Source organism: Euleptes europaea, chromosome 17 (genome assembly GCF_029931775.1).
Source record: "Euleptes europaea isolate rEulEur1 chromosome 17, rEulEur1.hap1, whole genome shotgun sequence".
Classification (NCBI taxonomy): domain Eukaryota; kingdom Metazoa; phylum Chordata; class Lepidosauria; order Squamata; family Sphaerodactylidae; genus Euleptes; species Euleptes europaea.
This window is the reverse complement of record NC_079328.1, coordinates 11,027,483-11,315,840: the sequence shown is the minus strand read 5'-3', so window position 1 is coordinate 11,315,840 and position 288,358 is coordinate 11,027,483. Positions and strand designations below refer to the sequence as shown.

Below are 288,358 nucleotides of genomic sequence, written 5' to 3'. Positions count from 1 at the left end.
CAACCTTGAGCCGGCTGTGTGTGTGTAAAGTGCCGTCAAGTCGCAGCTGACTTATGGCAACCCCTTTTGGGGTTTTCATGGCAAGAGACTAACAGAGGTGGTTTGCCAGTGCCTTCCTCTGCACAGCAACCCTGGTATTCCTTGGTGGTCTTCCATCCAAGTACTAACCAGGGCCGACCCTGCTTAGCTTCTGAGATCTGATGAGATCAGGCTAGCCTGGGCCATCCAGGTCAGGGCTGAGCTGGCTACCTGAAACCAACTTCCGTCGGGATCAAACTCAGGTCATGAGCAGAGCTTTTGACTGCAGGACTGCAGCTTACCACTCTGCGCCACGGGGCTCCTTACAGCAAGTATACCAATGCATTAAAAAAAATTCTTCCTTAAAATCACCCCTAATGCCACTAAATAAAGGCCTCCAGTAGCCTTGCTGTTACACTCCATCCTTGTCTCCAACAAAGGGTCCATACAAATCCACAGAAAGCACAAGGGCGCCCTCCTGACCTTTTCTGGATGCGCCATCCCACAAGGCTGGCTGTCATGACCCCCAGTGAGCTGGCCAGAGCTGACTCAGAAGCCTCAGCGAAAGAGCCTGAGGAGCCAGATACATGGCCTGGGGTGGGGGGAGAAGGAAACTCAGACGGACCCCCACCCACCAGGCTCAGGCCTCTGTGGGCAGCGCTCTTCCTTTCCTTTTATCCCTTAGAAGCTCCTTGATCCATTGATCTTGAGCAGCATATATCTAGTGTTTGAGGGATATAAGGACTGAAACAAATCTTGCCACTGACAATGTAGCCTTGGGATCCCTATCGCTTAGTAGAAAAGGCATTATGTCAGACACAGAGGCATTCGATTTGTATGCTAAAAGGGGGGAGATATAATGTGATCGAAGTTCCTTGTTAAAGCTGCATTCCAAAAGGGCATGAGCTAGTGAATCGGTAGAGCCAGAAGAGCAAGGACAGGTCCTGTCTGGATATGGTATATTCAAAATTCTGCCCTGCATAACCATAGAGGGGTTAGCATTCAATCTAGCTAAACAGAAGGCTCTAGAAAGACGAGGAGTTGTCAAATAATATTTGACAGGCAGACCACGTGGAGGGGGTATTCCGAAGAACTGGGATGAACAAACGCGGTGAGCACGAAAAGTAGTGCTGTTATAATCAAGCTCTTTAATGCGCTTTTTAATTTTGGCGAAAGCTTCAGTTTTCCCAAGATCTAATAACATATCCTGCGAGAAGCCCAACAACGACCGTTTCTCATCTAAGATTTTTTGCCATGAGGATTTGAAAGGGTCATGCTTCAGAGAAGCTAGGAACCCCTCAGTGCTAAAGCACAGTTTAAGGTGTAGTTTAAAGGCGGCCAACCACGCCCCAGCTTCGAGTGACATTTGGCCAAACTCGGAACGAAGAGTAACGCCAGCAACACATCGAGGGGCGTTTAGGAGTTTTCGTAAGAACTGAAGCAAAGCAGCGCTCCTCAGACAGCTCCCCTAGGAGCGTAACTGTGGAGCACTCAGTGGAGCTGTTGGGCAGCCGTTGGCAAACTCTCTTCCTACCTTCCTGATGAAAAAGAGAGCACAGGGAGATAACTGAGGCCATTGATGCATGGCTGTTCCTCGCTAGCATGATGTAGTGGTTAAGAGCGGTGGTTTGGAGTGGTGGACTCTGATCTGGAGAACTGGGTTTGATTCCCCACTCCTCCACATGAGCGGCAGAGGTTAATCTGGTGAACCGGGTTGGTTTCCCCACTCCTACACATGAAGCCAGCTGGGTGACCTTGGGCTAGTCACACTCTTTCAGCCCCACCTACCTCACAGGGTGTCTGTTGTGGGGAGGGGAAGGGAAGGCGATTGTAAGCCGGCTTGATTCTTCCTTAATTGGTAGAGAAAGTCAGCGTATAAAAACCAACTACTACTACTACTACTACTTCTTCTTCTTCCTCCTCCTCTTCTTTTTCTTCTCCTCGCAGTCAACCCTTCAACTACTTTGGTGCTTTGCTTTGATTATGCTTGCATTTCCCGACTGTCAGAGGCCCCCTTTCGCTCCCCTTGCATTTCCCTGTGTTTTGCCTGCGTTTTCTGGATTTGTGTTTAGCCAGCATCCGGAAAACATGGGCAAAATGCGCAGAAATGCGGGGGAAGAGCAAGGCAACCTCTGATGGTTGGAAAATGCCAGCATAATCAAAGCAAAGCACCAAAGTAGTCGGCGGGGTGACCGCTAGGAAACAGCCATTCATCAATGGCCTGAGCTTCCTGTCCTGTTTCCCAGGTTGGGAATACGACTTGTCCAGAGAACCCCAGTGCTCAGTCTCCAGAATGTAGTATTGTTTATTGGTTGAGCCCAGGTTGATGAAACGCTGATGCTTGATAGTTAGGGTTGCATAGCAGTCCCTCCCCTCTCCAAACGCCGTCCTCCTCAGGCTGTGCCCCAAAAACGTCCTGCTGATGGCGAAGAGGGACCTGGCAACCCTACTGATAGTACAGGACTTAGAAACTGTGGAGAGGTGTGCTGCTGGTGAACAGGGTCCTGTGGAGGGAAGATGGTCCTCCAGGTATTTTGTTTGCAGGGCATACTTGACTTTAAAGGTGCACCTTCAATGGATCCTGGAAGGTTTTGGGCAACACAGGTGATGCCATTGCAACCCAGGAATAATATGTTTATCTTGGCTTGTCCCAGCTAACCTTCCTTCCCTTTTTATTAGTTGTTGCATTATCTTAGTATTTATCCTAAGTTGCAATATGTCTATTCCTTTGCTTCCCTATGTATGGCTCCCATTATGGCTTTAGTGTTGCCATGTATGGTTTAAGAGTGTCTTGGATTTTTAAGATACGTTATAATTTTAAATTGTAAATTGTTGTCGGTTTTAAATGTGTGAAACTGTCGTGAGCTGCTCTGAGCCTGACTTGGATAGGAAAAGGCGGCATAAAAGTCCAAATAAATAAATAACCGGTGTGCTGCTGCATTTTGTGCAATTTTAAGTGCCCCAGTTGTGTCTGAGTGCAGCCCCATGTAAAGTGCATTACAGGAGTCTGAGCTGAAGGTTATGGTCTCATGGATCAGCATGGTCAGATGGGCAGAATTAAAAAAAGGATCCTAATATATGTGCAACCTGTCCCCAACGTGGTGCCCATGGGAGCCATGGCCCCCAGCAACAACTTCTCTTGCACCTGCCAAGGGTTTTTAGGAAGTTGATGGGGCCAAGTAGGGCTTTTGCCCAGTAAGGCTTCTGATTGACTATGGGAGATTTGATTGACTGTGCAGACTTTTAAAAAAATGTTGCTTTGGCAGCAGCTGCCACCACAGCACAAGGATCTGCATTGTGTTACTGAAGTTAAGCTGTGGCAATCATTCTGTGGCTGGCACCACTTCCATAGAATCATAGAGTCATGGAGTTGTAAGGGACCACCAGGATCATCTAGTCCAACCCCCTGCACAATACAGAAAATTCACAACTGCCTCCCCCCACACCCCCAGTGACCCCCACTCCATGCCCAAGTACAAGTTCATATATACCATGATGTTTCTTGCAGTTATGCATGACTTTTCCATCCATTACAGATTATCTCGCTGCCAGCCCGCCCCTCACAAATCCTGGGACTTCCCATCCCTCTATTAACCCAATTCTTCCCTCTCCCCTGAGCTCAGCCTGGGTGAAATCCCCATGCATAAGGCAAAGCGCAGGACACGGAAGCTTGCTTTCTCTCACAGCAAGAAGACAGCCAATTACAAAGAAGCATGTCAAGGGGCGGGGATTCAAATACTTCCTACTTCCTTGGGAGTTCTTTCTGAGCAGAAGGCTTTTAAAAACAAGGGTTGGGTTCCCCCCCCCTTTCAAATAGCTCAGGTTTTTTTGTTTTTGTTCTTAAAATGCTTTTTATGTGGCAATTGGGTTTCGGGGGGAACTTTTATCTCGCTACAGCCAGTTACAAAGCAGTGTTTCAAGGGGCTGGGATTCAAATACTTCCTGATTTGAGCTTGGAGCCTGCTAGTTCATAGACTCCCAACAGGAAAGCGTGGGTCCAGCGAGCAACGAACCTCAGGTAAAACTCCCATGCAGAAACGACCTATGCCTGTGGCCATCAACACATCCTCTGGCAGCAAATTCCACGTTTTAGTCACTTGCTGGGTAAAGAAATAGTTCATTAATAGTTCATTAAAGTCAGTCTTCCTAACATCTGACATACATGTCTGCCTACGAATTCCCTTGGCTCCTGACAATAAAATGTTTGTCTCGCTCCTCCATCGGATTTAGTTTAAAGTCCTCCTTATCAGGTTTGCAAGGCTCTTACCAAACACATTTTTTCCTACCGTCGTGAGGTGCAACCCAGCTCTCCAGCGCATTTCCCCCTCTTTGACTACAGCAAACATATGTATTATGTTCAAATGGAACATTGTGTGGTTGCCACTGAGTAGGATGTTGTGGAAATATCGCATAGTAGCTCTGGGATGGGCTCTGGGATGCAGAGTAGTCCTGATTGCGCTATTGTAGTTTTTGCATTGCAAAAAAACCACAACGGAGCCAAGTGCGGCCAGAGTGACCCCATCCTGCCCCCTTGTGGCCACTGTTTCTTTCACTGGAGACAAGTTTGTGCTAAGGAAGGACACTTTCAATGTGAGTCCAGACATTTGCAGCGAAGAAGAGCAGCTGGTTTTTATATGCTGGCTTTCTTTACCACTTAAGGGAGAATCAAACCGGCTTGCAATCCCCTTCCCTTCCTCTCCCCGCAACAGTCACCTTGTGAGGTAGGTGGGGCTGAGAGAGAACCGTTTGGCGAGAACGGTGACTAGCCCAAGGTCACCCAGCTGGCTTCGTGGGTAGGAGCGGGGTGGGGGACAAATCCAGTTCACCAGATTAGCCTCCGCCGCTCGTGGGGAGGAGTGGAGAATCAAACCCGGTTCTCCAGATCAGAGTCCGCCGCTCCAAACCGCCGCTCTTAACCACTGCACCACGCTGACAGGGCGGGACCGAAAGGTGGGGTCGAATTGAGCTAGAAAAGTGGGAAATAATCGATCAGACTTTCCCCCCCCCCAGTTCTCTAAAGCTCCATAATCCAAGTATTCCTCAACCTTAATTAGGTGAACTGCCCTATGGTATTGTCTGCTCCCCACGATATTGGGTTGAGTGCAGTGCCTAGTCTGATGGAGCTGGGCTGATTAATACATCTAATTCTCAACATGGTTGCATCTGTGGGTAATTAAATCTGGAGACAAATGAGACGGATCGTTCTACAAACGGGAAAGAAAGCCCCAGGGTTGCAGAAAAATCTGAAATGAAAAAAGGAGGGGGTTGAAATAGGGTTGCCAGGTCCCTCTTCACCACTGGCGGGAGGTTTTTGGGGCACAGCCTGAGGAGGGTGGGGATTGGGGAGGGGAGGGACTTCAATGCCATAGAATCCGATTGCCCAAGCGGCCGTTTTCTCCAGGTGAACTGGTCTCTGTCGGCTGGAAGTCAGTTGTAATCGCGGGGGATCTCCAGCTAGTACCTGGAGGTCGGCAATCCAAGGTTGAAAACCCCAAAATGAGAGAAGGAGCACCTATAGCTTGAAGAACGAAATGTCCTCAGTGGCCATTGCTGACAACCACAACAGTATGGCCTGCCTTTAAACCTTGGTTTCTGCCAGTATAGCAACCCCAAGGCTACATTGTCAGTGGCAAGATTTGTTTCAGTCCTTATATCCCTCCAACACTAGATATATGCTGCTCAAGATCAATTGATCAAGGAGCTTCGAAGGAATAAAAGGAAAGGAAAGGTTTCTGCCAGTAAAAAGCAGGGGGATAGGACAGGGCCCTTTTTGGTTCTGTCTTAGTGTTTGAGGGAGGACCCGTTGGGCCGGGTCAGGCAGCAACCACCAGACATCTTGCTACCACATGGCTTGCATGATTTACCCAGGCCCCACTGCTTCCTACTGTTCAACAGCAGCAACCCCATATGGTGTAGTGGTTAGAGAGCCAAACCAGGATCAGGGAGACCCAGGTCCAAATCTCCAGGGACCTCAGTGGGGTACAACACCATAGAGGCCACCCTCCAAAGCATCCATTTTGCCAGGGAAACTGATCTCTGAAGGCTGCAGATGAGCTGTTATTCTGGAGGATCCCCAGGTCTCACCTGGAGGCTGGCATCCCTAGCTGTTTGGGAGAACTGAGATGCTGCATAGCTGGACACCGGTTTAATTACTTGGTTCGCATTGTTTACGGGAGATTCAAGCCGCGCACCACCAGCAGAGAAGGCCTTGCTGCTTCAGGGAGCTCCACCATCTGGATTAAATTAACGGTTGAGGCCAAGTCCATTCATGAACAAACAAACAAGAGGCAAAGCCAGAAAGGTGCCAAAGTCTTTAGTATAACGCATTTCATCATCAAACATGATGAATGATTTCGGCCCCAAATGCGTCAGAAGGAGTCATTTGTCATCTTGTAGACAAAAAGATTTTGTAGGTAGTCACTTTTTGTCTGTTTTGATTTTAGCATTGGTTATTTATTGCAAACATCTGCAGAAGTCTTCTTTGCTTCCATTGCTGCCCCCTTGGCAGGAGATCAGCTGAAAATGATGTGCCCAGGAGCTGTTGTGAGTGCCTGACTGCAAACACACCATAGGCCGGACATACTGGTTTTTTTTTTCTCTTCCTTAGCCCAAGGCTGTTGTAGGAAGCATAAATAAATGTCAGATTTCGACAGTAGACTTCTTGTCATATAATTACAGGTCAGACACCTCTGAAACGGTGTCGATCCCTCCCAGGTCATCCAAGGTAACAGTGGCCAAGGCCTATGTTGAGCCCACTGGATCTACTGGGACCCCCTGACAAAGCAATAGCATACCAGTGCTGTCCCAGAGCCAGTGTAGTGTAGTGGTTAGAGTGTCAGACTAGTTCGAATCCCCACTCTGCCAGAGAAATATGCTGCCACAGAAGCCTGCTGGGTGACCTTGGGCAGCTCACACACTCAGCCTAACCTACCTCACAGGGATGTTGTGAGGATAAAATGGAGGAAAGGAAAATACTGCAAGCTGCTTTGGTCCCCTCTGGGGAGAAAGGCAGGGTATAAATGAAATTAATGTCTCTCCTGACTTGTAGGCAGGTGACACAGCAGCACTTCTGCCTCATGTATTTTGTTCCAATGGAAAAAAGCATATACTGCATGGAAACCCAACTTGGGGGGGGGGACAGATGCAGATTTAGGCTCACATATCCCCTTGGCATCCAATAAAGAGGCTCTGCCCCCCCCCCCCCCCGATGTCTCAAAGACAAGCAATATGTGCAGAGATACTCGGACAGGCTAGAAAACTGAGCTTTGCTGTTTCACCATCCGGCATTCTCATCCACTTTGCCATACAATATGATAGAATTTTTTTAAATTCTCCCACTCTACATCATTGTGTTTTAACACTCCGGGAGACCCAAGTCTAACTGATTTCTTAGGAGTGCAAGATAGTTCCTCCAACCCCATTCACCCTGTGGCACAGACTGTCCTGTGGGAAGGACTCAGTGGTAGAGCCTCTGCTTGGCATGCAGAAGGTCCCAGGTTCAATCCCCAGCATCTCCAGTTAAAGGGACTAGGCAAGCAGGTGATGTGAAAGACCTCTGCCTGAGACCCTGGAGAGCCGCTGCTGGTCTGAGTAGACAATACTGACTTTGATGGACCAAGGGTCTGATTCAGTAGAAGGCAGCTTCATGTATTCGTGTGTCCTCAGGATCAGCCTTCTGGAGGCATCCCTCTGCCCAGTCAAACAGCTGCTCACCTGTTTAAAACAAACTGGTGGACAATTCTGATTGCAAACCAGGGTTTGCTTCTGTTTGTGCAGGTATGTTTTCCCCCAGCCTATCTGGAATGTGTGGTGTGACACAAACTGAACAGTGAATCATCTTGTCTTGAGTAGGACCACAACCTGCTGTGGGACATTCCACATTGTCCATCTTCTCCGGCAGGACTTCTGTGCCTTCCAAGTGGGCAGAAACTCAACAGGCAAAGCTTTCCCACTCAACATGCTTCCACAGCGGACAACCCGGTCTCTAGTGCTGGGAGATGCTTACAGCAAGAGGTAGTGATACTCAAGTGGATACTTCTGATCTGAGAGAAATCCTACATTGTGCAGGGGGTTGGACTAGATGACCCTGGTTGTCCCTCCCAACTCTGTGATTCTATGAAATGTGGGGGGAGCCAGAAAGTCAGTGAGACCAGGTCCAGATTCCTTTGTGGATTCTGTGTGGGAGGCCAACTGTCCCTTGCCAGGAGACTAGGGTTGCCAAGTCCCTCTTTGCGGGAGGTTTTTGGGGCGGAGCCTGAGGAGGGTGGGACTTCAATTCCATAGAGTCCAATTGCCAACGCGGCCATTTTCTCCAGGTTAACGGATCTCTATCGGCTGGAAAGCAGTTGTAATAGCAGGAGATCTCCCGTTAGTACCTGGAGGTTGGCAACGCTATAGGAGACTGATCTGTAAGAGATCCTGGGATCAGATCCATATGGTGTGAATTTGTCAAATATGACACAGAACACTTATCTGTCTTTTTACTGACCTTACTGTTACCCTTCCAAGGAGTTCTGGGTGCCATACATGGCTTGCCCCTCCTCCATTTTATCCTCACCATAACCCTGTGAGGTAGATTCTGCAATGAGTCAGTGACTGGTCTAAAGTCAGCCAGGGAGTTTCATGGTTGAGTAGGGCTTTTCCTCCCAGGTCTTCCCAGGTGAACACTTTAGCCACTAAACTGGCTCATCTGCTAGCTAAATTCTCTTTGCCTTTGAAGGGCCGAGAGTGAACACCAACTGCAGGCTCCATTTACAACTTTTCGGCCAGGCAAAGCAGAAACAGGCTTGGGAAGTTACTCATTTTGTTTCTTTTGCAGGTGCCCAAGTTTGGCAAAGGTGACCGTTCCTAAGGTACAACTGAACAACAGTGTAGTATAGCTTATCCTATCCCCCCCCACACTCACATGCACACATGAAACAAGATGCCCATTGTCACCATTCCTGAAGGTTTCCCCACCCTTGTTTTCCTCCCTACACCATTTATAAAAATTGGTTATAGTAAAAACAGCTTCTGTTTTGGTGCATGCAAAGTTATTTGAACTGTACACACTGAAGTGGCTTCCTTGCGCTGCTGCCTTGTAGAAACCTAGCACACCAGCCCAGGGCCACTTCTTATGTGTTGTGATAACATTGCGGTCAAATGACAACAGAGAGCTTAAGAGTAGATCCGCATGTGTGTAAAGGGCCGTCAAGTCGTAGGTGACTTATGGCGCCCCCCCGCCCCGGCAAGGGGCTTTCAAGGCAAGTGATTAAGCAGAGGCGGTTTGCCGTGGCCTTCCTCTGCAGAGCCTTCCTTGGAGGTCTCCCTTCCAAGAGCCAGCGGGGTGCAGTGGTTAAGAAAAGTGGTTAGGAGAACCGGGTTTCATTCCCCACTCCTGCACATGAAGCCATCTGGGTGACCTTGGGCTAGTCACAGTTCTCTTGGAGCTCTCTCAGCCCCACCTACCCCACAGGGTATCTGTTGTGGGGAGGGGAAGGGAAGGTGATTGTAAGCTGGTTTGATTCTTCCTTAAGTGGTCGGGAAAGTCGGCATGTAAAAACCAACTCTTCTTCTTCAGTTTCGGTCCCTGCAGCCCCCAAGCCAGGCAGCGATATTTGCTTCCCATTTCCTGTAAAAAAACATTTGCAATGAATCTGGAAGAGACTGACAACAGGTCACACCCACTGGCTTCCTCCGTTTTTACCAGAGATCTTCGCAAAACTGCATTCTTTTTTCACACCTCCTCACATATTTCTTGTACCGCATCACAGTCTGGGTAAACCAGCAGCGTGCCAGGAAAAAGCTTCACAAACCAGGAGGGGCCGCGCCTCGGGCAACTCATGCGAAGGTGGTCATTTTATAGTGATTGTCCCTGAAATTTGGCAAGATTGCATTCCTCACAAGAGAGACTATTTTTGCGAAATCTCTTAAGGATTAGATGGGCTTCTGGGTAGGGTTAGCCAAGTCTGGGTTGGGAAATTCCTGGAGATTTGAAGAAGAAGCCTGGGGACAGCAGAGTGGGGAGAATGCCATATGTGCCCGCCGGCTCAAAAAGGTTGGGGACCCCTGCTCCAGAGGCATTGTTCTCTGTCATCTGGAGATCAGCGTAATTCTGAGAGATCTCTAGGCCCCACCTGGAGTTTGGCAACCCTCATTCGGGGGGGGGAGGTGTGACTTTCAAGCTTATATGTGATAGCGAGGGCAAGCATTTCACCTGGCCGTAACTCCCCAGTTCCATAATTGGTTCGGTGACAACTGGCTTCACTACTGAGCATCACCTTCCCCACAAGCAATTTCAAAGCAGCACTGCTTGGACAGCTCTGTAATTTGGTCATTGTACAGCACGTTTACCTGAAATCCGGCAACAGCGGCATATTCACCTTGCCTGCAGAAATTTCATGGGCTTAGCTGAGTTAGGAGTAGGGTTGCCAGCTCCAGGTTGGGAAATACCTGGAGATTTTGGGGGTGGAGCCTGAGGAGGGCGGGGTTTGGAGAGGGGAGAGACTTCAGTGCCCTACAGTCCAATTACCAAAGCAGCCATTTTCTCCAGGGGAACAGATCTCTCTTGGCTGGAGATCGGTTGTAATAGTGGGAGCTCTCCAGCCCCCACTTGGAGGTTAGCAACCTTAGTTAGGAGGTCTAGCCCTCTCTGCAAAGAAAAGGCCCTCCCATGCCTCTGTGCAGCTCCCAGCTCTCTCAGCAACTCTGTGTCTGGTCAGTGCATGACCCCTAGGGTGGATCCCTCAGATCACCATCTTGTCTGTGCCCTGAGACATCGACAGAGCAAGTGCGCACAAACGTCCAGTAAAATACAAATATAGGGTTGCCAACCTCCAGGTAATAGCTGGAGATCTCCTGCTATTACATCTGATCTCCAGCCAATAGAGATCAGTTCACCTGGAGAAAATGGCTACTTGGGCAATTGGACTCTATGGCATTGAAGCCCCTCCCCAAACCCCGTCCTCCTCAGGCTCCGCTCCAAAAACCTCCCACCGATGGCAAATAGGGACCTGGCAACCCTATACAAATATCACAGCGAAGGCTTTCACCAAATTAGGCTGCTCTGTGAAACCCATTAAAAAAGCTTGAATTCTGGACACAATTTAAAAATAACAATCGGCAGTTAAGCATAAAGGCAATGGGGCTTCCACGCAGCAGGTTCCCCCATACTTTCCCAGGCCCAGATCTAGGGCTGCCAACCTCAAGGTTTTAGCTGGAGATCTCCTGCTATTACAACTGATCTATGATCAGATTCTATGATCTCCACACCCATCTCTCCCCTGGATATCACAGACTCTTCTGCATACCACACCTAATCCCATCACACCTGCTATTCACATTTACATACTGTTAACATTTACATACGAATGCTTGTCTGAATTCACTCTCCTCTACTTAAAGACAGATGGATTCACTTCTAGCTGTATCTGAAGAAGTGAGCTGTGGCTCACGAAAGCTCATACCCTACCAGAAAATATTTTTGTTAGTCTTTAAGGTGCTACTGGACTCTTGCCCTTTTCTACTACAGAAAATATTTGTGTTAGTCTTAAAGGTGCTACTGGACTCTTGCCCTTTTCTACTACTTATGATCTCCAGCTGATAGAGATCAGTTCACCTGGAGAAAATGGCTGCTTTGGCAATTGAACTCTATGGCATTGAAGCCCCTCCCCAAACCCCGCCCTTTTCAGGCTCCGCCCCAAAAACCTCCCACCAGTTGTGAAGAGGGACCTGGCCACCCTCCCTAGACCCCTGTGGTGACTTCCCTCCCCCTTTTAATTGGGATGAAAGGAATTCCATCTCCTCCCCTCCCTGGGAGAAAGAAGCCATGCAGACTGCTGTTCAGTTGCCATGTAGCTGTAATGCAGCCAGGATCGCTATTCAGGAAGCAAATGCTGCATCATCCTCCAAGGAAAGAGATGACTCAGCTGCCTTGCGACATGTTTGGTAGGTATGCTAAGGTGTGGCGAGGACAGTCGTTTTGCTTGTTTACCCCAATAACAAAGAAGTTACTATGATGTATCCATGTACAACCAGGAATAGTAGCAATAAAAGAAGGAAGGAAGGAAGGAAGAAAGAGCCAGACAGCCAGCCACTGGAATAGTGTCAACAGATCATGTTTTTAATAATGCAGATAAGAGTACACATTTCAACTAACCAGAAGACAATTGCTAGTTGTACTACTGAAAGTATATGGATGAGGGGCTTAAAATCTACAGATCCTTCAAGACATACAGGGATCACGGCAGATTTGCCAACCTCCAGGTATTAGCTGGAGATCTCCTGCTAATATAACTGATCTCCAGCTGATAAGAGATCCGTTCCCCTGGAGAAAAGGGCCTCTTTGACAATTGGACTCTATGGCATTGAAATCCCTCCCCTCCCCAAACCCCATCCTCCTCAGGCTGCGCCCCCAAAACCTCCTGCCAGTGGCAAAGAGGGACCTGGCAACCCTATCTTGAGCTTGTTTTGGGAGGTCTCCGGGTTTATAAATGGGGAGTTCCACATCCGCGCTTTTATGTTGCGCGGGCGATGCACAAAGAGAGAGAGACGGAGTCCGGGTACAACATCTTTATTACAGGGACATCATGGCAAAGTGGGAACAAAGCCCACTCGCCCTACTTTTATGCCCTCAGATACCCGCGCTCTTTTTCCCTTCTCGTGCTCTAATTGGTGGGTTCAAACTGCGCTCCAACAAGACTATTGGATGGGTTATCGTTTGAGGTTTCTGCTGTTCCCGCTTTACACTCGAGGTTTATTGCATACATAACACCCACGTTGTGCGGTTGTTTGGTTGAGCTCAATGTTTCATGGCCACTATTAGGATCGCCAGCTCCAGGTTGGGAAATACCTGGAGATTTTGGGGTAGGAGCCTGAGGAGGGTGGAGTTTGGGGACGGAAAGGTATAATGGGGTAAATGCCATATGGGGTATAATGCCATATGGGGTATAATGCCAATGGGGTATAATGCCATAGAGTCCACCTTCCAAAGCAGCCATTTTCTCCAGGTGAACTGATCTCTGTTGCCAGGAGATCAGTTGTAATAATGGGGGGATCTAGCCTCTATGGCAATGTTTGTACTAGCCTGAAGCAAAAAAAGAGGATTGGTAGTGGTAAGTGGCAGCATCCCTGCCTGTCTTGTGCCCTTTGTCAGTGTTCTATAGGGCCCCAACCTTCTGGTATATGGAGGAGCTGGTGAAAATGAAATGCATCAGGGTTGGGGGGGGAGATGGCCGAGTCAATGTTCTGACAGACCCCTGGTAGATCTGTGGAGCGGCAGTGATGGAGATGAAGAACGCTTTTATTTTATTTCCTGGGCATCTTCCGTGTGGTTCGAAGTCTTTGAAATCGAAGTCCCAAACAATTGTAAGGGGAGCAACATAGTGCTTGCTTTGGCACTTTTTCCTGACAAAAATGTTTGCACTTAGCCTGACTTGAACGACGTTTGGACTGCAGAGCCTATTTTGGCTGTGTCTGAAATAACCTGTCCTTAGATAATTTCAGCCTGCCCATGCTGACTGAGGTGGATGGGATGCTGAAGTGTGCCTGCCCAAATGTCTCTGGTATTGGACTAGGGTTGCCAGCCTCCAGAGGTTGGCTGGAGATCTCTCGCTATTACAACTGATCTCCAGGAGACAGAGATCAGTTCCCCTGGAGAAAATGGCCGCTTTGGCAATTGGACTCTATGGCACTGAAGTCCCTCCCCTCCCCAAACTCTGCCCTCCTCTGGCTCCACCCCCAAAATCTCCAGGCATTTCCCAACCTGGAGCTGGCAACCCTACTCTCAGGTACTACGAAGGATGCCAGCCTCCAGGTGGGACCTGGAGATCCCCTGGAATGACAGCTCATCTCCAAGCGACAAACATCAGTTCCCCTGGAGAATATGGCTGCCTTGGCAATTGGACTCTATGGTGTTGAAGTCCCTCCTCTCCCCAAACCCCACCTTCCTCAGGCTCTGCCCCCAAAATCTCCAGGTATTTCCCAACCTGGAGCTGGAAACCTTATATTGGACAGCATGTCAATATTTGATTGGACTAGTATCGGCTTGGTGACCAACGTCAACAGGAGAGTGTAGCACTGCTTAGCTTCGCACTGTAAAATACATGTGTTCAACGTGTGAGCAAATGAAGATGTTTTCACCAACAGGTAAAGCTTAACGAACTAGGCACCAAGCAAACACCTGCAGGGAAGGCATTACACAGTCACGGCACCTCCACAGAGCAAGTGCTGGTGCTAGTGTTGCAAACTCTGGGTTGGGAAATATCTGGAGATTTTGGGGGAGGAGCCTGAGGAGTGTGGGGTCTGGGGAGGGGAGGGACTTCAATGCCATAGAGTCCAATTACCAAAGTGGCCATTTTCTCCAGGGGAACCGATATTTACAAATTCAGTATGAGTGGTTTTCTGCTCCTTGTAGGATTAGTCTAATTGATGGCATGGCAATCCACAGGTTTTGGTGTTGTGGAAATGGCCATCCAGAGTTGTTACATGTTTTGGCTTTGGCTAGGGTTGCCAACCTCCAGGTGGTGGCTGGAAATCCCCTGCTATTATAACTCTTCTAAACTACTCTATCTCCAGCCAATAGAGATCCGTTCCCATGGAGAAAATGGCTTCTTTGGTAATTGGACTCTATGGCATTGAAGTTCCTCCCCTCCCCAAACTCCACCCTCCTCAGGCTCCGCCCGCAAAATCTCCAGGTATTTCCCAACTCGGAACTGGCAACCCTAGCTTTGGCCCAGGTTTCAGTGTTTTTGGCAAGACAATTTAGACACATTCAGAAAATGTAGCAGGCTATGCTTTACCTTTTCATCCCCAAGTGGTCTTTGCTCGATTAGTTGAAAGATGCAGTAAATATCTCTGATTGGGAATTGGTGATACATTTGTTATCTTCTGCTAAAGTATGTATTGCCTTCTCTTGGAATGAATCAGATTCTCTCCTCTTCGGTAGAGTAGTAGTTTAGAAGAGTTTGGTCAGATGCTTTTATGTCTGGTATGCTTTAAAAGCCTGAGAAAAACTTAATCAATGACAGGGTGTGTGTGGCCGAGTGGTAGAGCATCTGCTTGGCATGCAGACGGCTCCAGCTTCAATCCCTGGCATCAAGAATCAGTTGGTAGGTCATGTGGAAGACCCTGGAGAGCCGCTGCCAGTCTGAGTAGACAAGGCTGACCTTAATGGGCCGATGGTCTGATTCAGTATAAGGCCAGCTCCATGACAGGTTTATAGGAGGAGGAGGAGGAGGACAAGGAGAAAAGTTGGTTTTTATATGCCGACTTTCTCTACCACTGAAGGAAGAATCAAACCGGCTTACAATAATCTTCCCTTCCTGGTTCTCCAGATTAGAGACCACTGCTCTAAACTACCACTCTTAACCACTACACCACGCTGGCTCTTAACCACTACACCAGGGGTGGGGAACCTTTTTCCTGCCAAGGGCCATTTGCACATTTATAACATCATTCAGGGGCCATAACCAGTTGTAGATCTCCCTTTGAGGGGGGGGAGGCTAGGGTTGCCAGGTCTCCAGCCACCATCTGGAGGTTGGCAACCCCAGGGGAGGCCACGCAGAGAAGGCCTGGAGGGCAACCCCGCTTCCCCCATCCTCCCCCCTCCCAGGCGGGAGGGCAGCCAGCGGTGGGCCCGAGCAAACAAGGCGCCAGGGGGGCGCAGCCCGCAGCCGATCCGCAGGGAAGGAAGGGAGGAAGGAAAGAAAACAGAGAACGAGGAAAAGGGAGGGAGGGGAAAAGAGAGAGAAAGGGAGAAAGAAATGGAGGGAGGGGAAGAAAGAAAGAAAAGGATGGAGCGAGACAGACGAAGAGACAGAAAAAGAGGGAGAGAGGGAGAGAAAGGAGAGTGACAGAAAAAGGGAGGAAAAGGAAGAAAAGCCTTCCCCCCCACACACACACCCGCGCACGCCGGCCCCACGCGACCAGGCCCCAGCCTCCACGCCTCACACACACACACACACACACACACACACACACACACCTGGCCCCGGAGCTACTGAGGGCCACGGAAAATGTCCTCGGGGGCCGCATACGGCCCCCGGGCCTGAGGTTCCCCATCCCTGCACTACACCATGCTGGGTTTTGCTTATTGATGATTGGAATGTGAGATTTCAGGATAATAGTCTTTTTTTAACTTGTTATAAAGAGAGTTACGTATAGGGGGAAACCTTGGGTTTTTTATTTATTTAAAACATTTCTATGTTGTCTTGTCACCCAAATATTATCCCCAAGACACCGAACATCTACCATTTAAACACTGTAACATTACAGTATTTAAAATAAAGTATATATACAATAATACAATAAAACATATAAACAGACATGACGCCGAAAGCCAGGGAGGAGGCGAATAACAGTTACTGGGGGTATACCAAACCAAACAAAAAATTCTTGACCAGCTGGCGGAGGACAACAATAGAGGGAGACAGTTGAATCTCTCTGAGGAGGTAGTTCTACAGTTTCGGTGCCATGACCAAGAAGGCCCTTTCTTGGGTTGCTATCCATCTAGCTTTGGATGACTGGATTATAGAGACCATAAGAATTATTTTGAGAATATATATATATATATATATATATATATATATATATATATATATATATATATATATATATATATATATATATATATATATATATACACACACACACACACACACACACACACACACACACACACACACACACACACACATATACAGAGAGAGAGAGACTATTTATAATTCTATATTGTTTTGTTTTTACAGTAAAAAAAAAATTAAAGAAAAGTGGAATCACATGGAACAGCCTCTTGGAGAAGGTTTTTTGGTGGTGTGATGACCGGAGAGTGCTGAACCCAATTCTGGAAAACAAGAATTGTTTTGCAATTGATGGTGAGCTGAGTCATCATTTATCATCTCCCCGGTTCTCTGCCTCTGTTTTTGTGGCACTAAAATATTGCAGCATCAGAACCTGACATGGCTTAGCCTGAGCAGGACTGAGCCCTTTCCTTGTGTTTACTCCAGCTGAGCCAAGTTCACATGTCAGGCACAATAAACGTCTCTGGGCCGGTGACGGCCAGGGCATTTTGCAGGGCCTGCTTGGATGTTTAGCAACATGCAGGAGAGCCGGTCTCTTGTCACATGAGAAGGAATCACTGCCAGCTCAGAGATCCTCCTTGTTTCCATTGCTTTCTTCAGAGGGAAGGCACTCCAGTCTCAGGAAACAATGTCATTGCAAGGTGAAGATTGCTAATGGGCATGTTGAAAAAGCATTCCAGAAGATAAAAAATAAGGCCAAGGCTGATGGCGCAAAATACAGTAAAAATATATTTTATTACTCTGTTAAAATTCCCATCGTTCCCTATGTGTTTTTCCAAGAGGCTTCTTCGGGGAATAGATTTCCCTGAAGAAGCCTCTTGGTGCAATGCGCTGGGAATTTTAACTGAGTCATAGAATACATTTTTACTTTATTTTGGCCTTATTTTTTATCTCCTTATTTTTTATCTCCTGGTGACTGGTGCGGCACCTTCATTTCTCCTTGAAATAGCATTCCACAACAGGCCTCCCTGTTCCCAACCACAGGCGCCTGCAAGCAACATCTGGGAGCTTTGCAGCGGTGGGGAACGCTTTGCTTTGCTTTGTGGGATCTTCCTGGAGATGCAGGCGGCACTTTGCCTGGCTCACGTTCCCACTGATGCTGGTTCCCATGGGCCTCTGGACATGCGGACAAGGTGGCCTGTTTGCAGAAATAAGTACCAGATATTAGCCAAGCATCTGTGCTCTCCTGCTCAAATGGGTTTTTGTTCTTTTGTGCCATTGTGGTTTGTTCCCCTTTGTGTATGGAAATCATAATTAACTGACTTTTCAATGACTGGATGTTAGGGTTCACGGGGCGGCGAGGAGTGCTAGGGCCTTTATCCCCATAGAACCTTTTCAGGCTTTTAAGTATGCATAGTGAACACAGTGTGTGTGTGTGTGGGGGGGGGGTAGGGTTGCCATGTCCCTCTTTGCCACCGGCAGGAGGTTTTTGGGGTGGAGCCTGAGGAGGGCGGGGTTTGGGGAGGGACTTCAATGCCATAGAGTCCAATTGCCAAAGCGGCCATTTTCTCCTGGTGAACTGATCTCTATCAGCTGGAGATCAGTTGTAATAGCAGGAGATCTCCAGCTGGCACCTGGAGGTTGGCAACCCTAGAGGGGGATCATGGCAGCAAGCTGTGCCCTGACGGACATGTATTCATTGGAGTTTATACAGTGTTTCTGATCGCACACAGAAAGCCATATGTATATAGAATAAATATTTACACCCCAATGAACACATGTAGGTCAGTGGTGCTCATTCACTATAGTTTACTCTTTGTGTTTGCTGTCAAATCACAGCTGACTTATGGCGACGCTATAGGCTGGGTTTCAAGGCAAGAGACGTTCAGAGGTGGTTTGCCATTGCCTGCCTCTGAGAGAACCATGACTGGCCCAAGGTCACCCAGCAGGCTTCAGGTGGAGGAGCGGGGAACTGAACCCATTTCTCCAGATCAGAGTCCCCCGTTTTAACCACTACACCACGCTGGCTCTCCTAGGAAGTCCAAAATGGGTTCAGCTGGTACCTGCATTGTGACAGGCATGAGGGAGACTGTTAATGGCTCATGACAAAACAGACAGATGATTCACTATCGCTTCCTGCTAATTATTGTTTTTGACATTACATTAAGCAACCGAAGAGTATGCCTGCATTGCATGCCTGTGTCCTAGGGTTGCCAACCTCCAGGTGGGGGCTGGAGATCCCCTGGAATTGCAACTGATCTCCAGACTACATAGATAGCTTATTCATTCGTTAATTCATTTAAAACGTTTATTGCACTTCTCCTGGAGAAAATGGCTCCTTTAAAAGGTGGGCTGTGCAGCATTATACCCTACTGAGGTCCCTCTCCTCCCTAAAGCTAGGGTTGCCAGCTCCGGGTTGAGAAATACCAGGAGATTTTGGGGCAGAGCCTAAGGAGGGCAGGGTTTGGGGAGGGGAGGGACGTAGGGTAGTCTGAGGCCTCAAAGTGCAAAGTACAAAAGCCCCCTCCCAGTAGCATTGCAAGATTTCCATTTACAGCACATGCAAAGAAAAATCAGTCTGGTTTGATGAGCCAGAGGTCCAATGATGAGCCAGAGGTCCAATGAGGTGCCGTAGTCAGACCAGAAGCCCCGGGTGTTAATCGCTATTCTTCTGTGAAGCTCACTGGGTGACCCTGGCTAGTCACCCTCTCTTAGCTTAACTACTTCACAGGGTTGTTGTGAGGATAAAATGGAAGAGAGGAGAGAACCACGATTGCTGTCATGAGCTTGGAGGAAGGATGGAATAAACACGTGGTAGATAGCCTGATCTCGTCAGATCTCAGAAGCTAAGCAGGGTCAGCCCTGGTTAGTATTTAGATGGGAGACCACCAAGGAATACCAGGGTTGCTGTGCCGAGGAAGGCACTGGCAAACCACCTCTGCTAGTCTCTTGCCATGAAAACCCCCAAAGGGGTCGCCATAAGTCGGCTGCGACTTGACGGCACTTTACACACACACAGATTGCCTCAAGGTGGCCCTGTGATTCAATGCTTTGTGAAAAATCATGGTGACAAACTCAGTCCTTGTGGTCTGCTTTAAGGTCTAGGTCTATCACAAGGGACACATGGGCCTCTTTCACATTGGCATTCTCAACTGGTTGTTATCTGTTGGTGGCCAATTCCAAGTAAAGCGATATTGGGACGGGGATTTCATACAGCGAATTTAAATCCCATTGCAAACTGTGCCTCTTTTTTCCACCGCCCTTCTTGCGGAATTTTCTTTTTTTGTAATTTTCCAACTTTAAGCTATAGCGCTAGACCAATATAGTCATTCAATGAATTCTGGCAATACAACATTGAATGGCTATATTGGTCTAGCACTATAGCGCAAAAGTTAGAACATTTTTTTAAAAGCTGAAAAAGAATGCTTCATGAAAAAAGGCGGGTGGGGGGAAGCGACACATTTGACAGTGCCTCAGATATTTCAGACACCACACTACAGCGATTCAGAAGTGAAAATGGAATAAAACAGTTTTTTAAAAACCCCTAAAAAAGGCTTAGCCCTGCTTTGTGAACGGGACATAAGCAGCTTGTATGAAAAAGTTAAAAACAAATCCATTAGCAGCCAGGAGCAAAAATTCTGTAGCAACCAGCTGCTAAAATGGATTATAAAGGATATTTGAAAGGGGCCTTATACAACCACAGCTAGGTCACCAGTTTGATGCCGTTACTCTCCTTGATCCAATGTGATGATGTGAGTAGATAAAAGACTTAAAGGCAGAACTTCATGCAGAATGTGGTTCATGATTTCCGCCCCCCAGGATTTATTTTATTTTATTTTTTAGAAAATGCTGCTGCCGGACTAAGGATTTGAAGGGAAGGCCTGCAGCAGGTGAGGGGGGGGGGGCTTTTAAACCCTTTACCCCAATACTTAGGGATGCCAGCTCCGGGTTGGGAAATACCTGGAGATTTGTGGGGTGGCGACTGAGTGGGGCAGGGTTTGGGGAGGGAAGGGACTTCGAAAGGGAATAATACCATAGATTTCATCTTCTGAAGAAGCCATGTTCTCCAGGTAGGGTTGCCATGTGGGTGGTTTTGGCAGGCAATTGCCCCCCAATCCACTCACCTGCTCTGGAGCAGCAGTCGTGCATGCGCAACGCAATTACGTCACTTCTGGGTTTACCCCCCGGGAAGCACCGCATCGCTGTCGAAGCTTTAGCACTCAAACCCAGGGTTTGAGTGCTAAAGTGGCTGCAGCGATGTGCTGCTTCCAGGGGTAAACACGGAAGTGACGTAATTGCATGCGCGTGTCTACGTGCGCACACAATCGCCCCAGCCCCGCTCCCTAAAATCTCCCACTGATCGAGAGGGGGACCTGGCAATCCTATCTCCAGGTGGACTGATCTCTGTCACCTAGAGATCAGCTGTAACAGCAGATCTCCAGCCACCATCTAGATATTGGCAACCCTACTTGTACTGCTTAATGTAGAAAATCACCATCCCAGTGGTGGAAACCGCTGTCATTTAACGCCCCCCATGCATCCTGGCTGAGCATGTCTGATTATCTTCTTTGAGGTTTGGCAAAACATGGTATGCACCTACTGTATGTAAAAAAAATTATGCAAAAATATTACAAATATACCTATAGTTTCTTTTAAATAATAATAACTGAATTGTAATGGCCTTGAGTATATGCGCATTCGCTGTGTGTGCCAAGCAGGCACAAAGTTCGAAAAGCAGCAACCCCTCCGCAAACCCTCCTCCTTTCCCACCATACCATTTTAGAAACTGTAACTTAAAAAACATCTTTTAAAATTTATTTTGTGGGCCATGCTAAGCTAGTGCCACCTACAGGGAACCGGAAGAATAACTAAAGATGAGACACCCGCAGGGCAAACACCGCCCCCCCCCACTTCCATCCATCCATCCATCCATCCATCAAGAGTACAGAGGATTTCCTGGCTGCTACTCGCACTGGATTGGGGCCAGTGGGAAGAGTGTGTAAGATTAAATCCAGTTTTGTCTGGAGAGACCCTAGCATTGCAGGTCACAGTCTGAGCTGGAAGACTCAGGTGTGAGAGAGAAGTCCCAATCCGAGGTCAGTGCTACATCCCTTGGTATCCATCTGCATCCCTTGGAGCACAAGATGACCCTTGGATCAGAGAAGCCCGAAGCACTTGGCACTTTCCAGCTCCTTCAGATCCTTCCAGCTCCCCCTCCCAAAAGGTTCAGCTGTGTCAGGTTTCGCCTCCTTCCCCCTCCACCTTGTCTCCAATTTCACTATTCCCTGGGACGGCTTGCCCTGGCCGGTGCTTCAAATAGTGTCCCCGTGTAAACAAGGCGAGTGATGGCACCCATCTATGCGGGCAGAGTGGTCCCTGTGACCAGGTGAGCAGAACGGGGCTGAGCCAGCGAGTTCTGACCTGTGCCTGCCGGATGGGGCTTCTCTTCCTGATAAGACTGTTTTGAGCTTTGTCCTCCTTCCCGTCTCTGGTTCTGGCCTGAGCAGGTTCCTGGGCTCTTATAAAGACATCATGTCTCGGACCGGCTCAGTTCCTGTCCTGCTGGGCCCAGGAGCCTCGCCAAGAAGGAGAGAAGGGATCGACTGACGGAGGAGGAGGGGTGGTGCTCTGCCTGGCATCAGCATGTCCATTGCAAGGAGGGCTGAAGCTCACAAGGACTGCCTCGCGGAGAACCTGGATCTTCAAGCTGAGCTCAGGAGCAACAGTGGCGAGGCGGACTGGGCACCCTCCAGCCGCAACTCGGTGGTCATCTGCCAGGCGGTGGGGAGAAGTATCTTCACTTCTCACACCTCCTCTGCAGCGGAGAGAGTGAGCCTGATGCTCAAACACCACGAGGAGAGTGAAGAGGCCTGCTACCCGGTGCTCTTCATACAGCTGTCCGAGCTCTTTAGCACCCCTGAAGGCCTGGAGTGGAGGCAAACGGCCAGGTAAGGGGCCCAATGCTGGGCAGGCAGGCCCCAGGGCCTCAGGTAGCAGTAGGGTTGCCAACCTCCAGGTACTAGCTGGCGATCTCCCGCTATTACAACTGATCTCTAGCCGACAGAGATCAGTTTACCTGGAGAAAATGTCCGCTTTGGCAATTGGACTCTATGGCATTGAAGTCCCTTCCCTCCCCAAACCCCGCCCTCCTCAAGCTCTGCCCCAAAAACCTCCCACCGGTGGCAAAGAGGGGCCTGGCAACCCTAGGTAGCTGGGCGGGCAGGAGTGGGGCAGAGAGATTACTGGGGTGACTCAGTGTTAAGGTTGCCAGGACCCCCTTGACCACTGGTGGGGAACAGAGGGTAGGGTTGCCAGCTCCAGGTTGGGAAACCCCTGGAGATTTGGGAGTGGAGCCTGGGGATCAGTTGTAATTGTGGGAGAATGGGCAGGCCCCCTTGGAGGTTGGCAGCTCTAGCTGCAGTAGTTGTAATGCCTGTGTGAAGGGTGGCTCTTGAGAGCTTTGTTGGTGGTATTTTATGGTAAGGAGTATGACAAGCCACCTCTAAAATGATCCATGTTTTCTAATGAGAAATGGTTTCTACAAATCATTCTACATGCTTATTGTGTATGCCTTATTCTGTAGTCTTCAGCTTGGCTCACTTTCTTGAGTGATCTGCTCTGCCTGTTGATTGCTGACTTTCAAATTATAGCACACTTGTGTTGTTTTGTCAGCAGGCTTGGTACCACATGTGGACCGTTTGCTGGTGGTGGTGAAGCTTGTGAGCATACACAATAACTGCCATCCTCTCCACCTCCTTAACGTTTATATAGTGATTTCAGTGTTGAAATAGCATTGCATGCAATACCTTGTTATAAATGTTACAACAACCATGCAAGGTAGGCCAGTATCGTTGTCACCATATATTGCCAGTGAGGCGCTGACGAAGAGAGAAAACAAGTTGCCTAAGGCCACCTCGTGAGTTTGTGCAGAGGAGGACTTTGAAGGAGGGAACTTCCTGATCCCAATTCAGAGTGCTTTTTATAGGCTTCACCCAGGCTCCAGAATGCTTGATTTTAGCTGGCAGCCCCTGGTATGAGAGAAAGTGATGCACTGGAGGACACTGGGGGGGAAACCCTCCCCCTCTGGATTTTAAACTCAAGCCTGATAGAAATATGCAGCAGAAATCTAGGATGGAAAATGTTTCACTTGAGCAGACACATAAACATTCACTCATGTATGGAAGTTATATTATCGCAATTCTCTGCGTAAACAGCAAACACATTGTAGAGTCTAGGGTTGCCAGCCTCCAGGTGGTAGCTGGAGATCTCCCACTATTACAACTGATCTCCAGGCGACAGAGATCAGTTCACCTGGAGAAAATGGCTGCTTTGGAAGGTGGACTCTGTGGCATTATTTCCCATTGAAGTCCCTCCCCACCCCAAAACCCACCCTCCTCAATCTCCACCCCCAAAATCGCTAGGTATTCCCCAACCCAGAACAGGCAACCCTAGTAGAGTCCCCTGTGTTGTATTTGCATTCAAATTTAGCCTGCCCACTGTCCTTCAGTCTTTCAGCGCCAGTGTTTTTGCTTCAGTAAATTGGGGTGGGGGGCACAAAAATGAAGCTGGAATCAATGATATATTCATCTTGAGTACAATATGATATTCTAAATTTTAAGCATGCATTTTTTTGGCAAGTGACCTCTTGCGAAGCTTATCTTCAGCTGCAGAGCACACAGCCATATACACCCAGGTTTAACAAAAACTTGGTCTGCTGTGTTTGCAGAGTCCAGCCCTTTAATTCTTACAACAAACATCTTGCAGCAATTTGCTGATGGATGATTGTTCTCAAAGCTTATTTCACAGGGCGCAATCCTGTGCATATGTAATTAAAAGTAAAACCGGAAAAGTAACTATTCGCATATTATCAGGACATCAAGCTTGCTCTGCTGTGCGTGTAAACAGTAAACCTTTAATGGATTTGTTTTTAAACTCCACCAGCTGCCTGCAAAGGCCAATCCTGGGCATGCTTCACTCAGAAATGGAAGGCTTCTGCTTGCTGGCATGCCCTGGTGCCGATCTGTCCCCACTCCGAGTGCCCCTCTCTGCATCGATCAATCTTTTCCCACCCACCCTGTGACAATCTAGCCATCCCCCCCCTCCGATAGCTTCAGGTCTTTGTGTTGATTATGTGTGCCGTTTCTGAACGCCAGAAGTTGCCTCCCTCTTTCCTGTGTTTCGCCCACATTTTCAAATTTGAGATAAAACAGGTCTCTGAAAATGTGGGTAAAATGCAGGGAAACGCAGGGGGAGAGCGAGGCGACCTCTGACGGTCGGAAACGGCATGCAGAATCAACACACCCAAAGTCATCAGAGGGGTGATGGCGAGTGAAGCAGGCAGGCATAAAAGACCATAGTCAAATTATACTCTTCTCTGCCCTGAAAGTCAGCAAGTAGGAGAAGATGGGACTCAGTGCATGCACCCAAGTGGCCGCTGTCCTCATACTTCGTCCCCCAAGTCGCAGGAGAATTGGGGTGGAAAGACCAAGAAAAACTGAGAGTGCTGGGGGGTTCAGAACAACTTCCATATGTGCCATCTCCTGCAATTGTGGTACATGTGTGGTAAACACCTGGAGATTTTGGGGGTGGAACTTGAGAAGGGTGGGGACTTCAATAGGATATAACCCCACAGAATACACCTAAAGCGGCCATTTTCTCCAGGGGAACTGGTCTCTGTTGGCAGGAGATCAGTAGTAATCCCAGGAGATCTCCAGCTAGTACCTGGAGGCTGGCAACCCCAGGTAAACAAAAAACAGCAAAGTAGTCCTAAATGCAGGAATATCAGGTCTGTGATGAATGAAAGTCTATGTTAAATGCACTTGTACCAGGATGTTAAATTCCATTGATAGCCATGCGGGAAGGTTGATCTGCAATTGCGTTTTACAATATGGCTGTGCGGTTTCAGTTAAACGTGAAAAGGAGCACCACATGAGATGTGTTTGCTGTTTCTGTCGCACCTCAGCTTACACTTTCCAAGCTTTTTGGTGCCCAGCAAAATTTAACTGTTCCTTAAGCAGAACGTTTTAGGAGTCTTTAGAAACTAGAATGCCATTTGTGAGAATGATAAGAGCCACTGGGAAATTTGAAATGGAATATAATTAACAGCATACCATCGTTTTTTGCCCTGACCTGAATAGCCCAGGTTAGCCTGATCTTGTCTGATCTCAGAAGCTAAGCAGGGTCGACTGGCAAGTATTTGGATAGGAGACCTCCAAAGAATACCAGAGCCGTGAAGTGGAGGCAGGCAAGGGGAAACCACCTCTGAATGTCTCTTGTCTTGAAAACTCTACGGGTTTTTTTGTTGTTGCCATAAATCAGATGTGACTTGATGGCAAACAAAACATCATTAAGCTTTGCAATGGACTGTGATGGGATGATAACAAACCCAACTGCATATGGAGGCCATATTCAGCCATTTGCCATCTGAGCAGCCTGGATTGCCAAGTTCTACTTTGAACCTGAAAACGATCCTGCAGTTCCCGGGGAGAAAAGGCCACCGGGTTGCTTCGACCTACTTTTGGGGAAGAAATTGGCTTCCTTCCATTGGGTGCTGACTTCTCTCTCATTTTCTGTCATGGCCCAGAGGCTGGGTTGAGACATGTCATCAGGTTGTCCAGTAGGGTTGCCACCTCTGGGTTGGGAGATACCTAGAGCTTTTGAGGGTGGAGCCTGGGGTGGAACTGTGTGGGGTGGGGAGGGACCTCAGCAGGGTGTAATGGCATAGCAGCCATTTTCTCCAGGGGAACTGATCTTGGTTGTCTGGAGATCAACTGTAATAGAGAGAGATCTCCAGGTGCCACCTGGAGGTTGGCAACACTATTGCCCAGCAAATCACTGCCCCTCCCTTCAGAACCCTTTGTCTGCAGGAGATACTCCCCTGGCCTGAATGTGAAATGGCATTGGTAGCACCTATTTCTGTGGCCTCTTTGCATTGGGTGCTGATTTTGCTGAGCACAGTGGTGGGGATACAATCCAATACCAACTAATGGAGGGAGTATTAGATGACTGGGAAACTGACTTTCCCCACTTTCCTGATCTTTGCAGAAAATGCGTGCATCTGTCAGTTTTAAAGGGACAAACATTTGAGATTCTGCCCAGAGATCTCAGACATCCACTATGATGTCAAAGGGAACAACAGGCTTGAACTCAGGGCTAGTTCTCCATCCCAGGCACCCAAACGACTGCTTGTGGAAAAGAAACTGATACACCACAGGGGCACAGCTGACTCTTGGATGGCCACAACATGGGAACTGACTGGCATCCCCTTCTGGGTCTGTGCTGCGGTCAGGCAGGTCCAAGCCAGCAGTCAGACCACCTGTTGATCAAACCTACCTGCACCCATTGGTGTTGTTACCATGGCCTGAGTGGCACAAGGCTTGCTCCTGACCACTAGCAGCCGTCCAGGGACTTTCCTGACAAGTCAAACAGCTATTCTGTTCATGGCAATGGTGCCTTATAGAGTAAGAGAAGCAAAAAAGATAGGTCCCCGCCCCAAGAAGTGAACAATCTAAACTCTCAGAGTGATGGGAATAAGGAAAAAGAGCTAGGAAGAAAGAACTTTCCTGGGGTAAACAAGAGCCAGATGCTCTCAGCCTGGTTATGGTCATTTATTCACGGGAGTTTTACCTGCGGTTTGCTGCTTGCTGGACCCACACTTTTCTGTTGGGAATCTATGCACTAGCAGTCTCCAAGCTCAAATCAAGTCCCCACCCCTTTAAATGCTGCTTCGTAATTGGCTGTAGTGAGAGAAAAGCGTCGTCCCCCAAAAACCCAATTGCCGCATAAAAAAGCATTTTAAGAACAAAAACAAAAAACTGAGGTACCTGAAAGAAGAGGGGGTGTGTGGAGAAACTCAAGCCTTGTTTCTAAAATCCTTTCTTCTGCTCAGAAAGAGCTCCGAGGGAGCAGGAAGCATTTGAATCCCCACCCCTTGACACGCTGCTTTGTAATTGGCTACATGCTTTCTGCAAGAGAAACCAAGCTTCTGTGTCTCGCGCTTTGCCTTATGCATGGGGATTTCACCTGGGCTGAACTTGGGGGAGATGGAAACATTGGGTTAACAGAGGAATGGGAAGTCCTGGGATTTGTGAGGGCTGGCAGCGAGGTCATCTCTAACAGATGGAAAACTCATGCATAACTCTAAGGAACAACCGGGGCGAACAAGAGTGAAAGTACCCAAGCATAAATGCCCTAGGTTTCTTGGGCCACAAGAGTTCATTCTGGTCACATTCAAGTTTCCCTTAGTAGCCCTGAGGGCTGGAAGGTTTGCATCTGAAAAAGGAAACATGTCTTCACACCATGTGAGAAAAGGCTGTTTCCCAGCATGCCGAGGGCTACAGTCAGGGGACTAACTTGGCTGTTTCGTTGCAGATGGATTAAATTTGAAGAGAAAGTGGAAGATGGAGGAGAGCGCTGGAGCAAACCTCACGTGACCACTCTGTCCTTGCACAGCTTGTTTGAACTACGGACATGCATAAGGAAAGGAGCTGTCCTCCTTGACTTGGAAGCTCGCAGTTTCAAGCAGATAGTTGGTATGTGGCCACCGGTCGGCCTGTCTTCCTAGGGACACGTCCTTCTTTGCCCGAGTATTGGGTTACCGGCAGCTCCTTAAGCAAAAGCCCTGACACTTAATAGCCAGGCACGTACACTCATGTGGGCTTTGCCATGGCACTGTTCGTTCTGTTGGAGCAGCCCTGGCCTTCTCTGGATCTGGGGCAGTGAGGACTCTGACCTATGTCTGCCTTCCCTGAAGCCTAAGGCAAGACAGCTGTGGCAAATCCTCCAGCTGTGCGTCACTATCACCCACAGCCTGAACAGTATGGGGAAGTGAGCACCCCTTATGCTCCCCTTACACTATCCTTTGCAGTGGAGAAGGGCCTTGGCTCAGTAGCAGAGCATCTGCTTGGCACGCAGAAGGTCCCAGGTTCAGTCCCTGGCATCTCCAGTTAAAAAAGGACCAGACAGTAGGTGATGTGAAAGACCTCTGCCTGAGACACTGGAGAGTCACTGCCAGCCTGAGCAGACAATACTGACCTTGCTGGACCAAGGGTCTGATTCAGTATAAAGTAGCTTCATGTGTGTCCATGGACTTTTATGCAGGGACTGCTTCGGGGCTTCTTTTTGATTATGCATGCGTTTTTCAACTGTCAGAGGTCGCCTTGCTTTCCTCGTGGGTTTTGCCTGTGTTTTCCGGATGCTGTTTTAGCCAGAATCTGGAAAATGCAGGCCAAACCCGCGGGGAGAGTGAGGCGACCTCTAACGAATGGAAAACACATGCATAATCAAAAAGAAGCCCCGAAGCAGTCGGCGGGGGTGACTGCGGGGAAACGTCCCTGCATAAAAGGCCTATGTGTAACCACACAGAGGAAGCCCAAGTGCAGGGGACCAGGGGTAATTAGAAATACACTGGGAAAGAAGAGTGAGAAAGAATAAAACCAACACTGGTGGCAGCTGCTACTGAAACAACATTGGTTTAACCTGCCCAGTTAGTTGGATGTCCAATGGCCAATCAGAAGCCCTGCTGGGCAAGAGACCCACTTGGCCCCACCCACATTCTGAAAACACATGGTGGTTGCCAGGAAAGGTGTCTGTGGGGACCATGGCACCCACAGGCACCCCGTTGGGGATCCCTGCTCTAACCACTACACCACACTGGCTCTCAGCTATCCTTTCTCCTCCTGGCAGCCTCTCCCTGGGAAAAGACTGGCTAAGTTTCAAAAGTCGTGCGGTAGCAAGTTTCTAAGGTAAGTTGTGTGACAGCCACTGTCGGGTCCAACCAAGTCACACAAGCTGTGTAGAGTCTGCAGCTGGGCCCAGGCAAGTTGTGTGGCATCGTTGGGTGAGTTGCACGAATTGCATGGTATCAAGTTGCCTGGTGGTTGTCACTGGGCCTGGCCCTGACAAATCTCTCCAGATCAGAAGGGGGAGAGGGATGCACTGAGAGGCTAAAATGGCCCTGGAAAGGGCCATCTCCTCCCCCCTGACCTTTACTGATAGAATGCAAGGTTTATAAGGCTGGTGATACAGTTTTGGTTGCCTTAGCAGCCCACACAATGGCTGCTGAGATCTCAGAGGGCATTAATTTCTGATGGCTATGTTTCTGTTATTTGGGGGTGGGGGGAGTTAACCCTCCAATGTTGTTTTTTTAAGTTTTCAGATTTTTCTGCAAACCTGGGGCTTTTCTCAGGGTTGAAGAAAGATCTGTCTTGTCTATTCATGGCCCCATTCTCCAGATTTAAGTATCCTTAGATGGGGCCATCTTGAAAATGACATCTATTGATTATTGACATTCTAGCATTATTGTATTTGGTGAGTGGGATTATGCAGGTAATAACACATATGTTAAATTGAACAGACGTGCCAAAGATCAAATATCTCTCAGTCTGTAAAATGCACATTGGAGGCTTCTTCAGCCTCAGTTTGCCTCAGAGAAGCACAGAAAAGGGAGAGGGCGATTAGACTTTCAGCTGCAACTTGGTCCCATTGTTTGAAACCAGCTTGCCTATGCTGTAATTAGCATTTTAAAGGAAAAGCATCCTTAAAAACATGTATTTTTTCCTTTAAAATTTTAATAACAAAGAGGGGAGCCCAGTTTCCAATAACGAAACCAAGTGGAGGCCAACGTGGTCTCCATTCCCTGCATGACTCCAATCCTGTGCAAGTTTAACGTTTGCATTCTGCAGTAGGAATCGCTGCTTCGAAACGTGGTGGTGATTGATTTCAGCATTCTTCAGTGGATTCCCAAAGGAAACAGTTTTGCAGCAAATGAAAACCTCCTTCTTGTGGGTGCTCTCAATGTGGCTTTGGTTTGTGTTCCAGAGAAGGTGATTGAGACCCAGATAGAGAAGCACGCCCTCCAGCCAGAGCTCACGAAGAAGCTCCGGTACGTCTTGCTCCTCCAACCCCAGCACCACACGACCCGATCCCAACTGAAGATGCTGCTTGAGGTTGGCCTGGGCCCTTGCTCTGGTGCGTAGCTGTCTCCTAGGCTGTTGATTCTCTTCCCTTGTGGCTTGACTCCAACCTACAGCAGATCAGAGTGCTGTCCCTAGACTGCTGGAATCACAGCCCATTCAGATCGGAACCCATTGGCCTAAGAGGGGCAAAAGGTAGAATCACAGAGTTGGATGGGATCACCAGGGTCACCTAGTCCAACCCACTGCACAATGCAGGAAATGCACAAATACCTCCCCCCACACCCCCAGTGACCCCTACTCCACGTAGGAACTCTACCTCCAAAAATGCCTCCCCCAGAGCTCATTAAAAAATTCCCAAAGGGAAAAGCTGAAAAAAGCCAAATCGGCTATCTGGCTTCAGCTTTATTCCCAGTTTTAATATTTGGGTTAAATTGAACCTGAAAGAAGCTGAAAAGGCCTTTTTCGGGTTTATCTTCAGTTCGGGTTTATCTATATGCACAGCCCTAGTTAATACCTTGAATTGAGGACAATAATTAATGGGCAGCCAACAGAGTGACTGTAGACTGGGATATAGGGTTGCCAGCTCAGGGTTGGAAAATTCCTGGAGATTTTGGGGGTGGAGCCTGGGGAGGGTGGGGATTGGGGAGGGGAGGGACCTGAGCAGGTTATAATGCCATAGAGTTCACCCTCCAAAGCAGCCATTTTCTCCAGAGGAACTAATCTTGGTCGTCTGGAGATCAATTGTAATAGCAGGAGATCTCCAGGTGCCACCTGAAGGTTGGCAACTCTAGAGTGATATGCACATTCTGCCTGGTGCCTGATAATAACCAAGCTCTGCATTTTGAACTAACTAGAGCCTCCAAATTGACTTTGAGGGGAGACCTACGTAGAGTACATTACAGTAGTCTAATCTGAATGTTACTATTCTATCCCAGGGTTGCCGACCTCCAGGTGGAGCCTGGAGATCTCTTGGAATTACGACTGATCTCCAGATGACAAAGATCAGTTCCCCTGGAGAAAATGGCTGCTTTGGAGGGTGCACTCTATGGCATTATACCCTACGGAGGCCCCTCCCACTAACCTCCACAGGCTCCACCCCAAATATCCAGGGATTTCCCAACCCAGAGCTAGCAACCCTATTCTGTACCTGGCTGCTTGAGGAATAAGTTCAAGCTGAGGCTTGTTACTTTGAAAAGAAACAGTCCCTACCACGAAGACTGGACATGCTTTCCACAACCTCTCTCCAAGCTAGAATGGAGAGAGGTTGTGGAAAGCATGTCCAGTCTTCGTGGTAGGGAGAGAGAAAGAGAAAGAAGGGAAGCGACTGGAAGGAATGGACCCCTGAGAGTAGCATTCTGGGTAACAAAGGAACAATGGTAGGAGTGGACAAAAGGAAAGTTCGGGAAGCACCCTATCCAGTCTTTATTGACTCTATGCTGCCCTTCCTTGAGGTGAGGGTGGGGAGAAGGGCCCCTCCCGGATAAAAGCAAGGTCAGAAAATAGAAACCAGGAACTACTGAGACACCAACGCGCTGGGATGGAAAGCAAAGGCGGCAAGACATTCGGTGGGAACATTCCAGCCTTCGCTCCCTCCCACCCCACCCCGTTGCAAGGTTTCATTCCTACTAACCTCCTACACATACAAGAGAAAAGGCACAGAACAGCTCAGACTGTCCTCTGACCACAGATCCACTGATTTCCCAGGACTTAGACTGAGCATTGCTCGTTTCTGTTCCAAATTCAAAGGACTACCGTACTCATTTGTAACCTCATATCACACCACTTGCGTTTTCTTGCATTTGTCCCTAGATAAACATGCCTAAGCGCTTTGCTCAATAGGAAGAAAACAGGTGATATTTGCTCACAATGAAGAGGTCAAAAATTAGTCTCCAGCTAGTCCACGAGGCACAGAGTTATGTTTCTCTGAACCGCATTTGCTGGGATTTAATCCTGCCCTTCGTGAAGAGGAGCTTCCAATTAATCGGACCCAAAATGAAGTCCCTCATACCAGGACCTCTAGCCTAATACTGCCTGCAGTGACTGGCACAGGTTCTCCAGGGATTCAGGGTTTTCCTAGTCCCAAGATCCTTGAAATACCAGAGATTGGATTGGAGACCGTAAACATGTAAAATGGGTAATGGTGGCTGGAGATCTCCTGGGATTACAACCAATCTCCAGGCAACAGAGCTCACTTCACCTGGGGTAAATGGCTGCTTTGGAAGGTGGACTCTATGGCATTATACCCCACTGAAGTCCCTCCCCTCCCCAAACTCCACCCTCCTCAGGCTCTACCCACAAAATCTCCAGGTATTTCCCAACATCAACCTTAAGGAGTTCCTCAGGGCCTGCAAAATGGAACTATTCCACCAGGCCTATAACTGAGGACAGCTGTGAATTATCCATTGTTCGCTGATCTCCCCCCACCACCACCACCACCACTCTTGTCATCTGTGGGGGTTGATCTGCTGGAACCCGGTCCCGTAGTAGCGATTTGAGTTATTTGGATGCCGTCTTGTTTGTCTAGTTATTCAATGTTATGTTTTTAACTTGATGTTTTATGATTTTATGTGATTTTATAGTCTGTTATCCTCCCTGAGCCTAGCTTGGCTGGGAATGAGGGCAGACCACAAATTTGAAACGAACAAACAAACCCAGATCTGGCAACACTACCTGAAGCCCCAGTGTCTCTACTGGCATTAAGCAACATTGCACAGTCTATTCCAGGGATGTCAAACCTATGGCCTAGGGTCTGGATCCGGCCCCTTGACAGCTCTTATCAGGCCCACGAACCAGCCGAGGCAGCCATCCCTCCCCAGTCCCAATCTGGGCTGGCGAGGCACGGCACGGCCCGACCCAGTGACATTTAGGTCATATCTGGCCCTTGTAATAAATGAATTTAACACCCCTGGTCTATTACTTCCAACAAAGCCAGTCCTCTGGTGTCTGGCTGAAGAGGACTTTTGATCTTCCCACCTATTTGAAGAGCCAGTAGACAAGCAGCTCCTCCACTTTGTAAATATTCAGGCTTAGAGAACAAATGAACCTACAGACTCAATAGTGGGGCCTTGGTGTTTAGAAGTATTATTGCTTCCTTAGTTTCCCCTTAATTTCTGTTGCAGACAAAGCCCACAGCCACTCAGATCCAGAGGGTGAAGTTTTGGAGACGCCCCTCAAGGAACAGGTAAGTAACATGAATTAGATGTAGGGCATGAGTCAGACGTTAGGCATAGGGCATGGGTAGGGTTGCCAACCTCCAGGTGGTGGCTGGAGATCTCCCTCTACTACAACTGATAACCAGTCGACAGAGATCAGTTCCCCTAGAGAAAATAGCCGCTTTGGCAATTGGACTCGATGGCATTGAAGACCCTCCCCTCTCCAAACCCCTCCCCCCTCAGATTCCACCCCCAAAATCTCCAGGTATTTCCTAACCCAGAGCTGGCCACCCTAGGCATGAAGGAGGGTGAAAAATGCTTAAGAGGCCTCATGCAGGGGTCCTGTACCTGCCAGGTGCTCCCCGAAGGGGGAGGCTGTCCCCTTCCCACAATAATTCCTTTTTAAAAGTTGCCTAGTCTTCTCACAGCTCAGCAAGGCCAGCTCTAAAAATTAGGTGGGACTTTGTAAAATACAAGCTATCTTTTTCAACAAGGTACGCAACTAGGGTTGCCAGCCTCCATGAGGAGCCTGGAAATCTCCTGGAATCGCAACTGACCCCCAAACTATAGAGATCAGACTATAGAGGCAGGCGGACAGCGTGGCTCCTTGGACTCCTGGAGCAACCTGCCCCAGGAAATTTGGTCCCCCAGTCACATCTTCTTTGGCCTTTTATGCAGGCACGTTTCTCCGCGATCACCCCCGATGACTGCTTCGGGGCTTCCTTTTGATTATGCGTGCCTTTTCTGCCTGTCAGAGGTCGCCTCTCCCCGCGTTTTTTGCCCGCGTTTTCCAGATTCCAGTTAAAACAGCATCTGGAAAACATGGGCAAAATGTGCGGGGAGTGCAAGCCGACCTCTGACGGTTGGAAAAGGCACACATAATCAAAAGGAAGCCCCAAAGCAGTTGGTGGGGGTAACTGCAAGAAATGTCCCTGCATAAAAGGCCTTTGCTTTCTGGGGACGTGGGTTGCCATCTCTGCCTTGTTTCCTTTGCAGCTGAAAAATCGTTTTAAGAAGAAGATTCCAGCCGGGACTGAGGTGGCCAACATTCTTGTAGGGGAAGCCAGCTTCTTGGAGAGGCCCTTCATTGCCTTTGTGCGCTTGCAGGACTCTGCATTTCTTGGGGGCTTGACGGAGGTCGCTTTTCCTAGCAGGTAACAAATGAGCAAGCAGGGTCACTTGACAAGGGTGTGTGGACCATACCAGAAGCCCCTGCCCACAGTCCTCACCTCTGAGCTGCCACGGGAAATTAATGCAGCCGTCAGAGCAAAAACGCACAATGACATACACTGTGTGATAGCTAGGGAAGCTATCTGAGGGCAGGAAGGGTTGTCAGCTAGCTGATCTCGGCCTGGACACCTGCCATTAACATATGGAGGTAGGGTTGCCAGCTCTGGGTTGGGAAATATCTGGAGGCTTGGGGGGTGGAGCCTGAGGAGGGCAGGATTTGGGGAGGGGAGGGACCACAGCAGGGTATAATGCCATAGTCCACCCTCCAAAGCTGCCATTTTCTTCAGGGGAACTGATCTTAGTCATGTGGGGAGCAATTGTAATAGTGGGAGATCTCCAGGTGTTAACTGGAGGTTGGCAACCCTATATGTGGGCCTTCTGATACAGCAGCTGAATGAGGTTCATCTGGGTGTTATTTGTTTGCAACTCCTTTCCTTGGCATGTGGGGTTTGGATTGGAAACTTGGGGCTTAACCCTTCCTCCACACACTGTTTTCCCAATCTGATTGGCCCCAGGGTGCCACCGTTTGCCCTAATTTTATGTGAAATTTTACGTGCTGATGGGCTTCACGTAAGTTTCCCCAACAGGGCTGGCTCCTTGGGGACATTTCAGGCTAGGAAAATGGTGTGTGGGGCAAGGCTTTCGTCTCTTCTCCCTGTGCACTGCGGTCCTGATCCAAATTGGGGCCCCAAACATCTGAGAATGATGTTCTGAGATTGGAACTCACAGACCGAGTCCGTTGACAAGAATGAGGATGGTGGACTCTATGGCATTATACCCTACTAAGGTCCCTCCCCTCCTGGAAAAAGTGTTTTAGCCTCCAGGTGGGGCCCGGAGATTTCCCAGAATTACAACTGATCTCCAGACAGCAGAGATCAGTTGCCCTGGAGGAAACGGCAGCTTCAATGTGTGGACTCCAGGTTCTGCCTTAAAGTTGCTAGGCCTCTTGCCAGCAACCATTGTTGCTTACTGCCACTCAAAGCAGCAGGGAAAGAGAGAGAAAAGCCAGTGTCATGCATGGTGTGACATCACTTCTGGGAGGAACCCAGAAATAAAGGCACGTAACACTAGGAATCACCAGAAACTCTATGATTTTACCATCGAGTTTCCAGTAATTCCTAAAGCTACCTTACATCACTTCCTGGTTTTCCCCGGAGGTGGCGTAGCAGTGGAGAAGATGCCAACTTTAAAAAACTGTTTTCTCTCACTGCCACTCTGAGCAGTGGCGGGTAGGAGTGGCTGCCAGCGGGAGGGCTCCCACCATAGCAGGAGACCTTGCAGCCCCATAAGCCAGAGAGTTGGCAACCCTAGTGTGTTCTGTTGCAGGAGATTCCATCCTGCTCCTGCCAATGAGAACAGCCCGGGCATAGGATCCGGGCAAAATGACTGCTGATCCAGCACAGCTTTGTCTCTTGCAAGCCAGGTAGAATGCTACCCTCTCTGCCTGCGCTTGTACCGAGGAGAGAATTGTGGCCACAACGTGACGCTTGTTCCAGGTGGGAGCAAATGAAGTTGGGTGGCCATTTATGGTGTCTGTGTGGCTTTCTCTAGGTTCCTCTTTATTCTGTTGGGCCCCAGAGTCAAAGTGAAGGCCTACCATGAAATCGGCAGAGCTGCAGCCACTCTCCTGACAGATGAGGTGAGTTTGGTGGTAAGGCATGTGGGGAAAGGGTTGTCAGGTCACCCTTGGCCACCAGCTGGGGGTGGGGCAGGGTTGCTAGATCCAGGCTGGAGCTTGGAGAGGACAGGGACCTCAGTGGGGTGCAATGCCACAGAGTCCATCCTCCAAAGCAGCCGTTTTCTCCAGGGGGGCTGATCTCTCTAGTCTGTAGATGAGCTGTAATTCCAGGGGATCCCAGGTCCCACCTGGAGGTGGCATCCCTACGTGGAAATGCTTGTGTCAGACACGGCTGTTACAGCTTGGTGGCGAAATACTTGGCGGAGAAAGCACCAAGATCAACCATCTGCTTGTCCAGGAAAGAATGGCTTATAGGCTGGGTGTAAAAACTCTGATTTCTTGGTGGAGTTGCCAACTGTTGGTAATGTTGTGGACTGTTTATGTTTTCAGAGCACTGTCTGTAATTATTTGAAAACTTTATTACGGACAGAAAAGTATATATTCTTTGTGGAGACAGAATTGGGTGTCTGAGCAAACGTTACACTTTCTACCTTCTGTTTCAAGCAGCTTACAATCTCATTCTTCCCTCCTCTGTTAACAACAGCCCTGTGAGGTAGGTTAGGCTGAGAGTTTAAGATTGGCCCAAGGGCACCCAGCAAGATTCCATGCCAGAGGGGGTAACCAGGATCCCCTAGTCCTAGTACAGTACTCTAACTACTACACCAAAGATCTGAGTCTGTGGGAGGAGGGGTTCCTGGAGGCACCAAACGACAGGAGCTGCTCTGCTTTAAAATACTGAATTTTTTTTTAATTAATACAGGTTAGCTGATTTTGTAGAAATGCAATGTGTGTGTAAAGTGCTGTCAAGTCGCAGCCGACTTATGGCGACCTTGTAGGATTTTCAAGGCAAAAGACTAACCGAGGTGGTTTGCCATTGCCTTCCTCTGCATAGCAACCCTGGTATTCCTTGGTGGTCTCCCATCCAAATACTAGCCAGGGCCAACCCTGCTTAGCTACTGAGATCTGATGAGATCTGGCTAGCCTGGGCCATCCAGTTCAGGGCATACAATGTATAATAATAATCTTTTTGTCTCAAAATTCAAATTGCTGCATTGGCTAATAAGGAAATGAACATTAGACTCGAGTGACTTGCTTTCCAAGTCCATATTTAATAATTAAATATGCATGCATGTATTTCTTGTACATATTATCTGTTGTGCCATCATACTCTTACTACAATGTTTTTACGTTGTCTGCTTCTCGGATTTCAGGCTTTGCTTTGTTTTGACATATCATGTCTGATCCTTTTTTTTGCATTGTTTCTAATTTTTGTGATTCTAGTACTATTTGCATCGCTTATTAGATGTCTCATACTATTTGACTACATTGTTTTATACTGTTTTGAGTCTCAGTGAGAAAGGCGGACTATAAATGAAGAAAAGCAATTAAAATAAAGGGACTCCATAGCTGTGGTTGGCCCTGATAAGTTCCACAATGGCCATTGCCTCTTTGATACCACGAATGGCTGGGATTGTCCATCCTTTCCTGGTTTAAAAGGTGGCAAATGTATTTCTAGGGCGCAACAAGTCCTTCCAGATGGTAGTTTAGGGCATGTGTCTGTTTTGCCGCATGAATTAAGCAAAATGTTTTTCCTGGATGTATTCTTCCGGATTACAGGATGCTTTGATTATTCTAGAGGAGGCCAAGCTGGGACTAACACTGCAGCTTTCCCCTTCCAGCTTTTCCAGCGGGTCGCTCGAAAGGCACAAGGCCCAGAAGATCTCATCGCGGGGATCGATGAGTTTCTGGATGAACTGACCATCCTCCCCCCAGGCAAATGGGATCCAACGACTCGTATTGCTCCCCCCAAATGCTTGCCCTCCCCACAGAAGAGGTATGTGCAAAGAAGAGTGGGGGGTGGGAGAGAGAAGCTCAAATCAAATTCTGGTGAATCTGATGAGATCAGGGCAATAAAATCCCAGTTCTTTGCCATCTGTGTTGGAGGAACCATAGATTTTCATCGGTGGGCTGGTGCATCCATTGGCTGGATATTGCATTTCTCCAACATCCCAGAAGCTATATTTAGTGCTGGGAACGTGGGATTGTTCTCCTCGCCAGGGAACTGAAATGGCAGGGAGAAAATCACAGCTGGGGAAATGGGATCATGGCCCGTTTTACGGCACTTGAGTCACTGACATGACAGCTTTCTGGCTCCATCAGCCACCACCAGTCCTCTGAGTTGGAGGCTGTGCTGCTTTCGATTACTTCTTGCTGTTTGAAGAATAGCTCTTCTACTTCACTGTGCAGCCCTTTAGCTTTTTGGAGCCCGGCAAGCATTCCTACTGATCCCCCAATGCTCCGTGTCTTGGTTATTTTTGTTAAAGGGGGTGGGACAGCAGTCCCTCTGCAGCAATATTGCCACCACCAGCCACCACAGGTACAATATGGACTTCATAAAAGATCGCGTTGTTAGCCACTGTTGGCAGAGAGCTAGTTATTCAGAGAAGTGGCAGACTCATTGATTAAAGATAAAGTTGAATGTTTTTTAGGGAACCACATTTCAGATAGGAAAGCTAAGAAACAGAGACAGCCTCTACCTGTCTTACTGGCTAAGTGAGGAAATGAATACTTCTGAGAAGAAGGAGGAAATTAGACCTAAGAATATCAGTTTGAGGAGAGACAAGAGGTGCCATAAAAGGATGGGAAGTCTCTAACCTAATGTTCTGATCTAGCTGACCACTTGCCCGCCCCCTGCTGGGTCGTCTTTGCATGCAGAAGTCCATGGAGGCCTTTGGGGTGGGGGGAGGATAGGTGTAGTTGGTGTAGTTGGCCAGCGATGGGCAGGGACTGAACAAAGCAGAGCATCAACCACTGCCAAGTTCCTGCAGCCTGGAAACTTGCATGGTGTAGTGGTTAAGAGTGGCGGTTGGGATCGGTGGACTCTAATCTGGAGAACCAGGTTTGATTCCCCACTCCTCCACATGAGTGGTGGACGCTAATCTGGTGAACTGGATTTGTTTCCCCGCTCCTCCACGTGAAACCAGCTGGGTGACCCTGGGCAAGTCACAGCTCTATTAAGAGCTCTCTCAGCCCGCCCCACCTACCTCACAGGGTGTCTGTCGTGGGGAGGGGCAGGGAAGGTGATTGTAAGCCGGTTTGAGTCTCCCTTAAAGTGGTAGAGAAAGTCGGCATATAAAAACCAACTCTCTTCTCTCTTCTCTTCTCCTTCCACTCCTAGGATCTCCATGCACTTCCGCGAATGGAGTCCGCATTCTAACGGGAATGTCTCTGCCATGGAAGAGCGGCATCTCCACGGGCACCAACCTGCTGGTGAGGAGCTGAAGAGGACAGGAAGGTAAAGTTCACAGGGAAGGTTGGCTGGAGCAGGGGAGGGTTTGTGGGGGAGGTTGTGGTCGGGGTGCTTCAGGGGGGGTTCTCTGGCCAAGCCCCCCAAGTGACTGCTTGAGACAGCCCAATGAGGAGGGTGTCAATGCTGCACTGGGGTCTGGCTGGTCCCCAGGTATCAGGAACATGCAACTGATCGGGAGGCATCACCTCCTGAGCATGGGCCTCCACTGGCTGGATCCAAGTCAAGCCCTGGGGCCACAGGGAGTCTGTTGAGGCTCGGCCAGCAGTGGTACGGTCCCAGGAGGTGATGGGCAGGGTTGCCAGCGACAGGTTGGGAAATTCCTGGATATTAGGGGGTAAAACCCTGGGAAGGGAAGGACCTCCAGTAGGGTATAATGCCATAGAGTCCACCGTCCAAAGCAGCCATTTTCTCCAGGCGAACTGGTCTCTATAATCTGGAGATCATTTGTAATTCTGGGAGATCTCCAGGCCCCACCTGGAGGTTGGCAACCCTGGGATGGGCATACCTTGCACAAAGCGACAAAGTAGCTTGAACCGGCCTGGGGGGAGGCTTTCCTCCAAAGCAGGGAAGCGTGCAGATACGGAAACACCACAGTGGTAGTTGTGCATCAGGGCTGGGCTTGGGGTCGTGTCAGAGGCAGGTTTGATTCTAGCTCGGACTTTCCCTAAGGTTTCGGGCAGGATGCAACTTCGAAATGAAACCACATCCCTGTGAACCCAATGGGGTTTCCTTTCTCTTGCAGACTGTTTGGAGGGTTAGTAAAGGACGTTCAGAGGAAAGCGCCCTGGTACTGCAGTGATTTCTACGATGCGGTGAACCTCCAGTGCTTTTCGGCTGCTCTCTACATCTACCTGGCCACGGTCACCAACGCCATCACCTTTGGGGGGATGCTGGGGGACGCAACAGAGAACATGCAGGTCTGTGCAAGAGTCCTGCTGGGCTTGGGACGCACCGTCCGCTATGGCCCCCTTTTCCCATGGAGGGTTGCCTCAGCACACTTGTCAGCAGCAGGAGGGCAGGCAGCTCTGGCAGTCCTGAGCCGGCATAACGTTGGGGGTTTGTGGGCTGATTGTTAGGGTTGCAACTTGCCAGGTCCCTCTTCACCACTGGCGGGAGGTTTTGGGGTGGAGCCTGAGGAGGATGGGCTTTGGGGAGGGGAGGGACTTCAATGCCATCGAGTCCAATGGCCAAAGCGGCCATTTTCTCCAGGTGAACTGATTTGTGTCAGCTGGAGATCAGTTGTAATAGCAGGAGATCTCCAGCTAGTACCTGGAGGTTGGCAACCCTACTGATTGTGCCAGTCAATGGAGTCCCGGAATCCAGATCTGTGTGCTTCCCCCTATGATGCAGGGGGTGCTGGAGAGCTTCCTGGGTACTGCTATTGCTGGAGCCTTTTTCTGCCTGTGTGCCGGCCAGCCCCTCACCATCCTGAGTAGCACCGGGCCTGTCCTGGTCTTTGAACGGCTTCTCTTCTCCTTCAGCAAGTAAGTGAGACCACGGAGCAGCGTCTGCTCACATCCTGCTTCTCCATAGAGTACAGACAATTTGGGGGTGGGGGAGTTGCCTGCAGGTGGATGGTGGTCCCAGATGAAACCTCTTCCTTCTCCCGGCTCCTAGTGTGACTGTTGCACCCCCGACAGGGTCACAGTCTTTCCCCAGTGCCCAGGACCACCAGAATGCTTAGGCAAAAGGGGTCCTGTCAATGCCGCTCTGGAACACTCCACAGCCGGCCAGCATGTGGCCTTCTAAAGAGGGGTTTTTGGTTGGTTCTGGGTAGAGCTGTGTGTGAGAGGCGGGAGCTGTGAGCATTTAAATTGCAAAGCTCCTGCTCGCCAGAGGCTGAATGTAAATGGGTCAGGGCTGGGAGACAGAGGCGAAGCTGCTGGCAAGGTGAGGTGAGTGCTGGTTTTGGGTTTCCTATAACTGCTGGGGAGCATTAACTGAGGTTGCTGTGAGAGGTTTGTGTTTGAGCTTGTGGCAAGTCCTCCCCACCCCATGTTGGGGTCGCTTCGCCCACAGGCTCAGCTGGAAGAGATGCAAGTGATCGCCTGATGTCTTTACAAGCAACTCTGGGGGTGATTTTGATCAGAGCTGCAGTGCAGAGGCCGTGGGGTGGGCTTACCCCTTTCCCGTTACTCTGTTTCCAAGACAGAAATCAGCCTCTGACCCTGAACATCTATTACCCCCATAGAGAAACAATACAGGCAAATCATTCCCCCACTAAGGCCAATAGCTATTTGGGGGGGGGGGTTCCTATCTGGGAACTGGTGCAAAGGGAAAGGATTAAGTCACCTACTGCCATAATGTAGCCTTAATTCAAATTGGGGCACCCACTGTTTTATTTCTCCTTGCAGATACGGAGCCATCTGTCTCTCTTAAAGTGGCCCTCTTTGTTTTAGCAGCAAAGAAAATACGCGCCTGGTTGGCCCAACCCATTAATTCTGAAAAGAGTAGAGTTAAAAAATTGGCTGATGCGAAGTGGCCTTTCCTAGTTACAACTGTGAATTCTACCTGACAGTTTCTTATTGCGCAGCCCTAAAACAATATTGGGCCTGAGGTCTCACTGAGGGGAGGGGCCCTGGCTCAGTGGTAGAGCATCTGCTTGGCATGCAGAAGGTCCCAGGTTCAATCCCCGGCATCTCCAGTTAAAGGGACTAGGCAAGTAGGTGATGTGAAAGACCCCTGCCTGAGACCCTGGAGAGCCGCTGCCCGTCTGAGTAGACAATACTGACTTTGATGGGCCAAGGGTCTGATTCAGTATAAAGCAGCTTTATGTGTTTCACTTTTTGGGTTTCCCTCTTACAGAGTCGGTTTTTGGCTTGAGTCATTTTGTTGTTTATTTCATGTTAGATAACCCCAAGATAACTCTGGAAGGTTAACTATTTAATAATGTTTTATGTGCTGTGTCTTGATAAGATCCAGAGGGTTAGAGAAACATACCCAGAAAGCTATTAATTTGTTACTAAAATGTAACTTTTATTAATGATTTTCATCTGGTTTTGTGGTGTTTTATTTTTTGTACCGGCTATTGGCCATATGCAGTAAAAACTGAACTGAGTACTGAGGGTAATGGATGATGCATCTCGTGGTGTGGCCTCATGGTCCACAGAACGTAGTAACCAACAGCTGCTTGTCTGACTGCGTCGTGAGAGTTGAGTTGGGGGAACTCGCGGGAAAATGTCACACCTAGTCTGGCCCTAAAATGATCTGCCTGTACCCCTGTTCAGCTTCCAGGAAATTCCTCAACAAGGGAGCCACCCTGCCAAGCAATTATCTGCAGGGATTCATCACCAGGGACTGTTGGATTTCAGTCTCTTTTTGTGTGGAAGGGCTCCTGGGCAGGCCAAAGAATTAACTCCGTAGTATGCTCCCCACATTGCAAGATTCTTAGGCAAAGAGATTGGCGAGATATCTGGCTACTAACATCTAGGGATGGAGGGAAGGCAGATCGGTTTATAGCCTGATCTCATCAGATCTCGGAAGCTAAGCAGGGTCAGTATTTGGAAGGGAGACCTCCAAGGAAGACTCTGCAGAGGAAGGCAATGGCAAACCACCTCTGCTTTTCACTTGCCTTGAAAGCCCCTTCCTGGGGTCGCCATGAGTTGACTGTGACTTGACGGCACTTTACACACACAACATCTAGAGATGACTCCATCATCTTGCAAGCCCACTCAGGGATGTTGTTTTGGCCTCTTTTTCCCGGCAGAGATTACAGCTTGGACTATTTAGAATTCCGCCTCTGGATTGGACTCTGGGTGGCCTTCTTTGGCCTCATTCTGGTGGCGACCGAAGCCAGCTACCTGGTGCAGTATTTCACTCGCTTCACGGAGGAAGGCTTCTGTGCCCTCATCAGTTTCATTTTCATCTACGACGCGGTTAAGAAGATGCTCTCCCTGGCAGATCACTACCCCATCAACTGGGACTACAAGATCAGCGATGTCCCCTTGTACGCTTGCACCTGCCATGGGCCAGAGAGAGGTAGGATCGAGCATCCTGCTCCATTGCGGGGGGTGGGATTGGAATGGCAGCAGCTCTTCTGGTACAACATGTTGCTGCATGTTGTTGGATCTGTATAGTTGACCTAGTCTCGCACTGGCTTCTTTTAGACCAGGCAGGCTAAAGAAAGCCCACCCTTGACCTGTGCCATCGGCAAGCACGGAAAGAGCGGTCCAGTCCCCCTAAGAGAAGCTCTGAATGGCCTCTCATGAGTCCTGAAGTCACCAGCATACTGTCCCAAGGGGTCCTCCAAAAATTGGAATCAGTTCTGTCAAAAAAATGAGTTTCAGGTTGAGACCTGATGTCTTGAACTGGTTGGGAGGGTGGTAGAGCATCTGTTTGGCATGCAGAAGGTCCCAGGTTCAATCCCTGGCATCTCCAGTTAAAGGGACTAGGCCAGTAGGTGATGTGAAAGACCTCTGCCTGAGACCCTGGAGAGCTGCTGCTGGTCTGAGTAGACAATACTGACTTTGATGGACTCAGAGTCTGACTCAGTATAAGGCCGCTTCATATGTTCATGTATCCCTCTTTTGAAGATGGGCTGTAGCTCAGTGGTAGAGCATCTGCTTGGCAGGCAGAAGGTCCCAGGTTCCATCCCCGACATCTCCAGTTAAAGGGACTAGGTGAATAGGATGTGAAAGACCTCTACCTGAGACCCTGGAGATCCGCTGCTGGTCTGAGTAGACAATACTGACTTTGATGGACCAGGGGTCTGATTCAGTATAAGGCAGCTTCATGTGTTCATGTGTTCTGTTTCTTGCAGGCAATTTCTCTCTTCTGAATGAGACGCTGTCTCCTGCCTCCCATGGTTTTGGAGAGGTAAGGAATGAAATCACCCTGATGGGTTAGGGATGAGCGAGAGGGAACCCAAGCCTAGCATTCTCATAGTATGCTGTGGTTAATGTCATTGACCAAGGAAGGACTTTGGGCCTCTTCTATCCATGGAAGAATCTCCAACTTTCCTTGTATCAGAGGAGGTGGCCAGTAGACTCGTGTCTCATCAGATATTACCTGCTGCTCCTCTAGTGTTTTTATGCTTATTCCATCCCCACTGGCATCGTGACGTTTCTGGTGATTACGATTGTTTATTTGAAATCATCACCAGCTCCTTTTGCAAATTCAAAGCATGTTGAGGGGGAAGCAGAAACACATCTAGTTGCAATGGGAGGCACAGCCACTGCTGTGTGTGTGTTTGCCGGTGTGGATGCATGCACAATGCTTTTCAGCAGCTGATTCCTGCACTCCCAGTAGGGTTGCCAACCTCCAGGTGGTTATACAACACAAGAACCTGCGCTTCTATAGTAGAAACTGAAGGAAGAAACAGCGTGTGGGCTCACGTAATACAATTAATCAGTATGGTGTACTGTTACAAATTTATTGTGACGACTAAATCTACTGCTCATGCATACCTTACAACCTTTATAAACCTAATGAACTACACATGCAATAATAATAATAATTATGTGGGTTGATACAGCTCAACTCAACACAAAACAATATAAAGAACTTGGCGCAGAAGGTGCACTGTTGCCTGGGGTGAATAGAGTCAATAAAGTCTTTGTATGAAACAAAATGATTCTGTTCATAGAAATAGCTCAGTCTCCCGGGCTGGAGATGGCAAGAACGTGAGATCGATGCACTTTCACGTTTCAATATTTCTTCAGCTTGCCTTTGGATTTATCGGCCTTTCCGGAGAAATGTATCAAAGCAACATTCTTTGCGCTCTCACTCGTTACAAAAGCAACATTCTTTGCGCTCTGAGTCGCTACTGTAAATTTTTTTGTTACATAATATTATATACTATCCAAAATTATTCCTAACTATATACAGTGTAGTATGTAATGGCAAACTTACCATATCTTTCTTAGACAAAAGTCTATAGGGAGTCCTCCCGGCGTAATGGAGGAAGCTCCCACCCACTTGCTCTTTATTGTTCCCAGCTGAAACATCATGTCTCTTTCGTTACAGTCTTAAAGGGACAAGGTCTCTTAAATATAACAGGACAAATCAAATTCTGTGTTTAGTCCACCTGGAGCTAAAGTTTTAAAGAGATATATAAATTTCATTTCTTGTCTGAGTAATATTTTTCTAATATCCTGAGTTTGAAAGGGTTTAGGTCAAACTGCCACACACAAAAATGTAAATCTCGATTGGAATGGCCTTGAGTTATGTAATGTTCTACAACCGGAGCCTTTCGGGTACCCGCCCTAATTCTTGCTCGGTGTTCTCCTATCCTAACCCTGACCTATCAGATGGTACTACCAATATACATCTTCGGGCACCCACAAATCAGGGCATAAACCACTTGATAAGCTTGTAACGAAAGAGACATGATGTTTCAGCTGGGAACAATAATTCTGTGACCTTAGGCAGATGATGAGAGGGAGGGCATCTTGGCCATCTTCTGGTCACTAGGTTTGGGGGGGAGGTAGTTGTGAATTTCCTGCATTGTGCAGGGGGTCGGACTTGATGACCCTGGTGGACCCTTCCAACTCTGTGATTCTATGATTCTATAATAAAGAGCGAGTGGGCGGGAGCTTCCAGCTGCTCTCCAGGGTCTCAGAGTGGTCTTTCACACCACCTTCTTGCCTAGTCCCTTTAACTGGAGATGCCAGGGATTAAACCTGGGACCTTCTGCATGCCAAGCAGATGCTCTACCACTGAGCCACAGCCCCTCTCTATCAACCAAGAATATGCTGGAGGTTGAGTTACCCACACCTGGTCCAGTATCTTGCCTAAGAATGGAATACTGGATACTGGGTGGAAACTGTTCAGGCCAGAAGGGTTTATGGTGGGTGTCTTCCAAAGTGTCCCACCACATTTGCTTTTAGCACTGCAGGACCCATTACTGCCCTTAAGAAGGCATTGGACACCTCCACAACCCAGCGGTCTGTCGAACACATGAAGCTGCCTTAATGGACAGGGAGTGGACAGGGAGAAGTTTTTCTCCATCTCCCATAATACTAGAACGCGGGGTCATCTGCTGAAGCTGGAGAGTGAGAGATTCAAAACAGATAAAAGGAAGTATTTTTTCACACAACACATAGTTAAATTGTGGAACTCCCTGATGGGCCTTGGTCTGATCCAGCAGGGTTTTTCTTATGTTCTTATGCCTTATACTGAACCAGACCCTTGGTTCATCAAAGTCAGTATTGTCTACTCAGACCGGCGGCAGCTCTCCAGGGTCTCAGGCAGGGGTCTTTCACATCAGCTACCTGCCTAGTCCCTTTAACTGGAGATGCCAGAGACTGAACCTGGGACCTTCTGCATGCCAAGCAGATGCTCAACCACTGAGCCACAGCTCCTCCCATAGCTCATTCTGCATCTTCCTAGCACACTTCTCGTATCCAATGGGGACTTCCTTGCTAATCTGAGAGATGTTCCTTCCTTCCCAGTGGTCCGATTTGGAGTCGGGGAACTGGTCCCTGCTGACCAAGGAAGAGTGCGTGCAACTAGGCGGCCACCTGGTGGGCAGCAGCTGCAATTACGTGCCCGACATCACCTTCATGTCTTTCATTCTGTTCCTGGGGACCTTCTTCTGCTCCATGATGCTGAAAAGTTTTAAAACGAGCCGCTACTTCCCCACCACGGTGAGTGCCCCTCGCCCTTCCTGTTTTCTCATCATGAGCCACCTGTGTATAAGCTGGGGGTTCATGAGGAAAGCCCCCCAAATCTATCTCAAACAATCACCATACTCTCCAGGTAGGGTTGCCAGGTCCCTCTTCACCACCAGTGGGAGTTTTTTTGGGTGGGGCCTGAGGAGGGCGGGGTTTAGGGAGGGGAGAAGAAGAAGAGTTGGTTTTTGTATGCTGACTTTCTCTACCACTTAAGGGAGATTCAAACCCGCTTACAATCACCTTCCCCCTCCCCACAACAGACACCCTGTGAGGTAGGTGGGGCTGAGAGAGCTTTAAGAGAACTGTGACTATCCCAAGGTCACCAGCAGTCTTCATTTGGAGGTGTGCGGAAACAAATCCAGTTCACCAGATTTGCCTCCGCCGCTCATGTGGAGGGGTGGGGAATCAAATGCGGTTCTCCAGATCAGAGTCCACCACTCCAAACCACCGCTCTTAACCACTACACCCTGCTGGCTCCTTACACCACACTGGGAGGGAATTCAATGCCATACAGTCCAATTGTCAAAGTGGCCATTTTCTCCAGGGGAACTGATCTCTATCAGCTGGAGATCAGTTGTAATAGCGGGGGATCTCCAGATAGTACCTGGAGGTGGGCAACCCTATATCCATGGGTTGAACAGGCTGGCTCCCTTTTCCTTTTGTTGACTCTTAGCTGCTGTCACCATATTCCAGCTCCTGGTCATGCTCAGTCCTCATTGTGCCATTATTTGGATCCCCCCCCCCCTTTTGGTCAATCTTGGTAAATCTATCAACTCCTTCTGCATCTCTGGGTAGGAAGGGAACCCTCTGCTGCCTGTGCGTGGCCTGCTTTTGTTGCTTTCGTGATTGACGTGGGGGGGGGGGACACTTTGCCAGATCCCATGGGTCTGTTCCATTCACAGTGGCACCTTCCTGTGCACTTGCAGAAAAGCCTCTTGTGTCTGGGGAATGGGCCACTGTTAGCAGAACGGATCTATGGGATCCACCCCAAAGATTGGTGTTATCGTTGCTGCCACTGCAAGAAATTGTGAGGGGTGAGAACAGGGCCTTTTATGGAGGGACGTTTCCCCGTGGTGACCTCCAACGACTGCTTCGGAGCTTCCTTTTGATTATGCTTGCCTTTTCCGCCCGTCAGAGGTTGTGTCGCTGTCTCCGCATGTTTTGCTCGTGTTTTCCAGACGCTGTTTTAACCAGAATCTGGAAAATATGGGCAAGATGCACGGGGAGAGCAAGGCGGCCTCTGATGGGCAGAAAAGGCATGCATAATCAAAAGGAAGCCCTGAAGCAGTCGGTTGGGGTGACTGCGAGGAAACGTCCCTGCATAAAGGGCCCAGGAGAAAAAGCGACTAGCGTCTTTCCCCCTGCCACCTGGTCTCCTGCAAGTCCCGATTCTTCCTCCTTCCACCCATTGCTGACCTTCTCCCCTCAGGTCTCCCTCAGCATTTCTTCCCCATCTCAGTCCCCAGACCTGGTCAGCTCTCTTCCCCCCCCCCCTCTCAACTTTCTGTCCTACCCTCTCCTGTTCCTAAACATGGTCCCCAACATGGTGTCCATAGGCGCCGTGGAGTTCACCAATTCCTTTTCTGGTGCCCGCCAAGTGTTTGGTACCCTTGCACTACCAAGTTTACATCAATCAGGGCAGCCCCATATAGCGTAATGTGTCACTCTCGGGGAGGGTGTTGCTGCCAGGCGAAGGGCTGGCCCAGCTCATCAGGCACGTTGGGCAGAGACTGATGGATTTCCCAAACCAACCTGGAGACCAAGGCCTGCATGTTCATCTCGTCTACTATGCTTGTTCCTGCACTCTGCATCCAAACTCTGCCCTTCATTCTCCAAGTCTTTGGTGGTAGCCCAGTTAGGGCTGCCAACCTCCAGGGGTGGCCTGGAGATCCCCCAGAATTATAGCTGATTGCCAGACTACAGAGACCATTTCCCCTGGAGAAAATGGCAGCTTTGGAGGTAGATCCTATGGCATCGCATCCCTGCTGAGCTCCCTGCTTAGGCTTCTCCTCCAAATCCCCAGAGGTTTCCCTACCTGGAGTTGGAAACCTTAAGACTAGTCAATAGGCGTGGACACTGGAACCTTCTCTTAAGAAGAAGGTTGGTTTTTATATGCCGACTTTCTCTCCTACTTAAGGAAGACTCAAACCAGCTAACAATCACCTTCCCTTCCCCTCCCCACAACAGATACCCTGTGAGGTAGGTGGGGCTAGAGCAGTGATGGCGAACCTTTTAGAGACCGAGTGCCCAAAACTGCAACCAAAAACCCACTTATTTATCGCCGAGTGCCAATGCGGCAATTTAACCTGAATACCACCCCCAGAGGGGGCCCAGAGGGAGAGGCTAGGGTTGCCAAGTTCCTCTTCGCCATGAGTGGGAGGTTTTTGGGGTGGCGCCTGAGGAGGGCGGGGTTTGGGGAAGGACTTCAGTGCCATAGAGTCCAATTGCCAAAGTGGCAATTTTTTCCAGGGGAACTGATCTCTATTGGTTGGAGATCACCTGTAATAGCAGATCTCCAGCTAGTACCTGGAGATTGGCAACTAGTTCCTTAGTGTTTTCTCTCTACATATCAAGACAAATGGAAAGGTGTTTGGAGGATAGCGTGTGGGCACTTCAAAGGTGGAATAGGACTGCACGCCCCTCCGCCCGCACAGACCCAGAGGGTGCCGGAGAAGCCGCTGGAGGGAAAGAAGGAAGGAAGGAAGGAAAGAAGGGAAGGGAGGGGGAAAGAGAAGGAAGGGAGGGAGAGAAAGAAAGAAAAAGAGAGAGAAAGGGAGAAAGAAATGGAGCAAGGGAGAGAAAGAAAAGGACAGAGGGAGACAGAAAAAGAAAGAGGCCATTTATGCATGGGAGGTTTTGCCTTGGATTTGCCACTCAGTGGGGTGCGGCAGCAGGCTTGTGAGGGGCGAGCAGGGTGGGGCAGAGGGCGCCTCCTTCGCACCCACCGACCAGCCATGCCCCTTCGCCCGCACAGGCCCAGAGGGCGCCGGAGAAGCCTCCGGCCATGCCGAGTGTGAGCGCTCGGCTTCTGTTCCCCGCTCTCCCACCCGCCTGGCTGGCCGCGCACGCTCCAGCGGCGGCAATGGCGGCAGCTTCTGTGGGAGAGTCCGGGGGCCACCGCCAATCATGTCGGAGGTTCCCCACCCCTGGGCTACAGCCTCCCCCATCCGAGGTGGGGCAGAGCCGGAAAGACCAGTGGCTTGGAGGAACCGTGCGTGCCGGCAGAAAGGGCTACGCGTGCCGGAAGTGGCACCCGTGCCATAGGTTCGCCAACACGGGGCTAGAGAGTGTGACTAGCCCAAGGTCACCCAGCTGGCTTCATGTGTAGGAGAAGGGAAACAAATCCAGTTCACCACGTTAGCCTCCGCCGCTCATGTGGAGGAGTGGGGAATCAACCCTGTTCTCCAGATCAGAGTCCACCCACCGCTCCAAACCACTGCTCTTAACCACTGCACCACGCTGGCTCTTAAGGAATGACATGTCCCAGGATTTGGTTTGAGCTCCCAGTAAAACAGAAAGCTTTCTGGGCCACCACAATTTAAGGAATCATCGCAATCTTAGCAGAGGGGACCATGCCAGAAGGGAAGGGCACAAAGGGTGCAACAACTTTTAAAATGTATTTTGAACCTGTTTTTAGTATTTCCATCCCTCTTTTCCACTAAATCATAATGAAGCATGGCTGTACAGGACCTAGGCAACAGCGTGATGTAGTGGTTAAGAGTGGTGGACTCTAATCTGAAGAACCGGGATCGATTCCCCACTCCTCCACATGAAGCCTGCTGGGTAACCTTGGGCTAGTCACAATTCTCTCCGAACTCTCTCAGCCCCACCTACCTCACAGGGTGTCTGTTGTGGGGAGAGGAATGGAAGGCAATTGTAAACCAGTTTGATTCTCCTTAAAAAGGTAGAGAAAGTCAGCATATAAAAACCAACTCTCCTTCTTCTTCCTCCCCCCACTCCACATAAAGCAGGGCTCCCATAGCTTTACAGCTCCTGCAGTCCTTTTCACCTGCGTGCCACTTCCTTCATTCCATAAAACCCCCTGGCTTCCCCAAAGCCTACTCTCCTCTCACACAAAAATCCACAGATCTTCATAACTGATAATTTGAATCCTGGAGCTCCTTAAAAAGTCGATGGAACTCCAGTTTTCTTCTACTACTACAGACTCGCACTGTTGCCACCTAAAACTATCGTAAAGGATAATTGCATGCCATTATTTATAACAGGAGTCCCCAACCTTTTGGAGCCTGAGGGCACATTTGGAATTCTAACACAGCTTGGTGGGAGCAGCAACAAAAGGGCTCCTGCAGGAGGTGGAGCCAGCCACAAAACGATGGCCACCGCTTAACTTCAGTCACACAGTGCAAATCCTTGTGCTGTGGAGGCAGCTGCTGCCAAAGCAACATTTTAAAAAGTCTGCACAGCCAATCAGAAGCCTTGCTGGGCAACAGTCCTACCTGGCCCCACCCACTTCCTAAAAACACTTGGTGGGTGCCAGAAAAGGTGTCAGCGGGTGCCATGGCCCTCACGGGCACCATGTTGGGGACCCTTAATTTATAGAAAGGAAAAAAGGTGCCCTAAATTTTGCTGGGTTGTCTATGTTTGACCTCTTCTGAAGTCCAAGGATTGTCCAAGATGGAGGCTGGTCCTGTGGGTAGACTTTGTTTTGCTCTCCTTCTGCTAATTCTTTGGTCTGATTTCTTAGTTGCGGAGGCTAGTAGGTGATTTCGCCATCATCCTGGCCATCCTCATCTTCTGTGGGATTGATGCTGTCTTTGGTTTGGAGACTCCCAAGCTCATCGTGCCCAGTGAGTTCAAGGTGAGGCTTGTTGAAGACCAGGTGAAGGTACTATTCTGTTAAGGTGGGGGAATGGATACAACACATGTGTCAGATTGCCTTTCTGTGGAACTTTAGGCACGGGGAAGGATCACAATGGGTAGCCGTGTTAGTCTGTCTGTAGCAGTAGAAAAGAGCAAGCGTCCCGTGGCACCTTAACAACTAACACAATTTCTGGCAGGTTAGGAGCTTTCCTGAGCCACAGCTCTGAAGAAGTGAGCTGTGGCTCACGAAAGCTCACACCCTGCCAGAAATTTTGTTAGTCGTTAAGGTGCTTCTGGATTCTTGCTCTTTTCTATAGCCGAGGAAGAGCTACAGACAAAGAATTGGTCTGGATATAGCACATTTAATCGCATTTCCTCACAGATGGGACTGTTGTAGGACATTGCTGATCAGGATGACCGTTGCCTGTTCACATTACCATGAACGCATGCCCACCCTGCCCGTACATCTGTTCATAAGAAAGAGCCAAGGTGTGTTCCCTTTCCAAATGAAACCAGGGGCCGGGATCTGGATAAGCCTGGGGTTTAAAGCCACATGTTCAGCTGCGCTTGCGTTGGATGTAACATGAGAATTACTAATTGCACACGTAAAGAAATGTCAAGTGTACATGGATTGTACATGCGTTCACTGCCCTTTCATTGCAATAAGTGCTTCTACATACTTGTGCAATACATTTAATAGTATACAGACTGGATTAGCAAACCTGACCTTCTCCCAGGACCTGGGAGAATGGCCTTGCCTTGCCCTATGGGCGCTATACTGTTACACACAGCTCCTTTCCAACCTCGAATGATTGGGGCTTGCAGGAACAAATGATTCGCTGCAGTCGTTTTAAAAAATATAAACAACCTCTGAGTACACGGATAAAAGGGACCTAGGAAAGGGGGTGGACTCATCCAGTGATTAAAACGGAAGACCAGTGGCACCTTAAAGACTAACAACATCTATTCCAGTATGAGCTTTCATGAGTCGGAGTTCGCTTCTTTAGATACCATGGAAAGGCAGAAAATAATTTACCTCGTTTTGGGAAAGGGGGAGGAGCAAAGAGAGGCCTGCTATCATAAATCAGGTGTGATTCTCAGAACGATAATAAACAAAAGTTCAATAAACTAGAGGAAATAAACTAATTAAGGGAGAAGCAGTTTGAAGCATGAGAGAGCCAGCAAGAACCTCTGACCTTTCACCATCCATTATATATAACAAGAGAATCACACCTTAATATGAGGTAAATTATTTTCTTTCCATTGTTTCTGAGGAAGTGACTTCTGACTCATGAAAACTTATACTGGAATAAATGTTAGTCTTTAAGGTGCTGCTGGACTTCTGTTTTGTTTTACTACAACAGACTAACAAAAATACCCCTCTGGAATCATCCAGTGATCATGATGGCCGAGTTGAGATTTGACCACACGGCCCTTCTGCGTCTTCTGCGTCTTATTCATTTAGGTACATCACCTGCCGTATTCCCCAAGGTTCCCCCCAGGTTGCAGCATTACCTATTGATATTGTTTCTGACAATATCAAAAGAGTTTGGTGTTATGCGTTCAGTTGTTGAATCCATGTCTGAGTCTGGCCCACCGCCCACTAGACCATCCCAGGGCTTGGTCACATGTTTACTGGAAGCCCTTGAAAGGGGTTGATGTCTGTAGCAAGACGTTGTTTACGACTGTGTCAGTCCAAACTAAAAGCTGAAAGCCAAGAACACCATCCACGTAACACCTTTTATCAGGACCAACCCAATGACACGGGACAGGGTGCAAGATTCCAAGTTGACCAGAGCTCTTCTTCTTGCTGGATGTTACAAAATAAAATAAAATACTGTCTGTAGCAAGCCAGTCACCACAACTCGCAATGGTCTAGGAGTCTACCCTACTGGTACAGAACAGGCCAGGAAAAGAAGAAGAAGAAGAGTTGGTTTTTATGTGCTGACTTTCTCTGCCACTTAAGGGAGAATCAAACCAGCTTACAATCACCTTCCCTTCCCCTCCCCACAACAGAAATCCTGTGAGGTAGGTGGGGCTGAGAGAGTGTGACTAGCTCAAGGTCACCCAGTTAGCTTCATGTGTAGGAGTGGGGAAACCAACCTGGTTCACCAGATTCACCTCCACCGCTCATGTGGAGGAGTGGGGAATCAAACCCGGTTCTCCAGATCAGAGTCCACCGCTCCAAACCACCGTTATTAACCACTACACCATGCTGGCTCCCTAGAAGAGAATTCATGCGTGCCTCTCAAACGCCTTTTGAACCCTTCTCCTCTTAAGAACATAAGGAAAGCCAGGCTGGATCAGACCAAGATGCAGCAAGTCCAGCAGTCTGTTCACAGAGGTCATTTTTTCACGGAAGTTTGCTGCCAACCAGGCCACCTCCTCTAGTGCTAGTGTTAGAAAGAGAGTCCCAAAGTACACGTATTGGGTTTCTTACGTGTGGAAAAACAGAGAAGCAGATTTAAAAGCTCTAGTATCAGGTTGATGATGGCCACACAGGAAGGTTGATTTACAGTTGCATTTCAACCTGTGCTTAAAGTGCATGCGTGAGTTGGATCTCTTTTGTTGTTGCCGTCAAGTCACAGCTGACTTATGGTGACGCCGTAGGGTTTGCAAGGCAAGAGAAGATCAGAGGTGGTTTGCCATTGCCTGCCTTTGCATCATGCCCCTGGTATTGGAACTAGATCAATACTAAATAAGCCTGGATTACAATCCCCAGGGAGCAGAGAAGCAAGAGGAAGAGACGGAAGGGTTAGAAAGCAGAGTTGCCAACAGGCCTGGAGGGGAAAAAATGATCTGTCCTTTTTAATAGCTTTAATGGCCTGCTATTTACCAGGGGTTGTTCAGCTGCTAATTTCCATACATTAAGCCTCCGTTAAAGGGACAGGACATTCTTCTCCAGGCCTGCTGGCAACTCATTAGAAAGCAGGAGGGTGAGGATGAGTTTAGAAACATCAGACACTCCGCATTAATACCCCAACTGTAGGTGAGCTGGCAGCCGCTGCTAAGTGCCTGGGAGAAAAGGTTGTCTTCTCTCCCCCGCCTGGAATAAGAACTGGGCCATCTGTGTTTTCGGAGAGTGGTGCATTTGCAGGGTGGAGAATGAGAGAAAGAAAGGTCAACAGCCATTTTAGAGAAGGACCATGACTTGTCTCACTTCCTAGGAAGCCCCTTCACTTCTGGCTTTTCTCTAAGAACAGGAAGAGCCAAACCTCAGGTTCTTCCATGCGGGGGGGGGGGGGGAGTTATTTAGGCTTGCCGACCTCCGGGTGGGGCCTGGAGTTCTCCCAGAATTACAACTGATTTCCAGACAACAGAGATGTTAGGAATAAATGGGTGATCTGGAGGGTGGGCTCTGGCCTTGCATCCCTGCTGATGTCCCTCCCCTCCTCAAACCCCATCCTCCCTAGTCTCCACCCACAAATCTCCAGGAGTTTCCCCAAGCCAGAGTTGGCAACCCTAGTTTTGTCCCCTGGGAGACCTTTGCCAGAGGCAGGGATGACTTGGTCAGGGCCAGTTCCAGGTTTCCGTGGGCTCTCGGCAGAGAGGGCCTGGGGGCTCCCTCCCCTCCTCATGCTTGCCACTGCGGCCCCTGACACACCTACCTGCCCACCTACCTGAGTTCTCCTTCCCCACTGCCAATCCACCTGTTCTCCCCCCACTCATGTACTCATTTTCCAGTCCTCCCAACGCTCATCCATCGGGTTGCCAGGTTCCTGTTCGCAACCAGTGGGAGGATTTCGGGGTGGAGCCTGAGGGGGTGGGGTTTGGGGAGGGGAGGGATTTCAAGGCCATAGAGTCCAATTGCCAAAGCGGCCATTTTCTCCAGGTGAACTGATCTGTATCGGCTGGAGAGCAGTTGTAAAAGCAGGAGATCTCCAGCTGCTCCCTGGTGGTTGGCAACCCTACTCATCCACCCTTCCCTGACTCTGGGGGTGGTGGCAGCAGGCCCCACCAGAAGGCCTGGGCCTTGGCAGATGGCCCAACTCCAGGGTATGTTGACGCTGGCCCTGGACTTGGTTACTGGACATCCCCCACATGTGTGGGAGTGTTTGTAGCAGGCAGGCAAGCTAGTCCTTGACTAGCTTCAAGGACAGGACTTTTGCTGCTGAGGAACCAACGGCGTTTGGAGGCCCTGCGCTGTTTCCCTGAGTGTTGGTAATCACTTCTCTTCCCTTGCTAGGGTTGCCAGTTTCCAGGTGAGGTTCTCCCAGAAATACAATTGATCTTCAGACTACAGAGATCAGTTTCCTGAGAGAAAGTGGCAACTTTGGGAGGTGGAACCTGTGGCATCGTATCCCGGTTGAGCTCATTCCTCTCCCAGCATGGTGTAGCGGTTAAGAGAGGTGGACCCTTATCTGGAGAACTGGTTTTGATTCCCTGCACATGAGCGGCGGACTCTGATCTGGTGAACCGGGTTGGTTTCCGCACTCCTCCACGTGAAGCCTGCTGGGTGACCTTAGGCTAGTCACAGTTCTCTCCAAACTTTCAGCCCCACCTACCTCGCAAAGTGCCTGTTGTGGGGAGAGGAAGGGAAGGCAATTGTAAGCTGGTTTGAGACTCCTTAAAGGTAGAGAAAATCAGGATATAAAAAAACAATTCTTCTTTCGCAAACTCCCTCCTCCCCTGGTACTCCACTCACACCTCCAGGAATTTCCAAACCCAGAGTTGGCATCCCTCTTCCTCACAACATGTCGCTTAAACAAGCATGTTACAAACATCTGTACCATAGATTCTTTTCATAATCCATCCCTGTTCCCAGGAGGCCAAGGATCTGAGTCTGAGGAGATAAGTAGGGTTGCCAACCTCCAGGTAGTAGCTGGAGATCTCCTGCTATTACAACTGATCTTCAGCTGATAGAGATCAGTTCACCTGGAGAAAATGGCCGTTTTGGCAACTGGACTCCATGGCACCGAAGTCCCTCTCCTCACCAAACTCCGCCTTCCTCAGGCTCCGCTCCCAAAAACCTCCCGCCGGTGGCAAAGAATGACCTGGCAACCCTAGAGATAAGGCAGGATAAAAGTATTTCATATAAATAAATACATAAATAAAACTGGATGTCTGTGGAGGCAGCTAGGGGGCTCTAAGAGAAAATTCTGTACTGCCTCTCTCCAAACTAAAACAATCCAGGATTCACTGAGGAAAGCTGTGACACTCAAGCTCCTTAGAGTTTTCTCTACTTGTAAGGAGTGGTGTGTGTGGGGGTGCGAACCCCCATATGTGTGCGTATGTGGGGTGCGAACCCCTATTTAGCCAGTGTTCTGAGGTGCTCTTCTCAACTGCTTTGCCTCCAAATAGCTCTGGGGTAGGTCCTGTCTGCATCTGTGGTGCCAATCTGAGACCTGTTGTGCTCCTCGGCCTATCCAGGCCGCTGCCAGAGTCCCTGTGCCAAAGCCAGCCGTCGCTCAATGATAGTGCATCTGCTTGGCACTCAGAAGGTCCCAGGTTCAATCCCTGGCATCTCCAGTTAAAGGGAGCAGGCAAGTAGGTGGTGTGAAAGTCCCCCGCCTGAGACCCTGGAGAGCCATGGAGAAGGGCCGTGGCTCAGAGGCAGAGCCTCTGCTTGGCATGCAGAAGGTCCCCGGTTCAATCCCCCGCATCTCCAGTTAAAAGGACTAGGCAAGTAGGTGGTGTGAAAGACCCCCGCCTGAGACCCTGGAGAGCCGCTGCTGGCCTGAGTAGACAATACTGACTTGGATGGACCGAGGGTCTGGTTCAGTGTAAGGCAGCTACATGTCTTACGGGGAGGGGCCATGGCTCAGTGGTAGAGCCTCTGCTTGGCATGCCGTAGGTCCCAGGTTCAATCCCCCGGCATCTCCAGTTAAAGGGGCTAGGCAAGTAGGTGATGTGAAAGACACCCTGGAGGAGCCATGGAGAAGGGCCGTGGCTCAGAGGCAGAGCATCCGCTTGGCATGCAGAATGTCCCAGGTTCAATCCCTGGCCTCTCCAGTTAAAGGGACTAGGCAAGTAGGTGATGTGAAAGACCTCTGCCTGAGACCCTGGAGAGCCGCTGCCGGTCTGAGTAGACAAGACTGACTTGGATGGACCGAGGGTCTGGTTCAGCGTAAGGCAGCTTCATGTGTTCATGTGACCACGAGATGGTTCCCCTTGGTAGCGAAGCAAGAGGCAGGCGGCTCACGTCCGGGCTTGAGTTTCCCTGCCGCAGCAGGACTGGGTGTGGGAGGTTTAGCAGCCAGAGCGAAAGCGGCGCTCTCTGCCTGCCAAGGGAGGGGTGGAGGATCTCCCGGCCTCTCCTCAGAAGAGGCAGCAGAGCAGCAGGTTGCCCGCTGGTGGCGAAATGGCAGGGCTGGAGGGGGTGGAGGGATGAGAGGATAAGAAGACCGGAGCTGGGACAGAGTAGTGATATTTCTGCTTGAACTTCCCCGTCCTCCTGGGTCTTCAGCAATCGACACCTGCCCTTTCCCCTGCGTGGCTTGCAAGGGGTGGGGGAAAGCTTATGTTAATTAAACTCCCCAGAAGCGGCATCCCTGGGCGGAGATGGGAAGGCCCCGTATAATTAGCCCCATTTTGGAGAAGCCGAAGCCGAGCATCAGAGGAATCTTGTGACTCAGGGAGGATTGCCTGGGTCCACATGCCCATGCTCAACCGGTTATGTGATGCAAAACAGTGCTCGCGCCTCCTTTGCATGGAGAATTTGTACCAAGGGAACTGAATGCACGTTTCAGCTGAAGCCATAAAACCCAAACCAAGAGTCAACAAGATGCTTTGGGAAGGCAACAGCCCCCCCCCCCGACACACACACACATTTAGTCTCTTGGGAAACTTTGTCCTCTTGGCCAGCTGGCTAAATGGGAGTCAAGTAGGGTTGCCAAACTCCAGGTGGGACCTGGAGGTCTCCCAGAATTACAGTTGATCTCCAGACTACTGGGAGAAAATGGCTACTGTGGAGGGTAGAATCTATGGCATTATACCCTTCCGAGGCCACTCCCTGACCCTAGGGTCTACCCCAACCCAAAGTTGGCAACCCTACATTCAAGTTACAGAAGTCTTCTTTTAATGGGTCCTGAGCAGAGACCCGATGAAGAGGCATTGGTGTAGCCCAATTCTGTTGCCTGCCCGCGCCCCATCCTGTACTCTCCTAACCTCCAATACCCGTTCCCTCTGCAGCCTACAAACCCCACCCGAGGCTGGGTCGTGTTTCCCTTTGGAGCAAACCCCTGGTGGGTCTGCTTGGTCTCTTCGGTACCTGCCATCCTCGTCATCATCCTCATCTTCATGGACCAGCAGATCACAGCCGTCATCCTCAATCGCAAAGAATATAAACTGCAGGTCAGTCTTGGGGCCGGGCACCTGAGGACATCGAGGGCTTCTCTGGCAACGGCTGTTCTGGAATCAGAGGTCTGGGGAGGAATGAAACTCTGCACAGATGGGCTGCACCAGCAAAGATGAAGGCAGAACAAAACAAAAGATGCACAGAGAATCTTCAAATATATAAACGGTGTTTATTTGATAATCCCAATGCGTTTTGCATCAAAACGCTTCCTCAGGGGATCAAACCTCGCTTTCAACAACAGCTCAAAAAGTTCCTCAGACTGCAACCAAACTAGTTGAGAAACTTCTTGAGCCGTTGCTGAAAGCAAGGTTTGCTCTCCTGAGGAAACGTTTTGAGGCTAAACGTCTCGGGATTATCAAATAAACACTGTTTATATATTTGAAGATTATCTGAGGAATTAAATAGTCAGGAAGCCCAAGCATCTGCTGGGTGCCTGGTCTGTCTCCATGCACGGTACGCTGCAGATTATATCGACCAGACATGTTCTGGTGCTGGTTTCTGCAGCGGGGCAAATAGCAGCTCTCCAGAGTCATTTCCGGTAAATGGCATGGAGGGAAGTCTTAGGCCCCCTTTCTCATGCTATGTGGTCTTGATCCAGACCTGACCCCTGCACCCCTGGGATTTAAGTTCGCCATAGGGAACTCACCAGGCACATCTCATCCAAAATCCTTGTGCCAGACCTGGGGAGCACATGAGGACAATGCAACATGTAGTAAGGCCCTGCGTATTAGATATCTGCACATGGGAGGATGGGGCTATCCATGGCTACTAGTCAAAATGAATACTAGCCATGAATGCATACCTATTCTTTCCAGGATCAGAGGAGCATGCCTATTATGTGAGGTGCTGTGAAACACAGGCAGGACAATGCTGCTGCAGTCGCCTTGTTTGTGGGCTTCCTAGAGCCACCTGGTTGGGCACTGTGTGAACAGACTGCTGGACTTGATGGACCTCGGTCTGATCCAGCAGGGCCTTCCTTATGCTCTTTTTCCCGTTCTCAGCACTGAATGCAGCTACAAGGCTGCAACTTCACACTTCCTTTGCCAGAGAGAATCTCTGTGCTACCAGGAACTGGTTCCTCTGGTTGGCTTGTCTGATTGGGAGTGCCCGCCATTCCTCTGCTGTGTGGCTGCTCATCCTTGGCAGAACATATTTAGCTTGGCCACCTGTTGTTAGTGCTGTTTTTCCCCAGACTCCTGACACAGCAGGAGCATCAGGGCAGGGTTACCAGCTCTGGGTTGGGAAATACCTGGAGATTTGGGGAAAGGAATCTGGGGAGGGTGGGGTTTGGGGAGGGGAGGGTCCGCTGCAGGGTATAATGCCATAGACTCCACCCACCAAAGCAGCCATTTTTTTTTATCTTGGTCATCTGAAGATCAATTGTAATAGTGGCAGATCTCCAGCCGCCACTTGGAGGTTGAACTGAATCCCAAACACACAGCACAAGAGACCAAATAATTATAATATATTTCAACAAAAATATCTATACATGACCTAATATCTGCAAAATCTACAAATCTATCCCTATGATACCATCTATTAAACAAAAATGCATCTGGTAAGAACAAAGTATCAATGTCGTCCCGTATGATCTCCCAGAAAGGGAGGAAAGTCCGTTAACAGGAATCCGCGGCAATTTTAAGGCACTCAGCTTTACGAACGTAGGGAAAGCCCTGCTGGATCAGGCCGAGGCCCATCAAGTCCATCAACCTGTTCACACAGTGGCCAACCAGGTGCCTCTAGGAAGCCCACAAACAAGATGACTGCAGCAGCACCATCCTGCCTGTGTTCCACAGCACCTAATATGAGCTTTCCAGCTCAATCATAAAGGTAGCTGATTGACCTTGGGCCAGTCACTCACTCTCAGCCCAGTCTACCTCACAGGGTTGTTGCTACACTGAACCCTACTGAATACAACCCTTTCCCCAAATATGGAAGACAAACTCCAGGCCTAACACATTCAGCAGAATAAGTCTAGTGTTGCCAGCACCCTGGCTGCAAATCCCAAGTGATCACCCAGGCCGGAAGTGAAATCTCACACACACAAACACACACCACAGCACTCTAGGAATTTTCTCAATTCCTATGGTATTACCATAGAAATTGGGAGAAATGCAATAGTGTCACGTGTTGGGGCTGTGATGTCCATGACTTCAGTTTTCTCCCTAACGCCGCTCACTTGATTGAGAATGGGTGAATGAGTTGGGGGACAGGATCTCCCCCCAAAGGTGGGGAAACGGGAAGATTATTTATGTGGTGCACTCAAGAGTGGCTTTGAGATAGAATATGTTAGGCCTTAACAGTTCAAGCAGAACAAAATGGCTTCTTCACATTGGGTTGCCAACCTCCAGATGGTGGCTGGAGATCTCCTGGAGGAAATGGATGCTTTGGAGGGTAGACTGTATGGCCTTGTATCCTGCTGAGTCTAAAAACCTCCTGCCGGTGGCAAAGAAGGACCTAGCAACCCTACTGAGCCCTGCTGTAGTGTGGGAGAGGTGCAATATAAATCTAAAATATACATAAATAAATAAATAAATGGGAGACAGCCCACTTCTAAATTATGAGAGTTGTTTGTAAGACAATGGAGAGAAATACAAAAAACCTATAGAGAAACCGAGTTGTGGAGTCTATGGAGCATTTGTTTACAAATTAATATATGGAGGAGTGTACATTGGACAGGAGGCCTGCTCGTTTCGTGTTGCCTGTGTTTCCAGGGGGTAGAGGGGATCTGCTGGCATGAAGTGAGAGAAAAGCCACCAAACTCTGAGCAGAGGTTTGTTAAAGGAATCTGGCACTATGGAGAGGTGGAAGGCCAGAGGAAATCTTGAGGTAATCATAATGCACCCTCTTATGGTGGATGTGCATACCTGTATCATACCAAAGTCCACATTTTTGTGATTGTGCAATCCTATAGAAAGGTGTGGAAGGTGTGCATGGAATCCTGATTATTTTTATTGCCAACCGTTCTCCGTGTTGTTTTCCTGACTTTCTGCAGACCTGATTTATAGTGATTTGGCATTGGAGGGGAGGGAGCTGCCACAGGCTTAAACACTAGGTTTGCCAGTCTCCAGGTACTAGCTGGAGATGTCCTGCTGTTACAATGGATCTCCAGCCGATAGAGATCAGTTCACCTGGAGAAAATGGCCACTTTGGCAATTGGACTCTATGGCCTTGAAGTCCCACCCCTCCCCAAACCCCGCCCTCCTCATGTTCCACCCCAAAAATCTCCAGGTATTTCCGAATTTGCAGCTGGCAACCCTGTTAAACACTCAAATGCAGCATCAGCCTATTCGGGCTTTTCAGGCCTAGTTAGGGTTGCCAGGTGGGTGGTTTTGTTCGGCGGGCAATTGCCTCCCAATTCACCCAGCTGCTCAAGAGTGAGGATCGCACACATGCGTGGCCGCACGTGACGTGATCACATCACTTCCGGGTTTACCCCTGGAAGCGCTGCATTGCTGTGGCCGCTTTGCCACTCAAACCCCCAAAGCTCCAGCGTTTGGGGAGTTTGATTGCCAAAGCAGCCATGGGGATGCGGCGCTTCCGGGGATAAACCCGGAAGTGACGTAATCGCGTCACACACAGCCATGCACACGTGCAGTCACCCCAGCCCCAGCCCCCAAAACCTCCCCCTGATGGAGGGGGGGGGAACCTGGCAACCCTAGGCCTAGTGCCCATTTACATTGTCCTCCTTGCCTTGCGGTAGCACAGTTGTGATCCCAAACAATAAAATTTCAAAAATCAAAGAAGCAGCTGCTGCAAAGATTAAGTCTCCCCCCCCCTCCCCTGCAGTGAGAACTGACTAATTCAGGGCTGGTTTGAGATGCCCCAGCCATGTGTGACTTAACAGGAAACAAGGGGAGGAAAGGGGCATGAGAAAGCAGAGCTATTCCTAAGTGGGACTTCTTTGTGAGTAAACACATAGTAGGATCCTGCCCATGGGGACAGGCATGGCTGATTTAGGAGGAATATAGCAGCAGATTAAGTGCCAAGTGGAACAACTGCTCTTATGCCACTTCCAACATGCCTGGACAAAATAAATGCCCTATCCCTTTAATAGAGAATAACCCATTAAGTCTCTATTGAAGGGATGGGGCATTTATTTTGTTTACCAGCTGATGTTATCTCCCTCCCTGCCACAAAAAGCTTCAGCTGCCCATTTCCACACATTGTGTGTGTGAAATGCCGTCAAGTCGCAGCCGACTTATGGTGACCCCTTTTTGGGGTTTTCATGGCAAGAGACTAACAGAGGTGGTTTGCCAGAGCCTTCCTCTGCACAGCAACCCTGGTAGTCCTTGGTGGTCTCCCATCCAAATACTAACCAGGGCTGACACTGCTTAGCTTCTGAGATCTGGCGAGATCAGGCTAGCCTGGGCCATCCAGGTCAGGGATTCCACACATTAAGGCTCTATTAAAGGGATAAGACACTTTTCTCCAGGCCTGTTGGCATCCGGATTTCCAGCTGATGGAAAAGGAGCACTTCAGAACACACAATATATCTACTGTGGAAGCAACCAAATGTAGGATGAGATTTCAGGCAAGTTTTTGATGTGTTAAGTGCCATCAAGTCGCTTCCAACCTATGGCAACCCTATAAATTAATGACATCCAAAATTTCCTTGCTCAGTTCTTGCAAAATGAGGGCCCTAGCTTCCTTGATTGAGTCAATTCATCTCACGTAGGGTCTTCTTCATTTCCTGCTGTCTTCAGCTTTTCTAAGCCTTATTGTCTTTTTCAGTGACTTATCTTCTTGTAATGTTGTAGCGAGAGATTCCCTTCCACATCCTATTAGAGGATCGGTACTAAACAATTTTCAAGGTTTGCCTATGCAAAACTGATTAGCAGCAGAGTTCCCCAGGACTTATCACATTAAAGGTAATTTACAACCTTTAACTCTGATAATACAAAAGAATAAGGGGGTTGAGTTCAGTTCTCTGAACAATTAACTATCAAACCAGACAGAACACCTATATAAACTTTTATCTTTTATAAAAGATTCTTTTTATTAAGCAAGACAGAAAAAATATAGGCATGTAAAAGTTAACCCTACAGTTACAGTGAAGATAATTGATAAAATTATCACAATTCCTAGCATTGCTTAATCATATTATAGCAAGTAATAGGTTTCAGCTTTTTTCTCATTGTTTTGAGGGATTATCAAAAAGTCAAAGTTACCCAAAAATCTCACCTAGAGATCTCACCTATTCGTCTGAGACTTCCAGCAAGAGAAATCTGATTTGCTCATCACAGGAGTGCGTATTTATAGAAAAATATCAATCTTATCTTTCTCTAAATCTAATCTATTATAATCATGTGATCATATCTAGATATCTGATTGGTAATAACTAAATAGGAGATAAGCAACATAAGGGCAAATAAGCCATTCAGCAGGTGTATACGAGATACATCTGATACAGCAAGATAGGAAGGCCAATCTCAACTCTATTAAAAAGCAATTAATCTAACTTTTTTCTGTAACTTTCAACTAACTGTCCAAGATGAAAATAGCTCTAGGCAATACAGTTCACTGACAGTTGAAAAATGGGTGAACTCTCCATCAACTTGCAAAGTCAGCAAGAAAAGAGGAGTGATATCATTGTTACCATTACAATGGGACCAAAGTACGATAGCCTCAATTTAGTCATTTTAGCTTCTAGGGACAGTTCAGGCTTGATTTGATCTAGATTTCACTTATTTGTCTTTTTGGCTGCCATGGTATCCATAAAACTTTCCTCCAACACCACATTTCACATGAACCAACTTTCTTCCTGACAGTTTTCTTCATGGTCCAACTATCATACCTATACATAGTAATATGGGGAATTATCTTGATCTTGGTTACCAGCAACACATGCTTACATTCAAGAATCTTTTCTAACTCCTTCCCAGTCTCAGTCTTTTTCGGATTTCTTGGTTGCAGTCTTGGTTGATGATGGAGCCAAGGAATAGAAAATCTTTAACAGTTTCAGTTTCTTCATCGCCATCCTTAAAGCTCCATAGTACCCCAGTAGTCATTAGTTTCGTCTTCTTGATGTTCAGTTGTAATCCTGTTTTGGCACTTTCTGTGTTAACCTTCAGCAGTAGTCGTTTCAAGTCTTCACTCTTTTCTGCCTGTAATGTGGTGTCATCTACATATTTCAAACTGTTAATGTTCCTTCCCCCAATTTTTACTCCACCTTCATCTAAATCTAATCCCGCTTTTCTTATGATATGTTCTGCATATACATTGAAGACATAAGTTGATAAAATACATCCTTGTCTGACACCTTTGCCGACTGGAAACCATTCTGTTTCTCCATGTTCTGTCCTAACAGTAGCCTCTTGACCAGAGTATAGGTTAAGCATCAAAACAATCAGATGTTGTGGCACAACCATTTGTTTTAAAACCAACCATAACTTTCCATGATCCACACTGTTAAAAGCTTTGCTGTAATCTATGAAACACAAGCTGATTTCCTTCTGAAATTCTCTTGTACACTCTAGTAACCAACATAAATTTGAAGTGTGATCTCTAGTGCCTCTTCCTTTTCTGAATCATCTTGAACATTTGGCATTTCTCATTCCATATATGGTAACAGTCTTTGTTGTAAGATTTTGAGCATAATTTTACTCGCATGAAAAATCAGGGCAATTGTCTGATAGTTGCTGCAGTCTTTGACGACTACTTTTTTTGGAACTGGAATGTAGAATTTCTAGTCTGTGGGCCATTGCCATATTTGTTGGCATATTCTTGTTTAGATTTTGCTGGACTCCATTTCTGTGGCTTGGAATAGCTCTATTGGTATCCTATCTGCTCCTGGTGATTTGTTTCTCCCAATTGCTTTCAGTGCAGCTGTCACTTTACTTTCTAAAATTGTAGGTTCTTCAGAAGATTTTCTTCGAAGGAATCTGTCATCCTTTCATCTCTTTTGTGTAGTTCTTCAGTGTATTGTTTCCATCTTTTCTTTATTTTGTCCTATTCAGTTAATGTATTTCCATGTTGATGTTTCAGCATGCCTAACCATGCTTTAAATTTCCCTTTGATTTCTTGAATCTTGTGGAACCTATCTCTTGTTCTTTTCTATTTCTTTACACTGGTTGTTAACAATAGTTCTTGGTTGCTACGTGCAAGTCGCTGGAACACTGTATTTAGACTTCTGATTCTATTTCTGTCACCTAATACTTTTGCTTTTTTGTCTATTTTTAGTAACTTTAAGAGTTTCATCAGTCATCCATCAAGACTTTTCATTTCTTTTGGCTAAAGGAATAGTCTTTGTGCATTCTTCCTTGATAAAAACTCTGGTTTCAACCCATAGTTCTGCTGGTTCACATTCACTTGCACTTAGTAATGCAAATCTGTTCTTTATATCATCTTTCAACTCTTCAGGAATGTTGTTTAGATTGTAGTTTTTTCCAGAGGGAAAAGTATTCTTTCAATTAGGCTTCATTCTCCTTTCTACTACAAAGTGGATGTGAATCTATCTTCACAAAAGTTTTATCTTTTTTGCAACATACTTGCCTCCAGCATGTCTGCTGTGCGTGATTCCATGTTTTCCTGACTGTTCAGTTTTGCTATAGTAACTAATTAGATATCGCTAATAGTTTAAGTATTTTCCAAGGATGTTATCCATTGAAGAAGAAGCGCTGTTGGAAACAGCTCTCTCTCTTACTGTGAGCTCTAGCCCTGCGGCAAAACCATAAACAGATTCCAGCAGACGGCAAGTCCACGAAAGCAGTTTTATTTGGTTAGGATCGACAGGTTTCAGAAGCCATATTCAAAAGGACACTAGTAAGGGGCAAAGGCAAGGTGCAGAGCATATATGGAAAAGCAACAGGAGATAACTGGTAACCTAGGCAACCCCCCTCCCAGAGGAAGGAAGGAGCACTTGGCAATTCCCACACTTGGGAATTTATGAAGACTAAACACGGGGCACAGATTGGCCTTGGACAGAACAGCACAACAGCACCTGGGAGCAGCACAATCGCACTACCGCATACCATCCTCCTGGCTTGCTCCTGACATCTACTTTCCTGTCTTCAGCAGTCCTTTTCTTTTGTCCAGTGTACATACCCTGACAGATGATGCTAGGCAGTGGCCTTTGACAGATAACAGATTTTTAACCTTATGATTTTATTAATGTGAATGAATGGCAGCTAAATGGGGATTTGCAAATCTGTTGGGTGGGAGAAGAGAGGGGCAGAAGAGGCCGACAGCTGTGGCCCAGGAAATAAGGAACTTGTGAAGTATAAGGAAGAGAGGGGATTTGGAAACTGGTCTGAGCTGGCAAAGGCTTTTGTAGCAAAATAAAGGAGAAATCCTTGGCACCTGAGAGACTTAACACCATTCATTCCAGCATGAGCTGTTGGAGTCAGAACTCCCTTCTTCAGATTCTGTGAAGGGAAAATCATTTTCCATACTTGAATTGGGAAAATTGCAGAAGGAGAGGAGGTAAAGGAAGAAGTTTCAGGCAGAGAGAGATGTGGTGTGATTCCTGCCCCTAATCTTTCATGTGTGCTTCTATGTGTAAGGGACTAGAATGGATCATGTTGTTATACATAATGGGTTCCAGTCTCTCTCTCTCTCTTTCTTTCTTTCTCTCTCTCTCTCTCATAGGGTGCAGAGAAACAAAAGTATAATTAAGTAGGATAAAAAGCAATTAATAGAGGAAGAAACAGTCTAAAGCATAAGAAAACTAATTGACATCAGTAAAGGGCTATAGTGTGATATACTATAACATTTAAGTTATAGTATGATATATAAGTATATGTAATGGGTATGTACGGTATGGTATGATATATAAGAGATAGTATGAAACAAATATACATAATGTTAAGAACGCCTATTAAAGTTTCCAAAAAGTGGGTCCTGTTAAGCGTATAGAAATAATAGTTGGTAAGAAAATTCAAGTCCCTGTTTAAGCCAGGATAACAGAAGGTTTTTAATTTCTTGAAGAGTTCTAATTCAGCCCTTTCCATCTTTTGTGGCACTGATGGATTGATTGTTCAAAGACTCTTCATAATACTTTCCCTTACTGAGCTGATGCGGAAGGAGCCTGTTCTAAGAGGGTTCTGTGGAAAAGCTGAGTGTAGCTACCATAACATGTGTGTGTGGATCAGACAGGGACAGACTATCCTTGGAGTTCACTAGGCTGTTTCTGGAGTATGCATTAGTAAAGGGAGCTAACAGCTCTTCTCATGCCTCCAATCTACTGCAAGAGAGAAGGTTTTGGCTGCTAGGCAGTCAACAATTACATTCTACATCCCTGAAGATGACATTGCTGAAACTCCACTACAAGCAGACTGAATTAAACAAGCTGCATAACTTATGGAAATGTTATTCTCCCCCAAATAAATCAATGGAGTGATTCATGGGCTGGAAAATAAAATGCAGGGCTTGAGCCTGTTTCCTCCAGACAGCCTCTCTGAGCATTAACAACATGGTCTGATTGCAGAAAGGGGCAGGATTCCACCTGGATTTCTTCTGCGTCTCCCTTCTGATGATTTTCACCTCCGTCATGGGCTTGCCCTGGTACGTGTCTGCCACAGTCATCTCCCTGGCCCACATGGACAGTCTGAAGAAGGAGAGCACCACGTGTGCCCCAGGGGAGCAGCCGAAGTTCCTAGGAATCAGGTATTGTGGTTGCACCTTCCATTCCGCTGCGAAAAATGTGCTTTTGCAAGCCGTGTTGTCTGCCACGTTCCCCCTTTTGTGCAGCTAGAAGAAGAAGAGTTGGTTTTTATATGCTGACTTTCTAGGGTTGCCAACTTCCAGGTACTAGCTGGAGATCTCCTGCTATACAACTGATTTACAGCTGATAGAGATCAGTTCCCCTGGAGAAAATGGCCGCTTTGGCTATTGGACTCAATGGCATTGAGGTCCCTCCCCACACCCCACCTTCCTCAGGCTCCGCCTCAAAAACCTCCCGCCAGTTGCCAAGAGGGACCTGGCATCCCTACGACTTTCTCTAGCACTTCAGGGAGAATCAAACCGACTTAAAATCACCTTCCCTTCCCCTCCCTGCAACAGACACCCTGTGAGGTAGGTGGGGCTGAGAGAGCTGTGACTGGCCCAAGGTCACCCAGCCGGCTTAATCTGTGGGAGTGGGGAAACCAACCCAGTTCACCAGATTAGCGTCTGCTGCTCCTATGGAAGAGTAGGGAATCAAACCCGGTTCTCCAGATTAGAGTCCACTGCTCCAAACCACCTCTCTTAACCACTACACTGCACTAGACAATTGCTGGGCCTGCTAGAGAAGAGGTGTCAGGATCCAGCCTCCCTTCTGCTGGCTACCTGCTTTCTATAGAAGCAGTTGGGTGAGAAAGGCAGCAGCAGACACCAGGGGCAACATGGAGGTCTAACCACAGGCGCTCTTGTTTGCAGGGAGCAGAGGGTGACTGGGCTGATGGTTTTCCTTCTCACCGGACTGTCTGTATTCTTGGCACCTGTCCTCAAGGTAATGCGGGCTTTCGGAATCTGGACGTGTTGATTGCAAAGAGGGAGGGATGTTTGTATATCTGTAGCACATGCTAAGTTCTACAGATTTATTCCTCATGTAAGAAAATGTCTCCCAGTCTTACCTATAGCCAGAGTGGTATAGTGGTTAGACTTACAGACTGGGATCTGGGCGACCCAGTTTCAAATCCCTCCTCTGCCTTAGAAGCTTGCTGAGTGACTGTGAAGAAGAGAGAAGAGCTGGTTTTTATATGCTGACTTTCTCTACCACTTAAGGAAGGCTTACAATCGCCTTCCCTTCCCCTCCCCACAACAGACACCCTGTGAGGTAGGTGGGGCTGAGAGAATGTGGCTAGCTCAAGGTCACCCAGCTGGCTTCATGTGTAGAAATCAACCTGGTTCACCAGATTAGCGTCCACCGCTCATGTGGAGGAGAGGGGAATCAAACTTGGTCCTCCAGATCAGAGTCCACCGCTCTCAAAACCACCACTCTCAACCACTACACCACGCTGGCTCTTTGGGCCAGTCACACTCAGCCTAACCTACTTCACAGGCTTGTTGTGAGGATAAAATGGAGGACAAGAGAATGATGAAAGCTGCTTTGGATTCCTATTGGAGAGAAAGGCAGGTTATAAGTGAAGTAAATCAACAAATAAATTAAAGAAAGCCCAGTGCCTTTCTCTCTGTACTGATGCTTTGCCTTTGCTTTCCCACAGTTTATCCCAATGCCTGTGCTGTATGGGATTTTTCTCTACATGGGCGTGTCTGCCCTTAGCAGCATTCAGGTGAGTGCAAAGCATTACGAGGATAATCACCTGAAGGTCTGTAGTAAAGAATATGCTGTTGACGTGATTTCCATCCAGCTCCAACTCAGTAGGGTGGTCGTTGTACAAAACAGAAGGCACCGATATCAGAAGTGTGTGTAAGGATTATATATTTATTTACAAAATTTATATCCCAGCTTTCTGCCCCCACAAGGGCCACCAAGGTGGCTAACAAATTTAACGCCCCCCCCCCCACAAAACAGTTAAAAACAGAGCTAAAATACATACAAAGGCATAAAAACAACCATTAAAACATTGGGAGGGAAGGAGGGATCACTGAGGGAATGCAAAACTAAAGTCTTAATCTGCTAGTGGAAGATGGCAACAGAAGTGGACAGACAAATCTCCCCAGTAGGGTAGCCAACCTCCTGGTCTTAGCTGGAGATCTCCTGTTATTACAACTGATCTCCAGCCAATAGAGATCAGTTCCCCTGGAGAAAATGGCTGCTTTGGCAATGGAAGTCTATGGCATTGAAGTCCCTCCCCTCCCCAAACCCAGCCTTCCTCAGGTTCCGCCCCCAAAACCTCCCGCCGGTGGCGAAGAGGGACCTGGCAATCCTACTCCTTGGGGAGAGAGTTCCAGAGCTTTGGTGCCATGACCAAGAAGACCCTCTCCCGGGATGCCACCTGCCTAATCTCCTAAGGCGAAAGCATTTGAAGCAGCGCCTCTGAAGGTGACTGCAGTGGTTGGGTGGGTTCATAAGGGAGTAGGCAGTCCTTCAGGTATGTTGGTCCCAAACCATATAGGTCTTTGAAGGTAAAGACCAACACCTTGACTTGTGCCCAAAAGCAAATTGGGAGCCAGAGACTGTAGATGGGCCAAGACTGGAGTGATTTGGTCCTACGACCCACTCCAGTCAACATCCCGGCTGCAGCATTCTGTACCAATGGAAGCTTCCGAACACTTTTCAAGGGCAGCCCCACATAGAACGCATGGCAGTAATCTAATCTTGATGTAACCAGGGCATGCAGTGCAGTGGCCAGAGCTTTTTTCTTTTGCTTGGCATTTCCACAGTGATCCCTTCCTTCATCCCCGATGTTTTAACTGTTATTTTTATCTTCTGTACTTACTTTAAGCTGCGCTTTTAACTTGTTTTAATGATGTATTTGCATGTTAGTTTTAATGGCTTTTAAGATAATATTTGTATGTTTTAATGCGCTAGCTGCTTTGGTGGCCCTATTGGGGGCAGAAAGGTGGGGTCAAAATCTGGAAAATAAATAAATAAATTGAGCGAGGGGAGGGACAGTATTGAGGGGTGGGCAAGTCTGACGGCTGAGCCAGGGTCCGATCCATTTGTACAGTGTTACCCAGCCTGTAGGTCAAGACATAAAAGTGGGTAATGAAGCCTCTGAAAGTGGGTCACAGGCCAGCCCTCCCTGATAGTCACCCCTGCCCTCTCCATTGCTCTCTTTTGTATTTTGGAAACCGAGAGCTGACCTGGGAAACCGTATCTGCCGTTACATATTATAAGTGGGGTTGCCAGGTCGGTGGTCGCGTGGAGCATTCAGTTTTAGTTTAGTTTATTCGATTTTTAGCCTGCCCTTTCCAGGCCGAAGCCAGGCTCAGAGTGGCTAACAACAGTCTAAAAACAGTTTAAAATGATACATTTTATAGAATGTTACAATAAAAACAAGCATCTTAAAATGTCCATTACATCGCTCCTGTAGCAGCCAAACAGTTTAACCCGTTCACAGGCACATAGCGGAGCAAGCTCGGGGGAGGAGAGGCCAGCTATATGGAATACCAGAGGACTATAGAATTTAAAATGTTGAACATCCTTCACATGCGTTCTTTGCATACATTATGTTACAATAACCTTGCAAGGTATGTCAATATTATCCTCCCCATATTGCTGGTGGAGAATTAAGGGCAGGCAAGCAGAGGGCTGCCTTATAGGCTTCCTATGGCCACTGTGGGGCAGGATGCAGGGAAATGGCTGCCATGCGGGCAAGAAAATCCAAACTTCCCCAGCCGCATGGCAGCCATCCAGGCTTTACTGTGATCTTTTCCAAAACTTCAGGGCAATGCAGGTTTAAGAAAGATCAAAAAAAGCCGGGGAAACCCTGGGAGGTGCATGAATGCACCATGCTCTGGGGAAGCAAGGGGGGAAACGCTTCCCAACAGCACTGAATCTGGGGCAAATAACCGATGCAGAAATAGCCCCATTGAGTTTGTGGCTGAGTCAAGACTAACTTGCAGTATACAAGCCCCTTTTAGCCTCCACCCTGAAGAAGAAGAAGAGGAGGAGGAGGAGGAGTTGGTTTTTATATGCCAACTTTCTCTACCACTTAAGGAGGAATCAAACCGGCTTACAATCACCTTCCTTTCCCCTCCCCACAACAGACACCCTGTGAGGTAGGTGGGGCTGAGAGAGCTCTAAGAGAGCCGTGACTAGCCCAAGGTCACTCAGCTGGCTTCATGTGGAGGGCTGTGGAAACCAACCTGGTTTCTGACTCCACTACCCTGCATCTTCAGAGGGTACAGCTGTATTTTACATGGACATATTTACATGGTCTTCAGCAGACATCCCCTCGCTGTCTCTGATAACATGTGACAGTTATTGCACATTGTCCTATTCCAAGACAGGAGCTTCCCACTGTGAGATATTTGGTGGCTGCAGGAAGGTTCTGATGTGCCTTTTATATTTTCCAGTTAACGGATAGACTTCAGCTCCTGCTGATGCCAGCCAAACACCAGCCTGACTTCATTTATCTGCGCCACGTTCCTTTACGCAGAGTCCATCTCTTCACTTTCATTCAAATACTCTGCCTGGCTGTTCTGTGGATCCTGAAGTCGACGGAGGCTGCCATTATCTTCCCACTGATGGTGAGAGAGTCTAGTCAGCTTTCTTGTGGTTGTATCCCCAGGTGGTCTCACGATACGATTTGCCGGGCTCCTTCTCCCACACTCTTTTGCCAAACTCAAGCCCTTTTTCATGTGATTTTCTTCAACCTCCTCCAAAAAAGTCCTTCATTCTTCATGCAGCATCTGCCTGGATGAAAATTAACGTGCGTAGCAAATTTTGAAGCCAACAGTTTGCTGAATATTTACGAAATATTCTTTGAGTATGCCACATCTGGCATCAGTGTTTTAAATCCTCCACTACCGTACGCCAATAGTTTAGATGAGAAACCAATGTTTAATTTCTTTATTGGGCATCCCATGATACCTTAATCAAACTTTTGATTGCATTTGCTTACTCATGCAAGAATTTGTGAATTTTTAAATTTTGTGGCCAAATGTTGTGATGTCAGATTTAGCACTCAGGATCCACCAAATTTTGATTGGCTCATAATGCATTTTGAATGTTATTGATGCATTTTTGTTTCAGCTCTAGCATGGTAGTTCACTGCAGTCCCTGCTGCCCCCGCTCTACTTGCCTGTTGGTTAGTGGGGGTGTGGGAGCTTCCCTGATTGTCCTTTCCTCCTTCTTTCCTCCTCAATCTCCTCCCTTCTCAGTGTTCTGTTCTTGGTTGCCTGCTGCTCTCTCGCTCCACGCCATCCTTGTGGGACATCATCAGATCCCTGTGGCTTTCAAAAGTGCTTCTTCATGGAGATCCACGCCTGCCCTCTAACCTAGATCACTTCCCCTTTGCTCAGTCCCACATCTTTGTTTGCCTGTCTAATGTTCAACTGGATATCTTACCACCATTTCAAACTCAAAGTAGATGGAATACTGGGAATTTCCCATGCCCATCTCCCAGTTTGGCTCCAGAGGAGAATTTGTACTTGTTTGCACTCCTGCATAGTTTTCCCTATCGAAAATGTCCCCTTTGGCTTCATAAGGGGGAAAAGATGGCCTGTCTTTTTTTTCCTTCCAAGGTTAATAATGGGAGTGTGTGTGCCTGTGATTTTAATAGGGGAAACCATGCAGTGGTGGAAGGATTCGATTGCCTCTCCTCTCCCTGCACAGCACTTATCTGAATTTGGGCCATGCACACCTGAAAATCGTATTCTAAAGCAGCCAGGAGCTCCATGAAGTGTCTCCATGTACTTGGGCCTGTAGTTTGAGCTCATCTGTCGGTTTTTTTAATGGGGCAAATAGAGGTTCCGTGAGGCTGCTTCAAGTTGGGCAAGCGGTATGGGAGAAAGGCGTAAACCCTCTTCCTATTGTGGTCCTGATCCATATCAGAGCCCCGTGTCTCTGGATTTAGAAAAAAAGAAAGAAAATGCTGGGAGCTTTGTTAATGGAACCCCCAACACCATGCGTTTTTAAGCCCTCCCTCGATCTCTCCCTGGTCTCTCCCTTTCCTCTATTCTCTCTCCCCCTTTGTTATTTCCCCCCTCTGAAATGTAACTGTAAGCTCCTAAGGGCTTAATTTGCTCTGTAAAGCACAATATCTTTCTATGCCATGTACATAAACCATCCTCCTCCTCACTTCGTGTGATATTTCGGCCTTGTAGCTGCTGGCTCTTGTGGGTATCCGGAAGGTGATGGAATGCATCTTCTCCCTCCATGATCTGGCCTGGTTGGATGACATCATACCTGAAAAGGACCGGAAAGAGGAAGAGGAGAAACTGAAGGGGAAACAAGACCTGGATGAGAGCGACAGTGAGGAGGTGAGCATGGCTGGGTTCTCGGGGCAAGACAGACGGGGTCATCAAAATGTTCTGCCCTTCCCCCTCACTACATCCATGCAGGTCAGTAAGGAAGGAAGAAATGGGCCGGGTGGTGGTGGTTGTTTTTCAAGGCCTTTGTTGGATGGAGGCAGCAGGGCCTCTGGGCATACCATCTGCGGGCGGTAGATATGGAAAACCCTGGGACTGATCCCATCCTTCAACTAGGACTGGTGGGGGTCCAGCTTCAGGTGTCCATTGCCTCTCAGAGCAAGAAGTCTTGCCTGACAAATATGTGAAATGGATCGGGCTGCAGGGACTTGAGGTTTTGTCCGCTGCTGCCTGTTCCGTTTCCCATTCATTTGAAAGGAGTCTCCAGTGGTCCCAGATTGTCTAAAGCACCTTATATGCAGCTGAGCAGGGGGGAAAGAAATGCTGTTCTCTCACAGAATTTGGGCACATGATCTCTGGAGGGATGAAGTGACAGGAATAAAAAGCATGCACGCGTATGTGCACATACTAGGGTTGCCATTTTTCAGGTGGGGCCTGGAGATCCCCCGGAATTACAAGTGATCTCCAGACATCAGTTACCCTACAGAAAATGGCAACTTTGGAGGATCATGGGCTCTATTGTATCAAATCCCCACTGAACTCCCTCCTCTTTCCAAACTTTGCCCTCCCCAGGCTCTACCACACTTCAGGAATTTCCCAAGCTGGAGTTGGCAACCCTAGTGTGCACATGTGCATGTGCCTGCATACATACACAGTTCTCCATTGGGCTGTTGCTTATGTTCCAGTCCCTTACTTACTCCGGAGCCCCTAGTGCCTTACTCTTGGACTAGCCAGGGACTACCGTTGACAACCCTCTCTTGCTGCCTCCACTCAGTTTTGGCCTTTGGGAGCTGCACTCATTTCATAGGACTGGCCATCCTGACCTCCAGAAGGATGAGGACTAGTGTATATGGACATGCTCCAGAGTCCCATCTCAACCCACTGAGTTAGTATTTCTGGTTCCTGCAAATCACATTTCCCCAGGAAAAAGTAGATGTCTCTTTCCAAAAGCTTGGATTGGAGACTCTTCCCTGCTGTAGACTCTTCCCAGCTGGAGAGTCATTCTCTAAGCTCTGAAAACCTTCCCCAGTCTTCCTTTTTTTTAGTGGCAGGGAGAAAGGATGACATAGACAGAAGCAAGTATGTGCTGTTTTCTTTGGCAATGTAATAACTCCTTCCTCGACCTGTGCTCGTTTTTAGTCTGAACGTATGTACCAAGAGAAAGGACCAGAAATCAACATCTCTGTGAACTAGAGGGATCGAGAAACTCCAATGGACGAGACTAAAGATGAACCTGAGTTATGTGTAAGGATGTTTATTTTATGTGGGGAGGGGCGGTGGCTCAGTGGCAGAGTATCAGCTTGGCATGTGAAAGGTCCCAGGTTCAATCCCTGGTATCTCTATTATGCTTGTCATTGACCAAGATAATAAATACTACTACTGGTATCTCCAGTTAAAAGGATCAAGCAGTAGATGACGTGAAAGGCCTCTGCCTGAGTTCCTGGAGAGCTGCTGCCAGTCTGAGTAGACAATACTGACCTCGATGGAGCAAGGGTCTGAAGGCAACTCCTTGTGTCTGTGTTAGGAGCCTAGGAAGGACTGAACCAAGATGTGAGAGGAGAACCTCAAGGGTTACAGCTGGGCCACCAAGGGGTGAAGGGGACTAGGAAGACAGTATTCTTGGGGCCTGGTTACTCTGGGGCCCAGTGAACCCAGGCAAGTCATACCATTTGTTTCCATTTGACATCTGGGTCAGTTCAGGGTGATGTGGCCCAGAAGGAGTCTTTGGAGGCCCCTGATAGCACTCAGAAGCCTTGGGTCCCAGTCCAAGATCCTGCATACAGGAAGAGCTCACTGCATGTCATAGACCAGGGGTGTCAAATGTACGTCCCGCGGACCAGATCCGGCCCCTTGAGAGCTCTTAATCCGGCCCATGAGCCAGCTGAGGCAGCCCACCCCCCCACACACACACACTCTCGATCTGGGCTGGCGAGGCCTGGCCTGGCCTGACCAAGTGACAATTATGTCACATCCAGCCCTTAGAACAATTGAGTGAGGGGCCCAGCTTTTGTTCCCGTTGCCATCTGAGTCAAGGGGGACTAAGAGTGGGAACATAAGAACATAAGGAGGGCCCTGCTGGATCAGACCGAGGCCCATCAAGTCCAGCTGTCTGTTCACACAGTGGCCAACCAGGTGCCTCTAGGAAGCCCACAGACAAGACAACTGCAGCATTATCCTGCCTGTGTTCCATGGCCCCATGTGTTCCACAGACCCCTGCAGCCCCTCATGCTAGTCCCTGAATACCATCACTCCTGAAGGACAGAGCCTTGCAATCTTGCCTGCGCTGTGTAGAAAAATGAGAAAAGACTGGAAGGCTGAAAGAAGAGTCTCGGGGCATTTTCCCCACACCACCTTCCCCATGGGCTACCTGATGTTCATCACCTTCTGGGGACTGTTCACCCCCATGGGGAACAGAACAATGCTCCCTCCTCCATGGCCCATCCATTCCCCTCTTGCAATAAACCAAACTGTCTGTAGCAGCAAGTTAAACATTTGGATAGAGGTTTCTCTGTTCTGTCAACCATAAGCAGCAGCAAATGTGGTTTCAGAGGGCAGCTGTGCTGGTCTGCAGTAGAACAGCTAGATTCGAGTCTGGTAGCAACCTTGGAGACAAACGACAATTTAGGGGTATGAGCTTTCAGGAGTATCTTACTAAGGGAGCATTGACTCTTGAAAGCTCAGGCCCCGAAAATCTTGTTGGTTTCTAAGGTGCTCCTGGACTTGAGCCTAGCTGCAAAAAGCCAGTGTATTTCAGGTGGGTGTGGTACCTGAGCCAGAAGAGGGCTGTCGCCAATCTGGCAATCAGTGTGTGGAGTCTGCGATGGCTGCCATGAGTTAATGCATCTGCCAATATTGCAGCCTCCACTAAGGTTCCATCATTCATTCTAGTGACTACACCAATATTGTATGAAAGGAGGAGACAAATTGTAACATTCGTGTTTAGGCTGCAGAGGAGAATACTAAGAGGGAATATGATAACCATCTGCGAGTACTTGAAGGGCTGTCATATAGAGGAGGGTGCCGAGTTGTTTTCTGTTGCCCCAGAAGGTCGGACCAGAACCAACGGGTTGAAATTAAATCAAAAGAGTTTCCATCTAGACATTAGGAAGAATTTTCTAACAGTTAGAGCTGCTCCTCAGTGGAACAGGCTTCCTTGGGAGGTGGTGAGCTCTCCTTCCCTGGAGGTTTTTAAGCAGAGGCTAGATGGCCATCTGTCAGCAATGCTGATTCTATGACCTTAGGCAGTTCATGAGAGGGAGGGCATCTTGGCCATCTTCTGGGCATGGAGTAGGGGTCACTGGGAGGATGTGGGGGAGGTAGTTGTGAATTTCTTGCAGTGTGCAGGGGGTTGGACTAGATGACCCTGGTGGTCCCTTCCATGATTCTATGGTGGAATAGTCATGTTGGATTCAAAGGTTAGGGCTACCACAAATTCAAAAATCTCCTCATTACTAAATACCAAAAAGATTTCAGAATCAGCCTGCTCTGTTTCACATTGCCTTGGTATGAAAACCTCTCGTGGAGAATGCCGATATGCAGCTTGCCCTGATCACCCTTAAGCAAAGGAACTGAGGGCATCGATTTCCTAGAGAACACCTGCCGGAATGGTACGGGTAAACGAGGGGTTTGTTCAGCATAAGGCAGATGCTGAATTCAGTGCTTCTGGTGGCTGTGATCTCGATAGACTATCGTGGTGTTTAGCCTGCAGAGGAGAAGACTGAGTGGGGATATGATAACTATCTGAAAGTGTTTCATTTGATGAGGCAGATATTCTGCCAGAAATATTCGAATAATATGAAGAGCCAGAATTAAGTGTTTTCGTTTGAATCAACCAATGCAATATACAAGCTGGCAGATAAAAAAGAACTGTTGTATTGCTGGGTTGGTCCAGCAGCTGCTGAGGATGTTGCTGTTTTCAATGCAGAGAGGAAGAAAAGATAGGTAACCTGTCTCCTGTTGCTGTTTGTTGTGGAGATTGTGCAAGATGTCTATCTGAAGAGAAGAGCATGGCATTAAGTGACTGATGAGCTTGATGCTTTGTTACCTGCACAAGTCCGAACTACACCCTGAATGACACTGCAGTTCAGCAGAAGATGAAGATAATGATTGTCCTCTGACCACACTGAAGCAAATGGACCAAGAATTTCAGGTCTTTTATGCATGGCTTTTTCGCTCACCATCACCTCTCTGACAACTTCAGGTCTTTGTGTTGATTATGCATTCCATTTCCGACGGTCAGAGGTTGCCTTGCTCTCCCCCTGCGTTTTGCTCGCATTTTCAAATTTGAGAAAAAATGGGTCTCTGAAAACGTGGGCAAAGCATGAGGAAAAGCAGGGGGAGAGTGAGGCAACCTCTGACAGTTGGAAATGGCATGCATAATCAACACAAAGACCTGAAGTTGTTGGAGGGGTGGCGGCGAGAGAAACAGCCATGCATAAAAGACCTCAGACTTACTGCAAGGCAGTCATTCAGATTTAGCAGCAGAGAAGGGCAAATTTCCCACTCCTTACCTTCTGAACTGTCACAGCTGGCAAAGCTGAACAAGCCATTCCAACATCACATCTAAACAGCCAGGAAGCCAGGAAGAGAAAAGTTTTGGGACACACGAAGCTTTTACATTCAAGACAGAAGAAGGCTTGAAAGCAGCAGTCAGCATGAATGAAAAGCAAGCGTAAAAGTGTGTCCCTTTGAAAGTGTCTTTACCCTTTGATTTTTGCAAGATGACAGTGGAGACTTAGATATTAAAAGGTACGCACAAGATAAAGATCTAGCCAGAGTTGTGCTGAATAAATGTAAGGATTTTGTTTACTGGCAATTAAATTTACCATGCACATAACGGGTGGAAAATTGTATCTTCAAGCAAACATTCAAAATGATGTGGCATGCTTTGATAAATTAATTCATTGTGTGCTTGCCAAGTTCAGGCAAAGAATTAGACATTTCCAGTGGCATACCTTCCATATTCAGAAATGATGAATGAAAAGTGGTAAGGAAAGCTGTGAGAGACGTATTGGTACATCTGCTAATGATTAACATACCTCAGCACTTTGCAGAAGAGTATTCCCATCAAAGTAAGTACAAGACAAATGATGTAGAAGTAAATATTCTCTTTTTCTCCATCAGGTTTGATGGAGAAGGAATCTGGCGTGAGCATTTATGTGCCGTAACAGGTGTTGAATTCAGCAACTGTCTGAAGTTGAACAAGTGACTCATTTATTTGCACATTTTTAGCAGGTGTTCATTGGCTGTGAATCTCCTTGAAGGCATGTGATGCATCTTGTAAATGCTAGGTTGTCCCGCTTTGCTGGGATCAGTGATGCTATTGGTGGCATGGTAAATTTGCCTCATGGCAAGTGCTTTATGAGCTCTTTCCATAGGTTTTCAGGTTGAACTTACACAGGCTGGTAAAAAGCTCTTCAGCTCTCCTGGACACCATTAAACTCTTTTCACCTTTCTCCCCCACACAAACACATGTAGTGAGAATTCAGACGTAATGCGTAAAGTTTGTCTCAGTGTCTGCCTTGGACGGTTACATCCTGCACATGGGACCTATCAGTCTGTGCACAACAGGTTCCCCTGGAGCACTGAGTATCAACTGACAAGCACTTTCGGGGAAATCAGAGTCATCCCACTGCCTGTAGCAAGGAAGTCATTAGGTTGGCAGGTGTTCCTCGCAGGTTTCCAAAAGGCTCCACAAACATAAAAACAAATGCAAATATTTTTGCCGCAAAATCTTTGGAGGGGTGGAGGCAGGGGAGAAGACATGAGCTCTGAATGGTCATACTTGCGTGCACAAGATGAGATCTGTCAAGATGCTCTTCTTCTTTGCAGATGGGGTTTCCTGAAGGTCTCTCAACAGCAGCAGATGGGCGGCATTGAGAAATGGGTCACTGCTGACGCTCTACAGAACATGGTTGATTCACGATGGTTGTAACATGAAAAGTGGAGAAAGATGTTCCAGGGAATTGGAACGTAAGACAAAGGAAGATGGGCAGTCTCTTTTCCTCCGCCTCATGCACTGTGTTGTGCCTCGCAGGCCTATGCGGGACGTACACTATTGATTCCAGTATGTCATTGAGCAGTCTGGAAAGGTCACCATTTGTATGGCCGCTGGTGTACTTATTTACAAAACTGTTTGACATTCCTCCATTTTCTTGCTTTTTTTTGAAAGGCTCTCTAGAGTTATGCTAATAAAATGTACCATAAGGTTGTTGGTTTCCAAATTCACTTTAAAAAATCATTTGGGGGCTCTCCTTCCTGTGTTTTGTTTCTTTTTGTTTCCAGGAGGTAGATAACAGGAACACCTCTGCCTCATGCAAAAGGCAAGAATGTTGCTTGACATTTACATAAAACTTAGTGGGAAGAGATGTAGGGCACCCTGAGGTGGAATGTGTAGCACTCTGGCTAGGCAGCTGGTACTTGCAGTATCTGCCCTGACCCAGTGTTTGGAAGCCACAGTCAGTTGGATGGGGGTTAAGTAGCTGAACCTGAATCCAGACAAGATGAAGGTGATGCTGGTTGGAAGGCCAGGAGCTTTGGGAATATGTGATCTACCTGTAACTTGTGGTATGTTGCTTGATTGAAGCATGCAAAACTCCTAACTGAATTGAATAATGATAAGCTCACTCCATTGTTCTAGTTTCACTTCAGCTTGTTTGCCCTAAGCCACTTGACCACGGCCAACGGACATCAGCAAAGAAGAGCAAGAACCAGCATGGTGTAGTGGTTAGGAGCGGTGGACTCTAATCTGGAGAACCGAGTTTGATTCCCCACTCCTCCACATGAACGGCAGACTCTAATCTGAAGAATTGGGTTGGTTTCCCCACTCCTACACATGAAGTCAGCTGGGTGACCTTGGGTTAGTCACAGTTCTCTTAGAGTTCTCTCAGCCCCATCTACCTCACAAGGTGTCTGTTGTGGGGAGAGGAAGGGAAGGAAATTGTAAGCCAGTTTGAGTTTCATTAAAAGGTAGAGAAAATCGGCATATAAAAAACCGTTCTCCTTCTTCTCCTTAGATAATGCAATATAGAGCTGGGGGGTGCCAGGAGCATAGTGATATACCCACCTTGACAACTATGGATGATCTCTTTTAACAGTCTTACATAAAGTTTGGACAACATGGTGTTTTGCTTCCATTTTATCCCTTATTAAGATATATCAATAACAATTTTAAGATGGACTGACTGCAAAGAATATAAAAATACCAACAGATAATTCTAAATACATAATAATAGAATAAAGAGAGCTTTTACATGAGTCCAATATATGTTTCACTACAGACATGTACACGAAGCGAGGGGCTTCATTTATGCTGAAGCTGATTGTCAGTTCAAAGCTGTCCTATTAATATGCTTTATCATCTCTGACAAAACTGTCCCTTTAATTGGGCTCCCTTTCTTAGCTAATTAACCATCTTACAGATTTCAAGCAGCCTCCAAAACGATCCACTTAAAATATATGTATATGTTTTATTAGCACATTCTTCTCCTTTGAATCACAACAATTGATATCAGATAAAATTATTCCAAATTTCATATGCACAGGCTTACCTGTGGGCCACCATATACCATAACCTTGAACTTTCCTTTCGTTGCTATCCTTGCCGAGGCCAATCCTGCTACTATTCGGACACTACCTGAACCTGGGCCCAGCATGCAGTTACATATTTCTTTTCTCTTTTGATGTAAAAACAGACTGTCTCTGACTTACATCACGGCTACTCTATTTCAAGGCCTCTCTATTCTTTGTTCAGCTCCGGTGCTATTCTCATCTGAGACTCCTTGTTCAACACAACATAAGTATTTGCTGAAGCCAGTCCAAGTCTAGTTCTGGTCTACAAAGGTACCGCCTAGAATCTTGTCAATCAAAGCCAGCAGCTGCTCCCCAATATTCCTAACCAGACCTGTGATAACAAACAACAATCTCTGTGGGACTCCAGATCTCGTGGATGATTTAGTCTACTTGGGTGCTCAGGATTGCCAACCTCCAGGTGCATATAAAAGAAGTTATATAACTGAGTTAACACAGCATAGGTTTGGTTGTAATTGAAAACCTCCAGGTGCAGCCTGGAGACCTCCTGGAATTACAACGGATCTCCAGACTACAGAGATTACTTCCCCTAGAGAAAATAACTGCTTTGGTGGATGGCTTGTGTGGCATTATACCCTGCTGAAGTCCCTCCTCTCCCCAAACCCCACCTTCTCCAGACTCCACCCCCAAATCTCCAGGAATTTCCCAACCCAGAGTTGGTAACCCTATGTGCGCTTGTGGCTCCAATCCAGTCCCAACTTCCAAGTTATTCAACAAAACTGAATGATTTATTGCACCAAAGTCCTGCTGAAAGATACCAGAGAAATCAAGAAGAGTGCCCTTTATCAAGATTAAGGCCGATATGGTCCAGCCAAGGCCATCTCTATCACAGCAAGGCCTAAAACCGGATTGGCCAGGTCTCTCCCTGAGAAGGGCAGAGCTGGCACTCTAGCCTTAACTAATAGAGGTGTTCTTGGCCTCTGCTGCTACCTGGACATCAAGGTGTTGCACTAGAGCCAGGACCACACTCACGTTGCAAAACCTGAGCCTCAAGACTCTATGGTATTGAAGTCCCTCCCTTCCCCAAACCCCGCCTTCCTCAGGCTCCACCCCAAAAACCTCCCGCTGGTGGCAAAGAGGGACCTGGCAACCCTAGCTGTCAAGTTGCTTCTGACTCATGGCAACCCTATGAATCAAAGTCCTCCAAAATGTACTATCTTTGACTGCCTCGCTCAGATCTTGCAAACTGAGGGCTGTGGCTTCCTTTATTGAGTCAATCCATCTCTTGTTGGGTCTTCCTCTTTTCCTGCTGCCCTCAACTTTTCCTAGCATAACTGTCTTTTCCAGTGACTCTTGTCATCTCACGTTTGACCAAAATACGATAGCCTCAGTTGGAGGCTATCCACATTGGATACATGATTAAAAATGATTTGAAAAATACCCCAACATTTACCACTCTTGTATCCAAACCTTCCTCCATGGTGGCAGACATGAGATTTGCTCTTTTGCTCCTCATCACACAACCTGTGAGCTGCCCACTGCTTTGGTGGTGCCAGAGGTGGAAGACTTGGTAGCCTACCAGCTACATGCGAGTTGCACCTGTACTGCTTTCCAGAGGGCCTGAACCTTTCTGGCAATAAACACCCGCCGCAGTCCTCCCTTCTGTTCAGGGAAACCGAAGGGGTTTTTCAGTGGGCGTGGATGAGGGGAGGGGACATGGTTCAGGGGCAGAGCATCTGCCTGGAATGCAGAAGGTCCCGTGTTCAAGCCCCAGCATCTCCAGTTAAACAGAAAAAGAAGAGCTAGCAGGTGATTTGAAAGACCTCTACCGGAGACCCCGGAGAGCTACTGTCAGGCTGAGTTGACAATACTGACCTTGATGGACCGATGACCTGATTCGGTAGAAGGCAGCTTCGTGTATTCCGCTATGAAGCATAGCAGCATGGCATGGTGAAGTGGAACTTTATTTACACAACTCCCAGAGGGACCTTTTGAGGGCTTTTGCACCGACACGAGGATATCTTCGACCTAGGTTGTCTGTGCTGTGTTGGTAGAGGCAGGCTCAGCACATGGGGTGGCAGCATCCGTCACCTCTGGCCACAATCCAGAAGTGGCTGCTCCTTTTCCTACCAATGAAAAGTAAGAGAAGCACGCGTTGGAAGCGTCAAATGGGAGGGAGGGAGGGTGAGTGTGTGGAGGGGTGGCTCTCCAAGCAGTTTTAATAACAATATAGGTGAAATCGACAGAGGATCTGACAGAGTAGATCCTCCCTCACACTACAACTGCTCGGCACACAGTGATCTATCAACACCATCTATGCATCCCACCCCTTGTGCTCCTCGCATAATGACCCCCCCCCATGAACCTCAAGCAATGGAACTACAGACAGGGCTTTGTGGGTTAACATTTGTGATTTGTATGTCTGAAGGAACAGAAACGCAAGCCCCCTCTTCCTTCGGGTTGGACCCCAGGAGGTCAGAACACCCTGCAGACATCCCAAGTTCCCACTCAGCAACACTACCTCGTCTCCTCACCCCCCAGGGGTGCCCAGAAACAAACTGGATAACTCCAGCTGCCCCCAGCAACTCAGAGTATCACTTGCTAAATGCACATCTAGCACTTGGTACCAGCCTAGTCATTTAGAGGCACCACCTAGTTGCTCCGCCTGTTCATGAAGATGAAGACGAAGAAGAAGAGGAGTTGGTTTTTATATGCCGACTTTCTCTACCACTTAAGGAAGAATCAGACCAGCTTACAATCACCTTCCCTTCCCCTCCCCACAACAGACACCCTGTGGGGTAGGGTGGGGCTGAGAGAATGTGACAAGCCCAAGGTCACCCAGCTGGCTTCATGTGGAGAAGTGGGGAAACCAACCCGGTTCACCAGATTAGCCTCCGCCGCTAATGTGGAGGAGTGGGGAATCAAACCCAGTTCTTCAGGTCAGAGTCCACAGCTCCAAACCACCACTCTTAACCACTACACCACTTTGCTCCTACAGACTACCACAGGGGCGATCCATTGCAACTTTGTGATTTTGAGCTATTACGGGCGAGGGATGGTGAGCTTGACCGCTGCTCCTCTCTGTTACTGCACTTCAGATTTGATGAGTAAAGTGCCATCAAGTCGCAGCTGACTTTAGCGACCCCATAGGGCAGGTGTCCCCAACATGGTGCCCCCTGGCATCTTTCCTGGTGCGCTCCAAAGGTTTTTAGAAAGTAGGTGGGGCCAGGTGGGGCTCTTGTCCAGCAGCGCTTCTGTTTGGCTGTGCAGATTAAAATAACATTGTGTAGGTAGCAGCTGCCAACACTGTGTTGGTTTTGTTCTCTCACACACTCCTCTTTCCCAGTATATTTTTTAAAAAATTACTACTCTCATCCCCTGTCCTTGGGCTTCCTCTGTGCATGGCTTGCCTCCTGCAGTGGCCATTTTGTGGTTGTGCCCAATTCCTAAAGTGCCATAGGCTCAAAAAGGTTGAAGAACCCTCCTATAGGGTTTTCAAGGCAAGAGACCAACAGAGGTAGGGTTGCCAGCTGAACTGATCTCTGTTGCCTGTAGATCAGCTGTAATCCCGGGAGACCCCAACAGCCACCACCTGGTGGTTGGCAAATCTAAACAGAAGTGGTTTGCCATTGCCTCTGCATAGTGGCCCTGGAATTCCTAGCAAGACCAAATAGGCATGCTGACTTTCCAGAGATCGTACTCAGAACATTCAGAGTATAAGTAAGTTTAATAAATGAATAAAAAGAATACACATGTTCTGTTCAAGAGTTCAAGCTGAGCAAGGGATTAAAAAAAAGGTGAAAACACATGATCCCTTTTCCTTACACTTGGTACTTATCCTAAATGATGTCTAAATAGGACATGAAGTTGAAGTAGTTTAAAGTTCAGCGTTACCTTAGTTCTCATGGTTGGGACTTCTCATTTTTCCTGGCTGTTAAATCCGCGTGGGAAGGATTCACGAGGTCGGAGACGGAGTTCAAACAACAACCGCATTTATTGATTACAGGAACAGAACTGGTTAACACAACAAGCAAACCCTGTTTATATGCCCCCTTGGCCGCCTGCGGCCACTCCCCCCTTGATCCGTAATAGGGGGACATAACCTCCTGGTGACCAATGGTGCATGCTGGCTTAGAGCCAATGGGGTCTGTTTGCTTGACCAATAGGGTGAGCAGGGTTTAGGATCCTTCGTGCAGAACTCAAGCTCCTAGGTCTCCCCTTGCTTACTCCCCAACTATACACATACACAACACTGGCCATGTGGACAAGACGGAGGAGGTGAAAGCTTAGTCCATCATGACTTTGTTCTCATCCAAGTTACTTAAGACACGCTCTCTAGTCTCTCTCCATCCTAGCACAGCTAGAATGCCTTTCTCTACCTTTGCTATCCAGTGTAGAGTTCCTTTACAATAAAGGACTTATATTTATTTCCTAAATAAAATATGCTGTTCTGTGCAGAACTGTGTGCAGTTCTGGTCACTGTATATCAAAAAGGACATCACAGAGCTGAAAAAAAGTAAAAGGGAAACCAAGGTGATTAGAGGGTTGGGTAGGGTTGCCAACCTCCAGGTGGTGGCTGGAGATCTCCTGCTAGGACAACTGATCTCCAGGCAACAAAAATCAGTTCCCCTGGAGAAAATGGCAATTTCAGAAGATGGATTCTATGGCCATTGAAGTCCCTCCCCAAACCCTACCCTCATCTGGCTTCTCGCCGAAAAGCTCCAGGTATTTCATTACCTGGAGCTGGCAACCCTAGAGTTGGAGCACTTTCCCTATGAGGAAAGGATGAACAGTCTGGGACTTTTCAGTTTAGAAAAGAGACGAGTAAGAGAGGACATGATAGAGATTTATAAAATTATGCACGGGGTGAAAAGAGTTGATAAAGATAACTTTTTCTCCCTCTCCCAGAATACTAGAACTCGAGGGCATCCAATGAAGCCGATGGGCAGTAGATTCGAGATGGACAAAAGGAAATACTTCTTCTCTTATCTTGCTTCATTCTCTGTTCCTTTCAGCAGCTGAATTGCACTTTCTTTCTCAAGAGGGAGGGCCATCTCTTCCTATCAGACAGAGCCATCTCCTAATACTAAGGCCCATTGAGAAAACATCAACCAACCTTCAGATACATTAACATATATTTTGTCATGTAGTATAGAGTGAGCCATAGTGATCTGAATCCAAGCCCTAACATTTTAGTAGTAGAAAAGAGCAAGAGCCCTGTAGCACCTTAAAGACTAACAAAATTTCTGGCAGGGTCTGAGCTTTTGTGAGTCACAGCTCACTTCTTCAGAACTGTGAGCTGTGACTCACGAAAGCTCGGGCCCTGCCAGAAATTTTGTTAGTCTTTAAGGTGTTACGGGGCTCTTGCTCTATTCTACTGCTACAGACAAACACAGCTACCCATCATGATCATCCATGGACTATTTTAGCAATAAAGTGTCTTGAATTGAATTGAAATGTTCTGTCTATTTGATTCATATGGGGGGTGGCGGTTTGTGAACTCTTGTCATTTACATTAGCAACACATATGTGAATCTGGCTGAGAGCAGAAAAGTCCATGTACTGTGAGCTTCCATTTGGTTTGTTGTGGAAAAACATAAAAACAAGGACATATTTACATGCTTGATTGTGAATGAGCTTAAGGTGATTTGGGAGAGTGGATGCATAAAGCAAAAACAAAAAAAACAAAAAACACTCTAGTAAATGTTATCACATTATATGGAACCACCAGAGAAAGAAGAAAAATTCTTCATGCCTGTGTCCAAATATATCTGAAAGCCTTCTTCACCATGATGACAACTGCCTGGCTGAGTCCAGAGGGAGAAAAGTGTGCCTGGACCAGGACCTCACTGAAAATCCCTTCCCTGCCTTTATTAAATTTAATTGACATCATTATTGTTTTACGATTGATCCAAGCTACTTTGGGAGTTAAGCTTTGGCTGAAAAATGGGAACAATGTAGCAACCCAAATTATGTGTTATGTTAGGAAAAAACAGGAGAGTTTGAAATTCTCTTTTCACATGCAAGAACGACGACTTCCATGAGAGATAATTCTCATATTTATTTGATTTATTTATTATTTGATTTGCATCCCACCCTCTATCCTGCATACATGCCCATTCCCATAACACATAGAAGAATTCAGTTTGTCAACACACCCCAGAATTATTTAGCAATAGTTATTTCAGATGCCTTGCAGAGGCATAAAGATTAATTGAAGCGGAACAACGAGTAGGCCAAAGTTAAATGTGTGATGGCATCTACTTTTGGCACCTGGCTCAGAGGTTGTGAACACTTTCACAACTGGCCACTAAAAACTCCCACTTTTAACCCATGCGATATCAAAGCCTCTCTGGTTTTTACCAGACTTCAGGTGATTTGGGAGAGTGAATGCATAAAGCAAAAAAAGAAAAAGAAAAAAAAATGCACACTAACTTCTGAATGGGGGTGGGACCAAGAGAAAAACCCGTGACCACTAGACCTTGCTTTCCCCCTGTCGTTCCAGGATCCTTTCTCCTGACTCCTTAACACATACACCTTTCAGTTGTCTCCACTCTCACCTCCTTGAGGTGCCATTTTGAGTTGCTATGGCAACCACACACGCCACCCAAACACCACAGTTTTTATTTTCCAACGTCTGCACATTATTCTAACATTTCTGGAGTATATACACACAGATACACACACACATACATACAGTAGTAGAAAAGGGCAAGAGTCCAGTAGCACCTTAAAGACTAACAAAAATATTTTCTGGTAGGGTATGAGCTTTCGTGAGCTGTGGCTCACGAAAGCTCATACCCTACCAGAAAATATTTTTGTTAGTCTTTAAGGTGCTACTGGACTCTTGCCCTTTTCTACTACTGCAGACAGACTAACACGGCTACCCACTGTGAATTACATACATACAGAAATGTTAAAGAGTAATGTCTCTGCATGTAGTGTGGCGTATAGGAATAGTGGTGGTGTAGAGCGGTGGTTTGGAGCGGTGGAGTCTGGTCTGGAGAACCGGGTTGGATTCCCCACTCCTCCACATGAAACCAGCTGGGGGACCTTGGGCTAGTCACAGCTCTCTCCGCCCCACCTACCTCACAGGGCATCTGTTGTGGGGAGGGGAAGGCAATTGTAAGCCAGTTTGATTCTCCCTGATGTGGCAGAGAAAGTCGGCATATAAAAACCAACACTCCCTCTCTCTCTCTATATATATATACATTAAAATCTCCAGAAATGTTAGAGCAGGGGTGGGGAACGTCAGGCTCGGGGGCCGTTTAAGGCCCGCGAAATCATTTGGTCTGGCCCTTTGTGGCTCCTGGCTGATCTCTAGCTCAGAAGGATCTAAGGCTGGTGATCTGCCCCCTCCCACGGACAGGAATAGCCTCTATTCAAGACAGATGTGGGTTTGTTTTGCTGAGAAACCTTTCCCCCCCCCTTGCAGAAGAATTGTTAGCTATGGTGCTTGTAGGACCGCCCAAGAAACTGTGTTAATCCTTTCCCACCTGGGCCATGGAGAACCGTATTCCCTTTGTACTACAAGAAGGCTGGGGCGAAAGTGGCGAAAATGGAGGAGTTAAAGGAGGCAGGTCCAGAATGCGCGCGCGCGCGGGGGGGAGTTCTTAGCCAGTGTGTCCTCATTTCACCCCTGCAGGCAGAGGTAGCAGGAGCCGGCTGTTGAATCCGGCCCCGACCATGCAGAGCAGGAGCAACTCCGCCGTGCGGCTGGACGGCTACGCCTGGCTGGTGCAACAGACTATCCTGTGCCACCAGGTGGGCGAGTGCGCCACTAGTTGGATGCCTGCCTGCTTGCCCACGGGGGGGGGGGGGGGGCTCATTTGGGGCAGCTGCCTGCTTGGGCTTGGCCGGCTAATTTTTGATACTTTTGTATGGCCCGCGAATGATGTTATCAATATCCAAATGGCCCTTCATGGAAAAAAGGTTCCCCACCCGTTAGAGTAACATCTCTGCATGTAATCTCTCTCTCTATACCACTGGTTCCCAACCGGGGGTCTGTGGACCCCCCAGGGGTCGAGAACTAAATTAAGGGCCGCGAAACAAAGTTATAAACCCATAATAAATTAATATTTTCAATTAAAAGTTCTCTATTATATATATATATATATAGAGAGAGAGAGAGAGATAGATATATAGATAGACATATATATATATATATATATATATATAGATAGATATAGATAGAAATATATATAGATATATATATTCAAATATTATTCTAAGTTTAATGTTTAACTAACAGCTATGATTAAAGTTTATTTTCAAATTCTCTGCATTTTTATTTTGAACCTCGGGGTCCCTGCACCGAACAAAAAAGTCCTAGTGGCCCCTGGTCAAAAAAAGGTTGGGAACCCCTGCTCTATCCACATATTCAAATGCCCAGGAATGTTAAAAGAGTAATTTCTCTCCCTCCCCTTCCATCGGTCTCTATACGCCATGCTCTTTTTGTTAAGCAGGGGTTTCCTTCAGGAGTTTGGCTTCCCCACAACGGTCTCCTCGCGTGGATTTTGACATCTGCCCTTGGGCTGTCTGAGGCCAGAGGGGTCGGTGGTGGCTGCCTGGGAAGCCGCTGCAGGCCAGGCCATTGTCTGAGCCAGGGGAAGGAGCCCGTGGGGAGGCCTGGGGCGAAGGCGCCGGGGCCCGTGGAGAGGCGCCAGGAACGACCTTCCTCTGCCAGAGGCCTTGCAGCGCCCTGACCGCCTGGAGGGAAGGGGCGAGGGGAACGTGGCGCGTGCCCGACGGAGGGGCCTTGTGGGCTCCCCCTTGGGGGGCTTGGGGGTCGGGGCGGCCGAGGGGCCCCGTCCCCGGCATTGCGGCCGGCCGGCCTCCGAAGGCCGCGCTGGGAAAACCCTACAAAATGGCAACTCGGAAGGCTTTTCTATGGGATGGAGGTTAGCCGGGAAACAGCCTTCAGGCCCTCCGTGACTGACGTGCGCCGCGTCCAATCACGCTCCCGCTACGGAGAGCTTTGGACAGGGGTGAAGAGACAGGTGGGCTCTTAGAGGTGGGCCGCACGATTAACAGGCACGCCGCCCTTCCAATCAGTGCCTCCAGAACTGGAACGGGGGAGCCTGTTCTTGCTGACCGAGACCTTTGCTCGGAAAGGGAGAAAGGTGGGAACCGAAGGGGCGTCACCCAATCGCACGCCGCCAAGAGGAGCGCGGCAGGATTGACGCGTCCCCTGCGCAATGAAACGCATGAAAGCCTCGAGCGACTGTTCTCCTGGCCATTCAGCTCACCAAGTTCTGGAGTTTGTGCTTGATTGACACAGAAGCTACCCAATAGTCTCGAAGGAGTTTCAGGAAGCGACCGTACAAGTCCTAAGGTGGTAGGCGGGCTGTCCAAACCGCCCCAGCGTGTGCTCTCAAAGCATCTTGCTGGTGGGAGGGCGGAGGAGCGCGTGACGAGGGCCCAGACGGACGGGCGCCTGGGCCAATAGGACCCGGTCATCAGAGCGGCTTAGCCAATGGAAGCGGCGGAATGGGTTAGCGAGGGCATCGCAGCGGCCGTGGGTCAGGTAGGGTGTGAGAAGTTAGTGGCGCTGCTGCTGCTGTGAGGGGACGGAGACGGCGCTTCCCCCCCCTCCCCTCCTCCCGCGGCCTCAGCTCGGATCAGCGCGCGATGCTCACGGACGGCTCGGCCGCCCCGACCCCCGCCGGCGATGAGGAGATAGACCTGGTGACGCCCCGCGCCGCCCCGGCCGCCGCCGCCGCCGCCGAGGCCTCCACGGCCGGGCCTAACCCGCTCGGCTTGCGGGCCGTGCGCCTCTTCGGAGAGGCCGGGCCCTGCGGGCCGGCGGGCTCGGCAACAACTTCGGGAGAGGCCGGGGCCGCCGCTGCCGCCGCCGCCGCCGCCCTCGACTTCAAGCTGGCGGCTGCCGTGCTGAGGAGCGGAGGCGGCGGCGGCGGCGGGTCCGGCAGCGACGAGGACGAGGTCTCTGAGGTGAGAGAGAGAGAGGCAGAGGCGAGCCTTGGCCCTCGGGAGGGAGGGAGGGAGGGAGGGGGGTGAGAGGCGGAGGGCCGCCGCCGCCGTCGTCGTCTCCGTCTCGCCCCGAGCGGCTCCCTCCCGCGCTTGAGGACGGAGGCCGGCCCCGCCCGTCGGGCCCCGTAATCTCCCGGCAGGCCGGTCCGGGACATAAAGGAGGGCGGAGGCCCACCCAGGCGCGCCCCCCGCCCCACCCCGCCCGCCCGCGCCGCCTGGGATGCGCCGAGGGGCTTCCCCGGCTCCCTCGCGGGAGCCCCCCGGAGGCATCCCGAACGCCGCCGGCCTCTGCGCGGCTGCAGCGCTCTCCGCCCCCCCCCCCTCCTCGCTCAGTCCGGATGATGGCGGAAGCGATCTTCATTTTCTGCCCTACCTCCTCTCCTCTTCCCCCCGCCTCCGCCCGCGAGGACTTACTTTCCCGTGCAAAGTCTTGCTGATTGAATCCACGCTCCCCCCCCTCCCCACGACACGCGACGGAGGGGGGGGGATTCTCTATTTTAGGCCAGTAAGCCGTAAAAGCCCTTTTGACAGCTATTGCGCCTCGTCCCCATTGTTTTGCGGAGGGAGGGAGGGAGGGATGGAGGTCGTGATGGGGATTGCTGCCGTGGACGTGGCTTCTGTGGGTTGTGTAAATCTGCTGTTGTTCCAAACGAGGGCAACCTTCCATACTGGGTGTGTTGGGAATCCATCTGCAAAAGGTCCAGAAGTTTAGATAGGTTGGGAGCTGTCTGGTCTATTTTAATTAATGTGTCAGTTTCTGTATTCAAGTATAAGTGTGTACCAGTGGCACTAAAGGATTATATGTCAATCTTTTCATCTGTATATTTGTTTTTTATTTATACACACACACACACACACACACACTTGTTTTTAGTGTTTTAATGTTATGTAAATTGTCTAAAATATATACCTTATTGATTATCTGTTTTAAGAATTTCCTTCAGGTTTCTGGGCAAAACTGCAGGATTTATTTATTTATTTATTTTGTCACAAAGTGGGCAGGTGGGCTAATAAAAAATTGTTAATGGACTTATTTGCAATTCTGACTTACAGGTTTTATGTTAGTTAACTCTCTGCTGATGTAATCATAGTACATACTGTGTTTTTGTATCTGGATGTGTTATGTTCTTTGAAAAAAATTGTTTAACAGCCGCTAATTAAAAATAGTAACTTGATTTTGCTGGAGTTTAATTTAGATTTATTGCAGATAGTTTTAAAGCAGAATATAATGTGTGTTTCTTAGCCTACAGGATATTATTAGAATTTTGAGGGTTCCGTTTTCACAAAAAATGAATGTTTGTAGATGTGTTTGAAAAATTATAATTCATTTTATTCCAGGTAGTATTAAGTAAGTTTTAAAAGGTGGATCACTGTTTAAGAATCAGTATGTAGTGGATGATGTGACAGCATAACTAATACAGAAACAGCAAAGTAACATTGACCTCCTTTATTGTACCATCCATTTCTGCAACATGTCTGCCTATTGTTCAACATCCTTATTTCTGGCACAATGAAATGAACTTATTCCCTAACCAAGTGTCTTTCAAACCTTGTGCTTTCAGGGAATTCTTTCCACCCTGGCTTATCTGCAGAGGTGCCACAGAACTCGACTGTGTTGCAGAGGATTCTGGGACTGTACTGTAGCACATATTAGCATGCTGGCCAGGCCTCCCTCATTGTTGCCCTGAGGGATCCAAAGTAGACATGATAGTGTCAAGCCTGTTTACTTAATTCTGGGTCTTCCTCAAGCACACAAAGTGTGTATGATTTTTAAAGCAGAATGGGATGAGCAAGTGAGGGGAATGAAAATGTCTGTGCTCCCCTCAATTGCTTTTCTCCTGGTGTTTTTTAGTTTTGATGGTTTTTTTTGTAAGTATCCTTTGCGTAGCTTAATAGCAAAGTTCTAGGTGTAGAGAGAGACAGACTGCAGAGAGGTAAGTGAGAAATGGGTTGATTGACCCCTTGTGCCCTGAAAATTGGACCTCGATTCAGTATGTTAGTCCCAGGTTTGAACAAATAAATCTGCCACCCTCCTGTTTAGCTGGGCTGCCAAAATATGTAGAATATATCCATAGTGCACTGTGGGTTCCCATTGCAGGGGAAGATTGCTAATGATGGGTGTGCTGTCTTCCAGGGATGCTTGTTGTTACTGAGCATTTCATTGAGGAGAATCCCTGATGAGCTTTCAAGGAACTCTTGTCCCCCTAAACACAGTTTGAATATATCGCCTTAAGCAAATAAGGGTATTCTTTCCCTGTTCTTGCTCTTGTGTTAAACCCATCTCTTGCCAAAGATGCAAACAGCCAATTCCCTCAGTCTTGGTAACTGGAATTAAGTATCCACTGTAAATCAGAATGCTATGAAAATTATGTGAATTGAATGTTAATTTAGTTTCTGTACACATTTGGCGCTTAATCCTGGACAAATTACTCAATGCTGAGCTAAAGGTTTCTGTAGGTAGAGATACTGTGTAATGCTAAGGCCCAAAGAACATTCTAGGTCCTGAGGTTTTGCAAATTCAACTTTTTCCAGAATATGGGGGAAGAACTTCTCATGGAGATTGCAAGTCCTTTCCTTATGGGAAAAAAATTCAGAGCATGCAGACTGGAGTTTTGCCTGCATTGAGACCATATGGCAGTTAAACATCACAAAATACTAGTAAAAATCATGAGGAAAGCAATTGCCTCAGACTGGGATGGGAGAATAATTTTTCCTTAGTCTTGAAACTTGGATTGGGCAGCAAAAGTAGAATAAAAACCGTTCAAATAATGAAATGGTAGTGGTAGGGAACAGATAAGAACTGACCCAGGGAAACTGTCAGTAAAGAAAAAGAGGTGTCATAGTGAAATTAGTGGCAGGGTGAGGGGAAGTCAAAGGAAGTTATATATTGTAGAGGTTGTCAGGAGAAATGGGTGTATAATGTTGGGAGTGAAACACTTCTTTTTACAGAGGGGTGAATATCAGTCATTCACTTGGAAGAAAATAAAAGCGTACTTGGAAAGATGATTGGTGTGGGGGCCCAACCTACTGCTGCATGTCAGAGCAGGTTTGCCTCTGAATTGTTTCCATTTGGAGCCTGCTTGATGATCAGTGGCTCCCACTGGGGTCTGGGATAAAGTGGATCTCTGTAAATGGAGCTAGTAGATCATAGGGTAAATACCTGACATTTCTGATAACTTTCAGAAATTATGATCTGGGGTACACAAGCTGACAGCACTGAGAACAGTGTATTGTAGTTACTGCCTGTAAGTGTATCTTTACTTCATTGTGGAATTCTAGATGTTCATCTGCTGTGTTTTCCTCTCTTTGAGAACCACAACATATCAACAGAATGGATTGAGAATTGCTGTGGCACTTTCTCTAATGGTCTTCCGGGAGGTAACAATAATTGAAATGATCCTTCTACTAATCTGCATGTTGAGAGGCTGCCAGTGCAAGGAGGATATACATGCAACAGTAACATGCTAGTAGACTGTAATGAAAAATGAGGGCAAGCTGAATTTAAAAGGCATTCTAGTCTCCTGTGGCTCTGTTTATCAGTTATTTTATTCTAGCCGTTTCCCCATAATTAATGGCTTTATCATTTTTAAAAGGATAAGAGTGCATTTCCTTGCTCTGGAAAATAATTTTTTAAAATGTTTGTTTAGACTTCGACTTGCAAAAACTTCAGTGTATTTAGTTTAAGTTGAGTTATATTACTACAATTCTGCCAGGATTCAGTGCACTGAATATGAGAATAGCCCTTGAATGTTCTTTGGTGGTTATACAAATGTAAAAGATATTGACTTCTTAGGGCAGTACGTGATGGGGGCATGATTGGCCTAGGCTCCTGTGTATCCAGTTCAAGGTGTGGTTTTTTACTTAATGAAGGACCACACAATTGTAAATTCATATATAATTCCTGGACAACATCAGATTTTTAAGTATCTAGTAGACCGGGAACTTGAATTGTTCCACTCCATGTGATCTGTATGTTTGAGACTTTTTCCCTCTGTCTTGCTGCGATTGCTATGATACCTCTCCAGTTAAAGGAGTCATAGGTAGCAGGTGCTGGGGAACACTGTCCTCTGCATGGGATCCTGGAGAGTGCCTGCCTGTCAAAGTAAACATTCACTTGATGTAAGGCAGCTTCCTACGGTCATATATACATTGAGGGTACCTGATATACATATAATTTGACGCCTCGCCTTGGGGCCTTATGGAGAATATTTTGGTGGCTACACTTCCAGCATTGTTTGGATGTGTTTCCAGGCTTTTTTTTTTTTTTTAGTTATTCTGGGCATGAATTTGTGGATCTTAAAATAACATTGAGAATTCCCCAAAAACTTAACATGAATTTGTTTGTGAAGGAGAAATGAAAGCATTAAAATATCAATGCACAATAACTATTAATTAAACAGTAATATGCAAGATACTGACAAATATGTCACAAAATGGACAATCTGGTGTTCTGTGTACAGTTATGGCAGTTTGAATAAAAAACATTTTCCCAGTATAAAGCCTGCTTTAAAAGTATTCTTCACCTACATTTGAATATTTGTAGTAATGTCCACATAGTACCACAACATGAAGCCCATCTTTGAAGTGCTTTTCCCCCCAGTTGCAAGTCAGAACAATGTTAGCAGCTGATAGCAGGTTTGCTTCTATTATCTAGTATTTTGGAGTAGAGACCGCTTGAATTCTCCTTAAAATTCAGTGAATATTTCCCCCATAACTGTCTCAATGTAATAGGGACTAATTTTCTACCTATTTGGTTATTTTGTATTTTATGCACTGCATCAGCAATGTTTTCTTTATTTCCACAAAAATAATACCTTAGGAGTTTTTCTTTAAGGCTCATGCAAATTTTAATATTTTGCCCTATTAATATATTTCCATTGATTTGGATGAGTTGCTAGTAAAGTCCATGTTTTTAGTCTGTTGGCAAGATCAGAGAGAACATACCCAATGGTTGATAAATAAGTCTACATTTGGGTACGCTTGTTACAATTGTTAGCTCCAGTCAGTTTCAGAGATACTTCTAGGATGTAAAAACTGGGGATAGTGCTGTTTCCATTTGTAACTTGATAAACAGTTTTAAAATTGCATCATTAAGTCTTCAAGTGAATGATTTTAAATTTATTGTGATACAATGTAGTCAGTAGGGAAGATTGGAAAACAAAGAATGGCTTTGCCAATGTAGGACTGAGGATTGCCTAACCATGGTTAAGCAGTTGGCACCAGTTCCTTTCTTCTGTAACACAAATCCTACACACCCTCCCCCTCCTTAACCTCATTTAAGTGTTCTTAACAGTAACCTGAACTCAGCTGCCCTCATAGCTTGGTTGAGAGGGAACCCTTGGCTAGCCTTACCTGGAGTCAGTAGCAGTGCCACAGTAACATTTAACCATGCTTAAAGCTAGCAGGGGAAGAGTTGGGGAACATGCACAGTGAGGAGGGAGTACATTATTTCTCAGCTTGTTCCTGGTTGCATAAGCATGGTTAATTGACATTGTTTTGTCTGCAATAGTTTAGAATATTTTTATAATTATCCCACTATTATAATTGATCTTGTAGGTGCTTTTCTTTCTTTGGGCTTGATGTAGGGATTTTCCATATTAGAATGAAATATGTGTACTCAATTCATAGCATGCTAAGTGAGCTACCTGATACTTTATACAACATGGCATTATGTTTTTGTTAGTATTTGGCTCTACCTTACTGAACATCACCTGTTCTTGCAGTGTAATATTGAAGGCTTCAAGGTACACTAACTGTATTATCATTTTCAGTTCCTGATTTTATTCCGGTAGCATTTTTTAAAATTGTGTGTGTGTGTGGGGGGGGGGGAATTGCCCAAAAATCAAAAACAGCCATGCATAGCCCCAAAATACAATCAGAAGTACACCTTGGCCAAGTGAAGAGTTAAACTATGCGAAGTAGAAATATCACTGATGTTAAACGTGGGAAAGGTCAAGGCGGACACTAATTAAAAAGGCACTCAATGATTTGGAACCTACCAAAAATCCCTGCTGCTAGATGTGCGATGTTGGGCAAAAACCTTCCAGAAAAATTTCCAATGTTATATTTTTCTGTGGAAAGTTTTCCATCTAGCACCGTGTTGGCGAACCTATGGCACGGGTGCCACTTCCGGCACTCGTAGCCCTCTCTGCCGGCACGCGCGGTTCCTCCAAGTCGCTGGCCTTTCCGGCTCTGCCCTGCCCCGGATGGGGGAGGCTGTAGCCCAGGGGTGGGGAACCTCCGACATGATTGGCGGTGGCCCCCGGACTCTCCCACAGAAGCTGCCGCCATTGCCGCCACTGGAACGTGCATGGCCGGCCAGGTGGGTGGGAGAGCGGGGAACAGAAGCTGAGCGCTCACACTCGGCATGGCTGGCGGCTTCTCCGGCGCCCTCTGGGCCTGTGCGGGTGGAGGGGCGCGGCTGGCCGGTGGGTGCGAAGGAGGCGTCCTCTGCCCTACCCTGCTCGCCTCTCACAAGCCTGCCGCCGCCGCCACGCCCCACCGAGTGGCAAATCCAAGGCAAAACCTCCCATGCATAAATGGCCTCTTTCTTTTTCTGTCTCCCTCTGTCCTTTTCTTTCCCTACTTTTCTTTCTCTTCCTTGCTCCATTTCCTTCTCCCTTTCTCTCTCTTTTTCTTTCTTTCTCTCCCTCCCTTCCTTCCCTTTCCTTCTCCCTTCCCTTCTTTCCTTCCTTCATTCCCTCCAGCGGCTTCTCCGGCGCCCTCTGGGTCTGTGCGGGCGGAGGGGTGTGCAGTCCTATTCCACCTTTGAAGTGCCCACAAGCCATCCTTCAAACACCTTTCCATTTGTCTTGATGTGTAGAGAGAAAACACTAAGGAACTAGTTGCCAATCTCCAGGCACTAGCTGGAGATCTCCTGCTATTACAAGTGATCTCCAACCAATAGAGATCAGTTCCTCTGGAAAAAATTGCCACTTTGGCAATTGGACTCTATGGCACTGAAGTCCTTCCCCAAACCCCGCCCTCCTCAGGCGCCACCCCAAAAACCTCCCACTCATGGCGAAGAGGAACTTGGCAACCCTAGCCTCTCCCTCTGGGCCCCCTCTGGGGGTGGTATTCAGGTTAAATTGCCGCATTGGCACTCGGCGATAAATAAGTGGGTTTTTGGTTGCAGTTTGGGCACTCGGTCTCTAAAAGGTTCGCCATCACTGATCTAGCATATATAAAAATAGTCTGTCTATAGTTATCAGGGCTGTTGTGCTGCAAATCAGACATGTTTGATGGGCTAAATGTGGGATCTTGCCTTTTGCTAATATTGCTATTTTGCAAACATTTAAATTTAAATGTTTAAATTATTTATTTAAATTTGAATCACATTTAGATTTTTCCAGAGAACCTACATCACTGATATATTCGCTACTTCTTCCCCTCCTATTGCAGCCCAAAATCCCCCCAAAATGCTGCTGGGTGGGGTAGAGGGGACCACCAGAAAAAACAGGGGGTGTTGCCCCCCGAGTTCATGGAAAGGATTGGCAAGATTCGACCCGTTGCTTATGTATGTACCTGCATCATGAAGCCATTGATGAGTTATGACTGCAACAAAAATAATAGTAAATAGATTTACAACTCAATGTTTGCTTAACCTCTGCAGGTACAGGTATTTACTGTCTCATTTTTTATCCTTTTTTTCCTCCAAACATCAAAGACAAAACATTGCTCAGTTTGTTCTTTGTGATCTTGGCTGACTTTGAGTAAATATAACATGATTTTTACAGTAATAGGGGTATTACTGCTTCTCACTGTCCTATAATACTAGAACTCAGGAGCATCCTGTGAAGTTGTTGACAAATAGGTTCAGGACAGACAAAAAAAAATACTTTACTCAATGAGTAATGAAACTGTGGAATTCACTGCCAGTGGAAGTAATAATGGCCATGAGCATAGATAGTTTAAAAAGGAGATTAGACATATTCATGCAGGAGAGGTTCATTAATGGCTACTAGCCATGGTGACTGAAAAGAGCCTTCATATTCACAGGCAGCTTACCTCTGGATGCCAGTGCTGGAAGGCAGCAGCAGGAGACTGCCTCAGCCTGCATGCCTTGTTCATTTGGCCCTCCAAAGCATGTGATTGGCCACTGCATGAAGCAGGATGCTGGGTTAGATGCACTGTTAAAGCAAGTGAAACAGTTCAACATATGTGATTTATTCTAGTAGGCTTGGATTGCTGCTGGCTGTTTCACCACACACACACACACACACACAATATCCTGAGGCTGCTTCAAGTGAAGGATGAGCACATATGCCAGAAAATTCTTTTTCTTCTGGAATGTGGGCCTCTTTTAACAAGTATGTTAATCTCCTAATTTCCATAGGAGTGACTAAAAAAGGCAGGTTTCACTCATTATTGGGACACTATCAATTTTTAGCTTGTTGAATGTTGTGGAAAGAACTCCACAATCCTTATATCCACTCACCGATTGGTGGGGGGGATTGAAGCCCAGTTCCCTTTTGTGTTTGTATACTAATGCAGATTGCATTTTAAGCTTAAGCTCCTTCCCCAGTCAAAGGGTTTGAAGGTGACAGTCCCCATATCTCTGCAGTTTTCACTTAGGTTCCCAGCTGTCATTATGTAACCCTGAAGCTCACAACTTTCCTTCAAGTCCCATGTTGATTCAAGTGTATGAAAGGGCAATGGAATTCTTCCTTGAGTATTCTGTCACATGTATAGCTTGACTCTGTGATGAATTGCTGCCCTCTGAGGAAAGCCTTAGTACCTAAGTTGTGACTGTTGTGTATTAATCTCTATCACTTGGGCAGTGTTTGTACCAAATTGCAGCTCTCCCTATGGTCTGAACATACTGTAACCACTTAGGGTGCTCTTAATGGGGAAGGTGTACAGGCTTCTCTTACAGTCAATGTGCATTGCTCTAGGTATGTACTAGATTTCATTTTGCACTCTGATATGAAAGTATCCAGTACATTTTGGAGTAAATCTTGGATCTTTTGAGGTAAAAATGTAGCAAGATGGCCTTTTCAATTTCATCTAGTAATGAAGGTGCTTTTGCGTACGCATACCGCATTTCAGAGTTGTAGCGTATGGTCAAATATATTAAAAACTCAGTATCACCATCAGTTGCTGAGTGTATCTAACATATTTAGTAAAGTGGGTGGCTCATGCCAGTCACAAAAGCAGTGTCAAGTCAAGTTTATTAATACGGTTGACTGACCAATCACATGCCAGCACATCAAAATTTCCAGATACAATAGTTTTGCACCGCAGAATCACAGACTTCCCGTACATATAAAGGTGTAAGGTCAATAAAAGCAACCCCTGGATAGAATTATCACATTAAAATTGATAAAATTGTAAAATATTCTAGCAATCATTCTCTGATAAAGCTCTGCGTATTTTAATAGCAACAGCGCAGAACTTGAACTCAAAAGCAGTGAAACAAGACTACTCAGAGACAATGTTTGATTTCTCTGTACTTAATCTCTCCCGATATGCGGGAAAAAGTGGCATCATAACCCCTCCCCATAGCCTGATGAAGGCTGAGTATAGAAGAAGAAGAGTTGGTCTTTGCCCCTCTTTTTCTCTACCTTTAAAGAGTCTCAAAGTGGCTTACAATTGCCTTCCCCTCCCCACGACACCTTGTGAGGTAGGTGGGGCTGAGAGAGTTTGGAGAGAACTGTGACTAGCCCAAGGTCACCCAGCAGGCTTCGTTTGTAGGAGTGGGGAAGCAAAGATGGTTCTCCTAATTAGAGCCTGCCGCTGATGTGAAGGAGTGGGAATCAAACCCGATTATCCACTGCTCTTAACCACTACACCAACAACCCATCACTACACCAATACAGAGAGCCAGTGATGTGAGTTTTTTTGGGGGAGGGGTCCAGTGCCTTAAATAGAACATACCATTGAACATTTATTCTACTGTATCTTTAATAAACCGAATAAACCAGATTTCAAAAGTACCTCATCAATTTTGTCTTAACAGCAACCTATATTAGAGCTGAAATATTTGATTAGGAAAAATTAAGCAAATGTGGTTTAACTGTTACATTGAAACAGATTCAAAGCTTTATGTGAAAATTGTTTATATCATAGTAATACCTGTAGAATTTCATAACAATATAGCATGTACTTTCCTTAAATTTAAAGGGGAAAAAACATCTATGAAAACTGTTCACTCACCAATTTTAGCACATCCAAAGAACTGTGTGATATCTCATGGCTGTATTGTCCACCACAGAGTTCAGTTTTCCACAGAGATCCCTGGGCTACCTCAGTTTTACTTGTCTCCATCATTACTGCAGAGTTCTATATCAGATTGGTGATTACATTGTGGGAGAGGAGATGTATAATCAAGAATTTTAGCTCTGGTTTTGATTTGACCTATACAGCCAATTAGGTAAATGACTTTTAAAATGTTTTCTCTCACACAATTCCTGGCAGTAGTCACGTGAAATATATTTATTACAATTTTGAAACTGCCAGTTTTGCCTAGTATTGTATTGGCGATGGAATCATCAATGAATGTTTGGAAATAGAAATTTTTCCACCGTGATTCTTTACTGAGAACAGTTGAGTGTTGAAAGTGAAAAAAATAGCTGGGGAAGAGAAATTGGCTTGCTCATGCTCTTGATATTTTACAAAATCTTGGGTGGGGGGGAACTACTTGCATTGTTGCCTTCTCCCCCTTGATTCTGTGTGCCCTCCAGCATGTATCATGTTTGCAATTCTATATGTAGTTCTGTATTTTCTTTTTTTTTAAAGTATATTCCTTATAAGCCTGTGGTTTGGATGGTGGGATCTCTTAACGTAACGGTCTCTGTGCCCTGTCTTTGCTCCCTCTGACATCATCAGTAGCACATGGGGTAGAACTTAAAAAATGGAGTGGGAGGTTGGAGAGACAATCTGGTCTCTCCCCACCCATCTTTTTTTTCCTGAGCTTATTCCAAAGTGAACATAGTGGGAATGAGGATGGAGACAACTCACCCATTATTCACTTCCTGTGTGGAAAGGGTATTCTTCTGGCTGTCAGCATTCAATGATGTGGGGTAGAAAATTTTCCAATGCTATATATTTCTATGGAAAAATGTTTGCCCCACGTATTATAAATATAGTCTGTTTAGCTATAGTTGTCAAGGCTGTTGTGCTGCAAATCATGTTAGATGGACTAAATATGGGACATGAATCATGGATAAACCCCAGTACTTGTACATGGTGTATTTGCCTCCTTTTGCTGACATTATATAAATATTTAAATTATTTATTTAAATTTGAATAAGAAAAATTTCCAGAATTTTTTATCAGAAAACCCACATCACTGCCAGCACTGCTTGGGAGATCCACTCTGTTGCGTTTTAGAAGAGCTCATGTCAGAATGAAGTGGTTGATGGAGAAGATTATTCAGTTAGATAAGAACAGATTTGTGTAGCATTCCACTATTCCAGAGTGCAGCTTTGTTGTGATGGCACCAAGACAAGTGAAAGTACATGTAATGCATTGAATTTGCAGCATCTCTTGCCAGAAATTTTGGATCCAAATCAAATGTGGTAGAATGTTATGAACACCAGTATTAATTGAAGGTTCACTCTTAATATCTAATTGGGGGAGAAATGTTACATCTGTGTTGGATCCTGGAACTTGTCACTGTGTCTTGTTTTTTTGGGGGGGATTAATCAGTGACAATGAATAATATCAAACGTATTATGAGAGATTCTCTCACTTAAATTTAGAAAGTTTCTGATGAGAAATGTACACTTGTAGCACACTAGTAAATTCATGCCGTGGTGGGAGGGGGGATGTATATGAACAGCACAGAGAATCCATATATTCTGGGGGTGCCTGTGATGTGCCTGCACAGAGATAGACTGCAGCACCATTCCTAGCTCATCAGGCCAGCCTCACATTTTTTAGTGCAGGGGAATTCGTGTTTTAATATGCTGTCCTGCAACGTAAATTCAAACAAGCCTGCTCCTCTACCATTCTTCAGTGTACTTTTATTCTCCTATCCCTGGACATGTACATGTTCACTGGTGGCAGCTGCTGCTGGTAGCATAGTAGTGACTAAGAGCAGGAGGAGAGGTACCTCCAAAGCTGCTTCAGCCATGAACTTAACTAGGCAGACTTACTGTGAGATAATGGCACTTCTCCATAATACTGGCCAACCTTTAGGTCACTGCAAGTATTACTGAGTGCAGGCCTTCACACATTTTCTTGGACCCTAGTAGCCAGCCGAAAAATGTAGGAGCCAGACTCATTTTTCAGCCTTCAGGGTTTTGTATTGTATTTTAATGACCATATGGTCTGGTTTCTGCTATAGATGTAAAATTTCCAGACGTTTAGAAGCTGCAAGAAAATGTTGTTTTCCCTCATTTTTTTTCTTGGAGGGGGTATATTTTTGGGGAAAGTGAAATATAGTACTTAATTTCCTGTCAAACCTAACTAATGCTTAAAAAACACAAGTGTATAATTTGTAACTCACAGCTCAATCCTGAGCCTTGCGGCGGGTAGGGACAACATAGCCGTGGCACTTCCACAGCGCCTCCAAAGAGGTTCCCCGTCTCCCTTTCAAAAACAGTTTTAAAAAATGGGACTTCCCTCCCCTCCCATAGAAAACAGCAATGCTGTGCCAGGAAAAACCTGGCGCAACAACACTGTTGTTCAAGGGAGTATTCCCGGGCTGGAGGGGATTTGGAAGCTGACTACCATCAGCTCCGCCCCCTGGGAACGCCCCCCCCCCAATGCTGGTGCCGCATTTCTCTTCTGGGATTTAGGTCCCGGAGAGACTGCTGCGTCGGAGGAGCAGTATGTAGCTCCGCGGCACTCAGGCATTGACGGAACTGCCCCTGCCGCCAGCGTAAGTTCCTCTTATTCCGTGATAAAAGGCCACTTACTGGCAGTGGGGTCATGCTGCCTCCAGACCACTTTTAGCCCCCCACCTCAGGAATGGGCTGTCAGAATATAAAATTGTACTACTTGACATACATACGGAATTTGAAATTATAAATGCCATGGTATTTCATAAGCAAAATTACCATTGTACCCAATATTTCAGACAGAGCTGCAGTCTGCTGTGCCCTATGCTATCTTTATTTTGTCATGTGAGAGGCAGGAAAAGAATGAAACTTGGAGGAAGAAAAAACAAATTCAGCCGTAAACAAATAGTGTATTATGTAGACAGCAACACATACAGTAACAATAGAAAGGGTTACCAGTTTCTCATCATTTCATTATTTGTTTAAAAAACTCAATTTAATTGAATGTTAGAGCTATCATAGGAAGCAGCTCGCTAAGAAATGAATTCATTTATCACCATTAAATGATATAAAGTTTTTTTTTGAAAATTTTATTGGTTTTTATAATATAAATTTTCCATGTTAACAAACAACAATAAAAGTAATATAGAAAATTAAGTCATAAGTAATGTTGTTATAATTATTTAAGTACTTAATAAAATAAAAAAACAAAGGAAAATTTGTTGACTTCCCCATCACCTCCGTCCGCCTCTTAATAAAGTATTCTATCCCGTCGTGATATAGTCTGATCTTAATTACTCTTATATCTCAGTTAAATTTCAATCACAATATTCTGTTAATATAATTAATTACACTTCTTTATATTAGCAATGTCATCTAGATCAGATTAAAAGGTACTCTTCCATTTTTCCCAGTCCTAGTTCATATTCACAATATTTCATCCAAGCCTCCCATTCCCCCATAAATTGAACATTGTCCTTTTGGTTTAAAGTGGCTGTAGGTTTTGCCATTTCCACCAGTTCAAACATTTTCATAATCCAGTCTTCTTTCCCAGGGGTGTCTGCCCCTTTCCATTTTGCTGCATAGAGCAATCTTGCAGCTGTTGTCGCATAGATCAAAAAAGTCCTTTGAATTAACAAGTCATCAGGTATCATGCTTAATAGCATCATTTCTGGTGTTTTGGGTATATTTTTTTGTACTATTAGTCTTAATTCATTATAAATCATATCCCAAAAATCCTTAGCTTTATCACAAGTCCACCACATATGATAAAAAGAACCAACTTCTTTATTACATTTCCAACATTTAGGGGATGTCACTTTATAAATCCTTGCAATCTTCTTAGGTGTTAAATGCCATCTATACATCATTTTATATATATTTTCTCGAATTGACTGCGCATTTATTCCTTTCAGGTCTTTCACCCATAATCTTTCCCATTTATTTAAAGCAATATCATGTCCCACAGTTTGAGCCCAGTTAATCATTGTTGGTTTAATTATTTCCTGCTCACAATAAATTGTTAAAAGAAGATTATACATTTTAGAAATCAGTTGAGTGTTATTATCTAATAACATCCTGTGAAAAGGCGATTTCTCTTTAGAAAATCCATTCTTCATATCTTGTGTAAATACTGATTTAATTTGATAATATTGAAGCCATTGTAAATCGTCTTTAAGTAGCTGAAAGTCTTTTAGTGAGCTTTTTTTCCCTTCCCAGTTAATTAACTCTTGGTAGGTGATAAATTTGTCCAATCTAAGTGGGCGTAATGTCAACATTTCTTGAGGTGATATCCACATCGGTGTTACTGGTTCAAGAATATGTTTATATCTCATCCAAGTATGAAATAAGGAGGACCTGATTATATGGTTACGAAATGATGCTTGTATCTTAATTTTCCCATACCACAAATAGCCATGCCATCCACTTATATTGTTAAAACCTTCAAGATCTAACAAACGCAAGTTAGATAAGTTCATCTAGTCCTTTAGCCATACTAAAGCGGCCGCTTCAGCATAAAGTTGAAAATTAGGTAATGCTAAACGTCCTCTAACTTTAGAGTCCACCAAGTGTTTGTAAGCAATCCTCGGCTTTTTCCCTTGCCAGATGAAATTTAATACGTCTTTCCTCCAAGTATCAAAATATTTAACATGTGATATTATAGGCAGATTTTGGAATAAGAAAAGCATCCTTGGTAAAATATTCATTTGGACTGTTGATATACGTCCCAAAAGTGACAGCTTTTTATTTGACCAAATGATCATGTTCGTTTTTATTTTATCCCATAATTTAAGATAGTTATTAGTTATCAATTCTTCTTCGCAGAGATCCAGATTCCCAAATATTTGACCTTATTAGCCTTGTCCCAACCTGTATGTGATATAAATTCCTGCTGTTCCATTTCTGGTAAATTCTTAAATATTGTCTTTGTTTTTTCTTGGTTAACTTTAAACCCCGATACACTTCCAAAGTCGTCCAAAGTTTCCAGCAATATCTTCATTGATTGTGTTGGGTTCTCCAAAATTAACAGAAGGTCATCCGCAAAAGCTCTCAGTTTAAATTCATGTTTTTTAATTTTTAATCCGTGAATGCCCTCCATACTCCTTAGCTTACAACATAGTGATTCCAACAACAACAAAAATAGTAATGGAGACAGGGGACATCCCTGTCTAGTTCCTTTCTTGATTGAACAATTATCAGACATCGATTCATTCACCAAAATTTTTGCCTGTTTGGATGTGTATATGGCCGATATACCTCTCAAGAAGCGGTCTCCAAAATTTAATTTTTCCAATATCTTTTTCATAAAATCCCAGGAGACCATATCAAAAGCTTTCTCTGCATCCAAGAATACAAAGGCCGCCGTTTGTTGAATATTCTGGTCATAATATTCCAATGAGTCTAATAAAACTCTTATCTTTAATTTGCCTTCCTGGAACAAAACCTGCTTGGTCTTCATGTATAAGGTCCTTAATAAAATGCTTTATCCTATTCGATAAGACCGAAGCATAGATCTTATAATCCACATTTAACAGCGAGATAGGTCTATAGTTTGAAGTTTTTTCTGGATCTCTTCCTTCCTTAGGTATCAACGATATAAATGCATGTGACCAAGTCTCTGGGGATGCTCCCTTATCCAAAATTGTATTACAAAGTAATACAAAAAAATTCACTGAATTGTCACTGAATGTTTTATAAAATAGTGCAGTAATTCCATCTGGTCCTGGTGTCTTATCCGTTTTTTGTTTCATTATTGCTTCTTGTAGTTCCTCCTTTGTAATTGGAGCATCTATCCATTCTTGTTGGGGCTTTGAAAGGACATTCATCTGTATTGAATTTAAAAACTTGTCTATTTTCTTTTTTGAGATATTTTCTTTCTGCTATAACTTAGTATAGAATGAAACAAATTCTTTTTGTATATCCGTAGTTGTATAAACTGGTCCTTTAGCGGATTGAATTTTGGTTATAATCTTCTTTTGAAATGAATCTTTCAGTTGGGTTGCTAAAAATTTTCCAGGTTTATTAGCATGTTCAAAGTATTTTTGTTTAGCAGATTTTAAATTTTTGTTCATTTCCTCCATTATTATCAAATTTAGTTGGTGTTTAGATACAGAGATCTTCATTTGTATGTCATTTTTCTCTTCTTCATATAGAGCCATAACCAGTTTTTGCTCCAAATTTTGTAAATCCCAGAGTATATTATTGGTGAGTTGTAGTTGGGTTTTCTTCCACGCCGTGTGTTTCTGTATCATGAATCCTCTTAGAACAGCTTTGAATGCATCCCAAACTGTATTTAGAGAAGTTTCCCCATTAAGATTGAGTTCAAAAAAATCTTTAATTAGGTCCGGTAGTTCTTTTTGAATCTTGTTATCCTTTAAAAGTTTATCATTTAATCGCCATCTAAATGCTTGTTTATTGTTCCATTCAAATGTAATTGGATTGTGATCAGAAAAAGTTCTTGGTACAATTTGAATTTTACGTAATTGCGTAAAAATAGATTTACTAGCCCATATCATATCTATCCTTGAGTGTGCATCATGTCTTGCTGAATAATAAGTATATATAAAGTTAACATATAAACACCGGATGAAAAGAGAGTCATCCACATGCATTTTTGTCACAAAACAAAATCCTCTGATATGCAGTGATAAGCTTTGTACCTTTGTTGAGAGATCTGCAAGAGGCACTACAATAAAATAATTGCAGAAAATACTAGGGAAATAATGAATGGGACCATGAATTTTAAAGGCAAGCACCTAAGAACATCTAAAATTAATAATTTCTAGCATTTTTGTGCTTTGGGTTATATTTTCCACCCCAAGACCATACCTCTGATTTGAGGCAAATATTACGAATGGACATCAGTTTGTCATGAAGAGCAACTTAAAAGGCTTTCCTGGAGCAGTGTTTATGAAAAAAACTCATGGGGTGTTTCTTCCTATCCCAATAAATGGGCTATAGAAAAAAAACTACCCCATTGGCAGAAGTTATTTTTTTACCACATGATTTTTCTGTTTGCAGAAAGAAAAATGTAAGTGGCGGTACTTTGGGGACATTAATTCACAGTGGGTAGCCGTGTTAGTCTGTCTGCACTAGTAGAAAAGGGCAAGAGTCCAGTAGCACCTTAAAGACTAACAAAAATACCCTACCAGAAAATATTTTTGTTAGTCTTTAAGGTGCTACTGGACTCTTGCCCTTTTCTACTTTTGGGGACATTGTTTACAGGAGAATGCCCTAAGAAGAAAAGACTCTAGTGCCACTTTTCTCTGCATTCTGGTATTTTAGCAAAATCTTGTTGGAGTAGATAACTCACCCAAAGTGCAGTTTGAGAGTTAAATGCTCAAAAGTGCTATATAAATGTTTTATGACACTTGCCCACTTTATTTTAAACTCAGGTCCATCCTTTATTTTCAGTAGGCCAAGGAAGCAGCTTTCTTCTCTTTAAGGCCTGTACGTGTTCCGACGTACTTGTTTACTTCTACTTCCCTAGGAATTTACTGATTTTCCTTCATGCTAAGCAATAAAGGTAGAGCCTGAAATGCCTTTTGGGTGACCTGTTTTCAGGGAGTGTGAAGAAATCAAAGTCTGCATGAGTCTCAGCCTCATAAGGCAACTGAATGTGTTAGTGGCATGGAGGTATTGCAGAGTTAGTTGGAAACCTAGATTTGGAGTGTAGAACTGGGCAATGAGGGCTTTGATGACCATCAGCCCATAATCTGTATGTAGTGGTTTAAAGTGGTCTTTTCCCTGGTGAAGCCCTGTGGCCCATCCCTCTTTCCCAACTGAGATTGAGCTCTTCTCCAGAGCTGAAATTGTCATCTCCTCTTGACCTTAGCAACAGTTGCTCTCACAGTGTCCAACACTATAGTTGGAAGAGGGCAGGTGCAGCACCAGGTTTGTTCCAAACTGATATTGTGCTGCTACCTCCTTTAGGGATGGGAGTAGAACTCTCATCCCACTTCCTATAATGATGAGAGCGGAAATCCTTGCCATTGAAGGACCATAGCACTGTGGAGCTGGAAGGACCCTAAGTATCACCAAGACTTCTCTCCCCCCCATCTGCATTGAAATAAATTTTTATAACAAAATCCTCACTACAGTTTATGATGGAAAAGGGGGGTGTAAGTACATATATGGTGGTGCTGTGGGAAAGAAGATTGTATAGCAAGCAGCACATATGCAGTCATACCCTCCCAGATGACTTGGAGAAAGTCATACCATATACTGCTTGGAAGAATAAAAACACATTAGGTTCACTTATTAGCAAACTATAATATCCCTTCTTAAACACACAATTGGTGGACAGACGCTGTATGTGAAATTGAAGTCCATCCAATGTGCCTGTGGAGGATTTCTTGCAGTAGGAGATGGCTGCAGAGTGGGCTGCAAGCAGTAGACAAAGACTTGCTTTGGAACTTCTGCTTCAGAAACTAATTTGATTAAAAATGCTTTATTATTAGCATGACAAGATAACAGGTTCTTCCAAAGCAAATCAGAGGAACAGTCCCTGTTGAATGAGGAAGCCCTCCCTTCCTGCCAAGAGGACTTCCATCCAATTTAACTGTGTGTGTCCATTTCACAGTTCTTACACAGAAAATGGCAATGATTGCACATTTATTCTTTTTACTTTCAAATTGCTGTTCAAGGCAGGGCATTCAAAATTATATTTATGGTCATCACCTTGCTACATTTGAATACTCAAAGCTAGTTTTTCCTAAGGAATTGCCTGTTCTGGAGCCAACAGTTCTTCAGTGTTTGAAGTATGAGTACAGTTCTTCCTTTTTGTAGTATGCTAGGGAGATTGCTGTTTGACAGCCTGATGGTTTTTTCTAATAAGAATGATTTCTGTGCTAGTCAGATATTACTTTTCTAAGAACAGGGATGTTTGCATTGCAGCCTCACAAGCACAAAACCTATCAAAGATATCTCTGAAAAGGGGGTCCTGTTTCTCCCTACCATCTGCCCCTTATCTAAAGCCGTGAAAGCAGTCTCTTCTCTAAACTCATTTTTGGTATGTCCTGTCTCAAAGTGTCAGCATCCCTAAGTGGCCTTTGACCTTTACTCATTCTGAAATATTTTCTTGCTTTAATTGTGTTAGTTGCTGTAGACCTTGCAGACTGCCAAGACAGATTTAACATCTAGATTAGGAGAGTGTTGGAACTTCAGCTGTGAAACTGATCTCCGAGAGTATTCAAGCACAGAATGGCCAAACATGCAATGTTTATAGTTTAAAATAATCCCATTTCTCATTACTGAATGGACGCCCTGAACTTGGAAATATTAATTCTGTGCTTGGTAACCTGGATAAAGATGTGTCGTTAGTTCTAAGAAAGTTTGTCTTTTTGTTTTGTGTCCTGGGATGAAGGATAAAAACGCACTTATTAAAACTGCTTTTCTGCAGATTAATTTTCCCTCAGAAATTATCAGCCTGGAGTATGGGATGTTGTTTGGGAGCCAGACGGTTTGTCCTAATGGTTATATCGCCTGTATGATGTCAGTGTGAAGGGTTCATGGGTCCTGCATCGCCAAGGAGGACCAGCAAGTTCAGCAGGGTTGCAGGTGGTGATCTGCATTATGTCTGCAATGCTGGTGTAGAATAGTACAGTTTATGCTATTAAATCTGACTAATTGTATTCAACTAGTAGCTCGACCTGAAATCTCAAGCTTTAATGTTTATCCTGGAAATCATATCCATGAAACAGCTGTCAAATATGTAGCCTTAGCATAGCACCTCCAGATTTACTGTGGTTTATGGTAAATTGTTAAAATGCATCAGGAATAATAACTTCTATTTCTCTATATAGGTTGAGTCATTTATTTTGGACCAAGAAGATCTGGATAACCCAGTGCTCAAAACAACATCAGAGATATTTTTGTCAAGTGCTGCTGAAGGAGCAGACCTACGAACAGTGGATCCGGAAACTCAAGCAAGGCTAGAAGCCTTGCTGGAAGCAGCAGGTAGTCTTTTTCTTTTTTAATTATGCAATATCTTTTGAGGGGAGAACAATTACTTAAAACAAATGTTACCACATTGTGTGATCACACAGGAACCTGAAGCTAAAAACTGGAATCGATGGGGTTGTATCCAAGGGTCTGGGTCCATCAGCAGAAAGTTGCTTTTGCTAGTGGAGGGGGAGGGGGTGGCCTGATTTTTACTGATTTCCCTTCCCATTGTAGACCCTCATATTATATCTTGCACTGTTCCTCAGGTCCCCTGAACCTGAGGCCAGTGTTATGAAGGGTGCATTGGGTTGCAGCAGGAGGGGAAAGATGGAAACGTTCTGAGCTTGGTGAAGGGTTGGATGCAACTGTGATAGGTGTCTAGAACAGAACTTTTTAAGAGACCTCCAGAAAAAGTAAATAGAAGACATAGTAGCAGCGATTCTGAATTTAAATTATACTGAGTTTAAATTATACTGGAAGTGAGTTTGGGGACATCAGAATAGTATACTTGAAATTGCCTGAAACAAAACAGTTTATTATGAAACACATTTCCTAAAAGTGAACATGAATTTATTCTTTAAGCGTGATAAAGGCTTGTGAAGTAGTAGTGTGATAGAGCATACGCAGGTTGCCATGAAAGTTCATGTCTAGCTATAAGTGGCTCATGGTTGGTTGCAGCATAAAGATAATGAATTGGTGTTGGTAATTGTGAAAATATGCAGTATGCAAGCCAGGAATTGGAGATAGTATGGCAAGTAACTAGTTAAGAAATGAATTCATTTACCACCACTGAATGGTGTAAAGTCAACCTATAAACAAGCAATAAAAAGAACTTCATCCACATTTATTTTTATGTCATAGAATAAAATATTCTGATGCAAAATCTGTGCACTTGAACTGAGAATTTCCAGGAAATGCTACACTAAAATCCTTGCTAAACTTAGTAGTGCGACAATGAAATTTCTAGGCTACATGGCAGCCTGGCACCTGGAATTTGTTGGGCCCTACACGAAGATGGCTGTAGTGCACTAAAGTAATATTCGGATAGGGAACAGTTTAAAGAGCAGCTCAATCAGATGTGACATCAAAATGAGACTATATTACAAGTTATATTCAACCCTGTACTGCAAAAAAATTAACTAGCTGGTTAAACTGTTGCTCTTATTCATAAAATTACAGTGGTGTGTAAATATGTATATATAAATAGGGTCTCTTTCCACCTTGAAGATAGTGCAAATGTGGTCAAGGCTGGAGACGATGGTAACATTAAATAATTAACAGTCATTAATACAATGGAAAGTTAGTGTTGATGTTTATAAATAAACTGCAAAGCTAGGCAGACCAACTAATCAGTAAGAATCTTCAGATTCACAAAAGAGTTGCGTGGCATTTAAAAAATGAACAGTTTATAGCATAAGCTTTCAAGGGATAGAATAGAAGCCATGGGGAAGAACTCTTTTTTTTCCGAGGAAGGGGGGAATTAGAAACCTTGGTGGAAATGGACATATGTGCAATACTTATTTTCCTGTCAAACCTAGATATATTTTAATACTTTAATGACATACATGATTCATTTATAACTTAGCATATAAAACTGCTATTTGGCATATTTATGCAATTTAAATGCTAAATTACAAATATACCCACTTTTAGAGAGAGCTGCATACTGCTGCATCCTATGCTGCTTTAGCACATGTATCTTAACATTTGCCATCTAGGAAGTAAAAAAAAAATAGAAATTAGAAAACAGATTGCATAGTAAACAAAAAACAATTATTTGGACAGAAATGGTCTAATACCGTGTTGGCGAACCTATGGCACGCGTGCCCGACCTGGCACGCGTAGCCCTCTCTGCCGGCACGCGGGTAAGTGGCTCGGGACGGGACCGAAAGTCCAGGCGGGCGAGGCAGCGACGGATGGAAGCGGTGGAGAGAGAGCCAGCCCGCTTCCCGAGGGACGGGGCGAGGAACCGGCAAGCCAGCAGCCAGGAAAAGACGGAGCGCAGAGACGCGGCGGCGCGCTGCCGCACCCCAGCTGTAGCCCCGCCGCCCGGTCGCGCCTGCGCCAGTCAGAGGACTTGGCTGGGGGCGTGGGGAGGAGGGCAGGATGTCCCGCCCCCAAGACCTTATTAGGGCTGAAACATCCTGCCCTCCTCCCCACGCCCCCAGCCAAGTCCTCTGACTGGCGCAGGCGCGACCGGGCGGCGGGGCTACAGCTGGGGTGCGGCAGCGCGCCGCCGCGTCTCTGCGCTCCGTCTTTTCCTGGCTGCTGGCTTGCCGGTTCCTCGCCCCGTCCCTCGGGAAGCGGGCTGGCTCTCTCTCCACCGCTTCCATCCGTCGCTGCCTCGCCCGCCTGGACTTTCGGTCCCGTCCCGAGCCACTTACCCGCATGCCGGCAGAGGAGGCTCCACCCCCACCAAAGGTCGACCACGAAGCCTCTCCTCACCGCCCCATTTCTGGTTTATTCCCCCCACACACACACACACAAGAGAGGTGGTGTGTGAGGTAAAGCGCCACCCTCCCCCTCCCCTCACAGCGCGGCCGGGTTTTGAATGCGCGCTCGAGGGCCGGCAGCGCCAAGGCGGGCGGCGAGGAGGAGGTCGGGGCTCGGGGTGGGGGGTGGGGAAAGCAATGTTTGATTCAAAACTCTGCATGGGGGGTTATTGGCCATTTATGAATGGGAGGTTTTGCATTGGATTTGCCATTCAGATGCACATTTTCCCCATCCAGATCCTCAGAACTCAACAATAAGCCCCCTTGCAGAGTTTTTTTTCAGACGGAACCCTCTGAATATAGAGCAGGTTTTGCTTCATATATTTGCCTTAGGGTTGCCAGGTGTCTCTCCCCCAATCATTTACCTCTTTCCCTGATGGTTCAGTTACAAATATCAAGTTTCACTTTGAAGAAGAGTTGGTTTTTATATGCCGACTTTCTCTACCACTTAAGGAAGAATCAAACCGGCTTTCAATCACCTTCCCCTCCCCACAACAGATACCCTGGCCATTTATGCATGGTCAGTTTTGATGTTCACTAAAAGCTCTTTTTTAAAATGCGAATTTAAAACTGCCTATTCACGGTCTCGAAGCAAAAGGAGAAATTCCACCCCTCCCACTCGCCTGCTCCTTTGTTCCTGTTTGCATAACCATTAGCATGTGCATAGCTAACCCGCCACTGTTATTTTGCATGGTTCCTTCAGGGGGATTCTTCAGGTTAAATTGCCGTGTTGGCACTTTGCGATATATAAGAGGGTTTGGGGTTGCAGTTTGGGCACTCAGTCTCTAAAAGGTTCGCCATCACTGGTCTAATACATTCACAACACGGCTACTAGGGTAAAAGGTAAAGGTCCCCTGTGCAAGCACCGGGTCATTCCTGACCCAGGGGTGACGTCACATCTCGACGTTTTCTAGGCAGACTTTGTTATGGGGTGGTTTGCCAGTGCCTTCCCCAGTCATCTTCCTTTTACCCCCAGCAAGCTGGGTACTCATTTTACCGACCTCAGAAGGATGGAAGGCTGAGTCAACCTTGAGCTGGCTACCTGAAACCGACTTCTGTCAGGATCAAACTCAGGTCGTGAGCAAAGCTTGGACTGCAGTACTGCAGCTTACCACTCTGCGCCACAGGGCTCCTTACTAGTGTAACTGGATATCAAATAAAACTTCATAACACTGAATTCTTGAATATATTATTTGCAAATTGAACACATGAACACATGAAGCTTCCTTATACTGAATCAGACCCCTGGTCCGTCAAAGTCAGTATTGTGTACTCAGACCGGCATCGCCTCTCCAGGTCTCAGGCAGAGGTCTTTCACATCACCTACTGGCCTCGTCCCTTTAACTGGAGATGCCAGGGATTGAACCTGGGACCTTCCCGCTCTGGGGACAGGGCATCTTGAAAAGCTCGGGTGATTCTTGTCTGCTGCTCGGGGAGGCAGGAGTTAAATTTCTGACTTCCTGTCCTCTGATGTGAATCTCCTGTAACTTCCAGTTTTCCTCCTGCCTTGCCAGGGAGAGCACATTTCAGCCTAGCTGCTGATAGCTTAGTTAGTATTAGGGAAACCAGAATTATTCACATTAAATAACCAACATATAGTTAAAACATATATATTAAAATGGTGTGTTTATCGGCAATACTACACATTTTGAGTGAGTAAAACCTACTCTTAAAAAAAGCCTTTCACCCATTTTAAAAAAAAATGTTTCATATGAGGTTTTTGTTTTAGTGCAGCCTACAGTTTCCAATTGGAAAGAAGTCTTTGGGGTAGCGTGTGGAGTTTCTGAATTTTTCTGGCTATTCCTCCAGCACTTTACATCTCTAGCTTGGCCAAAATCATTAGATGCCTCTAAGGGTTGGATCCAACCCTTATATTCTGTGGGCATAAGGCATTTTTGCCAGTGGAGAAAGGAGGATTTGGTCTCCTTTTGTCCCCAGGAGCAGCGTTTTGGGAAACTTTGTCATTTGTTGGATGGAGGCAGAGGTTTCTTTCCATTAGCACAGCTCTGCTGACAGTGTTGACAACCCTCAATCTTTCTGGTGCTGCAAGTCTCCTTTTTTGTCTTTACTGCAGCAGATTAAACTGCTTCCCCGGTCAGATTCACAATTCAATAAGCTAATTAAAATATTTGTATAATTCAAGACATAACATTCATCCACTGATGCACCCTAACCTTCCCTCAAGATTAACATATTTCCTACATTAAGCTTTGTATGATGATTTAGTACCTGTGTATTTTTCCAGTATGCTTAACTCTCCCAAGGAATTTAAACTTCCTTCTCTGGAAACAGCTGTTATTAAATTGTACTCAACCAGAATTTGTTAGGGATTAAATAATATTATGTTGGTATTTCATTGCAAGCAGTTGTGTGGCTGTAGTTAAACTTGTTGCTGCACTAATTCCGGCTTGTTGAATAAACTGAACTGTAGTGTATCATTTCTGTGTGGCACGGGGAATGCTGCTGTTGCAGCAAAATTTTACCTGGGTGCATGATGGTCTTATGAGCATTCATGTGCTGGTCTTCAGATGAGAATCTAACAAAAGAAAGCCAGCGTGGTATAATGTTTAAGAGCAGTGGACTGTAATCTGGAGAACTGAGTTCGATTACCCACTCCTCACATGAAGCCTGCTGGGTGATCTTGGGCCAGTCCAGGTTCTGTCAGAACTCTTGCAGTCCACACAGAGCCAGGCAATGGCAAACCACCTCTGAACATCTCTTGCCTTGAAAAAACTACAGGGTTGCCATAAGTCAGCTGTGATTTGATGGCACATACACATGCATGTTGTTCATGTCATTGTCATAAAGTAAGAAATTTCTGGGAAATTGCTCTGGAATTAAAGAAACTTGTTTGCATCTGTAGCATGTCATTTTGACTGGTAGACATTTAGCCTTCAACACTAAATTTATCTCACCTGTCAATGTACATTGAGTGAATTTGTCTTTCACTCAGTTTCTGTTCTTTGACTTAAGATTTACATTAGCTTTTTATAATTTATCTAAGAAGGACTAATGAACTGCAGTTGAGAGAGCTTGTAGAGAGCCCTGCTTTCCTCCCTTTTTAACAGGATCCCCCCAATATTGTCTTATAGACTTTCTTCTCTCCTGTTCCTGAGTTTCAAAATTGGCTTCACGTGTAGCATATTGGAAGGGCTGGGAATGGGAGGAAATGTGGAACTTAACTCTGCCCCCTTCCCCATATTGGCTGCAGGCAGAACATCTGCATGGATGTTCTCCCCACATCCAGCCTAAGGTTCACAATGAGCTGGATGTAAGGAGGTTTCCCTCATCAGGGGAAAAGTGTGGGAACCACATGGATCATGTAGAGATGCTGCTGCAAACAAATCAGGACATCTTGCTGGCGTATGTGGAAGAATCCATGTAGGGAAGCAGCCTGGGTTTGCGTTTTTGCATACAATGCAAATCTCTTATTTGGGTTAGAATAAGTTTAATTATGTTAGCTGCCTTGAAGGGAAGGATAAAATGAAACAACATAGTAAACGAAGCACTTGTTGTATCCAGAAACAGCAAAGCTATAAAATGCACCTAGTTAATCCCAAGTTCCTGTGACACCAAGAAAGACGGAACAGGGCAGACTTCTTTGGGGAGCAAATTTCAGAACAAGGGTGCAATGAGAGAAAAAGCCCTATTCTGCTTTCTCACCCATCTCATACCTGTGAACATGAATATGGAGAGCTGGACCCTGGATATTGATCTTGGGTCACAAATATGGGTGAAAGTCCTTCAGATGTCCTGGTGTTGAGCCATTTAAGCTGTCAAAGATATCAACAGTGCAATGAGTTCAGCTGAGAAGTACACTGGAAGCCAATGAAGGTACATATATTCATGGTTACCCTTGGTGCTACAGTCTGTACCTGTTGAAGTTTCTGGACCATTTTTAAAGTCCATCCCACGTGGAACATGTTACAGTAATCCAGTGTGTATGTTACTAATGCATATGGAACTGGGCAGGTCAGCCCCCCCAAGAGCAGGACACTACTCTTGAACTAGCTGAAGTTGCCAAAAGGCACGTTTAGGCACCTCTGTTGCCTGGGTATCCAGGGGCAAGAAGCATCCCCTCAGCTTTATTACTATTATTATTATTTATCTCTAAAATGAGGAAATATGAGCCTCTGTTCGAAAAAGTTATGTAGTATTAGGGTAGTTGTTGAAAACATCTACCTATCTCCATCTCTTCCCCCCCAACATATTTACACTTGAAAGATTAATGATGCATTTCACTCTGTGCCTTAACTCCTCCTCTCCCTTGTAATCCCCCTTAATTAATAGTCACAGTTTAGTCTCCATATCTCTGAAGGATGACTCACGAAAGCTCATATAGGAATAAATGTTGTTAGTCTTTAAGGTGCCACTAAAGATGAAAAATTTCCAGAAGTTTTTAAGCCATGGGAAAAACCTATTTCCCCCCAGAAAAAAATTGAAATTTGGGGGGAAATTGAAATATATGCAATTCTTTATTTAGAATATTTCTGTGGTGCCTCTTAAGAATCCTGCTTGAGGTGGCTTACAATTAAAATCACCACAATATAAAAAGCAAACCATTAAAATACTTCCCTACCAAACTTAAACCTTTTTTTAACTGATGGGCAGCCCATTCCTGAGCTTTTGCTAGCCAGGGGGCTGGCATGGCTTTGGCACTGCTGCGGCGCCCCCAAAGCATTTTCCTGGCCGCAATTGAGAAAGCAAGGCTGCACCAGTAAAAAAGCTGGTGCAGCAATGCTATTCTCCCTGCCGGCATGTCAGGCCGAAAGGGGACAGGAAACTGCCTACTGGCAGCTCTGCACCCCAACATGCCCTGGGAATGCCCCCTGGGATGCCTGCGCGGGGCTTTGCGTTGGTGGGATGCTGGAGGAAGGCCCAGCTGGCGTTCCTGGGTGGCGCTGCCATGGCAGTGCCAGGAGACTGGCATCTGGGTCCCCCTGCCAGTATCTGAGCCCACATGGACAGCGTAAGCGGGAGGGCCACCGGCACAGCCCCTTTTTTTGCCTCCAAAGGGCTTTCATCCTTGGAGGTCAGGAATGGGCTGTGAATAACATAGAATGCATCAGTTATAACTTAGTTAACATATAAAAATGTACTATTTGGCATATTCATGGAATTTAAAATGATAGACATCCCAATTTTCTGTTAGAAAAATTGCAAGAATACCCAGTACTTCACAAAGAGTTGCAAACTGCCACACCCTATGCTACCATAGGATACCATAGGATTTTAAATTTTGCTATCTGAGAGGTGGGGAAAATAAAAGTTGAAGATAGAAGGAAAATGAAAAGAAAGTGTATTATTTGGACAGAAGTGCTCTCATAGTCACAATACATAAGACTATCATGTTTTGGATATTAACTTTATGAAAACACTGAACTCTATAGTATTATCATTAAACATAGCATATTAATTGTTGCCAAAATTATTATATTTTTAAAAATCTTGGAAATATTGTATATGTCTACAGTATGGTTTTTTTAGCATTCCTCAAAATTTCCCAATTATTCGATTGAAAAGGTCTTCAAACGTTTTCATGTTATCCATGTAGAGCATGAAAAACATTGTCTGAAGAAACATACTACTGTTTCTGAAGGATAGAATATATCAGGAGTTTCTTTTCATTACTCACAGAAAATTTCCAGTTTTTTCTATTGGAAAAACTAGGGGGGACCTGGGAGGGGGTTCCTGTTTTTCCCAGGGTCTTCGTGTCTCTGGGTGCTGCTGGACTTTTATTTTTCTTCAACAGAGTAACATGGCTACCCTTTACAACTAGTGGTTGAAAGGTTTTATGTTCTACTGAGTGCTAACATGCACCACATACGATGGAGCTCTAAGTAAGACCACACTAGTAGACCTGAGTTGAAAGGTTAATGTGGGAGTGCATGCTCTTGAAGGTATTCTCGGTCGAGACTTAGGGCTTTAAAGGTCAAAACCAGCAGAATTGTTCCCAGAAACATGTAAGTAACCTATGTTGTCGATAGGAGTGAGTGTTCTAATAGATGAGCGTCAGCATCTTCCCATCAAGCTTTCTGAACAGTCTTCAGGGGCAGCTGGCTTAGAAACCCATTTAGAGATTCCCCTGGGCATGAATGACAGTGATGGTGCACTTACATTATGGTAGCATGTATAACTGACAAATCAGTCAAAGCTAATGAAGGATGTTGTGGTAGTAAGGCAAGATCCAGGAGAACTCCCAAGTTCTAAACCTGATCCTTTGAGAACAGTTCAGTCCTTTGTAGAACAGGCTGCTTGCTAACCCCTGCTAACCAGTTTAATTGCCCCTTTATTTAAATATTAATACCTCGCCTTTTCCCATGACTGAGGGCAGCTTACAAATCCAAATTTAAGACATACAAAATACAGTGAACCCCCAAATAACTCTCTACCTAAACATGTCTGCAAACTACACCTCATTAAAAGCCTAGCAAATAAAATTGCATTGCAGCATTTTAAAAAGCTTTGATACACAGCAGCCTCTATCTGATTTATCTCAGTCAAGCTTCGATTTATTCCCCCTCACCAGTCCATTACTGTCTCAAGATGCTCGTTCAGACCTCAGCTGTCTCTGGCTCATATGAAAAGGAAAAATAAGACTAGGTGTTGTCAGCATACTGTTGACCTTGCATTCAGAATGACCAGATAACCTCTTCTAGTGGTTTTGTTTAGATGTTTAATGGCATGGAAGAGAAAAATGAACCACGAGAAATATCAAGTTCAACAAAGAAGACCAATAATTTCCCAGTGCAAAGGAGTACCTCCCAAACCTAGTCAAGGAGCTTCAGAAGGATACTATGGTCCCTGGTGTAACATGTTGCTGAAAGATCCAGGGGGATCAACAGCACATTCACTTCCTGGCAGAGGTCATCAACCAGGGTAACCAAAGTAGTCTCCATCACGAAAGCGGGTCTGAAACCTGCTTGAAATGGATTTAGATAATCCGTTTCATCAAGCTGGCCAAAGGTGACCTTCCATCACCCTCTTGAGCTCCTGCTTGAAAGAGGGAAACTGGACACTGTGGCCTATTTCCTAAATGAGTTGGATCCAGTAAGGGCTTTTTAAAGTAGAGACCTAATATATCTTTTTAGGGTAGACTGTCAAATTGCATACTGTGCTTCTAGTAATGTTCTGTCTTGATAGGGCATGGAGTTCTCACATGCTTATCTTGAAAGAAGGGGAATACCAATTACACAAAAACCTTGATCCAGTGCATAGTGGGGGCGGGGTTAAAAACCAGCCATTTTCACAGTTCTGTGATGCTGTTTTCTCTCCACCCCAGTGATTGAAAAAATAGCTTTAGATAATAATGCAAGTTGAGGACTTGAGTGATAAATTGTGTTCCAGAAGATTAGGTTAAATTAAAAACAAGGTTTGTAAATTGTCTTGAAAAATACTTTGGCTCTTAAATAAATTCTATGAAAATTAAAACGTCCAAGATAAATTGGTTTAAATCACCAAGAAAAAAGGCTTTCTTTAAATCAAACTTCATTTATTTGTATTTATTAAATGCACAGTAACAGGTTTTATGGTTATAGCCTTATAAACCTATTGTTTTAAAACTTTTAGGTAACTTAATACTCATGACCCCAGATAGAATCTTGCTTGCAACATGTAGCCATGCCACGATTTTGTAGACATGTTCCTGCAGGAGTCAGTGCTAAGTGGAGCAGCTTCTTTCCATTCTTCCTTTCTATTTGAGCTAGTCATAAGTGCCCCACCCTTGCCCTGCAAAAAAGTACTGGTAATTTCACTAGAAGCCGGGGTGGGTGGTAGCTCCAGGATGGAACAGTGTTGGCAATGAAATGGAAGAAAATGTCAATGTTCTTAGCCTGAGTTAGTTATAAACATTATACTTGTGTTAACCCAGTTGCAGTGATCAGACTTTACTGACCATAAAATATTAAAAAGTCAGCCTTCTGGATCAGTTAACTATCTCTACTAATTTGCTAGTCTTTGCTTCTCCACGACGAAAACAAGACAAAACAAAAGGTACACAGAGAATCTTCAAATATGTAAGCAGTGTTTATTCGATGATCCCTATGCTTACTTTCTTCCTGTCAGCTTTCTTCATTGTCCAGCTTCCACACCCATACATAGTAATAGGGAATTCTATGGCATGAATTCATTTGCTTTTGGTTGCTAGTGACACATTCTTACACTTAAGAATCTTTTCTCGCTCCTTCATGGCTGCCGTTCCTAGTCCCAATCTCCTTCTGATTTTTTGGTTGATGATAGAGCCAAGGAATAGAAAGTCTTGAACAATTTCAGTTCCTCATTGCCCACCTTAAAGTTGAGTAATCCTCCAGTAGTCATTACTTTTGCCTTGATATTAAGCTGTAGTCCTGCTTTAGCACTTTTTATTTTAATTGTCAGCAGTAGTCGTTTTAAGTCTTCTCTATTTTCTGCCAGTAATGTAGTATCATTGGCATATCTCAAATTGTTAATGTTCCTTCCCCCAATGTTCACTCCGCCTTCGTCTAAGTCTAATCCAGTTTTCCGTATTTTCCGTATTTCTGCATACGAAATGAAGAGATAGGTAGATAAAATACATCCTTGTCTAACACCTTTGCCAATTGGAAACCATTCTGCCTAACTGTAGCCTCTTGTCAGAGTACAGGTTGTGCATCAAAACAATTGGATGCTTTTCATGATCCACAATCAAAAGCTTTACTGTTATCTATGAAACACAAGCTGATTTTCTTCTGAAATTCTCCCGCATCAAAAATACCCAGTGTATAACAACTATATAAATATATTAGAAAGTAGACATTAAATAACTAATTGGTTTACACACAACCGTCTTTATTGACACTTCTTAACATTCTCTGAGTTAATCTTACTCCGATAAGAAATAAGTGGATGGCATTAACTTCTAAATTCTTCACCTATGCTTTAATTTTTCTGTCCACAAAAGCTTACACATAGAAATTTTGTTCATCAAACTGTGTAACCAGATAGGAGTCCCTGGCAGGCAATCTTGTTTCTGAAACGTGGCCATTAAAATTCTGGCTAAGATCAGCAAATGTTGTACTGGATGTTGTTCCTCTTTTACTGTTGTTATGAGGTCCCTAATAGAAACATAATTGCATTGAATCAAAGATCCAGTTTTACTTAAGATTAAGTGTAATTGTTTCCAAAAGTTTTGTGCCATGGTACATTGCCAGGAAATGTGAAATTCTCCTGGATCCTTTCTTCACATCTCCTGCATAAAATAGAACTTTCCAAATACACTATTTAACCTCAAGGTGTGTAGTTCCATCTGTATAAGAGGGAATATCTCCCTTGAGGCAACAGCCAAAGATAGTAGCATGAAGTTCTTAAAGTCATAATATTGATCAAGAGGTCATTTCCCCATTTGATTGGATTGATTTGATTGGATCCAGACTAAATGTTGTGCTAAAGGGAGGGGCAATTCCTGCCAATTCCCACTTCTTGCTTCTGAACCCCCGTGTCATTACACAGGGTCTCTATCTCCAAGGAACAGAATTTTGTGGAGATGAATAGGCTGCAGAGGGAGGGGAGAGGATGGAAATACCGTATATACTCGCGTATAAGCCGAGTTTTTCAGCCCCAAAAAAGGGCTGAAAAAGCCGAACTCGGCTTATACGCGGGTCAATACGGTAGGGTAGGGGAGGGGGGAGGAGGGAACTTACTGCCGCTGCCGGGCCCACACCGCTTCCTTCTGCCAAGAGCGGCCTGGGGCGGCCTCCTGCAGCTGCAGGGAGGCTGCCCCGGCCCTCGCCCGGCCGCCCCGGCCCTCGCCCGGCCGCGCCGCCGCTTCTCGTGGCCGAGGGCGGCCTGGGGCGGCGGCTTCGGCCCTCGCCCGGCCGGGCCGCCGCACCTCGCGGCTGAGAGCGGCCTGGGGCGGCTGCCTCGGCCCTCGCCCGGCCGCGCCGCCGCTCCTCGCAGCCAAGAGTGGCCTGGGGCGGCCTTCTGCAGCTGCAGGGAGGCTGCCCCGGCCCTCACCTGGTTGTGACGCCGCCGCCGCCAGGCCCGCGCTGCTTGCTGCCGGGAGCCCAGGTAAGCCTGTGGGGGGGGAGGGGTTATAAGCCGACCCTCGGCTTATACGCGGGTGCCTAATTTTTCCCCATTTTTGGGGAGAAATTAGGCACCTCGGCTTATACGCGGGTCGGCTTATACACGGGTATATACGGTAAATTAAAAGCACTGAAGAGTTTGAATTTATGCATTTTTATCTGGAGGTATTAACAGACACAGACTCAGGATATATTTTTGAACAGTTTATGGAACTGTAGACTGGTGGTGGTCTTCCAGTCAAAAGCTAAAGAAAGTAACGATTTGTCTTCGTTGCTTGTGTGCAGTCCCACATAGGATCTGCGCTTGTGCGGGCCAGCCACAGATATGACTCGTCAGCTTCTGGAAGAGTTTAAAGTGCTCTTTAGAGCACTCCCTCCCCTCCCCCACGGACTCAGCCTAACTGCCTCCCCCCTCCAAAGTCATGTGAAGAGGAGGGGCAGGGAGCACTCTTCCCTCAGTTCTCTTTCTGCTGCCGCATGGAGAGGACCTACTTTCAGCTTCTGCTGCAACAGCGTCTGAGAGAGCTTTCAGTGAGGGCCTTTTTGGGCGCTGTTCTGTCTTTCTAGTGTAAAAAAAAAAGAACGAAAAAGAAAAAGGAGAATGGCCTTGTTTAAAAAGTGCCGTAGCTGCGGGGCTAAAATTGCTACAAGTGACAAGCACCAGGACTGTCTCTTGTGCCTCGGTGAGGGCCACATTATGGCTTCTTGCTGTTTTTGTAGCCACTTCACCCCCAAAGCGCGGAAGGAGCGGGACGATAGGCTGAAAGTGGCCTTATATGAAAAATCTCTCCGACCCAAAAGTAAAGACCAAGGTAGAAGGCCTCCGTCAGCGGTCTCTACCCCCACACATTTGGGAGATCTGGCTGGGCACGCCGCTACCCACTATGCTTCCTCCGAACCATCGACCAAAAAGAAGAAAAAGTATAAATGTTCTTCCCCGAAGGAAGCTTCTGCCAAGAAGGGCTCAGAGACGAAGCGTCCAGATTCGGTTAGATCCACTGGATCCGACTGTCCGGATCCGAAACGTTAGAGTATTTCGCCGCCATCCCCAATCAGGTCAACGACCCAATCCAGCGCCTGCTGTTCAGGGTGCTGGGGGAGCAAGTGGCTCTGCAGTCGGCTCCTCCGCCCAAGGCTACCACCCAACCTATGGGAGCAGGCTCGCCGCGCAGTGCTCCTTCGCCAAGACACCGGGCGCCGTCAAGACAGCGTGAGGGCTCTCCCCGCTGTCCATTGGTTTTGCCGAGACAGGAAGTGCAGCGTGACCGAGAGCACTCAGTGCCGAGGATGGCAGTCCTATTTCACGCCTGCAGATTAATGCTTTACCTGCTTACAGGCGGCGAGAATGGAGATGCATTTTTCCTCCTTGGAGGAGGAAGTTGTTGAGGTTCCTGACCCTGGACCCGGGAGAGAAGGTCGTGACTTTATGGATCCAAACCCTTTGGCCATCCCATGCACTATTCTAGCTGGCTGATGTGTTACTGCTGCCCCCCTCCGTGCCAATCAGCCTACGGGGGCTACAGGCATTGCTACCGGGAGCACGTCAGATTGTCCGACTTGGTGCCAAGACTCACCTCAACTCCTTCTGCCTCAGTTCCACGCCATCCTCCGAGCCACCAGAGGCAAGTGCCAGATCGGGATGTCCCCTCATCGGATCCGGAGGACGAGGAGGCTGAGCACGGTTCCGACCACGGCTCTGATGACACGTCTCTCCCTCTCCCGATGATGCAGTAGGCAATCCTGCACCCATCTCCCCGATGGAGGACTTAAAATTCTACACGGAACAGCTTATCCATATGGCAAAAGCTCACTTAGTTTGGACATTTCTCAATCGGATCCTAGGCTGTTTGATCTGATCATGGGTTTTTTGTATAACCCTGACTTGGGTCCACCTAAATTATCTTTGGCTAAGGGCATTAGAAATGTGGCAACTGCAGGTTGGGAGAAACCAGCTATTATGCCCTCTGTTAAGAAAATAAAGAATCTGTATAAGGCACTGGTTCCCAACCAGGGGTCCGTGGACCCCCAGGGGTCCGCGAGAACTAAATTAAGGCCCGCGAAACAAAGTTATAAACCCATAATAAATTAATATTTTCAATTAAAAGTTCTCTATTATAAAATATATATATTCAAATATTATTTTAAGTTTAATGTTTAACTAACAGTTATGATTAAAGTTTATTTTCAAATTCTTGGAATTTTTAGTTTGAACCTTGGGGTCCCTGAACCGAACAAAAAAGTCCTAGTGGTCCCTGGTCAAAAAAAGGTTGGGAACCACTGGTATAAGGTGTGTGGGGAAAATGCTGAATTTCTCTACAAGCATCCTGCTGTCAACTCTATAAACACTGATGTTTTGGCAGCTAAGTATAAATCCGGGATGCACTCTGCCCCCATGGACAAAGATGGACGTAAGCTAGATGCCCTTGCCAGAAAATTTTACTCATCTGGTTCCTTAGGTATAAGGGTAGCCAACTTTAGTGCCCTTGTGGGCAGGTATCAGATGGACCTCTAGGAAAGGGCTTCTCAGGTCCTACATGCCCTTCCCGAGGAGAAGAAGACCTTACTTAAGATCCTCCAATTGAAAGGTGGCCACCTGGGTAAACATCAGATGGTGGCTGCCAGACATATGGTTGATTGCACAGGCAGGACCCTCGCCTCGAGCATAGTGTTGAGGAGGCACTCCTGGTTGTGCTCCTCTACTTTATCACCCGATATTAAGGCCAGGGTGGAAAATCTACCCTTTGATACAAAGGCTCTATTCCATGAGCAAACTGATGATATCCTACACAACATCAGGAAACAAAAGGCTACGGCCAAGTCCCTTGGGATCACCCAGTCTTCAGGCCCCGCATTTAAGCCTAGGCCATACTATAGACAGCACCGGTCTTACTACTCGGGGAGGTTTAATAGGTATCAGGGGTCGCAGTATCAGCAGCCCCAATCCAAGTCTTACATCCCCCCTCACCAGAATAAGAAATACCCGCCCAAGGGAAAGGACAAGAAAGGAGGTTTCCCCTCCAACTCCCCTCCAAGAAAGTTTCTTCCTGACTAGATGTGGTTAATGGTTCATCTGTGCCTATGTTTATGGACAGATTGTTTTCTTATTACAGTAAATGGTTGCTAATTTCCTCTGACTCCTGGGTCTTGAATATTGTCCAATCTGGTTATTATTTGAAATTCCTTTCGACCCCGGTATTTGGCCCACCCCCAGGACATTCTACTCCAGCTCCTCCAGAGTTATTGAAGGAAGTAGATGAACTGCTGGCCAAAGGGGCTATCCAGGTTATCCCGCCCACTGGTCCCCTTTTCGGCTTCTACTCTAGATATTTTCTAGTGGATAAGAAAAATGGTGGCATACGCCCTATCCTGGACCTTAGGGCCCTTAACAGACATATCTGGATTAGAAAATTCAGAATGGTCTCCCTACCAGAGATACTTCCGTTGCTCTCCTCTCACATGTGGTTCGCGGTTCTTGATCTCAAAGATGCATATTTCCACATCTCCATCCATTCCTCATGTAGGAAGTTTCTTAGGTTTCAGTGTGACAGCAAGATATATGAATTCACAGTCCTTCCTTTTGGCTTGGCCACAGTAACGCGTGTGTTTACTAAGGTAGTGTCGGAGGTCATAGGCCATCTAGCCACCCAGGGATGCACAATTTTTCCCTATTTGGATGATTAGTTATTGGTAGGGGATTCCCTGGATGAGCTGTCCTGTTTAATTGACCTTGTAACTAGAACTTTATCAGACCTGGGATTCATAATCAATCTTAAGAAGTCCAAGCTTACACCTTCTAAAAGAATAGACTTTATTGGAGCAGTTCTGGATGCTGAGGAGGCTGCAGCCTTTCTTCCTATGTCTAGGATTCGATCCATTCAGGGCCTGACTTCCCGCTTCTTATCATGCAGCCACCAGAAGGCAGTAGCTATTCAGAAGCTGTTGGGCCTTATGGCCTCTACTACTGCTGTGCTTCCATAAGCGAGGCTCAGGATGCGCACACTACAAAACTGGTTTATCTGGGCCTTCCGGATCAATGTTGATTCCCAATGGAAAAAACTTTAGATACCCAGATACGTCCTAAGGTCCCTCACTTGGTGGTCGGATCAGTCCAACCTAGTTAGGGGCGTTCCCTTTGGGGTGACCACACATGACATCCAGATCTTTACAGATGTGTCCCTTGGGTGATGGGGAGCCAGATGTGGCGACCTGTTGGCAAAGGGCAGATAGTCGCAAGAGGAATCACTCTTGCATATTAATGTGTTAGAGATTAGGGTGATTAGACATGGCCTTACTTCTTTTGCAGACGTCATCACAGGGAGGTCAGCCCTCATCGAGACAGACAACACCACCACAAAGTTTTACGTCAACAAACAAGGGGCACAGGCTCCCTTACCCTTTGTGGAGAGGAAGTGCGAATCTGGAACTGGGCCCTCAAGCATCAAGTGGCCATCAACGCCATACATGTGGCAGGTTCTTCAAATACCACTGCAGATGCCCTCAGCAGGGATAATGCCCAAAATCACGAGTGGTCTATCCATATGTCTGCCCTGACTCTCATTTTCAATCTATGGGGGTGGTCAGTGATAGATTTATTTGCCACACAGGCAAATGCAAAGTGCAGGATTTTTTGCTCGAGAGCAGGTAAGGACCAGCATTCCATTGGAGATGCTTTCCAAATTCTTTGGGATCACGACCTGTTGTACGCTTTCCCACCCATACCTCTGATCCCCAAGATAGTGGGAAAGGTGCTCATGGACAAGGCAAACATCATTCTAATCACACTCTTTTGGCCCAAGCGGATGTGTTTCCCCACGCTGTAGTCCATGTCCCGGGGGAATTACATCACCCTCCCCCTGTCTCCAGGGCTGATGTCCATGGGTCAGCTTCTATACCACGATCCCAGCATGCTGAAGCTGACAGCATTGGGGATACAGATGTAATCACGTGGACGGAGAGGGTAGTGGAGGTCATGTTGGCTTCCCGCAAACCTTCCACCAGAAGGGCATAATGGAAATGTTTTTCTGCTTGGGCACGCGATAGGGCACTGATACACGAAAACTGTCCTTTACCGCTTATTTTTGAGTATCTACTCTAAAAACCAAGGGTTATCAAATTCCTCAGTTAAGGTACACCTGATGGCCATTTCTGCCTTCCAAGAGGGGGTAGGCCAAGGCTCCCTATTCGCAAGTAAACTGTGTAAGAGGTTCCTTAAGGGGCTAGATAATATGCTCTCCCCGGTTAAGGCCCCTTCTCCTCAGTGGAGCCTCACTCTAGTTCTATCTCAAATGATGTCGACGCCTTTTGAGCCAGTGGCCTCAGGTGATCTTAGTTTTCTTTCATACAAGACAGCCTTCCTGGTAGCCATCACCTCTGCTCGCAGGGTGAGTGATCTGAGAGTGCTCAGGTGTGAAGTTTTATAACAATAGAGTCATAAACTAAGTTTTATGACAATAGAGTGGTCCTTAGACCTAGTTTGGCCTTTTTACCCAAGGTAGTCTCGAGGTTACACCTTTCTCAGGATATTGTCCTTCCTACCTTTTATTCTGATCCCCAGTCAAGATCGGACAAGCAATTGCACACTTTAGACGTATGTAGGGCTTTATTATTTTATTTAAAAAGGGTCCAGGAGTTCAGGCAGGACAATAACCTTTTTATATGTTTTAAAGGAATCAATAAGGGGAGAGTGGTCTCCACCCAGACTCTCTCCAGATGGGGTAGCATTGGCTATTAGGTTAGCATATGATGGGGCAGGTGTACAGTGTCCTATCCTGGTCAGGGCTCACTCTACTAGGGCCCAGGCCTCTTCGGCTGCCGTCGCCTCGAACATTGGTATTCAGGATGTATGCAGAGCAGCAACCTGGTCCACACTCACGACCTTTATTCGTCACTACGCGATGGATGTGGACTCAAGAGCGGAGGTATCTGTGGGAAGAGCAGTGTTGAATTTGTTACTCAGATGAGCAGCTCACACCCACCACCATACAGTAGTCTCCCATGTGGGACTGCACAGAAGCCACGAAGACGAAAAACAGTGTTGCACTTACCTGTAACTGTTTGTCGAGTGGTCTTCTGTGCATCACACATCTCTCCCTCCTTTCCCCGCTGTGGGCTGCTCCTTACAGGTTATGGTAGCTCCCTGCGGCAGCGATTGAAGAACTGAGGGAAGAGTGCCCCCTGCCCCTCCCCTTCACGTGACTTTGGGCGGGAAAAGCCATTAGGCTGAGTCTGTGGGGGAGGGGAGGGAGTGCTCTAAAGAGCAGTTTAAACTCTTCCAGAAGCTGACTAGTTGTCTCCATGGCTGGCCTGTGCAAGCGCAGATCCCATGTGGGCCTGCACAGAAGACCACTCGACGAACAACAGTTAGTGCAACAGTTTTTCAGTCTGCATTCCACATCTATGGGAGCCTTAGATACCTTATGAAGTGGTTACTGGCTCACAAAAGTGTAAATTTCTGTTTTTAGGCTTTAAAATGCTATAAGAAAATAACATAGCTATCCCTCTACAATTTAGCCAGTAAATCATTACAATTGTTAAAGAGTTAATGACATTGAATAACAGTGTTAACCTAAGTATCAGACCTGCTGATTAAAATATGTTATGTTCTAATAAAATTAATGCTTTAAAAATATTTGACCAAACCTTTTTTTGACTGATCAAATGGCCAGCCCTAAGGGAAATATATAAAAATGGATTCTTATATATTTGATTTCTTGCCTTCTGGATACAATTTAAGGTGCTGCTTGTGATCTCTGAATTCCTAAGTGATGTATTTGTGGTTTCTTAGCTTTTTTAATAGGCTTGTTGTTTGTCATTGTTCAAAAGGATTGGAAATGGGCTATGGCATCTTGTGCTTCTTCCCCTCTCACACATGAACTTCTCCACTTCTCATTAATACACATCAGGATGTGCTTGTAACAGGATTTGTACCCAGGTTCAAAACCTGATTTCAAACCCTGTTAAATGCCATAGGTAATGTGGGTGGAGACATTTTGTGCCCTGATTGCCAAACCCTAACAGAAGTTAGCAGAAATGTCAGTGCAGATACAACCCTAACTGTAGTGACCTCAAAAGTTGGGGCGGGGAAGGGAGCTCATTGGATTGAACTTGATGGAAAAGGTCTGGAAGTAAGAAGTATAAATTAGAGAGCGGTGTTATAGTTGCCCTCCTATTGCAGCCACCACTTGAAACCAGATTTTCATCTCCCCTCTTGTGAAAACAAACAAGGCATCATTCTCATTACAAGAGATGTGCTGTATTGATACTGACTGAACAAGTTTTGACCTTGGGTATTTCTGATCACTGTTCAACTATGAAACATGTAGAATAGTCCTGGAATCACTGTCTGTGATCCCCTTCTTAGTTTTTCTGAGGTGGTTAAACTATTAGAAGAGGGGTCTGTAAGCTAGTGTGCTTCACATGGTTCGCTTATTTAGTAGTTCTAATCCTTCCGTATTTATTCATTTAAATCAGGGGTCCCCAGCCTTTTTGAGCCTGTGGGCCCCTTTGGAATTCAGACACTGGGTGGGTGGCTGCCACAGGAGATGGAGCCAACCACAAAAGGTCAGGAATGCCCAGGGAACGTTCCCTGGGATGACAGCACACTGAGGTGTGCCGTCAGGACGCCATCAGGAGGCTGAGCCGGTGTCCCAGGGTTGGACTGCAGCGGCAGCACAGGGAGGCCGGTGTGAGCACCCCAACGCCGGTGTCTGTACCACTCTTGTTGGAGCAAATGGCATGGGCGCCGGCGCAAGTGGAACCAATGCAAAGCCATCCCTTTAATCCAAAACTCATTTTCCAAATGATTTAACAGAATGTTCTAATGTTTTGTCTCTCTGTGAAAACACCTTGGATGTAGTACCTTTTCTGTGGCACTTTTCTGTAATGCTCTGAAATGGCCTGAATTATGGTGCCTTTTTAATTTCCGTAGCATTCCCTGGTGATTTTTGCTGCCACCAAAGGCTCTCACCTTAAACCTCTCAATTTAACCCAAAGAACAGGATGGCTTAGTTATATCTGGTAGAGCAACAGAATTAGCACGCAGGGGTGGCTGTGGTAAAAGGGGATCTTTTATTCTAAATAAAACAGCTGTTTTCACTTAAACAGAAATATAGTTTATTAACAAAAGCTTTTAATAGTTTCCTTTATACTAGTAACTGTTCAGTTGCAAGATAGGTGCAGGTCTTCTTTCCTTTTCCCTAAATAGACCTAGTCACAAGGACTTATTTTTACCATTTGCCACTTAGGCTAATACCTTCCACACAAAGAACGCAGACTTCTCTCAGTCCACAGCACCTTACTCAATCTCTCTAACTCTCTTCTCCCTTCTCTCCTTTCTTTCGCAAACCATCTGAACAAACCCAGTCAACTCTGCCCCCTCGGGTACAGCTACCATCCAGTCTTAACACACTTTACTCAACCATCCAGCCACCCTAAGGATTGGGGTACAGCTATAGTCATCCCCTTCTTTAAGAAGGGTAATAGGAACGACCCCTCAAATTATAGACTGATCAGCTTGCTAAATATCATAAGCAAGTTATACACTAAACATCTACTGGAGAAGTTAGTAGACTGGTTAGACAAAAAGAACATATTGGTGGAAGAACAAGCAGGATTCAGGGCAGGCAGATCTACAGTAGACCATTCCCTGCTTTTACAGCATCTCATTGAAAAAAATGGCTCAGGGAGAAATACATCACTCCACGCAGCGTTCATAGATCGAAAAGCAGCTTTTGACACGGTTCGTAGGGGAAGACTGGGAAAAACTATGGGCTGCCTTGGTTGATGAAAGATTGTTGTTTCTTATTCAAGCCATCCATGAGTAGACCGCTCTGAGAGTAAGGTGTAGCCGCATCGGGCACTTAACGGAATCCATTAGAACATTTAAAGGTGAAAGGCAGGGATGCCTTTTAGCCCCAATATTATTCATTTTTTATTTGAACAACATGGTGGACTCCTTGAATAACCCTGACTTTTATCCACCCAAGGTAGCTAACCGACATATATCAGTTTTGTTATACGCTGATGATGCTGTGGTAATATCCAGAACACCGGTTAGGGCTACTGAGAGCTCTAAATAAACTTGCCCAGTATTGTGAAACGGAATAACTCACTATAAACTATCAAAAAACTAAGATCCTCTCCTTTGTGAAAAGGCCAAAGATTAGATGTTGGAAATGGCAGGGGAACAAGTTATAACAAGTTTTTAATGTTAAATACTTTGGGGGGGTGCTGCAGGCCTCAGGTGCAAAAACGGTGCACCATACCATGATGGCAGCCGTTGGGACAAGATCAGCAACTACTATATAAAAATGTTATAGAACCAAAGGGGGCTTTTTCATACCTGCAGCGCTCAAGCTATTCAAAGCCAAAATGTTACCACAACTAGTCTATGGGTCATACTTACCATATTTTTCGCTCCATAGGACGCACCGCTCCATAAGACGCACCTAGTTTTTAGAGGAGAAAAACAAGAAAAAATCTTGTTTTCCTCCTCTAAAAACTTGTCTTATGGAGCGAATGCCAGCTGTGCGCGTCGGGACGGCGCGAGCCGGCGTTCCCTGCCCCGACGGCCAGCTGGGAGGTGGGCGGGGCCGCACAGAGCCGGCTGGGCACACGCGCGTCGCGTTGGAACGATGCGAGCCGGCTCTGGGCGCCCCTCCCCCCTCCCAGCTGGCCGTCGGGGCGGGGAAAGCCGGCTCGCGCTGGAACAACGCGAGCCGGCTCTGTGCGCCCCGCCCGCCTCCCAGCTGGCTGTCGGGGTGGGGAAAGCCGGCTTGCACTGGATGTGACGTCACCCCATGGGTCAGGAATGACCCAGTGCTTGCACAGGGGACCGTTACCTTTTATCAGGTTAACTTAAATCCTTAAGGTTTATTCCCCCTAATCCTACAAGATAATTTTCAGTCTAGCTGGCAGCGGGCTGTCCTGTGTGTGTGTGTTAAGTGCCGTCAAGTCGCTTCCAACTCATGGCGACCCTATGAATGAAAGTCCTCCAAAATTTCCTATCTTTGGACTGCCTTGAGCTCCCAACAAAAACTGGGCTTTACTCCACAAACACTCCTGGCCCTAGGTCAGGAGCTAGCAAGAGCTGAAATTAAGCAGAGGGTGATTGATGTAGAGAGACAACTGGACATTACGGCTGCTCCTGGATTTATCTCCTGATAATGTCAGATATACAGCAACCCCGGCGGCTTATTTATTCTTTTTGGAATCTAATAAGGCTAGGAGGGCATTTACACTAGCTAGAAGTAATACCCTACCCTCTGCAGTACTGGAGGGAAGATTCAAGAAAATCCCTTACAAACAGAGATTATGCGTCTGCCCGCAAAAAGAAATTGAATTGATAGAGCACGTGTTTTTTGAATGCACCATATATAACAAAATTCGTAGCGAAACTATCGGACCATTGCTAGAAAGGTTTCCAGGAAGATCTAATAAAATTAGGCTTGAATATCTGCTGTCAGATAAGAACCACCATATGATTGGTTGCCCGGTTTTGCACCGTGGTCTGTAATCATAAAAAAAGTGGGAAGGGCCTTCAACACTGAACAGTGGCAGTGCTTTCAGTCACTGAAATGACCTAATTTTTAGTATTTGCCCAGGAGAGTGTCCAAGTGCCAATTTGTTGTCTGACATGTGTGGTTTTAGCTGGTATCCATTAGGACTATCCTGTGTTTACTAATTAATTTTTGTATATTACCTTTATCCCTTTTGTAATTAATGTTTCCTTTATTTATATACTAGTCGTGGACTGTAATATTAAAGAAAAACTAAAAAAAGAAAGAAAGAAAGAAAAACTTAGAGGCCCGTATTTTTAAACCACTGCAAACATACATATAAAACCCCACATTAATTCACAAAAATAAAACAGACACACAATATTTACACAGCAAAACATTATAGGAGTGTTGTTCTGTGTTATAGGCCACTATCATTTGAATCAGACCGACACAAAAGGATTATCTTTGTCTTGCTGCATATAGAGATTGCCCACCAGAGCAATCAACATTGCTTCTGTCCCTTAAACCAGACTGAAATGGGTCAAGGGCAGAGATTACCCATATACTCCAAAAGTTTTTATGTCTTGATGGCCTTTAGGGGGCACTTCAGCTGCAAATAGAAAACATAAATTTTGTGGCAAATGGGACTATTGTTGGACAGAAACAGTGTCATACAGTCTGAACAGGGCTAGCAACATATATGGATATAGACTTAAACTTTATAACACTGCATTCTTCAATAGTGTATTATCAGTATGCACATTACATCATATTAATTATAGACAAATATCACATTTTAAAAAGATATCTTTGATGTGTAGTCTGCAGTGCACTTACATATTTGTCATACTCCATATTTTGAATGAGTGTTAAAAAGCATTTCACTCATTCTGATATTTCCAATTTTTCTAATGGAAAAATTGGAGTGGGGTGAGTCGTCCAGGAGAGGGGACATTGTACAGTGCTTTTTTGTGGGGAAATTTCCTCCCCCCCCCGCCCCCACCAGGCTTTCACACCTCTACTCCGGAAAAGGGAGTTCCTCAGCTGCTATGTTTTTGTGCCTGTGTATGAGCGCTGCTATTTCAAATGAAGAGGTGAGGTATATTGGAACTTGGTAAATGCTTCGGAGTACTTTTTCACGCTGAAGGACAAATTGAAATTCAGCATATGTAATGCAAATGAGCAGAGATCCACAAATTTGGGCTGGCCTTAATAGATAGCTAAAATTTGCCATTTCTGATCCTGACCTCCCCCTTTGAAAAGGAGAAATGAGATCATGCCTGTGACACCATGCTGAGCTTTGGAGGTACTTGGAGTGTCTCCAATGCACAGTGCAGCGCAGGAAGTAAGCTGCCGTTCTCAGCCCAGCTTTTAGTTGGGGTGGGAGGACATCCTTAGTACTGAGCCTTGAAAAGGCAACTTGCTTCCTTCAGATCCTTTCCAAGTAAGCATGAGTTGCAAGATTTATTCCTGCCAGAATAAACAATGTGTACATTCGTAATTGGCATAGAGTGCTTGTGAACTGAGGGATAAGAGAACTTGAACAAAAGCTGTGAGCATCCATTAGATGTTTTAGGGCTGTTCTACATGTTGCAGCTTAACCAGATGCTAATTTTAAAACTGTAAAAGAACATTTGCTACTTGCTGGCTTATTTGTGGTTGGATTTTTAATAGTTATATCATGATAAAAAGTGGTTTTACATGCTTGTTTGCCTGTGCTCTGATTTAGTGTGTATACAAGTATACGCGAGCTTCCTATTTTTAAAATAGACAAATATAAGGCCAAAGGATATAGAAGGATAAAACTGTATATAGATTGGCTTGTATCTGGTAACTGCCAATGGGGAACTGATTCCTCCCCACCTCATTCCTGTCCTCTCTTGAAGCCCTTTTGACTCTGGAAAGATTAATTATTAAGGTCTAGGGATCTGTGTGAAGGAATAGCTATATAAGTCCAGGAAATTTACAGGAGGAGAGGGAAGGGAGTGAAGTTGTCCCAGGCATCGGTGCCACCTGATGGAACAGAGAAGCGGAGGAGATTTTAGCCTCCTCCCACCCATCCTGCAGCCTCTTGACCTGTGTGGCCATTCACTGGAAGACTCCTCTTTGCAGTGATCAAGGGACTGCAAGCATACCTCCCAGTGGCAGCTCCTTGGATACAAGCCGTTAGCTAGAAAATTTTGGTACAGTTCTTAATAGAAAAGCTAATAGAAAAGTTAGAATGGTACATAATGTGGCACTGAAATGAACTAATACTAAGAAGAAGTTGGGGTAAACTTTAAGCTGTATTAGGTTACACAGTACAAATTTTAGTGTATTTTAACTTAATGCATGATCAAGTATCTAAAACTTGCCTCTGAGTATATTGAAATGATGGAAAATAGCATAATTTAGATAGTCTGTCAACAGTGAATTGCCCTTTACATCTCAATCTGTATCTGATTCCAGTTTTTTCAAATTTGTCTGTAAATTGATGCAGTCTTTAAATTAACTAAAACAGAATTGAAGCCTCAAATGTTCATACCACTGAACGTTTTTCATCCTTCATCCTTATTGCATTTCTTATTTTGGGATGATTTTTATAAAATAAAAATAAAATAGAGGAGTTGGAATTAAGGACAGGTGATAAAAATTGTCAAGTCCTGGAGCTAGCTTTGTTTTTTCAGTGTTACATTTAAACCTCTTGTAGAGCCAAAGGAGCTTCTAATTTCCTGGCATGTTTGTAACTGACTACTTTAACCAATAGTGCATGTGGCTGAATTTTAAAACAGTCTCTCTGCATTTTTTGTGTGGTTTTCATACTAACCTCAACATATACGCTGAAGGAATTGGTAAATTGTCCACTGCCGATGGTAAAGCCTTCGCAGATCCTGAAGTGCTCCGAAGATTGACTTCTTCTGTCAGCTGTGCATTGGATGAAGCTGCTGCTGCATTGACGCGGATGAGAGCAGAGAACAATCACAATGCGGGACAAGTGGACAAGTATGTACTGAGTTTACATATATATTGCTGTGGTTATATCGCCTTGAAAAACAGGTAATCAGAGCTAATTGTTTTGGGCGCGTTTTGCAACTGCTGCTCTTAATTTTATTGGTGCATAAAGCAACAACAGCAGGTCTTGATCTGAATTTCAGAAGTATAACCAAAAGTATAAATGGCTGACCACTTGTGGCCATGCTGGCCACTGAATGACATTTTAAAGAAGCTTTTAATGGTAAGAGATGGAGATTTGAGCTAGAACAGACAATTCAGTGCCATCAGGCTCACTCTGCATTCTGATAGGCGCCATGAAAGTGGGTGTTACACAGTCTATATTATATTGTGTAGTTGTGGTGCTGAAAACAAAGATAGTGTGATGTTATAGAACATTCATGAACATTCTAGCAATTTGGGTAAGTTTTCAGAAGCAAAACATACATCAGTGAGGGACAAGAAAGCTCAACTGGGATGAAGGGATGAAACCCTCGTACGGATTTTAGGGACAGGAAGGCTGAAACAGAAGCAATCCAGAAATTAAAGGAGGGTGAGGGACAAGAAAACTACAAGCGGGGTGGTTGAAGATGAAGGACAGAAAACAAGCTGTTTGCTGAGAAAGGGGAACCAGAAGGAAAGGAGCAGGTGGAGGACACAGTTGAGCAGTGAAGCATTTCCTGCGACTGAACAGCATGCCAGGAAAAACTAATATGTGACAGACCGCTGAAGGATCCTGGGGCATAGAGGTGGTGGGGTACGATGGCAAGGGTTGAATTTCACATGTGAAATTGAACTAATTGACTACTTATTGGGTTGCAGGCTTCCATTATAGACAATTGTCTGAATAACAGACAAAAGCATTACTAGTGCTGGTCTTGTTGCATAGTGATTTTTAATAGCTTTCTTAATAAAGGGTGGGAAGAAATACAGTTTTACTATGCTGTGAAATTCCAGTATGCCAGATTGGGGCATGCCTGTTATTGACCAGTGTGTTTAAGATTTTTGCCCTTCTTGGCACTGTTCTACTATTTTTTTGCCATACCTCTTGTTTCGAATAGTAGTTTTTCAGCATCTGCCTTGTTCTCAGCTTTGATTTGTACACTGATCAGTAGTAAGGAAATGAGGCCAGGCTTTATTTTATAGACTTTTTAAACTATTGGACTACTTTACAAGTCTGGTTATATAGCAGATGCATATTGAGTAAGCATTAACATTTAACTTCATTATTACTACTATATTCACTTCTGCATATGAGATTTTAATTTCTATGAAAAGCTGAACTTTAAGACTTTGAATATCAAAACCAGTGTGCCATGTTTTATAAGTATCTTCCACTTTCCACAATAATGGGGAAAATATATGTCACAGGTTGGCCTAAAGGGAAGAAATACTCTGCCTTAAATATCGGCAGATTTCTGTTTAGTTACTTAGAAGATACCAATGCTTGATCTTTATCCAATTTCATTCCTAGTTATTCCTGCATATCCAAGAATCTTGGAAGTATTTTGTATATCCTGTTCTGTTTGGATAAAATGTTAATTTTAAAAAAATGTTTCCAGCGACGTCAGGAGTACCATTGTACCAAACCTAAATAATTTTAAAATCTTGATCCTACCCTTTTCACTTCTAGTGCAATCTTGGCTTTATTAATTGTGTGTGTGTACACACACACACACACACACACACACACACACACATGTAAAAATTCCCTACCATTACTATCCTTGGAGCTACCACACAGCTTTACAGAGATAACCCTCAAAGCCCATCTTGTTTCTTCTCCAGATGCAAACTTTTTTCAAGGCATTACGGCTCTTCAGTTCTGTCACTTGGAATGGCAGGTTCTCCAGATGATCCTATTTGCATTCTTTAAATAAATGCAGAATTTCCTGGTTCAAACATTCTCTTCCTGTCAAAAGGGATCCAGGAAGGTGCATGCAAGTTTGTTGGCCTCTCCCTAGAAACAGTCTCAGTAGGAAAATACTATCTGAGAAGGGCCAGAGTTTTACATTGCTAGGTTCCCACCCCCTTTGAATGCCTTATATAGAATGCCTTTTTGCATGAACCCCTTTTTAAAGGACACTGGCTTTCTAAATTTGAAAGTTGTATGCTATAACCATTTTAGTTAATGGTAGGTTACCCTTTGTGGGGGATATGTCATATATTTTCCATATGTATTTATTGTATTTAACATTTTCTTCCAGTCGCAGTTTGGCAGAAGCATGCTCAGACGGGGATGTAAATGCAGTCCGGAAGCTACTGGATGAAGGAAGGAGCGTAAATGAACACACAGAGGAAGGGGAAAGTCTCCTTTGTTTGGCGTGTTCAGCTGGTTATTATGAGTTGGCACAAGTGAGTGGGTAGTAGTCAGCTAAACTGTTCTTGTGCGCTCTCAAAATGAGAGGCCTTTTACATATAAAGTGTTTTAGCTCTCTTCATTTTTCAGTGAAAAGGGAAAACTTCCTTTTGTCTTTAGCCATAATTGAAATATGTGGCATTCCTAAAACATCCATATTGGTACTCTTATGCTGAAATTTGTAGGAAGTCCAGCAGTAACTTGCATTCCATTGGAAGGCTTAATTCTGGCCAGATCTGACTGTAAAAGCAAAGTTGCGAAGGACATGCATCAGAGTGAAAGTTAGAACTGTTGTCATGTCACTGAATGATGATGATGAATTTCTGATGAATTGCTAAAGTTAACTTTTTATGATGTTGGTGCAATGCCTGTGGTAGAGATGTACACTTGCAAGTATTAAGATACAGCCAAACTTGCCTTGTGTTCCTGACACTGGTGGTTTAATATCTTGCGGGGGTGGGGGTTGTCCTGCTCACCTGTATCTCAGGTTATAATTTGTTTGCTTTGTTTCCTAACTCACTGGTTCATCTGCGTGGCTTCTATGCAGTCCCACATTGGGGACTGCGCTTGTGCAGGCCAGCCACGGATAAGATTTGTCAGCTTCTAGTAAAATCGAAAGAAGGAGTGCTCCCCTCCCCCTGGGCATGCAACCTTCCCGCCCAAATGGTCACATGACCCAGGGGGAGGGGGCACTCCACCCTCCAGTTCTCGTTTTGCCGCCATGGAGAGAGAACGTGTTAGCTTCTGTCTCCAGCAATGGAATCCAAAAAGGCTCCTCTTTTCAAAAAGTGCCGTACTTGTGGTACTAAAGTGGCAAAGACAGACACTCATCAGGATTGTCTTCTCTGTTTGGGAGAAGGCCATATTTCTTCAACTTGTAAGAGCTGCGCCAAGCTCACCACAAAGGCCTTGAAAGGCCGTTCATCTCGCCTTCTATCCCATCTCTACAAAGAGTCCCTTCATCCAGATCCAGCAGCGGGCCCGTCGACATCTTCTCAAGGTCAGTTAGATGAACCGGGGCCCTCCACGAAAAATTCTTGCCGAACTGCGGGTGGGACTTCCAAGCGAGACAAGCCTCCCAAGGCACCTGCCTCGCAAGTTATTTGACCGGCGAAGTTCATTGCCCCAGGGTCGCAAGATGGCCATGGCCGCAGCTCCTCTCGTCGCCCGTCTCATTCGAGGTCACCTCACCACCGATCTCGATACCGAGACTGGGTACGCGTCGGCGACTGCAGTGGCCCAAGATGGTTCGGTTCACCTGCAACCCCCTGCAGACACCCACCGGGCCTCTCGGCATACTTCGGCTGACAAGAGCCTTGCACTATCGAATCAGAGCTCATCTCACCTCGTGTAAGCACTTGTCCCATCGAAAACCAAAAGCCACACCAGGAGACTTAGTAGTCCAAAAGAGTTGGTTTAATGGTATCACAGGCAAGCAGAGCTTAGAAATTCAAAGACAGGAATGGGGGGGAAATGGTATGCACTTGATAATATAAGAACACTAGAAAAGCGGCAGCAATACAGTCTTATGAGATAACCTCAAACAGTCTAGAGACACCACGGCTCCCACGGGCACCTGCTAGCTTCAAAGGGAATAGGAATGCAGTTTTAGGGAAACAGTCCTTGAACGAAAGTCTGTGAGAAAACGAAACTATCTAAAACATAGTGAGCAGGCCTGACACCTCGAACCCGGCCAAGAATCCTGGCGCCGGTCTCGCAGCCCTACATCTTCTCGCTCCCGTTGCCGTCGAGACAGCAACTCACAGCAGCACGCCATGTGGCGGATTCATCGAGTAAGGCTATTGCCTCCGCCATAGTCATTAGACAGCATGCCTGGTTGCGTCAATCCACCCTCCCTTATGACACTAGGTCTCGCATTGAGGATTTGCCCTTCGAGGGTACCTCATTATTTAGCGACCAAACTGACACCTTCCTCGAACGTCTTAAGAAAAATAAGAAATGCAAAATCCCTAGGTATTACACCTCATGTCCCCGTTTCCAAGCAACGGTATTTTGGTCAACAGACCACTCAGGCTTCCCGCCCTTATAGATTCCAGGCGCCTTTCACCATTCCCAATTTCGTTCTTCCTTTCCCCATACCCAGCAAGAAAGGAAGTTCCAGCATAGGCCTAGGGCCCGTAAGGGTCCCAGAATGTCTCCTGGCCGTCCAAATAAGCCTAAAAAGGCATGACTAGAGGTTTCTGTTTGTTTCTCCGACCCTTTATCTACATTTTACCATACTTGGTTCGCAATCACAAATGATGTTTGGGTTTTGAAAATAATAAATGTTGGATATTTCATAGAGTTTGATACATTACCCCCATACCAAGCCCCAGTCCGATCGACCTCTCCGGCCCTCGACTTGCTTATACAGGAGATACATAACCTCCTCTCCAAAGGAGCTATTTCAGAGGTTCCACCTTCTAACCAGGCACGCGGTTTTTACTCCCACTTTTTCCTTGTCGACAAAAAGGGGGGGAAACGTCCTATATTGGATCTCCGGGAGCTCAATGAGTTTGTTAAAACCAGAAAATTTCGTATGCTTTCACTTCCGGAAGTACTCCCCCTCTTAGATAAGCATATGTGGTTTGTGGTATTGGATCTCCGTGATGCTTACTTTCACATTGCAATCCACACAGAATGTCGACAGTATTTACGGTTCGAGTGCGATGGTAAATGTTATCAATATAATGTTTTACCCTTCGGGCTATCCACGGCCCCTAGGACTTTCACCAAATGCCTATCAGTCGTCGTGGCACACCTTGCGTTGAAGGGGTGTGTTATTTTTCCCTACCTTGATGATTGGCTGGTAGTGGGCACCTCTCAACAAAGCCTGATCTCTCAAGTAGATCTAATTCTTTCAGTCCTGGATAATTTGGGCCTCTTAGTTAATTTCTCCAAATCCAGACCTGTCCCTTCACAGGTGCAGGATATTATTGGAGCACGTTTGAATGCCAAACAAGCTCGAGCATTCCTCCCAACACAAAGAGCCCATGTCATTAAGGCAGTAGTATCCCGGTTCACTAGAAACAGGTTCCAGACGGCCCATAGGATACAAAAACTCCTAGGCCTCATGGCCTCCACCACAGCTGTGGTGGAATTTGCACGTCTACTCATGCGCCCCCTTCAAAACTGGTTTTTTCGGGCGTTTAAGCTTAACGTAGAACCACAGTACAAACGTTTATCCATTCCCAGATATGCTATAGTTTCTCTTAGATGGTGGTCACTTGACATCAACCTTCTTTCAGGCGTCCCATTCTACCGCCCTTCCCCCCAAATACACCTCTTCACTGATGCTTCCCTCTCAGGCTGGGGGGCTCACTGCAACAGGGCACATGGTCTGTTCTAGAGTCTAAGTTACATATCAACCTACTCGAGCTGAGTGCTATTAGACTTGCTCTGTCTTCATTCCCAGGACACCTGGAAGGACATCACATTCAGGTTGCTAAGGACAGTTCCACCACCCAGTTTTATCTTAACAAGCAGGGCGGCACAGGGTCCGTTTCGCTCTGCAAAGAGACCACCGACATTTGGGAATGGGCCATAGCACATCGGGTCACTATCGTAGCAATCCACGTAGCGGGCACAAGCAACACGCTTGCAGACACTCTGAGTCGTCACTCAAATCAATCAAACGAACTCACACTAGACACCCAATGTCTTAGTCAGCTGTTCCTGCTGTGGGGCAACCCACAGATAGACCTATTTGCCACACATCTCAATTCAGTGTGTCCACAGTTCTATTAAGGGCAGGGGCGAGCCCAGGCTCACTAGGAGACGCCTTTCAAATAGTCTGCAACGGGGCCCTGTTTTACCTCTTCCCGCCTTTTCCTCTACTGCACAAAGTACTAGCCAAACTGAACCACGACAAGACCGATGCCATCATTGTCACTCCCTTCTGGCCCAGAAGGTCGTGGTTTGCAGTACTCATGTCTCTGGCGCACGGAGAGTACATCCTCCTTCCCAAGAACCCCCTCCTCTCGCGGCTTCTAGGATACGGCCTTAGGGCAGTGGTCTGATAGAGTGGCCAAGGTCTTGCTACACTCTCTGAAATCTTCCACTCGTAGATCCTACGACGCTAAGTGGAAGCGTTTTTCAAGTTGGGCACTGGTTAATGCTTTTCCCCCAGTTACATGCCCGTTGTCTTCTGTTTTTGATTATTTGCTCTCTCTTAAAGATGTTGGACTATCGAACTCTTCCATTAAAGTTCATTTAGCCGCAATTTCGGCATTTCACTCAGACATTGACTCTCAGTTTTTTCTCATCTGTTGTCTAAGAAATTCCTGAAAGGTTTCACTAACCTCTATCCCCTGTAGCCCCTCCTGTGCCCCAATGGAGCCTCTCTTTAGTGTTATCCCAGCTTATGAGGCCTCCGTTTGAACCCCTGGCCACCTGTGAATTGTCCTTCCTTTCGCTTAAAGCAGCCTTTCTGGTAGCCATTGCATCAGCTAGGAGAGTTAGCGATCTCTCAGCACTTTCCCACTCTCCACCGTTCACCAAGTTTCACTTGGACAGAGTGGTGTTAAAGCCTAAGCTCTCTTTTTTACCTAAGGTTGTCTCATCTTTTCACCTGTCCCAGGATATAGTCCTCCCGTTTTTTTTCCCCAATCCGTCCTCCAATGCTGATAAGGCCTTACACTCCCTGGACATTTGAAGAGCTCTCCTTTTTTACATTAAGAGATCACAGACTTTCCGGAAGGATGATAACCTCCGTATGTTTTGGGGGCTACCGTAAGGGCTGTCGAGCCTCCCCACAGACCCTCTCTAGGTGGATCACGTCAACGATTAAATTAGCCTACGACCTTGCCCACCAGGAGTGTCCAGCCATGATAAAGGCGCATTCGACCAGAGCGTATGCATCCGTCGCATTTTCTTCCAAAATAGATCTTCGAGACATCTGTAGAGCTGCCACATGGTCTACGCCCTCCACGTTTATGAAGCACTATGCTGTAGACGTGGATTCCCCCAGGGAGGCAGCGGTAGGATGTGCCATGTCGCTCTTTCGGTGAATGTCCCACACCCACCGTTCTGGTAAGTGAGCTCGCTATTCTCCCAATGTGGGACTGCAGAGAAGCCACGCAGATGAAAAACAGAGTTTCACTTACCTGTAACTGTTGTTCATCTGGTGGTCTTTTATGCAGGCACACATCCCTCCCTCCTTCCCTGCTGTGGGACCTTCTCCTTCACGGGGGTGGTTCCGTGGCGACAGGTTGGAGAACTGGAGGGTGGAGTCCCCCCGCCCCCTGGGTCATGTGACCATTTGGGTGGGAAGGTTGCATGCCCAGGGGGAGGGGAGCACTCCTTCTTTCGATTTTATTAGAAGCTGACAAATCTTATCCGTGGCTGGTCTGCGCAAGCGCAGTCCCCAATGTTTGCCTGCATAGAAGACCACCAGATGAACAACAGTTACAGGTAAGTGAAACTCTGTTTTTCCTGTTGAGATCTGTTGAATACAGAAAATGCACTATATTGTTCTCCCTATTTGTCACCACTTAGAGGTTAAGGAACATATCTGGCATTGTGCAGAATTGGGTTCCCAATGGAAATGACCTTGAGAGTAATTGTTTTACTGCCTTTTATAGAAGTGAATTGGTTCTGTTAATGTGAATGTAAATGACCACCTGCATTGTGGATGCCCAGTTGCTATGTTAACCCCCACCCCACCCCATGGAGTCTGGCTTTTGTTCCCTCAACTAGCCCTATTGCAGAAAGAGGAGTGCAGTGGGTTTTTTTGAGGTGGCATCAGTTCTGTAGAACAAACTTACTGTCTCTGTTTAGCCCTTTCTCCTGCCTGCATAACCCTGCTTTTATTTTGGTCATGGAACTTTATGCAGTTGTTAACAAAATTCTAAGGGCCACTATCTGGGAAGATCATGGTCTTAAAACTTGATCTTGCACTTGTTTTGTGCCAAAGATGGTTATGGACAGTGGATTTGGAGACAAATGATTGTTTAAATTATTGTGGGAGCCTAGCAATTTGGAAGAACTTCAGGTTGAGGAAATGAGCGGTGTGAATATGGATCATCTGAGTTATAATACTCTCTTCTGTACTTGGTAATAAGCATTATTAAGCGTTCAATTCAACCATCACTGCAGCCTCTCAAATGAGGTGACAGTGATGCTTCCTGCTGTTCTCACACAGGGGCTCTCTTCATAAGTGATGGAGTGTTCCTCTAGTGTTAAGGCTTGAGAGAGAGAGAGAGAGAGAGAGAGAGAGGCAATGAGGACAAACAGGTGCAAGTTCAGGACACAGGTATTTTGTAAGACGGATCTTGGCTGCAGGGCTGGTCTGGGAGACACTTCCCTGTTCCTAGAATCAGTCCTTCTGTCTCAGAGGTAGCCTGGTTAATGGGATTAAACTGGTTCAGGTCACTCTTGTCTTTGTTTGCAGGAGAGACTAAAGATAGAAGAGAAGCTGATGTACTCTAACTGGCTAGGCTTTCTTGCCTGCAGTTATTGAATCTTGAGATTAGCCGCCTCTTGTTGCCATAGCACAGCACTGTTGTGGTTTCTGGCCCCTCCTCCTCCCGTGTTAAGGCTGAGAGATGGGGGCAAGGTAGACAGGCAGAGTAGACAAGCAGTTCCCATAATGCTGTGCTTTTTCCCTCCCTGAACATGGTATGGAAGTGGCAAGAGCATAAGCAGGTGCAGTTTCTGCTTGTCTGCTAGCCCAGGGCTGTTTCCGTGCACCCCATGCTGGTAGCAAATTGAATAGCTCTAACAACTCTCCAGACAGCTTTGGTTTAGTGATCTCCCCTATTTCACTGCCATATACTTTTCAGCTTTGAATGGCTCCTCTTTCTCTCTGTCATATGCTGTCTTTTAGTTTCTTCTTCTGTCTCCCTTCCAACCTCTGTGTCTTGTAAGCCCTTTGAGCAGGGATTGGGTTCTGTTCAGGGCCTACTTCCTGCTTTCTACTAGGCACTACACAGAACACAAATAAATTGTATTTTGGCTGAACTCTGCACTGGGAGAATTGACATGGTGGGTCTTTTAAAGGCAAAAAGGTCAGGGAAGCAGCATTATAACTATCAGTGTTAGTGAGCTTCTGTTTCGCTTATGCAGGTGCTGCTTGCCATGCATGCCAATGTTGAAGATCGAGGTAATAAAGGAGACATAACCCCACTCATGGCAGCAGCCAGTGGCGGCTATGTGGATATTGTGAAATTGCTGCTTGTTCATTGTGCTGATGTCAATGCCCAGTCTTCCACAGGTAAGTGTACTTAAAGGCAGTGAAAATACGTGAATGCAAATTGGAAACATTTTCAGATTATGTACTCTTGTAGGCTTGTAAGCTTGAAGACTAGGTTGGTGTAAGTGTCCTTCTTTCAAGCAAATACTTGAACCTAAGAAGAGAAACAGGGTTAGTGTTAATGTTAATGTTACTTTAAAAAAAGCAGCAATATTTAATGGCTGCTTGTAACTGTTGGAAGGAAATTAACTGTGTGGACAATAACTTAAGCTGCTGCAAAACATTTTTGTGTATTGAGAGTTGTACTCTAAAATAATAGCCTATTAGATAGCTTATTGAAATGACAGGTCAGTAATTTTCAAGGATTATTCAAATTTAGTATATTTTCCACATTTGAGGATGTCAAGAAAATGCCATTTGTAGAAGCTAGATTCATCGAGTTCTCCAGCTGGTCTGGCAGGTAGAGTTAGTACATAAACTCCTGGCCCATGTGGCAGTCCTCCAAGCCACATTGAAATGCATGGGCAAGTTGGAGAGCACACTCATGTCCATGTCCTCCTGTTGCACAGAGGAAGCATTAGAGGAAGGAGTCTGCTAGAGTTGGACAGCAGAAAGATAGATGTGTTACCAGGACATGTTTGAGAAGTGTATTAATTTGCTGGTATTTTGAACAAGGAAGTTCAGGCAAGCCCCATCCCCTGAGAAAGTACTTTTGGAAGAGTGCCTGTCAGAGATAAGATGCATGTCATGGTCCTGAAGAAACCAAGAGGCATCATATTCCTTTGCTTCAGCCATAGGGATTGGCTGTGATTTTGAGCTCTGCCAGTTCAAAGTTTACCAGTGTTTATCAAAATCTTAGTCACTCTGGCTCTTTTCCCTGTTCTTCCTAGTGGTACCTCTCTGCAAATATACCAATCCTGTATGGATTGAAGGGTTGTGATTATGTCCACTTGCCTGATTGTGTCCCCATTTGTGTGATCTGTACCCATCAATCTTATGGTGTGCAGATTGCTTAGATAATTCCTAAGTGACGTGGGTGCTGTACCCTTTGTAAACGTCACAGAAAGTAAACTGGCTGATCCCTGTGCAGATGCTGAAGGGGTATTCCTACAGGCAAAGTAGGGGACTTTATATCCTTGGGAGAGACCCTGGGTGTGCTGAAAACTATGACTCTGTAAATCAGTAGGGGGGTTGAGGATGGAGAGGGTTTCCTAATTATTTCCTCCTCCCATTTGTGAAGACTGGTCAAGGCACAGGCCATGGGGTGAGCTGGTGGAGTCCTAATTCCCCATAGTCAGGAATCCACAAATTTTGGCTTGGTTTAGCAGCTAACTGATGTTGGCAGAGAATGCTAAGTATGCAGCGAAACACCAGACTCACTGATTAAAGGGAAAGTTAAATGTTTATTAGGGAACTACATTTCAGATAGGAAAGGTGAGAGACAGAGATTGCCTCTAGCTGACTAGCTGGCTAAGGAGGGAGAGAGAGACTACTTCCAGTCTAAGGACAGATAAGAGGTGACACACAAGGGAGGAAGGGTCTGTAACCTTACAGCCCTGTCTAGCTGACCACTTGCCCGCCCCCTCCTGGGTCTTCTTCTCAGTTCCTTTGCACTCTAAACATTGTCACTTCCAACAACTGATACCTTGACTTTGTGCAGTTGGCCTGTGTGGTTAGCCCTGCCAAGTGACTGCAGCCTTTTCCAGAAGGGAATCAATTTTTGGAGACAAGGTTGCATCTGTGGCATAGATTTTAAAGACTTGTTCGTGTTTAAGGTTCCACAAGACTTCTGTGTGCTTTTGTTAGAACATGTTTACTCCTCTAGAATTTATAGATTAATTTTGCAGTGCTGCTGTAACATTAAAAGGGCACCTCGGTCCCTGCTTGTAATGGTAGGGACACAGATAGGAATTATGGTGTAAAAATTATAATCCTGATGAACAAATGATTAACTTGATGACGATCAAGTGGCAAAAGTGAGAAAATGAACATTCAGTTCCAGCTTTAACATGCCTAAACCTCTGCTTTGTTCAAGTGAGGCAGGACTGAAGAGTTATCTTTGCATATTTTCTCCTTTTAGGTAATACAGCACTCACTTATGCCTGTGCGGGGGGATTTGTGGATATTGTGAAAGTGCTGTTGAAAGCAGGGGCAAATATTGAAGATCATAATGAAAATGGACATACTCCTTTAATGGAGGCAGCCAGTGCTGGTCATGTGGAGGTTGCGAGAGTGCTTCTGGAATACGGCGCAGGAATCAACACTCACTCCAATGAGTTCAAAGAAAGTGCCCTGACACTGGCATGTTACAAAGGTAAGGTGTCTTGAATGATTGTAGGGAAGACCAAGATGGCTGCATAGAACACTGCTAATACTTGTCATACACTACAGAATGCATGGCATGTCATTAAAACTTGTAGGCACAGTTATATATTGCATAATTCAGTTAAAATGTTCAAATGAGACAATCAGGAAATAGCGAGATAGGTTCTAAAGTTTTAAGATGGGTGCTTCTAGTGCTTGACTATCAGGAGTATTTCCGCACTAACATCTTTGCAAACTGATGCATGCACAGGTATTAACAAATAATAATAAATTATGTAAGATGATCAGTTAGTGTGTGTATTGGCTTGTTTTGGGGAATTTATCCAGGTCGCTATGTTCTCCGTGTTGTTGTTTTTAGTGCAGACATACATAGCATTGACTACACTTGAGCACAGGTAAACGTATTGAATGCTTATTTTGGAGTAAAAGGGGCTTTTGGTCCATTGAGTGCTTGATTATGTTTAGAACTTTAATCTTACAACTGATTACAGGAGAGTATTTATTTTGATACCCCTGAAGGAATTTGTCAGAATAAAACTCACCAACTGAATATTTGGAATGCTTATTACTGCAGTGGCAGAATATTTGATAGAGCAAAACAAGGTCTTTAAATAATGGTAGACGAAAGGTGACCTTAAGGTTTGTGCTGCAACATTATTTTAAAAATTTCTGGCCTAAGAAGGCTCTCAAGGCAGTTTATGATGGAGATGCAGAATCAGAAACAATAAACCATCACTAACAATCCATGAATAACCCACCCTTAATATCAGAAAAAAACAATAAAACTACACATTGAACTTGGCATAATAATAGTTAAAAAGTATCAGAAAAACAAAACCCCGAAGTCGAAACAAAAAACATGGAGGAGAGAACTGAATAAAAGTCCAAGAAAACAGACATATGTTGATCTGAATCTCTTTGGGGAAGGAATTCAACTGATGTGCAAACTACACAGGTGTCCCTTTCTCTGGTTGCCCTTCAGAGGAGAAGGGCCAGTCCAGAAGATGTTAACGGGCTAGGAAGCATAGATAAGATCAGTTGGTTCTTTAAGTATCCTATTTCTGGACTGTTTAAGGATTTAAAAGTAGTAATTAGCACCTTGAATTGTCCCTGGTAGCAAATCCGCAGCCAGTGAAGTCTTTTTAGTTCTGGCAGAATGTGTTGTCCAGCACCATGCAACCATCTTATTGCTTGTGTTTGGGAGCTTCTGTTACTGGAAAGCAGTCTTCAGGGTCAATCTCACATAAAGCGTATTGCATTAGTTACAACTGGGTGTGATCAGAGAATGGATAAAAAAGCCCTGCGTTCCAGTTGGAACTGCATTCTGCCTTTGCACCCTCCCTAACTGTGTAGTCTGTTATATCAGAGTATATAAAGTTTTCTGTATGAAAGTCATTGATTCACTCATTTCAAATCACAGGCTCAGCAACAGTGACGGTATTAAAATTTTAATAGGGTGAGCATATGTCTAGTTTAGTGGGTTTCTTAGGTGCCTTGCAACTAAAAAACTAAGAAAGGACCACTGTCCTTGGGAAAGACCTGCCCAGTTATCTTCACTCACTGGTTATATCATTCAGAAGCAGCCACTGCATGTATGGCAGCGGATCCCACAGAGTTTCAGATACATTGAAAGATCAACTTAAAATAGAAAATACGAAGAATGCTTTATGCTTTCATATGGACACTTACAGCATTCCAGGTGCATGAATATATTGAGCTGTATAAGTCGGCTGCAACTTGACGGCACTTTACACACACACACATTGGTATTGGATTGTTCCCCAGGGTTTAATCTGGTTTGTTTTTGAAGGTCACTTAGATATGGTTCGTTTCCTGCTTGAAGCTGGAGCTGATCAAGAGCACAAAACAGATGAGATGCACACAGCTTTAATGGAGGCCTGCATGGTAAGTGACTCCTGACTCCTGGAAATATGCGTGTTCAGAGATGTGGGGAAGTTTTCCCACTTTAGAAATGGAGAACTTCCCTAAAAAAAAGACTCATTAAAATTAATAACAATGAACGAGTGCCATTGCCAATACAATATTAAGCAATCCTGGCAGTTTCAAAACGGTAATTAATATTTGCTAGATGATTATCCCTAGAAATTGTGTGAGAGAGTGTATGTATGTTTTATTGTTTCATAAACTTGGAGGTGGGGGGTGTTAAAATCACGAATGCGTACAATAATCCAAATAAAAAAAGAGTGCACCAGATTGGTGATTACAGTATCTGTTCCACCATGCGAAAGGAGACATAAATGAAATTTTAGCTTTGAATTGATCTGCAGAGCCAGTTGGATATGGAACCTCACAAATAATGCAAGTGCTGAGGTGTTCCAGTGACCTCTGTATGGAAATTAAATTCTGTTGAAATAGATGCGTGAACAACCATGTTCACAGCATATCATGAACAGTTCTGTTGGTGTGCTAAAATTAGTGCATCGGTAGTCTTCAGTACTTTTATTTTTCCCCTTAAATGTAAACTGTGGAAGTAGATGATACGTTGCTTCTAAATTTTTGCAAGTATTATTCCATTAAATAATATCTAATTAATCTATCTAATTAATTAATTAAAGCTTCATTGAAGTAGTTTTGAAGAGATTGGGACTTCATTCTTTTTTTCAGTTTCATATTAATTAGGAACAAGTAGCTGTTGGCTTATGTTCTGAACTAGCAAAAATTCCTGACCTTGTGATGGTGGAATGTGTATATGGGAGAGTATGTTTTTTGCAAGGTCCTTTTGGGAGAAGAGACACATGGCCATCCCTGTGTGATCTGGATCAAGGATGGCTGGACCACCCAGTGTTAAGGAGACAATGGAGTGCTAGAAGCTAATTTTTGATAAGATGGGCCTCAAATGTCGAAAGTGAGAAAGTAAAAAAAAATTGTATCAATTTCTTTTCCTTTTTTTTATGCATCTAATGAAGTTGCCAAAGCTTGCGTAAGAATAAAAACTTGCTAGTCTTGAAGATGCTACAAGGCTCTTGCTTAGTTTTGCTGCAGCAGGCCGATACAGCCGCCCCTCTAAATATTTTCTGTCTGAGATATTTTGAAACAATGCACATTTCTTTTTGAAATGGTGTGCTGTAGGTACAATTAAAATGAAAAGTTTAGTGAACTCAGTTTGTTTGCATTTTAATCTGAATGTATCCTAGTTTTTTAGCATTTTAATGGTACTGAGCTGTTCCTTGGTGGGGTGTTTGGGCCATTTCTTTCATTAGTTATGCTTTTATTTTAACAGGATGGGCATGTGGAGGTAGCTCGTTTGTTGCTGGATAGTGGTGCTCAAGTAAACATGCCTGCTGATTCATTTGAATCTCCACTGACGCTCGCTGCTTGTGGGGGACATGTGGAACTGGCAGCTCTGTTGATAGAAAGGGGAGCAAACCTTGAGGAAGTTAATGATGAAGGCTATACTCCATTGATGGAAGCGGCTCGGGAGGGCCATGAGGAGATGGTTGCTCTGCTACTGGCACAAGGTAAGAGGACAGTTTTACTTCTGTAGCAACTTACTCCTGGCTCCCCTTTTGCCTGCCTAATCCTTGACAAAAGAGGTAGACTTCTTGTCCATTCCTTTCCTCCTGTGGATCTGTATGCTGCTGTACTCTTGGGGCTATGAGAGATGACAGACAGCTGACAGGGGGTTCATCAACCACAATCTGGTAAGGCAACACCTATGGAAATCCAGATGTGGTCCAGTAGCTGCTACCTCTGCACGGATGAATTCTTTATGCTGGCAGTGCTGCTGAGGCCATGTCCTCTGACATGGAATGCCATTGTCTTGGTGTTCTGTTTTATTTCAGCTTTATTTTGTTTGGTTTAGAAAGCCAGTGTAGTGAATTAAAGTGTCAAACTAAGGTCTGGGAGACCCAGGGTCAGATCCCCACGCTTGCTGGGTGACTGGGCCAGTCATATGCTCGAGCAGTCCATTCCTAAGGGATGGTGGTGGTAGAAACGTAGCAGCCGGGAGTGGCACAGTCGTGCCACCTCCTGTGGGGCTTCCCTGCCGGAAAACAGAATAAATAAACCGTTGGAAAATAGGTAAATCGGGAAACTCACCCATTGACTTCAGCAAGGCTATGCCGGCTGTTTTGCTGGCTCAGCTGTAGCGTGAAGGGGCATTCCTGCGCCAAAAGGAGTTAGGAAGCTGCTAAAAGACACAGCTCCACCCCCAGGAATGCCCTGGGAACGCCTCCCAGGACACCCGTGTGGGGAGAAAGGCAGGGTATAAATGAATAAATTATAGGTGGGTTGGCTAACAGCAGAGGAGAGAGAGTGGTGGTTGTGATGTTGGTTGATTGGATGCAGCATTTAAAGTTATCTGTAGGGTCTACTGAGGGATTTGTTGGTGTGGTGGCACAGGTATGGGGATAGGGTGGTGTGAAGAGTATTAATTTTGAGCAAAAAGGGCATGATGTCGTTCTACTCACCATTTGTGTAAACCTCAGCATGCTCAGAGGTGTGTATACAAGGTGGCTCATTGATACCTCCATCTCAGTATTTTGCTAGCTTTTTTAAAAAAAGATCTCTGCAATTCATGACTTGCTTCTGGAAGACTTTTGACCTCACATATTTAACTACTGCTTGATTAACCCCAGCTGGCTATGTGGTCCTCCCATCAATTTTAAACTGGTGTGGGTGGTGTCCATTATCCTTTGTGAATCGTTATCTTTCCCCAGATTTCCAGAGCAAATAGTGATTGTCATTGATCTATGTACTTATTTTGGGTCCAAGGAATAGGTTGTGTTTTATTTATTTAGAAGATTTATATCCCGGCTTTCAGCACAGCCAGGGCCACCAAGGAGACTAGCAGCTTTAAAAACAGCAGTGTAAAAATACATCATAAAACAAATTTAAAACCACAAATTATATTTGCTTATGACAACCCCTCGCATATAAGTAAATATGTAATACATTTTTTGCAATTTGACAGCACTTAATAATTACACGCACACACAGACGCCAATTAAAAACATAGGGCAGGGAGGAGGGATTATTGAGGGAACTCCAGAAGAAACAAAAGTCTTCCTCTGCTGGCAAAAGACAGTGATAGAAGGAGACAGACAAATATCCCTGGGGAAGGAGTTCCACAGTCTTGATGCCAGGACCAAATAGGCCTCTTTTCCTGTTGCCACCTCACAGCCACCAGCTTCTTATCCAGCAGGAGGCCAGGGTCCAGCAGCATCCTCAAGCTGTGGACATGTGCCTTCATGGGGCGTGCAACCCTATTCAGAACAGGAAGCTTGCTGTGTCTAATCAGCTTGTTACGATAAATTCAAATTGGTCCTTCAGATTAATGTTAACAGGCTAATAGGTCTTTGGTAGAGGGGAGGACAGTTTTACTTTTACTTTAGCAAAAGACAGTCCAAGTAATTGTAAGCTAATGTCAGATTTTGGTTGGGAGAGGTGAGGAACTGAATAGGAGGTGGCACACTATCTTTATATTTTCCTGTATGATACATCTGCCCTTGATTTATTTCAGTCTGGTTTAAGGTCCAGCTGTGCAACTGGCAGTGGTTGGTCTGGTGGAAGATCTCTGTGTACAGATGGATAAAGGCAGTACCTCTTCAAAATTGTTTTGACTGCAAATGCTGTAGAATGCTGCACTCTGTTAAATCATCTGGAAAGTAGAGTGGGTGTGCAGGGAGTGGCTGTCCGCTGGTGTCAGTCCTTATCTCTGTGTTACCAGAGAGTCTGAACTGATTCCCTGAGAGTTGTCATAGAGAACTTCAGAGATCTGTCCTTTCCCCATGTCATTTGGCCACTTAATTTGATCATTCATAGCTTTGGTGTCTGATGTCATCAACATGCTGATTGATAACCCAAGCCCTCTGTTTTATTAAATTGGCCTCCAGAAGTAACTGTGTCTGTCCTAGACAGTTGCTCAAGTGCTGTGGTCAAATTTAAGCAAGAACAAACTGAAGCTGGAATCCAGGTACAAGAGAGGGGATGGGTGTCTGAAAAGCTGATAGTTTAAGGGCACTTTCCTGGGTAGGCCCAAATCAGCTTAGGAGCCGATGTGACCCCGTGCTGGTGTAAGTGTCCATTTATGCCATGATAATGGGCACTAAATGCCGGCATGGGGGGCATTTCTGCTGACTCCTGGGCACCACAGAGCTGCACCAGCCTCCCCCGCTAGCACAGTCTCCCACCGGCATCCACCCGGCACAAGTCCCCAGGCTGGCATCCCAGGAGGTGTTCCTGGGGGGCACAGCTGCCTTTAGGCAGCTTTGTAGCCCCTTTTGCCCCTGGAGCACCCCCTCCCGCAGCAGTGTGGCTGTGCCTCCTTTTTAGGTGGCATTGCCCTGCTTTCCCCTGTGGGGACTTTTCAGCGTTATTTTGCTTTTTACTCCTCCTACAACATGTTTTTCCCTCCATGGTGGCCAGGAAGCCTCTTAGGAGGCGTTGCGGCTGTGCCGCTCCCTACCACCATGGAAATACCCCTCCTTAGGAATGCGCTGTAAAGGATATTGCCAACTTTGGATGGAGTAGCTCTGCAGTTGGTAGATTATGTAAAGAGTTTGGGGGGGGGTAAATTTATGGATTGATTGCTGTTGTTTTGTTTTTATATGGTGTCAATTGCTATGCTTGTATACAAGCACACGTTCCCCCACTGCATGGGGAAAGGTGGTATATAAATTAAATCTGATTATAGTATTAACTTTACTAGCAAAATAGTCCAGCACTGCTAATTCTGACAACCCTTATATTGGAGAGTTATCCAAATTTAAAGACAAATGTGTTCCACATCAGTGAAGTGTAATTACTAGCAACGCTGAAGGTAAAGGCTGTAGGGGTGCTAGTGATTGTATGTAATCTTTTCATCATTTGGTTCATAGGTGCTAATATTAATGCACAGACAGAAGAGACACAAGAAACTGCTCTGACTTTGGCGTGCTGTGGAGGTTTTTCGGAAGTAGCTGACTTCCTCATCAAAGCAGGAGCTGACATAGAACTTGGTTGTTCTACACCTTTGATGGAAGCAGCTCAGGAGGGCCACTTAGAGCTGGTGAAATACCTACTGGCTGCAGGTATGTTTATTAGCAGTTAGGATGGTTACAGAAGATGTACAGTTTATAGCTGGTGGGGCAAGTCATAGTTCTCAAGGCCTCTTAGATTTCTAGCCTGTACAGCTGCAGTAGTAAGCTTAAATGATGGTGGATGTTTCTCTGTGTGTCTGATAGAGCGAAACAAATGTTTAAATGTTAAGGTAATTATAAAAGCCTTGCATATTGTAAGTTAAATCTATAGTCTTGCTCCTCCCCAACTTGTTTTTGATGGCAGCAAATATAATGTCCTCCTGCTTCTCACCCAAAATGTTGGTGAAGCCTCTAGAAATAACTGTTGAATTTACAGAGGATTGCTTAAGATGATTAGGAGGTTTTCTGTAGCTCTAGTTAATGTAACATTTAAGCATTCTTGATAGTTCATTTCATAGTCAGTGAGATGAAGTTGCCTGTCTTGTAGTATGAAAATAACAATTTGGGTTTGATTGGGTCAGTGATCACTTTGCTGTGCTTCTTCCTTAGTTCTATCACATTTAGGCAATAGTACTAGAAAAATAATCTGTACAAAACTATGTCGGATGGCTGTCTGTGTAAGTGACATGAGTATTAATCCAGCAATCCGTTTACAGGCATACCATGGCATTGATTATGGTTAGGTTAGCAGATTTGAGCGGACATCTCTTTTTTTTTTTTTTTTTTTTTTTGGCATTTCAGCTGTTTTTCAGCAGTGAAGAATTAGAGAACAACTCTTGTTACAGTGGAAGGAAGGGATAGTTACAGTTCTGGAACTGTGGGGAATCTGGGCAGTAATTTACATACCAGTTTAAGTATTCAGAAATGCTTATTTGATGAAACCTTGCAAAAGTCTTGACTCCATTCATTAATATTGCCATTTACAGAATGGGAATGAAAGCGGCCTGCCCAACACCACATGGTACCAGAATCCAAACACTGTTTGCCCCATGTGTTCCCAGGTTATTTTGGCTCTGTATGTCCTCAACAGTGACCCAGTTTTAAAAGGTTTTTGAAATTGAAAAAAAAACTACAGGAGCAGTTTGATTATATAATAGGACACTCTGCTATTCAAAAAAACACAAGCCAAAATAGGTTTTTGGACCCTGACGAGCCTTATTGTTTTTTTACCGGGCTTCTTATCCATGCCTTCTGTATTCAGGTCTGTCATACTGACACTCAGCAAATGATGTTTGATGAGCAAGTTTGAATACATTATGAGAATAATTCAATATTCTTCAACAGGAGCTAACGTTCATGCTACAACTGCAACAGGAGACACGGCTTTGACTTACGCCTGTGAAAATGGACACACTGATGTTGCAGATGTTCTGCTTCAAGCTGGTGCAGATTTAGTAAGTCTTTAATCTCTTTAAAATATTTTAATGTAACAGCATTTCCCCCTGAAAACAAGTAAGAACTGTTTCAGCTGCCCACCTAGGACTAGTCTTAATGCTGTGGCATGGTTGCACTGACTTGCAGGTTCTGTTGGGTCCTGTGGTAGTCTTTGGGGGTACTAACATATACATCTGGGTAAGACCCCATTCTCTTTCTGCACTAACTAGTGCTAACATAAGAACATAACAAAGGCCATGCTGGATCAGACCAAGGTCCATCAAGTCCAGCAGTCTGTTCATACAATGGCCAACCAGGTGCCTCTAGGAAGCCCACAAACAAGACAACTGCAGCAGCATTGTCCTGCCTGTGTTCCAAAGCACCTAATATAATAGGCATGCTCATCTGATCCTGGAGAGAATAGGTATGCATCATGACTAATATCCATTTTTACTAGTAGCCATGAATACTCCTCTCCTCCATGAACATGTCCACTCCCCTCTTAACTCCTTCCAAGTTGGCAGCCATCACCACATCCTGGGGCAGGGAGTTCCACAATTTAACTGTGTTAAACTGTGTGAAGCAGTACTTTCTTTTGTGCATCTATGTTCCCTGGCATGGCACTGACACATCAGATCAGAAGGGAAATGTCTGTGATAGCACTAAGGCACTGCTGCTAGACTTGTCAGGTGGTACTAACCCCACCCCGTTTACATCACATATGCACTGAAGTTCCACCTTCCTGGCTCTAGCAGCAGAACACCATATCGGTGGCTAGTCAGATCGCAAGTTTCCTTATATGAATTACAGCTTCTTCATAATGTTTCTAAATAGGAGCATGAATCTGAAGGCGGAAGGACACCACTAATGAAGGCTGCCAGAGCGGGTCATCTATGCACTGTACAATTTCTTATTAGCAAAGGTTAGTAGTGCCAGCTGAATACATGGCTATCAGGAGCATTATGCATAAACAGTCTGTTTTACTTGCATTTCTAAATGTTTACTTTTAGATTCTTAAAATTAAATAGATAATTACAAAAGCAGCTGTAATCTGCTGTAGCAGTGAACGCGGTGCAGAATCAAGGAGTTCCACATTCAGTCAAGATCACAGAGGGGTTAAACATCAAATGACATTTTATTTGCTAGTTCACTGATTTCTATAACTTCTAGTACTTTCAGCAGCCATTTTGTAATAGCTGGAAGCTGTCTTGCAGCAGCTTATCAGGTTTTGAACCAACAGTTTTATCAATATTTGAAATTGTCTAAATAAATCAAAAGTGAAATTAGTGAAAAAAGGAAACTCAGATTTCAGCCTTATGGCTGACATCTGGTATATACAGCGTCCACATTTTGAATCTAGTGGGCATCTACACCAGAGGTGAAAGAAATCCATGTGATCACCTTTACACTCCCCAACTTTTAAAGAGCTAACCGTCAGTTATGAAGAAGTTAATATTTATCTACTGTTGTCCTGTCTAAGTTCCTAGACCAGAGATAAATATAAGAATAGGTTATTTTGTACAATTGAATGTCTTCCTTTCCCTTACATCTTATTTTGTAGCAAGACGTCATGTTATTTTTTAACTTACCAACTATTCAAACAACATAGTTCCTGAAAGCACAAAATATAATCCAACCAAGGGTCTTTAAAGCTTCCTTTTCCCAAATATGTTCATTTGGCCCGCCATGGATTAAATGTTTACAGTGTTTCTCCCAAACTCCCTAATATATCATTTGAATTTAGTTATGTATCCTTTGATATCATTCACCTTCATCTTCTCAATACAGTCTCTTCTAGAGTCTCCTCCTCGGTATCCTGGGCAGTCACAACAATCATAGAATCATAGAGTTGGAAGAGGCCATACAAGCCATCTAGTCCAACCCCCTGCTCAATGCAGGATCAGCCTAGAGCATCTAGTCAAACCCCCTGCTCAATGCAGGACCAGCCTTGTTTTCACAGTTGGGATTCTCGCAGGAGTCACTATCAATTCTGACCTGTATTGCATGACTACCTGCCCTATTAATGGGTATCTGGTTGGTCATGCTGTCATTCCAGTTACTGGTTTCACTCATTATTTTACTCATCATGCTGATCCTACAGACTGGACTCCACTACATCTTCAAGACTTTCCACTTCTTCTCACACTGCACATTATTTTACTCATCATGCTGATCCTACGGACTGGACTCCACTACATCTTCAAGACTTTCCACTTCTTCTCACAACTGCTATGCCACTACGATGTTGACATAACTGGGTGTGACCATCATTTTAGAGGTAGTTCACCTTCTATTGCCTCAAATGTTAGTTCAGACCCCTAGTTGTGGACATTCATCAACTGCCTCCAGCACAACCCATTGTGCAACAGCCCTCTCCATACTCACAAGTCTTCTGCTTCTGTCCACTCTAGGCATCAGGAGTGTTCCCACCCTTCCTTTTCCAATAAGTCAGTTAAGGTATCCGACACTTCCGCATCAAATATCCTCTCCAGCTTGTAAACTTTTATCTGGTGAAGATGTTAAGTCCTACTCTTAACAAGTCAGTCATATGGTAGCTGCATTGGGTTTGCAGGTCACCAGGCAGTCTCCCTACTAATCAGATCTAGTGTTTTGGGCTCATGGACACTGACTCACTTGTGTTGCTCCGCATGCTTCTTGCCTCACTGAAATTCGTAAAGGATGCTTGGCTGAAGCAATCCTCTATCCTACCTACTTCTAAAAAGGGTCAAGAATCTATATCAGCTTCAATCAGAGGACTACAAGTTTTTGTTAACACACCCTCTGTCAACCTTGATTGTTGTCAAAGCATCTTAAGGCCAGGTGAGCCACCTGTTTGGCCTCCACTGATGAGGAAGGCAGAACATTTTAATGGAATGGGAAGGAAAGCCTACATGTCTGCTGCTGTGTCTGTCAAAGGTGGCTTGCTACATTGAGTGCACGGCAAGGTACCAGCATTTCTTTTGGGAGAAAACCTTGCCAGTACTAGACCATCGTCAGAATGAAGTAAAACAGATGCCAGTTATTTTTAGTGAGGAAGTTGTTCACTTAACCAAGCAACAGATCCTAATGCCTCCACATAACTCCAGCTCCAGCTGTGGAGCAAAGGTGGTTGCTGCTGCCATAGCTATCCATCGCCATGCTCGGCTCCAATCTGCTTCTCTGCTGCTTAAAGCTTGGACTCGTATGGAAGATCTGCCATTTGAAGGGGCTGAAATGGATCGAAAAGTTGAGATTTACATCTTGATTGATGGATCTGATGTCATTGTTAGACAGCAGGTGTGAAATCCAGCCACTTAACACCCCAGCTTTGCTTATACTACTTTGGATTTGTAAAGCTTTTCACAAATCCTTTTTGCACAAGTCTTCTTCCTTTTCCAAGTGTCACTTCTCCTACCATGACTTCAAAGCATCCTCCAGGTCCAAGTGGAGCTTTTGAGGCTTGTTGCAGTTTCTTTCTGCTTCCTGTTCCCCATTTCTATTAGTATCTTCTAGCCTAGGTGGCCATAACATCAGACCGTTGGGTACTTATCATTGTTAGGCTGGGATTCATCATAGAATTCTTTTTGCTTCCCCAACCAGAATGCTTGTGTCTACCTCACTTGTCCAGTGCTTCTGCAAGAGATGAACTTCTTGTAGAAAGAGGTGATAGAAGCAGTGCTTAGTTGGCAGAGGAGCCTACCCTTGTATTCCAGGTACTTAAGTGTCCCAAAGAAAGGGACACTTTATCCAATCCATCTCAGGGAAATAAGTACATTGAACCCAGTCGAAGTTGCTTCTTCTGATGCTAGGGGCCTAACCCTAACCTTAAGGATACCTTATAGATATCGGTCTCAACATTGTTTGCTGTGGGAGACAACTGCTAGCAGTACATAGGTGCTGCCCTTTGGCTGGTCTTCATGGCAGTGGTTCCAGCATATCTGAACCAAGGGATTGCCATTTTCCATTATATAAACAACTGGCTTCTAATAGAACCCTCTCATTTTCCCCTTCAGCATGTGAGAATTACCCTGCATATCCTAGCCTCATTGGGCCTTTGGGTGAATTGAGAGAAATTGCACTCTGCCTGAAATTTACAACTCAGAATCACCCATGGGCTCTATCTTTGGAAAAGGTGCATATGCCTCCGGACAGGAGAGATCTTCATAGACTTGATGCTGTTCTTCCTCACACAGCCAGCTGGCAAGGTTATTGTCTCTTAGGGCTCATGGTGGCTTCCATTTATCTGCTTTGCTAGGTTATGCATGAGAACCTTCCAATTTTGGTTTCTCAGACATTTTCAACCAATGATGGACTCACAAGAGAATTTGCTGCTGCTGCATACACTGAAGTCATTCTGTTGGTGCACTGAAGACGTTCTGTCAGTTCATAACTCCCACTCCACACCTGACACTCACTATAGATATCTACCTGTGGGGATCAGCACCCACTGCCACTCAGATTCTTTCAGCCAACCTGAATCATCACACTTGAAAAGGCTCAGTGTGGGGGACAAGAGCTCCTGGTCTCACTGCGCTCTAGTCCTGGTCAGGGTCAGGCCCTTGCAGCATTTTGAAATGCCCAAGTTCAGCTCTAAAAGGGCGGCAGCGTCCACAGATCAGACCCATGGACGCCATAACGTCTAGTTTGTCCCAAAATTGCCCTTCATCCAGACATCTCCTTCCTTCTGAAAGTAGTAGGTTCCACCTGAGTCAGAACTTAATCGTTCCTTCTTTCTTCTCCTAACCTACCTCAGATGCAGAGTAAGCTCTGCGTTCATTGGATGTTCAGAGAGACCTGGCCTTTTACATCAATAGGACTGCTGTCTTTTGACAATGTACTGGCCTGTGCTTGTGTTGCTTAGGCTCCAAGAAGGAACAAAGGATCTCCTCACAGGGGTTGAGTCATTGGATTTCACAAACTATTGGACTATGCTATGAGATGGCTCAAAACTTCCAGAGATGGTTAGAGCACATGCTACTAGTGATGTTGTTACATCCTCAATTTCAGTAGTGGATGTAACAGGTTACTTACCTGTAACTGTTCCTTGAGTTGTCTCACAATCCACCTGCCTTCCCCACAGCAAGTAAAAATATCTTATTTGTCTGTGGCTTATCGTGTCACCAAATGGGATCTCCACAGAAGTGAGCTTTTGTGGTAGCATTGTGTTAGAGGGAAATGTTCCAGGTCCGCTCTCAAAGTAGGGTGTGATGGTGGTGGAAACAGCCCACTTGGACTCCAGATTTCCAGGAAGCAGAGCTTACCCTTCTGTTGTATTGATTGATTGCTGGAACACTCCACAGAAGGGAAAGAATTGATGTAGGTTCCTTTCTTCCACTGGCATCATCCCTTGCTAGAACTTTGTTGATAACAAAGTGTGTGAGATGAGTTTGCTTTGACAATTTATAATATTTGGGATTTATCTACAGTATCTTCCCAAGAGCTCAAAGTGCTTCATATTTTATTAGTTATTTATTTTAAAAGCATTTATCTTCTGCCTTTCCACCCAAATAGGGTCCCTATCCATTTTTTTTCAAACTGTTATACATGGGCAATTGTTCTGTATTACGGAAGAGGGATGGGAGGCTGAGAGGCAAAAGCTAAACCTTAGATTTGTGGCTGAACAGGTGTAACAGGCATTCATACTTCATTCTGTTTATCACTAGGCTACAGTAGTCCCATTGTAAAGTACTAAGTTGAATCATGCATAAAATCTATTCTGACAGTAGGGATTTCTCCCAGAGCAGGACTTCCTTGCTTCCACCTTCTTGTTGCAGCCCTAAATCCCCCCTGAAACAATCCTCCTGAGAGGTGGGGTCTCCCAGAAACAACAGGGGGTTGGAGGTCTGCTGCAGGAGGGGAATGGCCAGGAATCCCTTCCCCCTTTCATCAGTGGGGACTTTTGCTGCATACAATCCATTGTCTGGTTTCTATTCCAAAACTTCAACTACTGGTAAAACAATATTTCAATAACACAATATGAGGATGGTAAGTATAAGTGGTTCTCAGTTGCTTATCCTCTAGAGTTACCATCTGCCCTTAAAAATATGATTAGGAAAGTAAAGACTTCCATGGAATTTCCCTTCAATTATGTTTTTCCTTGATAGGTGCCAATGTTAACCGGGCTACAGCTAATAATGACCACACAGTTGTATCGCTGGCATGTGCTGGGGGCCATCTTGCTGTTGTCGAGCTGCTTTTAGCTCATGGTGCAGACCCCACTCATCGTCTTAAGGTATTCCATGTCATTCAGTTTGCGATTACTGTACGTATATTTTTGATTGTAGAACCAAAAATGTCCCAGCTACAGAGCTGACGTAGTAAAATTTGCGACATCTGCTTTGCAGACTGTAGAAACCACAAATATTTCATTTTTGTCCTGCTCAAATGTGTGTTCCAGGATGGCTCGACAATGCTCATTGAAGCTGCAAAGGGTGGGCATACAAACGTTGTTTCCTATTTACTGGATTATCCGAACAATGTTCTGTCAGTCCCAACCACAGACATGTCTCAGCTCACACCGCCATCTCAGGATCAGTCTCAGGTGAGCTGCAAAGCTTTTGTTTTAATTATAACAATGGAAAACATTTTTGCTTTTGCATATTTAAATATGAAAATTGTGACCAGAAAGTAACTTGAGTGAAATTCAGTTAATTGTTGGTTGCTTATAGAAAACAGTGACTGCAGAATTGTAGCCTCTGGGGAGTAAAGAAACCTCCAAATGAGCCTCTGGTGTTTAGTTAGTCAGGTACTATATTTATGTATGAGTAGCTGCTGAAGTGTTATATGTTTGATATGGTCATAAGCTGAGATCCAGGCATAGTTAGAAAAGTTAAGCACCTCAGATTCCTATGTGTTTCAATGAGTGAGAGTTCAACACAACTCCTGTGAGAAATTCTGGTGCGTAGGATGGTAATATCCATTATTCCTTTAACCGAAGTATTGTTTTGCTTGAAGAGTGTGTATAGTGTCATTCAGCACGCGATAGATTTTTAAAAGACTCAATTCCGAATTCCATCTTAAAATATCTAAGCGCATAACATTTTTTATAGGAAATTCACTTCGGTTTTAAAGCTAGTGAAGATACATTTGTGCATGTATTTAATGCAGTGCACGTTTTGAAATGGGGTAAGAGTGTTCTAAACACTTTGGATGAACTTGTGATCCTTAAACTTACTGACAAGAGGGCATTTTTCTCTGAGTTGACTTTGCAGGTTCCACGTGTACCAATGCATGCACTTGCCATGGTTGTACCTCCCCAGGAACCTGACAGAACCCCTCAAGAGAACCCTCCTGCACTTTTGAGTCTCCCCAAAGGTTAGTATACAGCTGTTTTTAAAATTAAATGGTATGTTACATGTTTAGGGTATGGGGTGGGGTTGGAATTTGATATTGTGTTGGGCAGTCTGTTTTAGGCCATCACAGTAAGCTTTAAAAACACATTGTCAAAGATCCAAATAACTGCTCAGGCTAATGGCATAACAGAGCAGCAGTTTTGTCCCTTTTCCTTGAATGGCTATCTCCCCCACCCCCCAACACACATAAACAAAAACACTTAAATACCTTATGTCACATCACAAATTGTGCTTTAAACTCCTTCCACTGACAAAGCGTTTTGTCACTTTTAACAAAGACAGGAACTAGTCACTATCTTTAGAATAGATCTGGTCATCTAAATGCTTTGCTTTGGAGAAGTACATGGCTGGTGAGGCATTTACATTTGACTACCTTTTAACTGTGAGCTCTGCTCCTACCACTTCTTACTTTATCTGCAGCACTAGTCAAACAATGCACTCATTCCCTTCATGAACATTGTTGTTTGTAAATCAAAGCAAATCTTAGGTATTTTGTAAGTCTATGTACCAGCCTTAGTTTTAGAGACCCTTGCTAGCATTGCTACACAGGCACTCTTTAAAGCCAAGAGGCATATTGAATTGCTATTGGACTGCCATTAATGGCAAGTGAATTGTATGTTGTACATGCCTCTTAAGTCTTCTAGAAAACTTTCCCCAGTTCTTAAATCATAAGTATAATATACATGGGCGATCTTACCAGAGAACTTATTTTGTTTTTAGAACTTGTTCTAAGACCAGTGAATGTAATTGAGTAAAGCTGCATAATCTAAGTTAAATAACAGATGATTCTAGGTGGGAAGTGAGCTGGGCCAGAAGTGACAAAGCATGCATAATTGCTGCATGTGCATTGTTGCCAGAAGTATGCTTAGGTGCTGTGCAGAACATAGACTTTCCCTCGGCCCCTCCCAGAGGTCGTAAGATTAATGGACCTAAAATGGAAAGACATCAGATGATGCAGGAACATTTTTACTAAGCATATTTTTTTTCCTGTGAGAAGTGTGGGCTCTCGAACATGGCTCGCAGAACTTATTTTTTCAAGAAGTACTGGGTTTGATCCCAAGAAGCCCTCATTTGAGTGGACATCACTTTGGCTTGTGCTGCAAAGTGTCTTGCATTTCCATAGGTTTATCATGTTGAGCGGCAGTCTTATGTTCTGCATCCTGCTCTGTTTCTCAGTTTTCAGCACTTACTAGGTGGCGTAACTGCCGAAGGTGGGGAGGTGGGAAAGATGTATTGGCAAGCAGTTCTCTGGATCCAACCACTTGCTTGTCTAGATTAAAATAGTGCTTACTGTGGGCTCACATGGTGTTTGCTTGGAGCATTATTTCAGGAATCTGATAAAATATGCTAATATCAAGTCCTTGCACTCTCTGCTGAAAAAAAAAGTAGAGATTCCATGCAAGGGCAAATTCTGTGCCAAAGCTGCTATATTGATCGCTACGGAGATCAATACATTTGGACCATTTAGAATGTCGACTAAAAAACCTGCTTGCTTAATGATAGTGCACTGATTAGTGATCATTGTAGTTATTCACTGCTCAGCTGCCTACAGTGTTGCTAGGCCTCAGATTTGAGAACAGAAGGGCCTGGTTCCACTTTCATATAAATACAGTCATTTTTTTCTTACAATAAGAAAGCAGTTCTAAATCAACACTGTCCAGAATGACTTGTCAGTGAAACAAGCAAATAAAACTGCTCTGTGCTGTTTGCAAAATATTACTGGGCAGGGAGCCTCTTTTCAGGTAGAGAATTCCATAAAGTGGGAGTGCCATTGAGAATGGTGACAAACATGGTCTTCACTGTTTGGACTAGCCACAAGGAAGTCACCTCTGACACATACTGTGTAGACGACTTCAATGTGCGAACAGTACAACACTGGAACAAGAAAGGAGAATGTGTATGTGTCTTTTTGCAATATCACCTGTCCAGTTTTGAATATAGAAAAACTGAGAAGTAGAAAAAGAACAAAGTAGCCGCCTTGAACCCCTGTTCATGATGGTTGTGACTGTCTGCTTGTTGCTGGCTGATATGCTCCCTCCCTCTTTCCTTTGGGCACGAAGCATGACCTAAACATTCCTAGTTTGAGAGCCTTGAATTGAAACTCAAATTTGCCATAATATCTGAATGCGGATGCCTGGCTATATGGGAGTTGGTGTCCTCCCCACAAACTGTGATACTCGGCAACAGTTTCATCCAGTCTTACAATCCTGGTTTGCAAGGAGGAGGTGAATGCCTGGTGTTATGGCAAATTGGAGGTGGAAATCTAGTTCAGTGGCTTCCTCTTCATTGAAGAAAATGTTGGTTTGCTTAAATGTGTAGTTGTTGCTGATCTGTGTAGCTCCTCCCCCAATCTGTTCACCCATAATGATTAGAAAAATAAATGTGTTGCATACTTCCTATCTCCCTGCAAGTGGTAGTGAATGAATTTGAGCGGAGGTAGGGAAACACTAGGTGTGTATGTTTATTCTTTCTCATTGTTGGGAAGATGCATAGGGGACACATATAGGTTGTTGTTTGTCCCCTATATTGTTCGAACTTTCTGAGATTCTGACTTAAAAGAATATGAAGAGAAAGGGCTGGAGGATGCAAAGGAATATTAAGTGGTGAGGAAGGCTTGATGTTTCCCCTCTCAGTTTGTACTTTTTTTTATCCCCAAGTATTCATTTTTTGTGTTTTTTGTACACTTGCATACCTTTGATAAATCCACACCTGATTTTTTTTTCTTGATGTATTTCTAAATGGTCACTGAAAAATGAAAGTAGGTGACCTGAACGCATTACTTTAAATGGGGGGGGGGGGGTTTCTAATACTGTATTGCACCCCAGAGGAAGTGTACAGCTTGTGATACTGGAGTAGCCTTATTCATGGTCATGTTATTAAAACTGACCTACTCAGGACTGTTGTTTTGGAACAATAAGAACATAAGGAAGGAGAGTTGTGCTGGATCAGACCAATGGTCCATCTAGGCTATCATCCTGTTTCACCCAGTGGCCAGAGCAGTTGCGCTGGAGGATCAGAGAACAGGGCATATAGGCCAAGACCTTCCCTTTCTGCTACCTCCCAGTAGTGGTATTCAGAGGTTTGCTTCCTCTGTACATGGAAGTTCCCTTTATTCCCCATGGCTAGCAGCTGTTAATGGGCCCCTCCCCCATGAATCTAATTCACTCTTACAGTCATCTATGTTTGTATCCATAACTATATCCACTGCAGTGAATTGCACAATTTAATTACTCATCAAGTAAAGACAGCTTTCCTTTTGTCTTGTCTTGAACCTGTTGCCCATCAACTTCTGTGGATGCCATCTGGGCCTCAGTTAGTGTAGTTTTCAATAGTATTCAGGCATCCTGAAGGGATTTGACTCCCTTTTACATTCCTTCTGACTAGTCCTCTCATTTTTGTAAAGTTCCCTCTTTTGAAATCAAATGTGATTGGGACTTTGGAGATGAATGCTGAACTTGGTAGCATTATGGTCACTATTCCCAGTTGATACAACATCTACTTCTCACAGAGGTCTGGAGCCCTGCTCAGAACCAAGTCCAAAATCATAAAACCTCTAGCCAGCTCCAAGGCCTCCTTCTCCAGTGCACAGTCTTTGGATTTCTAGAAACCTTGTTTCTACTGCATGACTTGAGCACATGCTCTCTCAGTCAGTGCAAGGGTAGGTGAAGTCACCTGGTATCCCAGCATTTTCCAGTATTTCAAAGTGGAGAGAGTTCTAATCTGCTGAAACAAAAGACCTGCTCAAATGCTCTAGTCAAACGTTTAGCATATGCAGAAAGAATCCTGACAACTAATCCAGTGAGGGGTATGTAAACATTAATACAAAATATAGCTGAAGTATGTTAAATACATTAATCACCCTATATCTCTGATTAAAAAGGAACAAATATATTTTTGCTCCATTAAAGCATGCCAAGAATTTCTAGAGACAATGAGGAGTATTTAGAAATTCCAGTAAGAACTCAAGTACATTCTGCAACAAGAGTAGGATATCTCGTGGTGGAATTTTATTTAAACGGTAATTAGTAGGTCCACTGACAAACATAATTGTTCTAATAGTAAAGTGGCTGGGCCCCATAGGGCTGACAAAAGCCACACAACAGGGCTACTCACAGTCCGGGGGTGGGTGGGGTATCTGCCTACTCAGGGAATTCACAGGTATACAGAAAATTATGGTTTTGTAAATGAACCAGAAGAGAAAATCCAAGAAATCTGCCTGGAAAGAATGGGAAATTCTCCAGAATGGATGGGGCATTGAGTCACTGTTTACTGCAAGAAGGGACAGGAGATGCAAAAATATTTTAATAATAAAAATTGGGGAGAGATTTTGAGGATGGGATTTCCTTCCTCTGAGCTTGTGAATCGCAGTGTGCTGCTCTTTTTGCTTTAAAAAAAAGCAATGTAGACAAGATCAAAACTATAGGAAGAACTAAAAAATGCAGTCATCAGATAAAGATTTCAGCTTAGTTATAAACATTCTCTTATTTACTTTTAATCCAAGCTTTTAAGATCTAGACCTCAGTTTTGGCAATACAAATGAATGAAAATATCTGAATGTAGATAACATGTGCATAAATGTTTACTTATGATACAAAAGCAATAAATATAGTGCTGGGCTGATACCTTTAATTGGTTTTGGTAGATTAGTTGATTGATGCTTTTATTGGTCACTGGTTGGCTGACAATTATTGGATAGCGATCTTAACAGCAAAAAATGATGATTGCCTTTAATTGGAAGAAATTATCAGATAATTGTTACAAAACATGTTAAAGCAGTTGCACTAAAACTAATAGATGTGTGTTTATTTATGAGGAGGCGACCAAGAGCGATCTGCATTAGTGGTTTGTTCCGCAATTTATTATATATCTTCATTAATACAGAATTTGAAAAGTCTCTTCCTCAACATTTTTGTCTTGGCAAGTTTCCCCTGAAGTGGGGTTAGTGGATACTTACCATCAGTGTAAGAATATTGCAAACAGTGCATTTCAGATTGCTGATCTGTTTTGCACTAAATATGTGAACAGTCCAAGGTAATGATGGGATACTTTTTACTTGAACTCTTCAAATCAGGACAGGATATATTCCAAGATACAACAACTCAAGCACTTCTTGGGGTGGTGCTGAAATAATAAAATGATTTGTCTGACTCCTGGAGCTCACTTGTGACTTCATGGTCTCTGACTGTCATTGGGCTGTCCCAAATACCTGGCTCCCACAAATGATGCAACTTTAATATTTCACAATGGCTTGGAAATGCATTGTAATGTTGATTCTCCAATAAATTATTGCCTTGGGTCCAGTTTTGTATTTTTTGAAAACAGTTGTCACTTTCACTTTTCCTAAAAAGAGATCTTCCTGTCTGATTCTTACACCCTCCCCCAATAAACTGCTCTTGTTATTTTGACGTCTCTGAGATCAAAAATGTTATAGGAGATACTGGTGCTATATGTTGATCATATTAGATCTTTCAGAGGTTTTTGCTATTCTTAATGTGTTCGTAACATGGCTATAAGAATTTACAGAACCACCCTTAAGCGACCCTGTACTTTCATATGAAGATGCAAAAATGTGTTACTGTGCAATTGCTTATTGCTATAGGATGTTGCAGTGTTCTGTCACATATATATGCCCTCCTCCAGTTTACGCATTCTGTGGTAAACAATGCATTGGTTGTTTTAAAAGGTCAGATAGAGATTGGTGCCACCAGTATATTGTTGACACAATTTGCATGTCTCCTTACAATCTTTGCTAGTCTGTCATTTTACTGCTAATCTATACCCAAATACGGATGCCAGTGAACTACTGAATTGCAGCATGAAAGAAATAATGGTAGTCAGCAGGCCCTGTAACTTGGGAGGAACTTTGGTTGTTGCCGGCATTAAGTCTCCAGTTTTCTCAGATGTGCAGCCCTGATTCATTGTTTCACCTACAGTTGCAGGTTGTGAAGTGGTGTGCTTTATGTAAGCTTTAGCTGTGGTAAGACACTGGCCCCTTCCCTTTATGTTTTGATTCAGACCAGAATACATCATACCTTTCTATAAACTGCCTGTGGAATTATCCTGATGGTTCTTTGGAAGCTTCAGCTAATACAGGAAAATCAGTGCTAGTTCCCTGTTGTCCACAGCTAGTTCCACAGCTCAAGCTAGTTCTAGTTCATGAAGTCTGAAATGGCTTCAGTCCCTGACATCAGAGCTAAGATTTCTCAGCAGGACAATATTCTTATTTTGTCTATGTACCACGTCGGACCTCCAAGAGCGTGCTTTTTTACCTATCAAAAGTCATGGAACTCTTCCCCCCCCTCCCCGGAAATTGCTGGACCCTGAATTTGGAGATTCTTTCAGAAGTTTTACATCGTTTGTTGGGACTGGCTTTTGGAATCGCAGACTAAATGTCTGTTGTGCAAAGTTTTAATGCACATTTTGTCTGATTTTATTGGAATACTCAATATTACCTGCTTCAAGCCATAGGGACAAGGTAGGCTAGGTGTTCAAATTTATGATAGTAAATTTGTGTGCTGTATCCAATTCTGTTTGGCAATAAAATATCCAGCTGAGATGATGTTGTTGTTGAATAACATTCCAGTGTTCTCTTAGTGTTTTAAAGTAGGCATAACATATGCATCAGACAGTTTTTTCCAGAGATTACATACCTGAAAGTTATATTAATGATTAAAACGAGGAGTACTGAGACTTCAGGATTCATAGTAAGGGGTTAAAGGTAAGGGGGTTGTATAAGATTTAAGGTTTTAAGGGGAAGATTTAAAAATCTTGTCTTCCATAAGCCCTTTAGGGATACCAGTATCCAGAATTTTTTTAGCTGCACCTTGTGTCTTCCTATACAATTTTTCTTAAAAACAAATTTCAGACTAAAATGAGTTTGGCCCAATGTGTATGTTTCATGCTGAATGTAAATGTCATGAAATTTGGTTCATAAGGGAGCTATGTGATCGTTGTGAAACGCTGCCCTTAGCTTCAACAGTGCAGTGGAAAGGAAGTCTAGTCATAGCTTGGTTGGTTGGAAGCAGCCATCAGATAATGTAGGAAGGGGCAAGGCTTGAACCTGTCAATGTTGTTGCAAGTACAGTGGGATGGCTTCACATATGATACTTGTCAGTTAGCAGCATCAGTACATGAGTTAGAAGAAGCATATTTATTGACAGTGAATTTATTGACGATGAATTCAAATGTGATTCTCAGAAAACCTGGTTATTGAGACATTACATGGCGTGTAGTGTTTTCCTTACACAAGTCATTGGACTTGTATAGGGAAAGTAATTCACGCATCATCATTATGCACCCCAAGGAATGCTGAAGTTGTTAAGGTGATTAAAATACAGCACAGGTCCTCAAATCTCTTTCAGCCTGCATGCACTTTGGGAATTCTGGCACAGGGTGAGGGCACAACCACAGAATGGCTGCCAAGGGAGGTGGAGCCAACCACAAAATGCTCTAAACTTTTAATCACACCGAATTTTAAAGCTGGTGGTTATAGTGCTTAGTCTAGTAAACTAAATTTGTCTCAGATTGTTGGAATACTTTGCATGTCACAGTACAGTTTTGAGTCTTGAAGACAAATGAAATCCCTCTTGAACTTGTATATTTGGCTGTGAAATAAACAGAAAATACTTTGACTTAGCAGTGTCTTTCTTTCAATGTTACTTTTTAAAAAAAATTTAAACATTAGTACATTTGTTCCTGAATATCAGCACTGAATTTGGACTTATTCACAGCTCTCAACCCTGGAAAATTTTGATTTGTTGAGGAGCCAATATTGGGCCTATTTCTTGTTAGATTAGTTTTGGGAAGATTTAAATATCTGAGCTCCTTAAAAGAACTGTGCTTTACTATGGCAAGCACACACTTAATTTTAAGAAATGTTTGAGTATATTTGTATTGGTAGGGTCAGGATACTGGGAAGTGTAACTGTTGGTAGTTCTGCATTGTATTTCTAGATCAGCATTCCCACCAGTAGAAGGGAATATGTATGCACACATGCTGAACATTCTGCAAATTAGGCCTTCAGTGTTCAACAGTATTTTACAGGGTTTCATTTGTTCTTGCCTATTAGAACCATTTTTAGCCAATGTAAATATATCAATACTACTTTCTGTTCACAATCTAATTTTATTTCCTTCGGAGCCACTATCTAAGGACTTGTATCTTCAGTCTTGAATACTGAAATAGTTGTATAACAACTGAAGATAGGATCTACGTTTAAAATTCCGCTTCTGTCTTGTGCTGTCTATTTTGATACCAAGTGTAGGCTGCAATCATATTATCGTAATGTGGTTTGACACTGTGCAACATTAGTTATAAAGTTTGGGGTGGGATAAGAGTGGGGAGGTATGGGTTAACCTCAGCATGGCATTTTTTCAAACATTTTTCATGTGCTTAGGTACATCCAAGCAGAAGTCAACTTCCCTTCAGGTAGCAGATCAGGACCTACTGTCACCTTTTCACCCATACCAGCCTTTGGAATGTATAGTAGAAGAGACTGAAGGCAAGCTGAATGAACTTGGACAGAGAATTAGTGCTATTGAAAAAGCACAACTTAAATCATTGGAGTTAATTCAAGGTGAACCTTTGAATAAAGATAAAATTGAAGAGCTCAAAAAGAACAGAGAAGAACAAGTACAGAAGAAGAAGAAAATACTGAAGGAACTGCAAAAGGTGGAGAGGCAGTTGCAGATGAAAACACAACAGCAATTTACCAAAGAATATTTGGAGACCAAAGGTCAGACTGAGACGCCCCTTTCTCAGCAGCAGCAATGCCCACACACAGGTGTCCTCCCAGAAGTGGAAGGAAATGAGAGTCTTCCTATGGATAACTTTTCTGGGTTATCTCAGGTTGACAGTGTCCTGTGTAAAGATGAGCAGCAGCAGTCTCCACCACCTCCTGAGCAAACAGAGTTTGCCCCTCTTCAGCCTTTGTCAACACAGTGTAATTTTTCAAGTAACTTAGGTTGTAATGGGACAGATTCTTTTCAACTTCGCAAAGTATTAGGTAATCAGCAAAATGTAGGACAGCAGCAGCCAATTGCTGGACATGGGCAGGGGCTGTTAGTTCAAGAACCAGACGGATTAATGGTTGCCACTCCAGCACAGACGCTTACCGACACTCTTGATGACCTGATAGCAGGTGGGTTGAGAAATATACATTTTCTTGCATTACTGTGTGTGCTCAGTTTCCTTTGCTATCATTCCCTGTGACAAGGCTGTCTAGCAGTTTTCCCTGGTGGAAATACTTTATGGATATTAGTATGCTTAATGTTAGCTTTCAGTTATAAATTCCCAATGTTTTTGGGTTTCTTTATCAAAGGCAAAGTATTAAAATCTTTTTGTTTTATTGAACTCTTACATCAACCCTGTCAGTGATGTCACGGGACTCCTGCTTCATATTAACCTTCTGACTTAATTTTGTGTTGTAATAATTTTTAAGGAAAATCTAGTCATGAGAAACCATGGTGCTAGTGTGTGACTGTATTGCTGGTTAACAGTAGCCAGTGGCCTCCAGGGCAAGAGTTCGGCTGTGTGTGGAGCCTTCACTAGGCTCATGACTAGGTAACGCTTTTGAGGATGTTCTATTTGTATGACTCAGCGCCTCCATATGAAGGCTATTTGCGTGGCTGCCATGACCTGGGTGAGTTTGAAGAAGACTTGGTAGCTAAATACACCAACAAACGTATTGGAATGCAACTTTTGAACTTAATCTTCATTTATTTTGTGTAGTTTCCCCACAGTTTTAGACCTGTTGGTAGTGGAGATGAGCAGTTTTGGTAGCTGTCCCCCCGTCCCCCCCCGGTAATGGGGTGGGCCATTGCATTGGGAAGTAGAAAATAGATTTGGCTTGGTAACAAACACTACATTACCCCAGCAACAACCAGCCTTGCTATCTCATCTTTTAATATCTCAAATCAGAGTGGTTAATGAGAGAGATTTCCTTTCAGTACTGGGTTATATATGTCTACATATACAACTGGAAAGCTTTGACTTATCAGCTGTATTTTCATTGCAAAGGAATTGGTGCAGATGAGAACAAAGATAAATCAGGGAGGGTCTGAGAGGTTCCTTCTGAAGGACCTTCTTCTGTGTCTGCTACACAACTGGGCTGGCTTCTTAGAGAGCCCGCATGGTATAGTGATTAAGAGCTGCGGACTCTAATTTGGAGAACTGGGTTTGATTTCCTACTCCTCCACATGAGCGGCGGACTCGAATCTGGTGAACCAGGTTCGAGTCCCCATTCCTCCGCATGAATCCTGCTGAGTGACCTTGGGCTAGTCACAGTTCTCTCAGAACTTTCTCAGCCTCACCTACCTCACAAGGTGCTTGTTATGGGTGGTGGTGGAAGGAAAAGCGATTGTAAGCTGCTTTGAGACTCCTTAAAAAGGTAGAGAAAAGCAGGGTTTAAAAACCATCTCTTCTTTTTTTCTTTGCCATCTGAAAAAAGGTAGCATTTTTGTTGGTGAACCTCATGGCTTTGAGTTAGGCACTAGACATATTCTGTAATCCTAAATTTGATGGAAAAATGCAAAACATGTAAACGATTGTGAGTACATGTATCTTTTTGAAATCAGATTTAGGGGTTTTTGAGTTCACGTATGCAGGAGAGAAACTTGTGTAGGTATTAAAACTAAGCCAGTGGGTACCTTCTAAAGATACAGTTGTAATTTTCAGACACTGGCATTTGTATTACTGCAGGCCCAGATGTGCTTCCTTGTGAGGAAATAATTTTTCTGAAATGGATGGTGCCATGGACATGAATGAATAGGAGCTCTAGTCAGTGGCCTGATCAATACCTAGATTAGTGTTTTCACTGCTGTAGGTTTAAAGTGCTGGATTTCCCAGTAGTCTAGGAGAATCTTGAATATGCAGTTCTCCTTTCCTCAGCATATGTATAAAGCCTCAAAGGAATATCTAAGTCATCTGTTCCATAGTAAGCTTATAAAAATCTAGGGCTGCTTTAACACTAACAATCCTGACCTGGTTGTTTATCTAGGACGTTACCTTGGTGCACAGAGAGCATTGTTAGCCTGCGGTTACTCTACAGACTCTTACCTGCTTACCTCAATGCTGCTAAAATTAAGTATAGAAGTAGCTGCTAAAGAAGTACTTAGGCTTCAGTTGTATAAAAATGACAAATCATAGGAAGTGGACTGAGATGGAAAAGAAGCAGAAATTTCATTAGTATCGGGGAATTTCAAAATTAGTGAGCTTTGTTTCAACATAAGAATTCTCAATTAAAACACCTTCTGCCAAAGTTGTATAGCGTTCAGGGGTAAGTTGTGCTTTGGGGGAGTTAAATATGTAGCTTTCTAACACTTGCAGCACATTTTGCACATCTCTGCTTCACACTTGTATCTGGGAAAGCGAGGTGGGATGGTTATAAGTGGTATGGAAAGAAGGATCGCTATGCTTGCAGAATTTGCCTCTACACGCCCCACCCCCCACCCCCCGCCCCCAGTTTGATGACAAATATTCCACAGTCTGCTGCTCTGGCCCATTTGACAAATTCACACATTCAAGGAGTATTAGCACAGTCCTAACTTCTTCACTTCTGGGTTTTTTGTACTCCAGTGAGAAATCTGCAGCCTGCTGTGCACTTGCCCAGATAAGATAAGGTGTGTTGCTCAAAGTGGTGTGAAAATCACGTTTCACAATGGTAGAATATTTGTATAAACTGCTTTTGCCAAAAAAAAAAAAAAAAGTTCCCACACTTTTATTTGTTAACACTCTGATACTGCATGCGGTTACTAAGATGTTAGAGATATGTTCCCATCAGTAGAAAATAGCCTCTGCAAGAAGCAGACAGACCAACAGCTTGAACAAGGAGGGTTCTGAGGGGTTCCTCCATTGTTTGGCTATTGAAGATGTGGAGTGAAAGAATAAGGGCATGGGGCGAAGTTAGTATAATGTGGAAATATTTGGGGAATAGTGTTGGCTGGGGGGAGGAGCATTTAAAGTACTACCTGGTGTTGGGTACAGGGAGATTGTAAAATTCGTGTGCAAAGGTTTGCAGGTTTCTATTTGTTATACATAAGCGTTTTTCTTAGAGAGTGCCAGGAGGGCCATGACAGGAGGCAGCTTTATATAGATATAGTTCAGCTACAGGCGGTGAATTCCAGGTCCCATAAGTTAGAATTTTAAGTGAAATACCCTATTCCTAAGCACCCATGTTGCAAAACGTTGGTTCTGTGGATTTTGCTAGACTTTGCATCAGGTATTTTTCAGTCTTTGTTAATATTGTGGAATAAGATTCCGGGTTTCTCAACAATGGATGGTATAGCCCACTTCTTAGATTTTTCTGTAAAATATGCATATTGAGCAGTGTTACTAGTTTAGCTTTTCAAAAATGGGGAGAACTTCATGGAATTCTTCTTAAAAGTGGAAGGGAAGGGTGGTTTCTTTGTAATAAAATGCATAACACTGGGTTTCAGCCAAACCCATCAGTCATACTCTGAATAACATTTTTCAGTTAATCAGCATAGTCCGCTGAATCATGTTAGGCCTGTGACCACTCTTAGACTATGTTATCTTTGGCCCACTCAAAAAACACTGGTTGTAGTTCTGCACACCCAGTGGGAGATGGCCCATTAGTCATCTCCTCTCTCAGTACGTTTAGGCCTCCCTTTAGCAGCAGCCTCATATTTCCAGACTATTATTCAAGGAGAATAGATTTGCTGCTCAGCCACTTATTTTTGTGGCAGGTCATGATCCTAAATTGCAATCATCCTCTGTTCATAAATACCCCAAAACTCTGATGCTTTAAAAATAGCAAAAACACATGATGCATAATTCACAAGAGTGTGGATGTCATATTTATATGCTTTACAAATGCAAATAATTGTATCAAAAGACAACATAAGTGTAGAGACAGTGTGGTGTAGTGGTTAAGAGCGACAGACTCTAATCTGGAGAACCAGGTTTGATTCCCCACTCTTCCACATGCAGCCTGCTGGGTGACCTTGGGCTGGTCACAGTTCTCTCAGAACTCTCTCACCTACCTCACAAGGTTCCTGTTATGGGAGGGGGGAAGGGAAGGTGATTGTAAGCCACTTTGAGACTCCTTACGGTAAAGAGTGGGGTATAAAAACCAACTCTTCTTCTAGTTAAAAAGAAGGGGGGAAACACAAGTTTTTGTTACCATATAAATGACTTGCTTAAGTGCCAGATGTATTGCTACACTTCATATGCTTCAAAAAGTTTTATTTCTTGCAAGTATTCTTTCTGGATAGATTAAGTACCTGTTGACAAGAAATTGTCTTACTCCTTATACTGCCTTTACAACATGTTTATTTTCCTTACATTTTGAGTCAGATACCACTTAACTTTTGTCCATAATCTCAGTGGAGAGGTGTTCCTGTTCCTGTTAGCAGAAGCTACTAAATATGTCATGTAGTACATTCAGTAGCAGCATCTTATTTTGTAGCACCAGAAACTACTGGTGAGACAGCACTAGCAGCATTCATGAACAGGAATCATAATAGTTGGGAATTGATTTTCTTTTTGCATAGTTTAATGCATATAACAGTTCATGTCTAATCAGTATCTTTTCTGAGGTCAGTAATTATTACTCCAGTGGCTTGTGGAATGTGATGCAGCCAATGCCATATTCTTGAATAGCTCAGAAGTCGCCCTCTCTTGCAAATTCCTTCTCAAAAGATGAGCTTTCTGGGACATCCAGCCCTCATACTTATTCCTTTTTTCAGACCCAAACTATGCATATATTTAATCTCATATTTCTCATTTCTTTCTTTTTGTCTTCTCTTTAGTTGGTTTATATGGTAGATACCTTAAGAGAAGCAGTCCTTTTTCCTGTTTTGTTTTTGCTTGTTTGGTGAAGTAATATATGCTGTGATGGAGCTGTATACAAATAAATACTAATATTGCAGCTCTCTTCCTGACACATGAATATTGAGTTGTTTCAGGTGATCCTTTGCTTTGGGCAGTGTTTCTGCCTACATTGGTCATGGACATCTTACATGTTTCTATTTTTAAAAGTAAAAGCACCCACTTCATTTGGTCTACCAGTGAACAAGACTTCTTCTGTGTCAGAACAGTTTATGTGGGGGATGGGCAGGATTTTACTTACCTTAATTTTGTTGAGAGTACTGACAGGTTTGATACACTGATGGGGGAGGGATAGATAGCGTTCTGTTTCTCTGAAAGCTTGTGGCTTGAAAAACTTTTACTACATCTTCATCACTGTACATGTGATATGCACTATGGCTCCTCTTTCCCACTCAGTGTGAAAAATTTGGCCATTTGGAAGTTAAACTAGCTGTTTCAGGGGGTGTTTTATAAATTTCAGAAATCAGTTGTTAGAGCATCTCCTTAATTTGACCTCTTGGGTAGCAGAAATATGCTTTCTGCCTTGGTGATGGGATATGGCACTCAAACGTTTTCAAGAATCTGTGCAGTTATACAGCAGTACTGGCAGCTTTCCCCCTAAATCAGATACTTAGAAATGCAAGTGAACAGAGGGAAAACTTGCAGAAGTAATGTTTTGTGTTCTGCTTGTGTTTTCCACACTGGGTTGTCCTACAACAACAAAGACTGTGTATAGAAAGTTTTCAACCTTTATTTTTTGCTGCTGGTAAAAACAGTGTAAGCTGCTCCCTTTGGTACCCCATCTAACTTTCCTTTAGTTGGCATAAGGAGTTCATATGAAACTCAGGACAACTGTCCTGAGCTTTCAGTGCTCAAAGAAAAATTGTCTTTGTTATATTTTCTTGTTTAAAACCGAGTTTACTCTTCACTCTTTGATATCTCTCTGTTGCTTATTCAACCTGAATGAGACCTATTCTCTGTACAGTTTTTCATGTTGAACCTTTGAACTGGTACAGAAATTAAATGGAAGCATATTGGTGCTATTTGCCTCTGTAGGTCAGGTTCTCATACATGGAACATATTCAGAATAGTGGGGTAATGACTGTCCAATAATGGGCATTTTTATCTTAAATGTAAAAAATGTTCCATTAAAATATTAGTGATCAGGTGAAGAATAAACATCATTTTGGTATAATTTGATCACTTGGTATTGCTTTAAGTGTCTTACGGTTTATCCAGGCACAAAACAGCCAAGGCTAAACTAGATTCAGTTCCCAAAGATCTAAGCTGCCTATATGTAAAGTTTAGTCAAGGAAATGCTTAATTATGAAGTGCTCTTGTTGTTTCATAAAAACTTGGATATAGCATAGATGCCAGGTAGCAGACACTATTAAAAATTTCAGCAGGTGAAATGTCTATCTTTTAGTTGACCCTCCTTGATCACAATTTGCCTGTCTTCTGCATATCCTTCCTCAGTTGCTTCAGAACAGAAGTGTTCTGTTCAGTATTTGGGATTCATGCCCTGTACATGATGTCACCAAGTTTGGCTAGGCCAGCAGTTTCTGCTGTGACTGGAGGTAGTTCTCCAGTGTTTCAAGCAGAGAAGGCTCTTTCCCAACACCTGCAACCTCAGATCTTTTAGCTAGAAATTTCAGGAATTGACTCTGGGGCCTTTTGCATGCAAAGCATGTGCTTTTGTCACTGATCCGTGGCCCCCTTTAAATTATCTAATAATAATTGCTTTGTTAGAAAGCTGATTGTAATTGCTCGAGTGCATTTTCCAAAATCAACACATATCATATTTCTCAATTTAAGGAAAGCATCTATGCACTATTTTAAGGGAAGCCAATGAAATCTTACTCTTTGAAGCAATATCCACTGAAGTCAGTGTCACGTTAGATTTTGTGCTTGGCTACTATATGTTTAAAATTCTGGGGGGAGCATCCATTCTCAGTTGCTGCTGCTTCTGAATGTTTTGTAGGGACATGTTCCATATTTTCCATGTACACTCTTCACATTTGTTCAGGTGTGCATGTATTTTATTATTGGTCATTGGTACCCGAATACAAAACTGTAGAGTAAGAATTGGCCCAGTGAGTTTCTGGAATGAGAGCACTATTTTCTTGGTAGTTCATGATTGAATAATTGATAGGATATAATATGTTCTCTGGGAAAAGAGCTCTCCATGCAGCAGATAACATTTATTTTTTTTTCCAGCTGTTAATAGCAGAGTGCCCACTGGCTCCAGTTCCTCAAATGCTACAGAATCGCCTACACCTGAGCCCTGTTCACAAGCTCTCAATGTATCTTCTCAGTCGGTGCTCCCCACGTACCCTTCCGTTGACATTGATGCTCATGTGAGTAACAAATTGGTTTTAGTTTTAATGAGCATTTCTATAACACAACAGAAAGCAATAATAGGTATTAAGTGTTCTGTCCTAAAATAAAAATATGTTCTTTTCAATCAAGACCGAGAGTAACCATGATACCGCGCTGACTCTCGCATGTGCCGGTGGTCATGAAGAGCTCGTCTCGGTGTTGATAGCACGCGGTGCCAGTATAGAACACAGAGACAAGAAGGGTAAGCTTTCTAAGTGCTACTACTTGTTGGTGGTTTTATTAGGAATAGCAATTGATACTGTCCGTCAAACTTCCTGTAACTTCTTAGCTGATAAAGTTCTTTCATTTTTCCTGGCTTTGCATCTGTGTTGACAAGTTTGAGAGAGCTTGATTCTTCTTGCTATATTGGACATGAAGCATTAATTGATGATAGATCTTGCACCATTTTGGGCACAGGCTTGTTTCTTCAAAGTATTTAAGCCCTAACTCTCTGCGGTATGCACACAAGGCGGCATCCTACAAAATAAGATCCGTAAATAGCATTTATAAAGACCTCTAACAAGCAAATGGTAAAACCAGTGTTAAAATGAGTAGAAACCCAATTGCAAAAATAACAAAGTAGAATCAGTGTTTAAGTCTAAGTGACGACAATAGCAGCATGAATTTAAATAAATTTTCTGCCTTATTTTACCTGTGCTCTGCCATCCCCATTCTTTATTAGCTGGCTCTCAAAGCATCTATTTCTCCTTTCCACAGCTGTTTTTATTTATTTTGTACTTTTGCTCCCTAAAATTTCTTTTAATATGATCGTTTCTGTTAGGTTTTACACCACTGATTTTAGCTGCAACAGCTGGACATGTTGGTGTAGTGGAAATCCTTCTAGACAAAGGTGGGGATATAGAAGCACAGTCTGAACGTACTAAGGACACTCCACTCTCACTAGCATGTTCTGGTGGACGCCAAGAGGTAAATGTTTCTTATCTTCGGTGGGCTTGGCATGGAGTTCTATTAAATGTTGTGATCTTACGCTGGGTGAAACATGAAATTCTGCAAGTCCTGGATGTCTCCCGGTGTCCTTTCAGCATTCCACTGCATGTTGTTATGTTATATATACAATATGGTAGAAATATCAGTTTTTTATGTGTGTTGATTATTAATGGTAGACATGTCTCCTCAGCTTTCTTTATAATAGTTCTTACTGAATACTTAATGTTCTCTAGGTATTTAATTTGATTCTCTAGAGATTTGGTGCATAGTCTTCTAGAATAATTCTTAAATTTATAAATGCTGTCTTTAAAGTTATTTAAACAAGTTAGTCCTTGGTTCCATCATCAACCAAAAGGGAGACCGCAGCCAAGAAATCAAAAGGAGATTGAGACTGGGAAGGGCAGCCATGAAGGAGCGAGAAAAAATTCTTAAGTGTAAGGATGTGTCACTGGCAACCAAGATCAGGTTAATTCATGCCATCATATTCCCTATTACTATGAATGGGTGTGAGAGCTGGTCAATGAAGAAAGCTGATAGGAAGAAAGTAGATTCCTTTGAAATACGGTGCTGGAGGAGAGTCTTACGGATACCCTGGACCGCCAAAAAAACAAATCAGTGGGTTTTAGATCAAATCAAGCCTGAACTGACCCTAGAAGCTAAAATGACTAAACTGAGGCTGTCGTACTTTGGACCTATTATGAGAAGACAAGAGTCACTGGAAAAGACAATCATGCTAGGTAAAGCTGAAGGCAGCAGGAAAAGAGGAAGACCCAACAAGAAATGGATTGACTATAAAGGAAGCCATGGCCCTCAATTTGCAAGATCTGAGCAAGGCTGTTAAGGATCGGACACTTTGGAGGACATTGATTCATAGGGTCGCCATGAGTCGGAGATGACTTGACGGCACTTAACACACACAAACAAGTTATAGTCAGGTTCACATAAAATCATTGGCGGTTGAGGGAAAAGACACTGAAAATTGAATATGATAAAAATACTTTCGCCCTGTCCAGACATGCCAGAAATTATGTTGTGTATGTGCATTGTGGGACGTTGTCCTTCAAAATCATGCATAACAGTTCCACGCGTGGTAGAACCTCTTCCAAGGTTGCATCCAGTGCATAGATGCAGGATAGAGGTGTCCACTCCTGCTCTGCCATCTCTTGTAGATTCCGCAAAATATCAGATGTATGTGAATGGGACTCTAGTCTGTCTGCTATTATTATACCTGTTTAATATATAAAATTGGGTTCTTACAGTCCCATAAGAAAGGATTTAAACTCACAAAATGGGGCATGCAAAGAATTTAATTGGTTCTGGTAGGTTATCTGGGCTGTGTGACCGTGGTCTTGGTATTTTCTTTCCTGACTTTTTGCCAGCAGCTGTGGCAGGCATCTTCAGAGGAGTAACACTGAAGGACACTGAAAGACACTGTCCTTCATTGTTACTCATCTGAAGATGCCTGCCACAGCTGCTGGCAAAACGTCAGGAAAGAAAATACCAAGATCACGGTCACACAGCCCGGATAACCTACCAGAACCAGTGAACTCTGACCGTGAAAGCCTTCGACAATACAAAGAATTTAACTTTCATTTATGGGATAATGAGATTTGTGTGCTGACTAGGTAAATAATAATAGGTGTGAAGTGTGGTCTTTGTATAACATGATGGTGGCCAGCAGCAGGTTCTTTTTTACAGACTAAAAGCAAAAGGCATGGTGCTCCAGGAGAACTTGGGCACACTGGCCTGAGCTGTTGCTCCTTTTGGCAATTGGTTATGCATGCAACAGTTTGGACTCATGCTGATTCTGCCCAAAATTGGAGGCTGTCGTCTGATCCTGCTCATACGATTTTCCATTTCAGGTGGTTGACTTGCTGCTGGCACGTGGAGCAAACAAAGAGCACAGGAATGTGTCTGATTATACACCTCTAAGTCTTGCTGCTTCAGGGGGATATGTGAACATTATAAAGATCCTTCTTAATGCTGGAGCAGAAATTAATTCAAGGTAAATGGGCTGTTCTGGTTTAGCTTGAGATAGTTGACTTTCATTCTGTCTTTATTATTATCTATAAATATTCCTAACAAATAGTGTGTGTTTTTTTAAAGTCAAATAGAGGGGTCTGTTGTTCAGCTGTCCTATTTCATTGATACTGTTAGAGATAGGAAACTTGCCTTCAGTGGAGCAGCTGTTGGTGACAAATGTATAACACGTTCTCAGTCTTATAAGTTTTACATTTTAAAATGTCGTGATTTGGTAATGGTACCATTATGTATTATTGTTATGGTTAAGCTCAAGACCTTTGGTCAAAGGAGCTAGTAAATAAATGGAATGGTAATGGTACCTGCTAGTATGTAAATTGTAAAATTTGTTTATTTTGGATGGCTTCTGTATGTCATGTTTATCCTCTAGGCGTCTTTTTTTTTTAAAATGCATCTTCCTGAGAAAATAATTGTTTTTGTTTTGACTTTTATCTATGTTTGGTCAGTCTGATAATTGTCTTTGTTTCTTCACCATAGGACTGGGAGTAAACTGGGCATTTCTCCTCTGATGTTGGCAGCTATGAACGGCCATGTTCCTGCAGTGAAGCTGTTGCTTGATATGGGCTCAGACATTAATGCCCAGATTGAAACCAATAGGAACACAGCTCTCACTTTGGCCTGTTTCCAAGGCAGAGCAGAGGTGGTCAGTCTGCTTCTGGATAGAAAAGCCAATGTTGAACATAGGGCAAAGGTGAGCAAGCAGGTGGAATGTTTATTTCTTCCTCCAGAAACATGTGGTATAAAAAGTCTCAGGTTTTAAGAACTGGGGGTCAGATCTGGGAACTTCAGCCTGCTTTACTGTTCTGAAAGCAAAACCAGCTTAACTGATGCTCCTATTGGATCATCAGTGGTAGTTTTAAAGCATTTCTGAAGCATTGTTGCTGTACTTTGGATAATGTACCATGATTCAAGACACCACACTGTGACATTTAGGTCCCACTGCTTGATTTGACTATAGCATTGATGGGTTGGAAGCTACAAGTGAATTATGGCACTAGTGACTTCATCTTTTTTTAAAGATTTTTGTAAAAAAAAGAGACCAACAGTAGAGTTCATTACTAGATACAAGTGAAGAGAAGTCATGGGTATCTTTAACAGTTGTGTGTTAAATTCTGCCAGTTGTGACTCTTCAGCCCTACATAACAAGCCCTGCCTGCCAAAATGTATCTATGCTCTAAATTCCTGACGCCCCAAGAGAGTTTGACATATGTAGTAAAATTCCAACTCTATGCTGATATCCAGCACCCAAAAATGCTTTATATACATATTGCTTGAGATACATACTGTTCAGTTTTATACTAATGATGTATCTTTTTTTCTAATTGTGTTCACTGAAACAGTGTTCAAAATATCAAGATTTTAAGAGAATATTTTGGGTTTTAATTAGGTCTGGATCCTTTGGCAAGGGCTGTCTTGGTAGTCTTACACCTCAAAGCTTATTTTTTCTGGCAGAGAGGAACTGTAAAGGGGCTGGACATTGAGTGCTGTCCCCTACCTGGTAAAAGAATAATAATTTTGAGATCATGTTCAGAATTGTTTGCTCGAGACATGATTCAAACACATTCTCTTAAACAGACTGGGCTCACCCCTCTGATGGAAGCTGCTTCTGGAGGATATGCAGAAGTCGGAAGAGTTCTTCTTGATAAAGGAGCCGATGTCAACGCTCCTCCCGTGCCTTCCTCAAGAGATACTGCTTTAACAATTGCAGCAGACAAAGGCCACTACAAGTTCTGTGAGCTCCTGATCAATCGGTATGCATTTCCCATTGTTTTTGATGTTGTTGTTTGCCATCTGTGTACAGCACTTTACAGAATAACATATGCAAAACAGAGGATGGTCCTTGCTCTAAGAAGAGCTTAACAGTCCTTGGCAAATCCATTTTAACTTTTGTGATGGTGAGAGATGTTTTGAAGCTAGCTGTTGATGTTCTGCATTCAGCTGGTGTCTGCAAGCAAGTTGAGTTTCTGTTTCTGCCTCAGTTATTTGTCATCTGCAGTTTTGCTTTTAACTCCTTTTAGGGGGGCACATATTGATGTTCGGAACAAGAAAGGAAACACACCGCTCTGGTTGGCAGCAAACGGTGGCCACCTTGATGTAGTGCAGCTGCTTGTGCAGGCAGGAGCTGATGTGGATGCTGCAGATAATCGTAAAATCACACCCCTGATGTCAGCATTTCGTAAGGTAAGTGGGTAAAACTTTTTCACAAAATGAAGGTTCAGCTAAACAGCCCCACAGTTTTCCTCAGCTAGCCTGTCCTTTGGAAGGAGCTCTTCCTCTGTTTCAGATAATCAGATAAAAGTTTATTATTTGTGGCCGAAGGCCATCACAATCTTGTCATATAAAACCCATTCATAAATAATAACATTAAAACAGTCTGACCCCCCAATCCAGTAATTAAATACATTAAACACCCTGATTAAAAACAGCTTTAGTCCAGATTTTCTTGGCTGCTACAGCAAAGAGTGACACTTTGTAAGAAACAGTTGGATTGGCGTCTGAGCGGAAAAAGAGCAACTTCTCTGGATCTGAAAAAAGATTTAGGCCCTTTAGAAACGCTGCGAGAAGTTTAGATCTGGGCTCTGTATAAAGAGCACAGAATAAAGTGTAACGCTTTAGGTCCTCTGGAACTGCAGCTCCACAAATACATAAACGAGAAGGCCCGTGGTGTTTGGGAGTAACGTCCAGCTAAGAAAGCCATTCGCCTCATTTGAAACCCGAATGAGGTAAAAGCTATTCTGAGATTATGGAAGGGGATACTGACCAGATATGAAGCTCTGACATGATCCCTTTTAAACTGTTCAACCATGGTGAGAATTTGGGCTGCCTGTCTGATGCAGCGTCACACTTGAACACCCAATCATAAATGTTGGTACCTGCCATGGGGACAGCCTGGGTGTCATCTGATGTGGAGTAGCAACGCAGAATGTTGTTGTAGCAGTCTAGTTTCCTCTGTTTACCTTCTCTTGTTTGTCTTGAGGAAGGACAGTTGAGGTGAACTGCAAAGGTTTGAGATGGCTAGCCTACTGCTTCACGTTTGAAGAAGCAGCTGCAGTTGCCTGAGAGTGATTTTCCCTGCAGGATTATTCAGAGTTTTGCTACTGCAAACTCTGATTATAGTGATGCAGTGACTAGGAAAAGCTCTTGCCTTGTCAACATTCTGTGTCTCATCCCTGACAAAGAACATCGATTCTGGGAGTGAGCTGTGGTGCAAATTAAATCTCAGTGCTCTGAGATCTAAGTACTGAAGTAAGCAGCTGGAAAAAATTCCTGGAGGGGGAGAACCTTCTAGAAAGTAGCAGCCAGGGGTGTCAAAGAAAGCTTGAAGCTTGCAAGACTGCATGAAGATTCCATGAAGAAATATGTTGCACTGGTAGAGAAAAAACAAAATGGCAACTCTGAGGAATTTTTTCCTTGTGCCATCAGGGATGTCTAGGAAAGGCAAGACTTGTCTTTTGAGGCTGTTGGGTCACAGGCTGGAATCCAGCCTTTCCTGTAGGTTTAATAGGATATCATATACAGTGGCCTTTGCCAGACATCCCCTTCTGCCATCAGAAACAGACAGTAGGAACAAGCTGCTATTTTATATCATTTCTGATTTGTTGATTGTGAAGAAACAAAGTGTTATGATCAGCACTTAAAGCTCATCCCTATTACTAGAAATCTTATGGCCAGCTCCCTTCTCAAGTTTCTGTTGACATTTCTCACATATTTTCCAGTAGTTCTTTGCAACCATAAAGACGAGACAATTTTTTTTAAAGTAAGCAAACAGAAGCTTAGGTTCTGTACTTTTGATGCACTTCTGCAGAAGTGTGATGGGTATACAGCCCTGAATGTATATTGACATGTACTGGAGAAATACTGGCAGTGCCACTGTTTATCATACCTTGCTTTTAAACCATTTTGAGCATCTGGCAAGCCTGAATAGGCCTTCATCTCATACAGCATAGCAAGGCTAATGCAACATATAGCCGGAATTATCTACTCCTATTTAATACAGATCTCCTTGGTTTAAGGTGGCATATGTAAGTGATGCAAGTTTTAATTTATTTTCTGTGCAGCTTAAATTTGAACATTGTCTCCCCCCCCCCCACCTTTTCTACCTCAGGGCCATGTGAGAGTAGTTCAGTTTTTGGTGAAAGAAGTGAACCAGTTTCCTTCAGACATTGAATGCATGAGGTACATAGCAACAATAACTGACAAGGTAAGTTCCAGGAAGACTCTCGGATGTTCTTGACACAACACATGGAAGTAATTCTGGGGCAGAGCAGGCTTTGCCTGATGGACAGCACCTTCTCTTGGTCAATAGCCTGCCCTGCCCTGGAATCATTGAGAATTGGAATTCTCAGGTAAGTCAGAATTGCCTTTCTGACAATCATGAGTATTGGGGTGGGGTGTTGAGGGAAGCTTATAAAATGTTATGGGGATTGCTCTTTCTGTGAATCCTTTGTGCTGTATTCCTTTGGCCCTATCTCCAAAGGAATACAGCCTTTGAAGAGCACACACTTGTCAAAGCCTTTAAGGAAAACTTTGAACTAAAAGCTCACAGAACAGTGTAGGAACAAAGGCCCTCGTTTAGTGCAAACAGTATCTTGCAAGATCCAGTAGGTGCCTTGTGGTTTGTGCAGCCATGTTCCACCCACCAGTAACAATGAATGTGTTACATGAGAGTTGTATTACATTGATCATATCCAAAAAAACATACTTCAAGTTTTGTTTAAAAATAATAGTGGTGAGCATACAATAATTGACTGCCTTAATCCATGACAAGAGGTCCTCAGACCCAGTGTTCTATGGCTGGCCATGGGCAGTGGAAAACTGGTGTCCTTGTGTATGTGTGCCAGTGATTGCATGAGTATTGTAGTTGGGAGGGACAGCATTCTGATGTTCAATAGAAGCTGAACCATTCATCTGCAAGACCTGTTTTATACATGCAAAAGAAGCAGCATGTGGTCAGAAGGCCACTTCAGGCTGCAGCTGGTAAATTATGCATTTGAATGCCCCCCCATAAAAATAGCTCTGTTCAGTGGATGTCTAAGATGCAGCTCTTCTCCTTGACATGCTGGCTTTCATCAGCAAAGACTGTTTGCAGGAAAGAATTCAAACATGACTTTCCCCCATAACCGTTTGCAATCTGTACCATGCTTTGTGTTTAAGCTTGAAAAAAGTGTTGCTCTAATCCCCCTGAATTCTGTTAATGAAGACCAGCATGGAAGTAGATTTCTGAATTTGGAATGCTGTGATTCGAAAGGAGTAGGTGTACATCTGGCTGCTGGAAGATATTTGAGTTGCAACAGACAGCTCTGCCAGTACTAGCCTCCTATTTCTACATGAATTGTTTACGTTTGCCAAGAATTTAGTTCAGCTAATAAAGGTTTAGGGGGACACTTAATATTTGCTTTAACATATGTATTAGAATATTTTTAGGTTATCCTGATCATACTATTTTTAGAATGTTGCGTAATTCAGCACCTACAAACACATTCTGCAGCTGCTGCACCTGTGTATGTACATGAATTATTCTAAGTGTGTAAAAGAGTGGTTTCCACAAAATAGTCTCTCTTATACAGGATTTGTTAAAAAAGTGCCACCAGTGTGTGGAAACCATTGTGAAGGCCAAGGACCAGCAAGCTGCTGAAGCAAACAAGAATGCCAGCATCCTGCTGAAAGAGCTAGATTTGGAAAAGGTAAGATGGTAGACTGAAGTTCCACAAATGTTTCAGTGCTGCACTCCTCTCACTGAGCCTTCAGCCCTCACATGATATGGTTGATGAAAGAGGGAGAATGAACTAATCAGGGTCTGAATAAGATCTTCATTTTTGGAAGGATCTTCTGTTCCATACCTGTACCCATTTAGCACAGGTTAGTAAGGGACCTTTGGGCCAAATAGAGTTGAGAAGCCTAGCCCCCCCCCCCCCCATACACATTCTTTCAGGGGTAGTGAAGAGCCCTTGCATTTTCTCTCTCCCCACCCTTTCACTGAATACTCTGTTACCATAGTAATAAGGTACTCCCTTATGATGGTAACCCGGAAAAGGGCCTTCTAAGTCTGGAACACTTTCCCCAGGGAGATGTGTGTGTGCATTTCTGTTGCCATCTGCTGCTGAAGATTGTTTTGTTTGGTATTTTCTTCATGTTCCCCCCTTACTGACCAGTGTTTTAATTGCTGTTTTTATGTTTAGGTATGTATTTTAGCTCTGGTTTTAATTGTTTTAATGGTTTTTCACGTGTGTGTTTTGTATTTTATATGTTTTAATTTGTTACCTGCCTTGGTAGCCCTTATAATGGCAAAAAGACAAAGTATAAATCTTATTAAATTAAAAATAAAAAGGTAGTGATTAGGCAGAACGTCAGAAAATTGGGGCAGGGGATGACTTCTAAAAGAAGTAGGTAGTAAAAGAAGTAGAAAGTAGTAGGAAATGTTTCATTCTGTGCACACATGTGTATGGAAGTAGAATCACAAGTAATAAGTGCTTGCTAAAATATGTTTTAAGGTCACTGAAAGCAGGTACAGGATATTGGCCTACATTTGCATTACACACAACAAGGTTGAGTTAAACAGTTTCCTAGGGGTATTAGAGAACAAAACCTGAGCTCATGCCACCCCTTCAGAAGTTTTCTATCCCTGCACTAAGGCATTAGAACATGTCTGCCAGGGCTCACAAGCTGTGCTTGAAGTTTTTAATGGTAGTTACTGTTTTTTATTAGCTAAGAATATCAAAATTGGCTTTTTTTAGAGCAGAGAACTTAGAAATTCTGTGTTGGCTTGTGTGATGAGTGACTAGCTAATTTTGGAGTTCAATGGTAAGTGTTTTACCACCATACCACTGCAACTGCCAAGTATTCAAATAAAAATTCTTGTTTGACATTGGCATACAGTCATTTAAACAGTTGTTTATTTTTCCACAGTCCCGGGAAGAGAGCAGGAAGCAGGCTCTAGCAGCAAAGAGAGAGAAGAGGAAGGAGAAGAGGAAGAAGAAGAAAGAGGAGCAGAAACGAAAACAGGAGGAAGATGAAGAGAACAAGCCTAAGGAAACATCAGAGCTACAGGACGAAGAAGATGAAGAGGAGAATGATGATGATGGTGAGGGACTCCTTTGCCCCTCCACTTCCTACTTAATAGATGAAAACTTTGTTTAGATGACTGAGTTTTCTAATTTTAGTCTTGTGTGTTAGAGCTTAGAACTTATCCAAACTTCATTCAAATTAAATACTCCCAAAGCCTTTAAAAGCCCTGTGGCGCAGAGTGGTAAGCTGCAGTACTGCAGTCAAAAGCTCTGCTCATGACCTGAGTTCGATCCCGATGGAAGTCAGTTTCAGGTAGACTGCTCAGGGTTGACTCATCCTTCCGAGGTCGGTAAAATGAGTACCCAGGTTGCTGGGTAAAGTGTAGACGACTGGGAAGGCAATGGCAAACCACCTCGTAAACATAGTCTGCCTAGTAAATGTGGTGTGACGTCACCCCATGGGTCAGTAATGACCTGGTGCTTGCACAGTGGACTACCTTTACCTTTTTATTTATCATTCCCAAGTGAAAGTGATCCTAGGAACATAGACTGCATTTGTTCACACTCATCCCTTGTTACCCTTACCTGCTGCTTCTGTCATTGTAGCGGCTTTCCTGTCAAAATTTGAACTGTAAACTCCTTGGATCTTGCCTAGCTCATTACTTTGGTGGTATAGTTAGTGAACAGAAGAAAACAAACAGGCACTTCTTAAAGTAACAGGATTAAAATAAAGGCTTCTTAATGAAGCCATTCCTATTTAAACAATCGGTAAAGTACTTTTTATATAGATCAAGCCTCCTCCACTATACGGTTAGAACTGGGGCTCCCAAACTTATCAATCTGTCATTAAATTTCGATACTCCCTCTTTGAGCTATCAACAGCTCCTGACATGTTTCGGTTGTTAATCTCAGATATCTCTGTGTCCACCTGGACTAGTAGGTTAGACAAAATATTTTCCCTTCCAATAGAGCGACTGAAAGCTGCAAGGAATGGTACTCGGAAAGCAAGCTGTAAACAATTGGAAAATAAAATCTTAAATGAAGATTGGTCCTTAGTGTTTAAGGACGCAAGTCGTCAATGTTCATCTCGCTTCTTCCAGATACCCTTCAACAGAACTTTGTCCTTGCCAGACTATTTCTGCTGGTTAGAAATTCATCAGTTCAGACGAGCTTTCTTATTGGTGAGATGTAGTACCCTAGACTTAGCCGAGACACAAGGGCAATACAATAAAATTATTGCAGAAGAACGAAAATGCCCATTTTGTCCGGATCAAATAGACCCACTAGCCCACATTGTTTTAGCATGTCCACAAAATAATATTGCACAAAATAAATATATCCCTGGATAAAACAGCTAAAGACACATTCTGGGAAGCGAGTACTGCGTTATCTGCTGTCAAATAGATCGGTCAATTGCTTGAAAGATGTGGCAACTTTTCTCTTTATAGTGTCAAGAAAAAAATTACATTTCATTTCCCCTTTGTAAATTGTAAAGTGCTTTATGGATAGCCAGAGGCTGTTAAATCTAGGGAAAGGAAATAGATCAAGCTTCTAAAATTCTTTTCTTAGCTTTAAAAAATGCCTTGGACATGATGAAACACTGCAACTTAGAAACAGTTTTCTTGAATCATTATGGTTCTGGCTGATAACTAACATCTGTGTGGTATTCATTTTCTTTTTCAGTGGATCAGGAAGTTCCTTTAGAGCCTCCAAGTGCAACTACAACTACTACTATTGGAATATCGGCAACATCAGCTACTTTCACAAATGTATTTGGGAAGAAGAGGGCCAATGTGGTGACAACGCCCAGCACAAACCGAAAAAACAAGAAGAATAAAACAAAAGACACTCCGCAAAACGTGCAGATCATTTTACCAGATCAGCATATAAGCCTTGCACAGCAAAAAGCAGATAAAAATAAAATCAATGGCGAGCCACGGGGCGGCAGCGCTGGTGGGAACAGCGATTCTGACAACTTAGACAGCACGGATTGCAACAGTGAGAGTAGCAGTGGGGGTAAAAGCCAAGAACTAAACTTCACGATGGACACACACTCTTCGGGCGACAGGCGGTATGCCTCCGTGCTCCTCCCTTCTCAGGAAGACAAGACCAATGCTTCAGCTTCCAAAGTGCAAACCAGGTAGTTCTTGAGCTTGATTCCTGCTCAGGCTTAGTTTAAATATGCTGGCTTGAGAGCCTTTGTCAGCCTCTGGCACAGCCTTGCTAGAACCGGTTTTCATTTTGTGTATAAAAGTAGTCCAGAAAGTAATACTACTGAAACATCATTACACTACAGCCTGTATCCAACCATGCTCATGGTGTTCTTGTTGTACACCTTTTGAATAAGCCTGAACCAAGATTCTCACTTACTGTGGACTCTTTCATGTCTTCATAGATCTAACATCCTTGATTAAAGTTAGTGCCAAACAAATCAAACCATATCCTTAAATCTCCATGCCAGGGTACTCTGATGAAAATCATGATGGGCACTTGGCCAGCTTGGCTAACTTGCTGATGTTGCTTAGGTCTGATCTGTACCTTTGCAGGTCTCTGGATAAACAAAGTGCAGTAATTTGGTCTGATATGCCCACACACCACATTTTCTACCAGGCTATGTTTTGATAAGAATTTTATGTCCTGTCGATCATCCCATAGTGTTCTCAAGTTGAAAATACAAGTTTTGGAGACTATCATTTGTTAAGTAAGATGACAGTCCCAGTTTCGTAGGAAGCAAATGTGGCATTAGAATTTATATGGTCTATGTTCATATTTGATTTAGAGAGATCTGGTTGTGTGTGTAGCTGTGAACCCTTACTTCGTGTTGCAGCTTCAGCATCTTGCATCTGATGAAAAACTACTCACCAACACCTGGTTTGCCCTTAATGAATGCTACTGTTAATGCCCCCCCCCCAAAAAAAAGAAAGAAAAGAAAGAAACCTTTGCTATTTACCAAGAACAAAGTGCGCTTGCTTGGTTATTTACCCTCTGATTAAGTGTGTAAAGGCAGTGTTTCCTACAAGAAGAAAGCATACTCCTGGTTCTGCACTGCTTGAGCCTTTTGGATGTAGATTAATGCCTGTTGAGCACTTTGGGCATCCTACTAAAAGTATTGAGCTTTCAAGCCACTCCCTATTACTGGAGCTACATTCAAGTCCAGTAGCATCTTAGAGACTAGCAGGATTTTCAAGGTGTAAGCTTTTGAGAGGCAAAGCATTCTTCATCAGATGCAAGTCAGAATGGAGATCCCTGAGTCCTCCTATCCCAGTCAGAAGGCAGGAGGGGTGTTGCAAGGAAAGGGTTAAGGATGCAGAGGTACAATGCAGAATGTAATCAGCTTGATCTCTTTATTAGCTTAGATCTCTAAGGTGCTCCTGGACTCAAATCTGGCTCTTCTACTGCAGACCAGCACAGCTATCCTCTGAAACTATCCTCATTATTGGTTAACTGTTTATTGTTTGATGGAGCATACAAAATACACTGTTTGGAGGAGAGCTTATTTTGATAGCTTAGAAGTGAGAAATTAATAATCAACCCCACTTTATTCCTAGACTCGAAGGTGAAGCGAATCCAAATTCATTATCAGCAACTTATAAGTCTGTGTCCCTGCCTTTAACGTCTCCAAACATAAAGTTGAATCTGACTAGTCCCAAAAGAGGGCAAAAAAGAGAAGAGGGCTGGAAAGAAGTAGTGAGAAGGTAAGTTTTATTAAATGAAGTCTGATCTTTTATGTGAATGTATAAAGTGATTATCAAGTTGAGAATATGGGTACAAGGAGGATAAATATTGATGGGAGCTTGGGAGAGCTTGGTTATATTGAATATTTAGCATTTATTTATTAAAAGTCTTTATAAGCCCATCTTCCCCCCCAAAAAAAACTCTGCTAGAAAGTAGATTTTATGTGCTGTGGAATGTAGGAGCAGGAGCAATTCTCGTGCTCCTGCACTCTCTCCTCAAACACACAGAAAGCTCAGTGTACAGTTGGGCTTTTTCATGGTAGAACAATCACACAGCAAGCCCATGCTCAGTCACAAAGGTCATGTGAGCTTGAAACTTCTTTTTGCAGCCCACCAATTGTAAAAACAACATGCTGGGGCTGTGTGTAAAGAGGACTACAATTGTATCCTAGCATCTGTGTCTTCCTTCAGGTCTCTGTGCAGTCACACACACTGGATCTGTATCAGAGCAGTAGGTAACTCCAGAAACATCTGTAGCTCTAGCCTAAGAATTGACACGGCAGTCTCCTCCCCGAGGGAAGGTACTATCCCTTTGTGTGGTGATCCTGAACATAGTGAATGTGGATGCCATGGTGCCTACTGATGCATTTCCTGGAGCCTGTTACCTCCTTTCCCAAAACGAAGAGCCAATTCTGACTTTTCTCCATCTCACTGGAGCAGGATGTTCTTTCAAAGAGGCCAGGGGGCATCACCTTTGTGGTGAAAACCCATTTGGAAAATTATAAGCCAACACTTGGCTTTGAACCATCCAATATTTGGAACTCCTTCTGCAGGGAGATTTGGTTGTCTTCTGCCAACGGGTAAAGACATGAACCTCTGGGAGGAAAGTTTTGATCCCTCCATTCTGATACTATCCCATACCTTATGATCTGGTTTCTTGGGCCATCAACCGCATTGTCTGTACTGATTGAGCCTATTAGATATCCTCACCACCACCACCCCAATAAAAGGTGGCTTTGCAGCACCTTATACAGAAAAATATGATCGTTAGTACTGGTTTTGGCATGCAGGAAAACAGAGCAGATGGGTCTGAGCAGCTGGCAGGATGGATATGGCTTGAGGAACACTATTTGATCTAGATCTGGGATCGCATCAGTTTAGAACAATGCTGATACTGTGAGGTACAAATTTAGAAACCAGTGGATGCCTGCTGGGTTTTTTTGTATTATGCCATTGGTACTTGATGAGGAATTTATGTTAGGAGAACAGGTAGATTTTCAAATTGGATAGATGCTGATTTAACTGGGTTTATAGGTTTTACAAAAGCAGGAGCTATAATACCACGGATGGCGATTACACTCACAAAAATGAATGACAGGCCTGTCAGTTTCTACAAATTAAAAACTTCATTCAAATTAAATACTCCCAAAGCCTTTAAAAGCCCTGTGGCGCAGAGTGGTAAGCTGCAGTACTGCAGTCAAAAGCTCTGTTCATGACCTGAGCTCAATCCCGACGGGAGTCAGTTTCAGGTAGCCGGCTCAAGGTTGACTCACTCAGCCTTCCATCCTTCTGAGATTGGTAAAAGGAGGACCCAGCTTGCTGAGGGTAAAGTGTAGGTGACTGGGGAAGGCACTGGCAAACCACCCCGTAAACATAGTCTGCCTAGTAAACGTCGCGATGTGACGTTGCCCCATAGGTCAGGAATGACCTGGTGCTTGCACAGGGGACTACCTTTACCTTTTTAAAGCCTTTAGATTTGAACAAAAATCAGCACATTTGACAAAACCAAAAGCTTTGTTAACAAAATTGATGCATTTATAATATAAAGAAGGACTTTACAGAATAAAATAGCTCTGGTACATTTCAACTCAAACTTGGATGAAAATATATGTCGAATACTTCTAGTAACACTGCTGTAAGAGTGGCCTGAAATTATTGTTTAGATGTTATTGCAAACACTCTACTTTGTCCCTATAGATGGATGGCAAGAAGTTAGACATGGATAGAAAACTGTTCTCAACCACCACACTCTCTATATGTGTTGCTCATCACTTTACTTGCATGTCACGTCACCAGAATAATCTTTTGTATCAATTTACTCCAGTCTTTCAACATTTACCAGAAGATGATTGTATTCTTTGTCAAGTTCATCCAAAAGGAATCATTAAAAGTATGCAGACATCAGTTTAACAGGCACAGCGTTGGCTGTGGATCTAAGACCAACAAGGCCGCTTCCACAGCCCTATAAAGGAGCATTTAGCTTCAATCCAGTTTCTATTGGCAGACACACAAATTGCCATAGAAGACATTCTGTTGGATGGCAAAGGCCTCTTGCATGATTCCTGTAATGACGCATTTGAAAAGGCGTATAAAACATGGGAAAAGGCAGCCTAGTCATTTCTCCATTTGATAACACTCCTGGTTTGAGAGCTTCTCAATGCCATTACTACTACCCTTCCAACTCCCATGCTTGGCAAACAAGGCAACAAAGTCTATACTGCCTCTTGTTCCTCATGTGAACCCTTGCTCTGTTCACCCTCAGGCTCAGGCCCTTCCTCAGCCTCAGAATCTGTTATCACTGATACTGGGGGCCATCTGGTGTGCAAAGAGTCAGATGCTTTCAAATTCAGCCCTGTGCTGGGGAGTTACATTATATTCTATTTTATCTCAGTTCACTTCTAGGTTATTTTATCTAGGATACTAGGGTCCGTGCTATCATTTTCATAAAGCATGCTTTAAAATTTGACATCATCCCAGACAGAGCTTCTTTTCCCACCATCCCTCCCTCTTCTGTCCTTAAAATGCACTCTTTCTCAAAGGGGTGCTGTAGAACTGCTCGTGGTCACAATGTGATTGTGGATTTAGCTCCTTTTACTTTACAGTTTTGAAAGAAGATGGTGCATTTGCCCAATTATGGACTTGACAGTGATTTAGAAGGAGCTCAGAATGTTAATGCTACCAAGCATTGTTCCATTTCTCAACACCGAGGTATAATCTATAAATGACTAGGTATAAGGGCAAGGTCTGCTGGGCAAAACCCAACATGGCTTCTGTAAGGGTAGGTCCTGTCTCACTAACCTATTAGAGTTTTTTGATAGCGTCAATAAGCATGTGGACAGGAATGAGCCTGTGGATATTGTGTATTTGGATTTCCAAAAAGCTTTTGACAAAGTCCCCCACCAAAGACTGCTAAGCAAACTTCATAGTCATGGGATAAGAGGACAAGTCCTCTTATGGATTGAGAGCTGGCTGAAAAATAGGAAGCAGAGAGTAGGAATCAACGGTCAGTTCTCACAATGGCGGGATCTTGTGAGCAGTGGGGTGCCTCAGGGATCTGTGTTGGGACCGGTGCTTTTCAACCTGTTCATCAGTGACCTGGAGTTGGGGTTAAACAGTGAAGTAGCCAAGTTTGCAGATGACACCAAATTATTTAGGGTGGTTAAAACAAAATCGGACTGTGAAGAGCTCCAGAAGGATCTCTACATACTGGAAGAATGGGCATTAAAATGGCAAATGAGATTCAATGTGAGGAAGTGTAAAGTGATGCATATTGGGGCAAAAAATCCCAACTTCACATATACACTGATGGGATCTGTGCTGGCAGCGACAGACCAAGAAAGGGATCTTGGGGTGGTAGTGGATAGCTCAATGAAGATGTCAACCCAGTGTGCGGCTGCTGTAAAAAAAGGCAAATTCCATGCTTGCCATAATTAGACGAGGAATAGAGAATAAAACTGCTGATATCATACTGCCCTTGTACAAATCTATGGTGAGACCACACTTGGAATACTGTGTACAGTTCTGGTCACCACACCTAAAAAAGGATATTACAGAGCTTGAGAAGGTACAGAAAAGAGCAACCAAAATGATTAGGGGACTAGGGCAACTGTCCTATGGGGAGCGGTTAGGACGCTTAGGACTGTTTAGCTTGGAAAGAAGGCGGCTAAGGGGAGACATGATAGAGGTCTATAAAATTATGCATGGTTTGGAGAGAGTGGACAGGGAGAAGTTTTTCTCCCTCTCCCATAATACTAGAACACGGGGTCATCTGCTAAAGCTGGAGAGCGAAAGATTCAAAACATAAAAGGAAATATTTTTTCACACAACGCATAATTAAATTGTGGAACTCCCTGCCCCAGGATGTGGTGATGGCTGCCAGCTTGGAGGGCTTTAAGAGGGGAGTGGACATATTCATGGAGGAGAGGGGTATTCATGGTTATTAGTTAGAATGGATACTGGTCATGCTGCATACCTATTCTCTCTAGTATCAGAGGAGCATGCCTATTATTTTGGGTGCGGTGGAACACAGGCAGGATGGTGCTGCTGCAGTCTTCTTGTTTGTGGCTTCCTAGAGGCACCTGGTTGGCCACTGTGTGAACAGACTGCTGGACTTGATGGTCTGATCCAGCAGGGCCTTTCTTATGTTCATATGTTCTCTAACCCTAGACTTAAAGAATTCTTATTTTCACAACACAACCAGATGTTAACATAGAAGATACCCAGGACTTGCCAAAGGAGCTCACCCTTACTAGTGAAGACCATAGACCTGTCCTCTTTCATCTAGCTGCAGCCCAGAGGGTCTTTACCAAATGTTTAGTGGTAGTAGCAGCATACCTAAGACAACAGGGAATCTTCTTTTGCTAGCTCAGAAGGACACCAATGCAATGTAGGCCTTCCAGGTCTCTGTACAAAATGTTAGTCTCATGACATTCCAAATTGTATGCTTCAGTTCATGGGCGTTATCACTGATACACAGCTGTTGGACAAACCTACCCTGGGCTCAGACCTTTACCATTGTCTCTCCTGTGAAGCAGTTCTTCAGACAACCTCTTCAGATAGCATCTCCTTGGCGTTATGGTAGCTATTGCTGCTGTCATTGCATTTGCATGTTTTCACAACCACCCCCTTAAACTATGGTCCCTGCATCATTTCACTTCAGTTCATAACCCATCAATGGTTCCATCCAGTAATCTGTATTCACTACACTGTTGGTTGGAGAGATCTCTAAAACTTGCATCCGGGCATAAGATCCCACCCCCAATTGTCCCTAGAGAAATGAGGACCCCACTGTGCCAACCTTGCATATGAAGTTCCACAGACGTCCAGTTGCATATACATTGTTTTGAACTCCTACAATAGAGAATACTTTCCTCCCATCGCTTAACTCCACTGTTCAAGCTACCTCAGGAAAATAGTATGATACAGTTTTTTTTATTAAATAAGCAGGCAGTACATCTCATACTCTGTGTCATAGATTTAGAGATTTGGCATTGGGACATCTGCTACACCGTCTTACAGCCATACACCTTGCAGGTACAGAAAATACAAAAGCAGGTGTATTCAGCAGAGAAGGTGCAGTATCTCAACAATTTTCTATGGTAGGGACTTTCACACAGAGACTTCATTGCCATATGCAGCAACAACAAAAATGCAATGGTATTTTAGTAGGAGAGGAAGAAAGAATTTTCATGGGTGATGCATTCCCCCGTCAGTGGGAGAAAACACCATACGCATGCTCTCTGCTTCCCCATCTCTCTTGGGTTGATTGCTATTAAAAAATTGCTGTAAAAAAGCATTTGGCAACCATGGCTCTTACGATTATTTCAATTGCCCAAATGCTGGTGTCTTCATCCTCCGCTGCATCAGGGTTCATTTCCCATTATGCCACTGATGTTCTAGCTCAGCAAAATGCATCTTTTGGCCAGGCTGTCTGGAACTTTGGACTTTCGGAACAAGAATTCTGTATCATGTAGGTCTGTGTGCTAATTGCCCATATGTGGGATTGCACAGAGACCATGAAGAAGAAGAAGAAAAACAGTTTGCTTAAATGTAACTGATGTTCATAAAGTGAACATCAGTCCCATAACCTGTCCTCTGTACCCAATAGTGACATCACTTAACTCGAGTGAGAGCTGGCAGAGGTATAGTCCCTTCTATAGGTAAGGTCACTTAAGCACCAATTATTGGGCTATAGCCATAGAACTTTCTGGAGTTGGCATCTGTACCTTTCTTGGTTTAGCCCAGGAAATGATCTGGAACTGTGTGCTGCTTTTCCATCTGTGGAGCTATGTACATCTGGAATCAGCCAGTATCTGTTTCTGAGCCCTTGCAGGAAGCATGGGATATTAGTGTAACAAATAAAATGGAAGAAATAAGAGAGCTTTAGTTTGCCTGGGGATGAAAATGGTACTTCTTACCAGTTGGCAAGATTCTGTTTCCTAAATAATGTCAACGTCTCTTCTCTTGTCAGGCAAGTAGGCAGAGTTTTAAAAGACCCTTCGCCTAGCAGCACTCTGCAGTCAACACCAATTGAGCAGTTTCAGCTTCAAAGAGGAGGGCGCTGCTGTTCAGGAGCAAAAAGGTATCTCCCACTCCACCCCACCCCGTTTGTTAAGGAGTGGATGTGATGGCATGAAGAGCCTGTAGGTGACGTGGTGATTGGGGTCAAAGTGTCGTTTAGTAACTTCCTGGGGTAGAGAATGGCACTGAATAGTGTATGTGTGGGGGGAGTGTTGTATTCAGGTGGTTAGTGTATTACTTTAGGATAACTGAACTGAGGTGAAAAAGCAATTGGAATCTGTGACTGGAAGAGGACAGGGAATTAGAGGATTCGGGGGCTGCAAAGAACAATTTAGGGGTTCTCGTGATTTTAAAGGAATGCAATGAGGACAGGGAATTAGAGGATTCGGGGGCTGCAAAGAACAATTTAGGGGTTCTCGTGATTTTAAAGGAATGCAATGGCCTGTTAGATACAGGAAACAAACCATGCCCAAACAGTATATAAAGAAGTATTTATATATAAATGTTATAACACTAGTAAATCTCTATAAAACAACAATAGGAAATTATTGTAATTTGTATTGGGTTTTTATTCCTGTTCAGGAGCCAATTTTGGCTGAAAAGCTGGATTTAAAAACCTTTTTCCACAGATTATCTTAAGTGTTTCCTAGAGCCCCTTTTGAATCTACTTTAGTTGTAGCTCTCAATTTACTCATCACAAATAGCCATGAAACCAAAAAGTGCTTGGTGTGCAATTCAGAAGCATAACTAATGTCGCCCTATGGGTTCTGTGTCAGTGAAAATTTGACACCAGTTGCAAATATTGCATATATACATTTGAAAACTTTGCCGTGTATGGAAAACCTTGCTTGTGGAAACAGAGACCTTTGGTGAAGGAGGGTATACTGAAGGCAGGCTATTCTTCCTATTTGCTCCAGCAAGCAGGTTTTACATTACATTCCCTGACTAAGTCATTTAGTATGTCGTATGCCTGTGTGTAAAACTACTAAGAGAACTTTCAGAATGGTTTTAAACCTAAATGAATAAATCAGTGTGACTGCCTGTGGTACAGCTATATTGTAGCTTTTCTAGGAGAAATGGCTCTTCTACTGGGGTATGAGTTTCTAAGAAGGAACATTCTCAGTATTGTTGTGGAAACACTTGAAAGAATGCACACTTTCAAGTTCATAGAATATCAGCAAAGAAGTAATTTGTTGCTCTTGGATATATTATTTTGATAAACATTTGTCAATGTGCACACTGTAGTGATATAAATCCGCGAAATACAAATAATACTGTGTCATTTACATCCTTGTCATTTAGGTCAAAAAAACTCTCTGTCCCAGCATCGGTTGTGTCCAGAATAATGGGAAGAGGTGGGTGCAACATCACAGCAATCCAGGATGTCACGGGTGCTCACATTGATGTGGACAAGCAAAAAGATAAAAATGGAGAAAGAATGATCACGATAAGGTAATGTGTAATAATCTTGTGCTTAAACCTCATATTTTCCAAATGGATTTCTGTTGTACTGAACTGAGACATGCATTCTAGAGGTGACACTTCTTTCTCTGTTTCAGAGGTGGAACAGAATCAACGAGGTATGCAGTGCAACTTATTAATGCTCTCATTCAGGATCCTGCAAAGGAACTGGAAGATTTAATTCCTAAAACACACATAAGAACACCTGCTTCCAGCACCAAATCAATCCATTCAAATTTTTCATCTGGCGTCAGCACCGCTTCAGCTTCAAACAAAAACTCATTTCCTCTTGGGGCACCATCTCTCGTCACCTCTCAGTCATCAACGCTCTCTACTTTCCAGTCTGCTAACAAACTAAACAAGAATGTCCCAGCAAATGTGCGCTCTTCCTTTCCCGTCTCTCTTCCCTTAGCTTATTCGCACCCTCACTTTGCCTTATTGGCTGCCCAAACTATGCAACAGATTCGTCATCCTCGCTTACCTATGGCCCAGTTTGGAGGAACATTTTCAAACTCTCCAAATACTTGGGGACCATTCCCAGTGAGGCCAGTTAACCCCGGCAGCACAAACAGCTCTCCAAAGCATAACAGTTCAAGTCGTGTTGGTAACCAGAATGGCAATATTTTGCAGTCTGAGTCTACGGGTTTAGCTGCTTCCAGCTGTCCTGGTACTATCCCTTCGGTAGTCGCGTCCTCCCAGCCGCTGTGTGTGACAAGTAACCGGACTCCTTCATCGGTTAGAAAGCAGTTGTTTGCTTGCGTTCCTAAAACCAGTACCATGACAACAGCAATCTCAACTGTGACGACTACATGTAGCACGCTGCCTTCTGCTTCAACGGCATCTGAAAATACTGGGCATGTTCCCACGACATTTCTACCTGCTAGCGTTCCACAGGCACAGCCACCTGCACTTAAGACAGACGCTGTTCCTTCTGCCCCAGCTCCCAAAGAAAAGGCATCGACACCTGAACAATCGATCGGAAGCGCATGCGTGCCATCAGTTGCTGTCAGTGGCAATATCTCGGCTAGCAGCAATCCGGGCAGCCTAGAAACCGGCACATCCAGCAGTCCTGCACCTCCAAATAATGTCCAAGATGAGACACTGCCAACCAGTATGTCTGACTTAAGTCCTCCCATATCTATGCCTTTTTCTTCCAGTTCAGAACCCACTCCTTTGAGCTTAGCTTCGCCTAGATCAGTTGCTACAGATAATCAGGACAATAATAACTTACCTCAGTTAGCTGTACCAGCACCCCGAGTTTCTCACAGAATGCAGCCCAGAGGTTCATTTTATTCAGTGGTACCAAATGCAAACCTACATCAAGAACCTCAGTCTATTTTTGTTACAAGCGCAGTTCCTTTAACGCCTTCTCAAGGTCCACCTCCGGCAGTCCAGCTCTCTTCGCCCATGAGCGTTATGAATGGTTCTCAGATGCATATTAACTCTGCAAACAAATCATTGCCTCCTACCTTTGGGCCAGCAACACTCTTCAATCACTTTAGTAGTCTTTTTGATAGCAACCAGGTGCCAGCTAATCAAGGGTGGGGAGACTGTCCACTGTCCACAAGAGCAGCCGCAGACCCATCTTTTACTGTCCAGTCTACATATTTGAGTAACTCTGTGCTGGGGCATATGGAAAATGTGCATTCTGATAATTCCAAGGCACCAGGATTCCGGCCTCCTTCTCAGAGGGTTTCAACTAGTCCTGTAGGTGAGTTGCTACAGTTCTGTGTGGAAAATAAGGTGGTGATGATGATACTTGTATGGCTATTTTCCATACATTCTCAGTCAACTGGTTTCGGTGATCTTGGTCCGAGGGGATCTGAGAACAGAAACTGGTGGTTCTTTGGCTATTCTTATTACCCATTTGACATTTTCTCCACTATACAATGTGGGTTAATATGATTGGAGGCTTTAGAAATAAGTAATTGGAAGCTGACATACAGGGCAGGATCCACTAACTGCCATGGAATAATGAAAGAGTTTGAGCATTTTAAGGAACAAGTTATAGCCCTAGTAATTTAATTTTTTTGAAGTTTTAGAATTTTTGCTCCAGTCCTTTCTTACATCTCTGTTTGTCTCACTTGGCAGAGATGCTGGGGTGTACAGAACACAGCACCCTCTGATCCTAACAAAATTCCTAACAGACTCCAGCTTCTGTTAAGATGAAGCAAGAAAAACTGCACATCTAGAATATTGACAGAAAATTTAGCACATTATATATACTCGCCTTTCTGTATGCTTAATGCTCTTTACTGGCCTTGAGAAGAATCTTCCTTAGAACCGTCCCTCCAATATTCTGGCCCTTTGAATTGGTACTTAATAATGCAGGTGTGCATTCTGAGGCTCCTGTGTGTTCAGCATGTGCCTCTCTGGAAACCACATTATTTTGTGTGTAGGTACCATACTTCTGATGCAGAATTTTGAAAACAGTGCCAACAATCCTCCAATGCAAGCTTGTTGTATAAACTTTACACTTCAGCTGTATCTAACAATATCAAATAACTGTACCATTACTTGATCATATTAGCGGCAGTCAGAATGTAACATTTGCAAAGCAAGCTTGCATCAAAATGAAGAAAAGCATTTCAAATATCACACAAATATGCTAACATTTAGCCAGGTTTGTCGACTGATCAATGACTCCCTCCCTGGCACTGCATTTCCACCATTACAAAAGCAATAAAACAGTAATACTATTAAAAGAAAAAAAGTCCATCAGCACCAAGAAAATAAGCCTAAGTGGCAACAGTCAAAATAGGTTTACAGGTAAGACTATTAACAGAAAATAAAAGTAGCTTAAAATATAAATAGAGCAAGATACAATTTCCACAGATAAATATTCAAACAAATACAGCTAAAAGTGTGGGGCATATTCTGCCGCTCAGCTATAGGTGATTTGTTCCATTGGCATAGTAACTCCATGCTGCCCTTAACTGAGCAGGTGGGTAGGATACAACCTGTAGTCTTCATCTGACACTGAGAGCTCAGCAGGTTTGCTGCCACATGAGATTTCTGGAAGTTGTGAGTTTTTAGACCATACCACTCAACCTTGGCTCTGAGGGGATTTTTAGTAGATAGGGATAATGAAACCTTGTAGATTTTGTAGACCTTTCAGTACAAATAAACACAGCTGGCTCTGTTGAACCATCAACAAAATCTGTTTGTGAGCAAAGTTTTTCTGTTCCTACCTAACTGGCAGTTCCAGGGAACAGATTTAGAGGATTGCTCCTTTACATTCTGTAAGCTTTGCTGAGGAGTATTCATCGTTCGTCTGCCCCAAGGGCAGATTTAAATTGAATCCAGGTAATGTGTAAATGTGTGGGGGTCCTTGGTAATGTGTGTGTGGGTCCTTGGTAATGGGGGGAGGTAGGGTTCAGACATTCAGTTACATCCAGCTTTGAGCATGTCTGAACAGGATGGTGGTGACGTGAAGTGCCTTTTGTCAGCTGTACCTGGTGGGCCAATTGGAGGGCAGGGACTTAGTTGGTGTCATGCATGCATTTGAATTGGCAGAAGCATTCTGGACCTGTGCGAAGCAACTATGCTAGTGACCCATGAGTTTGAAAGCACTGCTTATGGCCTTTAAAGGCATGGTTCCACTACATTTTAGAGAGTACTTCTCACCAACCTTTCTAAGGTGGCCTCTGAGGGTTTTGTTCTGTTTTACATCTTTGAACTGAAAATAGGGACCACTGGGACATTCATGGGACAAAACAGGACTTTTCAGCTGCAGTTCTGGGTTCAGTGGGGGTTTTTCCCCCACCAGAACCTGTCATGTATTAAATTTATGCCCTGCCTTTGCATTTGTATGTTCAAGTTAACTAACAAAATTTAAACTTCACAGAATAGTTAGCGTACAGCAGGGATTGGTCACTGTTTCTTTAATGAGAGCTACTTTTGAGCAATGAAAAATACCCCAAACTAATCACCATCCCACAACATGTTCCCAAGTTCTGCTCTGTCCTAGAAGCCGGACTGAGAAGAGTGCCAGAAATGAAGCTGTCACCTAAGCAGCAGAGGGAAAAAAATCTTAGGAAATAAAAGCTTAAAAAACAAAACAAAGCCTGGGGCTGATCTTTTTTGCAGTCTTTTCCCGGGTCTTCTACGAGAAAACATGACCTCCTGTGCAGCAGCCAGCAAGTTACTGGTAGATCCCCAGCCACCTGTTGGGGGCCCCTCTTATCGAGACTGTACAATGCTACAGCCATCCAGAAGAAGATAGAGGGAATGACCTCATTTATGTTGTAAGCAGTTAGTGTTGGCTGAGGACTGCAGCAGGATTGACAGATGGAAGGTTTTTCTTGGCCATTCTGCAATGCTGAAGCCTTTGGATTAGAATAGTGTGTTCTGACCAGATGTTTGAAAAAGAGTTTTGGAGTATCCCCAGGTTCATTTGAATGAGGATTAGTCGTGGTATCATGTAATGCTGAGCCATATTCCACAGCAGCAAAGGAAGTTTGTGTTTAAGAGTGGGTGATCTGTATGATCCTCTATCCTGATCCCTGAACCGTGTTATATCTGCAACGTGTTTCAAATCTTGAATTCTGCATATTGTAGAACTTTGCTTCTACTTATCCAGTGAAGTTTCCTTTCAGTGTCAGCCCTAGAAATTTTTACAGATGTGGTTTAAAGATTTTTCTGTAAGTTAATCATAGGTATGATCTCTAATAATCCTGTCAATGCTGTCCAATCTTCAACTCTGTAATTGATAGAAAATTGGATTTTTGCTTGGCCTGCTCACGTTTATAACCGAATTCAGGCAGTGTGTTTTTGTCCTGTTCTGGGGCTTTCATTAGTAAGCTCATAAAAGTAGTATTTTTGAAGCCCACCTAAATAAAAAAATACCTTTTCATGGACACTTTCTGTCCATGTTCATGAGAGCTTTCTCCCCATTAATAAAAGGCATAATTCTGAAGGTAATTTGACCTTCCGCACTGGCAGGATTTTCCATTCAGGAACATTCATTCATATTATACAGTAGAGGCCAAATTAACCTGTTGCTGTCAGATACTTTTCTATCCTATGTCATTGAGTCTTGCACTCTGACGTGAGGACCACCTATAGTCTTTTTTGCTTTTCACAATGGTCCCAGAAATCGCAAAGACAGCCGTGGAAAAGAACAGAAGCTTCACACACTAGAGGTAATCTACTTTTCAATATATATATAAACTTGGACTGAAAAGCAGATTGCCCCATTAGCGTTGCAACCATGGCAGAATAAGTACAAAAAGCTGGTTCATACATGCATTCCATCACTTGACTGCAACATCCAATGATGACTTATAATATGTGAATATGACATCAAGGAGGATAGTGCTTTTTCAATGAAGCTGGTTTCTGCCTTCAAGTACACAAAAATCAAATGATGCACATGCCCGTGTAAACAAGGCCAGAGACACCCTCTGCTATGTGGATGGTTTTCCCCTAAAACATACTTGTTTGAGTTGTGGCCATAGAGAATATTTGCAGCAGCTGAGTTTTGAGCCTTTCAACCAAACTCCCATGTGACCTGTAGTGAGCAAGCAAAGGAGAATTGCAGATCTTGTAAGCACCGTGTAAGAACATACTCAGAACTGTGATTCTGGTTGTGCTTCCTTGCTATGAATTTTAGTTATAGCTTTTTCCCAGAATTAAATTGTGGTGCTCGCTACATGTATTGGAATGCTACCATTGGACCAAACTGGTATTACTCTACTTCATTCTGAAGATAATTTTACAAATAACTTTGATTTCTTGGAACACTATAAAGTGTTTTTGGCCACTGGCTCAGTAAAATCTAATAAGTGTCCCCATCTTGGCCTAAGTACAGAATGACTACCCGTGTCTTTTCCTTTCTTAAATGTAGATAGAAAAGGTATAAAAGTGGAGGATGTTATGGTTTACCTAGGATTTTCTAGAAACGTGCCAGATACATGCCATTGATACTAAGTGGCTTGGGAGCCACAAATGGCTGTGATATGCTACCCGTAGCTCTTCTGAGCACTGTTCCCCAGTGTTGAGCCTGACCTATGTTTCAGGAAACTGGCAAGGCCTTTTCCCAGTGGGGTTTGTAGATATTTTGAAACAGCTGCTGCTGGAGGATGGGTGAGCGGTCAGTCTCACTGAGCTGCAGGTCTTGTGACATGCATGGGATTAAAGGGCCCATCCTGTCCAATAACCCACACACACACACATTTTCACTGCCTCTGCACTCCCATCTCAGCACCCGGGTGGTTTTTGGGAAGCCACAGAGAAGAGAGAGTAAGACCACCATGGCAGCCACTTAGGAAAAGAGCAAGCTGGCCAAAATGGGTGAGGGTGGTCTTACTCCCCTTTTTCCATAGCCGGCTTGCTCTCCTCCAGACACCTTGGCAATCTCACTCCCTCACCTCACCACAGTGCCTCATGCTCAGCCAAGAGCAGGAGGCAGAGAAGTAAGACCTTTCCCTCTCGCCAGATGCACAAGGGCTGGTTGAGGTTCACCAGTGGCAGGGAGAACACGACGCATGCAGAGGTATGCTGGTAATTTAAAAGGTTACTGTTACATTTAATATATATATCGTTAATGGTTTTCTATTACATTATTGTGTGTTTGGGGTGGCGCGCAGGGCATACAATAGTCATGTGGTTCTCTGGGTTGACGGTAATTGCAAGTGTGGCTCTTCACCAGCTGTGGAGTGAGTACCACTGATGCTTTTTATTAAATGCTGGCTCAGGGTCAAGGGACAGGTGTCCATCTTGTGATCATACTTTGAGCATAAGCCATTAAAATTAGGGTGGGGTGTAGCGTTCTTAAGGTGAGTTGGACAACAGGGCCTGTTTTTCTGATTCTGTGATGTCATTTTATCAGACGCAGTTGTATTAATTTCAGGCTTACCTTCTCTAGATCCATCCGGCAGCTCCTCAAACTCCTCTTCAGCACCTATGACAGGTTTTTCAGCGAACATTCAAGGAGCACGCGTTTATCTTCAAGGGCCAGCACCGGTGGGGACTCCCAGCTTTAACAGACAGCATTTTTCACCACATCCTTGGACAAGTGCTACAAATTCATGTAGGAGCTTTGTGGGATTGCCTGACTCACTGTTTAGTCTGTTACTCTTGACCGTTTTGCTGGTGCCATGATGCTAAAACGGATGCATTTTGTGCATCAGCTAGGGCCTTAAAACAGTCAACTTGATAATATAGGGAACTAATGAACTAGTTAAACACTTGTTAGTAAGCATGTGGTCAAATTTATGTATTGGTTGCTTAAAGTTATATCATTAAAATTTTAAGAACAGCAAACTAGACATGGCACATAGTTTAAAAAGAGGGGGAGGAAGACATACAACTAATAGCAGCCTTGAGAGAGTTTGAGCAGAGGACTAGTGTGGGGGGAGGGGCTGCTTCGCCTTTTCTCGCACTGCTTTTCTATGCAGAGTTCTTTTCCAGCTGCATTTTTCCTGCAGAGATGGAGAAAGAGGTGGGTGCATGCATGGAACTTTAATTCTTCTCAGATTCACTCTCTCAAAGCTGCCTTTTTGTTTAAAATTTGTTGAGGGAGGGGAAAGAGGCATGCATGTATTTTCTTGTTTAGCCCTACAGCTTTTAATGCCTCTTTAAACATAGGAGGGTATGACTCTCCTCCCCCCCACTCCAGGTTAAGAATATTGGAATACAGATATGAGACAATTGATGAGTTGGATTCAACCAGCTGTTCCACGGGTGAAAATGGGAGGAGAAGGAGGTCCCTTTTGACCTCCCGCAAAACGCTGGGGACCTGTATGGACAAAAGCTATGTGGGTGGGGAGCTGTAATAAGGAGACAAAAAATAAGATTGACTGGAAAAGCTGGCTAGATCCAAGACATACTTTGGATACAATCCTAAGGAAGTAAGCCCCAGTGAATAACATGGGTCTTCGAAGTAAGACCTTAGGCTTGCTCCCATAGAAATTTAAAGCTTCTGCACTTATAAGAGCGTAGCTCTGTATTTTGGGAATTGATAGCTCCTCTACTTATAGGCAGAAAAGGAGGAACTGCTGCTGCTGCCTGCCTCCCTTCATCAGTTCTTTCTTTCTCCTTGGTGGCTAATTTTTCTAAAGAGTTGAGAAGGAAAGGAGAAGGAAAACTAATTCAGTGGCTCTTTGATTGAGCTGCATATTTGTGGTCAGTTATTTCCTAAGGTGAAAAATGCACCTTTCCTTGCTGATGTTCAGTCATGCAGAAATGGTCTTCTATAATTATCGTCAAACTGATTGGCTGTGGAGCCTTGTAATCCACGTGTGTATGTGGAATAAGCACAGGATGCCTTGAAGAGATCCTGCAGGAGCTGCAGAAGTCTTAAGGAGCTGAGATAAGACAATATGTCCCATTCCTGGAGAGGAATCACCTCCCCTGAACCAATATTTTTTCTCGTTGCAGATAAATTAAAACTCTGTTTTCACACAGAATACAGATGCGTCATTACTAAAACAGTTGTTTGGTAGAGAAGGTTACACTGACTTCAGTTAAAAACTACTGGTGAAGTATTGATCAGATCCCTAGTGTCACTCCTTAATGCAGCGGTTGAGGAAACTGTGCATGTCATGTGTAATAAAGCAAGAGAAATGTTTTTTCATCAGGTGAATCTCCTGTTCCATCAGTTTCCTCGGGATCATCTTCACCCCTTTCAGCTGCTTCTGCACCTTCAAACTTGGGCCAGCCAAAATCAGGGAGCTCAAATCAAGATCGAAAGGTGCCTCCGCCTATCGGGACAGAGAGACTTGCCAGAATTAGACAAGGAGGCTCTGTCACCCCTACGCCCTTGGGAACCAACTTCACAGCCCCTGTTGGACACAGCGGTATCTGGTCGTTTGGTGTTAACAATGTGTCAGGTGAGTGAGTTTCACCTTACATTATGATAATGCAGAAATGAATGAGAATTTGTAAGCTAGACAGGAGAGTAGGTTAGAAGAGAGAATGAAAATATGCTGAAAGGAACACTGTCTTTAGTTCTTTAGCAGCGCATTAAGATCCTGTTGCTAAGGCAGAAATTATTTAAATGGTGCTTTAAGCATTACACCTATGTATAGTCTCCTTTCTGGTATCCAACAGAGAGTAAACAAGCATGTGTATTGACGTGATGTTAGTCGCCCTGAGCCCGGCGCTGCTGGGGGAGGGTGGGATATAAATAAAAGATTATTATTATTATTCCACAAAAGAATCTGGTATTGGCAAACATGGCCATAAATGGGGGAATATTGTTCCTCAGGAGTAGAGCTAGTAATAGAAAAGTGAAGCTGTTCAGATAGAAAGAGTTGAGCTGGAGGACGTAAGGCACAGAGAGTTGAAGGTGGGAGAATGGGCCAAAGATTCATGCTGATGCAGCATGAAAGGAGAGACAGGCCTTGTGGATCAAGGAGGGAGGGAAAAGAGAGCTGCTAAGGAGATAACTTCTAAATGAGGCTATCTCGAGGTTGATGTAATTCTTCACTGCTATGGTAGGAAGGAAAGGTGGAGTGTTTTATCTTGTTGTGACCCGCTCTGAGCCAGCTTGCCGGGAATGAGGGTAGGATAGAAATGCAATAAATAAATAAAGTGTGGTGTTAGATGGGAGTTTAGAAGAAATATTCTAAATAGATTGCAGAAGGCTGATATAAAAAAACCTTTCTAGAAGAAATTTACAATATACTGGGTTCAAAGTATTAGCAATAGGTGAAGAATGTATATTGGAGATGTTGAAAAGTGGTAGTGTGATTTGGCAAACATTAGGGTAGAAGGGTGCATGTGAGAACCCCGCTAGAGCTTTGCTTCCTGGTTTTATGCATCAGTTTCTACAGCTGAAGAGGTAAATCAATATAGGTTTAAGAATGTCTAGCAGTGGGAATTGCTACAGTGAAATTAGAAATCAGTTTCAGCTGCTAGTAGGGGGCTTTCTTGCTTAAGCTCTTCCTTTAAAAAACAAACAAACAATTTTCTTTGGGACCGCCTCTCCTGGTATGTTCCCCAGAGAAACTTACAATTACAAAATAACAACTTGCTGGTGGTCCCTGGCCCAAGGAGTGTCCGGCTGGCCTCGACCAGGGCCAGGGCTTTCTCTGCCCTGGCCCCTGCCTGGTGGAATAGCCTCCTGAGTGAGATCAGGGCCCTGCGGGACCTTCCAAGAAGTCCAAAGGGCCTGTAAGATGGAGCTATTCCACCAAGCTTATGGTTGAGGCCAGCGACGGTCCTCTCTATAAATACTGGCCTCCCTAGTCCTTTTCCCCCTGCTTCCCACTGCTGAGCCCTTTCCCCCATTTTGGGGAAAGGTCAGTTCCATCTGTTAAGCTGCAGACACCTATTATGTGACTTTAGCGCCTTCGGGGGGAGTGTTACTCCCCTATTTATTGAAATGATTTGGGTTAATTTTAGATATATTTAAATTATATCTTAAGGTTATATTGTTCTGGACAGTGTAAGCCACCCTGAGCCTGGCCTTTGGGCTGGGGAAGGCAGGGTAAAAATGTAATTAAATAAACAAACAAAAGACAGCCATGGCCAGAGTCTCCTGCATAGGAAAAGAGAGTGTGCTGTGGGGGGAAATATGTTTGACATCCAAGAGGAGAAGAGGTGGGAAGACCGAGGGTACTCCCAAACTTTAGAGATCTGAGGAGGGTTTGTATGATTAGTTGGAACCTTTGGAGAGAGCAGTTTCCATCTTCATATCTTGTCATGTGGATTTGGGTGGATTAAACTAAATCAGTTAGAAGCAAGGGTATTTAACTTCCTAACGTCTGTGAGATGAGTTTTGTGTTCTTGTCGCTGATCTCTAATTAATACCATTGTCTTTCTAGAAGGCTTGTCAGGTTGGTCCCAGCCTGTAATGGGAAATCATCCAGTGCATCAGCAATTATCGGACCCAGGCACCTTTTCCCAGCATCAGCCGATGGAGAGAGATGACTCCGGGATCGTGGCTCCCTCAAACATTTTCCAACAGCCTATGCCAAACAGCTTTGTGGATTTCCCTAAAGTATGTTTCAAAGGTTTACCTATTTTATAAGTGTGAAAGGAGACAGATTTGTGCAATCTTTTGGGTGTTGAGCTAGGTCTTGAGGAAGCCAATATGCAGATTGGCACACACACTGCTTTGAAGCAGATTAAATGACTTCAGACCAGTAATTGTCTCTCAACCCTAAGCCATGGGCTTGTTAGGACAAAATGGTGGTGAGAGGATCACTGTGAACTGCTTGGAACATCATGAGGAAGGGTGGTAAAAATGTTGGCATAACCCTTAAATTTCCCTTTTTGGCTAACAGCCAGTTTGTTTTTCAACCCCAAGTGTACTTGGTTTAAAACTATTTATCTGGCTTATATTAAGTCAGCTGCTGCAAATGGAGATAGTGCTGGTCGTCTTCTCCGTAAGCATCAAGGCTTTTCAATTTTTTGCCATTTCTTCCAGAACTGCAAACTTGTTTCCCTGGGAAAAATAATTGTCTGTTTTTTAGTGAGTCATAACCAAAAGGTTATGATTTGGAAACAGTATGCGAAGTTGACTGCTTTTGGATATTATATGTATTATAATTCCAGCTGTTGATAACTGGGATTGTGTATGTTGGGATCAGTTGTTACAAACTACCATAGCTTTCAGAAATTCTAGAAGAACCAGATCGGTTGTTAGGGAGGAGGAATTTATTTGGAAAGGAAAAGCAGTAGAAAATGTTTTCTTCACGTAAATGTGAGCAAGTTTCCATCCTCTGTTGGTTAAGGTTATAAAGGCATTTTTGCAAGATATGCCATAATCACATGAAGGAAGCCAAGTGGGTACTTTGCTAGGAGTTTCCACCCCAAAAGGTATTAGATTTTAGCTTTTAAAAGAGATGCAGGGTTATGCAGGAGCGTGTTTCTAATTTAGGACTTCATAAGTTGACATGCCTGTACTCCTGAACTTTTGTTGGAAACCTGTTTTCATTTTCTGTTTTAGGCCCTACCAATTTCCATGTACGGAGGCACTATAATACCTTCGCATCCTCAGCTAGCTGATGGACCAGGTGGCCCTCTCTTCAACGGATTACATACTCCAGACCCAGCATGGAATCCCATGATAAAGGTTGTCCAAAACTCAACAGAATGTACTGATGCTCAGCAGGTGCAGTAATTAATTCCTTCCTTATGTTTTTTTAAGTCTCAAGCTTTTGCCTTAAGCAGTAAAATTATACAACAGGCATTGAGTTCTTCAAATCTCATTATGTTTTCCTAGACAATTTTATTTTAGGTGCAGCTTTATACCTACAGAGCATGCTTACACTTTACTGCCAGTGGAATTGCATGGTTATCTTCAAAAAATACTGAAAATTTATTCATGTGTTCTTAAATACTGGGGTCAATTGTGTCCCACTGTTTTAGCACCCCCCTTACTTCTTTAAAAATTAAGGAAAACAGCAAAATGCTATTGGAGTATAATTTACTCCATTAGAATAAATGGCAAAATGAAAGCACTGTGTGACCCCAAATACACTGAATTTTGCCTGTTACCATGACACACCATTGTATGGAAATTTTTCACTAGAAGTACATCGAGGTCAATTGTACCTCTGGTAGAAAACTTCAGTTATCAGTTTACGAGCCAATCTCAATGCTCTTTATATAACACTTAAGTATGAAACTTCCAAGCTGGGTTGTTTTTTTTTAGTTGCAAAGTTGTGTATTTAAATAATCCTGTGTCGGCTGAAGGAATCATTTTTATTCTTTCCATTGGTTTTTACAGTAGTTCTCTAAATTGCTGTAGCTAAGGTCTCTGCCTCTTGCAATCTAAACTGGGATCATTTTTGGGTCCCCTGACAGTGAACTGCTGTTTAAGCGAAAATTTGTTTTGCGACCAAATTCTGTACGTTTTTAAGGATGGGGTGGGAGATAACTTATTAGACAATAAGTCTTGATGGCTGTAATGTTTCAGTGTAGGTAACAGGTATTATGCTCCTTGAGTTATGCTGTTATGCTTTTATGCTGTTAGGGTTTAATCATAGTAACTGTAAAAATAACACTACATTTATAATATTCAGCAGCGGTTATGATTTGGGGGGTGGTCAGTTCAGTCCCAGTAGGTTTACTGTTGGGATTTAGTGTTTACGTTGTGAGATACTATTGACCCCAGTAGCTTTGTGTTGGAACTGTATTTCTTTTCAACAAATAAAGTAATTTTATGTTAAACTGGAGTCATTTTTCAAATCAATTTTTTTTCCAGTGGTGGCCTATTTGGAGTATATCGTTTTCCAGTCATTAATTGATACAGTAGGTTTTTAAGGTGGAAACCAGAACTTTCCAAGTAGGTTGTTCAGGTCAGATACCTGAACCAAGTGGCTTGATTTCAAGTGCTTGTGGTTCCTCTCAAGAGAGAGGGCACAGCTAATGTGCGTTGGTGGATTCTGCCTTGACAGAAGGGACAGCTGCATGTGAGGACAAGATGTATTCATTCCTTCTTTATTGGAACCAGGCTTTAGCCAGACCTCAGGTTTTGGTCCTATTGAATTTATTTGAACCTTCAGCTTTTTATAGTGGTATGTAAGCTATACCCTGAAATTTAACTTCCTATATTTGATGCTTCTTCCACTGTAGATTTGGCCTGGCACCTGGGCACCTCATATTGGAAACATGCACCTCAAATACGTCAACTGATTTAGGAGGGCCTACCTCTTTTAAGCCTTGTTTGGAGAAACCTATGACCTTGGAAGAACCTGGGAATTTTTTAATGTGCCTAACTAAGCAATTTTTTTCTGTGGGCTGTAACAAGAAAAACTTGTTCGCCTGTTGTGTAAGAACAAATTGAGTTACCTATTCAACTGATTCTGTTCTCCAGTTAGTTTAGCCATTTTGAACTCAATCGGATGAACCTAGTGCTTTTGGCTAAACACTACTGAATGCTACTTGTATGCAGCAGAGAACTAGATGATTACATGATTTCGACCTTTTAGGGTGGTAAATACATGTATAATTGTTTACATACTTAAAAGGAAAAACGTTGAGTAAATTTCATGTCGTATAGTGGCTCTACTTTATGTAGCCTGTATTAATGTGAAATATTTACCTGAATATTCAATAAAAAGATGAACATTAAGTTGTGTGTGGCAGTCTTGAGATGAAATACTGCAGATTTGTTACCTAGTGTACTGCGGTGGTTCTCATTTCTGAGAATTACCAGATCATACTGTTGTTTAGATACTTAATATATTTAATATATTTTCAGAATTTGAGAAATTTCCCTAAATACTATTTCCACTACAGTTAACTTGTTTAGGTATCCACTAGAAAGGGACAGATTGAAGTAAGGTTGAAGGGATTGTCAATGTATTAGCTAGCTTTACTCACTATTCAAAAAATCTGAGATGTTTCTGTAGCCACCATTAGGTACATTTCGAACCAAAATTCAAGCATCTTGAGAATATCTTCCATATTTCAGAGCTAAATAGATATTTATAATTTTGGTAAGTCATCATGACAAAACACAATTTTATTATGTTAGTGCCATTAAAAAAATCTCAATAGCCAAAACAAAATCGAGTCACATTGCACCATATTTCCATTTATTAAAAATTGGACTTCTATTGTGGAAGGTGGGAGGCCATCCTTAGGATGAGACTGATCCCTTGCTGATAAGCATAGGTAAGCAACAGAAGTACAGGGCAGAGTTGGTGTCTGGCATTGTTAGCCTTCTGGGAAGAAGGGTACAAAGACACTTTTATTATGAATCCGTGAGAGCCTCATTAGAATAGGTTGCTGCTCTTAGTATTTATCAGTGAAGCTACATTCATTCATTTCTCTTTGCATGTGAGAGAGACTCATACTTCTGTTCCCTTCCCCTATAGATCTGGAGATTAAAAACAGCTTGTTGGCTGTAGGAGCTTCTCCAGTGAGTCATCTCCCCCCTCCCTTCAGTTTAGCCGTTTGATCTTGGATACAGTTTGGTCCAAAGCCAGAACATTCTAAATTCAGTTTAGTTTTCCTCAAAGCTTGGAAAATTTTAACCTGTGCTTGAAGCAGAGAAACGTAACACTTGCTTTTGAACCCCACTGCTGTTCTTCATTTCCCAAGTACCCATTAAGTGTTCAGTGCAAATGGATTGGATTTCCTCATGCTCTCAATTCCCAAGCAGCGTTACCTAAGAAACCCTTTTCTGTGCAGCAGAAGACATCCACTCCTAGGAACCTCTGCATACTCAGGGAGGTATTTGCCAGACAAAGCAGAACTTGCTCATCCACGTCCCTTGATTCTACTAGCTAAAGAACATGATGTGCAGATGAAAACAGCAACTGAGCATATGAAGCTCCTTCACATCAAATTCTGCTTCCAAGGCCAGAATATGCAGTTTATTCCTCTTGTGGCTTAGTCCTCCATTGAAAAGCCAGATTAGAATCCTCCACCTCTTGACTCATATCTGATCTGACAGGATCAGATGGGTCTCTTCCCTGGCTATAACAGGGTTCTTCAATTGCAGCTAGAATCTAGGGTGTTTAGGTTCAGTTGCCATGACGTTTATGATGTCAGCAGGGGTGCAGCTGCAGCTCTGCAATGCGTTTGGTTCATGTGTGCTCTGAATTTATCTTGGGCCTCTTGTTTCCAGTCATTTATATGCCCCAGGTAGTGCAAGTATATAGGGATGTATCATTTTCCTACCCCTGTCCTATTACATGCCTCTGATCTCTAGTGTCCCTTCTCTGTTGCATAGTATTGCTGTCTAAGGTAGAGAATATGAAGAAGCAAGAGGTTATTCCAAGTGAAAGATCCATCCGAGCACAGAAGAAATTTACTTCCCATATAAATGCTTTTGCAACAGGAAGCATTTGTTCAGCCTCCTGTGCCCAGGGTGAAAGGAAAACTCTGCTAGTGGAATGCATCCCAGGGATCTAACCTTTGGCACTGTGTACAAGATCACTAGCAGTTCATATTCATATTTCTCATATTTCTGCTAAATCAGGTTGAGTGCATGTGACAGTAATTCCCTGAGGTTAATTAAACTTCACTATACGTGTAGAAAGAAGCAACACACACAACAGGAATAGTTCCATTCCATCAGCAGGCACTTGGAAAGCAGCATAGAAAGAGGGCAGCCTGAAAGAATAGGGGGGAGTGAAAAACTGCAACTTAGATGTCTAATTTTGGGAAGCTCAAGTTGAGGTCCTTTTGGGAAAAAAATATATGCAGGGTTTTCTTGTCGAGCCTAAACTTACTGCTTTAGCAACATAAAGCGGTACTATTTGGCATACTAACAACATTGGAAAATATAAATGACTTTACTGTAAGTAAAAGTGCACAAGCACCCAATACTTGAGAGACAGCTGCAAACTGCAGCACCCTATGCTACTTTTACATATTTATCTTATTTTTTTCTTACCTGTCAGATGGCAGAAGCGACATTTAAAACAAAACAGGAATAATCTCATACTGTCACTATAGGACTAGAAGGATATCTGGATGCTGAGTAAAACTTTAACACTGAAGTAGTTGAACTATTCAGTAGTGTATATACACTCAGCCCAATACTGGTGGATATATTGTATCCTTAATTTTCACGATCTGATTCAATCCCAACATAAGTCTGATTCAGGTCGCCGGCTCAAGGGTGACTCAGCCTTCCATCCTTCCGAAGTCGGTAAAATGAGTACCTTAGCTTGCTAGGGGTAAAGTGTAGGCAACTGGGGAAGGCAATGGCAAACCACCCCGTAAACATAGTCTGCCTAGTAAACGTCATGATGTAACGTCACCCAATGGGTCAGTAAAAACCTGGTGCTTGCACAGGGGACTACCTTTACCTTTTTATTCATCATATGTCTGTTTAGATGGGAAGTCCCTTGGGGATGTAGACCTTCCTCATTTGCTTTTGTTACTCGAAAGTATCATAAACATTGATTGCACTATTTGTTTTTGCATTGTTTCCCATTTTGTATCCTATCCTACCCTGTAACCAGTCGACCACTCCGTCACCTTCTCTTTGAAACTTCTCTGAACGTTGCCTCTCTTATACCTAGAACAGTGGTAGTGTAGTGCCACTATTTCCCATGACACTGGATAAGATTCCCTGCAGCTCCTCCCACATGTTCTAAGTCACCTCATGTAACTTGGTGATATAGGAAAAACTAGTGTTATGGCAGGTATCACGCCACCAGGGTAGTGGAAAATCCCAGCCTGTATAATAATTTATCTACACACTCTTCCCCCCCCCCGAAGCTTTTAACGTAACCTTTTATTCATTGTAAGGAGCCCCGTGGCACAGAGTGGTAAGCTGCAGTACTGCAGTCAAAAGCTCTGCTCATGACCTAAGTTCGATCCTGATGGAAGTTGGTTTCAGGTAGCCGGCTCAAGGTTGACTCAGCCTTCCATCCTTCTGAGGTCGGTAAAATGAGAACCCAGCTTGCTGGGGTAAAGTGTAGACGACTGGGGAAGACAATAGCAAACCACCCCGTAAACAAAGTCAGCCTAGTAAACATCGGGATGTGAAATAACCCCATAGATCAGTAATGACCTGGTGCTTGCGCAGGGGACTACTTTTACCTATCCTCCAGGAGTAGCATTTCATAGTGGGTTGCAGGGGGAGGCAGGAAAGCTCCATTCTGCCATTTGAGAGTTTAGTTTGGATCCAGCTTCTTCTCTTAAAGCATTTCACTTGTTCTTAAAAAAATGCATTGGATCTTTTCAGTGTCCCTCAATTTATTTTTACTGGATAAAATTGAAAAGGGTTTTTTTTTTCCAGACCTCCACATCTCTAGTAGCAGTATATTTGTTTTAATTATAAAACATCCGTTTGTGAAACAAAATAGAAACCAAGTTTTCCCTAACGAAGGCATAAAATATTTTACTTAGATTTGTCAAAATTTACTCCCCACTTTGTAGTAGACTCCACTGCTTGAATGCAGAAGTACAAATGCGGGGGATCACAAAGCTACCCTTTGTACAGAGTACAATGACCAGTGAACACATGGGGAAGGTTTGTGTGAGGAATGTTTGGGGACCAGGTAGCACTGAAAGGAGGCTACACCCCTTTGCAGACTTTCTTGCAGTCTGCACAGACTATTTGGGCGGCATTTTTTTTTACCTCTTATCACTGGCTTCAGAAAGCACTCAGTTTTTTTCCTTACTGAATGACCAATCAGACAGGCCAGCAGCAGAGAACTGATGAAGTCTTGTCTGAATCTGAGGAGATAGCAGCAGCTTCTCAGTTTGAAAGGAACTAGTCCAGGTTGCTTTCAAGACAAGGCCCAGCATTATACTACTGGTGGAGTCCCTGGGCTCAACCTAATGTCATTGGTGTTCTGGCTCCAGCTGGGTTCCAACTTCTTGCTCCTCTAAGGCCAGATCCACCGTGGGTAATTTCCTGGTTTCTGCAATGAGCCTTTTGACTCCTACCATCCACTGGCTGACTTCATTGATATGGTCCACCATCAGTGAGCGATGAATTTCGTCAGCTGCATCCCAGTGTTGACACTTAAGCTCTGAAAGAAACGAGTACACTTCAAAACTTAAAGGCAGTGAAAAAGTGTTCGCAGTTACCTGCTCTCCCACAGGGAACATGCTGGGATAAGAAATACAGATGTGTGCAATACACCTATTGTGTGACCCATTACAAAAGAGGTTCTGGTTTTCAAATTCTATAACAAGAAAAGTATCCAGAGGAAGCAATTCACAGTCAGGGATGCTGCTGGCAGATGGTGGCTGCACTGCTTACTTTCCGTTAGAATCCTCATTCCTCTTCTCACAGGAGCTGAAAGTTTCCCTTGTGTCCACATCTGCTCCAGCATTACCAAGCGCTTGCTAATATCATGGCAAACCTGTTTCTGAAAACAGAAATGCAGTTCTCTCAGGCAAGCTGCTTTCCTGTAGGCTGTTTTTATGCCATCACATCAAGCTACAGATCTAAGGTTGCAAGTCTATTCCAAGCCAGTCTATAGTGTCTGATTTTGATTTGCCAGTTAACAGCAAAGCATGGTTCAGTCAATTCAGATGCTGTCGACCCATAGTTGAACTTATTTAATTAGTTCTCCATGAGGGTTACCATTATGGTCTTGTGTGTGTGTAAAGTGCGGTCAAGTCGCAGCCGACTCATGGCGACTCCTTTTGGGGTTTTCATGGCAAGAGACTAATAGAGGTGGTTTGCCAGTGCCTTCCTCTGCACAGCAACCCTGGTATTCCCTGGAGGTCTCCCATCCAAATGCTGACCCTGCTTAGCTTCTGAGATCTGATGAGATCAGGCTAGCCTGGGCCATCCAGGTCAGGGCCTTACACGATCTCTATTGCAAACATCATGCCACGACAGCTGATTTCTCCATATCAAAGAAGCCCTGATTGTATACAATACCCAGAATTAAGTTATTCTATTCAAGGAAATCTCTGTATTCCACGCCAAGGAAACCCAAATTCATTTTATGTGATATGCTACACTTAAAACCTGTACAAAAAAATTCTTAGAAGCTAGTGGCATTTGAAATGTAGATTTTTCAAAATAGTGGAGCTTGGGGTGTAGAGAAAAGGAGAGATGTATTTCTCTGTATCTTCATTCCATTGTATCTTCATTCCATTGACACTCTTGTGTATCTACTCTTTCCTGTGTTATGTTTCACACTTGTTTCTTCTGTTTTCACTTGCCCCTCTTTCTCTCTTGAGGCTCTCTTTACCACTCCTCCACTCCAGTTCTCCAGCCTGCTTCAAGGTGTGCTAAAGGAGATGGGAGAATGGAGAGGATGGGACTGGCAGGTAGGAGTACAAGCCAAACTCCTTAAGAAGACTGGGTAGTCACTGCAGCTTGGGCCTTGGCTCAATTGGTCGTCATTTATGGGCAAGTGGTCATCCGAAATACATCACTACAACCACTACCCCACCACTCGCAGAAAGGAAGTGGCAAAGGGACCCTCACTATGAGAAGTAGAAATAAATATAAAAACATCTGGAAGAAGAAATTGGAGGATTTACTTAACTCCCTACTGGCCTAGCACCTGCCACATGACACGAAATAAAATCCATTTTCTATAGGCTTAGGGATTCCCTATCAGAGCTTCCAACTAAGTAAGACAGCAATTTTTAATTGGACAAATACTGATAAGTGCAGTGTAACTGCATACCATCAGAAAGCTCCCCCCCCCCCAAACGTAAATCTTGAACATTTCTTTAATTGAAACTTTGTTTTAAAAGAATATATATACAGGAAGGTTAGGGGGACCCCATGGTGAATGTTTTGTAGTGGCACCCACTAGCTTTTCTCAAAATTGCCTGCAGAGGCTCGACAAGATCGGAGTCATCTTCTCTAGCTACTCAAGCAGTCTGTACAAAGCAGAAGAGCTAGCTAGATGCTGGAACTGATACCAAATAACTCCCCCTCCAGTACAGAGAAAAACAGAAGTTCTGAAAGGGTCAATCACTCCTCTTACCCGCACAGATTTCCTGCAGTTGTCCAAAGCCTCATTTAAGGGGGACAGAACATCCTCCACACCACAATCCTCTTCAGCCTCAAGGGCATCCGTCTTCAAAGAAGAATCTGGCAAAGTAGAAGGGGGCAACTCTGCAGACTTTGGGGGAAATGCTGGTGGTGCAGGTGAGACAGCACTTTCTGGAACAGGTTGTAAAAACAAGAAGGGAAGAAGGGTAACCCAGAGGATATCCAAGATTGCTTGTTTCCAAAGTGAGTGGAAAAAATCCACTCTTAATTCTGGCCTACTAAATGTACATCGTTTTTGAAGCACCCTGGTTTCTTTAAGATGGACTCCCATTTCTGTAGTATGGTGGGGACGAGGACAGAGAAACAGGGAGTTACAATTCTTAAAAACCCTACTTAAAACAGTGATTGTACACACACCCCAAACCAAAGCAAATGTGATTTCTGGAGAGTAAACTTTTTACACAGGATGTCATTTTTCTATTGTTCATCAAAACCAAGTTGCATTCACAATATTGCTAGAGATTGTGATAGGTACATTTGCAACTGAGCGGATAAGAGAGTCTGTTCTCTTAGGTGTTTTATGCATGGTCACTTTAATCTCCTTTATTCCCTGTTTCAGCCAGAATCAATTTTTTCAGTATGCACAATATCTCATTCCTTGGAAGCTCAACGCTGTTTCAACGCAAAACAAACCCAGCTTTTCCCATTCCTCTTCTGTCCATCCTGGCTCATTCGAGTCACAGAGCATGCATACTCCTTGGGTTGAGCTTCCCCGTGCCATCACACCCCACCCTTTTCCAATCCCCTCCTCAAAGCAGTATGCCAATGGTTAAACGGGGGGGGGGGGAAATCAGAAGAGTGGCTTCTCTCACAGCCAATCACAAAGCAATGTGTAAAGAGGCAGGGATTCAAGTGCTTCCTGCTACCTCGGAGCTCTTTCTGAGCAAAAGAAAGGCTTTTTTAAAATGAGGCTTGGATTTCTCCCCCCCCCCTTCTTTCAGGTAGCTCCATTTTTTTTGTTTTTGTTCTTAAAATGCTTTTTTATGCGGCAGTTGGGTTTGGGGGGAAGGAAATCTTCTCACGGGGAGCACTGCGAAGTAAGCCAATTACTTTTCTCAGGGTACCTGACAAAGTAAGCTTTGACTCATGAATGGTTATGTCCTGGAAAAATGTGTTGGTCTTTATGGTGCTATGCTGGACTTGAATGTTGTCCACATTCTTGAACGATCACTCTAGCACAATATCCAACTATGTGCAGACGTGGTCTCAGAGGGGTGATTAGTGTCTGATCTAGCCTCCAAACTGCCACCAAACTCTCTGAGACCCAGTCGCTCATCTTTCTCAGCCTAAAGGTATCCCACAGGGTGATTGTAGGGAGAAAATGGAGACAGCGAGGAACTTCCCTGAGATCCTTTGGGGGGAAAGTGGGAAACAATGCAAATCTTATTCTGAGATAGAAGAATAGTTGGTTTTTATATGCCGACTTTCTCTACCACTTAAGGGAAAATCAAACTGGCTTACAATCACCTTCCCTCCCCCTCCCCACAACAGACACCCTGTGAGGTAGGTGGGGCTGAAAGAGCTCTTAATAGAACTGTAACTTGCTCAAGGTCACTTGCTCAAGGCTTCGTGTGTAGGAGGGGGGAAACAAATCCAGTTCACCAGATTAGCCTCCACCGCTCACGTGGGGAGGAGTGGGGAATCAAACCCGGTTTTCCAGATCAGAGTCCATCGCTCTTAACCACTACACCATGCTGGATTACACTCTGGATTACAGCACCTCTTTACATGTTGGAGTTGTACAAATGATGACTTCAACCACACACGCAAACACACACACATAGGGAGAGAGAAATGGACTCAGTGCAGAAGTTGTGGGGCCCACGTTAGTGTTACAACTGAGGGTCCACAGAAGCAACGTAGAGGGAGTAAGGGTTGCCAACTCCAGGTTAGGAGATTCCTGGAGATTTGGGAGTGGAGAGGGTGGAGTTTGGAAAGTGACCTCACCAGGGTTGTAATTCCATGAAGTCCATCCCTTTCTGAACTGCCACTCTCTCCAGGGGAACTAACCTCTGTAGTCTGGAGATGATGTAACTGGGAGAACTTCAGAGGCTACCTGGAAGTTGGCAACCACAGCAGGTAGGGTTGCCAGGTCCCTCTTCACCACTGGCGGGCGGTTTTTGGGGCAGAGCCTGAGCTGGAAGGAGTTTGGGGAGGGACTTCAATGCCACAGAGTCAAGTGGCCATTTTTCTCCAGGTGGTCTGATCTCGATCAGCTGGAGATCAGTTGTAATAGCAGGAGATTTCCAGCTAGTACCTGGAGGTTGGCAACCCTGACAGCAGGGAACCGGGGGGGGGGGGTTGTGGGGACTCTTATTTCCCGTAAGGATAAAGCTTTCTTTTCGTGCCTGAGGAAATCAGACATATGAACACACGGAGCTGCCTTCTACTGAATCTGATCCATCAGATTCAGTATTGGTCCATCCAAGTCAGTGTTGTCTACTCAGAGCGGCAGCAGCTCTCCAGGGTCTCAGGCGGGGGTCTTTCACATCACCTACTTGCCTGGTCCCTTTAACTGGAGATGCGGGGGGGGGGGTTGAACCTGGGACCTTCTGCATGCCAAGCAGATGCTCTGCCTCTGAGCCACGGCCCCTCCCCATAAGACATGTAGCTGCCTTCTACTGAACCAGCCCCTCGGTCCATCCAAGACAGTGTTGTCTACTCAGAGCGGCAGCGGCTCTCCAGGGTCTCAGGCGGAAAAGGGTCTTTCACATCACCTACTTGCCTGGTCCCTTTAAGTCAGTGGTTCCCAACCTGGGGGCCAGGGACTTCTGGAGACGCCGCGAAAGTCTTGCAAGGGGTCTGCGAATCCATACATGCATTCAGCAGCTACCATTTCGATCTTTTTAACAATATGCATTTTCTCAATTAATGGGTACTAATAGTACAACTGCTATCCTGTGGGGTTGGGGGGTCTGCAAAAAAAATTTTGATATTAAAAGGAGGGATCCACATACTCGGAAAGGTTGTGATATGGCAAACAAGGGTTCGTGGGGGGAGAGAGAGACCTGGGATCAATATTTCAAGAAAACAGTTTATTTGCAGCTGCGGACTCAGAGGCCCTAATGGGCAGAAATCTCTGAGCCCCGATCATACTGAGGAAGGGATATTTATCCAAATTCAAGATATGACAACCCATCAACATTCAGGGTAGGCTGATAACACTCCAGACATCGAGGCGGCAGTGGAGTAATAGTTTCACCCAGTTCTTGTTATGGTTTACTGTAACCCTCCATGACTCTTAACCCACTTCCTTAGCACACAGACATACAGGGATATTCTGCCCAGCAACAAGCTATTCCCTGGCTGTCCTAAAACATTTTACAGAAAGGAAAAGAGATTATTACAAATTGCTAAATCAGTGGAGCTTCCATAGTCAGGGGAAGTCTACCTGCTGTCACAGTTGGGAACCAGCGCTTTAAGTGGAGATGCCGGGAATTGGACCTGAGACCTTCTGCATGCCGAGCAGAAGCTCTACCCACTGGGCCACAGCCCCTCTCCGTGGTTCTCAGGTGGAGGCCTTTCACATCCCCTACTTGCCCGGTCCCTTTAACTGGAGATGCCGGGGATTGAACCTGGGGCCTTCTGCATGCCAAGTTGATGCTCTGCCTCTGAGCCACGGCCCTTCTCCATGGCTCTCCAGGGTGTCTTTCACATCACCTACTTGCCTAGCCCCTTAACTGGAGAGGCCGGGGGATTGAACCTGGGACCTACTGCATGCCAAGCAGATGCTATATCACTGAGCCACAGCCCCTCCCCATAAGACATGTAGCTGCCTTCTACTGAACCAGCCGCTCGGTCCATCCAAGTCAGTGTTGTCTGCTCAGAGCGGCAGCGGCTCTCCAGGGTTTCAGGCGGAAAAGGGTCTTTCACATCCCCTACCTGCCTAGTCCCTTTAACTGGAGATGCCGGGCATTGAACCTGGGACCTTCTGCATGCAAAGCAGATGCTCTTCTGCTGAGCCACAGCCCTTACCAAAACATGAAGCTGTCTTCTACTGAATCAGACCCTAGGTCCATCAAAATCAGTATTGTCTACTCAGACCGGCAGCGGCTCTCCAGGGTCTCAGGCGGAGGTCTGTCACATCATCTACTTGCCCAGTCCTTTTTACTGGAGAGGCCGGGGGATTGAACCTGGGACCTTCTGCATGCCAAGCAGAGGCTCTACACACTGAGCCACGGCCCTTCTCCATGGCTCTCCAGGGTCTCAGGCGGGGCTCTTTCACATTCCCTACTTGCCTGGTCCCTTTAACTGGAGATGCCGGGGATTGAACCTGGGGCCTTCTGCATGCCAAGTTGATGCTCTGCCTCTGTGCCACGGCCCTTCTCCATGGCTCTCCAGGTGTCTTTCACATCACCTACTTGCCCAGCCCCTTAACTGGAGGTGCCGGGGATTGAACCTGGGGCCTTCCGCATGCCAAGCAGAGGCTCTACCACTGAGCCACAGCCCTTCTCCATGGCTCTCCAGGGTCTCAGGCGGGGGTCTTTCACATCCCCTACTTGCCTGGTCCCTTTAACTGGAGATGCCGGGGATTGAACCTGGGGCCTTCTGCATGCCAAGCAGAGGCTCTACCACTGAGCCACGGCCCCTTGAAATGGAAAAAGGAGCCTTCCCGTCCCCAGACCCCCCCTCCTCAATGCCTCCTCCCTCCATCCTCGGCGGAGCGGCCTGCTCGACAGAGGCGAGCAGGGGACGGAGGACGCGCGGGAAGCTGCTCCCACCTGGCCCGTGAGGCGGCGGCGGCGGCGGCCTTTCTTCCCCTGCTGCGGCGGGGCGTCGAGTGAGCGGCCCCCGCTTGGCTCCGGCCACCCCGGGCCCCGCCGCGGCCCGTTGCTGCTGCAGCCCGTAGGAGAACTGAGGAGGGTCGTTCCACCCGCGCTCCGGGTTCCCTGCGGGGACACAGAGGAAGGGCCCGTCAGCCCGGCCCCGCCGAGGGGAGCCGCGGCCCCCTCCCCCACCCCGGGCTTCCCTCACGGGGCCCCTTACCCGCCTTCACGTAGAGCTCCGCCATGATGGCCGCCGCCGCCGCTCGCAGGCCTCGCCCTCAGCCGCGGGGTGACGTGGGCGGCCGCGCCGCAGTCTGGAGGCCTTCTCGCGCCCCGCTTCTCTGCCGGTGGCGCCGCGGCGAGGAAGGGAGGAGAGGGGTTGGCCCGGCCCGGCCCAGGCGGCCCGCTCAGCCGCCCCGATCCCAGGCGACGGCCTGGTTCGCTGAGGTAAGCCCCACAGGGAGGACGTGGGGTGGGGACGGGGGCAGAAACAGGCCACGGTTGTGCCGCGCCCAGAAAGGCTCACAAGTGTGTGTGTGTGTGTGTGTGTGTGTGTGTGTGTGTGTGTGTTCAGTGCCGTCAAGTCGCTTCCTTTTTTCTTTTCTTTTTTAAAGTTTTTTTTAAAAAAAATTTAGAACATAACATAACACAACACGTAAATCAAAACACACCACTACTATAAAAATAAACATAAAGAAAGTACAAAAGAGTATCGATTACATAATCTGGTTAATCCACTCGAAATCGCACAGTTACAAAATGCAAAAATACCCTTTTGACCCCCCCTCCACCCACCTTAATAAAGGGACCCATCACCAGACTTCCGAAGAAGTGTCTCTAAACATATTGTCGAAGGCTTTCACGGTCAGAGTTCATTGGTTCTTGTAGTACTCAGCTCAAACCCAACCCCTTTCTGACTATATATTACTCTTCCTACACCCTTGACACTGAGAGACACTGTCCTTCAGGGTTACTCCTCTGAAGATGCCTGCCACAGTTGCTGGCGAAACGTCAGGAAAGAAAATACCAAGACCACGGTTACACAGCCCGGATAACCTACAAGAACCAATGTCTCTAAACAGTTTAAAAATTTTGCCGAAGGCTTTCACGGTCAGAGTTCGTGGGTTCTTGGAGGTTATCCGGGCTGTGTGACCGTGGTCTTGGTATTTTCTTTCCTGACGTTTCGCCCGCAGCCGTGGCCGGCATCTTCAGAGGAGTAACCCTGAAGGACCGTGTCTCTCAGTGTCAAGTGTGTAGGAAGAGTAATATATAGTCAGAAAGGGGTTGGGTTTGAGCTGAATCATTGTCCTGCAAAAAGTATCAAAGGTAATGTGCTAATCATTGTCCTGTAAGTATCAAGATAATGTGCTAATGAGGGTGTAGTATGTTAAAATGGAACCATTGTATCCTGAAGTGATCTGTCTGGAGGTTTTCAGGACAGTAAGCCAAGCCTTATTCATTCTTAATAAGCTTGGCTTCCTGTCCTGAAAACCTCCAGACTAACAAAGACTACAGTCAACAATAGTCATGCAGATTAGCTTTGGATTTCACACATTAACAGATCACTTCAGGATACAATGGTTCTATATTAACATACCACACCCTCATTAGCACATTATCTTGAGTCTTACAGGACAATGATGAGCACATTACCTTTGATACTTTTTGCAGGACAATGATTCAGCTCAACCCAACCCCTTTCTGACTATATATTACTCTTCCTACACACTTGACACAGAGACACTGTCCTTCAGGGTTACTCCTCTGAAGATGCCTGCCACAGCTGCTGGCGAAAAAAGAAAATACCAAGACCATGGTCACACAGCCCGGATAACCTACAAGAACCAGTTTAAAAATTACTTTATTAACAATAAAATTAAAGAATAAAAATAAAACTAGTTTCTATAACTCACTAACTAAATTAGTAAAATCCATTTTTGCCAGTTTGTCCCAATATGTGACGGCCTTTGCCCATGTTTTTTTAAATTCTTCCATATCTTTTCCATGTTGGAATTCTGTTAATTTGGCCATCCTCATATACATCCGTAATTTCTCTCTCCTGTCACGTATTGATGGTTGATTTATTTGCTTCCAAACTTTAGCTATTACAATTCTTGCAGCAGCAAAACTATATTGACAAATGACCCTATCATTTCTATCCATATTTTCTTGAGGAATTCCCAATAAACAGAATGCAGAAAGCGTCAAGTCGCTTCCGACTCATGGCGACCCTATGAATCAAGTCCTCCAAAATTATGTATTATTGTTATGGTTAAGCTTTGGTCAAAGGAGCTAGTAAATAAATGGAAAAAAAGTCCTCCAAAATGTCCTGCATTTTACAGCCTTGCTCAGGTCTTGCAAACTGAGGGCCCTGGCTCCACTTATAGAGTCAGTCCCTCTCTTGTTGGGTCTTCCTCTTTTCCTGCTGCCTTCAACTTTTCCTAGCATTATTGTCTTTTCCGGTGACTGTTGTCTTTTCATAATATCACCAAAGTGCAATAGCCTCCGTTTAGTAATTTTAGCTTCTAGATTCAGTTCAGGCTTGATTTGATCTATAACCCACTGATTTGTTTGTTTTTTTGGCAGTCCACAGTATCCGTAACGCTCTCCTCCAACACCACATTTCAAAGGAATCTACTTTCTTCCTATCAGCTTTCTTCAATGTCCAGCTTTCACACCCATACATAATAATAGGGAATACGATGGCATGAATTAACTTAATCAAAAGTAGCTCTCATTAAAGAAACAGTGACCAGCCCTGCTATACGCTAACTATTCTCAGTAGGTAGCCGTGTTAGTCTGTCTGCAGTAGTAGAAAAGGGGAAGAGTCCAGTATCACCTTAAAGACTAACAAAAATATTTTCTGGTAGGGTATGAGTTTTCGTGAGCCACAGCTCACTTCTTCAGATACCTGAAGAAGTGAGCTGTGGCTCACGAAAGCTCATACCCTACCAGAAAATATTTTTGTTAATCTTTAAGGTGCTGCTGGACTCTTGCCCTTTTCTGCTAACTATTCTGTGAAGTTTAAATTTTGTTAGTTAACTCGAACATACACATGCAAAGGCAGAGCATAAATTTAATACATGACAGGTTCTAGTGGAAAAACTCCCAACTGAATCCAGAACTTCAGTTGAAAAGTCCCGTTCTGTCCCATGCATGTCCCAGTAGTCCCTAGTCATAGTTCAAAGATGTAAAACAGAACAAAACCCTCAGAGATCAATTACAAAGGTTACCTTTTTTCCCTTTCCCTTTTTTCCTGTATTCCTTTATATAAATAATAAAAAAGAGAGAAATGCACACCAGCTCACAGTTCACAAAAGAGCTTTTTGTGCATTTCAAAAATTCCAAGTTCAGCACTGTTTAGGAAAACCTGTGCCTGTGTGGCTTCTGTGGAGCTAAGTCGGGAGTACATTTTTGCAAAACAGATGAATTGTTAAGTGTCCTCAGCTCAAAAGCCTCCTCCGACCATGAGAATACCACGATCTCCTATATACTAATAACAGGATCATGTGGCTTGTCTGTCTCTGAGCTGAATGAAACAACTGGATGTTTCACTTGCAAACACTTTTGTGGCAGTCCCAAGTTCAGTTTCTCTTCCGACCCACCAAGGTGCTGGATTCTTCCAATTCGCTCCTCGTGAGAAAAAGAAAAAACCAGTCCCCATTAAATTGGCCAACATTGACCAGACTGCACCTTGAAAGTTCTGCAATAACAATAGGATTCAAATCATAGAGTGGGAAGAGGCCATACAGGCCATCTAGTCCAATCACTTGCTCATTGCAGGATAGCAGCCAAAAAGATCCCTGACAAGTGTTTGTCCAGCTGCTGCTTGAAGACTGCCAGAGAGTAGGAGCTCACCACCTCCCTAGGCAGCCAATTCCACTGCTGAACTACTCTTACTGTAAAAAACATTTTCCTAATATCCAGCCGGTACCTTTCCGCCTGTAATTTAAACCCATTGTTGCAAGTCCTGTCCTCTGCTGCCAACAGGGACAGCTCCCTGCCCTCCTCTAAGTGACAGCATTTCAAATACTTAAGAGAGCAATCATGTCCCCCCTCAACCTCCTCTTCTCCAGACCGAACATTCCTAAGTCTTTACTCATAGGGCTTACCTCGTAGGGCTTGGTCTCCAGGCCCCTGATCATTCCCGTCACTCTCCTCTGCACCCTCTTCATTCTGTCCATATCCTTTTTGAAGTGATTACTACAATACCTAGATGTATGCTGTCATCTTTACAACTTGTCATTCTCAAATTGTTCATAATTTTTTTTCATTACAACTGTACATCATACCTGCTGCTAAAGGAAATGTGTGTCATAATAAAAATAAAATTCTAAAAATACCAGTTATACTGAATTAATTCTGTTACTAATTAATCATTCATATACAGACTTTCAAATTATCCTATACAAGAAGAGATAAGCTCAGAAAATCTTATCCAGCTCACCACCAAAATTTAGCTTACTGTGTCTTATTAACTCTCCTTCCATTCATAAGACATGCCCTGCTGAATCTGGCCGGTTCTTCATGTACCCCAGTATCCTGCTATGCACCCTGGCCAACCAGTAACCCTGGAGGTCCAACAACAGGCTATGGGTGTTGCTTCCTCACACTACTGTTTAGACATTTGCTGCCTCGGGACATGGAGTTTCAGCTACACTACCCCTGCTTGGTCCAGTCGATCAGTTCTTGGGGTTACATTTGCCTGAATTTAAGATTCTTTTGCAGGGCTTGACAAATTGATGACACCTAAAAATGTCATTGTGGTGCCTAGTATTTTCAGTAGCCATTTATTATAAGCTCCTGTACTTCAGTAGAAGTACAAATTTATTTATTTAGATGAGGGATAGAGTTTAGCTTTTTCTTGTGATGACAACTACAGTTATCCCACATTTGTTTATATACTGAAACACTTTTGTTGTAGCTTTAAAAAAAAAGACCAAAACAACTGTGAATAATTTAGGGTTGGGTTTTGTGTTAGCATGAATGAGCAAGCATGGTAATTAAAATATAAACCCATGCAGGCTGAAAAATAAATATGGCTTCTAAGGTTATGAGGTGGCTCCTAAATCTGAAGAAAAACTGTCAGTGCCTGCTCTTCTGTGTTTGTGCTGTCAGATTCCCTCTTGTGAGGATTTTCTCCCGACCCTAAACAGTGACATCCTTCTAAGTCTATGGCCTTCGAAGGGTGTAACATCTTGCACTGCAAGCATGATGGAACGGTGATCCTAACAAAACAAAGCTTGTATGCACAGCTGTGTTGGAGCAGTGCATGCTGCATGTATGCTTTAGCCAGTGTGCAGTTCCACATTCTCCATTTTAAAAATCCTGGCACTTACTCCTAAATAAGCCTGGCAGGCTTTGCCTCCACTTGAAGGACTGCTCAAATGGAGTCTTGTACAGGAGCATATTTATTTAAGGTGGCATACATCACCTGCACCTTTTATCCTTATGACAACTCTGGGAAATAGTTAAAACTAATAGCCCCAATCCCTTTCACGGGTAAGGCCACTGATGCATGGGAGGTTTTGCTTTGGATTTGCCGCTCTCTAGATACACATTTTCCCCATCCTAATTCTCAGAACTCTGCATGGGGGGTTATTGTTGAGTTTTGAAAATTTGGATGGGAAAATGTGCATCTAGAGAACAGCAAAACCTCCCATGCATAAATGACGTAAGACTCACATCTCCCCAATCCAGGTGCAGCAGAGTGTACCACCTCATTTTGGTTACTGGAACTTACTTTCTAGTAAATCTGCCTTAAGATTCTGCTGCAATCCTTAGCTGATCACAAAATGGCTGCCTTTGGGCATTTCAGTTCCATTGCCCTTATTTAAGTCTTTTGGGTTTGTCTTTTGATGGCATTGTACATACGTGAAGGTGCCTTATACTGAATCACGCTATTGGCCTGTCAAGGTCAGTATTGTCTATTTGGACTGGCAGCGCTCTCCAGAGTCTCAGGTAGATGTCTTAGAAGATAGAAACACAGAGCTGGAAGGGGTCTCAAGGGTCATCTAGTCGAACCTCTGCACAACCCAGGAAATTCACAAATACTCCCCCCCCCCAACTCCCCCAGTGACTCCTGCTCTATGCCCAGAGGAAGGCAAAACTCCAGGATCCCTAGCCATCTGGCCTGGAGGAAAATTCCTTCCTGACTTCAAAGTGGCAATCCGCATTACCCTGGGTATGTAAGAAAGGGCTATGAGAACCAAACACTGACTCATCCCTTCCTGCCCTCCCTCTCATGATCTGCCTAAATTCACAAAATCAGCATTGCTGTCAGATGGCCATCCATCCAGCCTCTGCTTAAAAACCTCCAGAGAAGGAGAGCTCACCACCTCTCGAGGAAGCCTGTTCCGTTGAGGAACTGCTCTGTCAGGTTCTTCCTAATGATTAGATGAAAACCCTATTGATTTAATTTCAATGTGTTGGTTCTGGTCCAACTTTCTGGGGCAACAGAAAACACATCAGTTTCACATCACTTGCTACCCAGTCCCGTTCATTGGAGATGCCAGGGATAGAACCTGGGTCCTTCTGCATGCAAAGCAGAGTCTCTTACTGAGCCACAGGCCCTCCCCAACTGTACACTGAGGACAAATTAATCCATGCACTTTCTTCTTCACTAACTCAGCCCAACACCAGTAAAAATATCTGGAAACTGAGACTAAACAATAAAACAAGGCCACCTTCTTCCACGGTAGTAGTTTATTTGGACAAATGATCAAATATAAAGTATCACTGAGGTAGACTTGAGTCTATTGTAACCAGGGATTACATTATAAACCAAAGGAGATGAGTAACATCCAGGCCCAGAATGGAAAAGAAGGAAACATGTTTGGAAACATACACCCTCCTTCCACCAGCCTTAGCCACCAGCTTTTAGACACTGATAAAATGGTGCCAAGGAGTAGCGTTTCTCAGAAATTGGTAAAACAGGCTCTCAGTATTTGTACGTGTTTTAATAAATATCTGTTGGAAGCTCTGCATTTTCCCTGTTCACTACGCTGAAGTATATGCCACTCTTGTTAGTTGGAGTTGCTCACTGGCAATCGGGCCGTACAGTAGTGACCCAACTGAATGGTTTGTTCCCCATCCAAGCACCAGGCTAGCGTGCTGGTGTTATAAGGACAGTCATGAGTGCTTGCATTGCACTCATACACTGGCTCCTTACTGATGTTTTGCTAGTAAGCTTTTACCACTGTCTGAGTGCACCATTTGGTAACTCTAGGCCAGGGGCTGGCAACCTTTTCAGTCTGAGCACCAAAAAAATGCACTTGTCTATCTGTGAAGAGGTTGATGTGCCATCAAGCAAAGGGAAGGCCGGAAGGGTTAAAAGCTGTACTTAGCCAGGCATGCTAGAAAGAAGCTGAGCTCCAGTAGCGCTGGCAGCAGCTCGGGCTCTCCTCTGACCTGGATGGCAGCTGCATGGGCCATGCCCATAAAGCCATGTCCATAAGCCATGCCCATCGCCTTCTCCCACACCGCCAGCCCCAGCAACACTCTCAGCACCTCAGGGGCTTGCCTCGGTTGTTTGGGCAGAGAACCAGCCCTGCGTGCACAGCAAATTGGTCCGAATAGGCCATAGCCTGCCTTGTTCTAGGCTCTGTCATGGCTACTCTGTCTTGGTAGGAGGGAGGTGGGCAGCACTGTTTGTTAATGACCCATATTCTGGAGCAAAATGATTGACAAGGGTTTTTTTTTTTGCCAGAGAAGCATGATTGCAGGCCTGTACCATTCTCAGCTATGCTGTGAGGGACCAGTGATGTGAAATGCATGGGGCAGTGTCTGACTCAGTGCATGGATTAACAGACAGTAAATTGTCATTTGTCAGAGGAAACGCTGCCCAGCCTTTATGTCTGACAAATCCAGAGGCCTACAAACATATATTTGCTGCCTCAAACTCCCTTCGATGTCTGCTCCACAAACTGCTTGGAGTTACAAAAGCTGCTTCCTTCTACTGGGGGCTGCATTCATGTTTCATATACCAAGCATTCATGCTACAACTGGGGAGGGAGGGAGGGGAGAGGCCCACAGCTCTTACTGCATAAAATCAAGAAGCTGCCGTGCCTGCCGTGTCCTCCCCCGCAGAACCCCTTGGGCAGCAGAAGCAAGTTATAAAGCCTGTGTGATGCACTGGATACTGTCTACTCCATTGGCCAAGAAGGAACATTCTCACACCTTCACATGCTGCATTGTTACTACTCCCCCAAAGCAACCTTGCCACCTCCTGACAGCCTCTACATAGCAAAGGACTATAAAACTAGGCATCGCAAGTCCTGAATTAACCAGGACCCTTTCTCAGCGGGGATAGCCTTGCTGCTTGTATCAGCGGGGTCTTTTAGCTTCAGTGAAAGAACCAATAGACAGAATTATGCTATTTACATTTGGAGCCTGGGCGTCAGCAAGGAGGCTACTGCTATTTGCCATCTGGGGCCTGCTGTCTCCTCCACACCGCATCTTTCTTCTTAAGGGGTGTGCAGCATGAAATGCTTCTGGCGGAATGCTTCAAAGAAAGAGAAGACCCCTCTCTTGCGAGTAGCGGCTGTATTGCTGTTTTTCTGCAGGGAGTGCCCCAGGGCAGGAAACGGACACCCTGGCGAGTCCACTGACACTGTCCTTTTCATCTTCAGGATGGAGCGGGAACCACTTTTTGGTCTCATCCGCGACGTGGAGGCTACTAAGCATTTCTGATACTGGACCTTCCAAAGACACAAATCAGTTGTTCATGGTGAATTTGCAATAGAACTGTACATTTGGACATTTAAAAAACCTGAACATGCTCCATTCTTTAAGATTGTTAATATCACTATCACAGAAATGTATTAATGTTCAGTATCCTGGTACCTGACTATTTGACCCGGGGGGAGAAAGAGAGTGAGTCAGCAGATTATATAATCAGTACAGGCCTCGTCTAACCAGCAGAGGTATAATGATTGCACAACGGAAAAGAACTATGCTCAGAGGTTTTAGTGCCCAGCATTTCTGCCAGTGACTGCACTGTCTCAGTGACCTGCATTGGGCCGTTTGGATTCTATTGCATGAGAGGCAGCAGCACTACCATTTTCCTTTTCCTGTGTAAGTACTTGTTCTGCCTGCTTTGTAAGGTTGCCTGCTTCTTGGGCTGTGTAACGCTGCCTGCTTTTCCAAGTTACCAAATGCAAGTCTGTGTATCCGTTCTGCTGTGCTTCTTTCACCTTCTGATTCCAAATGGCTGCTCTCCCTTTCTGCCTATCAAGGAAGGGATGTCGCTTTTCAGTAGTAAGACTATCTGATTTGCATGCAGCATTCAATCCTTGCCATCTTCGATTAAAATGATCAGGTAGCAGGCAATGTGCAAGACTTCGACCTGAGATCCTGCCGGGCAGAGTAGACAACAGTGATCTTGACAGCCCCACAGTGCCATTCTAAGGAGAGTTACACCCTTCTAAGTAAGGGTGTAACTCTCCTTAGAAAGGCACTGTTAAGTTCTGACTCAGGATATAAGGCAGTTTCCGTGGTTGCAAGTGAGAATTTTAATTGCAAAAAATGCTTTTCCTATCTGCTGAAATTTGGCAGGGAGGATTTGAGTGAGGGGCAAAACGTCAGAGAATTTCATATCAGTTGATGTGTATGGGGGTAGAGCTGGAAATATGTTCTACTTTTAAATTGCCTGTGAGAGGGGAATCCTTTATCCTATCTTTCTGAAATGTGGTAGGTAGGATCCCATGAGAGGGATATAATCCCGGAAAATTACAACCAGAAAATGTGTTTCTATTTAAAGCAACAGAAATAAACAATGAACAGAGTAACAAACACTTATAAAGAAAATGATTTTTTAAAATTAACCAACAATTAGAGTGAATAAATACAACATTTGTGCACACTCCTAATATACGGAGCATGACGCTAGCCGGAGCATGAAAATGCCTAACGTTTTTATCTTGCTATTTCTTTGCTGTCGTAAACCTGCCTTTTTGTCTGTGAGGTAAGCTTGTCAAGGTTGAGGCAGGCTATTCTGCCAAATGTGGGGAAAGAGGCACCATCAGTGCTTACAACAGACTAGTGAGAATCTTTGCTGATCCAAGGTACCAGCTTTCAAGCCCTTGGAAACTGTGGAGGGATTTGAGCTGTAATCTATGGGTCCTGGTCCTGATCCAGCATCACAGCTTCAAGATCGGACTCCAAGACCTCCCAAGAGAACATCTATGTCAGACAACCTGGAGGTGTAGGATATGAAGCCTTTCGTGAAATCCTGTTCAGAATCGACTTGGTGATGTTTGTGGCATTTACCATGCATGCAGCCTGAACTGCTTCCGAGATCATTCCTGCATCTGGCTCGCACCAAAAGGCCGTGCACTGGAAACGCTGACGTCCCATGTCAGTGATGAGTGCAAACGTGTGGGCGTCTTTCCCAATCCCAATAAAAGTCACAAAGCGAACCTGGCATTCCCAAAGGCAGGCATCATCTTCATCCTCAGCCTCAAAGAACACACACAAAAAATCAGTCAAAAAAGATGAAGGCACCCAGAGCATCTTGTCACAGTTCCCTTCAGCTCTCTTTTTAAGTAAACAGTCTTGGTAACATAAAATCTCAAACTGAATTTCAGTATCATGTGGAAACCTTAACCATTCCGATATCCCTTGACCAGTCTGACTTGAGACCAAATCTTACACTGTCAAAATTAAACAGTCAAGGTGATACAAGATATATGAACTGACACAAACCAAAACTTAAATGTGGAGATACCAAAACCAGCAAAGGAGGATTTACTTCTCCTCAGAAGCTTTAGGCTTATCACTGATCACAATGGAAGTTATACAAATATGATAGACCAAAAGCTGAAAAAGAATGAAAAGGGTTGAAATGCCTTTTATTAGATTGTGGCCATAGTGTTTCTCAATACTTGAATAAGAATTATTATGGGTAGACCTCTCATTATACTCCTGAAGGTATTTTGAATTCTGTAGCCTAAAGTTTTATGGTGGAAGGGTATCAAAAGTCGCTTGGAAGCAGAAAATGTTTCCTTTTTAGTGAAACAATGAAGGAGAAAAGTGAAAACAATGAAGGAGCTGCTAGGAAACAATTTCTTCAATGATGCGGCCCACCCAACATGTTTCAGGTTAAAATCCCTTCATTAGGGATTCCCTAAGGGATCCCTTCCTACATTTATTAATTCTGTTACCAAATAATGTTATGTTTTGTTGTTTCATAGGGCGAAAACGCATGGTCGCTTTATCCTCCATTAATCCCTGTTTTAGCCTGGATCAAATGCACATTAGGCGAAACGCATGTGTTCAATCCTGGCTGAAACAGGGATTAAAGGAGGATAAAGCGACCATGCGTTTTCGCCCATAGACTGATTCAGTACCCCTAAGAAAGGGGTTTAATCCAAGAATGGATTATTCTGGCTCTTCTTGAAATCCTCTCCTATTTTACTTCCTTTAGTAATAGGTGCTTTCCTTCATTCCCCCCCCCTCCCAGGTTACATTACTGAGCAGTTGCCTGATCTCTTTTCTATCCAACTATGTAAATAAAAGGGCTAGAAATGTTTTTAAATGGAAGCTGAAAATTCAAGGCAAGGCCTGGAATAACTTTGACCAAGATTCCCTCTTCACCTTTTGCTTTCTGGGTAGGCAGATGGGTATTATTTATTTTTAAAACTATGTCCCACTTTTCCATTTTAAAATATGTAGTGATGTGCAAAGCTCACCTAGAGAATGCAGTAAACTAGGGAAATCTCCAGTCGGTGCAATCATAATTTCCAAATGGAGACAAAACAGATCTCCCTTCCCCCAGTTCAGCCACCCTTGCGACTGCTAAAATTAATAACTGGCAACATAACTATTGTATAAATTGCGTGTCTTGCTTCAAAGTAGTTACTTTCGAGATTAGGTAATGTTGACACCTTGCATCATTTTTATGAATGATTCATACTGCGAGAGCTTTATCCTTCTCGACTTAATTTATCTGCATTTTCTGTGACTGGAGAATTATGTGCTAAATAAAATTTCATTCAGTTCCATTTCAAAAGCATTTGTTGTGTCTGCCACCCCAATCTGAAAATTGTATTCATTGAGTAGCTAAGAAGAGGCTTGAACAGCCATTAGTGTTGGTGAGATGGCTTGTTTCCAAATCTGAATTTAAGAAATTAAGTACCGGTGGACATGACCCAGCCAAAGTGAAGCAGTTTTACTTAGTGATGCAAGTGATTAACTTTCCCACTGAAATAAATTGGGCTCAGAAGTGCTACCCAATGGTGTGCAATCCAGCCAAAACTCTGCATGTGCTTCACACTTTCCCACTGATATCAAGACTTAAAAGTGCTTTACTTTGCATGTATCCTACCAGAATCATCTACCTCTCCTGTTCATGCTCCATTTACAACATGACTATCTGTCATTTACCACGTTAAAAGGAAGCGACCCTAATCCTCATGTGTCACGGCAGCATGTTTAGATCCAATATTTGCAGAGCATGACAAAGGGGGTGTGGTCAAATTCAATAGCCTTTAGTGCCTGACAAATTGAACAGCCATATCTGACTTTTGAGCATACGCAGAGTTCAGAAATGAGTTACAGCAAGGGTAACTGGCTAAAGTCATTGGTTTACTGCCCACCTTTAGATCTAAAATGAAGGTCAGGCAGAATAGCTAAGACATGGCATGTACAGTATGCTGGACCAGACAGATGTACTCCATCATTTGGGCCGAGGGGGAATGGCTGGCATGACCATCATTACAAGGAACCTTACCTCAGTCTGTTCTGCTTGCATTACTGAATCTGAAACACTGACAACAGACGGAATCCACTGCTCACAGCTACGGCTGGCCATCAAGTCTTCAATGGCATTATTTAGCACATCCATCCCTGAGGAGAGGATTTTTTTAAAAAAAATTGTGTGAGCCACAACTCTTCAGCCAGAGATTTTCACCAGGGCCCAAGATCTGGATTCCAGAAGAGGATCCAACTACAGGGACTGTCGGCTTTCATTTATTCCTGTTGGAATTAATTATCACTCCCAGATGCTGAAGAGCCAGCACAGAGATCCTGTTGACTCTGAATCCGTTTTTATAAGGACATGACAGCACTGAAGATCTTCAGGGCACTAGTCCTCATGTCTTATTGTGCTGCCTCAGCAGTATCCTGACCATTGAGGTGGGGGAAGAGGAAGAGTCCTTCCTCACTCACATGAAAAATGATTACCAGCATTGTTGTGTAGCTGCTGAGCACTGTGGATAGTCCCCAAAGCACAGTTTGATGCTGATGGTGCTGTCAGCAAAACATAGAAATATAGAGCAGGAAGGGACCTCAAGGATCATCTTGTCCAATCACCTGCACAATGCAGAAAATTCACAACTACCTCCACACACACACACTCCCCCAGTGACCCTTGCTCTATGCCCAGAGGAAGGCAAAAAAACCTCCAGGATCCATGCCCAATCTGTCCTGGAGGAAAATTCCTTCCTGACCCCAAAGTGGCAATTGGCATTACCCTGGTCAGGGTCCAACAGACACAGCAGAACTTCCAGTGTAAAGTGACTGTCTAGAACAGGGTTGGGGAACCTCAGGCCCGGGGGCCGTATGCGGCCCCTGAGGACATTTTTTGTGGCCCTCGGGAACTCCGGGGCCCTGCTGCAGAGGCCCTCCCAGAGGGTGTTCCTGGCTTACAGCGGCGCTGTGGTGCCCTTTGGACCTCCTCTCACCGACTGCCGGCTGTTGAGCAGCGAGAGGGAGGGGGAAAGAGGCTGGCGGCTCCCGGCGGCAGAGCATGCATGCAGGAGCCGATCGGGCTTCAGGGGGGCCCTTTTGTGGGCATGGAGACTGGGGCCTGGTCGCGCGGGGTTCTGTGCACCACCGTGTGTGTGTGTGTGTGTGTGGGCAGGGGAGGCTGGGGCCCGGTCGCATGGGGCCAGCGGGGGTGTGTGGGGGGAAGGCTTTTCTCTCTTTTCTTCCTCTTTTTCTGTCACTCTTTCTCCTTTCTCTCCCTCTCTCCCTCTTTTTCTCCCTCCGTCCTTTTCTTTGTCTCCCTCCGTCCTTTTGTCTCCCTTCGTCCTTTTCTTTCTTTCTCCCTCTCTCTCCATTTCTTTCTCCCTTTCTCCCTCCCTCCCTTTTCCTCTTTCTCTGTTTTCCTTCCTCCCTTGCCGATCGACTGTGGGCTGCACCCCCCTGGCACCTGGTTTGCTCGGGCCCACTGCTGGCTGCCCTTCCGCCTGGGAGGGGGGAGTGGGGGCACCCTGCAGGCCTTCTCTGTGTGGCCTCCCCTGGGGTTGCCAACCTCCAGGTGGTGGCTGGAGACATGGCAACCCTAGCCTCTTCCCCACCACCACCGGGAGATCTATACCTGGTATGGCCCCTGAATGATGTCATAAATGTGCAAATGGCCCTTGGCAGGAAAAAGGTTCCCCACCCCTGGTCTAGAATGTAAAGGCAGGCATCCTTATGGTCCACTATAAGATGGTTCTCGTACAGTTGGATAGGACATGATACAGAAAACCTTGCTAAATCTAAGTAAGATCTTGTTAGTACGTGGATGGGAGGACCCCCTTCCTTAGTGGAAGCAAAGGTCAGAAAAAATATGGGGGGATTAGGTTTCCTAATAGCTTTTTCTATCTCCCACATGGCTCTAGCTCAAAAGAGCAGGTTGAGCACAGTCCCCAGGAAGGCTGAGTGAGGCACTGAGAAGAAAGGAACCATGCAGGAGTCCCACAGTGGACACCTTCAGAAACTCTCCTTTCTATGCCTGCTGAGCACCAACCCCTCTCAATACTGAAATGAGCCACACTCTTAAGCAACCTCGTTTGTGGGAGCACGGAGTAACCGATCACACATGAACAAGATTCAGTGAGAATTACCTACCCATAGCTCTGGACACTGATAAGCTGCCGATATACAGAGCTTTGTATTTCTGGACAGACTCTCTCACGGCATCCAGGATGTCAACTGCCAGGATCAAGAGAAAGTACTTCACATTTAACAACGTTTCCAAGGCAAAATGTTAATAAATGCAGTGTTAGGCTATCTGATTTTTCACATTATACAGTTTCTTTCAGGTTAGGACAAGCAGTGCAGTTCTTTGGACTATGGCCCAAGAATAATCCCCCCAATTCTGCTGTAGTGGGGGAAATGGAGAGGGATTTATGAAATTTAAGAATCTGGTACCTTGCAGACTAAATTGAGGATATCGTATTTTGGTCACATTATGAGAAGACAAGAGTCACTGGAAAAGACAATTATGCTAAGAAAAGTTGAAGGCAGCAGGAAAAGAGGAAGACCCAACAAGAGATGGATTGGCTCTATAAAGGAAGCCACAACCCTCAGTCTGCAAGACCTGAGCAAGGACATTTTGGAAGGCATTAATTAATAGGGTCGCCATAAATCAGAGGCACTTAACACACACCTTGCAGAGGTAAGTCATCTGGTGTCACAGGTTCTAGGGTGACAGATCGAGTGAGGCTGTTACTTGATACTGCCCGCTCAGCCATAATCTACAACACAAAGAAAAGCCATTACAGATTGGAATCTCCTGCTGGGGACTGCCATCTAAACTTGGGTTGACGGGACAAACCCAGAAAGAAAACTCTTCCTGAACCAGCAGAGGGTTGTGTTCATGGGAGAGAATTCGATGTTCCAAGAATATGGTCAGAAACTAGACCGCCACCAGGAAGCCCCCTTACTTTAATAGGTGTGCTTGATGAAGCAGTGTGCTGCCTCAACATTGTTACTCAGAAGAGTCCTACATAGTTCAATGGGACCTACTCCCAAGGAAGTTTGCATAAAAGTGCATTAAATAGCTTGATTATAACAGCACTACTTTTCGTGTTTGTTCATCTCAGTTTTTCGGAATAACACCACCACGCCGTTTGCCCGCTTATACTTATTATTTGACAACTCCTCGTCTTTCTAGAGCCTTCTGTTTAGCTAGACTGAATGCTAACCCCTCTATAGTTACGCAGGGCAGAATTTTGAATATACCATACCCAGACAGGACCTGTCCTTGCTCTTCTGGCTCTATTGATTCATTAGCTCATGCCCTTTTGGAATGCTGCTTTTATGAGGAACTTCGATCACGTTATATCGCTCCCCTTTTAACATATAAATCTAATGCTTCTGTGTCTAACATAATGCCTTTTTTATTAAGTGTCAGGGATCCCAAGGCTACATTGTCAGCGGCAAGATTTATTTCGGTCCTTATATCCCTCAAACATTAGATTTACGCTGCTAAAGATCAATGGATCAAGGAGCTTCTAAGGGATAAAGGAAAGGAAGCGTGCATAAGACTGCAGCCTTCTTTGCAACTTTGCTCCATCAAAAAAAAAAAAGGCTAGCAGTCCACCTTATTCAGAGTTGTGAGGATGACTCAGTCTTCCCTCACACGTGTGTGTACTCAAACAAATCATTAGGGATACCTTAGAGCACATTTCATGCAGGGCCTTAGCAATAGCCTTGGCAGGCACGTTGCAGTGGAAGACGTGGCACTTCAGCATACATGTATCCTTGTCGCTGGCCACGAAAGCAAAATCCCTGCAAGGAGAAAACCCATTGAGCAAGTGCAAGGCTCCACACACTGGTCATTTCTGTCAGAGGAAGAGAGGGTCTCACCTGTCCCTTAGTCAAGCGTAGCATGTGAGGAAAGAGAGAAGACTGGTTAATGTAGAGCCACAGAAGGGACAGCTGTGTTGTGGGCCAGGGACTCTCACCCAGCGGCATCTGAGAGGATGAGCAACAGCCATTTTGTCATGAGCAAAGCCACATGGAGAGAGATGGGCAGCAGGACGGATACTGCCCCCCCCCCACGGCATCTCACAGGGCCTATAGCTCAACACTCCGCTTGAGCCGCCCTTGGCATTACGCTCAGGCAGCACGGCCCCTGCCCCAAGGGAAAAGCCACAACTCACCTGCCATTGTTGCAGCCGACCCCCCAGACGCGGATGTTGATGATGGGCTGGCTGTGGAGGAGGCTGTGGTCCAGAGGGTCTACCAAGCTCATTGTGTCCTTCTTCAGGATCATCACCATGTTTTGGCCCTGAAAGGGGAGACTAGAGGACTGTGAAGGAGACTAGAGGAACATCCTTAGGGATGGCTCCCTCTGCACGCTTCTCCCTTTCACAGGAAAAGCCCAGGATGGGTATTTTAGCACAGGCCATTCACAACTGTTTAACGGCATCTGCCGGTGATGCAGTGGAAGGAAGGGAGTCTCCAAAAAGCACCTTATCTGTGAGTATGCTGGAAGGGCAGGAATGGGGGCACCCGACAGGATATGCCTATCTCTACCCTGGGAGAATGGCAAGGCAACCAGAGAGCCTGCAGGTCCAGGAGAGGAATGGCTCCAGTTAGCAACATGGCCACAGCTCAGGAATCAGACTGGCCTCAGGTCATGGCCCCTGGAGTCTTATGCCTTTGGCACTCACCTCACCCCATCTGTCTGCAGGGTTCCAGCTCTCACACTTGCTCTGAGAGAGTTGCTGGATGCAATTATTCACCGCAATGCTGCTTTTGCCAGGAGCCAGGTCCTCCTCTGGGATTTCCACCCAGCCCAAGGAGCGCACAATGAAGCACTAGCAGGAGAGAGACACCACCATCACTGTAGTGCATGTCCCACTGGGTGTGAGCGCACACACACACCCTTAGCTCTTCATCAGCCATTCTCCCCCATTCTTTTTTTTACATTTAGTAGGAGTTTGGACTGGTGTGGAGAACAAGCACATGTAGAGAGCCAGCATGGTGTAGTGGTTAAGAGCAGTGGTTTGGAGCAGTGGACTCTAATCTGGAGAACTGAGTTTGATTCCCCACTCTGTTAGAGCTCTCTCAGCCCCACCTACCTCACAGGGTGTCTGTTGTGGGGAGGGGAAGGGAAAGTGATTGTAAGCTGGTTTGAGTCTCCCTTAAGTAGTAGAGAAAGTCGGCATATAAAAACTCTTCTTCTTCTTCATTATTCATTTGTATTCTTAACCTTTCAGTGGTTAAAACTTATTACATGCTTTTGAGAAGGCACCATAAATTTGTGGAGTTGGGTTTTAAGCAACTAAAGCAACTGTCGGAGCAGAACAAGAGGGGTGACACAAGCTCTCTAAAAAAAAGAGAACATACGCATCAGAGTGGTTGCCCTTCCAGGCTTCGGGGGGTGGGGGGGTTCCACAGAACATCCTACTGGACATTCAGCATACCAACTACATCAAGGATCTCCAACATGTTGTCCTTGAGCACCCTGGAGCCCACCAATACCTTTTCTGGGATGCACCAAGTGTTTTTAGAAAGTAGGCAGAGCCAGATGGGGCTTTTGCCCAGCAAGGTTTCTGATTGGCCACTGGAGATTTGACTGGCTGTGTGGATTTTTTAAAAAGTGTTGCTTTGGCAGCAGCTGCTACCACAGCACACAGATCTTCACTGTGTGACAGAGGGTAAGCTGTGGCAGCGGTTTTGTGGCTGGCTCCGCCTCCTATGCAGCCTTTTTGTGGCTCCACCCACCAGAGTGTGTCAGAATTCCAAAGGTACCTACAGTTTCCAAAATATTGGGGACCCCTACTCTATTTCTTCCCCCAAGGAAAGGCCTTACCAACGCTGTCCTCATCCCCTTGTGCCACAGAAAGGAGCTTCCTCAGTCAAGTCAGGTTTCTGAGCCAAATTCCCCTTGTGTGCCACACCTCACCTGACTGTACCTTGGATCCAGGCTCTGTGCTGACTTGATGCTGCTCCTCCCCAGGCCAGGCCAGTGATGTTCTGTAAGCAGTAGACAAGCAGAGCAGAACTGTGACGTGGAGCTTCTCAGCCAACCCTGGTGGGCTTCTTTTCATCTCCACAGCAAAGGCAGAGTAGCAGTTATGAATCCAATTACCGGATTCCTTTGTTTCTCCATGGCGGAGGATGATGGAGGAAAAACTGAGATAGTATGGTCTATCACATCAATTTCTCCTTACAAGGGACTATGCTCAGGCAAACGCTATGGTTAAACAGAGGGTTCTGGATATTGAAAGGCAGCATGATTTTAACAGAGTTAAGAGCTTCCTTTGTGATCCAGGCAAGTTAAATAAGGTAGCTTTGATGCCTTATGTTAAGCATTTAGATAACCCTGATCATAGAAGGATTATGCTGCCTTCAACAATTCTTGAGGGTATAGAGGATTACCATCTACAGAATGTGCATGCTTATGTAGAGATGGAAATATCGAGACCCTAGAACATTATTTTTTATTGTAAGATCTATAGTCATATTAGGGAAACTTTGATTACCCCCATAATTTCCCGCCATCCCGGTAAAAATAGAAGGACCCTTCTTTTAATAATGCTAGCAGATAAGAATCAAGAGCTCACTTTTAAGGTCGCCAAATTTGGATGGATTGCCTATAAGATTAGGAAAACTTGGGTAAGCCATATATAGGCTTTTTAGCAATAATTTTTAGCCTCCAAGACTAGGAAATTTGGGTAAGCCATATATAGGATTTTTAGCTATAAGTTTTATAAGATAATGGATAATTCTGTGAAATTATAATTTAAAATGTTTCTTTTCTCATGAGTTATTTGATATTCTGGAAGTTTGAATTATTGTATTGATTCTATTTTTATTGGTCTTGGACTGTATTAAATAAATTTGATTTGAATCCAATTACCTTCTCGGCTCTCCAGCTAAATCCACTGTCCCTACTGGACCTTGTCAAAAATGTATTGTTTCTGGTCAGATCTACACTTCTGAGCCACTAGATAACAGTCTTATGCCCTTCAACCCCAAAAGAAGGCCACAGAAATATTTTGTTCACATTCATTCAAATGAAATGTGACATGTGCATTTGGCAACGTGTCCCATGCAGCCAGTCCTACCTTCTGGGAAGTGATGCCATCGGGCTTGGAATGGGTCTCTCCATCAGCACTCGGTTTACTGCAGAAGCTTGGGGGTCCTAAGGGGGAAAAACTCATGAGAATCCTCTCAGGCTTGAAGTGAACTTGGAAAGAATATGGCACCATATTTTGGGGGGCTCATCTCTCACTTTGTAGAGATTGCTAAAATTCATGTGATTCCCTACAAGACAGATGGTGACCATATTGCTGACACCTCCCACAAATCCACACTGTAGATGGGTACCCGTATTTATCACAGATCTCAGATAGCAGAACTCTCAAGCAGCAGCAAGGGAAAGATTCTGCCTGAGTCTTAGCAGGAGGCAGGACTGGGTACGATAAAAACGGAAATGTGGCGACACACACTTTTTTACTGGTTGAAAATACATTTTCATCCCTCTGGCTTAATTTATGACCATCTTGCTGCCAATCCTTTCTCCCAATGAGTCCAAAGAGCCACAGAAAGATTAAGAACTATAGGGTTAGATCCAGAACAACTTCTAGAAGAAGGATTAAAAAAAGCAAAAAGTGTGGTCCATCAACACCTTATCGATATCGAGCTACAAACAGAGCATGCCACCTTACCCCCTCTTTACAACCAACTGAAACCTAGCTCGGATTTGGCTCCAGCTTCATATCTGGTCAATATTTCCAACCCAAACCATAGATGGGCCCTTTCAAGGGCAAGATTTGATGCCTTTCCCTCCTCGCTACTATACGGTAGATTCCATCATACTCCCCGCTCCATGAGACTCTGTCCCTGCTCTAGTGTCTCCATAGAGACAGTCTCTCATGTATTATTTCATTGTGTTTGGTATGCCTCTGAAAGAAAGTGGTTAATTGAACCTTTTTTACAGCGATTTAACCTAACCGGAAGCCCCATACATCAATCTGAGGGTTTTTTATTAAGATATTTCTTGGAGGACAAAAATGTGGAGGTAGCAAAATTTTTGTTTATCGCATTTACCAAACGTAAGGCCGTCACAAATTATCTAGGTCCCCCATCGACTGATAGTCACTGAGTCCTCTGATGTACAAACTCTATGTATGGACTCTAACTGTCCTATAGAATGACGGTTATAAATGTTCAGGATATTTGTTGTGGATTTTATATATTCCTTTTAATCTTAAATGTCTCTGTCTGGTCGTTGACCGTTATAATAAACTGACTGACTGACTGACTGAGTCTTAGGAACACTACTGGCAATCATATACTGGATCAGATCACGATGGGTAGGCTTGTTATTCTGTCAATAGCAATAGAAAAGAGCAAGAGTCCAGTAGCACCTTAAAGATTAACAAAATTTCTGGCGGTATGAGCTTTCGTGAGCCACAGTTCACTTCTTCAGATACAACTAGAATGTGAATCCATCTATCCTTAAGTAGAGAAGAGTGAATTAGACACACAACGCAATGTAAATGTCAAAAGCAAGTAAATGACATTGGCATGTTGGATTAGGTATGATATACAGAGGGACAGTAGGTATGGAAAAATTAGCATTGGTAATGAAACAGGAATCTCAGATCTCTGTTCAATCCAGGAGAATGCATTGTATTGAGCTTCATTATTAGTTGTAATTCAGCAGTCTCTCTTTCTAATCTCAAATCCCTTTGTAAGAGAACTGCTACTCTTAAATCAGCAACTGAATGTCCTGGAAGGTTAAAATGTTCCCCCACTGGTTTCTGAATGCTGTGGTTTCTGATCTCAGACTTATGTCCATTTAATCATTGTCACAGTGACTGGCCTGTTGGTCCAGTGTAGAGGGTGGAAGGGCATTGCTGGCATGTGATGGCATAAATCACGTTAGAAGATGAACAGGAGTTCATCTGTACTGGATCAGTACAGTTCATCTGTACTGAATCAGTGACTGGATCAGTAACCCTGTGTAAGGCTGCTTCACAAGTTCGCATGAAACTAATATAGGCTCCTCCATCTCACTCTATTGGGTAATATATGTAGGGAATCATATCAGTTCATACTGGAGTGGGAAAAACTATTCAGAAAGAGGTTATTACCCTGCCAGAATCTATACTGTTTTCTTCTAGACAGCAAATTCTATGAAGAATTAGCAAGTACATGGGACAGAGCCAAGTTTTAATGAACAGTAGTTGGGTACCCCAGTGGATGAGCTGATCTTGCTGCAATAGATAAAATCATTATGGGAAATCAATAGGTCTTAGCATCTATTACATTTAACTTATTTTATCCAGGGCACTTAATGGATGGCCTCATCTGATGCTGACTAATGTCAGCAGTCCTAAACATATTTACTTGGAAGGACTTTTTTGTTTAATTTTTACATTCTTCATTTTGAATGGCCAGTAAGTAAAAACGTTCAACCTAGACTCCTCGCTTCACTTTTTGAATTGGCGGGGAGGGGGGGGATGCCACAGTTTGCCTAGGATGACAAGAAACCTTGGGCTGGCCTTGATTTGGCAGTGCAATCCTAAACAAGGATACACCATTGAAGTCAAAGGGCTTAGAAGGGTGTAACACTGTTTAGATTTGTACTGTGATTTATCTCGCCCACATGCATGCCCTCTGGGTGACATCATCAGTCTTTGGTGTCAACTTTGAAAAGAATGTCTTTGTTGTCCTATAGGACCTGGATCACATGGAAGCATTCAAATACAGAAATACTGTTGGGTGAAGCTGAATCCACAACTACTATCCATTGATAGTGTCCTGGTTGGCCACTGTGTGGACAGACTGCTGGACTTGATGGGCCTTAGTCTGATCCAGCATGGCTTTTCTTATGACACTTATACCACAATAAGAATTTTTAAAAAAAACACAGTGGATAACATGGAAATAACCCCAACAGTGCAGAGAGAGGGAGCAGTTATTGGTTTATCTACATTTTTATTATTGATCATATAGGTAGTAATGTGCATAAAGCTTTACCGTTTCTAGTGATGTAGCATCCCCATTGGATGCCAAACCAGTGGTGCATGATGGGTGTTGCCACTGAGTGGTGCCTGTAGGCACATGCCAGTAGTAGGTCCCTGAGGAATCACGGATTTTCCTCCATCCTGGTGGAAGGTCAAGATCTGCCTCCAGATTCTGGTCATTCCATAGGTTGTCTAAGGAGAACAGAGAAGAGATTTCATGGACATAATTTCACAGTTTTGTGCCACCAATATATTTGCCCAATCCCTCATCTCTACCCCAGTACTGGCAATCCCAAGATACACGGCAGTCCAATCTTTTGCTTCCTTCTAGTTTTAGATTGGGCTAGGGATGACCACTTTCTGGGTCATTTCCCAGAGGAACAGCACTCAGTGACTAGTTGCTTCAAATGAGGATTTCCCACTCTTTTATCAATATCAGCATATTTAACTGCATATTTATAGCTGCTGAGTTTGGGAGGCAGGTGCAGCTGAGAAGAAGAACACCGTATTTTCAAGCAGGGACATCTGCAGGGAAACTCCTGATTGTTGTTAAATTTTTTTTCTTGGGCTCCTCTTGCACATTCCTGTTCTGAATGCATCTGTGCTTGAAGCAAGCCATGGCAAGAAGGTGGCAACCATCCACCCATCCCCTTTTCCCTTAGCCACAGTCTTAAATATTGGCTTTTGTACAGCACCTAATAACCGGCAGGGGGGGAGTACAAGACCCATGTCCCAGTGCAAGCCATGCACATGCTCATTCTCTGTCACATGGCTTCCCCCACTTTATAATGGTCCCCAATCCTGTTCCTTCTCCTTTATCAACATCACCGTGCAACATTTTTCTCCTGCTAAAGTCTTTGCCCCAAATCTGAAAAAAATCCTCTTCATTGACCTTTCCTCCTGCTCATTTTCCCATTTTCATCCAGTTCCCAACTCCCCTTTTAGATTTTGTCTTTATGACCACGCCACCCCTTACATTATTACACTCTTTCTGAGATTCATATTGACCTTCGAATGCTCTCTACCTTCTCAAATACCAGCGGTGATGTAGATATGTAGATGCCTCTTTAACACATGAAGCTGCATTATACTGAATCAGACCATCAGTCCATCAAGTTCAGTAATGCCTACTCAGACTGGCAGTGGCTCGCCAGGGTCTCAAGCAGGGGTCTTTCACATCATCTACCACCTGGTCCTTTTAAATGGATATGCCAGGGATTGAACCAGGGAACTTCTGCATGCATGCAAAGCAAATGCTCCACCACTGAGCCGTGGGCCCTCCCTTTGTGAATAGGACTGTGACAAAATGGATTGCACAGGTACCCTGTTCTCCAAGGGGGATACAGAATTTACACATCTGAGCCAAGTCTCAGAAGATACAGGTTTCCTCTGGTGGGAGGAAAACAGCTCAGGGAGAGCAATTTGGAGTGGATGAACGGGCAAAGGGTGAAGCAGGCACTCACTGGCAGGCTTCTTCCACTCAGCCTCCTCCCATAGTTGCTCTTTGGTTTTCAAAAGTCAGGAGACAATATGCGCTCTTCTCATGTACCATCTGTTCTGGCTCTCATACTTCCTGGGCCTGGATGCAAATAATGCATTCCACGTGCCCCTGTTTTGACTCATCAGCCATCCCATGCATCATGGCATTCAGAGGCTACAATCAGCCAAACACATCTCGAACACCAATCACATGCCAGGTGCAGTACATACTGCTGAAACAACTAGTTTCCTTTGCAAAGAAAGGATAGTCTGCTTTACACGGACAAGAGGGAGAGGTGTTGGAATTTTAAAATGTGGAAATTGTGTGGATTTTAATTAATACTGCCCTAACAGCCAATAAGAAAGAGCCCATTTCCCCCTTAGAAATCCATGAGTGTAGGACCAATGACAAACACAAAGCCAAAAGTGCATCTAGGTGCTTCTGCTATAGGAGGGCCAGGTGCAATGCTGTGAACGTAACTGTATCTGCCCCAGTGCACACAGCTAAAAATACCCAGAGGTCATCGTGCCCCTTCTGCTTTACTGCCCAGTTGATTCGCCCAGCACAGAGAGAACAGAAGGGAAATAGCCAATTGCTTGAAATTCAGTTCCATACTGCAGGCCCTGCTGTCTTGGCTTGCCAGGCCACATCCCATTCATTCAGGTCTTGCTCATCCTTTGGAACAGCTCGACTGGCTGCCAGAAACAGCAGCACAGGAAGGGAACCTTCTGCCCATAGTGTTCAGTGCAGAGAGTTGCTGCCCGGCCCTGTTCAGCAGGGTGTAGTGGTAAAGATCGGTGGCTAGGAGTGGTTGACTCTAATCTGGAGAACCTGGTTTGATTCCCCACTCCTCCACATGAGCAGCGGAGGCTAATCTGGTGAACTGGATTTGTTTCCCCACTCCTACACATGAAGCCAGCTGGGTGACCTTGGGCTAGTCACAGTTCTCTTGGAGCTCTCTAAGCCTCACCTACCTCACAGGGTGCCTGTTATGGGGGAGGGGAAGGTGATTGTAAGCCGGTTTGATTCTTCCTTAAGTGGTAGAGAAAGTCCTGCCCCATGCACATGCATATCTTTGAGGCCATCTCCTGGCTTCCAGCCTGCCCCCCTGAGAAAGCTGTTCCCAAGCTGGTGAGCTGCTCAGAGAGTGGCCAAGGGCTGTTCTCCTGGAAGGCCACTCTTGTGTATTGCCTGCCCTGCTTCAAAATGCTCTTCCCAGAAGCATTCTCCAGCTGGGAGAGAGAAGCTGTTGGCAGCCAGCACAGGCTTGCAGGTTCTTGTGAGCAGCAGCTAACCTGTGTAGTAAACTGCTGGCTGTGAACAGTGTGAGGCTTTCACTGGAGAAAGCGGCCTCCGGGCCACAGTGGTTGAGCGTGCACCAGCAGCCATCTGGACTGAAACCAGCACACAGTGCAGGTAAATTGATCTGGGACACATGCTGGGCAAGAGCTACTGAAGTCAGTAGAGAACTCTCCTGAATGCTGACAAACATCCTTCAACCACCTCCCCATCGATTCATCCAAAATTAAGAGTTGGGACTTGTTGACTTCCCACCACAATCCTGGAACTTCAAGATGGAGCCGGTGGAAATGTTCTCAAAACAGGATTTTTCGTCATGGCTTCACATCTTCTGATCTCCACAGTTGCAAAGCAATGATCTGCCCCCAAACTCTCACCCACCAAGAGAGTCAGAGAGCCGGCAACCTAATTTAGCCAAAACAGAGCTCTAGTTTTACCCCACACTGCCTAGCTCATTTACCTCTCGTCTGCTTTGCTTACAGATGGCAACCACTTACCATTTAGTGACAACTAGGGTGTGTCATGCATACCTTTCTACATCCATCTCTGCTAGTGTCATCCTCAAGCAGCGTTACATCCTTCAAGACCATTGACACCAATAGGCTTGGAAGAGTGTTAACTCAGCTCAGGATGATATCAAGAACCTGTCCTGGTTCGAAAATCCCTGGAATAAGGCAGGCAGCTTCCTTTCCCCCATAAGCCAGCCTAGAATGGGGGCAAAGCCCAGAACAGCAGCATTTCCCTGTAGAACTACTTGTATAGTGGGGGGTGGCAGACCAAGGTGAAAGACCAGCCTGTGCTGTCCAGCTTGACACAGTGGCGAGTGCTAATGCCACATATGCCACCCTTCCAGACCCTTTTTCACTTCCGTGTTGGAACTAGAAGGGGGCACGTGGCATCATTCTACAGGCCAGATTTGGTAAAGGGACATCCAAGAGTGGGGGGGGGGGGAACATACAAAGGCCCCAACACTGGTGGTGAACAGCTTCTTATTTCCCATTGTACTACCCGACCACGATTAATACCTTCTGCAGAGAAGAAGAAAGGCCCTATCAGAGTGATCCAAATATTAGAGTGATTCAAAAAGTTGATCGTTGGAGCATAACACACTCCCTTTGAAGGGAACCTCCTATTTCTCCAAGAAGCAGGAAGAGCATTGGTGAGATCGTCATGAGTTTAATTTTCTCCACTATGATGTTTTAGGATTGGAAGAGAAGAGGAATTCAGTACCAAGGCAGCCCCTCCCCCCACCCCCGTTTAGTAGTAGTTATTCAACACAAAAAGAGACCACAAGTGTCAACAGCACAACCTGCTGGTCCTAAGAACAGGCCTTATAATCTGTGCCATAATATTTTCAAAATTCATTCTTTGCAATCCAGGTACAGAGACAAAGCTCAAATGAAATGAGGCTCATGGTTCAAATTTTACATCCAGGAAGCTCAAATCAACATGGCATTCATAAAGTTCTGCTGGGGAGGTTGGAGGGTGGCAAGTAGCCCCTCCCCTCACGCTGATGTATCTTAAACATCTGCTGCCGCCACCAGTGTAACATCATCATAGTACCAGCACTGTGTCACACATGCCATTCTCATGCAGGTGTAACTGTAGTGCCATCACAACTCTGGCACAAAGCACATGTGTCAGAGCCATGGTTAGATAACACTCCCAGAATTTAGTCTGGTCCCCAGTCCCTTCCTGTTCCCAACTTCAGCTGCCTTCAGAATGGGACTTTTCCTGGGAGAAGGCTCTGAGAGTCCTCCATGACCTGGCCAGCCTTTGTCTGGCAATAGGGAGGGCAGGGTCATCCAGGTCCACAGTCCTCCCCCAGCATGCTAATCCATGCAAGCTGCATGACATAGAGGGGAGATGGGGAACAAGGGCTGTTGGGGTGATTGGCAGCTGACTGCAGTGATCAGCCACATGCGTCTAGGTGAAGGCTGGCCGGCCAGGAAGGTGCTGAGCAAAATGAACTCAGTCGAAGGTGGCCAATCAGAATGAGGCCAGCCCCCCACTTAATCGGGTCTAACAATACAACGTCTCAGATGTGTCTGTGCCTCCTAGCCTTTCTGGGAGGTGATCCCACACAGGGCATCTCCTCTTGGGGACATCAGTGGGACCTGCATCTCCTGGGGGGGGGGGCAGTTTCTCTCCCAAGTGATCTGTAAAGGGGGCCAGCTGGTATCTTTGGACTGCCTGTCATTCCATCACATGTCAAAAAGGGCAGTGGTTTAAATATCCATCTGCAAGGATCTCTGAATATGGCTGCAGGGCTTGTACACTATTCCTTGCGTTCCCATGTTCAGAATCTTTACTGTGATCCAGAGTCCAGGCATCTAACTGCTATGCAAGCAGGGCCTGTTTATAGGATCCTTCTGATGCAACCCCCCCCCCCAAAAGCAACTCTGGATTCTTTCAGCAGGTCCCACTTGCGTTATCTATGTGCAAAAGACCCTATTCACATTAAAAATGCTATGGATGAGAGTAGGCACATAGGTTTGCCCCATGCCCTGCCACACCTCCAGCCTTATGTATCACAGAACAGAAACAGCCTTGATTTTACAATCGTTCAGAAGCTAGGATCTGACAAGATCCAGATCAAAGCATGTGGGAGATATTCCATACAGCAGAGTCACTAATTTCCAGAGCCTCCCCACTTAATTCCATAGCTGAAATTACATCTTTGAATTGTACAGAACAATATCTTAACCTCCCTCCTCCTCCCCACTACCGCAAACCACTAAACAATCGCACTCATGCCAACTCTGAGGATTTAATCAAAGAAATGCAGCTTCCACAGATGGGATTAATCTGGCATGAGCAGGCGATAGCTCTGTACACACTCCTCGTCCCTCCCTCCCAGTTCTGTCCATGCTCTCAAATGCCTTAAGGGAGAGAGGGCTTAGGAGCAGAGATGCCAGTAACTTTCCTTCATTTGTTATTTGGAAATAACTGGAAACATTTCTAGCCCTGCAAAAAGGAAGCAGATGGGTGCCAAAAAAAAAAAAAAAAAAAGCTGGAAAATTATTTGTGTGCGGGGTGATTTTGTTAGCAATTAATTCACTTTAATCAAACCTGGCCATCTTCACAATGCAGTCTGTGGCTTAGCTTGTACTGCCAGGAGGCTGAATCGCCAAAGCCCGTCCCACTAACTCCCCAAGTGTGAAAGAATGGGCAGCTCGTACGGTCCACCCAATTCATGGAGACTGTGGAGCACCATGATCCATGTTGCCCCCTCTTAGTAAGAGCTAATACATAAATCTCACAACAGTTTCATAGGAGGAGGAGCAGAAGAAAAAGAAGACGTGTTGGTTTTTATATGCTGACTTTCTCTACCACTTAAGCCCAAGGTCATAGAATCATAGAGTTGGAAGGGACCACCTGGGTCATCAAGTCCAACCCCCTGCACAGACTTCTGCTAGAGACGCTGGACTGAGCGCCACGTTCTTCGGGGGCTCCCGAAGAACCCAAGAAACGTTCAAATCTGGGATGCATCCTGCACCCCTACCCGGATCCTAAATAGTGGACCGGGGACCAGGAACTCTCCTGCAGCGGTTTGACCCCCATTTTTCTGAGAGAGGACTACTCTCGGGAAACTGGGCAAGGTTCCGCGGGCATTGAGGGGGAAAATATAACGCCGCGAACGTCTCTTTGTATTTAGGCTCAGTCCTCCTCTACCTATTACCACCTAAGCAACCATACGGAAGCAAGAATACCTACTCTTCTAAAATCTGAGTAAGTTATAAAAACTCTTTCGTTTTACCTGGATTTGGAGGATCTGAAGAATTGGCAAATACATCTATCAAATCCGTGCCTCCCCACCTGATGTATAAACGACTCTTACAAAACAAAAAAAATCAGATAAACCGGCAGGAATTCTATCAATTTGATCAGTGGGTAGACATAACAAATAGGAGCTTTTGAAAGACGTTACAACTACCAATCAGATACTTCGACGCTGAAAGGGGAGGGAGGAAGAATCCCCCCTCCTTAGTTGTCGTCTTTCCGCCTTCATTGTTTAATGCCATTGCGAGACTGTAACAGACTGAGATCGTGAGACCGGAAGTGTGTCTCCCTTGTGTAACTGGCAAATCACTCCCAAGTTCCTGGAAGAGGAGGTAACGAAAGGTCCACAGTTCTACATCTTTATGGGTATATCCTGTTTTTTGCCGCAGTCTATACTAGAGTGTTTTCAACTTGATGGTATTTAACATCAAAATACTACCCACAATACAGGAATCCTGTTGAATCACCTACAAATTTTTCTATTTTTTGGTTTATTTGCCCGGACTCTACCAACTAACTAACAAAACTTTTAAAAGTAGCAAGCATGGAATGTGCGATTAAACAGATGGGTCAACTAATTGCCATGACAAACACCATATATCAATCTATTAACCAAAAACTGGATTCTATTTTGGATGTACTTAAAGACATAAAGGACCAAGCTAATACAACAAAGTCAGATGTGATAGCAGTGGATTCTCCAAGTGAGAAGATGGCTCAAGATCAGGACATTCCCACAAAGGAAAAGGAGAGTCAGGAAAAACAACAAGACGGTGCATCCCTTCAACAGGAAACTGCAACAGACCAGCTGCTTACGAAGGATATGAACGTGAGAGACCTTGACTTTTATCTTTACAAATTGCCTGAAGAATTCTTTGATATTAGCTTGGAGGACTTGAAGGGTGGTAAGGCTGGAGCTACCGGGATTTCTTTTTATGAAGTTGGAATTGAAGAAACTACAATGCAGATGTACCATGAGAACTCCATGCTTGCAGAGGGAATTTTACCAAACACATCCAAGGATGCTCTCCGGTGTTTGGAGTCAATGAAGAAAAGTGGAAGACGCTGGGAATTCCGGACAAAGGGACTGGCTAAAAGAGTCTAGTTTGGTTTTCTGGAAATAGACAAGGGACTGGTTAAAAGGCTTGACTTTGGCAATAATGGTAGAATTTACTATATTAATACATTATAAAGACAATTTACAATGAATAGGTGTAGGGAGATATGGAGGGTTTACGGAGGTATTGTTCTATGAAGAAGAGATAATTTTTACTTATTGATCTAATCCATTTATTATTAGTGAGACTTATTAACCTTTTATTCTGAGATAATATTAACCACCTTTTAATGATTACATTCAATGTTATATTTTTAAAAGTGTATGAGATTTAGTTCAATGAGTGTAATTAGAAATATTAGGATTAGAATTGTAGATACCAAAGAGTGATGTCAGGCCTGAGTCTTGGGTAGAAGTCCCCCCCCCCTCGAGCTTTCATTCCGACTGGCTCAGAGCGGGATTGGAGTCGGGTTTGTGACCTGGTTTGGACCACCAGAGTAGGGAGTACTCCCCTGTGCGCAGGTGAAAAGAGCGATTCAGTGGGGCGGTCTACTTTGGTAGGGTATTGGGGAAGCCGGGATAGGGCATCTGCCAGCAAATTTTGTTTCCCCGGAACATGCTTGAGCACAAAACAGAATTGAGCAAAGAAGTCAGCCCAGAGTAGCTGCTTTGCGGACAGTTTACGGGTTCCAGTGAGAGCCTCCAGATTTTTTAATGTAAGCACTTGTCCCGTAGTACTTCCTAAAGCAACCTCCACAGACAGGTAATCCAAGGAAAGTTGAGTTTATTGGAAAACATACAGGTATTCAGAGCTTGCAGAAGTAAAGCCAGGAATGGGGGGGGCAGGGATATACAGCAGAATATATGGAGGGCTAATGGTCATAGTAGATAGTATCGGTTGGCACGGCAACCCCGGCTACAGGGCCAGGCTCCCACGGGCATCAAAGGCTGGAAAGGAATGCAACCGTTAGATAAACAATCCTTGAGAGAGGCATCTGTGAGGTATCTGCGAGGAGGCATAACAGCGAGGCCTGACATCCTGCTCCCCTCAGGGCCCCCTCCCATCTCGCAAGGGGGCTGGCTTGTGGGGGTAGGCGGTATGGAAGGCGCTCACCAGGCGAAAGGCGAAGACATTGCGTGCGCGAACCCACTCATCTTGGGCGGGGGTAAAGTGTTTCCAACGAACGAGATACTGGAGAGAACCGTGATGGATACGCGAGTCCAGAATCTTTGCAACTTCGAAATGCTCCCCCCCCCCCCACCATCACTGGCTGTTCCGGGAAAGGATCGGGATGCCATTTTGGGGAGGGCACATGGGGTTTCAGGAGACTTACATGGAAAATGGGATGTATGCGCCTCAGTGTTTTTGGCAGGGAGAGTTCTACGGTCACAGGGTTAATGACCCGAGAAATGGGGTAGGGGCCCACGTATTTGGCACTGAGTTTTCTGCACGGACGGGTGGACCGGAGATTCTTGGTAGACAGGTAGACCAAATCACCCACGTTAAAGTTCTGGCTGGGAGACCGGTGTTTGTCAGCCTGAGCTTTGTATTTACGTTTAGCACGCTCAAGGTTTTTCACCAGCCAGGGCCAGGTGGTCTGAATCATATGTACCCAAGCCGCCACGCTCTCGCTGCCCTCTTCCCCCGAGACATCAACATGGCCAATGAGACTGAAGTCCTGGCCACAGACAGCTTGAAATAGGCTAAAACTTGTGGATTGATGTACAGCGTTGTTATAGGCATACTCAGCAAAAGGTAATAACTCAACCCAATCATCCTGGTGGTAATTGACGTAGCAACGAAGATAACATTCTAGTACAGCATTAACACGTTCAGTTTGCCCATCCTTTTGAGGATGGAAAGCACTAGACAGACCCTGTTCCACCCCCACCAGTTTAAGGAAAGCTTTCCAAAACTTTGCTACATAGCTACTTCCGCGGTTGCTCACAATCTTGCGTGGAAAGGAATGCAGACGGAAGACATGTGACACAAAGAGGCGGGCCAGTTTTGGGGCGGAAGGAATACCTGCACACGGGACGAGGTGCACCTGTTATGAGAATAGGTCGGTAATAACCCACAAAACGGTTTTCCCTTCGCTGAGAGGGAGATCAGTCATAAAATCCATAGCGATTACCTCCCAAGGCTTGGAGGGGATTTCCAACGGTCGCAATAGTCCCCTGGCCCTGTAGCCGGGGTTGCCGTGCCAACCGATACTATCTTCTATGACCATTAGCCCTCCATATGTTCTGCTGTATATCCCTGCCTCCCTGTCTTCCTATACACTTGACACTGAGAGACACTGTCCTTCAGTGTTACTACTCTGAAGATGCCTGCCACAGTTGCTGGCGAAACGTCAGGAAAGAAAATTCCAAGACCACGGTTACACAGCCCGGATAACCTACAAGAACCAATGAACTCTGACCGTGAAAGCCTTCGACAATATTTCTTCCTAATGTTTAGGTGGAATCGCTTTTCTATTAGTTTAAATCCATTACTCCATGTCCTAGTCTCTGGAGAAACAGAGAACAAGCTAGTTCCCTCATCAACATGACATCCCTTCAAATATTTAAACATGGCTATCATGTCTCCCCTCAACCTTCTCTTCTCCAAACTAAACAAACCCTAAGTCTCTCCTCAAAAGGCATGGATTCTAGACCTTTGACCATTCTGGTTGCCCTCCTCTGGACATACTCCAGCTTGTCAACATCCTTCTTAAATTGTGGAACCCAAAACTGGACACAGTATTCCAAGTGAGGTCTGACCAATGCAGAATACAGTGGTAGTATTACTTCCCTTGATCTAGATACAATACTCCTATTGATGCAGCCCAGAATTGCATTGGCCTTCTTAGCCGCCATCTCACACTGTTGACTCATGTTCAGTTTGTGGTCCACTAAGACTCCCAGACCTCTTTCACATGTACTGTTGTCAAGCCAACTATCTCCCATCCTGTACCTGTGCCTTATGTTGTTTCTGCCTAGGTGAAGTACTTTACACTTCTCCCTATTGAAATCTATTTTATTGCTTATGGCCCAGCTCTCCAGTCTATCGAGGTCATTCTGAACTCTGACCCTACCCTCCAGGGTATTAACTACCCCTCCTAACTTGGTGTCACCCAGCTAGCGTCATGTGAGGGAATGGGGAAACAAATCCAGTTCATCAGATTAGCCTCCGCCGCTCATGTGGAGGAGTGGGGAATCAAACCCAGTTCTCCAGATCAGAGTCCACCGCTCCAAACCACTGCTCTTAACCACTACACCACACTGGCTCTCCATCAATGGAGAGACTGAGACAGCAAGGAGTAGGGGCAGTCTTAGTGATTCTGGGGCCCTGGGGAAAAGTCCAGGATGGCCTCCCAGTGCCAAGCAAAGGTGACTCTGGCCCACTGTGAGGTGGGCATGAGCCACTCTCACTGGAAGCCAACTGCCCAAGCTCCAGAAGGGGTGACTGCAGGTGGCAGCAGGAGCCCGATCTGCTTCTTCTCTCCCTCTTGGGGGTGCATGGGTGGGGGGACCATTCCCAGCATGGGGCCAAGGGCAATGGCCCCCATTGCCCATTAGCTAAGACCGCCCCTGGCAAGGAGCCCCAAATGGCCTGTGGGCCTCTATCAGACCAATGAACAAGCTACGGATCTCGCAAGAGTCTAATTTATGGTAATCCACCAGATCATGACGTTTCTGTCTGAGTCAAACTAAATGAGATTTGAGAGATACATGATGTTAACTCCTGACTTTTTTGGCTTAACTTCAGTGCAGCTGCAGAGGATTCCAGATCTGAGAAGAGCAGTATGTGTGTGTGTGTGGGGGGGGGGGGGGTTAACCTATTCTCTCTGTGTTATTTTTCCAATCAAAATCTCAACTGCCCATCTGCTTTCCCACCCATGGGGGGGGGAGTATTGAGTCCACTGATCATTTCACCTGGGGAAAGGGCAATTTTTAGCAAATAATAGCCTGTGGGGAAAGAGTTCAGCATCCCCTCCTCAGCTCCAATCAAATTTGGACCCTCCCCAAATCTGCATTAAAGTAAAAATGTTCTTAAAAATCAGGATACACTCCATGTGTCTGTTTTGACCCTGAGTTTCACTGGGAATGGGCTTGAAACATCCTATACTTGCTAACACTCTAATCGTAACACATTTTTAGGAAGGCAACGAACTGGAAACCAATTTTTAGATAATATTCTCATCCCTAGTCACTGGTTGATCAGTACTGTGACTGAACATCATTTGCTCCAGGGTCTCCACCGTCAGTGTTCCAGCCCTGCCAAAGCACGAATTGGCCAGGAACACATCCCAGCTCACAGGTAGCCCATGTCTTTCTTTCCCAGACAGTTTCCTACCACCTATGAGAGTGTGGGGTGAAATCAGTATCTGACCCACACTCTCTGACTGGGCCAGTAGGTGGATTCAGCCCTAGTTTTGCTAGATGAGCTGGTTTGGACAAGTTTGTGCAGACCCTGGGCAACTGTGTGTGGGCAGACTCAGGTCACCCGCATTCCCCAGCCCCACGTGTGCCCAGTCACAGATGCCCAGCCCTTCATTTGCACCTTACATGCTCCATTAACACATGAAGCTGCCTAATACTGAATCAAACCCTTGGTCCATCAAAGTCAATATTGTCTACTCGGACCAGCAGCGGCTCTCGAGGGTCTCAGGCTGAGGCCTTTCACATCACCTACTCCCTTCAACTGGAGATGCCGGGGATTGAACCTGGGACCTTCTGCATGCCGAGCAGAACCTCTACCACTGAGCAACGGCCCCTCCAGCATAAACCCTAACAAGTTGTGCTCCCCCCACCCTTCTCCTCTGACTGGCTGTGGAAGGGCTTAAGTGCATCTGAACAGGCACCAGTCCTGCCGTCTTCATTGCCTTTTTGGGGGGGGGGGACACATTCAGGGTCCTGTTCCTCCCTCATCCTGGAAACTGGCTCACCATCTCTCTCACAGCCAGTGGTGTGGAGATGTGTCATGACTGATCTGGTTGCCTGGGCAACAGGCACCACCTTCTCCACCTGACTGTGCCAATGCTCGGTGTCTCATCACGAAGCCTGTGGACTGTTCAGGTCACCCCCCCCCCCATCACCACTGATGATGGGGGAGGGATGTATCAGCCCTCTGCAGCCCGGAGACTGTTTGGCTCGTGGGTAGAATGGAGTCTTGGGCACAGTTCCCAGAGCAAAGGATACTAAACATTTTCCCGGTGTTCCCTTTACTTTCCCCGCTTTAATTAAGCCGATATCCAGATGCAAAGCCCTCTGCTTAGTCAGAGGACTGGTCAGACCTTCTGGTCCCTGCCTCAGAGGAGCAGTAGGAGGAAATGTCACTGCCTGCCTGATGTCACTTACCTGCTTGAATTCCCAGTTGCAATGCGGTTGTTTGAATGGGCAAACTCGATCCATTTCACAAAGCAGAAGGGAAGGCCGCTTTTGGATCCCGGATCCCTTTCCTGAGATTCAGCCACAAGACAAGGCCACAAAGGATCTCAGGAAAGGCAGTTCAGTTCTATTTTCCCTGAGCTCTTCCAGATGGCTTCCAGCAGCCCAATTTTAGGAGTAAGTGCCACCCATTCCTCGCCCAGAGAATAAATGGCCCCAAGAATTCAGGAGTTGTCCATTCTTGGGCTACCAGTCTAAACACATCTACTTGTGAGTAAATCCCACTGAGGCTGGTGGGAGGCTGCTCTCGACAGCCACGCCAGGCTCATCTTGTTCTTCTGCAAACGCTAAAACCTGTTAAAAGTTTAATGGAAGAAGGGAAAGAGGCTCCCCAGCGTCTGCCTTGGACGCCAGTGGCACTCCGGATCCCGTAAATGTGGAGGAACCCAAGGGAGCCTGAAAACCCTGCCCGCCTTTCCCGCAGAGGGGGCTCCACAGCGGATGCCACCCTTCAGCACCAGGGACAACTGCCTGGGCACTAGGCAGCGGCTGGGGTGGATCCTCAACCTGGCCAGGCGCTGGTCCTGAGCGAGGGAGGGGGGTGCAAAAGCAAGGGCGGCGGATCGGGGGGCAAAGGTGGGAGGGGAGACCTGAACTGCTTTGACATTGACAGTGCGACCCTAAGAATCAATTTCCCGGGAGCAAGCGCCACTGAATAGACCTGAGTCGGAGTCGGAGTAGACCTGCTTTGGCTCGCTCTCCAAGCGCCTGGCATAGGGCTGCCCCTCCGAACTCGCAGCTCCGGGGCACAACAAGCAGCCGCGGGTGGCTTCCAACGGGGGAGGGAAAGGGGGGCCCTTTAACCCTCTCCTCGCCGCTGGGGCGTCCGTCCCACCCACCCCCCAAATCCTCTCCCCCACCCCCCAGATGAGGATCTCCCCCCCCCTGGAAAGCGACGGAGCTACCGCGGGGGAAACCAGCCCCTTCCTGTCGAAGGGAAGGGGAAGGGCGAAGCGGGGAGGGGTGGGGGGCCTCGGCCCGCAGGACCCCCGCCCCGCTGTCCCCGGGGCGGCTCTCACCGTCGCAGTTGACCAGGATGATGGCCAGCATGTAGTCCTTGCCCAGCATGGCCTCGGCAGCCGCGGAGCCCCGGGCGGGCGGCGAGCGAGGGCAGCAGGGATGCTCTGCCGGAGGGCGGGGCGGAGGCGGGGCGGGAGTCCTGGGGCGAGAACGCGCGGCCGCTGCAGCCTCCTTCCTTCCCTTTTCCAGCCAGGGTCCAGCCAGGATCGAACGCACGGACGTTCGAAGAACGTTCAGCCAGGATCGAACGCACGAACGTTCTTCCCTGTTCCAGCCAGGATTCAGCCAGGATCGAACGCACGAACGTTCTTCGAACGTTCGTGCGTTCGATCCTGGCTGAATCCTGGCTGGAACAGGGAAGAACGTTCGTGCGTTCGATCCTGGCTGGACCCTGGCTGGAACAGGGAAGGAAGGAGGCTGCAGCGGCCGCGCGTTTTCGCCCAATAACAGCATTACCTTCCTTTCGCACTTCTGCATCTCACATCTGATTCTTAAACATTCTTCCGTAAGTCTTCTACCATTTCACTAATTCCACACCTTCTGTTCTGTTCTGTACCCCGGAAAAAAAAAATCAAGGAGGATAACAATAATTAAAAATAATAGAGAGCCGCAAATCCCAGGCAAAACCTCCCATGCCTAAGTGGCCCCGGGTGGGTCGAGTCGCCTACAATCCAGCGTCTTTTCCCTTTCCTTTATCCCTTAGAACAGTGGTTCCCAACCTTTTTTTTGACCAGGGACCACTAGGACTTTTTTGTTCGGTGCAGGGACCCCAAGGTTCAAAATAAAAATCCCGAGCATTTGAAAATAAACTTTAATCATAACTGTGAGTTAAACATTCAGCTTAGAATAATATTTGAATATATATTTTATAATAGAGAGCTTTTAATTGAAAATATTAATTTATTATGGGTTTATAACTTTGTTTCGCGGACCTTAGTTTAGTTCTCGCGGACCCCTGGGGGTCCATGGAGCCCTGGTTGGGAACCAGTGGCTTAGAAGCTCCTTGATCCATTGATCTTGAGCAGCATATATCTAGTGTTGGAGGGATATCAGGACTGAAACAAATCTGGCCGCTGACAATGTAGCCTTGGGGTCCCTGTCGCTTAGTAAAAAGCATTATGTCAGTCACAGAGGCATTGGATTTGTATGTTAAAAGGGGGGAAATATAATGCGATCGAAGTTCCTCCTAAACGCGACGTTGCAAAAGGGCATGGGCTAGTGAGTCAATAGAGCCAGAAGAGCAAGGGCAGATCCTGTCTGAGTATGGTATATTCAGAATTCTGCCCTGCATTACATGGTGTCTTTTTGGAGTGACACCTGCCACCAGGGCCTGGGCCAGTCTCTTTTGCGCCCTGGGCAAGGCTAACTACTTGTGCCCCCACCCCACCCCGCCACTGCTAACCAGTTTTCAAAAACAGCTGTCTTGTAGAAAAAATAAAAGCGTTATAATTAATGATATTCCATAGCACTGTTGTGGTACTTATCTGAAAATATGAAAAAAATTATAAATTGTCCGGTGCATTTTTTCAAGAAACTCATCTGTTTCAAACGGTGCCCCTCAGGCCAGTTCTGCGCCCCTCTGAGGTCTGCGCCCATGGCGACCGCCTAGTTCTCCCCTGCCTGCCACTCGCAGTCCTTCCTCTGGGGCTCCGAGGCAGCCTCTGAGCCCCACGGAGACTCTCTTCTGCACACACTCTCTGGGCACAGAGGATTGGAGGCCCGGGCCTAGGCAAGTCCTCCCGGGTTCAAAGGCCTTGCTCTCAAGTCAGCGTGCGCTGGGTTGCACCTGTATAGCGCGATCCTATCAGCCAAGTCAGTATTGTCTACTCAGACCGGCAGCGGCTCTCCAGGGTCTCAGGCAGGTCTTTCATGTCACCTACTTGCCTAGCCCCTTTAACTGGAGGTGCCAGGGATTGAACCCTTCTGCTTGCCAAGCAGATGCTCTACAAACTGAGCCACAGCCCCTCCCCTTGGGGTCATTAGTGCTGTATAAAGCTTATTGGAAGTAGGATCCAAGCTCTGTAATTTCTGTACTCTTCATATGTCATGTGAATGCTGATGCCATGCTTATGTTTCTTTCCAGTGATTCCAGACATCTAATCTCCTAATGCTTTGGTTACTGAATGACCCATTTTGTGAACTGCACTGACTCACTAAGCGTAAAATGCCTTGAGTCCCACTGAAAGGGGTGGACTATAAATAACAAACAAATAAATGTTGCTTGCTGTAAGTCGCATTCTACTGTGTAATGTTGCATCATTTAATGCGTCCTGTCAATACGCCTATTCTGCTTCAGTTCTGTTTGATGGGATGTCCCATCCCGTTGATTGGTTGTATTGACTCACTCTGCGCAATCCGCCTGGAGTCCCAGCGAGAAAAGGTGGACTATAAATAATGCAAATAAATTAATAAATGTCCGTGAGGGGGGAGGAAGCATTCAACAAACAGGAAAGAGGAGCCATAGATGAGAAGACGCCCACGAGGAAGAAGCAGATCTGCCCACAGAACTGGGCACCCCTTCCTAGCTGGACTTGTTCTGCCGGTGGCCAGACACGTGTGCAGAAGGGTGGCGGGGGGGAGACGCAGAATACTCCCTCCCTGAATTCATTTCGGAGCATCGTGTAGATCTAGGAGTGGGAAGGCGGGGGGAGTCGGTTCCTGTTATTCGGCTGCAAGAATTTGGTGGCGCTCCAAGATCCAGCATGTTTAATGTGGGGGAAGGAAGCGCTTCGTGCCCCTTATGAAGAAGAAGAGTTGGTTTCTATATGCCAGCTTTCTCTACCACTTAAGGAAGACTCAAACTGGCTTACAATCATCTCTTCCTTACAACAAAACCCTGTGAGGAAGGTGAGGCTGAGAGAATGCGACTAGCCCAAGGTCCCCCAGCTGGCTTCATGTGTAGGAGCGGGGAAACCGACCCAGTTCACATGAGCCTCCGCCACTCATGTGGAGGAGTGGGGAATCAAACCCGGCTCTCCAGATCAGAGTCCACAGCTCCAAACCACTGCTTTTAACCACTGAACCACACTGGTTTTTATATGCCGACTTTCTCTACCACTTAAGGGAGAATCAAAGCAGCTTACAATCCCCTCCCCACAACAGACACCCTGTGAGGTAGGTGGGGCTGGGAGAGCTCTAAGAGAACTGTGACTAGCCGAAGGGCACCCAGCTGGCTTCGTGTGTAGGAGCAAGGAAACAAATCCAGTTCACCAGATTAGCCTCAGCCGCTCCTGTGGAGGAGTGCGGGGGATCAAACCCGGCTCTCCAGATCAGAGTCCCCCACTCCAAGCAACCGATCTGGTTTTTTTGAGTCACCAGGATCTGTTGTTAAGGCTAAATTAACCAGCGCCTCCAAGGCCCGAGCGGCCCTCTCCTCGGCGGCTCCTCCGGCAGCGGCACTTCCCACCCCTCGAGGGTCGTACAGAAGCGTCGCTCCCTCGGCCTCTGTCCCCACCTTTGGGCGAAAACGCACGGGGGTGGTGTGAGGTTCTTCAGCCGACCTTGGCAATCCCAAAAAGCCACTCGCTCAGACAGGCAGGTCTAAAGCAGGTAAACGTTTATTTAGGAGCCGCAGGTACAACATGAGCAATCCACGGTTTCAAAGCTGCTCATGGCGAACCAAACTACAAAGCATAGTTTTAAGCATAGAGTCATCCCAGGTGCAGAACCAAGCGGCCTGGGAGTTAGGAGATAACAGTGTGCCTGGTGGGAAGTAGGGAGTCAGCGAGCGATAATACTGAAGTGCCTGCAGAGACTCAAGGTCAGAGAAGGGGGAAAGGAAAGGAGCGGATACAGCATAATGAAACAAAACCAAAATAATACTGGAACAGAGATGGGCCTAACTCATGTCAAGAGTCTGCCTGGACAGCCAGACTCCCGGCGGTTTGAACACCGCAGAGAAACAAAGCTAGAGACACATGAACCGCAAACAATGAATACACTTGAACAGAAATAAGCATGGCGCTTGGCATGGTTCTTGACAGGTGGGGGTTTGCCTGGGATTTACCGCTCTCTGGATGCACATTGCACCCCAGCCACATTCTCAGGACTCAATCACAAGCCCCCGTGCAGAGTTTTGAGGATTCAGATGGGGGAAATGTGCATCTAAAAGGTAAAGGTCCCCTGGGCAAGCACCGGGCCATTCCTGACCCACGGGGTGACGTCACATCCCGACGTTTCCAAGGCAGACTTTGTTTGCGGGGTGGTTTGCCAGTGCCTTCCCCAGTCATCTTCCCTTTACCCCCAGCAAGCTGGGTACTCATTTGACCCACCTCGCAAGGCTGGAAGGCGGAGTCAACCTTGGGCCGGGTACCTGAAACCGACTTCCGTCGGGATCGAACTCAAGCCGTGAGCAGAGCTTTGGACTGCAGTACTGCAGCTGACCACTCTGCGCCACGGGGCTCTTTAATGTGCGTCTAGAGAGCGGCAAATCCCAGGCAAACCCCCCCCTCTCCCCCCGGTGCGTTTTCGCCCTTAAATCTTGCCGCCGGTGATATAAGAAATATAATGAATTAGAATTTAAATGCAAAGGGGACAATTAAGTTATCAAATAGAGAGAGGAGGGGAGAGGGGAAGTCAATGAAACACCAGCATTGTTAAGGTAGTTGGTTAAGAAAAATAATGTTTATATCATATAACAATGTTATTGAATGATGCAAATTATTGTGATGTAAAAAAATAATTTTAAAAATTAAAAATATATATATTTTTTTGCCGCCGGAAATAATTTTTTGTTGAAACCACCGCTGCGACCTCCCGGCACGCGACTGGTCTGGGGCGGCCCGACCAGCGGCGTCTTCCGACGTGACCCCAGGACGCACGTGCCGCGAACACACCGCCGGGCGAGGGACGAGGCCGGACGGCCCATGGTGCCGCGCGCGCTCCGACGGAAGCGGAAGCTCCGTCATATCCGGCCGGGAAGATGGCGGACGACAAGGTGAGGGCGGGGGCGGCGCGGAGGGTCCCGGCGCCTGCTGGCGTGGGCTGGCCGGGAGGGGGTCGCGCCGTGGGGCGGGCGGAGGGGGGGGGAGACTGACGCCTCGCCCTGGGGCAGGAAGCCCTCCAAATGAATGGGGTTGCCAACCTCCCGGCGGGGCCCGGGGGTCTCCCGAAACCGCCCTTTATCCCCAGACAACGGCGCCCCCTGGAGGTTTAGAGTGTGACCTGCAGGGTCGCCAACTTCCAGATGGTGTCTCCAAACACACAGCACGATAGAGCAAATAATTATGTTTCCTTTTGTCCCTTAGAAGCTCCTTGATCAATTGGTCTTGAGCAGCATATATCTAGTGTTGGAGGGATATAAGGACTGAAACAAATCTTGCCACTGACAATGGCAAGCATGACCCTTTCAAATCCTCATGGCAAAAAATTTTAGATGAGAAACGCGTTGTTGGGCTTCTTTCAGGATATGTTATCAGATCTTGGGAAAACTGAAGCTTTTGCCAAAATTAAAAAGCGCATTAAAGAGCTCGATTATAACAGCACTACTTTTCGTGCTTGTCGCGTCTGTTCATCCCAGTTCTTCGGAATACCCCCTCCACGGGGTCTGCCTGCCTATACATATTATCTGACAACTCCTCGTCTCTGTAGAGCTTTTTGCTTGGCTAGATTGAATGATAACCCTTCTATGGTAATGTAGGGCAGAATTCTGAATATACCATAATTATGTTTCAACAAATAAACCTACACGTGACCTAATATCTGCAAAATCTACAAATCTATCCCTAGGGTACCATCTGTGAAACAGAAATGCACCTGATAATTCGCAGCGGGTAGCCGTGCTAGTCTGTCTGCAGTAGTAGAAAAGGGCAAGAGTCCAGTAGCACCTTAAAGACTAACAAACATATTTTCTGTAGTAGACAAGGGCAAGAGTCCAGTAGCACCTTAAAGACTAACACAAATATTTTCTGTAGTAGAAAAGAGCAAGAGTCCAGTAGCACCTTAAAGACGTAACAAAAATATTTTCTAGTAGAAAAGGGCAAGAGTCCAGTAGCACCTTAAAGACTAACACAAATATTTTCTAGTAGAAAAGGGCAAGAGTCCAGAGCGCCTTAAAGACTAACACAAATATTTTCTGGCAGGGTATGAGCTTTTGTGAGCCACAGCTTCAGTTTCCAAGGCAGACTCTTGTTTACGGTAGTAGAAAAGAGCAAGAGTCCAGTAGCACCTTAAAGTAGCACCTTAAAGACTAACAAAAATATTTTCTGGCAGGGTCTGAGCTTTCGTGAGTCATGAAAGCTCAGACCCTGCCAGAAAATATTTTTGTTAGTCTTTAAGGTGCCACTGGACTCTTGCTCTTTTCTAAAAACGCATCTGGTATGAAACAAAAATGCATTGATACTTCGCTCTTACCATATCCCTTTTTTGTTTCATAGATGGTACCATAGGGATAGATTTGTAGATTTTGCTGATATTAGGTTTTATTTGTTGAAATGTATTTTAATTATTTGCTTTATCGTGCTGTGTGTTTGGGATTCAGTTCACACTTTCTCAGCACGGGTAATTTATTTGTTTTGAACTTCCACACGGTGGCTGGAGACCTCCCAGAATTACAGCTGAACTCCAGGCAATAGAGATTGGCTCCCCTGGAGGAAATGAAAGCTTTGGAAGTTAGGCTTGATGGAATTATGTCCCCACTGAGCTACCTCCCCAAATTATGCCTTCCCCAAATCTCCAGGAATTTCCCAAACCAGAGTTGGCAACCCTGACTTGGTGGCAATAGACCCTGCTGGGGGTCTTTCACCAGGACACACACACACACACACACACACACCATCTTCAGGAATTTTCCTGTTTGAGATGGCAAGCCTATGTCAAAATGAGCCTAAGAGGTCAGGGTCAAAAACTGCCAGGCATTGGTGCCTTCTCCCAGCCTAACCCTGCACTAAGATTGGGCTAGACAAAGTGCAGGGGGCCTTTTCAGGTGTAACATCCTGTTTGGGTTTCATGGAGTTTGAGTTTAAAAGTATCAATTTATTGCGGTTTTGTAGTTTTAGGGTAGTTGTGTTTTCAGCTTTAATGGCAGTGAGCCAAGTTGGGTATCAAAGCAGACAAGAAAAATATTAAATACATGTAAAACCAGGAAGTCTGAACAGCCTGTATTGTCATATCTTTTGCTTATATAACTTGTATTGAAAATTGCTAAAATTTACAGGCATGTATACCCTTGGTTTAGGTAAACATTTGCTCTTTGCTTGTCACCAGAATGTTCTACCTTCCAGAAAATTAAATCGAAAGACATGTGTCATTATCCTCCCCAGGAACTGACCAGCACAGCTACTCAAGCATTTTGTTTTATTGTCCAAACAAATCAATATATCTAATTCTCAACATGGCCATATCTGTGAATACTTACATTCAGAGACTGGAGCCATGAACCGATAGGACAGATCTTTCTACAAAAGTTTTTAAAAATGTCCCAGGTTTGTAGAAAAATTTGTAATAATAATAAAAAAAACCCCTTGGGTTTTAAACCCACCAAAATGACAGAGAAAAGATCTGTAGCTTTAAGAAACAAATATTTTCAATGGCTGTTGCTAGATAACCATAACAGTATTGCTAACATTCAAGCTTTGTTTTCTGTCAGTAAAAGGTAAGGGGAAGGGCCAGGGTTGTTTTGGCTTCTAAGGGATGATTTACCAGAGCCAGGCCCTGCAACAGTCACCTGGCGACTTGACCTGACTTACATGACTCACCCAGGATTGGCTGCTTGGTACTGTTCAACACCACCAACACCCCAGCCAGTGTGTATTGGTTCGAGTTTCAGACTAGGATCTGTAAGACCCAGATTTGAATCACTACTGTGCTGTGAAAGCTCACAGGATGACCTTGGACAAGATACATGCTTCTGATCTAACCTATTTCACAGAGTTGGGAGAACAGGAGAACGATGTAAGCTGCTTTGGGTCCCCATTGGGGAGAAAGTGGGGTGTAAATGAAGTAAATAATATAGATGGAGTAGGCAGATTGACTGGTGGGTTGGAAGAAGAGAAGAAAGCAGGGAAAGAGGGAGAGAGTATGGGGGCTGCCAGCAGGAAGGGAAGAGGAACTAGTGGAGGAAGGAATACAGGGGGAATGAGATACCCCCGACAAGTCCTTGCAGGTCCCCTACTTGTACAAAATATTATATACTTAATAGATAAAACCGAGTGACAGTTTTTCATTTATAGACATTCTATCCAACATTTGATTAACATTTGGCAACTAATCCGTGTATGAACTCGGTTTCCTACGTTTTAATAGCATATCAGTAAGTTTCTTTGTGCAGCAACAAATATCCAATTTCTTAGGATAGGGTCAGGAACCTCAGAGTGGAAATATCTGAAGTGGTCTTTTGGTATGGCAGTGCTAGTGGCAAGAGAAATAGACTGCTTGTATTTTTATCACTTTTCCTTCTGTAACAAAGATACTAAAATGCATGTTTGCGTGCAATTTGCAATATGGAATTTTGTTTCCAATATATAGGACTCTCTGCCAAAGCTGAAGGATCTCGCTTTTTTGAAGGATCAGTTGGCGAATTTGCAACGAAAAGTGGAAAATGAGGTACAGGCTGGAGTAGGACAGGTAAAAGGGGGAACTCCTTAATTATTTATTTGTAGAATTTTTTTAAATCTGTGTTTTGCTACATTTTATAAGTCTGTGAGCCCAGTAACTTATTCAAGTGGAACATAATAGTATTTCCAGTAAAACCCCAGTATTTTATTTAGTATGCCACACTTGGAGAATACTGAGGCTGTATGTGTGGTCCCCTATCTCTTGGTTACAAGATTATACCAGCTCCAATAATGTAATCTGGTATTTTAGGGAATCAGATGAACCATGAGAACATGCCCCAATTTAAATTTTTGTTGTTCAGATCACTGTCTGATCTGCTTGTTTTTGCTTTTCTTACAGGAAGGTTCCTTGCTAGCATCTCCGTTTCTCAAAGGGTTCCTTGCTGGGTATGTTGTAGCCAAACTGCGCTCTTCAGCAGTCCTGGGATTTTTAGTGGGGACTTGTTCTGGAGTGTATGCTGCTCAAAACTATGCAATCCCTAATGTAGAGAAGACAATCAAAGAGTTCTTCAGGTCATTCAGGAAAGGGCCAGACTAGAAGACTCTCCTTCATGTAGAGGTGCACTCCAAAAACTCCTCTTCGTATTTTAGAATTTCTAGACAATTTCATTGCTTCAAAGGCATTTGGTTTCTTTGGCTCCCATCTCAGCATTCCTGTCCACTGGAAATGTTTTATATCGGGCGAGTGTGAAATTTCAGCAGGTCTGATTATAATTATGTTCGGGCATCGTATCATGCAAGTGGTAGTTTCAGCTTCAGCCAAGCTGGGGTGCTTCCAGACTATCATCTCAGACAGCTGCGTTTCTTTTCTGTGACGCGCTTGCCTTTGGTGTCCACTGAACCGAAGGACCGCTGTTATTGCTGCTGCTGGCTCTAGAAACTGCCTCATACCCTGGGCTCAGGAAATGCAGTTTGCGTAGTTCACATGTGAGGTCAATTATCTCCCTAATCATGTGCAAGTATTCAAGTATTATATCCAAATGTGACTGACTGGTTTATGACTTACTGACTTGATTCATTGGGCATGTAATGTATGTCCTCCCTGGAAGATAATGTCTTTAAAAAATACCAAAACAATTCCTGTGCCATTTCCAATAAAAAAAATTAGAGACTGATTCAACCCTTGTTTCCAATGCTTGACAGAAATGTTCTTTGACGACACTTGTCGTGCTCGCAACCTGGTCAGGTCTGCTGCTACTACGGTACTTAAGAAAGCCCCGTGGGGGCTGATGCTTCTTTTGTCTGTTGTCATTTATGGCTCGCACGCTCCTCTCTTGACTCTCTGCAAGGACAATGGGAAGATCCCATTCAGTGCCTCGTCTGTGGTGGTTTTGATTGAGCTGACCAAGCTGGCGCTCTCCTTGGTTTTTCTGCTGATCTGGGATTGGAAGCAGCTCAGACTCTCCGTGTCGTGGCAACACGCAGCTCCTTTTGCTCTCTCGGCACTGTTGTATGCAGCCAACAACAACTTGGTGGTCCACATGCAGCTGTTCATGGATCCCAGCACCTACCAGGTGCTGAGCAACTTGAAAATCGGCAGCACGGCCCTCCTTTACAGCATGTTCTTGCGCCAAAGACTCACGCCCCGTAAGTGGGCAGCCCTCTCCCTGCTGACAGCTGCTGGGGTGCTGTATACCTACGGAGGACTCCAGGATGTTCAGCGCTCTCCTGCCTCTGCCATGGAGCTGCATATCACACCCGTTGGCCTGCTGCTGATCTCTGTGTACTGCTTGATTTCTGGCCTTTCTGCCGTCTACACCGAAGTTACCTTGAAGGCCCAGGATCTGCCTCTCAACCTCCAAAACCTTTTTCTTTATTTTTTTGGTGTTTTGTTGAACGTGGCCATCCATCTGTTGAGCGCGTCGGCCACCGGGTACCTGGAGGGTTTCTCGTCGTGGGTGGTGCTAGTTATTGTCAGCCAAGCCCTGAATGGTTTGATCATGTCTGTGGTCATGAAGCACAGCAATAATATCACCAGGCTTTTTGTGATCTCCTCCTCCGTGATGGTGAATGCCCTTCTCTCTGTCCTGTTGTTCAGCCTGCACCTCACTGCCTTTTTCTTCCTTTCCGTTCTTCTCATTGGCCTGGCTGTGCACTTGTATTACGGAGTCAGATAGCTGAAGGGAAGCCACTGATGGCGGGGGAGGGGGGGGTCTGACCCTGTACTGCCTCATGCAAGTGTCAATAGTTGTGGGTATCTGATAGGCTTTCCTTCCTTGCACAGTTTCCTCAGTGTCCCCTGACTGGCTTAAAGGTACCTCTCTTGTAGACTTTCTCTCTGAACTTGGAGAAAACTTTTTAGTATACTGAGCTGTGGCCTCCACCAACCCATGCTCTGACTGATCATGGTTTTAGCTACAGGGCATGGTGCGAGGAAATGGAAGATGACTATGTAGAAGCTCATTTTCCTGGTGCCACTATGAGGAGTGCCCTGCTCCTAAGGAGGCAGGGGAGGAGAGAGCTGCCTGGTGCATTAACTTGGTTTTCTGAACGTATCCGGTGCCACCTCACAAGTGGTTGGGGAGGGGGATGTATCTTCCTTGTCCCAGTATTTTCCTGAATCTGGCTTTGAAGTATTTCCTGGATCTGATAAGGTGAACTGTCTCGGAAGCTCTTATCTTCACACCATTGTATGTGGTGTGAGGGACAAGGGAACTTTGTTATTTGACAATATCAGTATAACCACATTCATTTAGGAAAGGATCATTTGAATGAAGCTAGCAGCTTATGCGTGGAGGGTGTCTTGCTTCAACAGGTCTCTTCCTCCGAAATTCCTGATTCAGCCCAGTGTGGTGTCTGAAGTGCCTTTTAGAAATTCTATTCTGCTGTGCTTATTGTTGTGGCCTGTCCCTGAAGCAACCCGTTACTGGCAGAGAGGGCATGGGGAAACTGTGATGATCTCAGATTCCTGTAACAGGGTGTCTGAAAGAAGTTCCTTGTTGCTTTCCCTCCCTCCTTTCCCTGAAGTGTGACGTCCTTTTTAGGAGCTGAATTTGTAACCCTCTCTGGATAAGCAGCCCCATATTCCACCTGGCCTCATTATACATGACTAAATTTGCTGGTGAGGCTCTGCAAACGTCTCTTCGTCAGAATTGGGCCCTTGCTCATAGGGACTGCTCTGAGGTGCTTCCGTAGAAACAAGGATCCACATCAGATATTCTTGCGCCTTTCCTTATTCATACAGTACAGTCAGTTCTGATATCCCCATTTGTCCATTTGGGATCTTCCCTGCCCATTCTCCCACTCCTTAGCAAATGCTACAGTTTCCCCCCTCTCCTGCTGCCACCAGCTCAAGTGTTCAGAAATCTGCTCGTTAGCTTGCAGTGGGGTGGGGTGGGAGGTCTTGCTGTTCTGAGTTAACCAACTTCACGTACATGCTGTGTGTCAAAATCCAGGATGGGCAGCTCTGAACCTCATGCTGGGACTGCACTGGTTCCTTGATTGTCATTGTCACATGGGGATGGCCAGTGACCCTTGTCTACTAGTTCAGAATTACGAAGTGTTGATAGATCAGTATATGTATATGCTCAGGTTCAACTAGACTCAATTCAGTGTACCAAACAATGCCTAATCTGGATAAGAAAGATTAAACTTAATTTCCAGCTTTCTTGACTGTGTGTGTTCTTTTTGTCTTGTCACTTGTTGCGAAGGATGAGACTAAAATGCTGATGTGTACAAGGTCAGTTCTGCCATAATACAGGATAGTCTTTGTAAAGAACCTCAGCAGCAGCAGCACCAACAGAGTACCATGGTGAAAGTTGTCTACTGCACACATTTCCAGAGAAAATTTTCTGAACTAGGGCCCCAAGAAATTAAGTATATACAGGCCAAAATTTCTTGACTGGTTTTGAAAGAGCACCCTGGCTCTGCTGTCAAGTGTTCTTGGGCATTTTCCTCCAGAAAAGAAATTAAAGATCTTCTAAAATAATTTCAACTGTAGTTTAATGATACAGGAAGATGTTCTTATGCATTTAAGCTATAGGCCATGCAAGCTGAGGTAGTAGGAGGGAGACAGTGTATGCCTGCCCCTCATTACAGTTCTTTACTCAGTCTCCAGCACTGGTGGTAATGTCAGCGCACTGTCTGAAGGGCCTTTTTTGGGGTGCCTGCTCAGTCTATGATGGATTCAAAAAGGACTGGCCTAACTCAGAGAACACCGTATCTGCAAAATAGTCTCAATGTTATCGAAGCATAGAAGTCAGGATGGCTTGGATTAACTTCACTGGGGCCAGAGGATGGGGACACGTTGGTTGGAGGAGTACAGCTACCACATCTGTGTTCGACCCTTCTCCTTCCTGACCTGTTGCATCAAGCTGGAAGGGATTTGCCAGGTAGGTTTAGAAAGTAACGATAGTTTCACTGAAGGAGGAAATCGTCCTGATTGAGGTAGTTTTGAAGCCTCCCTCAAAGAAGCAAAGCCTGGACCTGAAGAATTTGGACAACCATCAGTTGATGGTGAATATCCTTATTTTGGGTAAGGTCTTCAAGTGAAGAGAGCCAGCATGGTGTAGTGGTTAAGAGTGGTGGACTCTTATCTGGAGAACCAGGTTCGATTCCCTATTGCTCCACATAAAGCCTGCTGGGTGACCTTGGGCCAGTCAAGAGTTCTCTCAGAACTCTCTCAGCCCGCACAGAGGGAGGCCATGGCGAACCACCTCCAAACATCTCTTCCCTTGAAAACCCCTACAGGGTCACCATAAGTCAGCTGTGACTTGATGGCAAAATCACAGAGATTTAAGTGAGAAGTGACTGGTTGTTTATGAATGGGTACTTTCATGTTTGTCCCCAGTCTGACTCAGTTTTTCCTTGAAGTTATGCATGAGTTTTCCATCCATTAGAGATAACCTCACACCCAGCTCTAGCAAATCCCGGGTCTTCCAGTTCCTGTAATAGCTCGATTCTTCTATCTCCCCTGAGATCAGCCTGGGTGAAATCTCCATGCATAAGCCAAAGCATGCAACAGGGGAGTTGAGTGGGTGACATTTCTCTCACAGAGAAACCTGGGGAGGCTGGCAGCCAATTACAAAGTAGCATTTCAAGGGGTGGGGCTCAAATGCTTCCTGATTTCTCTGAATTCTTTCTGAGCAGACTCACACAAGAAAGGATTTTTAAAAGACGCTTGGTTTCTCCCCCACCCCCCACCCTATTCCTTTTAGAGAGCTCCATTTTTGAAAAGGTTTGTAAAACAGTAGTTGGTTTTCCTCCAGGGGGAGAGGAGAAATGGACATTTCTTTCACAGAAAGCACTACAGCCAGTTACAAAGCAGCGTTTCAAGGGGTGGGGACTCAAATGCTTCCTGATTTGAGCTTGGTGACTGCTGGTGCATAGATTTGGAACAGAAATGTGTGGGTCGAGTGACCTTCAAGCCCCAGGTAAAACTCCCATGCATAAATGACTGATGTCTGTTAAGCTTTTTCATGTAAACTTAATATCTCAACCCGTTTCAGTCCATTGGTTCTTGTAGGTTATCCGGGCTGTGTAACCTACAAGAACCACTGAGAGAGACAGCACTCCAGAGAGACACTGTCCTTCAGTGTTACTCCTCTGAAGATGCCTGCCACAGCTGCTGGCGAAACGTCAGGAAAGAAAATACCAAGACCACGGTTACACAGCCCTGATAACCTACAAGTTACCAATGAACTCTGACCGTGAAAGCCTTCGACAACACATTTCAGTCCAGTTTCTGCCCTGGTTTTGGGACTGGAACTACTGTAGTCACCCTGACAGATGCCCACTACAGGGATGGACCCCGGGGAACTGCTACCCTCTTGATTCTCCTGGACATCTCAGTGGTCTTTGGTATCATCAGCCATGGTATCCTTCTTACTCCTACCAGCTTACTGAGATGGGTATTGTGGGAACTTGGTTCAGTTCTGTCTAGAGGGCTGAGTCAGAAAGTGGTGTTGAGCACTGCTGCATTCAGTCAGCACAATAAACCACATTTTATTAACCATGGTTTGTGTTTTCTGAATGAAGGCTGTCCAACAAATTGATTTATTGCTGTGTACTAAACTGATTTTAAACCATGGTTTGTAGTTGGCTTGCTAACTGTGGTTTGCCTAAATTATGGTATTTTCAAAGACCTGGAGAGTTTTTGCTGGAGAGTCAATGGCAGTGTTATTGAATAAGTTAAGACAGTTATTGAATAAGTTAGACAGTTTAGACATTTGGGTATACATTTTCAAAGTAACAGATGGACAACTCAACTGAAATGTGCACTTAATTTGGCCAATTGCAACACGTCTGCAGTGGAACGCTTCTTTTATGGCCAGAGTGGCCAATATGTGCCTGCGGCCATCTGTGTATTTAATGCTAAACCCATAGCTCAGCTATTATATGGGATCCCCATTTGGGTTAGCGCATTTAATCAACTTGTTGAGAAGATCCAAGCTTCTTTCTTGCATTGCACTTTGGGTGACCCAAATTGTATAGGATACTCAGCCGTGTGTTTAGAGACTAGGTTGAGTCTCAGAAACAAGAGCCCTGCTTCAGACCTTGAAATGCTTTCACTTGATGTCAGAATACTCTAATTTTGTGCATATTATGTTGTCTGTCTCTTTTAAGCAGTTGGTCATGTTAGATTTTGTGAAAATCAAGTCAATTGGCATTTCATTTGACTTGCTTTTCATATTAAGAGAAACAACAAGTTTTTAGAGTGTTGCACCAGAGGTTGTTGGGACATTGAGAGACAAACTTTGTACTCATTAGCTAACAGGGCATGTTCCCTAGTTTTGTATGATATAGTGCCTAATTATGGGGCTCCAGCTCTGTATTTTTTGCATCTCAAATCTCTGAAAATCCGCAGAGCTTTTATGCTCATAAGGTTCAATATTTTGCCTTCAGTGGTCCTTTACAAGATTCCTGAGAACTCCTCATCAGGGGAAAAAAAACACAGGGACTAGAGTTCATGAATTTTTATCTCATGTTTTCTTTCAATGTAATTTTTATACTGAGTTAAGGAACTGTTTAATTAACCCTCTTTTATGCAGGTTTAAAGGCCACCCTGATGAGTGGTTAGTTTTGCATCTTCTGTCTGACTGGAACCCTCAGATCACTAATCAGGTAGTTAGATATTTCATATCTGCCGTGAGGCTCCAGGAATTGATGGTCAATAACTCTGGATGGTTTCCTTTTTCCTTCTTCTTTAAAGTTTGATTGTTCATTTGTGTTATTTATGTTGTGCAATCTGAATGTAAAAATCCCAGTTTGTTCAGTCACACAATCCTTCTAGGCCTCCTGCATACAGAGAGGGAAGCCCGGACCAACAGCATTTCGCTGCATCCAGCTGTTGATGCTTTCTTAGGAAACTCCTCTCCTCTGCCTTTTCTCCATGATGATAACTTCATGATGAAGCAGGAATGTGCTTCAAAGACTTCAAAACCAGGAAAAGGGAGAGGTTATAAAACATCTATTTTGTTTCAGAGTTAAAAAGTTGAGGAATTCAGTGAAGCAGCCAGTAAAGGGGGGGGGGATGAAGGAAACAATATTTTGCCAAGAGAGCAAGGAGGAGGAGGCAGTTTGGCTTGGTCAAAGCTTCTCCCCACCCACTCACCCACCCACTTTCTCACATTAATTACAGGGGGATGAGGTGCATGTGTAGTGAGGCTTTGCCAGTAGCCAGGCAATACAAGGGAGCTCAGGATAACACCTGAGGATTCTGCTTGGAGGCGAGAAAGGAGGCAAGCAGCAGATGAGGATTTACGAACAAATGGTGGACTATTATGTAGGTTTGGTAGACAAATCAGGGTTTGTGCCTCAAGACACCATTTATTGTGGCACTTGAATGTAGCCAGAAGCCTGGCAGAGTTCAGTCTTGCTCCCCATACTCTTTATGACATTAAGCTGCTGGCAGTGACCATTTGGAATGAGGTGGCATCAGAACGTTAGTCATACTCCACTGTTTTCCCTTTTCAGCTGCCTTTGTATGGAGGGAGAGCTGGTTCCTGCCACCTGACTTTTTATTCCAGTGCATATCATATCAACTCTAATTAGATCAACTTTCTGATGTTAGAAGACAACATGGTCTGCTCACTTCTGGAATGTGAAATTGGGCAAAGATCTCCAAAATACGCTATCACTAAACACAATAGCCAATTCTTGTTTAGCTTTAAACACTTTATTGACTCACGTATCTATTACATTTATCAGCCATTACAAGTGGATAGAGTTAAACATGTCTGCACCACGTGCTCATTCGGAAGCATGTGCCAAATATCTGTGCAAATGAACATTTACTGAGTGTTCATTTCTTAATCAGCTTCTATGTTCACTAGATCTGATGGAATATTGTTTATTTTATAACTGTCTTCATAGTGTACCGCTGGATATAATTAGCCTTTTTTCCTGTCTTATTTACTTCATTTATGTCTTCACCTTCCTTTCCCAACAGGTACACAGAGCAGGTTACATTGTTCTCTTCTCTGTTTTATCCCACAATGAGTTAGGTGAGGCTGAATGTGACTGGCCCAGGGTTACCCAGCAAGCTTCCAGAGCACAATGATTTGAACCTGGATCTCCCAGATCCTAGTCCAGTTCTGACCACTATATCTTGCTTACTCTCTGTGTCTTGCAATGTAAACACAATGTAAACACAATTAGAAACAAGAAAGCTGATGGGGCCCTGGTGTGGCTCACAAAAATGCTGTCTTCTCAACATAGCTTTGGAGAGTTTGGTGTTTTTTCACACTGTTAACCTTTGTCTTATATTTTAGTCCACCACAACAACCAGTAAATGACCAAAATAGTGAAAACAAGGAAGGGCAGTGTGGCTAAAACCACTCAGAAGTATTTGGGTAGACAGGAGTAATTGCTTCAGGATAACAGCTCCGAGTAAACTATTTCAACTTACTCCAGCTGTATGTTAGCAGGCCCCTGGTTACTGAGGATAGCATTTCAAAAGCTGATACAATTCAAAAGAGAGAGCCCCGAGTCCTTAAAATGCGCTGTGGCTCTTGGCGCACTCCTTAAGGGGCTGGCAATCTGTCTGCGTTGCTCTGTCTGTGCCCCCCAGTTGTCTCTGGTCTCGGAGTTGCTGGTTCTGAGCGGAGAGGAGGATCACATCCTGGAGCGACCTCTGCAGCAGCTTTCGATATCTCCGTTCAAGAGTATCCAGTTGCTCTTCGGCATGTCCCTTGTAAGCCTGGAATACCTAGAGGATAAGCCCAAGGAGCTTTTAGTATGTATACGAGAGAGAGAGAGAAAGAAAGAAAGAAGGGGAGTGATTGTAATGACTGTAAGTCCTGAACAGGGATTTCTGGAGGCTGCTGAGCTTACATTTAATGTGAAATTCCCTGACCTAGTAAGTCCAACTGTGTTCTCTCTCCACTGCTATCCTGTGGAATGTAGGCAAATGCACGCCATAGATCAGGGATGGGGAACCTCAGGCCCGGGGGCCGTATGCGGCCCCTGAGGACATTTTTTGTGGCCCTCGGGAGCTCCGGGGCCCCGCCGTAGAGGCGCAGCACAGGGCGGCCCTCCCTGAGGGTGTTCCTGGGGCCACGGCTTGCAGGGGCGCTGCTGCGCCCTTTGGACCTCCTCTCGCCGCCTGACGGCTGTTGGTCAACAAGAGGAGGGGGAGGGATGCTTCCCCCAAGGCTGCCCCCTATCACCACAGCGTGCAGGAACGCTGGGGCACACTGTAAGCCCCTCTTGCTGCCTGTTGGCTGTTGAGCAGCGAGAGGGAGAGGGGAAAGAGGCCCATGGCTCCTGGCGGCAGAGCATGCGCGCAGGAGCCGATTGGGCTTCGGGGGGCCTTTTGTGGACTCTAGGGGTGGGAAGGCATGGAGCCTGGGGCCAGGTCGCGTGGGGTCGGCAGGTGTGTGTGTGAGTGTGGGGGGGAAAGGCTTTTCTCTCTCCCTCTCTTTCTGTCTCTTTCTTTGTCTGTCTCCCTCCGTCCTTTTCTTTCTCCCCCTCTTTCCATTTCTTTCTCCCTCTCTCCCTTTTCCTCTCTCTGTTTTTCTTCCTTCCTCCCTTGCCGATCAACCGTGGGCTGCACCCCCCTGGCGCCTCGTTTGCTCGGGCTTCCCGCTGGCTGCCCTCCCGCCTGGGGGGGAGAGACCATTTACATACTCAGCTACAAGTATCTGCACGCAATCAAGTAATATACTTGCAGGAGTGAACCAGCTGACAGAGGTCCTTCATCCCCTGAAGAACCTCTAATCCTTTGCTCCCAGAGGTCCTTCATCCCCTGAAGAACCTCTAATCCTTTGCTCCCATTCAGCCTTCCATTACAGCCGGGGTCTCCAACGTAGTACCCATGGGTGCCATGGCACCTGCCAACACCTTTCCTAGTGCCCCACCAAGAGGTTCTAGAAAGTGGACGGGGCAAGCAAGACTTCTGCCCAGCAAGGCTTCTGACTGGCCATTGGAGATTTGATTGGCTGTGCACATTTTTTAAAGGTTGGCTTTGGCAGCAGCTGCCATCACAGCACAAATATACTTACTGTGTGGCTGAAGGCAAACTGCGGCAGCCATTTTGTGCCTGTGCCGACCATCCTTTGTCAGAATTCCAGTGGTGCCCACAGGCTCAAAATGGTTGGGGACCCCTGCACTGGAGGGAGCAATGAAGTAGTTGTAAGATTTAGGACCCCATTTCAGGCAGTATGTTGAAGCTTTAAAGGATAAGGGACGGTTTGATATTGGGGACCCTCTGGCGACCTGCAGGATGTGCTGTTTTTGAGCTTCTGCTTCACGTAGGTGCTCCTGGTATAGCTCCTCCAGATCCCTTTCTGCCTCTGCCTGTTCCTTCTGCAGGGCCTCCAGGCGTAACGTCAGCAGGCTCTTCTCCTTCTGCCAGTGCAAGGCTTCCTGCTTTTCGGGAGGAAGCTGCCATCCAAAGAGAGAGTAACAATCACACTAGTAGCTTATATGAACGTTGAAAACTTGCTGATGTACTTTATCTTAGCAATGCAAGGATTAAGTCTGAGGAAGACAACATCGAAATGGGGTTAGAGCCGGCAGCCCGACGTTCGTCCTAATGAAGGATTACTTATTTAATTGGTTACTGCCAAGTGGTTCTCCTTCACTGAAAGGATTATGAAGATTTACAGCATCTGATAAGTCATTATTATGAAGGAGGACTTTTGAATTCTGGAGGACTAGTGATATATGTATATCTTTGATTGTTTACCATCCTGCAGATTGGTGCTAATATGTCTTAATTGCTGAGATTATGCAAATAGTTCTTGATCTATTGCCGTGCAGGAATGTACTCTGTACTTTATTATTATTATTAGTTTATTTAGATTTATAGGTCGCGCTTTTCTGGCCAAGGCATATTCAAAGAGAAAGACCATTTCAGAAAGGTGACCATGGGGCGGAGAAAAAGGAGGCCCTTGTGAAATCTGCTTAGCCACTTTTTAAAGTGCTGGGATTCTTTCATTCATCATTAGGGTTGCTAGGTACCTCTTTGCTACTGGTGGGAGGTTTGTGGGGTGGAGCCTAAGGAGGGGTTTGGGGAAAGGAGGGACTTCAATGCCATAGAGTCCAATTGCCAAAGTGGCCATTTCCTCAAGGTGAACTGATCTCTATCGGCTGGAGATCAGTTGTAATAGCAGGCGATCTCCAACCACTACCTGGAGGCTGGCAACCCTATTCACCACCCAGAAGTTTTTGTGGAAGGCTATTGTCTCACGTGGCCTTGCTGTGTGTTTCTTTTTCTGAAGAGAACTTGCTTGGTCCCATAAACATGTGGGGGGGGGGAGAGAAAAAACCAAACATACAGCAAAGTGTCCCCAGAGGAAGCCCATATTCTGTTTTTAACGCAAGTAAATATTAAAGAGTCTGCACTTTGTTTTCTAAGGAAATGGCTTTCACACAACTGCAAACCTCTCTCCCGCCAGCACCACCCTAGTGCCCGTCTCACCTTCTCTTGGCCTGCCAACTTCTCCTCTGTCCTCAGAAGCTCCTGCTGGATCAGGAGACGATGCTGCTCCTGAAGACACTGCCTCTTGGCTTTGGCTAGAGAGAACCTCACCTTGATGTCTTGCTGAGCGGCCCAGCTCTGGAAGAGAGTGACGTAGCATGCCAGTCAACTTTTAGGTTGCTTACAGAGCAAGCCTAAGCATTGAAGGCAATGGTACAAGTCTGCTTAGGATTGCATTGTTAAAGTAACACTCCCTTTGGGTTGCCCTTCTTCAATCACTGGTATAGTGGGGTTAAGAGCAGCGGACTCTAATCTGGAGAACTGGGCTCGATTCCCCACTCCTCCACATGAAGCCTGCTGGATAATCTTGGGCCAGTCACAGTTCTCTCTGAATCTCTCAGCCCCACCTACTTCACAAAGTGCCTGTTGTGGGGCAAGGGGAAGGCAAGGTGACTGTAAGCTGCTTTGAGACTCCTTAAAGGTAGAGAAAAGTGGGGTATAAAAACCAACTCTTCTTCTTGTTCAGTGCAATAAGAAATTATTTAAGTGACTTTAGCTTCCTGCAGGACTTCACTGAGTACCGTATCATACGTACACCTGCAGACTTTTTATTTTGCCGTCAAGTCAGATCTGACTTATGGGAACCCCTAGTGGGGTTTTCAAGGCAACAGACATTCAGAGGTGGTTTGCCATTGCCTGACTCCGCGTTACGACCCTGGTGTTTCCTGGAAGTTGCCCATCCAACCCTGGTGTTTCCTGGAGGTTGCCAATCCAAATACAAACTGGGTTGATCCTGCTTAGCTTTTGAGATCTGAGGAGATCAGGCTAGCCTGGGCCATCCAGGTCAGGGCACACTACAAAAGGCAATTTTTGTTTCCCTCCTGTGCCTTCAGCAGTTGGCTGAGTGCAGACATTGAACAGGTGAAACTTTTCACGCCAAAAAGACGGGGAAAGATTAATCTGTGTAGCAGGCAGCTGTCACATGCAACACCAGCCTTGCTGGAAAAATAACTACGACAACCCTTCTCTAAAACATTTCTGGTTGAGGTGAGGAATGTGACACTAGAAAGTTGATAGGCAATAGATTCAGGATGGACAGAAGGAAACCCTTCTTTACTCAGTGAGAGATTCAGTTGTGGAATTCACAACCAGTGGATGCAGTGATGGCCACAAGCATGTTTTTTTTGCTGTCAAGTCACAGCTAACTTATGGCGACCCTGTAGGGTATTCAAGGCAAGAGATGTTCAGAGGTGGTTTGCCATTGCCTGTCTCCGTGTCACACCCCTGGTATTCCTTGGAGGTCTCCCATCCAAATACTTGCCAAGGTCAAGGCTTGAGTGTGGGTGACTGGCCTAAGGACACCCAGCAAGTTTCCATGGCAGAGTGGGAATTCGAACCTGGGTTTCCCAGATCCTAGTCCGACACTTTAAACACTACACCATGCTAGTTCTCAGGCCATGAGCAAAGACAGCTTTAAAGGGGGGTTATATTCAGGGAGGACAGCTCCATCAGTGGCTACAGACTATGTTGAATAAAGGGAACCTTCTCAGCGAGAGGCAGCTAATCTCATCATACCCTTGTTAGGAGGCAGCATCAGGGGAAGGCCTTCATGGAAACTGCATTTCCAAAAAAGTGGGTGGGTGTGGGTGAGTGGGTGCATTTCTAGCAGCATGCT

The 288,358-nt window shown here is 45.1% G+C and overlaps 6 protein-coding genes across 13 annotated transcripts; 4 read left to right on the top strand and 2 right to left on the bottom strand.

Annotated features, from left to right (window-relative positions):
- The first annotated feature begins 22,157 nt into the window (after nt 1-22,157).
- Nucleotides 22,158-76,680, top strand: SLC4A9 (solute carrier family 4 member 9). The gene is made up of 21 exons (XM_056862899.1): nt 22,158-22,462; nt 27,885-28,045; nt 30,333-30,482; nt 33,550-33,611; nt 34,579-34,736; nt 36,364-36,451; nt 38,170-38,324; nt 39,669-39,785; nt 40,543-40,717; nt 41,151-41,284; nt 43,507-43,778; nt 44,560-44,615; nt 47,192-47,386; nt 52,119-52,232; nt 59,366-59,527; nt 68,959-69,137; nt 69,888-69,960; nt 70,676-70,744; nt 73,437-73,610; nt 75,189-75,344; nt 76,593-76,680. The coding sequence occupies exons 1-21, from the start codon at nt 22,158-22,160 to the stop codon at nt 76,644-76,646; spliced, it is 3,009 nt and encodes a 1,002-aa protein (XP_056718877.1). The 3' UTR covers nt 76,647-76,680.
- A 15,806-nt stretch (nt 76,681-92,486) lies between these two features.
- ANKHD1 (ankyrin repeat and KH domain containing 1) lies at nt 92,487-218,364 on the top strand. Of its 8 annotated transcripts, none has more exons than XM_056862628.1 (35): nt 92,487-92,933; nt 113,002-113,155; nt 138,997-139,153; nt 141,349-141,496; nt 148,566-148,713; nt 150,773-151,006; nt 152,828-152,922; nt 154,259-154,496; nt 157,857-158,048; nt 159,282-159,391; nt 160,206-160,293; nt 165,455-165,582; nt 165,748-165,891; nt 166,562-166,664; nt 175,098-175,841; nt 182,747-182,886; nt 182,999-183,110; nt 183,690-183,835; nt 185,719-185,861; nt 186,374-186,587; nt 187,472-187,647; nt 187,915-188,077; nt 190,002-190,097; nt 191,464-191,580; nt 192,803-192,977; nt 194,584-195,040; nt 196,449-196,595; nt 202,825-202,935; nt 204,177-204,326; nt 204,434-206,046; nt 211,204-211,368; nt 212,918-213,169; nt 215,108-215,283; nt 216,235-216,399; nt 217,866-218,364. In XM_056862628.1, exons 1-35 carry the CDS (start codon nt 92,613-92,615, stop codon nt 217,923-217,925), a joined length of 7,782 nt encoding a protein of 2,593 aa, XP_056718606.1. In that variant the 5' UTR covers nt 92,487-92,612; the 3' UTR covers nt 217,926-218,364. The 8 variants fall into 8 exon arrangements, with proteins under 8 accessions (XP_056718606.1, XP_056718603.1, XP_056718604.1 ...); XM_056862625.1 differs by having other exon boundaries at nt 211,189-211,368; XM_056862626.1 differs by having other exon boundaries at nt 166,550-166,664.
- Nucleotides 218,365-222,396: 4,032 nt separating this feature from the next.
- On the bottom strand, nt 222,397-229,753 carry SRA1 (steroid receptor RNA activator 1). The gene is made up of 5 exons (XM_056862634.1): nt 229,717-229,753; nt 229,452-229,619; nt 224,663-224,841; nt 222,967-223,075; nt 222,397-222,733 (listed from the first exon to the last, which is right to left on the bottom strand). Exons 1-5 carry the CDS (start codon nt 229,739-229,741, stop codon nt 222,543-222,545), a joined length of 672 nt encoding a protein of 223 aa, XP_056718612.1. The 5' UTR covers nt 229,742-229,753; the 3' UTR covers nt 222,397-222,542.
- An 8,206-nt stretch (nt 229,754-237,959) lies between these two features.
- On the bottom strand, nt 237,960-266,329 carry APBB3 (amyloid beta precursor protein binding family B member 3). The gene is made up of 12 exons (XM_056862633.1): nt 266,268-266,329; nt 252,210-252,388; nt 249,287-249,363; nt 248,132-248,192; nt 246,884-247,030; nt 246,371-246,498; nt 245,882-245,996; nt 244,873-244,960; nt 244,332-244,415; nt 242,227-242,342; nt 239,766-239,954; nt 237,960-238,195 (listed from the first exon to the last, which is right to left on the bottom strand). Exons 1-12 carry the CDS (start codon nt 266,314-266,316, stop codon nt 237,962-237,964), a joined length of 1,467 nt encoding a protein of 488 aa, XP_056718611.1. The 5' UTR covers nt 266,317-266,329; the 3' UTR covers nt 237,960-237,961.
- A 4,831-nt stretch (nt 266,330-271,160) lies between these two features.
- On the top strand, nt 271,161-275,358 carry LOC130488941 (SLC35A4 upstream open reading frame protein-like). The gene is made up of 3 exons (XM_056862632.1): nt 271,161-271,204; nt 274,732-274,830; nt 275,161-275,358. The coding sequence occupies exons 1-3, from the start codon at nt 271,190-271,192 to the stop codon at nt 275,356-275,358; spliced, it is 312 nt and encodes a 103-aa protein (XP_056718610.1). The 5' UTR covers nt 271,161-271,189.
- A 607-nt stretch (nt 275,359-275,965) lies between these two features.
- LOC130489012 (probable UDP-sugar transporter protein SLC35A4) lies at nt 275,966-276,937 on the top strand. Its single transcript, XM_056862717.1, has one exon. The coding sequence runs from the start codon at nt 275,966-275,968 to the stop codon at nt 276,935-276,937; it is 972 nt and encodes a 323-aa protein (XP_056718695.1).
- The last annotated feature ends 11,421 nt before the right edge of the window (nt 276,938-288,358 follow it).

Bases quoted from the DNA above. Each gene is read 5' to 3' on its own strand.
- SLC4A9 (XM_056862899.1), top strand. From the start codon at position 22,158: ATGTCCATTGCAAGGAGGGCTGAAGCTCACAAGGACTGCCTCGCGGAG. The intron at 47,387-52,118 runs GTGAGTGCCCCT...CTGATTTCTTAG, and splicing joins GCCGCTACTTCCCCACCACG to TTGCGGAGGCTAGTAGGTGA. The intron at 69,961-70,675 runs GTAATGCGGGCT...GCTTTCCCACAG, and splicing joins TCTTGGCACCTGTCCTCAAG to TTTATCCCAATGCCTGTGCT.
- ANKHD1 (XM_056862623.1), top strand. From the start codon at position 92,613: ATGCTCACGGACGGCTCGGCCGCCCCGACCCCCGCCGGCGATGAGGAG. The intron at 185,862-186,373 runs GTAAATGGGCTG...TCTTCACCATAG, and splicing joins GGAGCAGAAATTAATTCAAG to GACTGGGAGTAAACTGGGCA. The intron at 192,978-194,583 runs GTGAGGGACTCC...TTTCTTTTTCAG, and splicing joins AGAGGAGAATGATGATGATG to TGGATCAGGAAGTTCCTTTA.
- SRA1 (XM_056862634.1), bottom strand. From the start codon at position 229,741: ATGGCGGAGCTCTACGTGAAGGCGG. The intron at 229,620-229,716 runs GTAAGGGGCCCC...GTGTCCCCGCAG, and splicing joins GGAGCTCTACGTGAAGGCGG to GGAACCCGGAGCGCGGGTGG. The intron at 224,842-229,451 runs GTGGGAGCAGCT...AACCTGTTCCAG, and splicing joins GCCGCCGCCTCACGGGCCAG to AAAGTGCTGTCTCACCTGCA.
- APBB3 (XM_056862633.1), bottom strand. From the start codon at position 266,316: ATGCTGGGCAAGGACTACATGCTGGCCATCATCCTGGTCAACTGCGAC. The intron at 248,193-249,286 runs GTAGGACTGGCT...TACTGCTTACAG, and splicing joins ATGGCATCACTTCCCAGAAG to AACATCACTGGCCTGGCCTG. The intron at 246,499-246,883 runs GTGAGTGCCAAA...CTCCCCTTTCAG, and splicing joins CTGCAGACAGATGGGGTGAG to GGCCAAAACATGGTGATGAT.
- LOC130488941 (XM_056862632.1), top strand. The intron at 274,831-275,160 runs GTAAAAGGGGGA...CTTTTCTTACAG, and splicing joins TACAGGCTGGAGTAGGACAG to GAAGGTTCCTTGCTAGCATC.
- LOC130489012 (XM_056862717.1), top strand. From the start codon at position 275,966: ATGTTCTTTGACGACACTTGTCGTGCTCGCAACCTGGTCAGGTCTGCT.